Source organism: Pseudophryne corroboree, chromosome 1 (genome assembly GCF_028390025.1).
Source record: "Pseudophryne corroboree isolate aPseCor3 chromosome 1, aPseCor3.hap2, whole genome shotgun sequence".
Lineage (NCBI taxonomy): Eukaryota > Metazoa > Chordata > Amphibia > Anura > Myobatrachidae > Pseudophryne > Pseudophryne corroboree.
The window spans coordinates 273890712-274179069 of record NC_086444.1 but is presented as its reverse complement, the minus strand read 5'-3'; the positions used below and the strand labels follow the sequence as shown (position 1 = coordinate 274179069).

Sequence of the window (288358 nt, the reverse complement as noted above, 5' to 3'; positions counted from 1 at the left end):
AATAAACAGATTTTAAAACTTCTCTGTTGTACCTTGTATTGGGCTGGACGATAAGACGATAATGAGTGGCAAAGCCGTAACTAGACATTTGCCCTGTGCCAGAAAGAGAAGTGGTGCTCCCTCTCCCATATTTAGAATAGGGACAGTGCGCATGTAGCTTTATGGGGAAGGGCCATGGCCACTGAATAGTACCAATTCACATTACACCGCACAGTAGCGTCCGTTAGTCACGTTTCACCGCACAGTAGCATCCGTTAGTCATATTACGCCACACAGCAGCATCTGTTAGTCAGATTACACCGCACAGAAGCGTCCGTTAGTCAGATTACACCGCACAGTAGTGTCCATTAGTCACATTCAGGGGCGGATTGGGCTGCAAAACCAGCCCGGGAAATGTTCAGAAGCAGCCCTACTGGGGGTGGGGTTTGTTGAGGGGGTGGGATCTGATGATGGGTGGGGTCTGTGGAGGGGGTGGGGCATGCCTTCCTCGTAGAGCTTGATTTAATAAATATATAAAAAAATCTGCATTAAGAAACTCTCAGGAAATAAAGGTCTCATCTTTTTTTAAACAAAAAATCCAGACAAAAAACACTGTGTATGTGTTATAGTTTGTTGTTGGACAGAAACATTAAATACTAAGAGTCAGCACCACATTAAATCAATCTCACCCGGCTGCTGTGTCACACACCCCAAGCCCCCCTCGTCAGGGACTATACACTTACCCAGCGCCGCTGTCAGCCTGCACAGAAGCCACCTTGCTGACCGGGTGTCACGATCCGGGTATCTGGACGCCATTACTTACCCTTCAGATGCCTCCTAAGGCTGGCTCAGCGTTCCAGGACCGGATCCCGCTGTTCCTGAGTTTCCACATGCAGAATCTCAGAGTGGTGATTTCATCAGCCGCGGCCTCCGCTGTGCCCGCGTGGTTAAATGTGCGCTTGTCAGTCTGGCGTCTCCTGTCTCCTGTGGCCGGCGTCGCCATTACTGTTTCAATTCTCACATGGATTACAAACCAAACTTCCCTCCAAGTGTCTGCATGGGTGCAGCCATCTTGGATTTTGTCATCTGATTATTTCCACCAATCTGCTGTCTGTATTGTTGATTTGCATAATTGCCTAGCCAACCCCTTCCTTGCTGCAGGTATAAGTATGCTGTGCCTGAGCAAGGAAGGCGTCAGTGCTTTGGTTGTCTAACCTAGTTCCAGTTTGTCTCTCTCCTGTGGTTGTCTTCCAGGTTCCAGCTCCTGTCTCCAGACTTCTGCTATAGAGACCCGCACCAGCATTCCATCTGCGGTGTAGCCTGACTCTCCGATCCATTCTGGACTCACCTGTTTCCAGCTACAACAATCACCTGCTTCCAGCCCAGCTTCCAGCAGTGTACAGCTTCTCTTAAAGGGCCGGTGTCCTTTCTGCAGTTTACCACTCTCCACCGGTATTATTATTTCACCGCTCTCAAACTCCAAACTTCATTATTATTTCACCGCTCTCAAACAATCACCTGCTTCCAGCCCAGCTTCCAGCAGTGTATAGCTTCTCTTAAAGGGCCGGTGTCCTTTTCTGCAGTTTACCACTCTCCACCGGTATTATTATTTCACCGCTCTCAAACTCCAAACTTCATTATTATTTCATCGCTCTCAAGTTCGTTTATTATTTAACTGGTTCCAGCCAGTATCCACTCCGTACCAACAACAGTCTGTTCCAGCCAGTATCCACAGCAGCCGTTTTACCTTCAGCAGCCCAGCCTTTCCTGGAACATCAGCTGGTACGATCCTGGGTTCTCTCCATTGCTACAGTCAGGCCTGGTAAGGACTTTCCAACTAGAAGATTATAAGAACTGTCTCACACTACCAGTGCCTGTGGCCCTTGCCACCCTGTAGTACCCAGGAATTGTATTTATCCTCTGTTGACTTTTATGTTTCTTTTACTGCTGCTGTGTTACGGAGTTTGTCATAATAAACATCATTGACTTTTATCCTGGTTGTCGTGGTCACGCCTTCGGGCAGTTATTCTACATGTTACTTACATGTCTAGGGGTCTGATACAACCTCCCAGGTTCCGTTACATCTCAGCCCCTACAACTGAGGCTGCCTCCCGTCAGCTCAGGCCCTCAGTTGTGACAGTAAGCACTGACCTAATGAATCCAGCCGGAGACCAGGATCAAGCGGCCAGGCCGATGCAAGAACTGGCAGCCCGACTTGAACATCAGGAGGCTGCACAGGGCCACATCATCCGCTGTCTCCAGGATCTCTCTACACGGCTGGATGGGATTCAAACGACCCTCCGTGGACCTGGCACGTCCGGTGCGTCCACTACAGTAACACCAGCTGTAACCCCACCCACCTTACCCATTTCCAGTCCACATCTTCATCTTCCAACGCCAGCAAAATTTGATGGATCTCCAAGGTTCTGCAGGGGATTTCTCAATCAATGTGAAATCCACTTTGAGCTTCTACCTGGCAATTTCTTCAGTGACCGTACCAAAATTGCCTATATCATCTCCCTTCTCAGTGGCTCAGCCCTTGACTGGGCATCACCTTTATGGGAGAAGTCTGATCCCCTGCTATCCTCCTATACTGACTTTGTAGCTACATTCAGGCGCATCTTCGACGAGCCAGGCCGGATAACATCTGCTTCATCTGAGATTCTCCGTTTACGCCAGGGAACACGTACTGTGGGACAGTATCTTATACAGTTTAAAATCCTGGCATCCGAACTGGCATGGAACGACGAGGCCCTGTATGCTGCATTCTGGCATGGCTTATCAGAACGCATCAAGGATGAGTTAGCTACCAGAGACTTGCCCTCTAAGTTGGATGAGCTAATTTCTCTTTGCACGAAGGTTGATCTACGTTTCAGAGAGAGAGCAACCGAGCGAGGAAGATCATCTACTCTTAAATCTTCTGCTCCTCCTCCTCGTCAACCATCTCCATCCAAGGATGAGCCTATGTAAATTAGTCGTTCCCGTCTATCTCCCGCTGAGCGCCGAAGACGTCTCTCTGAGTCTCTCTGTCTCTACTGTGCAGCTCCGTCGCACACTATCAATGCCTGTCCCAAACGTCCGGGAAACTCCAGATCCTAGCTCGCCAAGGAGAGGGCCGGCTAGGAGTAATGATCTCCTCTCCATCTCCTCATGACTGTAACCTCCCAGTGTCGCTCCAAATTGCTCAACGTTACAGGAACGTCATTGCCCTCCTTGATTCCGGAGCAGCTGGGAATTTCATAACCGAAGCTTATGTTAAACGGTGGTCCCTACCCACCGAGAGACTGTCCTCGTCCATCTCTTTGACTGCCGTGGATGGCAGCAAGATTTTTGACGCAGTCATTTCCTTAAGGCCTCTTCCAGTTCGTCTGAGAGTGGGAGTTCTTCATTCTGAGTATATTTCTTTTTTAGTGATTCCAAGAGCCACACATCCAGTGGTTTTAGGCCTTCCATGGCTCCGTCTCCACAACCCATCAATTGACTGGACGACTACGCAAATACTGGCATGGGGTCCCTCCTGTGCTGAGACTTGTTTAGCCAAAGTTCTTCCTGTTTGTTCTTCCTTCCCCAGGTCATCTGATGTTCCGCCTCCTCCATATCAAGACTTCACGGACGTGTTCAGTAAAGCCTCTGCTGATATCCTTCCTCCTCATAGAGAATGGGACTGCCCAATCGACCTCATTCCAGGGAAGGTTCCACCGCGAGGCCGAACTTATCCGTTGTCTCTGCCTGAGACACACTCCATGGAAGAGTACATCAAAGAGAACCTGGCGAAGGGTTTCATCCGACCATCTTCTTCTCCAGCCGGCGCAGGCTTCTTCTTCGTTAAGAAGAAAGACGGTGGTCTGCGTCCGTGCATCGATTACAGAGGTCTGAACGACATTACCGTCAAGAACCGATACCCTTTACCCCTGATTACCGAGCTCTTTGATAGAGTTAGTGGTGCAACTATTTTCACAAAGCTGGACTTGAGGGGTGCCTACAATCTCATCCGAATCCGTGAGGGTGACGAGTGGAAGACCGCCTTTAACACCCGTGACGGACATTATGAGTACCTCGTCATGCCCTTCGGATTGAGCAACGCTCCAGCAGTCTTCCAGCACTTCGTGAATGAGATTTTCAGGGACATCTTGTACCGCCATGTCGTGGTTTATCTAGACGACATCCTCATCTTTGCTAATAATCTCGAAGATCATCGTTTCTGGGTAAAAGAGGTTCTTTCCCGTCTCCGTGTCAATCACCTCTATTGTAAATTGGAGAAGTGTGTGTTTGAAGTTAAAACCATTCCGTTTCTAGGTTACATTGTGTCCGGTTCCGGACTAGAGATGGATCCTGAGAAACTCCAAGCAATCCAGAATTGGCCTATACCCTTAAGCCTCAAAGGGGTCCAGAGGTTCTTAGGGTTCGCCAATTATTATAGAAAATTTATACGAGACTTTTCCACCATCGTGGCGCCTATCACTGCATTAACCAAGAAAGGTGCTAATCCGTCCAAGTGGTCCGAGGAAGCTACACAGGCCTTTCACCTTCTGAAGCAACGGTTCATCTCTGCACCAGTTCTGAAACAGCCCGACACCGACTCTCCTTTTATCTTAGAGGTAGATGCCTCCTCCGTTGGAGTAGGAGCGGTGTTATCCCAGAGGGCCAAAGATGGACATCTACATCCTTGCAGTTTCTTCTCCCGGAAGTTCTCCCCAGCTGAGCGCAACTATGCCATTGGCGATCAGGAGTTGCTAGCCATCAAGCTCGCTCTGGAGGAGTGGAGATACCTGTTGGAGGGAGCTTCCCACTCAATCACCATACTTACCGACCACAAAAATCTTTTATATCTCAAAGGCGCACAATGTCTGAATCCTCGTCAGGCCAGATGGGCACTTTTCTTCTCTAGGTTTGACTTTAAACTCCAGTTCTGTCCGGGTTCTCAGAATCGTAAGGCCGATGCCCTTTCCCGCTCATGGGAGCAAGAAAATGAGTCCGAGTCTGCAGACAAGCATCCTATTATTAATCCGTTGGCATTCTCCACGGTAGGGATGGACTCTACGCCTCCACCAGGGAAAAGTTTTGTTAAGCCAGTTCTAAGGAAGAAGCTCATGCATTGGGCCCATGCTTCCCGTTTTGCTGGACATACAGGCATTCAGAAAACCCTTGAATTTATTTCTAGGTCCTACTGGTGGCCAACTCTGAAGAAGGACGTTATGGAATTTATTGCCTCCTGCCCAAAGTGTGCCCAACACAAAGTCTCCCGCCTGTCGCCTGCGGGGCAACTGGTTCCATTATCTGTTCCCCGTCGACCTTGGACCCATTTGTCGATGGACTTTGTTTCCGATCTACCTATCTGCAACAAGTTTAATACCATCTGGGTGGTAGTTGACCGGTTCACCAAGATGGCACATTTCATCCCTCTCACCGGTCTTCCGTCAGCTTCCAAGTTGGCTCAAGTGTTTATACAAGAGATCTTCCGACTTCACGGTCTTCCTGTAGAGATCATCTCGGATCGTGGAGTACAATTTGTAGCCAAATTTTGGCGAAGTTTGTGTCAAGCCCTCCAAGTCAAGTTAAAGTTTTCCACGGCTTACCATCCTCAGACCAATGGTCAAACCGAGAGGGTGAATCAGGACTTGGAGGCCTTCCTCCGTATATATGTGTCTTCCTCTCAAGATGACTGGGTTCAACTCCTTCCTTGGGCCGAGTTCAGCCACAACAATCAATACCATTCCTCATCTTCTTCTACACCATTCTTCATTAATTACGGATTCCACCCTAAAGTCCCAGAATTCCAACCGCTTCCCGCAACTTCTGTTCCAGCAGTGGATGTCACCTTGCGTCAGTTTTCAAATAACTGGAGGAACGTCCGCGCAGCCCTGCTTAAAGCCTCATTCAGGTATAAGAAGTTTGCCGATAGGAAGCGTAGAGCGGTTCCTGCTCTCATGGTGGGTGATCGTGTGTGGCTGTCCATGAAGAATTTGAGGTTGAGAGTTCCCAGCATGAAATTTGCACCTCGCTACATCGGACCCTTCAAGATTGAACAAGTCATCAATCCTGTTGCCTACAGGTTACAGTTACCATCCTTCTTGAAAATACCCAGGACATTTCATGTTTCTTTGTTGAAACCGCTGATCCTGAATCGGTTTCATTCCGCACTTCCTCCAGCTCCCAAAGTTCAGACTCAACGGGGAGTCGAGTACGAGGTGGCCAAGATTTTGGACTCACGTTTCCGTTACGGTCAGTTACAATACCTCATTGACTGGAAGGGCTATGGTCCTGAAGAACGCTCTTGGACCAATGCCTCAGACGTCCATGCTCCTGCCTTGGTCCGAAATTTCCACGCAAAGTTTCCTTTAAAGCCTAAGAAGTGTCCTGGGGCCACTCCTAAAGGGGGGGGGGGTGCTGTCACGATCCGGGTATCTGGACGCCATTACTTACCCTTCAGATGCCTCCTAAGGCTGGCTCAGCGTTCCAGGACCGGATCCCGCTGTTCCTGAGTTTCCACATGCAGAATCTCAGAGTGGTGATTTCATCAGCCGCGGCCTCCGCTGTGCCCGCGTGGTTAAATGTGCGCTTGTCAGTCTGGCGTCTCCTGTCTCCTGTGGCCGGCGTCGCCATTACTGTTTCAATTCTCACATGGATTACAAACCAAACTTCCCTCCAAGTGTCTGCATGGGCGCAGCCATCTTGGATTTTGTCATCTGATTATTTCCACCAATCTGCTGTCTGTATTGTTGATTTGCATAATTGCCTAGCCAACCCCTTCCTTGCTGCAGGTATAAGTATGCTGTGCCTGAGCAAGGAAGGCGTCAGTGCTTTGGTTGTCTAACCTAGTTCCAGTTTGTCTCTCTCCTGTGGTTGTCTTCCAGGTTCCAGCTCCTGTCTCCAGACTTCTGCTATAGAGACCCGCACCAGCATTCCATCTGCGGTGTAGCCTGACTCTCCGATCCATTCTGGACTCACCTGTTTCCAGCTACAACAATCACCTGCTTCCAGCCCAGCTTCCAGCAGTGTACAGCTTCTCTTAAAGGGCCGGTGTCCTTTCTGCAGTTTACCACTCTCCACCGGTATTATTATTTCACCGCTCTCAAACTCCAAACTTCATTATTATTTCACCGCTCTCAAACAATCACCTGCTTCCAGCCCAGCTTCCAGCAGTGTATAGCTTCTCTTAAAGGGCCGGTGTCCTTTTCTGCAGTTTACCACTCTCCACCGGTATTATTATTTCACCGCTCTCAAACTCCAAACTTCATTATTATTTCATCGCTCTCAAGTTCGTTTATTATTTAACTGGTTCCAGCCAGTATCCACTCCGTACCAACAACAGTCTGTTCCAGCCAGTATCCACAGCAGCCGTTTTACCTTCAGCAGCCCAGCCTTTCCTGGAACATCAGCTGGTACGATCCTGGGTTCTCTCCATTGCTACAGTCAGGCCTGGTAAGGACTTTCCAACTAGAAGATTATAAGAACTGTCTCACACTACCAGTGCCTGTGGCCCTTGCCACCCTGTAGTACCCAGGAATTGTATTTATCCTCTGTTGACTTTTATGTTTCCTTTTACTGCTGCTGTGTTACGGAGTTTGTCATAATAAACATCATTGACTTTTATCCTGGTTGTCGTGGTCACGCCTTCGGGCAGTTATTCTACATGTTACTTACATGTCTAGGGGTCTGATACAACCTCCCAGGTTCCGTTACATCTCAGCCCCTACAACTGAGGCTGCCTCCCGTCAGCTCAGGCCCTCAGTTGTGACACCGGGCTCCTCACTCGATACCCGGCACTCAGCAGCATGCAGTGTGCGGGAGCTGAGGGAGGCGGAGCTGCGTCACTCTGGACTGCCGCTGGGTGCTTTGTCCACAGAGACAGCACATCACGGCAGGTCCGACTAGAGTGAGCCTCTGCGCATGCGCAAAAGCTCCACTAGCGGAAGCCGCTGCCGGGGTTGTCTGACTCTGCTTGTGCTGGGGGGGTAGAACAGCCGCTGACTGGAGCATGGGGGTCAGCCGACCAGGGACTGATCCGGCATCCCGGTGTCCCAATCCGCCCCTGGTCACATTACACCGCAATGTAGCTTCCGTTAGTCACATTACACTGCACAGTAGTGTCCGTAAGTCATATTACAGCACACAGTAGTGTCCGTTAGTCACATTAGAACCCCTTACACACATTATGCCACATAGTAGAGCCCCTTATACATATTGCTCCACAGTAGAGCCCCTACACATTATGCCAGGTAGGAGCCACTACACATTATGCCAGGTAGAGCCACTATTCCTCATTATAAGGATCATCATTATTCCTCTCCCTCCCAGGGACGGGCTGTGAGCTAAATTGGTTCAGGAGGCACTGGCTAGCACCAGAGCCAGATTTACACACGATATATGAGCCAAAGGGTGCATGTGGGCATTATACACGGGTGCAGCAGTATAAACTCCTGGAAATTTGGTGAGATTTGATCAGAGATGTGCGGAAACGATATGCCATAGACTTTTTACTCTTTGGCTATAAATGATTAGAATATTACAAAGAAGATATTTCAAACATATTCTTTGTATTTATCATATACTTTATACAGTCAAAACTCTGGCACAAACGTTAGTATTACTGGAAAGGCAAACGAAGGTCGCAACTGGGCCCGATGCGTGGTGAGCGTAGTGAGCCCACAAAGGAGACATGATGCGCTTGCCACCGGAATTACAGTGTCGGTATGCTGACCGCCGGGATCCTGACAGCCGGAATATCATACTGATCCCGTATTTTTATATAAGAGCACATGGGAAAGAATACATGCCTACTCTCCTGGAATGGCCGTGAAACTCCCAAACACCAGGTGGCTCTCCCGGCCATCCAGAATAGTGGGCAAGTCTCCTGGAGCTGGCTACACGAAGCTGCCAACTTACTGAACAAAAGTGGGCAGTCTGGGTGGCAGATGAAGCGATTCACGTTGTTATGAGCCACGGCTGTGTGGCCTCACCTGGCTGCTAATTGCATCTTGTCAGTTTGGAGTCATGCAACAGGGCAGCTGCATGACATAATTAATTAGGCCTCTCTGTTATATGCTGGCTGAGTGCAATTCACAGACGCTGGTGATATTTCTAGGTTTCCAGTCTTCCAGAGTGCTTGAGTTCTGAGCTTGTTCCTGCCAGTTCCTGAGCTCCTGTCTAGCAGTGTCTGTCTATCTGCTTCCTGTGTCGATTCCTGTGTCAGTCCCTGTGTCGATTCCTGTGTCTGAGCCCATGTCCTTCCGTGAAGCATTCCTGTCCAGAAGTCCTGTGGCTTTGCCTATGCCTGGTCGAGTTTCTGGCTTCTTGGTGTCCACCGGTCTGTCGTTTGGGATTCTGCCTGTCCTCCAGTTCTGAGAGTCTGTGTCGGCAGCATTGGGGGTTCCTGTCCGTTTGCCAGTATTTGTACCGGTTCCGTGAGTAGCGGCTTTGCCGCGTCCGTCGGCCTAGGCTGCTGTATTCCTTGGTTGTATCTGTCATTGGTGTTTTGCAGAGGGTTCTGCTTATGCTGTCACCGCCGGTACACAAAAGTATTGTGTCGGCGTGTGGTCAGCATTTCCTTTGTTGTTCTTTTCCTTTGGCGGCAAGCCGCACATACATTTAGTTTTAGGCTAGTTAGTAGCCCCTGGCTTTGGTAGTTTCAGTTAGAGGGCCCCTTGTTATTACCCTGTCTCAGTTCACGCTTTGTCTCTCTTTAAGACCTGAGGGGGCATCGGAGTTGGGCAGACCTAATCCGCCCTTCAAACGCGGCTGCCATGGGCCCAAGAAACCATAGTCCTGCAAGCGTGAATTGACAACACGGGTAAAACAACGGAGGTAGGGTGCCAGGGGCTATTCCCGTTCCATTTCTCCAAATCCAGTATTACGTCCTGGTGCTCTGGACTCACTTCATAACATCTCCCTTGTTCTGAGCACCAGGAACCTAACATTATCACCAGCCATACCACAAAAAAGAAATAAAACTTTTTCTTTTTTGGCCCAGTCCAGTGTCTAGTCTAGAATCCAGTCCGGTGTTTAGAATCCAGTCCTGTCTAGAATTCAGTGTGCAGAATCCAGTCCGGTGTTTAGAATCCAGTCCGGTGTTTAGAATCCAGTCCGGTATTAAATAAAAAAAATAAAAAAATCCAGTCTTGTTTTGTCTAGTTTAAAAATTCAGTCTTGCCTTGTCTAGTCTTGCCTTGTCTAGTCTTGCCTTGTCTTGTCTAGTTTTAAATCCTCCTATGTCTACTATGCAAGCCCTGCAGGCATCTCTCTCAGCCCTGAACTCTGCTTTCAGTGCTTTGAGACCTGAGCGACTAGAAGTTTTGCAGCAATCATTAAAGCAACTGCAAAACCTTCTGACTAAAATCTTGCTCATCTTGCCAGAAGTCGTTGAGAGTACATCTATCTCTAAAGAGACTCTTGTTCACAGTATGGTGACAAGAGAATCCTCTGGTTTAATTGAAGAGAAAAGGTTTAAAAGTTTTCTGCGGCCCAGGCTCTCAGAAGAGGAGCATCTGCGTCGCAGAAACTTAAACTTATGCCTATATTGTGGGGGTTTAGGCCACTATTTGCAGACCTGTGAGTTGCGCAAGCCAAAGTGTGGTGACAAGTCTTGCCCTCTGGCCAAGCTGAGTCAGGATACAAGACCTACTCCTGTCTCTACTGTGGCAGAGGTACTTGTCACACAACCCACACTAAAAAGCTCTCTGTCCTATAATTGGGGTCCTTGGGCAAGGGAGCCCCATTATAGATTCAGGAATCAAAAGAGAATGTTTCTCTCCTCTCTTGATTTTCCTGTTCAAGCAGAGTTGCACACCCCTGGAGTGGTGCCCGATACCCAGGGTCCTGGAGTGGTGCCCGATGCCCAGGGTCCTTGAGTGGTGCCCGATGCTCAGGATCTTGGAGCGGTACCCGAAGCCCAGAGTGCTGGAGCGGTACCCGATGCCCAGAGTGCTGGAGCGGTACCCGATGCCCAGAGTGCTGGAGCGGTACCCGATGCCCAGAGTGCTGGAGCGGTACCCGATGCCCAGAGTGCTGGAGCGGTACCTGATGCCCAGAGTGCTGGAGCGGTACCCGATGCCCAGAGTGCTGGAGCGGTACCCGATGCCCAGAGTGCTGGAGCGGTACCCGATGCCCAGAGTGCTGGAGCGGTACCCGATGCCCAGAGTGCTGGAGCGGTACCCGATGCCCAGAGCGCTGGAGCGGTACCCGATGCTCTAGCTTATAGAGGGACATCAAATATTATAGCTCAGGTTTCCATACCAGAAGGGGTCTCAGAAGCTGTTACCCCAGGTAGGGACTTGAAAAGCGCAACCCCAGAAAGGGTATCTAAAACCATATTTCTAGAAGGGAACTCGAGAAGCAAAACCCCAAAAGGGATCTTTGAAGTAATATCCCCAAGTGGGGTCTCGAGAGACGCAGCCTCAAAGAAGGGTCTAGAGGTCGCTTCCCCAGGAAAGAACTTAAGAGGCATAGCATTAGTGGAGGTTCTGAAGGTTATAGCTTCAGCAAAAGTCCCTGAAGTCATAGTCCCGGGAGGAGTTTTGATAATTATCGACTCAGAGAGGGAGGCCAATGGCTCAGTCCCAGTGAGGGAAGCCGATGGCTCGGTCCCAGTGAGGGAGGCCGATGGCTCGGTCCCAGTAAGGGAGGCCGACGGCCCGGTCCCAGTAAAAGAATCCGTGGTGCTGACCCCTGCGGGGTTCCCGAAGGCCACTGCCCCATCGGGGTTCCCGAAGGCCACTGCCCCAGCGGGGTTCCCGAAGGTCACTGCCCCGGGTGGGGTTCAGAAAGTCACTGCCCCGGGTGGGGTTCAGAAAGTCACTGCCCCAGGTGGGGTTCAGAAAGTCACTGCCCCGGGTGGGGTTCAGAAAGTCACTGCCCCAGAGGGGGTTCAGAAAGTCTCAGCCTCGAGTAAGGTCAATAGTGACCAGGTCCTAGCTAAGCACTCTAGTCAGTCAGATGGGAAGGAAGCAGATCCTGACTCTGTTGATATCTCAACATCTATAATCTTTGATGGGGACTTAGTCGAATTTCTGGCGCTTTACAAACACTATTACACCATTTTGTTGTCTAGACCATTTCTGGGCATCACTTCAGAGAACATTGTGCTCTATCTGATTTATTCCTTTAGAGGAAAGCCTTTTGAGTGGGCAACCAGTCTAATGAAAGCTGAAGATCCCATTCTTCAGGATCCCCCGGCATTCAGTGATGCAGTTATTAACAGATATGGTTCCAAAGAAATTGGTTCAGGTTCCTCTAGGTCACCCGTCTTATTTGCTGAGAGTCCACTGTATACTGTAAACTCGGCACAAAAATCTCAGCCCATTGCTTTGGCTACTGGATGTGCTTTTCTGTCTTCTCCCTACAGGAAATCTTCTAAAGTTTCGGTACCTAGGGGAATGGAACCAATCTATGGTCTGTTTTCAGATTCCGAAACTGATGATGTTTCTTATATGCCGGGGCACTCTGGTAGGAGACGGAAGAAGCATCTGATTGCTCGACCTTTATGTTTTGAAGAATTTTTTGAGCCAGAGATTTCTTCCTTTCCTGGTGTCGCCAAGCAAGCACAGGGTAAAAAGAAAAAGAAATATTGCTGACTCTTGCCTTGTGGTGTATAAAAAAAAAAAAAAAGTTTTTTTTTCCTTGTCTTGTGTCCAGTGGCCACCGTCAAGGGGAGGGCACTGTTACAAGCTGTTGTTACAGCTTGTTTCTGTTTTCTTGTCTGTTAGACCAGTGTGTCAGGTTTTTTTTTGTATCCCTTGTTTTGGATAGTCTGAATTTTGGGGTCCTTTGACCCCTCCTCAAGGGGGGGGGGTACTGTTATGAGCCACGGCTGTGGCTCATTCCTGTTTTGCATTTCGGTTAGGTATTTTATGTTATACTTCTGTTTATGTTCCCCGTGGGTGTCATGGGGTGCTTGGAGCTCTCCCTTAAGGAGAGGATACTGTTATGAACCACAGGTAGTGGTTCATTCCTATTTTATGTTTATAAGTTGTCTTGCAGGTCAGGATTTCCCGATGCTCTGTTTAAGAATACTCTTGTTTGCTGCCGGTGGTGAGTCTGTGTAATTGCAGCTTGTTCCCATGTGTTCAGCCTCACCTGGCTGCTAATTGCATCTTGTCAGTTTGGAGTCATGCAACAGGGCAGCTGCATGACATAATTAATTAGGCCTCTCTGTTATATGCTGGCTGAGTGCAATTCACAGACGCTGGTGATATTTCTAGGTTTCCAGTCTTCCAGAGTGCTTGAGTTCTGAGCTTGTTCCTGCCAGTTCCTGAGCTCCTGTCTAGCAGTGTCTGTCTAGCTGCTTCCTGTGTTGATTCCTGTGTCAGTCCCTGTGTCGATTCCTGTGTCTGAGCCCGTGTCCTGCCGTGAAGCATTCCTGTCCAGAAGTCCTGTGGCTTTGCCTATGCCTGGTCGAGTTTCTGGCTTCTTGGTGTCCACCGGTCTGTCGTTTGGGATTCTGCCTGTCCTCCAGTTCTGAGAGTCTGTGTCAGCAGCATTGGGGGTTCCTGTCCGTTTGCCAGTATTTGTACCGGTTCCGTGAGTAGCGGCTTTGCCGCGTCCGTCGGCCTAGGCCGCTGTATTCCTTGGTTGTATCTGTCATTGGTGTTTTGCAGAGGGTTCTGCTTATGCTGTCACCGCCGGTACACAAAAGTATTGTGTCGGCGTGTGGTCAGCATTTCCTTTGTTGTTCTTTTCCTTTGGCGGCAAGCCGCACATACATTTAGTTTTAGGCTAGTTAGTAGCCCCTGGCTTTGGTTGTTTCAGTTAGAGGGCCCCTTGTTATTACCCTGTCTCAGTTCACGCTTTGTCTCTCTTTAAGACCTGAGGGGGCATCGGAGTTGGGCAGACCTAATCCGCCCTTCAAACGCGGCTGCCATGGGCCCAAGAAACCATAGTCCTGCAAGCGTGAATTGACAACACGGGTAAAACAACGGAGGTAGGGTGCCAGGGGCTATTCCCGTTCCATTTCTCCAAATCCAGTATTACGTCCTGGTGCTCTGGACTCACTTCATAACATCTCCCTTGTTCTGAGCACCAGGAACCTAACACACGTTGACTTGTATTATCGTGGCTCCGCCCCTTGCTTCACTATGTTGTGGCACACACATACACACACTGAGCAGACCTGGCTGCACATTCCTGAAGGGACAATCCAATGATCTCAGTATTCATGCCTAAAGTGCCTCCAACTCTGCATCAGGCTCTGTATCCACTGATTCTATAGATAATAAATTACCTCTAATTAGAATAAATGGAACGAATCATGCTAAATATGTAATATAACTTGATATAAATAGTAAATATAGTATATTGTATTAGACAAGTATTCTAGTTTTATGCGCGCATTCCCAAAGCAAGAAAATGAAGCCAATGTATTAAGAGCTGGCCCTAACTAATATGATGCCCTAGGCAAGATTTTGGCTGGTGCCCATCTAGCACCGCCGCTAGTTCCGCCTATGACCCTGCACCCCTTTCCCAGCACCATCACCCTCACCCATAGCAGTCCTCATTTTTGTGTTCCTACCCCCTACAGTATATTTTAAATAGGAACAGTGCGCACATTCAGCGCACAGCCCAAAAAGTGGTGTGTCCTTGCTTGGAAGGGGCATGGCCACACAATAGTACCTCCAATTCAAATTACACCACACAGTAGTGTAACTTTATACACATTTTTGTCATGCGATAGTGTCCCAAATTCTCGTTACATCACACAATAGTACCACTTTACCTTATATACGTTACTCCTCACAGTAATTCCCCTTATTCACATTACATCACATTGAATTGCTCCTTAGTCACATTGCACCACACCATATTGCTCTTTATTCACATTAGGTCACACAGCAGTGCCTCTTCTATACATTACGCCACATAGTAGAGTACCTTATACACATAATGACACGCATTAGTAATGTACACATAATATATTTATACATTTATACACACAATACTACACAGTAATGCCCCTTACAGATATGACATACATTATTAATGTCCTTCTAGCATAATGCGCCTCACACATTATGCCAACCTTTATTAATGACCTTATAAACATAATGTCCCTTACACATATGCTGCACATTATTAATGCCCTTATACACATAATGACACACATAAGGGGCCTAATTCCCCTGTCCGTCTCCCTGTGCCCAGGGAGACGGACAGCAGCAAAATTGTTCTCTAATGAGCAAAACCATGTGTGGTGCAGGTGGGGTTTAATAGGATTTTAATACCTACCGGTAAATCCTTTTCTCTTAGTCCGTAGAGAATGCTGGGGACTCCGTAAGGACCATGGGGTATAGATGGGATCCGCAGGAGACATGGGCACACTATAAGACTTTGAATGGGTGTGAACTGGCTCCTCCCTCTATGCCCCTCCTCCAGACCTCAGTTAGAAAACTGTGCCCAGGGAGACGGACATTTCGAGGAAAGAATTTATTGTTTAACACGGTGAGTGTCATACCAGCTCACACCTTGAACATACCGCAGAACGTGGCATTCAATAGAACACCAGCCAAGGGCATGAAAAATTACACAGCCGCATGCTGAAAGAATATGTAACACAAACTGTGTGTCAATCCAACCAAATAAGAAGGCACCGCATGCCATGGCATGAACAACGTCAGCAACATCCTGACAGAAAAGAAACACCACAGGAGTGTAACCATAACCAATAACTGCAGACACAGTACGCACTGGGACGGGCGCCCAGCATCCTCTATGGACTAAGAGAAAAGGATTTACCGGTAGGTATTAAAATCCTATTTTCTCATACGTCCTAGAGGATGCTGGGGACTCCGTAAGGACCATGGGGTTTATACCAAAGCTCCAGATCGGGCGGGAGAGTGCGGACGACTCTGCAACACTGATTGAGCAAACATGAGGTCCCCATCAGCCAGGGTATTAAACTTGTAGAGCTTAGCAAAAGTGTTTGAACCCGACCAAATAGCCGCTCGGCAAAGTTGAACCACCGAGACTCCTCGGGCATCCGCCCAAGAAGAGCCCATCATTCTAGCAGAATGGGTCTCCACCGACTTTGGCAACGGCAATCCAGCCGTAGAACGAGCACGCCGAATCGTATCACAGATCCAGCGTTTTACAGACTGCATAGACGCAGGCGCCTCAATCATGTTGGGAGCATACCGGACAAACAGAACCTCTGTTTCCCCATTCTGAGCCAAATTGGCGATATAAATATTCAAAGCCCTGACTACATTGAGAACCTTTGAATCAGCTAATGTTTAAATAACCACAGGCATCAAAATATGCTGGTTTCTGCAAAAAGCAGAAGCCACCTTTTGGCAGATCTATTATCCGAGTTCTCAGTTCCGCTCAATCCACATGGAAGATCAAACAGGGGCTCTTGTGAGACAAAGCCGCTACTTCCGACACCCGCCATGACCACCCTCCAAGAGAGAAGAGAGAAATTTTAACACAACCGTTCAAAAGGTTCCAATCAATGTGAGACAAGAAAACGCAACACCACGTCAAGGTCCCACGGTGCCAACGGGGGCACAAATGGAGGTTGGATGTGCAGTACTCCTTTCACGAAAGTCTGAATTTCTGGAAAGGTGGCCAATTCTTTTTTTTTTTTTTTTTTAAGAAAATTTATAAGGCCAAAACTGCACTGAAATGAAGCCCAATTTTAGGCCTACATCCACACCTGCTTGCCCGTTACTTCTTTTCTAGCTTGAAGAAGTGTGGAAATGACTTCACTGGGAATATCCTTTCGGGTTAGGATATGGCGTTCAACCGCCACTCCGTCAAACGCAGCCACGGCAAGTCTTGATACACGCCCGGATCTTGGTGTAACAGTTCCTCACGTAGAGGAAGAGGCCCAGGATCTTCTATGAGTAAATCTTGAAGAACTGGATACCAAGCCCTCCTTGGCTAGACCGGAACAATGAGGATCGCCTGAACCTTTGTTCTTCTTACGTTTATCACCTTCAGAAGAGTGAAAGCGGAGGGGACACATAGACCGACTGAAAACACGCAAGGTGTCACGAGGGCGTCCACTGCTATAGCTTGAGTGTCCCTTGACCTAGAGGCGAGACGCCAACCTGTATAATTGAGGCACTCCTCAAAGACTTGTCACTTCTGTGAAAACTTCTCGATGACAACTGTATTTCTCCCGGATGGAGATCGCGTCTGCAGAGGAAATGTATTTCTCCGTCGTTTACATCCGGAACGAAGACTACTAATATAGCGTTTTACCAGTCTTTTCACCCAGCGGAAAACTTTTGCGGGTTCTGTCATTGCCGCTTTGCTCCTTATTCCGCCCTAGCGGCTTACTTATGCCACTGCTGTCAAGTCGTCCGACAGAATTAATACGGCAGATCACGAAGAATATGTTCGTTGAACATAGCTCTTAATTAAAGAAAGCTTAGTACAGACAAGCTTCCCAGCTGGCCCTTTTCCTCTGGAAATACTTCACTTGTGAGGACTGCTCCCCAGCCTCGGAGATCTGCATGCATGGACACCAGGATCTAATCCTGGATCCCGAACCTTCGTCCCTCTAGGAGGTGAGAACTGAACAGACACCACAGGAGCGATATCCTGGCCATTAGGATTATATTCCGGTGCATGTGCAGGTGAGACCCGGACCACATTTCCAACTGGTCCCGTGAAAACCACTCTGGCATTTGACCTGCTCACCGAAAAAGGCCTCTTAGGCCTCACCCATCCTCCTCATCAACGGAACATATTGATGGAATGTCACTGTAAACCTGATCCGACTCTGGATCCTCAGACCTCTTTTCACAGGAAAACACCGGACCTCAACCATTCAGTATCTACTCTGATACCCACCTCCGACATCTGCGTCGTTGGGAACAACAGCCTTCCCCTGTGTTGAAGACAGTCAGAGAGAAAAAACGATTTTCACCACTTGTTTCTGTACCTCGCCTTAAACAGGAGAGCGTCTCAATACAGAATAACAATGTCTCTTACTATTGAAAGAAAAACCTCATACTGCCATCCCTCCGGTGAAATGGCAAAGACAATCTTGGATATATCAACCCATGTAAGCTGAATGCGGAGAAAAAACGCATTTAAACCCTTTTCTACCCTTGCGTCCTGGAGCTCCATGGATTGAGAGATTCCATCCTGTAGTTCATCTTCGTAAGTAGAAATCTTAGTTTCTTTTTTTTCTTTTTTCTTTTTTTTTACAGGGACAGCAGGACAATGTCCTGAACCTGACGCAACTCTGGTATGGCGTTGCATACTACCTCCCCTTTCAGAGGGGAATTGGTAAGATCTATTTGAAAAATCAGTGAGGGGAATCATCTGTAAACTCCAGTATGTCCCCCTTTGGATTCTATTATTTTCTCACAGGTCCAAGTCCATTCCCGGACTGACTGAAGAGTATTAGACGAGTTCCCACCGGTGTGGGCTCCAGCCAGATAGACCCAGCGACATGCGGTGGATGTGGTAGAAACAGAAGACGACATCCGCATCTGCGAACCTAACAAGGCTGCAGAACTCTTACCTTTTCACCTTCCACTATCTGCACAGAAAGGGAAAAAAGAACTGTATCGAACCGATTAAAATGACTGCATCCCCCAAAAGAATGCGTCAACCGTTGTGAGGGAATCAAACTCACGATGGTAGACTTACCAGTGGTATCCGCCGAGAGTGACGTAACTGAGGTATCCCCAAACAGCGGTACACCGTCACAGGGAAAAACTCCAGTAACTCTCGGAGTCAGCCTCAGCATTCCCCCGGCCACACCTCCTGTAGTCGCGCGGCAGTCTGCCGCAATGTTATAGAGAAGAACCAACATAAGAAAACATCCCCTCTTTCTCTAGGGTAATTCTCTTTCTCTAGGGTAATTCTATCGGATGCCTTTCCGAAAACAAGCACTCCCTCATGCGCCTGTAATGCAAATAATATCAAAGCATATAAATAAAATATCACTTAGCTTCCTGTATACGATCCTTTGTGACAGGGCCCCGTGCCGACCAGGAGATGACTTTTCACAGTATTCTATCCGCGTCGGGAAAAGAATAAATACTCGGACTCCTTGTGAGGATCTGAGACCAACTCGTCACGGCCGACCTAGAGGTTTATCAACAGAGCGACCAGCACATGAGAAGGAATACTTTTACTTCAGCATTCGTTAGAAATCGTAATATTGTAATACACATATACACACATATCCTATATATATATATATATATATATATATATATATATCGCAAATAGACTCCGGCACTCCAGTCCTCCCCCTCAGGGTGTGCCTCGCTCCGGTGCCCTCCCCAGGGATCCTCTCCCTGACATGTACCAACAATCAAAATCAGAGGCGGCACTCGGAGTCTTAGAAAGCAGTGAAAAAACTGTATTAGTGAGGTCACTAATACAGTTTTTTCACTGCTTTCTAAGACTCTGAGTGCCGCCTCTGATTTTGATTGTTGGTATATATATATATATATATATATATATATAGAGAGAGAGAGATATCATACATATAAGCAGATTGTCCGGAACCGCCGGGTCCCTAGTGACATTAATGTATTCTGAATGTGTATGACCATGTACTGAATGCCCCAGTTGTGGACCTAACCAGGAAACCTTATGGTCGACAGAAAGCCTAGTATTCGTCGACAGCAGGGAGTAGTAACCAGGCAAAATAACATTCTTGCGACCCCGAGGGGTCCGCGGGAAGTATACATATATAATTTTAATATTACTCCCCCACAAATACTACCATGACTGTGCTCGAGCTACAGGCCCATGGAACCGTACCATACATATACATATAAATATATATACAGGTATAAGTTATTTACAGCATGATAATTTACATCCCGTAATAACAGTTGGTGCCGACAGGGTCACCCCCATACTACTGTGTCCCCCATAGAGTGTCCACTTTTGAAAAGCATACAGCTACCGACCTGCTGACACTGCATCTACTGAATCAAGTACCAACAGGGGTCGGCGATGCCGACAGAGAGATTCCCATAGCTGTTTACAACAGAGCACTCACACATGTCGACACATGTGCACTAAAAGCTATATCTGACAGGGAAACACAGACACATATGCACAACTCAATGACTACACGCCCAATATCTAAGATAGTGCTATATTTTATTCTATATTGCACTAAATCACTGTGCCCCCCTTAATTTACACTGCTAGTCTGTACACAGTGTTTTGGCGGGGACTGAGGAGAAAATGGCGCTGTATCCATGTTGTGAGGGCTAAGCCACGCCCCTTCTCGGCGCGCTTCAGCCCCGCTATAATTTTAGCGCTGTAATTATATATACATATATAAATATCACCAAATTGCTTGTGCCCCCCCCCCCCCCGTTTTGCTCCCCAATACTTAAGGAGAGTGGAGGTCCTGGCCAGCGTCTCTGCAGTGGCTGTGAAGAGAGAAAATGGCGCTGGTGGGCTGTGCGGCTAAGCCCCGCCCCTGTCCGGCGCGCTGTAGTCCCGCTTAAATGTGAAATTCTTTATACTGGCGGGGGTATCGTACACGGTGCCCGGGCACCGAATATGCCTCTTTTGCCAGTGTAATGATCCTCAGTAACCTGCTGCCCAAGGCGCTCCCCCCCAGCGCCCTGCACCCTTGGTGTGTGGGAGTATGGAGCTCAGCGCGACCGCTGTGCTGTACCTCCATTACTGAAGTCTTCTGCCGTCACTGAAGTCTTCTGTTCTTCTAATACTCACCCGGCTTCTTACTTCTGGCTTCTGTGAGGGGGGTGACGGCGCGGCTCCGGGAGCGAGCAGCTAGGCGCACCAAGTGATCGAACCCTCTGGAGCTAAAGGTGTCCAGTTTCCTAAGAAGCAGAGCCCTTAATTCAGAAGAAGTAGGTCTGACTTCTCTCCCCTCACTCCCACGAAGCAGGGAGCTTGTAGCCAGCAGGTCTCCCTGAAAATAAAAACCTAACATAAAGTCTTTCCAGAGAAACTCAGTAGAGCTCCCCTAGTGTGTGTCCAGTCACTCCTGGGCACAGAATCTAACTGAGGTCTGGAGGAGGGGCATAGAGGGAGGAGCCAGTTCACACCCATTCAAAGTCTTATAGTGTGCCCATGTCTCCTGCGGATCCCGTCTATACCCCATGGTCCTTACGGAGTCCCCAGCATCCTCTAGGACGTATGAGATATATAACATGTGCAGAGAGAGTTAGATTTGGGTGGGGTGTGTTCAAACTGAAATCTAAATTGCAGTGTAAAAATAAAGTAGCCAGTATTTACCCTGCTGAGAAACAATATAACCCACCCAAATCTCAATTTCTCTACACATGTTATATCTGCCTCCCCCCTGCAGTGCACATGGTTTTGCCCATTAGAGAACAATTTTGCTGCTGCGATCAGGTCTAAATTAGGCCCAATGTCCCTTTCACATACAGTATGCCCCACATTATTAATGTATTTATACACATTACACATAATGTCCCTTACACATATACCCGCACATTATTAATGCATTTATTAGAGATGAGCGGGTTCGGTTTCTCTGAATCCGAACCCGCCAGAACTTCATGTTTTTTTTCACGGGTCCGAGCGACTCGGATCTTCCCGCCTTGCTCGGTTAACCCGAGCGCGCCCGAACGTCATCATGACGCTGTCGGATTCTCGCGAGGCTCGGATTCTATCGCGAGACTCGGATTCTATATAAGGAGCCGCGCGTCGCCGCCATTTTCACACGTGCATTGAGATTGATAGGGAGAGGACGTGGCTGGCGTCCTCTCCATTTAGATTATAAGAGACTGAGAGAGATTTACTGGAGCTGACTAGGAGGAGTACTGTTACTGTAGAAGTGTAGAGACTGAGTGGAGAGAGTTTACTAGTGAGGACAGTGCAGTTTACTTTATAATCCGTTCTCTGCCTGAAAAAAGCGATACACAGCACACAGTGACTCAGTCACATACCATATCTGTGTGCACTGCTCAGGCTCAGGCCAGTGTGCTGCATCATCTATTATCTATATATAATATTATATATATCTGTCTGACTGCTCAGCTCACACAGCTTATAATTGTGGGGGAGACTGGGGAGCACTACTGCAGTGCCAGTTATAGGTTATAGCAGGAGCCAGGAGTACATAATATATTATATAGTGAGTGACCACCAGACACACAGTGCAGTTTATTTAATATATCCGTTCTCTGCCTGAAAAAAGCGATACACACAGTGACTCAGTCAGTCACATACCATATCTGTGTGCACTGCTCAGGCTCAGGCCAGTGTGCTGCATCATCTATATATATTATATATCTGTCTGACTGCTCAGCTCACACAGCTTATAATTGTGGGGGAGACTGGGGAGCACTACTGCAGTGCCAGTTATAGGTTATAGCAGGAGCCAGGAGTACATAATATTATATTAAAATTAAACAGTGCACACTTTTGCTGCAGGAGTGCCACTGCCAGTGTGACTAGTGACCAGTGACCTGACCACCAGTATATATAATATTAGTAGTATACTATCTCTTTATCAACCAGTCTATATTAGCAGCAGACACAGTACAGTGCGGTAGTTCACGGCTGTGGCTACCTCTGTGTCGGCACTCGGCAGCCCGTCCATAATTGTATATACCACCTAACCGTGGTTTTTTTTTCTTTCTTTATACATACATACTAGTTACGAGTATACTATCTCTTTATCAACCAGTCTATATTAGCAGCAGACACAGTACAGTGCGGTAGTTCACGGCTGTGGCTACCTCTGTGTCGGCACTCGGCAGCCCGTCCATAATTGTATATACCACCTAACCGTGGTTTTTTTTTCTTTCTTTATACATACATACTAGTTACGAGTATACTATCTCTTTATCAACCAGTCTATATATTAGCAGCAGACACAGTACAGTGCGGTAGTTCACGGCTGTGGCTACCTCTGTGTCGGCACTCGGCAGCCCGTCCATAATTGTATATACCACCTAACCGTGTTTTTTTTTTCTTTCTTTATACATACATACTAGTTACGAGTATACTATCTCTTTATCAACCAGTCTATATTAGCAGCAGACACAGTACAGTGCGGTAGTTCACGGCTGTGGCTACCTCTGTGTCGGCACTCGGCAGCCCGTCCATAATTGTATATACCACCTAACCGTGGTTTTTTTTTCTTTCTTTATACATACATACTAGTTACGAGTATACTATCTCTTTATCAACCAGTCTATATATTAGCAGCAGACACAGTACAGTGCGGTAGTTCACGGCTGTGGCTACCTCTGTGTCGGCACTCGGCAGCCCGTCCATAATTGTATATACCACCTAACCGTGGTTTTTTTTTCTTTCTTTATACATACATACTAGTTACGAGTATACTATCTCTTTATCAACCAGTCTATATTAGCAGCAGACACAGTACAGTGCAGTAGTTCACGGCTGTGGCTACCTCTGTGTCGGCACTCGGCAGCCCGTCCATAATTGTATATACCACCTAACCGTGGTTTTTTTTTTTTTCTTTATACATACATACTAGTTACGAGTATACTATCTCTTTATCAACCAGTCTATATATTAGCAGCAGACACAGTACAGTGCGGTAGTTCACGGCTGTGGCTACCTCTGTGTCGGCACTCGGCAGCCCGTCCATAATTGTATATACCACCTAACCGTGGTTTTTTTTTCTTTCTTTATACATACATACTAGTTACGAGTATACTATCTCTTTATCAACCAGTCTATATATTAGCAGCAGACACAGTACAGTGCGGTAGTTCACGGCTGTGGCTACCTCTGTGTCGGCACTCGGCAGCCCGTCCATAATTGTATATACCACCTAACCGTGGTTTTTTTTTCTTTCTTTATACATACATACTAGTTACGAGTATACTATCTCTTTATCAACCAGTCTATATATTAGCAGCAGACACAGTACAGTGCGGTAGTTCACGGCTGTGGCTACCTCTGTGTCGGCACTCGGCAGCCCGTCCATAATTGTATATACCACCTAACCGTGGTTTTTTTTTCTTTCTTTATACATACATACTAGTTACGAGTATACTATCTCTTTATCAACCAGTCTATATATTAGCAGCAGACACAGTACAGTGCGGTAGTTCACGGCTGTGGCTACCTCTGTGTCGGCACTCGGCAGCCCGTCCATAATTGTATACTAGTATCCAATCCATCCATCTCCATTGTTTACCTGAGGTGCCTTTTAGTTGTGCCTATTAAAATATGGAGAACAAAAATGTTGAGGTTCCAAAATTAGGGAAAGATCAAGATCCACTTCCACCTCGTGCTGAAGCTGCTGCCACTAGTCATGGCCGAGACGATGAAATGCCAGCAACGTCGTCTGCCAAGGCCGATGCCCAATGTCATAGTACAGAGCATGTCAAATCCAAAACACCAAATATCAGTAAAAAAAGGACTCCAAAACCTAAAATAAAATTGTCGGAGGAGAAGCGTAAACTTGCCAATATGCCATTTACCACACGGAGTGGCAAGGAACGGCTGAGGCCCTGGCCTATGTTCATGGCTAGTGGTTCAGCTTCACATGAGGATGGAAGCACTCAGCCTCTCGCTAGAAAAATGAAAAGACTCAAGCTGGCAAAAGCAGCACAGCAAAGAACTGTGCATTCTTCGAAATCCCAAATCCACAAGGAGAGTCCAATTGTGTCGGTTGCGATGCCTGACCTTCCCAACACTGGACGTGAAGAGCATGCGCCTTCCACCATTTGCACGCCCCCTGCAAGTGCTGGAAGGAGCACCCGCAGTCCAGTTCCTGATAGTCAGATTGAAGATGTCAGTGTTGAAGTACACCAGGATGAGGAGGATATGGGTGTTGCTGGCGCTGGGGAGGAAATTGACCAGGAGGATTCTGATGGTGAGGTGGTTTGTTTAAGTCAGGCACCGGGGGAGACACCTGTTGTCCGTGGGAGGAATATGGCCGTTGACATGCCAGGTGAAAATACCAAAAAAATCAGCTCTTCGGTGTGGAGGTATTTCACCAGAAATGCGGACAACAGGTGTCAAGCCGTGTGTTCCCTTTGTCAAGCTGTAATAAGTAGGGGTAAGGACGTTAACCACCTCGGAACATCCTCCCTTATACGTCACCTGCAGCGCATTCATAATAAGTCAGTGACAAGTTCAAAAACTTTGGGTGACAGCGGAAGCAGTCCACTGACCAGTAAATCCCTTCCTCTTGTAACCAAGCTCACGCAAACCACCCCACCAACTCCCTCAGTGTCAATTTCCTCCTTCCCCAGGAATGCCAATAGTCCTGCAGGCCATGTCACTGGCAATTCTGACGAGTCCTCTCCTGCCTGGGATTCCTCCGATGCATCCTTGCGTGTAACGCCTACTGCTGCTGGCGCTGCTGTTGTTGCCGCTGGGAGTCGATGGTCATCCCAGAGGGGAAGTCGTAAGCCCACTTGTACTACTTCCAGTAAGCAATTGACTGTTCAACAGTCCTTTGCGAGGAAGATGAAATATCACAGCAGTCATCCTACTGCAAAGCGGATAACTGAGTCCTTGACAACTATGTTGGTGTTAGACGTGCGTCCGGTATCCGCCGTTAGTTCACAGGGAACTAGACAATTTATTGAGGCAGTGTGCCCCCGTTACCAAATACCATCTAGGTTCCACTTCTCTAGGCAGGCGATACCGAGAATGTACACGGACGTCAGAAAAAGACTCACCAGTGTCCTAAAAAATGCAGTTGTACCCAATGTCCACTTAACCACGGACATGTGGACAAGTGGAGCAGGGCAGGGTCAGGACTATATGACTGTGACAGCCCACTGGGTAGATGTATGGACTCCCGCCGCAAGAACAGCAGCGGCGGCACCAGTAGCAGCATCTCGCAAACGCCAACTCTTTCCTAGGCAGGCTACGCTTTGTATCACCGCTTTCCAGAATACGCACACAGCTGAAAACCTCTTACGGCAACTGAGGAAGATCATCGCGGAATGGCTTACCCCAATTGGACTCTCCTGTGGATTTGTGGCATCGGACAACGCCAGCAATATTGTGTGTGCATTAAATATGGGCAAATTCCAGCACGTCCCATGTTTTGCACATACCTTGAATTTGGTGGTGCAGAATTTTTTAAAAAACGACAGGGGCGTGCAAGAGATGCTGTCGGTGGCCAGAAAAATTGCGGGACACTTTCGGCGTACAGGCACCACGTACAGAAGACTGGAGCACCACCAAAAACTACTGAACCTGCCCTGCCATCATCTGAAGCAAGAAGTGGTAACGAGGTGGAATTCAACCCTCTATATGCTTCAGAGGTTGGAGGAGCAGCAAAAGGCCATTCAAGCCTATACAATTGAGCACGATATAGGAGGTGGAATGCACCTGTCTCAAGTGCAGTGGAGAATGATTTCAACGTTGTGCAAGGTTCTGATGCCCTTTGAACTTGCCACACGTGAAGTCAGTTCAGACACTGCCAGCCTGAGTCAGGTCATTCCCCTCATCAGGCTTTTGCAGAAGAAGCTGGAGGCATTGAAGAAGGAGCTAAAAGGGAGCGATTCCGCTAGGCATGTGGGACTTGTGGATGCAGCCCTTAATTCGCTTAACAAGGATTCACGGGTGGTCAATCTGTTGAAATCAGAGCACTACATTTTGGCCACCGTGCTCGATCCTAGATTTAAAGCCTACCTTGGATCTCTCTTTCCGGCAGACACAGGTCTGCTGGGGTTGAAAGACCTGCTGGTGACAAAATTGTCAAGTCAAGCGGAACGCGACCTGTCAACATCTCCTCCTTCACATTCTCCCGCAACTGGGGGTGCGAGGAAAAGGCTCAGAATTCCGAGCCCACCCGCTGGCGGTGATGCAGGGCAGTCTGGAGCGACTGCTGATGCTGACATCTGGTCCGGACTGAAGGACCTGACAACGATTACGGACATGTCGTCTACTGTCACTGCATATGATTCTCTCAACATTGATAGAATGGTGGAGGATTATATGAGTGACCGCATCCAAGTAGGCACGTCACACAGTCCGTACTTATACTGGCAGGAAAAAGAGGCAATTTGGAGGCCCTTGCACAAACTGGCTTTATTCTACCTAAGTTGCCCTCCCACAAGTGTGTACTCCGAAAGAGTGTTTAGTGCCGCCGCTCACCTTGTCAGCAATCGGCGTACGAGGTTACATCCAGAAAATGTGGAGAAGATGATGTTCATTAAAATGAATTATAATCAATTCCTCCGCGGAGACATTGACCAGCAGCAATTGCCTCCACAAAGTACACAGGGAGCTGAGATGGTGGATTCCAGTGGGGACGAATTGATAATCTGTGAGGAGGGGGATGTACACGGTGATATATCGGAGGGTGAAGATGAGGTGGACATCTTGCCTCTGTAGAGCCAGTTTGTGCAAGGAGAGATTAATTGCTTCTTTTTTGGGGGGGGGTCCAAACCAACCCGTCATATCAGTCACAGTCGTGTGGCAGACCCTGTCACTGTAATGATGGGTTGGTTAAAGTGTGCATGTCCTGTTTTGTTTATACAACATAAGGGTGGGTGGGAGGGCCCAAGGACAATTCCATCTTGCACCTCTTTTTTCTTTTCTTTTTCTTTGCATCATGTGCTGATTGGGGAGGGTTTTTTGGAAGGGACATCCTGCGTGACACTGCAGTGCCACTCCTAGATGGGCCCGGTGTTTGTGTCGGCCACTAGGGTCGCTAATCTTACTCACACAGCTACCTCATTGCGCCTCTTTTTTTCTTTGCGTCATGTGCTGTTTGGGGAGGGTTTTTTGGAAGGGACATCCTGCGTGACACTGCAGTGCCACTCCTAGATGGGCCCGGTGTTTGTGTCGGCCACTAGGGTCGCTAATCTTACTCACACAGCTACCTCATTGCGCCTCTTTTTTTCTTTGCGTCATGTGCTGTTTGGGGAGGGTTTTTTGGAAGGGCCATCCTGCGTGACACTGCAGTGCCACTCCTAGATGGGCCCGGTGTTTGTGTCGGCCACTAGGGTCGCTAATCTTACTCACACAGCTACCTCATTGCGCCTCTTTTTTTCTTTGCGTCATGTGCTGTTTGGGGAGGGTTTTTTGGAAGGGACATCCTGCGTGACACTGCAGTGCCACTCCTAGATGGGCCCGGTGTTTGTGTCGGCCACTAGGGTCGCTTATCTTACTCACACAGCGACCTCGGTGCAAATTTTAGGACTAAAAATAATATTGTGAGGTGTGAGGTATTCAGAATAGACTGAAAATGAGTGTAAATTATGGTTTTTGAGGTTAATAATACTTTGGGATCAAAATGACCCCCAAATTCTATGATTTAAGCTGTTTTTTAGTGTTTTTTGAAAAAAACACCCGAATCCAAAACACACCCGAATCCGACAAAAAAAAATTCGGTGAGGTTTTGCCAAAACGCGTTCGAACCCAAAACACGGCCGCGGAACCGAACCCAAAACCAAAACACAAAACCCGAAAAATTTCAGGCGCTCATCTCTAGCATTTATACACATGACACACATAGTGCCCCTTATACATACGCCAATCACTACTGCACAACCAACCCTGCCGCATACAGTTGCTAACACTGTGACCTCTGCCTCAGCTTACATACACGTGTCCTCATACATCTTGCCTCAATACGTCATGCAGCAGGAGATGCCTGGCGTGACTCATCTGGCAGCTCTGCTAACGTCGGGTGCCTTTTCTTGATGAAAATGTGTCTTATTTGCATTACTATGTGGTTAGGATGCACAAGCAACTTCTGCTGATTAAAATGATATACGTGGCATGCTTTCCAGGAATACACTGTAACGTACTTTTTCATATACAGATACAGCCACAGTCACACACAGCGAGGGAGGGGTGAACAGCCCCGCACAGCCCACCCCAGCTCGGCCGAGTGGAAACTGTCCCGGGATCCCGCCGGGCGGAGGGAGAAACTGTCCCAGTTCCCTTGGAACACAGAGGAAAGGGGTTTTACTCCACCCTCTTCTTAGTTCAGAAGCTCAATGGGTCTCACCGACCTATCTTGAATCTCAAGTCTCTGAACAAATTTATCTGGGTGCCCAGGTTTCGTATGGAAACCCTTAGTTCCATAGTGCTAGCTTTGGAACCGGGGGATTTCATGGTATCACTGGATAGCCAGGATGCATAGCTTCATCCCATCAGCGGTCTCCCAGATTTGTTGAAACAGCATTACCAGTTTCAGACGCTGTCATTTGGCCTATCTACGGCTCCCCGGGTTTTTACCAAAATAATGGCTGTTATGGCAGCACAGCTCCATCGCCTGGGAATCAGAATTCTACCCACTCTGGACGATTTGCTTATCCTAGCACAATCCCCAGAGAGATCCTATGCAGTCATCTGCAGGTGACCATAACGTTTCTTCAGAACCATGGCTGGGTTATCAATCAGAAGAAGTCCTCCTTAATGCCTTCCCAACAGATGATGCATCTAGGAGCTCTGTTGGACTCACAGGTGCAAAGAATATTATTTCTACCACCAGAAAAGATATCAGCACCCCCTCAGAAAGCCTGTTGCCAATCAATGTACTAGAGCTTCGGGCAATTCTCAGAGTCCTCAAAGAGGCGAAGAATACTCTTCAGGGCAAACCGGTACAGGTTCAGTCCGACAATGCCACAGCAGTGGCCTACCTCAACCATCAGAAAGAAACCCGCAGTCATACGGCTATGCAGGAGGTAGCGCACATCTTAAAGTGGGCCGAGCGCCACCTCCCGGCAATTTCGGCAGTGTTCATCTTGGGAGTCCTAAATTGGGAGGAGGATTTTCTAAGCTGCCACAACGTATTTTCAGGACAGTGGGCTCTACACCCACAGATATTCCAACTACTAGTAGACAGATGGGGCCTTCCGAAGGTAGATCTCATGGCCTCCCGTCACAACAAAAAACTTCCTGTGTACGGTTCCTGCACAAGAGACCCCAAAGCAGCTTTTGTGGACGCCCTGTTCCCTCCAGTGGCTTTTCTACCAATAGTAATTTTCAAATTCAAACAGGAAGGGAGCACGAAAATATTAATAGCCCCAGCATAGCCCAGACATCACTGGTACACAGACCTTCACAGTCTTTCCATAGACGACTCTCTACCACTTCCTCTGTGGCTGGATCTGCGTCTCAGGGTCCTTGTCTACACCCAGACTTAGCTTGTCTGTCATTGATGGCATGGCTCTTGAGACATCCATCTTGAGAGCAAAGGGTTTCTCTTGCCAGGTAGGTCAAACCATGCTTAAAGCAAGAAAACCAGCTTCAGCACGGAATTACTACAGGGTGTGGCACACGTATTTTCAATGGTGCGCCTCTAGGGACTATGACCATCTCACTTTCAGGGTATCCAGAATCCTAGCTTTCCTTCAAGCAGGACTATATCTAGGACTAAGATTGTCTTCACTAAATGTACATGCATCAGTCTTCTCAATATGGTTCCAACGAAAGATTGCCATGCTTCCTAATGTTTGAACCTTTCTACAAGGTGTACTCAGAATACAACCTCTGTTTGTCCCTCCAGTAGCTCCATGGGATCTGTCCGTAGTATACCAGGCACTACAGGATTCCCTGTATGAGCCTCTGGACTCTGTAGATCTTAAATGGTTTACAGGTAAGACACTTTTTTTTCTGACTATTGCATCTGCCAGAAGGGTGTCTGATTTGGGGGTGCTTTTGTATAAATCCGTGTAAATAGCTCAAGATTGAGCTGTTCTCAGAACCAAACCAGTCTACCTCCCAAAGGTAGTTTAAACTTTTCATCTTAATGAGAAGATCGTAGTTCCAGCCTTCAGTTCTCCAGGTCTTTCCTCAGACGAAGCCTCTCTGCAGGGGCAGATTGGCCCACCAAGAAACCATGACGGATTCCATTGGGCTGGTCCCATATCCCCCCTCAGCCAGGCCGATTCACACTCGGGCTGGGCTGGCTCACACTGCTTCCAGTACTTGCGGTTCATTGGAACGCAATCCGGAAGTTAGACTAGAAAGGACTTCCGGGTGCCGCTAGCTGTGAAAAGTGGTGAAGCTTTTCTACCATCGGGGGACCTGGAGAAAGTTAACCAGCCCAGCAGCATCCTCTCCGTGGCCCCGGCCAAAGGTCTATTTCATGAGCCCGGCCTGGGAGCAGCAGCATAGTGATAGTCGAAGCCGGGTTTACTACACCCACCGCCACGCTAGCTCCCGCACTTTCACTGAACTGGCCAGAGCGGCGACTGACCACTGAAGGGGACCCGGCAGAGAGGTTATTTTTAATTACATTATTTGCATTATTATGTTGGTGTAAGGGTTAGGGCGTCCCCGGTCACAGTGTAGGTTTGGGGACTGCACAGGAGCACAACATATCTTTTTATCAAGATACCAGCTGATCAGGCTGCACTCACAGCCAGCCCTGGGACAATCTCTTAAGCAAAACCCTTCAGCCTTATAGCTGCCCAATGTCTGTCCCTGATGATGGGCCTTTTTATGTAATGTGGTGGCTACGTATGTAATGTGGTGGCTACGTATGTAATGCGGTGGCTATGTATGTAATGTGGTGCTATTTGTATAATGAGGTGCTATACGTGTAATGTGGTGCTATTTGTATAATGCGGTGCTATACGTGTAGTGCGGTGCTATACATGTAATGTGCTATTCGTGTTATGTGGTGCAATTCGCGTTATGAAGAGCGCGTGCGAATAGCGCAAGCGAGCGTAAAATTCTAGGCTGTTAGGATTGCATGGGCTTTACACAATGTTTAGGTTACTTAACAGTTAATAGGCTTGGGGGGTTGGTCTTAATTAGAATAGTGGGAGTGTAGGGAGGAGCTAGCAGACATTTTGTGTGAGATAGGATATGCTTTCTGCCTCTTTCTCTCAGGATTTTTCAGCAGAAGGACCTGTGCTCCTGTGAGTAGCTCTTTGATTAATGTTGTATCTCCAAAATCCTCTTTCTCCACTCTGCTTTATTCTTTCACTAATTCCTATCTATTCTATAGCCTCTTTATTCTCCCTTCTTTTTCTTATTCCCTCACTATCCCCTTTTTCATTCTTCTCCTAATGGCCGCTCGCCCACGCAGACGGGCGCACCCCCCTGCTCGCTACCTAGTCCCCGGGTCTGGTGCGGCTTCAGCGGTATCTTCCACGCTGGGCCACCGCCAGTCCCTCAGCCCTGCCCGGCTACCTGCTGCCGCGGGCGCACCCGCGGGTGCTTCCCCTGATGGTCTGGGGGCTACTTCCGCCGGAGGTCCCGCGACGCGCTCGCGTGGGCTCCGGCGGATCGCGGCTACACACGGCGCTTCTCCCGCCCCAGCCCCCTCAGCCGCGCAAGGCGCGCGGGACGTGCCGGTGGCGGGGGCGCGCGGGCGGACACAGGGGGACATTACCCCTGGGGGTGCTGCGGCAGCCTCCAGGCGCAGGGGCACACGCAGCACCACCCGGACACTGGCCACAGGTGCGGGGCAAGGCGGGTCCACTGGGGGGAATAATTTGTCAGCCTCCAGGGGCTCATCTCCCCCCAATACTGTTCAACCCATTCCTGCTGATAGACCCCTACGGTATCGCGTGGTGCATCCGGGGGCAGCGGCACGTGCGCTCTTCTCGCCACGCAGCCCCCGGGCACGGCGTGCCGAGAGGCGCGGTGCTGCTGTGCCCAGCCTGGGGGAGACCGCAGTGTTTTATGCTCGCCCTGCATTAGGTGCCCCCCGTCCGGTCGGCAGCCCCCTCGCGGTTGTTGGCCGGTCCTGGGCGGGCACTGGGCGCAGGACGAGACGCACAGCTTCAGGTACTGCGCATCCGGCTGGTGCTGCTGGGCCTTTGGCCGCCGGCGCACCTGCAACCAGCAGCGTGGTCCTCCCTATTGCTCCTGCGACAGTGGCCGCTCCTGCGGACGGGGACACGGCGGCTGTTTCTGCACTGCTGGTCTCGGTTATAGGAATTTTGACTCCCCTGTTGACGGCGCGGTCATCTTCAAGTGGCTCGGCGGGCCAGTTCGGTGCCTTGCGGTATGCACTCACCCCACTGGTCGCTCAGCTGACGTCGTTATGCGCCGCTCCCCCTTCTGCGGCAGGTCAGCAGCCGCTTGTTTCCACTGGGTCCGGTGCACAGGCGCCTGCACTTAACCACTTAAGTGCAGGCGCTCTTCGCTGGCACTTTCTGTTCCCTCTCCTGTTGCAGATCCGGTGGACATGCTGGAGAGTGATTCCAGCGACAGCGACCAGTCTTCTGCATCGGCTGCCACGAGACGGGCCTCCCAGGCATCCCCATCCGGTGAGACTAATGGTAATGGCGTTTTGGGTCAGCAGGGTGCCGGGGCCGAGACTGCCAAGGGCAAAGACCAGGCGATGGTTGTCAAGAGTAAACGCCATAGGCACGGGTGTTCCCACAAGCGCAGTAAGCGATCGCGCCACCGGAGGCATGGTAGCAGTAGCAGCAGTCCGGAAGAGGGCAGCCCCAGCGACGTCGTGCGTTGCCCATACACCAAGGTTATGCGGGGTCTCCGCCCACGGATACGGGATCGTATCAATAGCGGATCTTACGTGGATGTCTTCGCATTAACATCCAAGTCCCGCAAGGCTTTGGTGGCGGCCAAGAAAAAGAGTGGGATAGGTGAGGACGCATATAGGTCCTATGTTAACTGGCTCAAGGGGTTCTACACATTCGCAGCCTGTTACCTGGAGACTCGCCCGGAAGAGGCCATGAACATCGTGCACATGATTCATGCTCTATTCCTTTCTAACAGGCCTCTCGCCTGGCTTCGGTACGACACGGAGTTCAGGCGTAAACAGCACGGTCTCCATTTCCTGGCTTTCGGTGTCAAGGATGTGGAAGTATGGCTTGAGGTTACGGAGGGCTCCCTCGAGCTTCCGGAAGCCTCTACGGCCCAGCCCGTTAGCACGTCCGCTAGGGGCTCCTTTCGGGCCACCACGGGACGAGGGTCCAAAGGTCGTTGTTTTGCCTTTAACAACGGCAATTGCGGATCTGGGTCCAAATGTCGTTTCCGGCACAGCTGTCTGCGCTGCGGAGCTTCCCACCCGGCTAAGGAATGTCCCAAGCCTGCCGGTGCGGGTCCGGGTGGCAGATCCCCCGGCGTTACTACTGCTAAGTAAAGCCCCCTCCCCTGTCCGGCTGGACGCCATGCGCAAATGGCTTACTTGGTACCCACTTCGCCCTCAGGCCCAATTTTTGCTGGAAGGTTTTACCGAGGGATTTCGCCTTCCCATTAGCAACGAGGTCCCTTACTCAGCTCCTCGGAACTTGCGCTCGGCCAGAGAGCTTCCCCTCGTTCTGCAAGGTAAAGTGGCCAAGGAAGTGCAGCTGGGACGCATGGTCGGCCCCTTCGCTGCACCCCCTTTGCCAAATTTGGTTTTATCCCCAGTTGGAGTGGTCCCTAAGAAAACTCCTGGCAAATTTAGGCTAATCCAGCACCTGTCTTACCCTCATGGCGCGTCTGTTAATGATGCGATCCCCGAGGCGCTATCCTCGGTTACGTATCAATCGTTTGATGACACTTTGAAATTAGTCAGAGCGGCGGGCCCCCATGCGTTATTGGGTAAAGTTGATGTGGAATCTGCATTTCGTCTTTTGCCATTGCACCCTGATTTGTTTCGTTTCATGGGCTTTAGGCTGGACGACGGTTTTTACATCGACAAATGCCTGCCCATGGTTGCTCAGTCTCCTGTGCTTTTTTCGAGGCTTTTAGTTCATTTCTCCATTGGTGCGTTTGCGCTGGGACGGGGGAACCGGGAGTCGCACATTATCTGGACGATTTCCTGTGCATCGGGCCTTGCGGCTCGGACAGGTGTGCTCGGCTGCTCTTCTCCTTGAAAGCACTTTTTTCCGAGTTCGGGGTACCAATTGCTCCGGATAAATGTGAGGGTCCTTGCACCCGCCTCTCGTATCTAGGCATCGAACTGGATACTGAGGCGGGATGCTGCCGATTGCCCTTAGACAAAGTTGCCAAGTTGCGTGTGTGTATTGAGAGGGCATTGGCAGGTGGCAAGGTTACCTTGCGCCAGTGCCAATCCCTTCTCGGTCTTTTCAATTTTGCATGCAGGGTCATTCCCATGGGTAGAATCTTTTGTCGCAAATTGGAGCGGGCGACGGCTGGCGCTCGTTGGCCGCATCACTTCATTAGATTGTCATCCGAGATTTGCAGGGACCTGCGAGTTTGGGATGCCTTTCTGCATGAGTTTAATGGCGTGGCAATTTGGCTGTCTGAGGCGGTCCACAGCCCAGGTATCCAGTTGTTCACCGACGCGTCGGGTTCCTGGGGATACGGTGCGTACCTCGATGGTGCATGGTCCGCTGCCCCTTGGCCGGTCTCCTGGTTCCGGCAGGGCTTAACCCGCAACCTTTTGTTGCTGGAACTGTTTCCCATTGTCGTTGCATTGGAGCTGTGGGGGGAGCGGATCAAAGACCAGCACGTGGTCTTCTGGTGTGACAATCTGGGCGTGGTTCAGGCGATCAATGGGCAGCGATCTTCCTCGCTTCCAGTTCTTCGCTTGTTGGCCCGCCTGGTCTTGCTCTGTTTGCGTCTGAATGTTCACTTCGTTGCGCGGCACGTCCCAGGGGTTGACAACAGCATTGCCGATGCTCTCTCTAGACAACAGTGGGCTCGGTTTCGCGCGTTGGCCCCTGCTGCAGCGCTTACAGGTGACGTATGCCCTTCTCATTGCTGGCAGGTTATATGGCTGGGATAACTGCTTTGGCCAGCCAGTCGGTGGCTCCAGCCACGCTGGTGAAATATCGGGCGGCGTTCCATCGATGGGAGGCATTCATTGCGCACAGGCGAAACGAAGGTAAGCCTTCCTTTCGACTACTGTTGGCTTTTGTCTGGCATATGTATGAAGCTGGGAGGTCGCGCGCAGTTGTCAGCCAGATGCTGGCAGGTATCTCCTTTTTTTCTGCGCTTACAGGGTAGCCATGATTTCACTAAAAGCTTTTTGGTGAGACGCTGTTTGCAGGGCTGGGCTCGTGGCACTTCTGTGTCTGTGGACAACAGGCGTCCTATATCGGTTGCGCTGCTGGGTCGCCTGATGGAGGTCTTACCATCCGTTTGCGATTCTCAGTATGAGGTGTTGCTTATCCGGCTTGCCTTTGCTATGGCTTTTTACAGAGCCTTTCGGATCGGCGAGTTGGTGGCCCCCTCCAGGTCCGCGGCCCCTCCTTTGCTTGAGTCCCATGTGTTGCTGGCGGATGCGTTACTGTGCAAATTAAGCCGTTCTAAGGGTGTGTACACACGGTGAGATCCTTGCTATGTCCTATTTTACTTGCGATTTCCCTTGAACTCCCCAGAGGCCAGATAGGACAGATTTTGACTAACTTTTCTTGAGATCTGTACTATGTGTGCTTACGATTTTGGCTTATGTGAGATTTTGGCTTATGTGAGATGTCATTGACATGTGAGAAGAACTAGATAGTACACCGATCTAGCAAGGATTGACTTGCCTCCACAGTCTATCTTTTCTTGCGATGCCGACCTGGCGGGACCGCGCATCGGGATCGCAAGGTGACTTTCACCTTGCGATCTGCACTAACTTTTCTTACGATTTTGACTATATAGTCAAAATCTTAAGAAAAAATCTCACCGTGTGTACACACCCTAAGACTGATCAGTTGGGGTGTGGGCATTGGATTACCTTGCCTGCCTGCCCTAACACTAGCATCTGCCCTGTAACCTTGGCACGCGTGTATGGTGACTCCCGGGCACGTTGTGGCGGAGCGTGGCTTGTCCACCTCGATGGGTCACCTTTGACGTTGTACCAATTCCGGTGGGTATTTAAGCAATGCATCCTTGCGTTGGGATTGTCGCCATCACTGTATAGCACACATTCCTTTCGTATTGGTGCTGCGTCAACAGCCGCTTCATTGGGTTTTTCTGAGACTGAGATTAAAGCGCTTGGTCGATGGAAATCCAATGCCTACAAGTGCTATGTCAGGTGATTCCATTGTCCAGTTTACGGCAGGCCTTCTTCTGGTTTGCCTCAAATTTTTCTTGTTCTCCTTGGTTTCTTTTCAGTTCACTCGTGGGACGACGGGATGGCGTGCCGGCGGGTCGGTGTTGGGGTGCCCTCGCCAGCCGCTACATTTTTGGCGGGCTGTGGGAGTGCCTTGGCTCTGACTCGTTGACCCGTCTTTTCGTCTCTCCTCGACTGGACTCGACCTGTAGCCTTTTTTGGCCACTTGTCACCGTTTGTGCGGTGGGGGTCCCGTTGGATTTTGCCCTGCTTTTCTCCTGAGATCCCAGAGGGTGCTATTGGCCTGCGCCCTCTGCGGCAGGTTTTGCAGGTTTTCACTTCGGGACAGGTTGTTCCCCTCCCCTCCCCGCCCCTTACTCGTTTTTAGGATGCCCATTTCAGTAGACCTGATGGCGTCTCTTTTTTGTCTGATGAGGGCATTTGTTTAGGTTAGAAGGTAGTTTCTGAGTTCTTTATAGGTCAGTTTTAGTTAGTTCATTGTTAGTCAGGGTATGGTGGCGGCACCGGCTCCTTACAGGCCGGTGTGTGGCGGGAAAGAACGGCAGTTACAGTGGCTATTGCGCCGCTGTTTGTGGGTGCGCTCTTTGCCCAATACATCGTATACTCTGGCCCTCCTTACCGGGGGTCATTGGGGCTCTGCTGTCTGGCCGGCTCTATTATGGTGTATTGGGGAGAGAGTTGGAAACTCAGCACTTATTGGCGTAAGCCAATGCGATAAAGAAGTCATGTCGTGGACATGCGTAGCGGCAATAAGTCGTAATGTCACTGTTGGTCTGGCCGTTCTTTCTTATTGCCACCATACTTAGCTTAAATATATCATAATAAATAACAGTTGACCGATTTTAATGGCATTTCAGTGGTCTGTGTCGTTATTTCTCTGTGTCATTTATTTCTAGATAAGTTAAGTTAGTTCACAGTTATTTGTAAGGTTACTGTGTAATGATGTCATGCGGTCCGACATCAGATGATAGAAGGTTTATGAAGAGCGCGTGCGAATAGCGCAAGCGAGCGTAAAATTCTAGGCTGTTAGGATTGCATGGGCTTTACACAATGTTTAGGTTACTTAACAGTTAATAGGCTTGGGGGGTTGGTCTTAATTAGAATAGTGGGAGTGTAGGGAGGAGCTAGCAGACATTTTGTGTGAGACAGGATATGCTTTCTGCCTCTTTCTCTCAGGATTTTCCCACCCTCCCTCCCCGAGTCACGTTTTCCCCACCCGTTTTTCTTTTCTTTGCCGGTTGGGGTTTGTCAACCACTCTCTGTGGCGGGAAAGAACGGCAGTTACAGTGGCTATTGCGCCGCTGTTTGTGGGTGCACTCTTTGCCCAATACATCGTATACTCTGGCCCTCCTTACCGGGGGTCATTGGGGCTCGGCTGTCTGGCCGGCTCTATTATGGTGTATTGGGGAGAGAGTTGGAAACTCAGCACTTATTGGCGTAAGCCAATGAGATAAAGAAGTCATGTCGTGGACATGCGTAGCGGCAATAAGTCGTAATGTCACTGTTGGTCTGGCCGTTCTTTCTTATTGCCACCATACTTAGCTTAAATATATCATAATAAATAACGGTTGACCGATTTTAATGGCATTTCAGTGGTCTGTGTCGTTATTTCTCTGTGTCATTTATTTCTAGATAAGTTAAGTTAGTTCACAGTTATTTGTAAGGTTATTGTGTAATGATGTCATGCGGTCCGACATCAGATGATAGAAGGTTTATGTGGTGCTATTTGTGTAATGCGGTGCTATACGTGTAGTGCGGTGCTATACATGTAATGCAGTGCTATTTGTGTGATGTGGTGCTATTCGTGTAATGTGGTGCTACTCCTGTAATAATGTGGTGGCTATGTATGTAATGTGGTGGCTATGCATGTAATCAGGGGCGCATTGGCCACTGGGATAGATTTGGCTGAGCTGGTCCCCTGTGTCTGTGTTTCACTACATGTGTGTGCTCCCTTCCGGTACTGTGCTGTATATAGTGTGTGCTCCCTCCCTGTATTGTGCTGTATGTAGTGTGTGCTACCTTCCGGTACTGTGCTGTATATAGTGTGTGCTCCCTCCCTGTACTGTGCTGTATGTAGTGTGTGCTCCCTCCCTGTACTGTGCTGTATGTAGTGTGTGCTCCCTCCCTGTACTGTGCTGTATATAGTGTGTGCTCCCCCTCCCTATACTGTGCTGTATGTAGTGTGTGCTCCCTTCCGGTACTGTGCTGTATATAGTGTGTGCTCCCTCCCTGTACTGTGCTGTATGTAGTGTGTGCTCCCTCCCTGTACTGTGCTGTATGTAGTGTGTGCTCCCTCCCTGTACTGTGCTGCATGTAGTGTGTGCTCCCTCCCTGTACCGTGCTGTATGTAGTAGTGATGAGCGGGTTCGGTTTCCGAGAAATATTGTGGTGGCTATGTATGTAATGTGGTGGCTATGCATGTAATCAGGGGCGCATTGGCCACTGGGATAGATTTGGCTGAGCTGGTCCCCTGTGTCTGTGTTTCACTACATGTGTGTGCTCCCTTCCGGTACTGTGCTGTATATAGTGTGTGCTCCCTCCCTGTATTGTGCTGTATGTAGTGTGTGCTACCTTCCGGTACTGTGCTGTATATAGTGTGTGCTCCCTCCCTGTACTGTGCTGTATGTAGTGTGTGCTCCCTCCCTGTACTGTGCTGTATGTAGTGTGTGCTCCCTCCCTGTACTGTGCTGTATGTAGTGTGTGCTCCCCCTCCCTATACTGTGCTGTATGTAGTGTGTGCTCCCTCCCTGTACTGTGCTGTATGTAGTGTGTGCTCCCTCCCTGTACTGTGCTGTATGTAGTGTGTGCTCCCCTCCCTGTACTGTGCTGTATATAGTGTGTGCTTCCTCCCTGTACTGTGCTGTATGTAGTGTGTGCTCCCTCCCTGTACTGTGCTGTATGTAGTGTGTGCTCCCCCTCCCTATACTGTGCTGTATGTAGTGTGTGCTCCCTCCCTGTACTGTGCTGTATGTAGTGTGTGCTCCCTCCCTGTACTGTGCTGTATGTAGTGTGTGCTCCCTTCCGGTACTGTGCTGTATATAGTGTGTGCTCCCTCCCTGTACTGTGCTGTATGTAGTGTGTGCTCCCTCCCTGTACTGTGCTGTATGTAGTGTGTGCTCCCCCTCCCTATACTGTGCTGTATGTAGTGTGTGCTCCCTTCCGGTACTGTGCTGTATATAGTGTGTGCTCCTCCCTGTACTGTGCTGTATGTAGTGTGTGCTCCCTCCCTGTACTGTGCTGTATGTAGTGTGTGATCCCCCTCCCTGTATTGTGCTGTATGTAGTGTGTGCTCCCTCCCTGTACTGTGCTGTATATAGTGTGTGCTCCCTCCCTGTACTGTGCTGTATGTAGTGTGTGCTCCCTCCCTGTACTGTGCTGTATGTAGTGTGTGCTCCCTCCCTGTACTGTGCTGTATGTTGTGTGTGCTCCCTCCCTGTACCGTGCTGTATGTAGTAGTGATGAGCGGGTTCGGTTTCCGAGAAACCGAACCCCCCCGAACTTTACCCTTTTTACACGGGTCCGAGCCATACTCGGATTCTCCCGTATGGCTCGGTTAACCCGAGCGCGCCCGAACGTCATCATCCCGCTGTCGGATTCTCGCGAGATTCGGATTCTATATAAGCAGCCGCGCGTCGCCGCCATTTTCACTCGTGCATTGGAGATGATAGGGAGAGGACGTGGCTGGCGTCCTCTCCGTTTATTGTAGAAGACAGTTGATTCTTGTTTGTTTTTTATTGCTTAATTGTGGGGAGGATTGGGGAGCAGCTGTTAGGAGTACAGTGCAGAGTTTTGTTGATAAGTGACCACCAGTTTTTTTATCCGTTCTCTGCCTGAAAAAAACGCTCCATACCATATCTGTGCTCAGTGTGCTGCATGATATATCTGTGCTGAGTGCTCACACTGCTTAATTGTGGGGACTGGGGAGCAGCTATAGCAGGAGTACAGTGCAGAGTTTTGCTGACAGTGACCACCAGTATACGTTGTCTGCCTGAAAAACACTCCATATCTGTGCTCACAGTGTGCTGCTTTATTGTGGGGACTGGGGACCACCAGTATAATTAATATTATATAGGAGTAGTACAGTGCAGAGTGCACTGCTGTACCTACCTCTTTGTCGTCACTCGTCATCCATTAAGTATACTATCCATCTACATTGTATACCTGTGGTGCATTTTTTTAGACTAGTTTAGCAGTTTGCTGACAGTGTCCACCAGTATACTATATATAGCAGTACGGTAGGCCACTGCTGTACCTACCTCTGTGTCGTCACTCGTCATCCATTAAGTATACTATCCATCTACATTGTATACCTGTGGTGCATTTTTTTAGACTAGTTTAGCACTGCAGTTTGCTGACAGTGTCCACCAGTATACTATATATAGCAGTACGGTAGGCCACTGCTGTACCTACCTCTGTGTCGTCACTCGTCATCCATTAAGTATACTATCCATTTACATTGTATACCTGTGGTGCATTTTTTTAGACTAGTTTAGTAGTTTGCTGACAGTGTCCACCAGTATACTATATATAGCAGTACGGTAGGCCACTGCTGTACCTACCTCTGTGTCATCACTCGTCATCCATTAAGTATACTATCCATCTACATTGTATACCTGTGGTGCATTTTTTTAGCCTAGTTTAGCAGTTTGCTGACAGTGTCCACCAGTATACTATATATAGCAGTACGGTAGGCCACTGCTGTACCTACCTCTGTGTCGTCACTCGTCATCCATTAAGTATACTATCCATCTACATTGTATACCTGTGGTGCATTTTTTTAGACTAGTTTAGCAGTTTGCTGACAGTGTCCACCAGTATACTATATATAGCAGTACGGTAGGCCACTGCTGTACCTACCTCTGTGTCGTCACTCGTCATCCATTAAGTATACTATCCATCTACATTGTATACCTGTGGTGCATTTTTTTAGACTAGTTTAGCAGTTTGCTGACAGTGTCCACCAGTATACTATATATAGCAGTACGGTAGGCCACTGCTGTACCTACCTCTGTGTCGTCACTCGTCATCCATTATGTATACTATCCATCTACATTGTATACCTGTGGTGCATTTTAGTTGTGCGCAGTATATATAGTAGTAGGCCATTGCTATTGATACTGGCATATAATTCCACACATTAAAATATGGAGAACAAAAATGTGGAGGTTAAAAAAATAGGGAAAGATCAAGATTCACTTCCACCTCGTGCTGAAGCTGCTGCCACTAGTCATGGCCGAGACGATGAAATGCCATCAACGTCGTCTGCCAAGGTCGATGCCCAATGTCATAGTAGAGAGCATGTAAAATCCAAAACACAAAAGTTCAGTAAAATGACCCAAAAATCTAAATTAAAAGCGTCTGAGGAGAAGCGTAAACTTGCCAATATGCCATTTACGACACGGAGTGGCAAGGAACGGCTGAGGCCCTGGCCTATGTTCATGGCTAGTGGTTCAGCTTCAAATGAGGATGGAAGCACTCATCCTCTCGCTAGAAAAAAGAAAAGACTTAAGCTGGCAAAAGCACAGCAAAGAACTGTGCGTTCTTCGAAATCACAAATCCCCAAGGAGAGTCCAATTGTGTCGGTTGCGATGCCTGACCTTCCCAACACTGGACGGGAAGAGCTTGCGCCTTCCACCATTTGCACGCCCCCTGCAAGTGCTGGAAGGAGCACCCGCAGTCCAGTTCCTGATAGTCAAATTGAAGATGTCAGTGTTGAAGTACACCAGGATGAGGATATGGGTGTTGCTGGTGCTGGGGAGGAAATTGACAAGGAGGATTCTGATGGTGAGGTGGTTTGTTTAAGTCAGGCACCAGGGGAGACACCTGTTGTCCGTGGGAGGAATATGGCCATTGACATGCCTGGTCAAAATACAAAAAAAATCAGCTCTTCGGTGTGGAATTATTTCAACACAAATGCGGACAACAGGTGTCAAGCCGTGTGTTGCCTTTGTCAAGCTGTAATAAGTAGGGGTAAGGACGTTAACCACCTCGGAACATCCTCCCTTATACGTCACCTGCAGCGCATTCATCATAAGTCAGTGACAAGTTCAAAAACTTTGGGTGACAGCGGAAGCAGTCCACTGACCACTAAATCCCTTCCTCTTATAACCAAGTTCCTGCAAACCACACCACCAACTCCCTCAGTGTCAATTTCCTCCTTACCCAGGAAAGCCAATAGTCCTGCAGGCCATGTCACTGTCAAGTCTGACGAGTCCTCTCCTGCCTGGGATTCCTCCGATGCATCCTTGAGTGTAACGCCTACTGCTGCTGGTGCTGCTGTTGTTGCTGCTGGGAGTCGATCGTCATCCCAGAGGGGAAGTCGGAAGACCACTTGTACTACTTCCAGTAAGCAATTGACTGTCCAACAGTCCTTTGCGAGGAAGATGAAATATCACAGCAGTCATCCTGCTGCAAAGCGGATAACAGGCCTTGGCAGCCTGGGCGGTGAGAAACGTGGTTCCGGTATCCATCGTTAATTCAGAGCCAACTAGAGACTTGATTGAGGTACTGTGTCCCCGGTACCAAATACCATCTAGGTTCCATTTCTCTAGGCAGGTGATACCGAAAATGTACACAGACCTCAGAAAAAGACTCACCAGTGTCCTAAAAAATGCAGTTGTACCCAATGTCCACTTAACCACGGACATGTGGACAAGTGGAGCAGGGCAGACTCAGGACTATATGACTGTGACAGCCCACTGGGTAGATGTATTGCCTCCCGCAGCAAGAACAGCAGCGGCGGCACCAGTAGCAGCATCTCGCAAACGCCAACTCGTTCCTAGGCAGGCTACGCTTTGTATCACCGCTTTCCAGAATAGGCACACAGCTGAAAACCTCTTACGGCAACTGAGGAAGATCATCGCAGAATGGCTTACCCCAATTGGACTCTCCTGGGGATTTGTGACATCGGACAACGCCAGCAATATTGTGCGTGCATTACATCTGGGCAAATTCCATCACGTCCCATGTTTTGCACATACCTTGAATTTGGTGGTGCAGAATTATTTAAAAAACGACAGGGGCGTGCAAGAGATGCTGTCGGTGGCCCGAAGAATTGCGGCACACTTTCGGCATTCATGCACCGCGTACAGAAGACTGGAGCACCACCAAACATTCCTGAACCTGCCCTGCCATCATCTGAAGCAAGAGGTGGTAACGAGGTGGAATTCAACCCTCTATATGCTTCAGAGGATGGAGGAGCAGCAAAAGGCCATTCAAGCCTATACATCTGGCCACGATATAGGCAAAGGAGGTGGAATGCACCTGACTCAAGCGCAGTGGAGAATGATTTCAACGTTGTGCACGGTTCTGCAACCCTTTGAACTTGCCACACGTGAAGTCAGTTCAGACACTGCCAGCCTGAGTCAGGTCATTCCCCTCATCAGGCTTTTGCAGAAGAAGCTGGAGACATTGAAGGAGGAGCTAAAACAGAGCGATTCCGCTAGGCATGTGGGACTTGTGGATGGAGCCCTTAATTCGCTTAACCAGGATTCACGGGTGGTCAATCTGTTGAAATCAGAGCACTACATTTTGGCCACCGTGCTCGATCCTAAATTTAAAACCTACGTTGTATCTCTCTTTCCTGCAGACACAAGTCTGCAGAGGTTCAAAGACCTGCTGGTGAGAAAATTGTCAAGTCAAGCGGAACGTGACCTGTCACCATCTCCTCCTTCACATTCTCCCGCAACTGGGGGTGCGAGGAAAAGGCTAAGAATTCCGAGCCCACCCGCTGGCGGTGATGCAGGGCAGTCTGGAGCGAGTGCTGACATCTGGTCCGGACTGAAGGACCTGGCAACGATTACTGACATGTCGTCTACTGTCACTGCATATGATTCTCTCACCATTGAAAGAATGGTGGAGGATTATATGAGTGACCGCATCCAAGTAGGCATGTCAGACAGTCCTTACGCATACTGGCAGGAAAAAGAGGCAATTTGGAGGCCCTTGCAGAAACTGGCTTTATTCTACCTAAGTTGCCCTCCCTCCAGTGTGTACTCCGAAAGAGTGTTTAGTGCAGCCGCTCACCTTGTCAGCAATCGGCGTACGAGGTTACTTCCAGAAAATATGGAGAAGATGATGTTCATTAAAATGAATTATAATCAATTCCTCCGTGGAGACATTCACCAGCAGCAATTGCCTCCAGAAAGTACACAGGGACCTGAGATGGTGGATTCCAGTGGGGACGAATTAATATTCTGTGAGGAGGGGGATGTACACAGTGAAAGGGGCGAGGAATCGGAGGATGATGATGAGGTGGACATCTTGCCTCTGTAGAGCCAGTTTGTGCAAGGAGAGATTGATTGCTTCTTTTTTGGTGGGGGCCCAAACCAACCAGTCATTTCAGTCACAGTCGTGTGGCAGACCCTGTCACTGAAATGATGGGTTCGTTAAAGTGTGCATGTCCTGTTTATACAACATAAGGAGTGTTTTTTGGAAGGGCCATCCTGCCTGACACTGCAGTGCCACTCCTAGATGGGCCAGGTGTTTGTGTCGGCCACTTGGGTCGCTTAGCTTAGTCACACAGCTACCTCATTGCGCCTCTTTTTTTCTTTGCATCATGTGCTGTTTGGGGAGTATTTTTTTGAAGTGCCATCCTGTCTGACACTGTAGTGCCACTCCTAGAAGGGCCAGGTGTTTGTGTCGGCCACTTGTGTCGCTTAGCTTAGTCACACAGCGACCTTGGTGCGCCTCTTTTTTTCTTTGCATCATGTGCTGTTTGGGGACAATTTTTTTGAAGGGCCATCCTGCCTGACACTGCAGTGCCACTCCTAGAAGGGCCAGGTGTTTGTGTCGGCCACTTGGGTCGCTTAGCTTAGTCACACAGCTACCTCATTGCGCCTCTTTTTTTCTTTGTATCATGTGCTGTTTGGGGAGTATTTTTTTGAAGGGCCATCCTGTCTGACACTGCAGTGCCACTCCTAGATGGGCCAGGTGTTTGTGTCGGCCACTTGTGTTGCTTAGCTTAGTCACACAGCGACCTTGGTGCGCCTCTTTTTTTCTTTGCATCATGTGCTGTTTGGGGAGTATTTTTTTGAAGGGCCATCCTGTCTGACACTGCAGTGCCACTCCTAGATGGGCCAGGTGTTTGTGTCGGCCACTTGTGTCGCTTAGCTTAGCCATCCAGCGACCTCGGTGCAAATTTTAGGACTAAAAATAATATTGTGAGGTGTGAGGTGTTCAGAATAGACTGAAAATGAGTGGAAATTATGGTTATTGAGGTTAATAATACTATGGGATCAAAATGACCCCCACATTCTATGATTTAAGCTGTTGTTTAGGGTTTTTTGAAAAAAACACCCGAATCCAAAACACACCCGAATCCGACAAAAAAAAATTTCGGTGAGGTTTTGCCAAAACGCGTCCGAATCCAAAACACGGCTGCGGAACCGAACCCAAAACCAAAACACAAAACCCGAAAAAATAAGATTTTACTCACCGGTAAATCTATTTCTCGTAGTCCGTAGTGGATGCTGGGACTCCGTAAGGACCATGGGGGAATAGCGGCTCCGCAGGAGACTGGGCACAACTAAAGAAAGCTTTAGGACTACCTGGTGTGCACTGGCTCCTCCCACTATGACCCTCCTCCAGACCTCAGTTAGGATACTGTGCCCGGAAGAGCTGACACAATAAGGAAGGATTTTGAATCCCGGGTAAGACTCATACCAGCCACACCAATCACACCGTATAACTCGTGATACTATACCCAGTTAACAGTATGAAATATAACTGAGCCTCTCAACAGATGGCTCAACAATTACCCTTTAGTTAAACAATAACTATATACAAGTATTGCAGACAATCCGCACTTGGGATGGGCGCCCAGCATCCACTACGGACTACGAGAAATAGATTTACCGGTGAGTAAAATCTTATTTTCTCTGACGTCCTAAGTGGATGCTGGGACTCCGTAAGGACCATGGGGATTATACCAAAGCTCCCAAACGGGCGGGAGAGTGCGGATGACTCTGCAGCACCGAATGGGCAAACTCTAGGTCCTCCTCAGCCAGGGTGTCAAACTTGTAGAATTTAGCAAATGTGTTTGACCCCGACCAAGTAGCTGCTCGGCAAAGTTGTAGAGCCGAGACCCCTCGGGCAGCCGCCCAAGAAAAGCCCACCTTCCTCGTGGAATGGGCTTTCACTGATCTAGGATGCGGCAGTCCAGCCGCAGAATGTGCAAGCTGAATCGTACTACAGATCCAGCGAGCAATAGTCTGCTTTGAAGCAGGAGCACCCAGCTTGTTGGGTGCCTACAGGATAAATAGCGAGTCAGTTTTCCTGACACTAGCTGTCCTGGAAACATAAATTGTCAGGGCCCCGACTAAGTCCAACAACTTGGAATCCTCCAAGTCTTTAGTAGCCGCAGGCACTACATAGGTTGGTTCAAATGAAAAGCTGATACCACCGTAGGGAGAAACTGGGGACGAGTCCTCAATTCTGCCCTATAAGGACTTTTACATGACAAAGCCGCCAATTCTGACACATGCCTGGCCGAAGCCAAGGCCAACAGCATGACCACTTTCCACGTGAGATATTTCCAATCCACAGTTTTAAGTGGCTCAAACTAATGCGACTTTAGGAAATTCAACACCACGTTGAGATCCCAAGGTGCCACTGGAGGCACAAAAGGGGCCTGAATATGCAGCACTCCCTTAACAAATGTCTGAACTTCAGGCAGTGAAGCCAGTTCTTTCTGGAAGAAAATCGACAGAGCCGAAATCTGGATCTTAATGGAACCCAATTTTAGGGCCATAGTCACCCCTGACTGTAGGAAGTGCAGAAAACGGCCCAGCTGAAATTCCTCCGTTGGGGCCTTCCTGGCCTCACACCACGCAACATATTTTCACCATATGCGGTGATAATGGTTTGCGGTCACTTCTTTCCTAGCTTTAATCAGCGTAGGGATGACTTCCTCCGGAATGCCCTTTTCCTTCAGGATCCGGCGTTCAACCGCCATGCCGTCAAACGCAGCCGCGGTAAGACTTGGAACAGACAGGGCCCCTGCTGCAGCAGGTCCTGTCTGAGCGGCAGAGGCCATGGGTCCTCTGAGATCAGTTCTTGAAGTTCCGGGTACCAAGCTCTTCTTGGCCAATCCGGAACAATGAGTATAGTTCTTACTCCTCTTTTTCTTATTATCCTCAGTACCTTGGGTATGAGAGGAAGAGGAGGGAACACATAACCGACTGGTACACCCACGGTGTCACCAGAGCGTCCACAGCTATCGCCTGAGGGTCCCTTGACCTGGCACAATATCTTTTTAGCTTTTTGTTGAGGCGGGACGCCATCATGTCCACCTGTGGCCTTTCCCAATGGTGTACAATCATTTGGAAGACTTCTGGATGAAATCCCCACTCTCCCGGGTGGAAGTCGTGCCAGCTGAGTAAGTCTGCTTCCCAGTTGTCCACTCCGGAAATGAACACTGCTGACAGTGCTAACACATGATTTTCCGCCCATCGGAAAATCCTTGTGGCTTCTGCCATCGCCATCCTGCTTCTTGTGCCACCCTTTTGGTATACATGGGCGACCGCCGTGATGTTGTCTGACTGGATCAGCACCGGCTGGTGTTGAAGCAGGGGTCTAGCCTAACTTAGGGCATTGTAAATGGCCCTTAGTTCCAGAATATTTATGTGTAGGGAAGTCTCCTGACTCGACCATAGTCCTTGGAAGTTTCTTCCCTGTGTGACTGCCCCCCAGCCTCGAAGGCTGGCATCCGTGGTCACCAGGACCCAGTCCTGTATGCCGAATCTGCGGCCCTCTAGAAGATGAGCACTCTGCAGCCACCACAACAGCGACACCCTGGCCCTTGGAGTCAGGGTTATCAGCCGATGCATCTGAAGATGCGACCCGGACCACTTGTCCAACAGATCCCACTGGAAGATCCTTGCATGGAACCTGCCGAAAGGAATTTCTTCGTAAGAAGCTACCATCTTTCCCAGGACTCGCATGCATTGATGCACCGACACCTGTATTTGTTTTAGGAGGTCTCTGACTAGAGATGACAACTCCTTGGCCTTCTCCTCCGGGAGAAACACTTTTTTCCTGTTCTGTGTCCAGAACCATACCCAGGAACAGTAGACGCGTCGTAGGAACCAGCTGCGACTTTGGAATATTCAGAATCCAGCCGTGCTGTTGTAGCACTTCCCGAGATAGTGCTACTCCGACCAACAACTGCTCCCTGGACCTCGCCTTTATAAGGAGATCGTCCAAGTAGGGATAATTATAACTCCCTTTTTTTTATTTTTGAAGGAGTATCATCATTTCGGCCATTACCTTGGTAAATACCCTCGGTGCCGGGGACAGACCAACGGCAACGTCTGGAATTGGTAATGACAGTCCTGTACCACAATCCTGAGGTACTCCTGGTGAGGAGGGTAAATGGGGACATGCAGGTAAGCACCCTGGATGTCCAGTGATACCATGTAATCCCCTTCGTCCAGGCTTGCAATAACCGCCCTGAGCGATTCCATTTTGAACTTGAGCCTTCGTATATAAGTGTTCAAGGATTTCAATTTTAGAATGGGTCTCACCGAACCGTCTGGTTTCGGTATCACAAACATTGTGGAATAGTAACCCCGGCCTTGTTGAAGGAGGGGTACCTTGATTATCACCAGCTGGAAGTACAGCTTGTGAATTGCCGCCAGTACTACCTCCCCTTTCTCCGAGGGCAGCAGGCAAGGCTGATTTGAGGTAACGGCGAGGTGGAGTCGCCTCTAACTCCAGCTTGTATCCCTGTGACACTACTTGCAGAACCCAGGGATCCACCTGTGAGCGAACCCACTGGTCGCTGAAGTTCCCGAAACGCGCCCCCACCGCACCTGGCTCCACCCGTGGAGCCCCAGCGTCATGCGGTGGACTCAGAGGAAGCGGGGGAAGATTTTTGATCCTGGGAACTGGCTGTCTGGTGCAGCTTTTTTCCCTCTTCCCTTGACTCTGTGCAGAAAGGAAGCGCCTTTGACCCGCTTGCTTTTCTGAAGCCGAAAGGGCTGTACCTGATAATACAGTGCTTTCTTAGGCTGTGAGGAAACCTGAGGTAAAATGTTTACTTCCCAGCTGTTGCTGTGGATACGAGGTCCCAGAGACCATCCCCAACAATTCCTCACCCTTATAAGGCAGATGTGCCTTTTAAAGTCAGCATCACCTGTCCACTGCCGGGTCCCTAATACCCTCCTGGCAGAATGGACATTGCATTAATTCTGGATGCCAGCCGGCAATATCCCTCTGTGCATCCCTCATATATAAGACTACGTCTTTAATATGCTCTATGGTTAGCAAAATAGTATCCCTGTCCTGACAGGGTAACAGACCCCGCTGCAGCAGCACTATCCATGCTGAGGCAATTGCAGGTCTCAGTATAGTACCTGAGTGTGTATATACAGACTTCAGGATAGCCTCCTGTTTTTTATCAGCAGGCTCCTTCAAAGTGGCCGTATCCTAAGACGGCAGTGCCACCTTTTTTGACAAACGTGTGAGCGCCTTATCCACCCTAGGGGATATCTCCCAACGTGACCTATCCTCTGGCGGGAAAGGGTACACCATCAGTAACTTTTTAGAAATTACCAGTTTCTTATCGGGGGAACCCACGCCTCTTCACACACTTCATTCACTCATCTGATGGGGGAACAAAACACTGGCTGCTTTTTCTCCCCAAATATAAAACCCCTTTTTTGTGGTACTTGGGTTAATGTCAGAAATGTGTAAAACATTTTTCATTGCCGAGATCATGCAACGGATGTTCCTAGTGGATTGTGTATATGTCTCAACCTCGTCGACACAGGAGTCAGACTCCGTGTCGACATCTGTGTCTGCCATCTGAGGTAGCGGGCGTTTTTTGAGCCCCTGATGGCCTTTGAGACGCCTGGGCAGGCGCGGGCTGAGAAGCCGGCTGTCCCACAGCTGTTACGTCATCCAGCCTTTTATGTAAGGAGTTGACACTGTCGGTTAATACCTTCCACCTATCCATCCACTCTGGTGTCGGCCCCACAGGGGGCGACATCACATTTATCGGCATCTGCTCCGCCTTCCACGTAACCTTCCTCATCAAACATGTCGACACAGCCGTACCGACACACCGCACACACCCAGGGAATGCTCTGACTGAGGACAGGACCCCACAAAGTCCTTTGGGGAGACAGAGAGAGAGTATGCCAGCACACACCAAAGCGCTATATAATACAGGGATTCACACTTCCCACAGTGATTTTTCCCTTATAGCTGCTATAATACACAATTTTTCGCCTAAATTTAGTGCCCCCCCTCTCTTTTTAACCCTTTGAGCCTGAAAACTACAGGGGAGAGCCTGGGGAGCTGTCTTCCAGCTGCACTGTGAAGAGAAAATGGCGCCAGTGTGCTGAGGGAGATAGCCCCGCCCCTTTTTCGGCGGACTTTTCTCCCGCTTTTTTATGGATTCTGGCAGGGGTATTTATCACATATATAGCCTCTGGGACTATATATTGTGATTTTTTGCCAGCCAAGGTATGAATATTGCTGCTCAGGGCGCCCCCCCCCCCCCCCCCCAGCGCCCTGCACCCATCAGTGACCGGAGTGTGAGGTGTGCATGAGGAGCAATGGCGCACAGCTGCAGTGCTGTGCGCTACCTTGTTGAAGACCGAAGTCTTCTGCCGCCGATTTTCAGGACCATCTTCATGCTTCTGGCTCTGTAAGGGGGACGGCGGCGCGGCTCCGGGACCGAACGATCGAGGTCGGGTCCTGTGTTCGATCCCTCTGGAGCTAATGGTGTCCAGTAGCCTAAGAAGCCCAAACTAGCTCCAATCAGGTAGGTTCGCTTCTTCTCCCCTTAGTCCCTCGTAGCAGTGAGTCTGTTGCCAGCAGATCTCACTGAAAATAAAAAACCTAAAATATACTTTCTTTTCTAGGAGCTCAGGAGAGCCCCTAGTGTGCATCCAGCTCAGCCGGGCACAAGATTCTAACTGAGGTCTGGAGGAGGGTCATAGTGGGAGGAGCCAGTGCACACCAGGTAGTCCTAAAGCTTTCTTTAGTTGTGCCCAGTCTCCTGCGGAGTTGCTATTCCCCCATGGTCCTTACGGAGTCCCAGCATCCACTTAGGACGTCAGAGAAATTTCCGGTGCACATCACTAGTATGTAGTGTGTGCTACCTCCCTGTACTGTGCTGTATGTAGTGTGTGCTCCCTCCCTGTACTGTGCTGTATGTAGTGTGTGCTCCCTCCCTGTACTATGCTGTATGTAGTGTGTGCTCCCCCTCCCTGTACTGTGCTGTATGTAGTGTGTGCTCCCTTCCGGTACTGTGCTGTATATAGTGTGTGCTCCCTCCCTGTACTGTGCTGTATGTAGTGTGTGCTCTCTCCCTGTACTGTGCTGTATGTAGTGTGTGCTCCCTCCCTGTACCGTGCTGTATGTAGTGTGTGCTCCCTCCCTGTACCGTGCTGTATGTAGTGTGTGCTCCCTCCCTGTACTGTGCTGTATGTAGTGTGTGCTCCCTCCCTATACTGTGCTGTATGTAGTGTGTGCTCCCCCTCCCTGTACTGTGCTGTATGTAGTGTGTGCTCCCTACCTGTACTGTGCTGTATGTAGTGTGTGCTCCCTCCCTGTACTGTGATGTATGTAGTGTGTGCTCCCTCCCTGTACTGTGCTGTATGTAGTGTGTGCTCCTTCCCTGTACTGTGCTGTATGTAGTGTGTGCTCCCTCCCTGTACAGTACAGGCTGTACTGTGCTGTATGTAGTGTGTGCTCCCCCTCCCTGTACTGTGCTGTATGTAGTGTGTGCTCCCTTCCGGTACTGTGCTGTATATAGTGTGTGCTCCCTCCCTGTACTGTGCTGTATGTAGTGTGTGCGTGTGTGCTCCCCCTCCCTGTACTGTGCCATATGTAGTGTGTGCTCCCCCTCCCTGTACTGTGCTGTATGTAGTGTGTGCTCCCTACCTGTACTGTGCTGTATGTAGTGTGTGCTCCCTCCCTGTACTGTGCTGTATGTAGTGCGTGCTCCCTCCTTGTACTGTGCTGTATGTAGTGTGTGCTCCCCCTCCCTGTACTGTGCTGTATGTAGTGTGTGCTTCTCCTCCCTGTACTGTGCTGTATGTAGTGTGTGCTCCCTCCCTGTACTGTGCTGTATGTTGTGTGTGATCCCCCTCCCTGTACTGTGCCATATGTAGTGTGTGCTCCCCCTCCCTGTACTGTGCTGTATGTAGTGTGTGCTCCCTACCTGTACTGTGCTGTATGTAGTGTGTGCTCCCTCCCTGTACTGTGCTGTATGTAGTGCGTGCTCCCTCCTTGTACTGTGCTGTATATAGTGTGTGCTCCCTCCCTGTACTGTGCTGTATGTAGTGTGTGCTCCCCCTCCCTGTACTGTGCTGTATGTAGTGTGTGCTCCTCCTCCCTGTACTGTGCTGTATGTAGTGTGTGCTCCCTCCCTGTACTGTGCTGTATGTAGTGTGTGATCCCCCTCCCTGTATTGTGCTGTATGTAGTGTGTGCTCCCTCCCTGTACTGTGCTGTATGTAGTCTGTGCTCCCTCCCTGTCCTGTGCTGTCTGTAGTGTGTGCTCCCCCTCCCTGTACTGTGCTGTATGTAGTGTGTGCTCCCTCCCTGTACTGTGCTGTATGTAGTGTGTGCTCCCTCCCTGTACTGTGCTGTATGTAGTGTGTGCTCCCTCCCTGTACTGTGCTGTATGTAGTGTGTGCTCCCTCCCTGTACTGTGCTGTATGTAGTGTGTGCTCCCCCTCCTTGTACTTTATAACATAAGGTTAAAAAAAAAGGGGTTTGTAGAATGAAAAATCAATAAATTCAGAAGTAGATTAAAGGCATGACACCAGTGTCAGTAGACACTGAAATTGGGCATATCAGTCCTTGTATAGTCAGACGTACAGATGTACATCAGAGAAGGGCAATGTAGCAGCATACGCAGATCAGGCCCTAACCAATATGATGCCCTAGGCAAGATTTTGTCTCGTGCCCCCTAGCACCACCACTAGTTGCACCTCTGACCCTGCACCTCTTTCCCAGCACCATCACCACTCGCCCATAGCAGTCCTTATTTTGGTGTTTGTACCCCCTATATTTTATATAGGAACAGTTTGCACATTTGGCACTCAGCCCAAAAAGGGGTGTGTTTTTGCTGGCAAGGGACATGGCCACACAATAGTAACCCCAATTCCAATTACGCCACACAGTACTGCAACTTTATTTACATTTGATCATGCGATAGTGTCCATAATTCATATTACATCCCACAGTAGTATCACTTTACCTTATAAACGTTACTCCTCACAGTAGAGCCCCTTATTCACATTACATCACACTGAATTGCTCCTTATTCACATCACACCACACCCTATTGCTCTTTATTCACATTAGACGACACAGTAGTGCCCTTTCTAAACGCAATGCTACACAGTAGAGCACCTTATACACATAATGCCACAGAGTAATGCCCCTTACACATATGAGACACATTAATGTCCTTATAAACATAATGCGCATTACACATTATGACAACCTTTATTAATGCCCGTTTACACATAATGTCCCTTACACATATGCCGCACATAATGTCCCTTATACACATAATGACACACATAGTGCCCCCTACACATTTGCTGCACATTATTAATGCCCTTATACACATAATGACACACATAGTGCCCCTTACACATATGTTGCACATTATTAATGCATTTTTACATGTCACACATAATGCTCCTTACACATATTCCGAACACTACTGCACAACCTACCCATCCGCACACAGCACTCACACTGCCACTAACAATGTGACCTCGACCTCTGCTTGGATACAGATGTGTCCTCATAAATCTTGCCTCAGTGCTAACACCGAGCACCTTTTTTATGAAAATGCATAATATTTGCATTGCTATGTGGCTAGGATGTACAAGCAGCTTCTGCTGATTAAAATGATATGCAGCATGCCTATATTCTGTGTGAGACTGTGGCTGTATCTGCATATGAAATGCTACACACAGAATATAGGCATGCCGCATATCATTTTAATCAGCAGAAGCTGCTGATGCCACTAGGCATATCAAATGCCCTAGGCAATTGCCTAGTTTGCCTATGGCCGGCTCTGAGCATACGCATAAAGTCGCACGTAAACATTAACATAACGTAAAGCAAAGGAGGCCCCAACTGTGTCTATCTCAGAAACAGGACCTCTGAGGAGTGACCCCGCCCTTGTGACAGACTCCTCCCTCCTAACAGACTCCGCCCCCATTAGGACTGCTTCCATAAATTTCCTGGGCTGGTGTTCGATCCCAATCTACCCCTGCCTCTATTTATGTCGATTGAACAAGCATTATCAGAAAAACAGACTCCCTGTTTATCCTTTATGGATTCCACAAGAGGGGTTGGCCAGCTAACAAACAAGCCTTGGTATAGGACCGCCGCATCCTGGGAGCTCAAAGCTTTAACAATCTGGTGCCAGGGCCTACACCCCGATGTTCCCTGGGAATCCTATGAACCTCGAAGAAAAAGAGTTAACCAAGGTAAGTTTTACCATAACTCTTATTATTTGTAAACCAATGCATGCTCAGTTTGAGCTTCGGCAACATTTTTATTTTAGGATTAGGGAAGATACTACATGGACCTGAGAAACACTGACAACGTTTCTATATAAGCACTATTGCTTTTTTTATTATGTGTATTTGCAATTTTAAACATGTGTTAAAAACTGGTTTTACTACATTGCCCAGCAATTCTTCTCATGTGTATTTGTCTGCTCTGTCCAGGGGGGTCATTCCGAGTTGATTGCTCGCTAGCTACTTTTTGCAGCTCTGCGATCAGATAGTCGCCGCCTATAGGGGAGTGTATTTTCGCTTTGCAAGTGTGCGAACGCCTGTGCAGCCGAGCTCTGCAAAAACATTTTGTGCAGTTCCTGAGTAGGTCTGCACTTACTCAGCCCTTGCGATCACTTCATTTACAACAACCAATTCTGGGTGGTCCACAAGCGCTACTGATCCAGATAACACAAAGTTCTTAATAAGTTATTTCTAGATAATTCTCTTATCCTTAAGGGTGGAGACAACACAATTGATGTCCAGTTGGTGACAACCTTGTTATCGTTCGCACCTCTCTGAACTGACCTCCTCTTAGTGGGGGATATTCATCAAAAGGTTTCTTTTACACAACCCTCGGTACATCTGATCCTTAAGATCTCACTCTCCCTCAGAAAGGACGCTCACCTTACGTATGTGCCCTATGTGACTTGAAAGGTTTCTTTCCTTTACTTTGTTCTATTCTTCATATGACACCTTGCATACATACATTTGGAGCAGACCCTCTCCCATAAACACAACGCTCACCTTAAAATAAGGCCCTATATGCCTTGAAAGGTTTCTTTTCTCCGTGTGATTCCAAGATTCTCTTCAGGATAATTGATAATCCTCATACAATTGATGTGACGAATGCCCAAAGGTCATCAAAAAAAGGTATCAAACAATTTATTTCCAATGGAACATAAAACACATGCCATAAAAATCATAAAAATACATAAGTTAAAAGAATAGCCCTCATCACGGTGGCCAAGGGTTTAACCCACAATATATCCCTCGGAAACCGACAGGGAATAATATAGTTTCCCTACTTGGAGCAACGGATTACAAAAATGACTCCAAAAAAATCCTGGTTCCTTTTTCAGGGAAAAATGTGGAAAAACCTTACCACCTGGGGCTGAAAGAATAGTGCCTGGTAAGGTCTTCACTCCCACATGCAGTCAGAGACTCTCTCTAGGTGCTGCCTCACCATTCTCACCTGTGTGTTGTTAATCTGCATTCTGCACTGTGCTTTTGCATCCAGCACTTAAAATAACCAACTTGTGAATTACCATCTGTCTCCTGCTATAGCCTTGCTTGGCTTTGTGGACTTTGGCCCTCATTCCGAGTTGTTCGCTCGCTAGCTGCTTTTATCAGCCGTGCAAACGCTAAGCCGCCGCACTCTGGTAGTGTATCTTAGCTTAGCAGAAGTGCGAACGAAAGGATCGCAGAGCGGCTACTAAATAATTTTGTGCAGTTTCAGAGTAGCTCCAGACCTACTCCTAGCTTACAATCACTGCAGACTATTTAGTTCTTGTTTGACGTCACGAACACGCCCTGCGTTCGGCCAGCCATGCCTACGTTTCACCAGTCATGCCTGTGTTTTTATCTTGCACGCCTGCGTTTTTTCACTCACTCCCTGAAAACGGTCACTTGACATCCAGAAACACCCACTTCCTGTCAATCACCCTGCGGCCTGCAGTGCGACTGAAAAACGTCGCTAGACCTTGTGTGAAACTACATCGTTCGTTGTAAGAGTACGACGCGCATGCGCATTGCGCCGCATACGTATGCGCATAACTGCTGTTTTTTTGCCTGATCGCTGCGCTGCGAACGAAAGCAGCTAGCGATCAACTCGGAATGACCACCTTTGTGCATATCTATTGACTGTGTGGATATATTGCTGCCGGTTTACAGACCGATTATCGGAGTTACTTGTTGCCTGTAATTACTACCATCAGTTGCATTACTTACTATTGCATATTGAATCTGTCACAATCGGCTTCCAGGCCGACCATCGTTGTTTATTAAACCATACTGGTTTCCAGACCAGACCATTACCTGTGCCCGCAAAGCCGTTTGTTCCGGCCCACCCGCTTGTGTCAGTGAGACACGTCGCCGCTCAGTCCAGCGGCGGCGTGTCTCAGCTGTCAGGGCAGGGAGGAGAGCGCAGCTACTATGTCCGGTAGCAGGTAAGATCTCAAACCAGCCACCGGTTCGTGAGCCAATCAGAGCTCACAGACTGGCAGCCAATCAGGAGCCGCCGCTGCCAGTCCGTGAGCTCTGATTGGCTCACGAACCGGCAGCTGGTTTGAGGTCCTACACGCTGCCACCGCCGCCCGACATAGCCACGCTATCCTCCCTGTCCTGACCCCCTGACACCCGAGACATGCCGCCGGATGGAGCAGCAGCAGCTGTGAGCAGCACAGTGTGGGGGGAGGGGGGGCACTGTGGGGGCATTTGTGGATCTGGCACTGTGGTGGTATTTGTATACCTGGGACTGTGGGGGGCATTTGTATACTTGGCACTGTGGGGGCATTTGTATACCTGGCACTGTGGGGGCATTTGTATACCTGGCACTGTGGGGCATTTGTGGATTTGGCACTGTGGGGGGCATCTGTGGATTTGGCACTGTGGGGCCATTTGTATACCTGGCACTGTGGGGGCATTTGTGGATCTGGCACTGTGGGGGCATTTGTGGATCTGGCACTGTGGGGGCATTTGTATACCTGACACTGTGGGGGCATTTGTATACCTGGCACTGTGGGGGCATTTGTGTATCTGGCACTGTGGGGGCATTTGTGGATCTGGCACTGTGGGGGCATTTGTATACCTGGCACTGTGGGGGCAATTGTACATCTGGCACTGTGGGGGCATTTGCGGATCTGGCACTGTGGGGGCATTTGTGGATCTGGCACTGCACTATTGGGGGCATATGTGTATCACGTCCCATTTTAATTGGCCACACCCATTTTTGGCCACGCGCGCCTCCGGCGCGAGCACTCAGTACCTCTAAGGGGCAGACCTACTGGGGGCAGGGTAATTTTTAAGTTGATAATATTTGTATGGCCCCCGAAGGATTTTATAAATATCCAAAAGGCCCTTGGTAGAAAAAAGGTTCCCTACCCCTGCTGTACAGGCTCCAGCCATCCCGCTCTGTTACAACTTCTTCCTCAGTCAGCGTTCACTCCCACATGCAGTAAGAGACTCTGGGGGTCATTCCGAGTTGATCGCTAGCTAAAAATGTTCACAGCGCAACGCTGATGCAAAAAAATGGCACTTCTGCATATGCGTATGCGGCGCAGTGCGCACGCGCAACGTACTTTCACAACGGCCAATGTATTTTTACACAAGGTCTAGCGAAGCTTTTCCGTTGCACTGCTGTCCGCAGAGTGATTGACATGAAGTGGGCATTTCTGGGTGTCAACTGACAGTTTTCAGGGAGTGTTCGAAAAAACGCAGGTGTGCCCGGAAAAACGCAGGCGTGGCTGGGCGAACGCAGGGCGTGTTTGTGACGTCAAATCAGGAAATGAACAGTCTGAAGTGATCGCAAGCTGGGAGTAGGTCTGGAGCTACTCTGAAACTGCACAATTTTTTTTGTAGCCGCACTGCGATCCTTTCGTTCGCACTTCTGCAAAGCTAAAATACACTCCCAGATACACTCCCAGAGGGCGGCAGCTTAGCGTTTGCACGGCTGCTAAAAGCAGCTAGCGAGCGAACATCTCGGAATGACCCCCTCTCTCCAGGTGCTGCCTTACCATTCTCGCCTGTGTGTTGTTAATCTGCATTCTGCACTGTGCTTTTGCATCCAGCACTTAAAACAACCAACTTGGGAATTACCATCTGTCTCCTGCTAAAGCCTTGCTTGGCTTTGTGGACTTTGTGCATATCTATTGACTATGGCCCTCATTCCGAGTTGTTCGCTCGTTAGCTGCTTTTAGCAGCAGTGCAAACGCTAAGCCGCCGCCCTCTGGGAGTGTATCTTAGCTTAACAGAAGTGCGAACGAAAGGATCGCAGTTCTGCTACAAAAAAAGATTGTGGTTTCTGAGTAGCTCGAGACTTACTCTTACCTATCGATCACTTCAGACTGTTTCGTTCCTGGTTTGACGTCACAAACACGCCCTGCATTCGTCCAGCCACGCCTACTTTTCCCAGCCTGCGTTTTTACACACACTCCCCGAAAACGGTCAGTTACCACCCAGAAACACCCACTTCCTGTCAATCACTCTGCGGCCAGCAGTGCGACTGAAAAGCGTCGCTAGACCTTGTGTGAAACTACATCGGCTTTTGTGAAAGTACGACGCGCGTGCGCACTGTGCCCCATACGCATGCGCAGAAGTGCCGCTTTTTTACCTAATCGCTGCGACCGAAAGCAGCTAGCGAAAAACTCGGAATGAGGGCCAATGTGGATATATTGCTGACGGTTTCCAGACCGATTATCGAAGTTACTTGTTGCCTGTAATTACTTACTATTGCATATTGAATCTGTCACCATCAGCTTCCAGGCCGACCATCGTTTGTTTAACCATACTGGTTTCCAGACCAGCCTATTACCTGTGACTGTTTTCGATGTTCGCCATCAGCTTCCAGGCTGATCATCGCAGTTTGCTTATCACAGTGGTTTCCAGACCAGCTCATTACTCGTGATTGTTTTATATCTCTGCCGGTTTCCCTGCAAAGTACCATCTGTTTGCTCTAGTTGCCGTGTATACTTTTGTGTGCTAAATAAAACATCATTGCGCACATGCGCAGGAACTTACTCCAGCCTCCTTGTTTCCTCCACCGCACCACCACTGACCCACTAGTGCCCCCTGTGGGAACAGACACAGTTACAGACCTGACATAACCCTTCTTTTATTTCTTTCCTTAGCTCAGCAGTTACCAAACTTTTTTGAGTCACGGCACCCTAGAGTATCAGAATTTTTACCACGGCACCCCTAGGCTTAAAAGATTCCTATTGAAAAATTTGGAAAGAAATAATAAATTAAGTTCTTTGTGTTTATAGGTCATCCATAGGTTCGGTTGTGTGGTGAGGGACACGATTTGCTACTGTTTGTCCACTTATATAACATTGGCAGCCACCAGCACTGGTTTTGCCTATTATACTGACCATAAATAATTTGAATTGGTCCTGGACCACCAATCCAAGGCACCCCTGCAAGTGTCCGGAGGCACGCCAGGGAGCCACGGCACACAGTTTGGGAACCACTGCCTTAGCTGCTTCTTCCCAGGCTGCTAAATGGTGCCATCCAGAGACTAACGACAATGAGACTGGTAAGTACTAAGAAACATGTCCATAACCATAATGGGTGCCACTGCTATGGGGCTCAGAGGCGTAGAGGGCCTGGACCCAGGTTATAAAGCTGCATACCAATTTCCCAGATTGCCTGGTAAGCAATTAGGTCTGATCCAGTGCCCAGCCAGAATTGTGTGACATTACGTTTTTCTGTGAGAAGCGTGTGTAGTGGATGTTACATTGGTAAGGTGGTACTGTAATGTGGCATAGGGGGTAATTCTGATCGCAGCAGGAACTTTGTTAGCAGTTGGGCAAAACCATGTCACTGAGGGAGGCAGATATAACATGTGCAGAGAGAGTTAGATTTGGGTGGGTTATTTTGTTTCTGTGCAGGGTAAACACTGGCTGCTTTATTTTTACACTGCAATTTAGATTTCAGATTGAACTCACCCCACCCAAATCTATCTCTCTCTGATCAACTCAGAATTACCCCCATAATCCGATCTGCTCATTGTAATGTGCAGGAGAGTCTAATGTTACATAATAAGAACTGGGGCACTTTAATGTGGTACAATATGAAATTAACTAGGGCACTATTATGGGGGATCAAATTAAAGACTGCAGCAGAGAGGTGTCTCTGGAGACGCAAACTTTCCATCCAGAAATAACTTAGAAACCATGCTTGTAGTGTGGTTAAAACAGTAACTTAACGAAGCCACTACTAACCACCTGTGCGCAAGCATGACTATTTGCAAGACATGCGTTGTTAGGAGGGCAAATTACTATGGAGAGTGTAGTATAGTGTAATATTCACTTTTCAGGTCCTTTTTGTGTGGCTCCTCCAAAACCGGTGGCCATTCAGGAATTCACCAACCAGGGGAAAATAATTATTCGTCATGGAGTCAGATGAACGCCAGCAGGCCCTGACACAGCCCACACTCACACCTTAACCCTCCCAGTCTGTTGAAGAGATGACACAGTCCCTGTTAAGCTTTCGGGAAATCCAGGTGAACTTTATGACCACTCAGACTCAGCAGATGAATGCCATCAACGTTGGCTGCACAAATGAACAAACATCACCAGAGTGGCACAGGGCACAAGAACAAAAATAGCCCATAACTTTGGCATGCACCTCTTAGAGTAGCACAATGCGCGCACATGTGGTGGTGTGGCTAAAGGCCCATGTAGGGGAAGAGGTAGCACAGGCCCAAAGAAATAATTCTGTGTTTTTACCTATGTTTCAATTTACATATTTTTGTTAGATTTCTGTAGAATTTTCTGTGTTTAGTCAATTTTGAAAGCAAATATATATATATATTTTTTTTAATATTGAAGTTTTATTGAGTTTTCATATGAAATACAGTTACATGTAAATTGGTAAATAAAATCAAGAGGGGGGGGGAGAAAAACACATACACAACAGAACTAATAAAGACAAGGGGAGGGAAGGGTATGTATCAGGTAAATCGTAGTACAACAATGAAATCAGAACATTATAAAAGAGAGGAGGTCTACATCACTTAGCAAATCATGGTCCAGTATGGACCGGAGAGCGAAGCACAGAAAGATCTGGTAACGCAGTCGTGGCGCCAGATACACCCATTTGGCCCAATCTCTCCTTATATAGGAACCATTTAAACCATTTCTTCCCAATAGAGGTAGTCTCTGAAGAAGAGTAATCGCCCTCTGCTGTTTCAAAAACATAATGTTGATGGACCTTATGTTCTATCATCAATAAAGTAGGGACTGCCGCCGACTTCCATTTGGAGGCGATGGCGGCCTTAGAAGCTATAAGAATGTGGCCTAAAAGATATCTATCACTACTCGACATCTCACCATAGTAACAGTGAAAGAGTGCCAGAAGGGGGTCAGGTGTTAGGGCTACTCCCAATACGTGGGAAATGAAAAGGAATACCTCCCTCCAGAGCGATCTTATCGCCGGACATAGCCAAAAAATATGAAGGATATCTCCCACCATTCCACAATTCCTCCAGCAACTAGCGGAGACATCAGGCCAAATCTTGTGCAAACGTTCCGGTGTAAAATATACCCTGTGAACCAATTTATAGTACATCTCACAATGGTTTACACATTTTGATATTTTAAAGCAAGATTTAAAGACATCTTTCCAGATATCTTCGGTGAAGACGGCAGGGAGGTCTTTTTCCCATTTGGTCTGTGAGGGGAATACTCGCTGGCAGGACTCTGTCACTAGATGTTGGTACCATCTGGAGATGCCACCCCTATTACCGCTAGGCACTAGGAGAGACAACAGTAGTTTAGGGAGGCCTGTAAGGGGGGCTCGGTTGGGAGAGCAGCTCTGAAGCCAATGCCTCAGTTGCAAATATTTATAAAAGTCTTGTCTAGGTACCTGATATTGTTCCTGGAGTGAGGAAAAGGGGACTAAAACACCGTCCTGAAGAACATCCTTTAGGGTGTAGAGAACTATGTCCCGCCAATGATATAAGTGCAAATCTGGGATCAACAGGGCTATAGCGTGGAGAGACAACTGGGGGGCGGGCAGAGCGCCCGCAGGGAGAGATTTAAGTACTGTTTTCCATGCAGATAACGTAGCTTAGACCGCGGAATATACGGCAGCTCTAGGAGGGATTGAAATGGTAGGTAACCAGAACAAATCCGGCAATGTGAAGGGGGATATAGCATTCTGTTCTAAGGACACCCATGGTTTAGAAGTGTCCTGGGTGAACCAATCTTTGGCCTGGGCGAGTAAACATGCAGTATGATATCTCTCTAAATCTGGATATGCAACTCCCCCGGCACACTTTGGAGCAAGTAATGTGGATTTCGCTATTCTCAGCCTTGAGCGCCCCCATACATATTTGGTTAATAATCTGTTGAATTTATTACAAATATCTTTAGGGAAGGTCCTGGGGATGGTACGGAAAAGGTACATCAATTTTGGCAAAAGAACCATCTTCGCAGCTGCCACTCGTCCAACCCAGGAAACCTGCTGCATCATCCAATCTTTAATAAATAATTCAAATGCCCGAAAGAGTGGGTCGTAGTTACACCCCACTAAGTCCCGCCCCCTAGATATATGAACACCCAAATATTTAAGCGATCTGAGTTGCCACGCGTACTTGTAATCATTCTTTAGACGACTAAGAGCTGTATCCGAAATATTTAAAGGGGGGGCCTCAGTCTTAGTAGTGTTCAACCTGTAGTAAGAGACCGCTGCATAGGAGTCTAGGAGAGAGTCTAAATGTGGTAAAGACGATTCAGGCTCTCTAAGGCATACTAAAATATCGTCAGCAAAAAGACATATTTTATGGGGCATCCCTCCCACCACTGGACCAACAATTGAGTCAAGCATCCTAATCCGCTCCGCCAGAGGCTCAACAGCCAGAATAAAGATGAGGGGTGATAAAGGGCAGCCCTGACGAGTCCCTTTAGTAATATTGAATGTAGATGAATTACAACCATTGGTGAAAACTGAAGCCGAGGGTGAGGAATATAGAGCCAAAATGGAGTCAAGTATCCTGCCCGCAAATCCAAAACGGCCCAGTGTAACCCGCAAATAGTCCCAGTGGAGCCTATCGAATGCTTTTTCTGCATCCAGAGAATGGAGCAAGAGAGGGTCGCCCCGAGCCTGGCAGCATTCAATCAAATCAATAACCCTGCGTGTGTTATCTGACGCTTGCCGGCCCATGACAAAACCTACTTGGTCAGGGTTGATCAAGCTAGGCAAGAGGGGGGATAATCTATTTGCCACCATCTTAGCGAACAATTTAAGGTCATTGTTCAGCAATGCTATTGGGCGATAATTCGGGACCGCTGTAGGAGATTTGCCCGCCTTAGGGATGGTAACTATCCGGGCCTCTAACATCTCCTTCGGGAAACCTGTGGAGTCAGAGGCTTCATTGAAAACCGACATTAAAAGTGGGGTGAGGGTTGATTTAAATGATTTATAAAAGTTAGAAGGGTACCCATTTGGGCCGGGGGCCTTATTTATTGGACAGGAATCTATGGCTACCTCGACTTCTTCGAGTAGCCAGGGTGAGCTAAGGCGTTCACGAGTCTGAGAATCAATAGTGGGGAGCGACAGCCCATCCAAAAACCCAGCAATATCTGACAAAGAGGGCTGAGGAGTACTGGGTCATCTCTAAGGTTATATAGCTGCGAATAATATTCAGCAAACGCATTAGCTATCGCAACCGGATCGGTTACTTTAACTCCAGAAGATGTATGGATAGCATGTATTCGTTCCTTAGCTCTACGCCCCCTAAATTTACGCGCCAGCAAACGTCCCGCTCTGTTACCAAGCCTATAGTATTGTTGATTGAGCCGCTGCAAATTGCGGTGAACTTCAGTCAAGGCGAATTTATTCACCTTTTCACGGGCAGCAAGGAGTTGCTTAAAGAGGGATTTATTATCAGGGCTAGTTTTATGTGCAGATTCCAGTTGGGCAGCCTCTCTCTCGGCCGAGGCATATCTATTTCTATACTCACGTTTGAGTCTGGCCGCTATCTGGATTGCAGAGCCTCTAACCACGGGCTTCAAAGAACACCAATGGGTGAAAACGGATGTATCGTTGGGGCAGTTAGTAGCCAGGTATAAATCTAGTGATTGCTGAATAGCCTGGTGAGCCTCAGGGCGGGCAAGAAGAAACCGACCCAGCCTCCAGGGGCCATGAGGGACCACCCTCTTACTTATATCCCAAACTACAACAAGTGGCGAGTGATCTGACCAAGACATAGGCAATATATCCACTCTACTTATAGCCGCTAACGTCCACTTATCAGCTAATGCTAAATCTATTCTAGAGTATGAGCTATGCACGTGGGAATAGAAAGTGTAATCTCGCTCTGCAGGATGTCTAGCTCTCCACACATCATACAACGCATATTCAGCTAGCAATTGACCAAATTTGCCTGAGGGATCCTGGGTTGGACTGCTACGAAGGGTTCGGGTTGGGCGGGAGCGATCCATAATGGGATCCAGTACCATATTGAAGTCTCCAAGGATCAATAGGGCTCCCCTAGTATGCTCCTGGAGAACTCTACAAAAGGTTCTAAGAAATGAGATTTGTTTAGTATTGGGGGCGTAGCAAGAGACCAGAGTGGTCTCCACATTTTCTAGCTGACCCACTAAAATTAAATATCTCCCATCAGGGTCTTCATATTTAGAGGACAGAACGAACGGGCAGTGTTGTGCGATAAGAAGAGCCACGCCGGCTTTCTTGGTGGGTCCATTCGCAGTATAGCAAAGGGGGTAACGTGAGTTAGTGAAGAGGGGGGGATTTTGACTCTGAAAGTGGGTCTCCTGTACTGCCACCACATGTGCCTTAAGCTTATGAAAGTAATTCAAGGCTACTCTTCGCTTTTGGGGAGAGTTAAGCCCTTTAGCATTAATAGAGACTATATTAACCATATTCAGCTACAAGTAGAGCTGATGACTTCGCTAACCAATTTATACGCATAAACTAATATACCTGATAGGGTGGGGGGGGGGGGACATATCAGAGAACATGAGGGAAGACATAAAAAAAAAAATACAAACAAAACTAAATTGATCTCTCTTGAGATCACGACCAGTCGCCATAATGTGACGGCTGTGTAGGCTAAGGGGGGGGTTAGTGGCATAACTCCCACCCGCCACCATACTTTGATACTACCAACTAAAGAACACTAGAACATCCTGATAGTGTGAGTGTAAAGGAATGCACACGCGTACGTACATACATAACGGTAGGAACAGATAGGGCGGAACATATATGCTCCAACATGGGGACAGACCATAGAAATCAAACATTAGAATCAGTCCAGCAACTCTCACTTCATATTAAACTCTTAAACCATCCCAACAGACCACCTGAAAAGAGAACCGCTATGTCCGGGGAGGCGCCAGGCACGAAACCTGGGCAAATCGCCCACACTATTCAGCGCCTCCCCCGACACACCACGGCCCCCCAGACAGGGGCAAGGATAATACTGACATAGCCAACCACTATATCGGGAGAGTCACTGGAGTCATAACAGTAGAAACATAGTAGCTATGTAACCTGTCCGACCCAGAGCAGGCGTCCTCACTTCACTGAGGACCAGTCCTGCTGAAGTCGACGGGGGGAGGAGTCTGCAGTGGGATTCGCAATGTTCCATGATCTAAGCAATTTCGCTCCTTTATCTACGGAAGAAATAGAGACAGTGGAGCCATCTCGGGGAACCAGCAACTTGGTAGGGAAACCCCAACGATATGGGATATCAACCTTTCTGAGGGCCGCAGTGATCAGGTGAAATGACCGTCGTTTGTAGAGGGTGGCAGCAGACAAGTCACCGAAGAGTTGAAGTCCTTGAAGGGCTGAAGATGTGTCAGACGACGGTCTAGATGCTTTCAGTAAAGCCTCTTTAACGTGGAAGTAGTGCATTTTCATTAGGACATCTCTAGGGGCATCGTCTGGGGCCGCTCTGGCCTTCGGCAACCGGTGTATTCGATCAATAAGGAAGTCTGCAGATGGAGACTTAGGTAATAGAGCTTTAAATAGGGCCACGGCGTAATCGTGTAGACTGCTGTGTGACACTGATTCGGGGACTCCACGCAATTTAAGATTGCAAACGCGCGACCTGTCCTCCAGATCCGTGACTTTGTCCCGCAAAAGTTTCACCTCCGCCTCCAACGCATCATGAGAGTCCAGTAGGCCGTTATGGGACCCCACGACTTCCTCCATTTTAGTTTCTAAATGGTCAGTGCGGCCACCCAGGTCGTCTATAGATTGTTGGCATGCCATTAATGTGGTACGGAACTCAGCTGCCACCTCCTCCTTAAATCGAGACAGAAGTAGCTTCATAGTGCCCACAGTGAGGGCCTCTCCATCTCCTACCCTGTCCAGACTCGTAGCGGCTCCGGATGTGGAAAGGGGCACCTCCAATGGGGGAGGAGTCTGACGGACTGCTCCTTTTGTAGAGGTCCCGGCGACTTTAGAGCCAGACATTTTCGGAGACGACTTGAAAAATGAAAGCTGTTGTGCAGGCTTTGACGGTTTGTTGCGTCTAGTAGGCATATTAAGGCCCCGAGGAAGATAGCTCAGCGGTTTCAAACACAGAAGATGGAAAAATCTGAAGGCTCCACTGTCTCAGGGACTATCAAGACATCACGCAGATAATGGCAGGGGTAGGAGACACCTCTTGTATTACATTGGCATGAGCAGGGCTGACATGGCTATGAGGCTAGCCATCCTCTTTGCGCACAAAAGAAACACTGGGGAGAGCTCCGGCCCCCGCACCCCAAGCGCTCCAGGGAGACTCAGGTTAGGACAGCAGGTTATATAGGATCGGGGCCCTCCAAGGGCTATTATAACTTGAGGAGAAAGAAATCCCGGTATCTTCAGGTACAGGTATAGGGGTGCAGCCCATCCACAGGGGAGGTTTCCAGACAGAGGAGGAATGTGTCGATAGGGCCGGGGTCCAGGTCTACCGAATTAGCCCCCACGGCTGTGCAATTATGGGCTTCCACCCTCAACCCCCGTGTCTAACGCGGCTTGGCAGAAGGCCGCAGGAGGCTGTGCCAAGCTCTTTAGCTGCCCAGCGAGACACCCACAGCCGTGGGTGAACTCGCAGAGGGGCAGGGGTGTTATCGGTCTTCCAAGTGCCCGAGGGTGAGGGGGGAGGGGGGGGTCCTCGTCGCCTGCACGGGCAGCTCTCACCTCAGGGCGCAGGAACACGCTGGTAACGGGTCCCAGGTAAACAGGAGGGCACTTGCAGCAAGAGCTGTTGATCCTCCGGCTGGCAGGGGTGGGGGGCGCGGACGAGACAGCGGTCCGTCTGCCGCATCGCTAGACGGGCGCCCAGGAAGCACACAGGGGCAGGAGATGGTGTAGTCTTCTCGTGGGGGCCGGGGCCCACCCGGGGGCCGCCGGACGTCTCCTTCGTGCTGCCGCTAATTCACCCTACGTCCTCAGCTCCCAAGATGGCTGCCGCCCAGGCCCCGGAGCGCGCGGTCTGGCCACCCTCCGGTCCCGGAGTATCTCCGTCGAGCAGGAAGGAGCGCTGGGCAGGTTTTAATGATGTTCCAGCTGGGGCTGAGTCCCGGCGGGTACTGCAGATGTCTCGGGAGGGAAGTCCACACGGCCGGGGGTATGTACAGAAATTGAGGCCCCGGCTTCAGGGCAAGAAGTAGGCCGCAGTCTGCGGGAGCCAGAAAACCGGCTCCCCGACTCCGCAGCACCAACTCCCTGCTTGCACTACTGGGGTAGAACGGTGACCAGATCACCCAGGGCAAATAATAAACGTGCGGAGGTTATTTTAGTGCTATTAAACACCCAGATCCCTGGGATCTCATATGTGGTGCAGCTTGTTCAATCAGCCTCCAGACCACGCCCCCCCCCCCCCCCCCCCCAATATATATTTTTTTAAAGTTATATAGAGTTTTAATTAGTGGTAACGGCCTTCATGAGTTATATGTATATTTAGATGTGTTTAATTAGTGCTAATGGCCTTCTTTTGAGTTAATGTGATGTTTTACAGTAATGTTCCACATTGAACTCGCCAGTCTGAAGCAGAACTGTTTTTTTCCAATTTTTAATTTTTAATTATTTTTTTTTTTATAGTTTTGTGCGAGTTTGCATTGTGTGAGTTATATGTTGTTAATGGGAAAACATCTGGATGCGAGTTTGGGAATAGTGGAAATGCGAGTGATGTGAGTTTGCATGTTCTTGCAGCCTATTAGATGTGTTCTTAAATTCCCAATCCACCATATAGTCAGTCAGGTGGTAATTTTCTTTATATAGAAAATGAAAGATATTCCAGAAGTGTCACAATCTGTGTTCTTAAATTCCCAATCCACCGTATAGTCAGTCAGGTGGTGATTTTCTTTATCTCAATGGAAGAAAGAATAGATCATGGTGCAGATCAGATTTAAAGGGACAATACGTTTTAATAGACACAGGACACTCACAATTTACATAAAAAGAAAAGCATATAACCAATCAAATGGTATAGGTTGGAGTGTAGGCTTCTAACATCATCACATTACCCTCCCAGAATGGTATTGGGACACCACTGGCGGTTCCGGATAGCACACCAGTTTGGAGTAGGCTTTGAAGTCAGAAGTCAAACAACATCCACAGCAAACGGAAGACGCCACCAGCTTAACGCGTTTCGGACAATGCTTGTCCTTCCTCAGAAGCTTGGTGGCAAATGAACATTAACACACATATATATCCTAAGCATAATTGCATAATAAAGTCCATGTGTGTGGCGTTCTCCCGCCACACAACAACGCCGAACGGCCGCTCGCGGCCGGAAGTCACGTGACCGGAACCGGAAATGGTCATGCGTTCCAACATCTTTGCCGGAAGTTCGTCGTGCGTTCCATACTGTAATACGACGGCTTGAACGTAATGCCTTCCGCATTTAAGTTGAACAAGGATCCTCCTGATCCATAACGTCAAGTCCATGTCCATACAATAGTACATAGGAAAAAACACATAAAAAAGACATAAAAAAGACAATACATGTGAAATAATCTTCTCATCAGTAAGATAAAACTTAGTGAGATTACTTCATTAATTAAAAGGAGAGAGGAAAAAAAAGATATAATAAGAACATTATAAAATATAAGTAAAATACAATAAAAATACAATAAGACACAGCAGAGTAAAAATAGAAGGCTAGAGGAACCACTTTAGTTCAAAATCCCCATTCAGGCCTCCAGGGGAAAGAGTTTTTAAATGGAATATCCACTTCATCTCTGCTTTTGCTAAAATACTTTCAATATCTTTATTCCTCCATGAAGCGGAAATCCCTTGTATACCCCAGAACGCCTTAATGGCAGTGGGACTTGAATTGTGCATTTTTTTTAAAAATGTGCAGACACAGTATGACTTTCAAGACCCTTTTTAATATTATAAGAGTGCTCTGCCAATCTCACTTTTAAACTTCTAGTGGTTTTCCCTATGTACACCAAGCCGCATTTACACTCTAAACCATAAACAACGTTTTTTGTATTACAGGTCAAGAATTCTCTAATTGGATATGACTTATCCTTAACACAAAATTCTTTTATCTTGCTGGGTCCTTTCACTAATCTGCACATAGTGCACAATCCACACCTATGAAAACCAATTGTTCTCATACTGGTTCTTTTTACTTCATCAATAGAGCTTTTCACAAGTTTGTCTTTAAGAGATTGGGCACGTCTATATATAAAAACTGGGTTGGTTGGAAGTTTGGAGCCAAGAATTGGATCCTGCCTTAATATTTTCCAGTTTTTTCTAAATACTGCTTCGATCTCTTTATGTTGGGAATTGTACTTACTTATAAAGGACCAATTCAGTTTCTCATTATTCTTATTTTTTGTTTTTTTCTATTAAAAGACTATTTCTTTCTAGAGATGAGCGCCTGAAATTTTTCGGGTTTTGTGTTTTGGTTTTGGGTTCGGTTCCGCGGCCGTGTTTTGGGTTCGAACGCGTTTTGGCAAAACCTCACCGAATTTTTTTTGTCGGATTCGGGTGTGTTTTGGATTCGGGTGTTTTTTTCCAAAAACACTAAAAAACAGCTTAAATCATAGAATTTGGGGGTCATTTTGATCCCAAAGTATTATTAACCTCAAAAACCATAATTTACACTCATTTTCAGTCTATTCTGAATACCTCACACCTCACAATATTATTTTTAGTCCTAAAATTTGCACCGAGGTCGCTGTGTGAGTAAGATAAGCGACCCTAGTGGCCGACACAAACACCGGGCCCATCTAGGAGTGGCACTGCAGTGTCACGCAGGATGTCCCTTCCAAAAAACCCTCCCCAAACAGCACATGACGCAAAGAAAAAAAGAGGCGCAATGAGGTAGCTGTGTGAGTAAGATTAGCGACCCTAGTGGCCGACACAAACACCGGGCCCATCTAGGAGTGGCACTGCAGTGTCACGCAGGATGTCCCTTCCAAAAAACCTGAACCACTAGCCATGAACATAGGCCAGGGCCTCAGCCGTTCCTTGCCACTCCGTGTGGTAAATGGCATATTGGCAAGTTTACGCTTCTCCTCCGACAATTTTATTTTAGGTTTTGGAGTCCTTTTTTTTCTGATATTTGGTGTTTTGGATTTGACATGCTCTGTACTATGCCATTGGGCATCGGCCTTGGCAGACGACGTTGCTGGCATTTCATCGTCTCGGCCATGACTAGTGGCAGCAGCTTCAGCACGAGGTGGAAGTGGATCTTGATCTTTCCCTAATTTTGGAACCTCAACATTTTTGTTCTCCATATTTTAATAGGCACAACTAAAAGGCACCTCAGGTAAACAATGGAGATGGATGGATTGGATACTAGTATACAATTATGGACGGGCTGCCGAGTGCCGACACAGAGGTAGCCACAGCCGTGAACTACCGCACTGTACTGTGTCTGCTGCTAATATATAGACTGGTTGATAAAGAGATAGTATACTCGTAACTAGTATGTATGTATAAAGAAAGAAAAAAAAACCACGGTTAGGTGGTATATACAATTATGGACGGGCTGCCGAGTGCCGACACAGAGGTAGCCACAGCCGTGAACTACCGCACTGTACTGTGTCTGCTGCTAATATATAGACTGGTTGATAAAGAGATAGTATACTCGTAACTAGTATGTATGTATAAAGAAAGAAAAAAAAACCACGGTTAGGTGGTATATACAATTATGGACGGGCTGCCGAGTGCCGACACAGAGGTAGCCACAGCCGTGAACTACCGCACTGTACTGTGTCTGCTGCTAATATATAGACTGGTTGATAAAGAGATAGTATACTCGTAACTAGTATGTATGTATAAAGAAAGAAAAAAAAACCACGGTTAGGTGGTATATACAATTATGGACGGGCTGCCGAGTGCCGACACAGAGGTAGCCACAGCCGTGAACTACCGCACTGTACTGTGTCTGCTGCTAATATATAGACTGGTTGATAATGAGATAGTATACTCGTAACTAGTATGTATGTATAAAGAAAGAAAAAAAAACCACGGTTAGGTGGTATATACAATTATGGACGGGCTGCCGAGTGCCGACACAGAGGTAGCCACAGCCGTGAACTACCGCACTGTACTGTGTCTGCTGCTAATATATAGACTGGTTGATAAAGAGATAGTATACTCGTAACTAGTATGTATGTATAAAGAAAGAAAAAAAAACCACGGTTAGGTGGTATATACAATTATGGACGGGCTGCCGAGTGCCGACACAGAGGTAGCCACAGCCGTGAACTACCGCACTGTACTGTGTCTGCTGCTAATATATAGACTGGTTGATAAAGAGATAGTATACTCGTAACTAGTATGTATGTATAAAGAAAGAAAAAAAAACCACGGTTAGGTGGTATATACAATTATGGACGGGCTGCCGAGTGCCGACACAGAGGTAGCCACAGCCGTGAACTACCGCACTGTACTGTGTCTGCTGCTAATATATAGACTGGTTGATAAAGAGATAGTATACTCGTAACTAGTATGTATGTATAAAGAAAGAAAAAAAAACCACGGTTAGGTGGTATATACAATTATGGACGGGCTGCCGAGTGCCGACACAGAGGTAGCCACAGCCGTGAACTACCGCACTGTACTGTGTCTGCTGCTAATATATAGACTGGTTGATAAAGAGATAGTATACTCGTAACTAGTATGTATGTATAAAGAAAGAAAAAAAAACCACGGTTAGGTGGTATATACAATTATGGACGGGCTGCCGAGTGCCGACACAGAGGTAGCCACAGCCGTGAACTACCGCACTGTACTGTGTCTGCTGCTAATATAGACTGGTTGATAAAGAGATAGTATACTCGTAACTAGTATGTATGTATAAAGAATGAAAAAAAAACCACGGTTAGGTGGTATATACAATTATGGACGGGCTGCCGAGTGCCGACACAGAGGTAGCCACAGCCGTGAACTACCGCACTGTACTGTGTCTGCTGCTAATATAGACTGGTTGATAAAGAGATAGTATACTCGTAACTAGTATGTATGTATAAAGAAAGAAAAAAAAACCACGGTTAGGTGGTATATACAATTATGGACGGGCTGCCGAGTGCCGACACAGAGGTAGCCACAGCCGTGAACTACCGCACTGTACTGTGTCTGCTGCTAATATAGACTGGTTGATAAAGAGATAGTATACTACTAGTAATATTATATACTGGTGGTCAGGTCACTGGTCACTAGTCACACTGGCAGTGGCACTCCTGCAGCAAAAGTGTGCACTGTTTAATTTTAATATAATATTATGTACTCCTGGCTCCTGCTATAACCTATAACTGGCACTGCAGTAGTGCTCCCCAGTCTCCCCCACAATTATAAGCTGTGTGAGCTGAGCAGTCAGACAGATATATAATATATATAGATGATGCAGCACACTGGCCTGAGCCTGAGCAGTGCACACAGATATGGTATGTGACTGACTGAGTCACTGTGTGTATCGCTTTTTTCAGGCAGAGAACGGATATATTAAATAAACTGCACTGTGTGTCTGGTGGTCACTCACTATATAATATATTATGTACTCCTGGCTCCTGCTATAACCTATAACTGGCACTGCAGTAGTGCTCCCCAGTCTCCCCCACAATTATAAGCTGTGTGAGCTGAGCAGTCAGACAGATATATATAATATTATATATAGATAATAGATGATGCAGCACACTGGCCTGAGCCTGAGCAGTGCACACAGATATGGTATGTGACTGAGTCACTGTGTGCTGTGTATCGCTTTTTTCAGGCAGAGAACGGATTATAAATAAAAGTGGTGGTCACTGGTCACTATCAGCAAAACTCTGCACTGTACACTACTGAGTACTCCTAATGCTCCCCAAAATTAGTAAATCAAGTGTCTCTCTAATCTATTCTAATTCTAAACGGAGAGGACGCCAGCCACGTCCTCTCCCTATCAATCTCAATGCACGTGTGAAAATGGCGGCGACGCGCGGCTCCTTATATAGAATCCGAGTCTCGCGATAGAATCCGAGCCTCGCGAGAATCCGACAGCGTCATGATGACGTTCGGGCGCGCTCGGGTTAACCGAGCAAGGCGGGAAGATCCGAGTCGCTCGGACCCGTGAAAAAAAACATGAAGTTCTGGCGGGTTCGGATTCAGAGAAACCGAACCCGCTCATCTCTATTTCTTTCTACATTAAGAGCCTTTTCTTTGGCCCTTTCTATAAGTGCTTTCTCATAGCCCTTTTCTGAGAAACGTTTCCCCATTTCCTCCATTTGTTCCTCACAAACATTCCTGGTCAGTGGTGATGTATCTACCCTTTACACCATCATTGATACTGATCTGGGTATGAAAGCAGTTTCTTATTTTTTAGAAAAATCCGTTTTACCAAACACTGTGAAAGAATTTTTATTAAAGAGTATTAAATTTATTCTTACCAACAATTATTTTTATTACAACGGCACCTATTATATGCAATTGGTAGGCACCGCCATGGGCACCAGATTCGCACCCAGTTACGCCAGTATGTTTATGGCATATTGGGAGGACATCACGGTATGGCATGGCGACCAGCTGGGTGCGGGTCTGGTGTCATGGAAACGTTATATCGATGATTTATTGTTTATCTGGAAAGGTACCCAAGACGACTTGACTAAGTTCTGTGAAGCTCTGAATTCTAATGATTTCAATATATCCATTTCCTTTACGTGTAGTAAGGAAGAATGATCTTTTCTTGACTTATGGATATATGTGAAAGGTGGTAGTCTACAAACTAAGATATACAGAAAAACTACCGACTCCAATAGTTATATTGCTAAACAGAGTCTTCACCATAGGAACTGGCTAGATGATATACCCTATGGCCAGTTCCTAAGGGTAAGACGTAACTGCACTGAAGATAATGTTTGTGAGGAACAAATGGAGGAAATGGGGAAACGTTTCTCAGAAAAGGGCTATGAGAAAGCACTTATAGAAAGGGCCAAAGAAAAGGCTCTTAATGTAGAAAGAAATAGTCTTTTAATAGAAAAAACGAAAGATAAGAATAATGAGAAACTGAATTGGTCCTTTATAAGTAAGTACAATTCCCAACATAAAGAGATCGAAGCAGTATTTAGAAAAAACTGGAAAATATTAAGGCAGGATCCAATTCTTGGCTCCAAACTTCCAACCAACCCAGTTTTTATATATAGACGTGCCCCATCTCTTAAAGACAAACTTGTGAAAAGCTCTATTGATGAAGTAAAAAGAACCAGTATGAGAACAATTGGTTTTCATAGGTGTGGGTTGTGCACTATGTGCAGATTAGTGAAAGGACCCAGCAAGATAAAAGAATTTTGTGTTAAGGATAAGTCATATCCAATTAGAGAATTCTTGACCTGTAATACAAAAAACGTTGTTTATGGTTTAGAGTGTAAATGCGGCTTGGTGTACATAGGGAAAACCACTAGAAGTTTAAAAGTGAGATTGGCAGAGCACTCTTATAATATTAAAAAGGGTCTTGAAAGTCATACTGTGTCTGCACATTTTAAAAAAATGCACAATTCAAGTCCCACTGCCATTAAGGCGTTCTGGGGTATACAAGGGATTTCCGCTTCATGGAGGAATAAAGATATTGAAAGTATTTTAGCAAAAGCAGAGATGAAGTGGATTTTCCATTTAAAAACTTTTTCCCCTGGAGGCCTGAATGGGGATTTTGAACTAAAGTGGTTCCTCTAGCCTTCTATTTTTACTCTGCTGTGTCTTATTGTATTTTTATTGTATTTTACTTATATTTTATATTGTTCTTATTATATCTTTTTTTTCCTCTCTCTTTTTAATTAATGAAGTAATCTCACTAAGTTTTATCTTACTGATGAGAAGATTATTTCACATGTATTGTCTTTTTTATGTGTTTTTTCCTATGTACTATTGTATGGACATGGACTTGACGTTATGGATCAGGAGGATCCTTGTTCAACTTAAATGCGGAAGGCATTACGTTCAAGCCGTCGTATTACAGTATGGAATGCACAACGAACTTCCGGTAAAGATGTTGGAACACATGACCATTTCCGGTTCCGGTCACGTGACTTCCGTCCGCGAGCGGCCGTTCGGCGTTGTTGTGTGGCGGGAGAACGCCACACACATGGACTTTATTATGCAATTATGCTTAGGATATATATGTGTGTTAATGTTCATTTGCCACCAAGCTTCTGAGGAAGGACAAGCATTGTCCGAAACGCGTTAAGCTGGTGGCGTCTTCCGTTTGCTGTGGATGTTGTTTGACTTCTGACTTCAAAGCCTACTCCAAACTGGTGTGCTATCCGGAACCGCCAGTGGTGTCCCAATACCATTCTGGGAGGGTAACGTGATGATGTTAGAAGCCTACACTCCAACCTATACCATTTGATTGGTTATATGCTTTTCTTTTTATGTAAATTGTGAGTGTCCTGTGTCTATTAAAACGTATTGTCCCTTTAAATCTGATCTGCACCATGATCTATTCTTTCTTCCATTGAGATAAAGAAAATCACCACCTGACTGACTATACGGTGGATTGGGAATTTAAGAACACAGATTGTGACACTTCTGGAATATCTTTCATTTTCTATATAAAGAAAATTACCACCTGACTGACTATATGGTGGATTGGGAATTTAAGAACACAGATTGTGATACTTCTGGAACATCTTTCACTCTGAGGACATTTTCTATGTAGGTCCTTTGCGCCCACTTGTTAATCTTTATTTATTAATTTGCTTCTTTTGGAATTTTATGAGGATTCCTGTTTCAAGCAGGCTGCATTGGTTTAGGCAGCGCATTTGTTCAACACACCTGTTTTTAGTCTATTAGATGTGTGAGTTTGCAAAATGTGCAAGTTCAGCGGTAAACTTGCACCTTATTACACTCTGTCATATTATATATCCTTGCAGATGACTGTGTATTTAACCACTTGCCTAGCATGGTCGCATCAGATGTGACCACACCAGCAAGTGCTTTATCTGACCTGGTCGCACAGTCTGTGACCAGTCAGATAAACAGTGTTTACAGCAGCAGGGAAGATAAACTTCCCTCCGCTGCTGCTCTCAGAGGGATCGGAAGGTCCCTCTGCCTTCCCGCACCCTCCCAAAGTGTTTGCCATGCTGCTAATCATTGCTGATCGGTCAGCACGGCAGGACCCCCTACCCAGCGGCTGCAGACAATAGCAGCCGCTGGTGAAGTGTAACTTACCCCCCCAAGCTCTCCCTGTGTACCTGGCGGCTGTCCCCACTGTTAAAAGGAAAGTTGCGATGGTCGCAATGTTTCTGATGTTCCTGATGTTCTGATGATTGGGGGGAAAACACATTTTTTTAAAAGATGTAACAGAATTTTTTTTTTTTTTTTAACTAAACTCATCTTGGATAAGGTGATTCATGTTCTTCGCCTAATTCACTCATTTAAAAAAAAAGACTATTTCTGAGTGTTTTTTTGGGGGGAACAAAAATCATCAGTTAAGTGGTTAATTAACCTATTACACAGTCTGCCTTATTGACAAACCAGGGACTACGGAGAAGATTACCTTCTTGTTTTCCAAGAGAAAACAGCTTGTACGTGTAGAGCAGGGGTGGGGAACCTCCGGCCCGCGGGTCGTATAAGGCCCGCAAAGCCGTTTGTTCCGGCCCACCCGCTGCTGTATGCCAGCGAGACACGCGGGTCTCAGCTATCAGGGCAGGGAGGAGAGCGCAGCTATGTCCAGCGGCAGCGGCGGGTACGATCTCAAACCAGCCGCCGGTTCGTGAGCCAATCAAAGCTTGCGGACTGGCAGCCAATAAGGAGCCGCCGCTACTGGTTGGCTCATGAACCGGCGGCTGGTTTAAGGTCCTACACGCTGCCGCTCGACATAGCTGCGCTCTCCTCCCTGCCCTGACTCCTGACACATGCTGACGCCGGACAGAGCACTAAGGAGCAGTTGAGGCGCATGCTGCACTCTCCTCTCCTCCCCTCCCCTGACACACAGCAGCAGCAGCAGTGAGCAGGACAGTGGGGTGCGGAGGCATGTGTGGGGCATTTGTGTATCTGGCACTGTGGGGCATTTGTGCAGGGCCGTAACTAGGTGTGTGCTTAGTGTGCCTGGCACACAGCGCGCTTGCAGAGGGAGCGCATTTGTGCTGTGTGCTCCCGATTGGCTGCCCTAGCAGATGCAGAGCTGTTCGGCACTGCGGGAGTAACTGCTGCAGGCACCTGACTTCTGCCGCTGGTGCTGGGCAGCAGATCCTGACTCCAGTGCCGCCGCCTCCTCCTCCTCTCCCGGGACAGCTCCGCCTCCAGCCCAGGTGCCCCTGCATGCTATTCGGGTTTTTTTATTAAAGGGGCGTGGTCACGGAGGTCCGTGATTAGGCCATGCCCCCGACGTGTGTGTGTGTTCTGTGTGTCAGCTCCCTCACCTGCCAGCTGCCCAGTCACCTCCACAGTCAACGCCGAAGCAGCCTATCAAAGTTCCGTTCAGCCCCGGCCCTCTCCGAAAGTCTTCCCCAGCCCCTGATTATGGCAGAGGCTCCGCCCCCTGACCCGTTCGTGGCTCTGCCGCCCCCATACCACACGAAGCTCCGCCCCTAGTATCTGATGTGGCAATACCAGCACATAAGCCTCTTCATTACTGTGTGGTGTGTATTCTGGAGCAGTCGGCCAGCACATGATAAACAGGACAGTAGAACCATGAGGTAGGAAGCTCCAGTTATATAAATATATAAAGCAGGCTAGTGTGCAGGGGTCAGGAGGCACAACTTCACAATAAAAGGGGAAATAGGGAAACAGCATAAATATATATAATTGGGGGAGGTGGCGCCATCAATATGTAAGGGGGCATGTGGCATACAGTAAATTAATACAAGCACACTAAAATATATTAATTGAGATGATATAGAGGCATAAGTTACATTAATATATAAAGGGGTGCAGGTGGCAGAACAATATTATCTAAGGGGGGGGGGGGACTGGAGCAGTCTATGGGGATAACTGTATAGTCACATATTTTGTGTTTCTTTCATATGTTTTATGGTGATTTCCTTAAACCAGGCTGTTGTTGCTGTTGATTAATGTAGGATGTGCTTGGTATGAGATGTAGTTGATTTGCTAGCGGTCAGGATACCGACGCCAGAATACAGACCGCTGACAATGCCAACAGCCGGCATGCCAACTTACATGGACTATTCCCACTTGTGGGTGTCCACAACACCCATCGAGTGGGAATAGAAACTCCATTGTGCTTGCCCACCCCCTCTGGTATTCTGGCGATCGGGATCCCGGGGGTGGTATGTGTCTATTTATCTATTTTTAATGTGTAAAAGGTGTTGTCTGTCTGCTGTAATGTGTAAAAAGGGGGCGATGTCTGCCGTAATGTGTAAGAAGGGGACGCTGTATGCCGTAATGTGTAAGAAGGGGACGCTGTCTGCCGTAATGTGTAAGAAGGGGACGCTGTCTGCCGTAATGTGTAAGAAGGGGACGCTGTCTGCCGTAATGTGTAAGAAGGGGACGCTGTCTGCCGTAATGTGTAAGAAGGGGACGCTGTCTGCCTTAATGTGTAAGAAGGGGTCTCTGTCTGCCGTAATGTGTAAGATGGGGACGCTGTCTGCCGTAATGTGTAAGAAGGGGACGCTGTCTGCCATAATGTGTAAAAAGGGGATGCTGTCTTCCGTAATGTGTAAGAAGGGGACGCTGTCTGCCGTAATGTGTAAGAAGGGGACGCTGTCTGCCGTAATGTGTAAAAAGGGGACGCTGTCTGCCGTAATGTGTAAGAAGGGGACGCTGTCTGCCATAATGTGTAAGAAGGGGTCTCTGTCTGCCGTAATGTGTAAGATGGGGACGCTGTCTGCCATAATGTGTAAAAAGGTGAATCTGTCCGCCGTAATGTGTAAAAGGGTCTCTACCTGGTGTAGTGGCGCTACTGTGCGGCGTAATTTGAATAATGGAGACTACTGTGCACTGTAATATGAATTGGTATTATTTTGTGGCCACACCTCTTCCCCATGAAGCCACGCCCCTATGTTTTTGACGCGCGCCTACGGCGTGCACGTCCCCTATATTACATAATGGGGGGGGGGGCGCCGATGCCATTTCTTGCACACAGCGCTAAAATGTCTAGTTACGGCACTGCATTTGTGTATCTGGCACTGCACTATTGGGGGCATATGTGTATCACGTCCCATTTTAATTGGCTAGACCCAATTTTTGTTGCGCGCACCCAGTACCACTAAGGGGCATAACTACTGGGGGAATAACTACTAAGTTGATAATTTTTGTATAGTCCCAAAAGGATTCTATAAATATCCAAATGGCCCTTGGTAGAAAAAAGGTTCCCCACCCCTGGTGTAGAGGAACTAGGGTCAATTCAGACCTGATCGCAGCAGCAAACTTTTTCTCTAATGGGCAAAACCATGGGGGTTATTCAGACCTGTTCGCTCGCTAGGTTTTTTTTGCAGTCCTGCGTTTGCCTAGTCGCCGCCCATAGGGGAGTGTATTTTTGCTTTGCAAGTGTGCGAACGCATGTGTAGCAGAGCTGTACAAACAGATTTTGTGCAGTCTCTGAGTAGCCCAGGACTTATGGGCCCTACACACTAGCCGACTTCACTGCACGATATGAACGATCTCGTTCATTAATGAACGAGATAACGTTCATATTGTGCAGTGTGGAGTCACCAGCAATGAACGATGCGCGGCCCCGCGCTCGTTCATCGCTGGTGACATGTCGGCTGTGCATGCAGGCCAATATGGACGAGATCGTCCATATTTGCCTGCACGTCTATGGAGCCGTGTGATGGGGGGAGTGAAGAAACTTCACTCCCCCCGTCACTGCCCCCCCGCCGCCGGGACGCCCGTCGGCCGTATCGGCCGTCGGGCACCTCGGCGGCACATCGCCTAATGTGTAGGGCCCATTACTCAGCCACTGCGATCACTTCAGCCTGTCCGGGACCGGAATTGACGTCAGGAACCCTCCCTGCAAACACTTGGACACGCCTACATTTTTCCAAACACTCCCAGAAATCGGTCAGTTGACACCCACAAACGCCTTCTTCCTGTCAAACTCCTTGCTAATGCCCGTGCGAATGGATCCTTCACACAAACCAATCACTGAGCGGCGATCCGCTTTGTACCCGTGCGACGCACCTGCGCATTGCAGTGCATATGCATGCGCAGTTTAGATCTGATCGCCCGCTGTACGAAAACATAGCCTAGCGATCAGGTCTGAATTAGGCCCCATGTGCAGTGCAGGTGGGGCAGATATAACATGTGCAGAGAGAGATAGATTTGGGTGGGGAAACACAATAACCTGCCCCACCTGCAGTGCACATGGTTTTGCCCATTAGAGAAAGATTTGCTGCTGCAATCAGGTCTGAATTAGTCCCTATGTCATTCTCAACAAAAAAATAATGTCACAATTACTATTTTGAAGCATTAAATAAAGTAAACTTGATAAAAAAATACTGCAATCTAACTCAGTAAAGGGCCCTTCACATTTGTCGATCCGCCGCCGAGCTGCCCGACGGCGGATACGGCCGGCGGGCAACCCGGCGGCGGGGGGCAGTGACGGGGGGAGTGAAGTTTCTTCACTCCACCCGGCTCCATAGCAGTGCAGGCAAATATGTCCGCGCATCGTTCATCGCTGGTGCCTCCACACTCAAAGATATGAACGGTATCTCGTTCATTAATGAACGAGATCGTTCATACCTTTGAGTATTATCGCCCAGTGTGTAGGACCTATAAGGCTATTATCTGTAAGTTTATAACTCTGTAACTATACCAGACAATACCCATGACACTTTTGGACACCATCTGTCAACATAGTACTACGTATACAGATATATGATGTACGCTTAAGATAAATACTGGGGTCATTTTGACATAATACATCTGCAGGTGAGATAGACTGATAAATAGTTACCTATCAGGTGCACAGCTATAGGTGAGACTCCTAACCTGAGAGTGACACAAGGTTTATTACTCCAGAGATTTCTTCTCTTGGAAGTAGAGCTGGCTCACGCCATGGGATAGAGTAGGTGGGAGGGGGCAGAGTGTTTGACAATTCTTGCTGTGCTTGCATCCTGACTTACTTCATCAATACTGCATGCAGCTGTAGGGAGCTGGCTGTGTTATGTGCTGCAAATATAGGGCTAGCAGTTCTCTCTCTCTTCTCCAGCTATCCACCTCCAAAGATACTCTAAGTGGAATACAGTGCAGAGAATTTGCTGTCCAGTTAATGTCAGTTTTTGAAGGATTTGGAGGAGCCAGAAGAAGGTCTGTGTAACAACTGTGACATATCCTGTTTTATAAGGTAAGAGGCTTCTTTTATATCGTAATGACAGTTATCTTGCAAGTGGACAGTAAGAGGTGCATCAGAGGATCTGATTATTGGGCTGCAGCATACCTATTGCAATGCAGGCTTGGAGTTTGTCAGAATGCAGGTGCATACAACATTGCCTAATTAATGGTAGAACCATCTTCATATAGTATCTCATAGCTTCATATGTTGGATTGTATGTATAAACAATATGGAAAGCAGGACATGGCAGGATTCTTTTCTTTCTGAACAGGGAAACATCTTGTATAATTAGAGTGTAATTATTGTGCAGCCCAGAGTATCTGTCGGATGCTCTTAGCTACAGCAGAAGCTGCAATTGGTGCAGATCAAATGCCTGAGCACACTGGCCTGTTAATATCTGCACCAATAAACTTATTTACGGAGTTCTTTACATAGAAAACATACAGTGACCTGCTTACATTGTAAGGGGAGAACAGTAATGCTGATTTCACGTTTATGTATAACTAACTATAACACATTATTACATAACACGTCTTATAATACATAATATTGATGTACTGTAGGATATAGTGATTGATCTGAAAGTACAATATCGCCCTCAATATCGTCCTTTGAGTTATTATTGGAGCTTGTGTCAGAGTAAGTACTGCTGCTAGTGTCACAGACTTAGGGGTTATTCAGAGTTGTTAGCAAACAAAAAAAATAGCAATTGGGCAAAACAATGATGTACTGCAGGTGGGGTAGATGTAATGTGCAGAGAGAGTTAGATTTGGGTGGATTATTTTGTTTCTGTGCAGGGTAAATACTGGCTGCTTTATTTCTACACTGCAATTTAGATTTCAGTTTGAACACACCCCACCCAAATCTATCTCTCTCTGCACGTTACATCTACCCCAGCTTCAGTGCAACATGGTTTTGCCCAATTGCTATTTTTTTGGGTTTGCTAACAACTCTGAATAACCCCCTTAGTTTTTCTGCTTGTGCCACACGGTTAGTATTGCTGCTATTGCCACAGAGTTAATATTGCTGCTAGTGTCACAGAGTTAGCGCTGTTGCTGATGTCACAAAGTTAGCACTGTTGCTAGTGTCTCAGAATTACTATTGTTGCTGCTGTCACAGAGTTAGTATTGTAGCTGGCGCCACAGAGTTAGTATTGAAGCTGGTGCCACAGAGTTAGTATTGTAGCTGGCGCCACAGAGTTAGTATTGTAGCTGGCGCCACAGAGTTAGTATTGAAGCTGGTGCCACAGAGTTAGGATTGTAGCTGGTGCCACAGAGTTAGTATTGAAGCTGGTGCCACAGAGTTAGTATTGAAGCTGGTGCCACAGAGTTGGTATTGAAGCTGGTACCATAGAGTTAGTATTGGAGCTGGTGTCACCGAGTTAGCACTGTTGCTAGTGTCTCAGAATTACTACTGTTGCTAGTGTCACAGAGTTAGTATTGAAGCTGGTGTCACAGAGTTGGTATTGCTGCTAATGTTGCTTAGTTGTCACTCTGCCCATACAGCAATGAACATGTGAGCTATATATAGTATAACATATGCACAGTGAGATTCAGATGACTGTGTCATTTACGGTATACCTTTCAAAGGGAACACAACCCTTTTTAACCATATAACTTATAGTAACTTGAATTTAAATGTCATTTTGGCACATTTCTGCTGTGTTCTGATGGGATAATATAAATATATTTATCCTATCTTCTTGTGGGCTGAAGATGTGACATTAATCTGCATGAACCTCTTCAGCCCTCTCTATTCGCTGTTCTCTGCCGTAGAAGTATTTCTATTCATTTTACATTATCTAATGTGCACCAGCAATTGTGCGCTCCCACTTGTTGACATCGGGGTAATCACATCTGAAGTTGTGCATGTTAGATGGGCCAACCCCACTGACGACTGTGCGCTGCTGGATGTAGCCACTGGATGATATATCATTCTGTGTGTACGGGTGACTGATGTATTGTTACATCGGTCATCCCGTTGGCCACGATCCAAATCGTTCTATCACTTGCAGTCAAGGTGGTAATTGAGGACACTCCACTGATCCCAATAAGGCAGGCAGCATGCAACAAACACTGCTGCATCACAAATATCCCATGCCTCAAAGTACATGCTTCTCTGAGATCACTGGAATAAGTTCCACTAACTTCCAAAGCCATGTACACACTTCTCCTAGTGGCAAAATGTGGATGGCGGTCATTGGGTTGACATGAGTTAGGTCAACCACGTTTGGTCGACATGCATTAGATCGACATGATCACTAGGTCGACATGGTCATTGTGTCGACATGTACTAGGTCGACATGGAAAAATGCCGACATGAGTTTTTCACAATTTGTTTTCATTTTTTTGACCTTTTTCACACTTAATGATCCACATGGACTACAATTAGGAACAGTAACCTGTGCCGAGCACAGCGAGGCACCGTGCTCAAGCAAAGTTTACGGTGCACTAATTGGGGTTCCCGTCACTTTTAGAAGAAAACTACACCAAAAAAGTATCATGTCGACCTAAACCATGTCGACCAAACGTGGTGGACCCAATGTATGTAGACCTAACTCATGTCGACCTAATGAACCACACCCGCAAAATGTTTTAGTTATGCCAGTGGGCAATAGGGGTGTGGATCATTAGATCAACAGTGTCTAAGTCGACAATGTTTTGGTCGACCACTATAGGTCGACAGGGTTTCTAGGTTGACATGGTCTAGGTCGACAGGTCAAAAGGTCAACATGAGTTTTAAATGTTTTTTTGTGTGTCATTTTCTGCGTACAGTGACCGGGAAGCCCAATTATTGCACCGTGTCCCCTCGCATGGCTCACTTCGCTCGCCATGCTTCGGGCAAGGTGCCTCACTCCGCTACCGCTGCGCTCGGCACAGGTTACCGTTCCCAATCATAGTCCGTGTGGATCGTTAAATATGAAAAAGGAAAAAAAGAAAGAAAAAAAACGTGAAAAACTCATGTCGACCTTTTGACCTATCGACCTAGAACATGTCGACCAAGAAACCCTGTCGACCTTCAAACCCTGTCGACTTAGTGACTGTCGACCTATAATGGTCTACCTAAACATTGTCGACCTAGACACTGTCGATCTTCAGACTGGATCCCAGGCAATAGGCCTTGGTGCTACAGAATAGAGAATAATTGTAAATCATTTGTGAAGCATACAGTACACTGAAAGAAAAAGTGTGCAGATGCATATTACTAATTGGGAGTATTTACTGATAGGTTTTTCCCATTTGTTCAGGTTTTCTTCCATAGTCCTAAAGCATTTAACATTCTCCACTGGGTAATATTTGGGAGCTATAGACATAATGATGCAGAAAATAAGATTTTACTTACCGATAAATCTATTTCTCGGAGTCCGTAGTGGATGCTGGGGTTCCTGAAAGGACCATGGGGAATAGCGGCTCCGCAGGAGACAGGGCACAAAAAGTAAAGCTTTTCCAGATCAGGTGGTGTGCACTGGCTCCTCCCCCTATGACCCTCCTCCAGACTCCAGTTAGGTACTGTGCCCGGACGAGCGTACACAATAAGGGAGGATTTTGAATCCCGGGTAAGACTCATACCAGCCACACCAATCACACCGTACAACTTGTGATCTAAACCCAGTTAACAGTATGATAACAGCGGAGCCTCTGAAAGATGGCTTCCTTCAACAATAACCCGAATTAGTTAACAATAACTATGTACAATTATTGCAGATAATCCGCACTTGGGATGGGCGCCCAGCATCCACTACGGACTCCGAGAAATAGATTTATCGGTAAGTAAAATCTTATTTTCTCTATCGTCCTAGTGGATGCTGGGGTTCCTGAAAGGACCATGGGGATTATACCAAAGCTCCCAAACGGGCGGGAGAGTGCGGATGACTCTGCAGCACCAAATGAGAGAACTCCAGGTCCTCCTTAGCCAGAGTATCAAATTTGTAAAATTTTACAAACGTGTTCTCCCCTGACCACGTAGCTGCTCGGCAAAGTTGTAATGCCGAGACCCCTCGGGCAGCCGCCCAAGATGAGCCCACCTTCCTTGTGGAGTGGGCCTTTACAGATTTAGGCTGTGGCAGGCCTGCCACAGAATGTGCAAGTTGGATTGTGCTACAGATCCAACGAGCAATCGTCTGCTTAGACGCAGGAGCACCCATCTTGTTGGGTGCATACAATATAAACAACGAGTCAGATTTTCTGACTCCAGCTGTCCTTGCAATATATATTTTTAATGCTCTGACAACGTCCAGTAACTTGGAGTCCTCCAAGTCACTTGTAGCCGCAGGCACTACAATAGGCTGGTTCAGATGAAATGCTGACACCACCTTAGGGAGAAAATGCGGACGAGTCCGCAGTTCTGCCCTGTCCGAATGAAAAATCAGATATGGGCTTTTGTAAGATAAAGCTGCCAGTTCTGACACTCTCCTGGCCGAAGCCAGGGCTAGAAGCATGGTCACTTTCCATGTGAGATATTTCAAATCCACCTTCTTTAGTGGTTCAAACCAATGAGATTTTAGAAAGTCCAAAACCACATTGAGATCCCACGGTGCCACTGGAGGCACCACAGGAGGCTGTATATGTAGCACTCCCTTAACAAAGGTCTGGACTTCAGGGACTGAAGCCAATTCTTTTTGAAAGAAAATCGACAGGGCCGAAATTTGAACCTTAATAGATCCCAATTTGAGACCCATAGACAATCCTGATTGCAGGAAATGTAGGAATCGACCCAGTTGAAATTCCTCCGTCGGAGCACTCCGATCTTCGCACCACGCAACATATTTTCGCCAAATTCGGTGATAATGTTGCACGGTTACTTCCTTCCTTGCTTTAATCAAAGTAGGAATGACTTCTTCCGGCATGCCTTTTTCCTTTAGGATCCGGCGTTCAACCGCCATGCCGTCAAACGCAGCCGCGGTAAGTCTTGAAACAGACAGGGACCCTGCTGAAGCAAGTCCCTCCTTAGAGGTAGAGGCCACGGATCTTCCGTGATCATCTCTTGAAGTTCCGGGTACCAAGTCCTTCTTGGCCAATCCGGAACCACTAGTATCGTCCTTACGCCTCTTTGCCGTATAATTCTCAATACTTTTGGTATGAGAGGCAGAGGAGGAAACACATACACCGACTGGTACACCCAAGGCGTTACCAGCGCGTCCACAGCTATTGCCTGCGGATCTCTTGACCTGGCGCAATACCTGTCCAGTTTTTTGTTGAGGCGAGACGCCATCATGTCCACCATTGGTCTTTCCCAACGGGTTACCAGCAAGTGGAAGACTTCTGGATGAAGTCCCCACTCTCCCGGGTGAAGATCGTGTCTGCTGAGGAAGTCTGCTTCCCAGTTGTCCACTCCCGGGATGAACACTGCTGACAGTGCTATCACATGATTCTCTGCCCAGCGAAGAATCCTTGCAGCTTCTGCCATTGCACTCCTGCTTCTTGTGCCGCCCTGTCTGTTCACATGGGCGACTGCCGTGATGTTGTCCGACTGGATCAACACCGGTTTTCCCTGAAGCAGAGGTTCTGCCTGGCTTAGAGCATTGTATATTGCTCTTAGTTCCAGAATGTTTATGTGAAGAGACGTTTCCAGGCTCGTCCATACTCCCTGGAAGTTTCTTCCTTGTGTGACTGCTCCCCAGCCTCTCAGGCTGGCGTCCGTGGTCACTAGGATCCAATCCTGTATGCCGAATCTGCGGCCCTCCAATAGATGAGCACTCTGCAACCACCACAGAAGAGACACCCTTGTCCTTGGAGACAGGGTTATCCGCAGGTGCATCTGAAGATGCGACCCTGACCATTTGTCCAACAGATCCCTTTGGAAAATTCTTGCGTGGAATCTGCCCAATGGAATTGCTTCGTAAGAAGCCACCATTTTTCCCAGGACTCTTGTGCATTGATGTACAGACACCTTTCCTGGTTTTAGGAGGTTCCTGACAAGCTCGGATAACTCCTTGGCTTTTTCCTCCGGGAGAAAAACCTTTTTCTGAACCGTGTCCAGAATCATCCCTAGGAACAGCAGACGAGTTGTCGGCATTAACTGGGATTTTGGAATATTCAGAATCCACCCGTGCTGTTTTAGCACTTCTTGAGACAGTGCTAATCCCATCTCTAGCTGTTCTCTGGACCTTGCCCTTATTAGGAGATCGTCCAAGTATGGGATAATTAATATGCCTTTTCTTCGAAGAAGAATCATCATCTCGGCCATTACCTTTGTAAAGACCCGAGGTGCCGTGGACAATCCGAACGGCAGCTTTAGAATAGGTCTTACCGAGCCATCCGGCTTCGGTACCACAAAAAGAGTGGAATAATACCCCTTCCCTTGTTGTAGAAGAGGTACCTTGACTATCACCTGCTGAGAGTACAGCTTGTGAATTGCTTCCAAAACCGTCTCCCTTTCGGAGGGGGACGTTGGTAAAGCAGACTTCAGGAAACGGCGAGGTGGATCTGTCTCTAATTCCAACCTGTACCCCTGAGATATTATCTGCAGGATCCAGGGATCTACCTGCGAGTGAGCCCACTGCGCGCTGTAATTTTTGAGACGACCACCCACCGTCCCCGAGTCCGCTTGAGAAGCCCCAGCGTCATGCTGAGGCTTTTGTAGAAGCCGGGGAAGGCTTCTGTTCCTGGGAAGGAGCTGCCTGTTGCTGTCTCTTCCCTCGACCTCTGCCTCGTGGCAGATATGAATAGCCCTTTGCTCTCTTATTTTTAAAGGAACGAAAGGGCTGCGGTTGAAAAGTCGGTGCCTTTTTCTGTTGGGGAGTGACTTGAGGTAGAAAGGTGGATTTCCCGGCTGTAGCCGTGGCCACCAAATCTGATAGACCGACTCCAAATAACTCCTCCCCTTTATACGGCAAAACTTCCATATGTCGTTTTGAATCCGCATCGCCTGTCCACTGTCGCGTCCATAAAGCTCTTCTGGCCGAAATGGACATAGCACTTACCCGTGATGCCAGTGTGCAGATATCCCTCTGTGCATCACGCATATAAAGAAATGCATCCTTTATTTGTTCTAACGACAGTAAAATATTGTCCCTGTCCAGGGTATCAATATTTTCAATCAGGGACTCTGACCAAACTACCCCAGCACTGCACATCCAGGCAGTCGCTATAGCTGGTCGTAGTATAACACCTGCATGTGTGTATATACTTTTTTGGATATTTTCCATCCTCCTATCTGATGGATCTTTAAGTGCGGCCGTCTCAGGAGAGGGTAACGCCACTTGTTTAGATAAGCGTGTTAGCGCCTTGTCCACCCTAGGAGGTGTTTCCCAGCGCTCCCTAACCTCTGGCGGGAAAGGGTATAATGCCAATAATTTCTTTGAAATTATCAGCTTTTTATCAGGGGCAACCCACGCTTCATTACACACGTCATTTAATTCTTCTGATTCAGGAAAAACTATAGGTAGTTTTTTCACACCCCACATAATACCCTGTTTAGTGGTACCTGTAGTATCAGCTAAATGTAACGCCTCCTTCATTGCCAAAATCATATAACGTGTGGCCCTACTGGAAAATACGGTTGATTCGTCACCGTCACCACTGGAGTCAGTGCCTGTGTCTGGGTCTGTGTCGACCGACTGAGGCAAAGGGCGTTTCACAGCCCCTGACGGTGTTTGAGTCGCCTGGACAGGCACTAATTGATTGTCCGGCCGTCTCATGTCGTCAAACGACTGCTTTAGCGTGTTGACACTATCCCGTAGTTCCATAAATAAAGGCATCCATTCTGTTGTCGACTCCCTAGGGGGTGACATCCTCATATTTGGCAATTGCTCCGCCTCCACACCAATATCGTCCTCATACATGTCGACACACACGTACCGACACACAGCAGACACACAGGGAATGCTCCTAACGAAGACAGGACCCACTAGCCCTTTGGGGAGACAGAGGGAGAGTTTGCCAGCACACACCGAAAGCGCTATATATAACAGGGATAGCCTTATAATAAGTGCTCCCTTATAGCTGCTTTATATATATCAAAATATCGCCATAAATTTGCCCCCCCTCTCTGTTTTACCCTGTTTCTGTAGTGCAGTGCAGGGGAGAGACCTGGGAGCCGTCCTGACCAGCGGAGCTGTGAGAGGAAATGGCGCCGTGTGCTGAGGAGATAGGCCACGCCCCTTTTCCGGCGGGCTCGTCTCCCGCTATTTAGTGAATCCAGGCAGGGGTTAAATATCTCCATATAGCCTCTGGGGGCTATATGTGAGGTATTTTTAGCCTTTATATAGGTTACATTTGCCTCCCAGGGCGCCCCCCCCCCAGCGCCCTGCACCCTCAGTGACTGCGTGTGAAGTGTGCTGAGAGGAAAATGGCGCACAGCTGCAGTGCTGTGCGCTACCTTTAGAAGACTGCAGGAGTCTTCAGCCGCCGATTCTGGACCTCTTCTGACTTCAGCATCTGCAAGGGGGCCGGCGGCGCGGCTCCGGTGACCATCCAGGCTGTACCTGTGATCGTCCCTCTGGAGCTGATGTCCAGTAGCCAAGAAGCCAATCCATCCTGCACGCAGGTGAGTTCACTTCTTCTCCCCTCAGTCCCTCGTTGCAGTGATCCTGTTGCCAGCAGGACTCACTGTAAAATAAAAAACCTAAGCTAAACTTTTTCTAAGCAGCTCTTTAGGAGAGCCACCTAGATTGCACCCTTCTCGGCCGGGCACAAAAATCTAACTGGAGTCTGGAGGAGGGTCATAGGGGGAGGAGCCAGTGCACACCACCTGATCTGGAAAAGCTTTACTTTTTGTGCCCTGTCTCCTGCGGAGCCGCTATTCCCCATGGTCCTTTCAGGAACCCCAGCATCCACTAGGACGATAGAGAAAGAAATAATGTGAATAAACCACTGATATTTACTATGGTCTCCTCCTTATACAAGCAGATACATTTGCACTTCTTTATAATTATGGGTTTTTATTTTCCTGCAGTAGAATGTATATTGGTGTGCAGTAATTATTAAGATTAGTATACAGAAAGATGCATTCGCCTTTATGATCTGGATATATTTTATGTCATATCATCTACTTTATATAACCAACAGTATATACTATGGATTTTTAGAAATGATACGTGCGCTCAAGATTGTAGTACTCAATTGTGGTAGCTCTGTAAATGTAAAAGATTGATTTAGTATAACTACATACAGTGTCCTTGTACAGAAGTATTGTAGACAAATGTTGTATTCCTTCATCTATAAAGTGCTCCCTATTATTAAAGATAACAGTTAATTCTGACAGATTTATTGGTTTTAAAATAGAATGTTTCCGCTCACGAGCTCACCAAAATATATAACCATATAATAGAAGCACTGAACCTGCTTATAGCAGTTAAAATGTAAAATAGATATTTAAACCGTATTTTAACCGTAATGCCATTACTGAGGGGTTGGGGCTGGGAGACCAGCGCTGAGGATCCTGGCGGTCAGCATACCTACCCCGGAATCCCGTCAGCAGAATGCCGTCGGGGGAAGGGGCAAGTGCAATAAAGCCCCTTGTGCTTGCCGCGCAGCAGACTCTGTCGTGGACACCCGCGAGTGGGAATAGTCCCTGCGGGTCAGCATTCTGTCTGGCGGCATTTTGATTGCTTGGGATCCCGGCATCAGCATGGTGACCAACGGGATCCCGAGCGCCGGTCACATGACCGCATCCCTTACTGAGGTACTATACAGAGTTCCCAATCACTTAACACACCCAATGGAAATCTCTACATACCCACTATCCCTATTAGGTTTCCAGATACCATGCAGTTTTTGTAAAGCTTTAAACTACTGTACCGCCAAAAGTATTTAAATCCTCAATGCCAATCCTATATATCACTGCCAACTAGAACTGTCTTCATCACCTGAAGTTTAGAAATTCAGTACAAATAGTGATTTAGCTCTAGGATCAGCTATGAAGTAGAGGTGACAATAGTCACTTGTATACTATTATGCAGGGATGATTGGTTTTCTATGACAACCAGCTGAGAATACTAATAACTATTTTGTAGCTTATATTCTTTGTTTACGGTTCAAAATATGTTCCCATTTTGTTTTGTTTTTTGTTTTGTTTTTTTCTGGGAGACACACTACTGTCTTCCACTTGCCCTACTTTCCTATATAAGAATTTAGGATTGTAAAGCAGTAAATATCTTTAACAAAAACAATGGTATTTGGCACCTGCAGACAGATGAGTTTGCAGAAGTCAGTAAATTCTGTCAGATACGGTGTCATGTAAAATATGTACAACTCACTGTACCAAACAACTTGTTTTTTCTTCACTAGTATTTTTCCCTGCCACTGGAAAATCCTTATTTGTGTTCTATCCAGTCAAGCAAATGTAGCAGAAGTCATAATAAAATGTGGTCATGCTCTGCTGGTTTCAGTAACTACAGAATGGGGGTATAGTTCAAAACCATTAACCAAACACACACAAATATTGACTCTAAATCAGTCCAAATTACCATGTAACCAATACCCAGATCCTAGATCCTGATATAACATAAGTATTTGATCACCAAAGTAAATATTCCCTGATCCCCTCCATAAAATTGGCCAGGTGGACAGAGGTAGAACTTAAACTCAAGAATGACGCTTCTGTGTTCTCATATATGTTTGCAATATTGTATTAGTTCTTATATGTTTGCAATATTGTATTAGTTCTTGGGTAATAATTCTATTTCCTGTGTGCTATTTATTATATATGTCCACTAAACTTGAGTAATAGTGATTCATTTATTACAAAAGAAATAAACATTCTGTTACCTCATTTATGATTAAGGTAACATTATTGTTAAAATTTTTGCACATAATATCTGGATTTTATTGATTGTATCATTATTATTTCTATTTAGAGATGAGCGATTCAGTTTTATTAAAAACTAAACACACCCAATCCGAGTAAAACAGAGTCCTGGCTCGGATCACTTTGAGGGATCTTAGTGGACTGAGTCCCCAGTAGGGACTTCCCTTGAGTTCGGAACTCGGATTAAAAAGCCGTATGTACAGTAAGTCCCTTCCCCGTGTTTTCAGGTGCCATTTTACTCAGGAGAGTGTATGGTGAGGTGGGCAAAATTGACTGGAAATTAATGTTATTAATATTAATAATACTACAGGAAAAGAGACAGGTCCAAGTTACATGATTTTAGCTGGTTTTATTGATTTTTTTCAAAGAAACCCAGATCCAAATCCAACCCAAAAAATGTAAGGGTGGTTTTGCAAAACTAAAACACTAAGAGGATTTACAGTACAACCAAAACACGGAAGTCTGCACAATCTCTACTTTCATGGTCCTCTCAACAACATGTTTGTACTGATTTTCATGTCTGTTTGCATGTAACGTCTTCTGATAGCCCAATAATATGATGAGTGAACTAGTTGTCAACAAAACATTGTAAGATTCTTGGGAGAAATTTATGGGTAAAGTAGTTTTGCCTATGGCAGGCGGCGCATCCAATCAGATTCTTGCTGCCATTTTCTAAGTACTATAAATAATAAAATGAACCCATACAAGGCTTTCAAAAATAGAAAGAGATGACACAAAATTTAATAATTCACTGCCATTATTAATTATATTTTTATTAACGCGATTACATACCTGAAATAGAGGAAAGATCTATAGTATTTTAAAGTGAGAACTATTGAAATTTAATAAAATCAGTATGTAAATTAAACTAAGAATATTCTATTTCTCAAACGAATGAGCAGCAATAGTTACAATTTACTTGTCCCATTTCATTTCACTCAGTAATGGTCACTTACTAACCACTATATGTCCAAAACACACTCCATTTATATAGGCCAAAATTGGACCCTCGATTTTGCGATAACACATGGGATCAGGGATAAGTTCCCAGGCCAATATGGACAATCTTGTCCTTATTAGCATGCAGGGCTATGGGACTGGGTGACGGGGGGAGTGAAGAAACTTCACTCCCCCCGCCCCCCCCCCCCCCCCGTCACCCCCCACATCCGGATAATCCGTTGGGCACCTCGGCCAATGTGTAGGGCCCATACATCATGTGCGCTGTGATATAGTAAAATACAGATGAAGATATATCATTTTAATTCTGAAATCAAGATGTTATGACACTTTTTTTCTATCATGTCAGTGTGATACATGCTCCTGCATTGGTTATATGGAATACATACCTTTTACTGGCGGCCGGGATCCTGGCTTTCGGGATCCCGGCCACCAGTATGCGGGCAGCGGAGCGAGCGCTAGAAAGCCGCTTGTGGGGCTCTACGGGTGTCGTGGACACTCATAGAGGGAGAAAAGCCTGTGGCGCTGTGGACATCTGTATTTTCTTTGTCAATGGTAAAACATACATATGATTTAGTTAACATATTGATGTAAAAATAGTATATGATAATTCTAACAAACAATAAATCAATGTTTGCAAGATTAATGCTTAATGCAGTGGTTCTCAAACTGTGTGCCGTGGCACCCTGGGGTGCCTTGGGACGCTTGCAGGGGTGCCTTGGATTGGTGGTCCAGGACCAATTCAAATTATTTATGGTTAATGTAATAGGCAAAACCAGTGCTGGTGGCTGCCAATCCTAAAATATGGACTAACAGAAGCAAATCTTGTCCCTCACCACACAATTGAACCCAAGGATGACATATAAACACAATATACTGTACTTAATTTAATATTTCTTTCTACATTTCTCAATAAGAATCTCTAGGGCGCCGTCACTCAGACAAGTTTGGGAACCGCTGCCTTAATGTTTGAAACATAAAGCAATGCATGAGTCCATTCTAAAACTATAAATGTGAGCCACAATGAGAATCTATATGAACATGTGGACAGTCCTGGAGTAGCGAGCAGCTAAATATCTTCTCTGATTGGATATAGAACCAGTTGATTTTTAGGGGTGATATTTATTTAAAGATGTGTTCTGACAGCCGAAATGCAAATAGTACTCACCACGGCTATTCGGAGGCTCTGCAATATACAAATATATTTAAAGGGTCTTACATTGCATTTCTGAAATCTTTACAGAAGTAACTGTAAGATCACTCACAAAATCCAATAGACGTATTTCACAGTGACAGGAACAATGACCTGTCTAAATAATTTGTTGAGCAGGTTTTTCTTCCCTACTAACAAATTAACAACCTTCGCATTACAGTTTAGAGGAGGGGTGGGGAACCTTTGGACCTCCAGCAGTTGTGGAACTACACATACCAGCATGCCCTGCTACAGTTTTGCTATTTGGCCATGCTAAAATTGTTGCAGGGCATGCTGGGATATGTAGTTCAACAACAGCTGGAGGACCAAAGGTTCCCCACATCTGGTTTAGAGGACATATACCATTAATATAATGACCATCATGTTTTGAACAAATTATTAGTAGGAGTTTGTGTCAACCAGTTGAGCAACATTGTGGCTTTTGTAAAGGCGTACAGGATTTTGCTTCAGCTACAATATATTGCGGCATTCCCTGTGTGTGATGACCTATCATTCCATTTTGGCAGAAAAGGAACAGTATGTGCATATCTGACTTGTCAACCAGCTATGAGGATACAGAGAACAGCAGTGTGCCCAACAGTCATGTGTCGTGTGAGAGCATAGGCGCCGTTTCCGTGGGTGCCCCTGGGCCCGAGCACCCACGGACCGCGAGGAGCACCCATGGAACCAGCCGCTGCCCTAGAAGAGGTAGCCGCCACTGCCCCCGGCGGCTACCTCTTATATAAAAAAATCAACCAAAAATGGAAGCCGCCGAGGAGGAAACAGACGCTTGAGGTCACTTTTGACCTCTAGAGCCTGTCTCCTCGGCGGCGGGCATTTTAGAGGGTGTTTTTTTACACTGCTATGGTACAGAAGCGCTTCCGCGGCCCCCAGCGCGTCTCAATCTACTGCAGGGCTAGCAGTAACCACTGATGCCCGCACCCACCCTCCCTAACTTTACTGGGGCAGCGGCCAGGAGATACCTGGCAACACGCAGGAAACCCTTGGCAGCGCACAGGAGACCCCTAGCAATGCACATGAAACCCCTGGTAACGCACAGGAGACCCCTAGCAACGTGCATGAAACCCCTGACAATGCACAGGTGACCCCTAGCAACGCGCATGAAACCCCTGGCAATGCACAGGAGACCCCTAGTAATGTAAGTGGCATTATTGTGTGTGGGCATAAAATGGTGTCAGGGCCATAAATATGTGTATCATAATATGTAATTGGCGTTACAGTGTGTGGCATAATGCATAATGGGTGTTATGCTGTGTAGCATAACGTGTAATAGACATTATGGTGTGTGGCATAATGAGTAATAGACATTACAGTGTGTGGCATAATGCATAATGGGTGTTATGGTGTGTAGCATAACGTGTAATAGACATTATGGTGTGTGGCATAATGAGTAATAGACATTACAGTGTGTGGCACATTGCGTAATGGGCATTACGGTGTGTGGCATAAAGTGTAATAAGCATTACGGTGTGTGGCATATTGTGTAATAGGCATTACGGTGAGTGGCATATTGTGTAATGGGCATTACGGTGTGTGGCATAATGTGTAATGGGCATTACAGTGTGTTGCACAACGTGTAATGGGCATTATGGTGTGTTGCATAATGTGTAATGGGCATTAGTCACTGCCGCGGCCACCCGTTCATTCCCTCTGCCGCCTCCTGCTGAGCACCAACCAGCAAAAATATAAATCAGCACCTATACACACAATGCCAAGGCTTTACTTTTAATACTGTACCAACGAGGAAGTGACGTTTAAAACAACTGCTTTTACTAAGGAACCATGTAACCCTTGGCCACAGCTTGGCGCTACTACTGTATAACAATTTACTTTTCTAAATGCAAATTGACATAATACTATTTTATCAAGAAACTTTTATAAAACAATGGGCACCCATGAACATCCATCTGTATACCAATATAATTATATTTAAAAACATTTACCTTTTGTATGTTTTTTTTTTTTTTGTAATGTAAAATGGCATGTATTGAAGAGATTCCTTAATGTAAATTAAATTATAATTTTTAAATCATTAAATGCTAAATAAAACGTAATTTTACAGGTTTCAGTGTTGTTGGAAACTATTAGGACATCCTAGTTCAACTGTAGCAGTGATTAGAGAAATTGGGATAAAATCATATACACATTATTACTACATTGTAATAACAATACATGGGTGTTCTCAGACTGATTGCTGTGGCCCTGCTGCTACTGGGATTAGTGTTAGGAGTGAAAGGAGGAGGCTGTACGATGTGGGAAAAAACACCACTGGGCATAGTAACTAATTATCTGCTCCTAGCCCAGATATATATCATTTCTAATTGCTGCTATTTGCTGGGATACCGTCTGCAGTGTGTAAGAAGAGATGTGATTGCTAATGTATCACATACATCCCTTCTTCATCGGGACCACTCAACGTAACTGCACATGCGTGGATGGTCATTGCCAGAAAGGGATCCTACGCATCCCTCTTCAGGTAATGTATGCAATCTGTAGCCCAGACAAGGGCCGAGTGCCAAAATGCTTAACATTTGGAAGCCTGGTGAATTCCGCAATAAACGGAATAGAAATGGGGGCGGCATTTGCAAAAATGGGACACGGCATGTGATCTCTGTTATCTGCTGTGTTCCGTCCTATATTCATATTAATATAGTGATGTGCACCGGAAATTTTTCGGGTTTTGTGTTTTGGTTTTGGGTTCGGCTCCGCGGCCGTGTTTTGGGTTCGAACGCGTTTTGGCAAAACCTCACCGAAATTTTTTTGTCGAATTCGGGTGTGTTTTGGATTCGGGTGTTTTTTTCAAAAAACCCTAAAAAACAGCTTAAATCATAGAATTTGGGGGTCATTTTGATCCCATAGTATTATTAACCTCAATAACCATAATTTTCACTCATTTTCAGTCTATTCTGAACACCTCACACCTCACAATATTATTTTTAGTCCTAAAATTTGCACCGAGGTAGCTGTGTGACCAAGCTAAGCGACCCAAGTGGCCGACACAAACACCTGGCCCATCTAGGAGTGGCACTGCAGTGTCACGCAGGATGGCCCTTCAAAAAAACACTCCCCAAACAGCACATGACGCAAAGAAAAAAAGAGGCGCAATGAGGTAGCTGTGTGACTAAGATAAGCGACCCAAGTGGCCGACACAAACACCTGGCCCATCTAGGAGTGGCACTGCAGTGTCACGCAGAATGGCCCTTCAAAAAAATACTCCCCAAACAGCACATGACGCAAAGAAAAAAAGAGGCGCAATGAGGTAGCTGTGTGACTAAGATAAGCGACCCAAGTGGCCGACACAAACACCTGGCCCATCTAGGAGTGGCACTGCAGTGTCACGCAGGATGGCCCTTCAAAAAAATACTCCCCAAACAGCACATGACGCAAAGAAAAAAAGAAGCGCAATGAGGTAGCTGTGTGACTAAGATAAGCGACCCAAGTGGCCGACACAAACACCTGGCCCATCTAGGAGTGTCACTGCAGTGTCACGCAGGATGGCCCTTCAAAAAAATACTCCCCATACAGCACATGACGCAAAGAAAAAAGAGGCGCAATGAGGTAGCTGTGTGACTAAGATAAGCGACCCAAGTGGCCGACACAAACACCTGGCCCATCTAGGAGTGGCACTGCAGTGTCACGCAGGATGGCCCTTCAAAAAAATACTCCCCAAACAGCACATGACGCAAAGAAAAAAAGAGGCGCAAAGAGGTAGCTGTGACCCAAGTAAGATAAGCGACCCAAGTGGCCGACACAAACACCTGGCCCATCTAGGAGTGGCACTGCAGTGTCAGACAGGATGGCACTTGAAAAAAATACTCCCCAAACAGCACATGACGCAAAGAAAAAAAGAGGCGCAATGAGGTAGCTGTGTGACTAAGATAAGCGACCCAAGTGGCCGACACAAACACCTGGCCCATCTAGGAGTGGCACTGCAGTGTCACACAGGATGGCCCTTCAAAAAAATACTCCCCAAACAGCACATGACGCAAAGAAAAAAAGAGGCGCAATGAGGTAGCTGTGTGACTAAGATAAGCGACCCAAGTGGCCGACACAAACACCTGGCCCATCTAGGAGTGGCACTGCAGTGTCACGCAGGATGGCCCTTCAAAAAAATACTCCCCAAACAGCACATGACGCAAAGAAAAAAGAGGTGCAAGATGGAATTGTCCTTGGGCCCTCCCACCCACCCTTATGTTGTATAAACAGGACATGCACACTTTAACGAACCCATCATTTCAGCGACAGGGTCTGCCACATGACTGTGACTGAAATGACTGGTTGGTTTGGGCCCCCACCAAAAAAGAAGCAATCAATCTCTCCTTGCACAAACTGGCTCTACAGAAGCAAGATGTCCACCTCATCATCATCATCCGATTCATCACCCCTTTCACTGTGTACATCCCCCTCCTCACAGATTATTAATTCGTCCCCACTGGAATCCACCATCTCAGGTCCCCGTGTACTTTCTGGAGGCAATTGCTGCTGGTGAATGTCTCCACGGAGGAATTGATTATAATTAATTTTAATGAACATCATCTTCTCCACATTTTCTGGAAGTAACCTCGTACGCCGATTGCTGACAAGGTGAGCGGCAGCACTAAACACTCTTTCGGAGTACACACTGGAGGGGGGGCAACTTAGGTAGAATAAAGCCAGTTTGTGCAAGGGCCTCCAAATTGCCTCTTTTTCCTGCCAGTATACGTACGGACTGTCTGACGTGCCTACTTCGATGCGGTCACTCATATAATCCTCCACCATTCTTTCAATGGTGAGAGAATCATATGCAGTGACAGTAGACGACATGTCAGTAATCGTTGGCAGGTCCTTCAGTCCGGACCAGATGTCAGCACTCGCTCCAGACTGCCCTGCATCACCGCCAGCGAGTGGGCTCGGAATTCGTAGCCTTTTCCTCGAACCCCCAGTTGCGGGAGAATGTGAAGGAGGAGATGTTGACGGGTCACGTTCCGCTTGACTTGACAATTTTCTCACCAGCAGGTCTTTGAACCTCTGCAGACTTGTGTCTGCCGGAAAGAGAGATACAACGTAGGTTTTAAATCTAGGATCGAGCACGGTGGCCAAAATGTAGTGCTCTGATTTCAACAGATTGACCACCCGTGAATCCTGGTTAAGCGAATGAAGGGCTCCATCCACAAGTCCCACATGCCTAGCGGAATCGCTCTGTTTTAGCTTCTCCTTCAATGTCTCCAGCTTCTTCTGCAAAAGCCTGATGAGGGGAATGACCTGACTCAGGCTGGCAGTGTCTGAACTGACTTCACGTGTGGCAAGTTCAAAAGGTTGCAGAACCTTGCACAACGTTGAAATCATTCTCCACTGCGCTTGAGACAGGTGCATTCCACCTCCTTTGCCTATATCGTGGCCAGATGTATAGGCTTGAATGGGTTTTTGCTGCTCCTCCATCCTCTGAAGCATATAGAGGGTTGAATTCCACCTCGTTACCACCTCTTGCTTCAGATGATGGCAGGGCAGGTTCAGGTGTTTTTGGTGGTGCTCCAGTCTTCTGTACGCGGTGCCTGTACGCCGAAAGTGGCCCGCAATTCTTCTGGCCACCGACAGCATCTCTTGCACGCCCCTGTCGTTTTTTAAATAATTCTGCACCACCAAATTCAAGGTATGTGCAAAACATGGGACGTGCTGGAATTTGCCCAGATGTAATGCACGCACAATATTGCTGGCGTTGTCCGATGCCACAAATCCCCAGGAGAGTCCAATTGGGGTAAGCCATTCTGCGATGATCTTCCTCAGTTGCCGTAAGAGGTTTTCAGCTGTGTGCGTATTCTGGAAAGCGGTGATACAAAGCGTAGCCTGCCTTGGAACGAGTTGGCGTTTGCGAGATGCTGCTACTGGTGCCGCCGCTGCTGTTCTTGCAGCGGGAGGCAATACATCTACCCAGTGGGCTGTCACAGTCATGTTGTCCTGAGTCTGCCCTGCTCCACTTGTCCACATGTCCGTGGTTAAGTGGACATTGGGTACAACTGCATTTTTTAGGACACTGGTGACTCTTTTTCTGAGGTCTGTGTACATTTTCGGTATCGCCTGCCTAGAGAAATGGAACCTAGATGGTATTTGGTACCGGGGACACAGTACCTCAATCAAGTCTCTAGTTGGCTCTGAATTAACGATGGATACCGGAACCACGTTTCTCACTGCCCAGGCTGCCAAGGCCTCAGTTATCCGCTTTGCAGCAGGATGACTGCTGTGATATTTCATCTTCCTCGCAAAGGACTGTTGGACAGTCAATTGCTTACTGGAAGTAGTACAAGTGGTCTTCCGACTTCCCCTCTGGGATGACGATCGACTCCCAGCAGCAACAACAGCAGCGCCAGCAGCAGTAGGCGTTACACTCAAGGATGCATCGGAGGAATCCCAGGCAGGAGAGGACTCGTCAGACTTGCCAGTGACATGGCCTGCAGGACTATTGGCTTTCCTGGGTAAGGAGGAAATTGACACTGAGGGAGTTGGTGGTGTGGTTTGCAGGAGCTTGGTAACAAGAGGAAGGGATTTAGTGGTCAGTGGACTGCTTCCGCTGTCACCCAAAGTTTTTGAACTTGTCACTGACTTATGATGAATGCGCTGCAGGTGACGTATAAGGGAGGATGTTCCGAGGTGGTTAACGTCCTTACCCCTACTTATTACAGCTTGACAAAGGCAACACACGGCTTGACACCTGTTGTCCGCATTTCTATTGAAATAATTCCACACCGAAGAGCTGATTTTTTTTTTGTATTTTGACCAGGCATGTCAATGGCCATATTCGTCCCACGGACAACAGGTGTCTTCCCAGGTGCCTGACTTAAACAAACCACCTCACCATCAGAATCCTCCTTGTCAATTTCCTCCCCAGCGCCAGCAACACCCATATCCTCATCCTGGTGTACTTCAACAGTGACATCTTCAATTTGACTATCAGGAACTGGACTGCGGGTGCTACTTCCAGCACTTGCAGGGGGCGTGCAAATGGTGGAAGGTGCAAGCTCTTCCTGTCCAGTGTTGGGAAGGTCAGGCATCGCAACCGACACAATTGGACTCTCCTTGGGGATTTGTGATTTCGAAGAACGCACAGTTCTTTGCTGTGCTTTTGCCAGCTTAAGTCTTTTCTTTTTTCTAGCGAGAGGATGAGTGCTTCCATCCTCATGTGAAGCTGAACCACTAGCCATGAACATAGGCCAGGGCCTCAGCCGTTCCTTGCCACTCCGTGTCGTACATGGCATATTGGCAAGTTTACGCTTCTCCTCAGACGCTTTTAATTTTGATTTTTGGGTCATTTTTTTACTGATCTTTTGTGTTTTGGATTTTACATGCTCTGTACTATGACATTGGGCATCGGCCTTGGCAGACGACGTTGATGGCATTTCATCGTCTCGGCCATGACTAGTGGCAGCAGCTTCAGCACGAGGTGGAAGTGGATCTTGATCTTTCCCTATTTTTTTAACCTCCACATTTTTGTTCTCCATATTTTAATGCGCACAACTAAAAGGCACCACAGGTATACAATGTAGATGGATGGATAGTATACTTTATGTATGACGACGAGTGACTGAAGACACAGAGGTAGGTACAGCAGTGGCCTACCGTACTGCTATATACAGTATAATGGACCTGGTGGACACTGTCAGCAGACTGCCTTTATAGTATAAAGAAAAAAAGACACCACAGGTATACAATGTAGATGGATGGATAGTATACTTTATGTATGACGACGAGTGACTGAAGACACAGAGGTAGGTACAGCAGTGGCCTACCGTACTGCTATATACAGTATAATGGACCTGGTGGACACTGTCAGCAGACTGCGTTTATAGTATAAAGAAAAAAAGACACCACAGGTATACAATGTAGATGGATGGATAGTATACTTTATGTATGACGACGAGTGACTGAAGACACAGAGGTAGGTACAGCAGTGGCCTACCGTACTGCTATATACAGTATAATGGACCTGGTGGAAACTGTCAGCAGACTGCGTTTATAGTATAAAGAAAAAAAGACACCACAGGTATACAATGTAGATGGATGGATAGTATACTTTATGTATGATGACGAGTGACTGAAGACACAGAGGTAGGTACAGCAGTGGCCTACCGTACTGCTATATACATTATAATGGACCTGGTGGACACTGTCAGCAGACTGCGTTTATAGTATAAAGAAAAAAAGACACCACAGGTATACAATGTAGATGGATGGATAGTATACTTTATGTATGACGACGAGTGACTGAAGACACAGAGGTAGGTACAGCAGTGGCCTACCGTACTGCTATATACAGTATAATGGACCTGGTGGACACTGTCAGCAGACTGCGTTTATAGTATAAAGAAAAAAAGACACCACAGGTATACAATGTAGATGGATGGATAGTATACTTTATGTATGACGACGAGTGACTGAAGACACAGAGGTAGGTACAGCAGTGGCCTACCGTACTGCTATATACAGTATAATGGACCTGGTGGACACTGTCAGCAGACTGCGTTTATAGTATAAAGAAAAAAAGACACCACAGGTATACAATGTAGATGGATGGATAGTATACTTTATGTATGACGACGAGTGACTGAAGACACAGAGGTAGGTACAGCAGTGGCCTACCGTACTGCTATATACAGTATAATGGACCTGGTGGATACTGTCAGCAGACTGCGTTTATAGTATAAAGAAAAAAAGACACCACAGGTATACAATGTAGATGGATGGATAGTATACTTTATGTATGACGACGAGTGACTGAAGACACAGAGGTAGATACAGCAGTGGCCTACCGTACTGCTATATACAGTATAATGGACCTGGTGGACACTGTCAGCAGACTGCGTTTATAGTATAAAGAAAAAAAGACACCACAGGTATACAATGTAGATGGATGGATAGTATACTTTATGTATGACGACGAGTGACTGAAGACACAGAGGTAGGTACAGCAGTGGCCTACCGTACTGCTATATACAGTATAATGGACCTGGTGGACACTGTCAGTAGACTGCGTTTATAGTATAAAGAAAAAAAGACACCACAGGTATACAATGTAGATGGATGGATAGTATACTTTATGTATGACGACGAGTGACTGAAGACACAGAGGTAGGTACAGCAGTGGCCTACCGTACTGCTATATACAGTATAATGGACCTGGTGGACACTGTCAGCAGACTGCGTTTATAGTATAAAGAAAAAAAGACACCACAGGTACACAATGTAGATGGATGGATAGCATACTTTATGTATTACGACGAGTGACTGATGACACAGAGGTAGGTACAGCAGTGGCCTACCGTACTGCTATATACAGTATAATGGACCTGGTGGACACTGTCAGCAGACTGCGTTTATAGTATAAAGAAAAAAAGACACCACAGGTATACAATGTAGATGGATGGATAGTATACTTTATGTATGACGATGAGTGACTGAAGACACAGAGGTAGGTACAGCAGTGGCCTACCGTACTGCTATATACAGTATAATGGACCTGGTGGACACTGTCAGCAGACTGCGTTTATAGTATAAAGAAAAAAAGACACCACAGGTATACAATGTAGATGGATGGATAGTATACTTTATGTATGACGACGAGTGACTGAAGACACAGAGGTAGGTACAGCAGTGGCCTACCGTACTGCTATATACAGTATAATGGACCTGGTGGACACTGTCAGCAGACTGCGTTTATAGTATAAAGAAAAAAAGACACCACAGGTATACAATGTAGATGGATGGATAGTATACTTTATGTATGACGACGAGTGACTGAAGACACAGAGGTAGGTACAGCAGTGGCCTACCGTACTGCTATATACAGTATAATGGACCTGGTGGACACTGTCAGCAGACTGCGTTTATAGTATAAAGAAAAAAAGACACCACAGGTATACAATGTAGATGGATGGAAAGTATACTTTATGTATGACGACGAGTGACTGAAGACACAGAGGTAGGTACAGCAGTGGCCTACCGTACTGTTATATACAGTATAATGGACCTGGTGGACACTGTCAGCAGACTGCCTTTATAGTATAAAGAAAAAAAGACACCACAGGTATACAATGTAGATGGATGGATAGTATACTTTATGTATGACGACGAGTGACTGAAGACACAGAAGTAGGTACAGCAGTGGCCTACCGTACTGCTATATACAGTATAATGGACCTGGTGGACACTGTCAGCAGACTGCCTTTATAGTATAAAGAAAAAAAGACAACACAGGTATACAATGTAGATGGATTGATAGTATACTTTATGTATGACGAGTGACTGAAGACACAGAGGTAGGTACAGCAGTGGCCTACCGTACTGCTATATACAGTATAATGGACCTGGTGGACACTGTCAGCAGACTGCCTTTATAGTATAAAGAAAAAAAGACACCACAGGTATACAATGTAGATGGATGGATAGTATACTTTATGTATGACGACGAGTGACTGAAGACACAGAAGTAGGTACAGCAGTGGCCTACCATACTGCTATATACAGTATAATGGACCTGGTGGACACTGTCAGCAGACTGCCTTTATAGTATAAAGAAAAAAAGACACCACAGGTATACAATGTAGATGGATTGATAGTATACTTTATGTATGACGACGAGTGACTGAAGACACAGAGGTAGGTACACAAGTGGCCTACCGTACTGCTATATACAGTATAATGGACCTGGTGGACACTGTCAGCAGACTGCGTTTATAGTATAAAGAAAAAAAGACACCACAGGTATACAATGTAGATGGATGGATAGTATACTTTATGTATGACGACGAGTGACTGAAGACACAGAAGTAGGTACAGCAGTGGCCTACCGTACTGCTATATACAGTATAATGGACCTGGTGGACACTGTCAGCAGACTGCGTTTATAGTATAAAGAAAAAAAGACACCACAGGTATACAATGTAGATGGATGGATAGTATACTTTATGTATGACGACGAGTGACTGAAGACACAGAGGTAGGTACAGCAGTGGTCTACCGTACTGCTATATACAGTATAATGGACCTGGTGGACACTGTCAGCAGACTGTGTTTATAGTATAAAGAAAAAAAGACACCACAGGTATACAATGTAGATGGATGGATAGTATACTTTATGTATGACGACGAGTGACTGAAGACACAGAGGTAGGTACAGCAGTGGCCTACCGTACTGCTATATACAGTATAATGGACCTGGTGGACACTGTCAGCAGACTGCGTTTATAGTATAAAGAAAAAAAGATACCACAGGTATACAATGTAGATGGATGGATAGTATACTTTATGTATGACGACGAGTGACTGAAGACACAGAGGTAGGTACAGCAGTGGCCTACCGTACTGCTATATACAGTATAATGGACCTGGTGGACACTGTCAGCAGACTGCGTTTATAGTATAAAGAAAAAAAGACACCACAGGTATACCATGTAGATGGATGGATAGTATACTTTATGTATGACGACGAGTGACTGAAGACACAGAGGTAGGTACAGCAGTGGCCTACCGTACTGCTATATACAGTATAATGGACCTGGTGGACACTGTCAGCAGACTGCGTTTATAGTATAAAGAAAAAAAGACACCACAGGTATACAATGTAGATGGATGGATAGTATACTTTATGTATGACGACGAGTGACTGAAGACACAGAGGTAGGTACAGCAGTGGCCTACCATACTGCTATATACAGTATAATGGACCTGGTGGACACTGTCAGCAGACTGCGTTTATAGTATAAAGGAAAAAAAAACACCACAGGTATACAATGTAGATGGATGGATAGTATACTTTATGTATGACGACGAGTGACTGAAGACACAGAGGTAGGTACAGCAGTGGCCTACCGTACTGCTATATACAGTATAATGGACCTGGTGGACACTGTGTGCAGACTGCGTTTATACTTATAGTATAAAGAAAAAAAGACACCACAGGTATACAATGTAGATGGATGGATAGTATACTTTATGTATGACGACGAGTGACTGAAGACACAGAGGTAGGTACAGCAGTGGCCTACCGTACTGCTATATACAGTATAATGGACCTGGTGGACACTGTCAGCAGACTGCGTTTATAGTATAAAGAAAAAAAGACACCACAGGTATACAATGTAGATGGATGGATAGTATACTTTATGTATGACGACGAGTGACTGAAGACACAGAGGTAGGTACAGCAGTGGCCTACCGTACTGCTATATACAGTATAATGGACCTGGTGGACACTGTCTGCAGACTGCGTTTATAGTATAAAGAAAAAAAGACACCACAGGTATACAATGTAGATGGAAGGATAGTATACTTTATGTATGACGACGAGTGACTGAAGACACAGAGGTAGGTACAGCAGTGGCCTACCGTACTGCTATATACAGTATAATGGACCTGGTGGACACTGTCAGCAGACTGCGTTTATAGTATAAAGAAAAAAAGACACCACAGGTATACCATGTAGATGGATGGATAGTATACTTTATGTATGACGACGAGTGACTGAAGACACAGAGGTAGGTACAGCAGTGGCCTACCGTACTGCTATATACAGTATAATGGACCTGGTGGACACTGTCAGCAGACTGTGTTTATAGTATAAAGAAAAAAAGACACCACAGGTATACAATGTAGATGGATGGATAGTATACTTTATGTATAATGACGAGTGACTGAAGACACAGAGGTAGGTACAGCAGTGGCCTACCGTACTGCTATATACAGTATAATGGACCTGGTGGACACTGTCAGCAGACTGCGTTTATAGTATAAAGAAAAAAAGATACCACAGGTATAAAATGTAGATGGATGGATAGTATACTTTATGTATGACGACGAGTGACTGAAGACACAGAGGTAGGTACAGCAGTGGCCTACCGTACTGCTATATACAGTATAATGGACCTGGTGGACACTTTCAGCATACTGCGTTTATAGTATAAGAAAAAAAGACACCACAGGTATACAATGTAGATGGATGGATAGTATACTTTATGTATGACGACGAGTGACTGAAGACACAGAGGTAGGTACAGCAGTGGCCTACCGTACTGCTATATACAGTATAATGGACCTGGTGGACACTGTCAGCAGACTGCGTTTATAGTATAAAGAAAAAAAGACACCACAGGTATACAATGTAGATGGATGGATAGTATACTTTATGTATGACGACGAGTGACTGAAGACACAGAGGTAGGTACAGCAGTGGCCTACCATACTGCTATATACAGTATAATGGACCTGGTGGACACTGTCAGCAGACTGCGTTTATAGTATAAAGGAAAAAAAAACACCACAGGTATACAATGTAGATGGATGGATAGTATACTTTATGTATGACGACGAGTGACTGAAGACACAGAGGTAGGTACAGCAGTGGCCTACCGTACTGCTATATACAGTATAATGGACCTGGTGGACACTGTCAGCAGACTGCGTTTATACTTATAGTATAAAGAAAAAAAGACACCACAGGTATACAATGTAGATGGATGGATAGTATACTTTATGTATGACGACGAGTGACTGAAGACACAGAGGTAGGTACAGCAGTGGCCTACCGTACTGCTATATACAGTATAATGGACCTGGTGGACACTGTCAGCAGACTGCGTTTATAGTATAAAGAAAAAAAGACACCACAGGTATACAATGTAGATGGATGGATAGTATACTTTATGTATGACGACGAGTGACTGAAGACACAGAGGTAGGTACAGCAGTGGCCTACCGTACTGCTATATACAGTATAATGGACCTGGTGGACACTGTCAGCAGACTGCGTTTATAGTATAAAGAAAAAAAGACACCACAGGTATACAATGTAGATGGATGGATAGTATACTTTATGTATGACGACGAGTGACTGAAGACACAGAGGTAGGTACAGCAGTGGCCTACCGTACTGATATATACAGTATAATGGACCTGGTGGACACTGTCAGCAGACTGCGTTTATAGTATAAAGAAAAAAAGACACCACAGGTATACAATGTAGATGGATGGATAGTATACTTTATGTATGACGACGAATGACTGAAGACACAGAGGTAGGTACAGCAGTGGCCTACCGTACTGCTATATACAGTATAATGGACCTGGTGGACACTGTCAGCAGACTGCGTTTATAGTATAAAGAAAAAAAGACACCACAGGTATACAATGTAGATGGATGGATAGTATACTTTATGTATGACGACGAGTGACTGAAGACACAGAGGTAGGTACAGCAGTGGCCTACCGTACTGCTATATACAGTATAATGGACCTGGTGGACACTGTCAGCAGACTGCGTTTATAGTATAAAGAAAAAAAGACACCACAGGTATACAATGTAGATGGATGGATAGTATACTTTATGTATGACGACGAGTGACTGAAGACACAGAGGTAGGTACAGCAGTGGCCTACCGTACTGCTATATACAGTATAATGGACCTGGTGGACACTGTCAGCAGACTGCGTTTATAGTATAAAGAAAAAAAGACACCACAGGTATACAATGTAGATGGATGGAAAGTATACTTTATGTATGACGACGAGTGACTGAAGACACAGAGGTAGGTACAGCAGTGGCCTACCGTACTGCTATATACAGTATAATGGACCTGGTGGACACTGTCAGCAGACTGCGTTTATAGTATAAAGAAAAAAAGACACCACAGGTATACAATGTAGATGGATGGATAGTATACTTTATGTATGACGACGAGTGACTGAAGACACAGAGGTAGGTACAGCAGTGGCCTACCGTACTGCTATATACAGTATAATGGACTTGGTGGAAACTGTCAGCAGACTGCGTTTATAGTATAAAGAAAAAAAGACACCACAGGTATACAATGTAGATGGATGGATAGTATACTTTATGTATGACGACGAGTGACTGAAGACACAGAGGTAGGTACAGCAGTGGCCTACCGTACTGCTATATACAGTATAATGGACCTGGTGGACACTGTCAGCAGACTGCGTTTATAGTATAAAGAAAAAAAGACACCACAGGTATACAATGTAGATGGACGGATAGTATACTTTATGTATGACGACGAGTGACTGAAGACACAGAGGTAGGTACAGCAGTGGCCTACCGTACTGCTATATACAGTATAATGGACCTGGTGGACACTGTCTGCAGACTGCGTTTATAGTATAAAGAAAAAAAGACACCACAGGTATACAATGTAGATGGATGGATAGTATACTTTATGTATGACGACGAGTGACTGAAGACACAGAGGTAGGTACAGCAGTGGCCTACCGTACTGCTATATACAGTATAATGGACCTGGTGGACACTGTCAGCAGACTGCGTTTATAGTATAAAGAAAAAAAGACCCCACAGGTATACAATGTAGATGGATGGATAGTATACTTTATGTATGACGACGAGTGACTGAAGACACAGAGGTAGGTACAGCAGTGGCCTACCGTACTGCTATATACAGTATAATGGACCTGGTGGACACTGTCAGCAGACTGTGTTTATAGTATAAAGAAAAAAAGACCCCACAGGTATACAATGTAGATGGATGGATAGTATACTTTATGTATGATGACGAGTGACTGAAGACACAGAGGTAGGTACAGCAGTGGCCTACCGTACTGCTATATACAGTATAATGGACCTGGTGGACACTGTCAGCAGACTGCGTTTATAGTATAAAGAAAAAAAGACACCACAGGTATACAATGTAGATGGATGGATAGTATACTTTATGTATGACGACGAGTGACTGAAGACACAGAGGTAGGTACAGCAGTGGCCTACCGTACTGCTATATACAGTATAATGGACCTGGTGGACACTGTCAGCAGACTGCGTTTATACTTATAGTATAAAGAAAAAAAGACACCACAGGTATACAATGTAGATGGATGGATAGTATACTTTATGTATGACGACGAGTGACTGAAGACACAGAGGTAGGTACAGCAGTGGCCTACCATACTGCTATATACAGTATAATGGACCTGGTGGACACTGTCAGCAGACTGCGTTTATAGTATAAAGAAAAAAAGACACCACAGGTATACAATGTAGATGGATGGATAGTATACTTTATGTATGACGACGAGTGACTGAAGACACAGAGGTAGGTACAGCAGTGGCCTACCGTACTGCTATATACAGTATAATGGACCTGGTGGAAACTGTCAGCAGACTGCGTTTATAGTATAAAGAAAAAAAGACACCACAGGTATACAATGTAGATGGATGGATAGTATACTTTATGTATGACGACGAGTGACTGAAGACACAGAGGTAGGTACAGCAGTGGCCTACCGTACTGCTATATACAGTATAATGGACCTGGTGGACACTGTCAGCAGACTGCGTTTATAGTATAAAGAAAAAAAGACACCACAGGTATACAATGTAGATGGATGGATAGTATACTTTATGTATGACGACGAGTGACTGAAGACACAGAGGTAGGTACAGCAGTGGCCTACCGTACTGCTATATACAGTATAATGGACCTGGTGGACACTGTCTGCAGACTGCGTTTATAGTATAAAGAAAAAAAGACACCACAGGTATACAATGTAGATGGATGGATAGTATACTTTATGTATGACGACGAGTGACTGAAGACACAGAGGTAGGTACAGCAGTGGCCTACCGTACTGCTATATACAGTATAATGGACCTGGTGGACACTGTCAGCAGACTGCGTTTATAGTATAAAGAAAAAAAGACACCACAGGTATACAATGTAGATGGATGGATAGTATACTTTATGTATGACGACGAGTGACTGAAGACACAGAGGTAGGTACAGCAGTGGCCTACCGTACTGCTATATACAGTATAATGGACCTGGTGGACACTGTCAGCAGACTGTGTTTATAGTATAAAGAAAAAAAGACCCCACAGGTATACAATGTAGATGGATGGATAGTATACTTTATGTATGATGACGAGTGACTGAAGACACAGAGGTAGGTACAGCAGTGGCCTACCGTACTGCTATATACAGTATAATGGACCTGGTGGACACTGTCAGCAGACTGCGTTTATAGTATAAAGAAAAAAAGACACCACAGGTATACAATGTAGATGGATGGATAGTATACTTTATGTATGACGACGAGTGACTGAAGACACAGAGGTAGGTACAGCAGTGGCCTACCGTACTGCTATATACAGTATAATGGACCTGGTGGACACTGTCAGCAGACTGCGTTTATAGTATAAAGAAAAAAAGACACCACAGGTATACAATGTAGATGGATGGATAGTATACTTTATGTATGACGACGAGTGACTGAAGACACAGAGGTAGGTACAGCAGTGGCCTACCGTACTGCTATATACAGTATAATGAACCTGGTGGACACTGTCAGCAGACTGCGTTTATAGTATAAAGAAAAAAAGACACCACAGGTATACAATGTAGATGGATGGATAGTATACTTTATGTATGACGACGAGTGACTGAAGACACAGAGGTAGGTACAGCAGTGGCTTACCGTACTGCTATATACAGTATAATGCACCTGGTGGACACTGTCAGCAGACTGCGTTTATAGTATAAAGAAAAAAAGACACCACAGGTATACAATGTAGATGGATGGATAGTATACTTTATGTATGACGACGAGTGACTGAAGACACAGAGGTAGGTACAGCAGTGGCCTACCGTACTGCTATATACAGTATAATGGACCTGGTGGACACTGTCAGCAGACTGCGTTTATAGTATAAAGAAAAAAAGACACCACAGGTATACAATGTAGATGGATGGATAGTATACTTTATGTATGACGACGAGTGACTGAAGACACAGAGGTAGGTACAGCAGTGGCCTACCGTACTGCTATATACAGTATAATGGACCTGGTGGACACTGTCAGCAGACTGCGTTTATAGTATAAAGAAAAAAAGACACCACAGGTATACAATGTAGATGGATGGATAGTATACTTTATGTATGACGACGAGTGACTGAAGACACAGAGGTAGGTACAGCAGTGGCCTACCGTACTGCTATATACAGTATAATGGACCTGGTGGACACTGTCAGCAGACTGCGTTTATACTTATAGTATAAAGAAAAAAAGACACCACAGGAGTGTTTTTCAGGCAGACAAACGTATACTGGTGGTCACTGTCAGCAAAACTGTGCACTGTACTCCTGCTATAGCTGCTCCCCAGTCTTCCCCACAATTAAGCAGTGTGAGCACTCAGCACAGTCAGATATATCATGCAGCACACTGAGGCTGAGCACAGATATGGTATGGAGCGTTTTTTTCAGGCATAGAACGGATAAAAAAAAACTAGCAAAACTCTGCACTGTACTCCTCCTAACAGCTGCTCCCCAATCCTCCCCACAATAAGCTAAGCAGTAGCAATCAGATCAACTAACTATAACTATATAAACGGAGAGGACGCCAGCCACGTCCTCTCCATATCAATCTCAATGCACGTGTGAAAATGGCGGCGACGCGCGGCTGCTTATATAGAATCCGAATCTCGCGAGAATCCGACAGCGGGATGATGACGTTCGGGCGCGCTCGGGTTAGCCGAGCCATACGGGAGAATCCGAGTATGGCTCGGACCCGTGTAAAAAGGGTAAAGTTCGGGGGGGTTCGGTTTCTTGGAAACCGAACCCGCTCATCACTAATTAATATATGCGGGTATCCCTCATAAATGGGACTTTTGGGGGGGATATCTGCAAATATTAATTGATAGATAGGCCCCTAAGTGTTATCTTCAGCAAAACAGAGATCATTTGTACAGTATCTTACAGATTAAGAAGGGGTGGCTTTGGAACAAAGGGGGTAATTAAGAGTTGATCGCAGCAGCAAATTTGTTAGCAGTTGGGCAAAACCATGGGGGTCATTCCGAGTTGTTCGCTCGTTGTTGATTTTCGCAACGGAGCGATTAAGGCAAAAATGCGCATGCGCATGGTACGCAGTGCGCATGCGCTAAGTATTTTAGCACAAAACTTAGTAGATTTACTCACGTCCGAACGAAGAATTTTCATCGTTGAAGTGATCGGAGTGTGATTGACAGGAAGTGGGTGTTTCTGGGTGGAAACTGACCGTTTTCTGGGAGTGTGCGGAAAAACACAGGCGTGCCAGGATAAAACGCAGGAGTGTCTGGAGAAACGGGGGAGTGGCTGGCCGAACGCAGGGCGTGTGTGTGACGTAAAACCAGCAACGAAACGGGCTGAGCTGATCGCAGTGTAGGAGTAAGTCTCGAGCTACTCAGAAACTGCTAAGAATTTTCTATTCGCAATTCTGCTAATCTTTCATTCGCAATTCTGCTAAGCTAAGATACACTCCCAGAGGGCGGCAGCCTAGCGTGTGCAATGCTGCTAAAATCTGCTAGCGAGCGAACAACTCGGAATGACCCCCCATGTGCACTGCAGGGGGGCAGATATAACATGTGCAGAAAGAGTTAGGGCCCTCATTCCGAGTTGATCGGTCGCAAGGCGAATTTAGCAGAGTTACACACGCTAAGCCTACGCCTACTGGGAGTGTATCTTAGCTTCTTAAAATTGCGACCGATGTATTCGCAATATTGCAATTACAAACTACTTAGCAGTTTCAGAGTAGCTACAGACTTACTCTGCCTGTGCGATCAGTTCAGTGCTTGTCGTTCCTGGTTTGACGTCACAAACACACCCAGCGTTCGCCCAGCCACTCCTCCGTTTCTCCAGCCACTCCTGCGTTTTTTCCGGAAACGGTAGCGTTTTCAACCACACGCCCATAAAACGCCGTGTTTCCGCCCAGTAACACCCATTTCCTGTCAATCACATTACGATCGCCGGAGCAAAGAAAAAACCGTGAGTAAAAATACTATCTTCATTGTTAAATTACTTGGCGCAGTCGCAGTGCGAATATTGCGCATGCGTACTAAGCGGAATTTCACTGCGATGCGATGAAATATACCGAGCGAACGACTCGGAATGAGGGCCTAGATTTGGGTCGGTTGTGTTCAAACGGAAATCTAAATTGCAGTGTAAAAATAAAGCAGCCAGTATTTACCCTGCACAGAAACAATATAACCCACCCAAATCTAACTCTCTCTCCAAATTTTATATCTGCCACACCTGCAGTGCACATGATTTTGCCCAACTGCTAACAAATTTGCAGCTGCGATCAACTCTGAATGTGAAGCCTTGTTAGTTATGTGTACCATGCAGTATGTATATCACACAGTTGCAAACAATGGGGGTAATTCCAAGCTGATCGCAGCAGGAATTTTGTTAGCAATTGGGCAAAACCATGTGCACTGCGGGGGGGGGGGGGGGGGGGGGGGCAGATATAACATGTGCAGAGAGAGTTAGATTTGGGTGTGGTGTGTTCAATCTGCAATCTAATTTGCAGTGTAAAAATAAAGCAGCCAGTATTTACCCTACACAGAAATAAAATAACCCACCCAAATCTAACTCTCTCTCCAAATGTTATATCTGCCTCCCCTGCAGTTCACATGGTTTTGCCCAACTGCTAAAAAATTTCCTGCTGCGATCAACTTGGAATTACCCCCATTGGGTTGGAATTATCATTTAAAGCATGTCGTTGTCCAGCAGTGGCCCTACTTGTATGAGGGGCGGCTGCACTGACAAGATAGCATAGGTGTTAGATACTAGAGTTCTTTTTACAAAAAAACTTTTATCTTATCTTGTTCTTGATCACTTATTATATGACTTTATGACTATTACCAGATAACAGTATACAGTATAGTCAAGGTGTTAGGTTTGCGTTACAAATAGAAAAGACATACAAAATAGCCACATTCACATACCAGCGCAGAGGTGACCCTGGGGGTTAATACACTGCTATGAAGCATACAATACAGATAGATACCCTCTGGGAAGAAATGCAGTGGGGCGAGAAATACAGGTGCTTCACCTATTAATGGCTGAACTTTCTCCTTTCAGTTATGAACTCACTGATCACAGGTGCAATACTCAGTTGGGGAGAGTTATCAAATCTTGGAGAGAGATGAAGTGAAGAAGTTCTATCAGCTTCTGTCATTTTTGTAGCACAGCCTGTAGCATGGCAGTAGCTGATTAGTTGGTACTTTGGGCTGATTCAACACACCAAAAGTGAGCTGCTTTCAGTTCAAAATCGCCCAATGTGTATGGGCCTTTAGAAACATTCCTATCTGATCTGCCTAACCAAAGCTAAAACTGATCTAATGGACCCTACACACTTTGTGATCCGCTGCCGAGCTGCCCGGCGGCGGATACGGCTGACGGGCGACCCGGCGGCGGAGAGGCAGTGACGGGGGGAGTGAAGTTTCTTCACTCCCCCTGTCACCCGGCTCCATAGCAGTGCAGGCAAATATGGACGAGATCGTCCACATTGGCCTGCATCACAAGCGACGGGGCACCGGCGATGAACGAACGCGGGGCCGCACATCGTTCATCACTGGTGCCTCCACACTAAAAGATATGAACGGTATCTTGTTCATTAATGAACGAGATTATTCATCTCTTTCAGTATTATCGCCCAGTGTGTAGGGCCCATAAGACTTATCTTCTTGATGTCACAAACCAGGGACTGCCTTTTCTGATTCGGCGTATTCAGTTGGGTTGAGCTGCTCATGGCCTGTTACAGTCTTCCTGAATGTTTATTGTTCACATTCCACAGTGGCATGGACATGGCCAATATGTTTCAAGTCAGGTGAATGAACCTTCCCGTCAGATCCTGTTGCTGTGTTCTAATGATTCCTGTCTCCAATAGCAGTGAGAAATGTTCTGTATCTAAACCTGCACATGTCTGAACAACTCATTTCATAGTGTATGTATGTGCTCTCTGACCCCATACCTATGTCCCGTACCTATGTCACCTGATTGTATTCAGTGCTATGCTCTAGACTTTATTTCCACCTACAGCCACCACTGCTCCAGCCTGCTCAATACCACCTAGCAAAGTTACCTCATTAGGTGCTCGGCAACTGCTGTAATAGTCTCCAAGCAAATTTCTAGTTTGTCATCTCGCCTGCTCATTGCAGGTTCCCACAGGTTGCTCTCACTCTCTGCACTATCAATACTCAGCTTCTGCCTTAGCTCTCTGAAAGTGTTTATCGAACTTATCATCAGCTTCTGAGACGGACCCTATTCACCAGACCTCTGGTGGTACCACCAATGGTGGTGGTTCGTTCTCTTGGTACCACCAATTGATAGTTGAGGACTTTGCTGAGTTTCTGGTGGTTTAGCCAGCCTTGAGTGCTGTGGTGTGGGTTCTGGGTTGTGTTCCTATATTAGGGAACATATTTCAACTACCATGCCTGAGCTTCTGGGAAGTGTTTTTCTTATCAGATTCCAGTTTGGTTTTTGATTGCTGAGTCTCTTCTGGTTCAGTTTCTGGGGTTCAGGCCTGGAGTTGAGCTCCTTCATTGGTTTCCAGGGATTTGCTAGCGGACTTCAAGTACCTGGTACAACATCAGTTGTGGTCTAGAGTTGTCCCGACTTGTTGGTCCACTCTCATCTATGCGCAAAATTCCTATTCAGCATCCTAGGTTTCATTATTTATCATTAGCTTAAGGATCCTCCCTTGAATCAGAACCCCAACACTGTGACACCTGAGCTAAACTGCCTAACCAAAGCTAAACTAATCTAAACAAATGACAAAATCTAACTACAGTAGGTATGAGCGCTGCAGGTGCAAAGCATCCAAAGAGAATAACAAATAATAATCAAAACAGCAATGCTGACTAACAATTGCACAAATGCTGATTCACAGAATACTAATGCAATAGCAAAGTAACGTACAGTAATATCAACCAGGAATGAGAAAGGCAAACTAGGTAAGCTATACACACAGTCATCTAGGGAAACTCTGCACTGAGCAATATGTAGTACAAATCAGATAATAGAGAGGAGAAGGCAGGGCCGTAACTAGGCGTGCGTGGATGGTGATTCGTACACAGCACATTTGCACACCATCCGCATCCACCCCAATTGGCCACCGCCAGCTGCAATGCTGCCGGCTGTAACAGTAGCGTTGCGCCCGGCTCCTCTGCCGGACGCACAGCTGCTGCTGTACATTATATATGGCCGCGCTGCTCGGTCTCCCTGTGTTCTCTGTCCCGCTCCTCCCTGCTTGTGTAGCAGTGTCCCTGCACCAACCCGGGCCAGAGCCGCACCTCCTACCTGCAGGCAGCTGCGCAGAGGATACTGGGAGCCGGGCAGGGGATACTGGGAGCCTTGCAGGGGATGCCGGGAGCCGCTGGCATCATCACATAGGTAGAGAGTGTGTATGTTGTGTGTGTGTGTGTCCCATGTGCTCCACCCCTCTCACTCTCTGTCTCCTTCTCACTACTCTTTCTTTATCTCTCTACCCGCCACCTTTCTGTTTCTCTCCCTCCCAACCATATCTCTCCCTTCCCTCTATCTCCCACCCCCTCTCTTTCTTTCTCTCTCTCTCTCCCTCCCTCTCTTGTGACTCTACCTGCTGCAATGTATAAAAGGGAACTCTATCTGCGTACTGTGTAAAAGGGGATGCTACCTGCAATACTGTGTAAAAGGGGACTCTACCTGCCGTAATGTGTATAAGGGGAGTCTACATGGCGTAATGTAGATAAGGTGACTCTGCCTGCCATAATCTTTAAAAGGAGACTCTGCCTGCTGTAATGTGTAAAAGGGGACTCTGTATGCCGTACTGTGTAAAAGGGGACTCTGCATGCCGTACTGTGTAAAAGGGAGCTCTGCCTGTCGTAATGTGTAAAAAGGGCTTTGCCTGCCGTAATCTGTAAAAAGGAGCTCTGTCTTCCGTAATGTGTAAAAAGGAGCTCTGCCTGGCAAAAAGTGTAAAGGGGGACTCTGTCTGCCATAATATGTAAAAGTGGACTCTACCTGGCGTAATGTCCAAAAGGGGTTTCTGCCGGGCATAATGTGTGATAGGGGCTCTACCTGGCGCAGTGTGTGAAAGGGGCTCTACCTGGCATAATGTGTCAAAGGGGCTCTACCTGGGGTAATGTGTGTTAGTGGCGCTACAGTGTGGCATAATTTGAATAATGGAGACTACTGTGCAGCGTTATATGAATTGGTATTATGTTGTGGCCACGCCCCTTCCCCACAAAGCCAACATCCCTTTGCGCATGCCTACGGGGTGCACTGGCACTATTTTAAATATGTAGGGGGGGTGCCAATGCTGTTTCTTGCACACATCGCTAAAATGTCTACTTATGGTATTGGAATCTCTATACATGTCATGTTCGTGTTTGTCTGTGGATCCGGAGTCAGGTTATGGGCTGGATTTGGGGGTCTGTGTGAGACATAGGGAAACTGGCTGGTAATAGTGGTTACTAGCAGATTGTGTGCGCTGGGGACACAACCAAGAGTGAAAGTCTCTGGAATGCACTTGCATACCTCCCAGCTTTTTAGTTGATGTGGTCAGGACGGTCCCAAAAGAGAGGCATGACCTTGTGTGAAGGGGGCGTGGTCTCAAGACACTAACCCGTTGGATGGCATTTTGGGGGGTGCCCAGCACTCCCCGAGCAGCTGGTCAGCTCCCTGCTCACCTCTCAGCACTGAATAGATGCCATGCACATGCGCTCGCAATCTAGTCAGAGATCACTTGCTGCTTTGCAGAACAGAGCAGCGGGTGAGCATAGGATCCCCCAACTGCAACCCCCCCTCGCCCTCCCGCGGGAGGGACAGCGGATCAGTGTCCAAATAGCGGGACTGTCTTGCTGGATTCAGGACAGTTGGGAGGTATGCACTTGAAAGATGAAATTAAGATAATTTGATGTTACAAGCGAGAACTTGCAGTTAGCTGTAAACAGGCTGAAATCCAGATAGCACTCATAGGTCAGGAGCCTATGGTAGCTCTTGGATGTAGGAATGATGAAATGCTGTTATTAAAGCATGAACAGTGAACTGTAACCAGACTCAAACTGGAGAAACACTGTGGGCCGGTAACCAGAGTTTCTCTGTTGGCTCTTGACCAGATTAAGGGCCTAATTCAGACCTGATCGCATCAGCAAAATCTTTCTCTAATGGGCAAAACCATGTGCACTGCAGGGGGCGGATATAACATGTGCAGACAGAGCCGGCCCTAGCCAATATGATGCCCTAGGCAAGATTTTGCTGGTGCCCCCTAGCACAGGCGCAAGTTCCGCCTCTGACCCTGTACCCCTTTCCCAGCAGTATCACCCCTCACCCATAGCAGTCCTCATTTTGGTGCTCCTACCCCTTTTTTAAATAGGAACAGTGTGCACATTCGGTGCGCAGGCCAATAACGGGCCGTGTTCTTGCTGGGAAGGGGCATGGCCACACAATAATACCCCAGTTGAAATTACTCTACACAGTACTGCAACTTTATTCACATTATATCATGCAATAGTGTCTCTTATTCACGTTACATCACACAATAGTACCACGTTATTCCTCACAGTAGTGCCCCTTATTCACATTATACCACACCATATTCACATTATACCACACCATATTGCTCTTTATTCACATTAGACCACACATTAGTGCCCTTTCTATACGTTATGCCACAAAGTAGTACACCTTATACACATAATGCCGCACATTAGAAATGCATTTTGTATGCAGATAGAGCCGCAGTCACACACAGAATATAGGCATGCTGCATATCATTTTAATCAGCAGAAGCTGCTTGTGCCCCTGGGCATTTCAAATGCCCTAGGCATTTGCCTGGTTTGCCTATGGCTAGGGCCGGCTCTGTGTGCAGAGAGAGTTAGATTTGGGTGGGTTATATTGTTTCTGTGCAGGGTAAATACTGGCTGCTTTATTTTTACACTGCAATATAGATTTCAGTTTGAACACACCCCTCCCAAATCTAACTCTCTCCGCACATGTTAAATCTGCCCCACCAGCAGTGCATATGGTTTTGCCCATTAGAGAAAAATTCTGCTGCTGCGATCAGGACTGAATTAGGCCCTAGGAACGGGGATTGCACTGGATGGAGGGGGTCATTCAGATCTGATCGCTGCTGTGCGTTTTCGCACAGTGGGCAATCAGATCCTAACTGCGCATGCGTATGCACTGCAATGCGTAGGTGCGTTGAACAACAGCAACAGGCGTAGCCGGCCAGTGTCGTGATGGTGCGAAAAAGCCGATCGCACGGGTGTTCGCAAGGTGATTGACAGGAAGAGGCTGTTTGTGGGCGGCAGCTGACCGTATACAGGGAGTGTCCGGAAAAATGCAGACGGACTTAAGCGTTTTTAGTGAGGGTGTCTGACGTCAGCTCCGTCCCCGATCAGCAGGAATCAATCGCACTGGAAGAGTAAGTCCTGGGCTGCGCAGAGACTGCACAAACTGATTTTTAGCAGCTCTGCTACACATGCGAACGAACACTTGCCCGGCGAAAATACACTCCCCCTGTAGGCAGCGACTATCTGAACGCAGGACAGCTGAAAATGCAGCCCAGCGATCAGATCATCTGAATTACCCCCGGAGTCGGTAACAGGATCAGGCTGGAACATGGAAGACTGGACCAGACTGTAACCGGCTGGGCTATGTAACCGAGCGGAAGGTCTACACAGTGTCTGGAGTAGAGTGGAGTCCAATACAGCAGTCAGCTGGGAAACTAGACTGCTAGGATAACTCGCTTGTTGCTTGAAAAAAGGTAACAGGTCAGGAACACAGGGATAGCTAGGCTCAATAGGAACTGAACTATACACACTAATGGTAAGCTGTGCTATTGGATGTTGATACCTTGGTTGAAGCAGAGGTAATGTTACTGAATCTAAGCAGGCAATTCAGAGTTAACAGCACTGCAGTAGTTTCAGGATTCCTTGTAGCAGAGTAGATGGATGATTTGGCTTCCTCTTTGCAATGCTGGAATCCTGTAAACTAGTAACTTATGCCCCTTTATCTGCGGGTTTTTGCTATCAAAAACCATTGTCAGTGATAATTATCTGCTTTGCTTATTTAACATGCCCCCACAGCGCTGTTTTAAGTCAACATCATTTGTTTTTCTTTTCATTATAGAAATTACATGTCAAGTTTATTTAACAATGAGCGGTATTCCCCACTTACCGCTCGTTGTGCTAATCCAAGCTCGCCAGGTTTTGCTGTCTGTTAAATAGCGCTCACCAGTGCTGCAGTCCCTGAAGCAGCGGGAACAAGGTATTGGAGCTGGGAAAGAGAGAGGAAAAGGACACACACACACACACACACACACACACACACACACACACACACACACACACACACACACACACACACACACACCATACTTGCCTACCAGAAGCTGCGGGAGGCTCCCAATTTTTGGGGTAGTCCCCCGCAGCCCTGGAAGAGTAGGCGAGTCTCACGCATCCTGCCTGTTTCCCAGTAAAGTGGGTCAGATGGTCTAAAAATCACTGTCAATCACGGGACAGAGGTAAGGGGGGGGGGCTAAATGTCAGGAAATAGCCATTAAGCTCCACCCCTCATAATGGACCTACGAAACCTGGGTGTTTCCAAGTGTTGGGGATGAGGCCTAATAAGACAGTTTGGCCCTGCCCCCCCTGAAGTAATGCCCACTCTGACTATTGCTGTATTTGTGCCGGAAAGCCAGATGATGCATGCACTAGCCAGCGGCAGCTTCATTGCTTAATTCCTGTTAAATACCGTGGCAGGATGCAGTTGATATGCCTGCGGGCGGGATCCCGTTGGTCAGGATACTGATACTAGAATCCCAACCGCTGACAATGCCGCCAGCCGGAATGCCGGCTAACAGGGGCTATTCCCACACGTGCGTGTCCACAAAACCCATAGAGTGGGAATAGAACCTGTGACGAGCGAAGCAAACAACCGAGACCGCTGCATGGTGAGCGCAGCAAGCACACGGAGCCCATTGTTCTCACCCCCCGCCGGCATTCTGGCGGCCGTGATCCCAGAGTCAGTATGCTGACCTCTGGGATCCCGACGAGGGCATATCAGTTATTAATAACATTAATTAAAATATAAAAAAATGAACGTTGATAAATGGGCCTCTTACTCAGGAGGTTGTTGGACTCACTGCACAGTAGTTTAACTGCAGACGTGATACAGAAAGTGCATAGGCAGACAGGATACTATAATGTTCTGGAGTCTGGAATAGAAATGTCAATAATAACAGGAACCTGGATACTGAATACTGGATCATACTAGAGGCCTGAGTCAGAAATGCAAAAAAGCACACAACTTGGCAAAACCATGGTGGTCATTCCGAGTTGATCGCTAGCTGCATTTGTTTGCAGCGCAGCGATCAGGCTAAAAAACTGCAGTTCTGCACATGCGTATGCGGCGCAATGCACATGCACGACGTACGAGCACAACAAACGATGTCGTTTTACACAGGGTCTAACGTTGCATTTCATTCGCAATGCTTGCCGCAGAGTGACATGAAGTGGGAGTTTCTGGGTGTCAACTGACCGTTTTCAGGGAGTGTTCGGAAAAACGCAGGCGTGCCAGGAAAAACGCAGGCATGGCTGGGCGAACGCTGGGCGGGTTTGTGACGTAAAAACAGGAACTGAACAGTCTGAAGTGATCGCAAACGCTGAGTTGGTTTAGAGCTACTCAGAAACTGCACAAAAAAACTTTGTAGTCGCTCTGCGATACAAGCGATCGCACTTCTGCTAAGCTAAAATCCACTCCCAGTGGGAGGCGGCATAGCGTTTGCACGGCTGCTAAAAACTGCTAGCGAGCGATCAACTCGAAATGACCCCCCCATGTTGTTCTGCAGGTGGGGCAGATATATAACGTGTGCAGAAAGATTTAGATTTTGGTGGGTTATATTGTTTTTGTGCAGGGTAAAAACTGGCTACTTTTGCACATAATTAATTTCTTAACCTTGCTGACTAAATTTAAGACTGACTTTATAAAATGGTCATCATTGAGGCTGTTCTGGCTAGAGAGAATTGGTACAATAAAAAATTAATATACTGCCGAAAGTGTTGAACCTATTTCAGACTCTTGATATCTAAACCCTGAATCCTTTTTAAGGAATTGCAAGGGATAGTTGGCCAATTAGTCTGGGGGTAGTTAGAGGCTGAGACTTCGACAATTCACGCTAATTCACTTACAGGGAGGACTTCAACTTCCACTTTTATTAAGCTATGATCGCTTTGTACATTTCTCACGCATTGTTAAAATGTCTTGAATTTCAGTTCTCAAACAGTGGCGACTTATTAAAGGACAGTCTGTGGGGGCTCTGTCCTCTGCTCTACCGTTGTTGACTAAATCTTTAATACCCACACCCCACTCTTACCCCGACATAACTGTGCTGGAAACAAAATTAAACATTTTCATCTGTTTGCTACAGTGGCGTCCCCACTCATTCTGCTAGTGTCTAATCCTGAGCTTTGTCTAGTCTAGTCCAATGAGTCTTACAGCCTGGTTCCCTATTGGTGTGCCTGAACTCGGCCAACTGGTAGATGCAAGTGGTGTTAGAGCCTGTGTAGATCTTCAACACACTTCAGTCTTCCTCCTTACTCTCTGGATTTATCTCCAACTGAGACACTTTATTCTTAATCTTACATCGCTGCATCATAGCTCACCTCAGTGGCTACCTTCTCCTTTCAAATCTATGTGTTTGGCAACAGAACCTCCACCCCTTCCCTAAATATTTAATTCTGTAATTAGAGCCACTCTTAGAGGTATTATCAAACTCATTCCCCCGCATATACTTTGGCCTGGAACAGAGAGTTTAAAACACACCACTTTTTGAGGAAAAAATAGTCCCAGACTTTTCAAAACACACATGCCACTCTTCTTCTGTTCTTATACTGGAAACACAGTACAGATGCTGGCCGATTCCATGAAAATTAGTAAAAATGTCCAATGTGTGACAATGAAAAAATATATATTTGTACTTTTGTATCTTCTGTGTTTTCAACATAGGTTGACAAGTTTAATTATAGCTATTTCCCATGTTTTTATAAAAATAACACATGCTCTTAATTAGGAGTTGAGGGGAATTATCAAGTAGAAGTTTACGCTACAAAATGGTGGTGGACTTGGCTTGTCCCATACGTGACAACAATGTTAATGCTCTAGGCACTGAGACTCTGGTACAGTGTCCACCTTGAGCAGGTGTCCAGGAAAATGGCGCAGCGGCCATTTTTTAGAAGACCTGCACAAGCGCTGTAGACCCTGGCACTGTGCCAGAGTCTCTAGTCCTCAGAGCATTAACAGCGCTGCCAGCTACGGGAAAGGAGGGGGCCCACTCATGGAGACCATTGGACAGGACACCAGGAAGGTAAGTATAGAAGAAATGGGTTCAGTTTGTGCACCGCACACACTGCACCCATTATAGATACGCCAGTGGTCAGAAGTTAGCACTCCCCTCAACCCGAGTTCTTCAATCTTAGAGACGTACCTCTCTCACAGTACAAAAGTACCTGCTGCTGTACCTCATGAATGCTTCCATTGCTGTCATTGCTGGTGTATGGAGATCCCCCTACCTTCCTCTGTCTCTCAGTGGTTCTAGAGAATTCAGTATACTCCTGTAAGGGGCATGTTTGCAGTGAGAATGGAGAACCTTGCTGATAGAAGTCTGCTTTCATGTAGTCTGTCCAGTCTTAATGGAGGTCCAAATGGTTACTGGGAGAATAAGCAAGTTTCTGAGTAAAGTTCAAGCCCTTTGATATACAGCTGGAAGTATCTGAAGCTTAAGGAACACATGATGATGATGATGATGATGATGATGATAATAGTTATATAAAGCTATTCTCCCAAAAGGACTCAAAGTGTTTTACATTTGCATTTATAAAACACAAGATACAACGTAACAGAAAAGAGAGCTAAGCATTTGGGTTGTATGTGTTTTAGAAACTAAAGGGACAGTAACAAAATGCTTGAGTAAGCTGGACGTTCCCTCACCACTAGGGTGGCCAATCCCTGGATTTAGGCCAAAAACGTCCGGGATTGAATCCTGTTATTGGAAGCTCCTATCCCGATACCCAGGATTGAAAAAAATGGCTTGGGATTGGCTACCCACCACCAGGCCCTGTATTTGCTGTATTTGCACATGAGATTCCCTTTGTTACAAACCACAACTGGATATCATCACAGTGGGCACATCTCTCTTCTAGTGAATGTATTTCTGCTACAGGGATGTCTCATTGACTAGTACTAATACTTAATATGCCATGTGTTGTTGCAGGATTATGGTATTACCTGACCACTCTGGTTTATCAATGTATTATTTCAATATCTATCCAGATTATGCATAACAATTTCTACTGCTTTTCTTTTCTGTGTCAATTAGTTCCACAAGGGTGGTTCAATAAGTAAAGTAACAACAAGTCCTCTCTGGCCTGGTGGGAAATTACAATGAAACAGAGAACATTACACACACATACCCAGAGCCGGATTAAGGCTTTGGGGGGCCCGGTGCTTTTAAGGCAGGGGGGCCCCAAAGTTTTCCTCACAAACTAATCATACATACATAATTGAATCAGTAGTTCATCATGTCCCTGGGAATGAAGTGGGATATAGGTCAGACACCGGGAGAGAACAGTAGTATACGCACACTGGCGTTTCTATAATGAGAGCAGTGTGTGCAGTGCACACGGGCCCCTGAGTCCAGAGGGGGCCCCCACCGCACACGCTGCACCCATTTTCTGAATACTCACCCCTCCGGAGTCCCGCGGCGACGTCAACGGCGTTGTTAAAACTCCGTGAAAATGGCCCAGTGACCTTTTTTACGGAGTTCTGCGCATGCGCAGCAGAGAAATCTCAGGGAAAATGGCCACCGTGCCATTTTCCCGGAGATCTCCGCATGCGCAGAAGAGTCTGAGCGCTCTAGTGCTCAGACTCTCAGTGCTGCCGGCAGAGAGGAGGGGGCCCGAACAGAGGAGGCTGCACCCGGGCCTCCTCCTCTCTTAAAACGCCCCTGTATACGCACCTGGGTTACACCAGGAGAGTATGTGCCTGAGTTACACCGGGAGAGAGAAGTAGTATATGTGCCTGGGTTACACCAGGAGAGAACAGTAGTATATGCGCTCGGGTTACACCAGGAGAGAACAGTAGTATATGCGCCTGGGTGACACTAGGAAAGAACAGTAGTATATGTGCCTGGGTTACACCAGGAGAGAACAATAGTATATGTGCCTGGGTTACACCAGGAGAGAACAGTAGTATATGCGCCTGGGTTACACCAGGAGAGAACAGTAGTATATGCTCCTGGGTGACACTAGGAAAGAACAGTAGTATATGTGCCTGGGTTACACCAGGAGAGAACAATAGTATATGTGCCTGGGTTACACCAGGAGAGAACAATAGTATATGTGCCTGGGTTACACCAGGAGAGAACAGTAGTATATGCGCCTGGGTTACACCAGGAGAGAACAGTAGTATATGTGCCTGGGTTACACCAGGAGAGAACAGCAGTATGTGTGCCTGGGTTACACCAGGAAAGAACAGTAGTATATTACCCTGGGTTACACCAGGAGAGAACAGTAGTATATGCGAGAGACCAGTAGTATATGCGAGAGACCAGTAGTATATGCGCCCAGGTTACACCGGGAGAGAACAGTAGTATATGTGCCTGGGTACACTAGGAGAGAACAGTAGTATATGTGCCTGGGTTACACCAGGAGAGAACAGTAGTATATGCGACTGGGTCACACCAGGAGAGAACATTAGAGAGAATTAATCTAAAACCCTAAACCTGTTTTCTCTAACGTCCTAGTGGATGCTGGGGACTCCGTAAGGACCATGGGGAATAAACGGGCTCCGCAGGAGACAGGGCACTTTAAGAAAGAATTAGGAATACTGGTGTGCACTGGCTCCTCCCTCTATGTCCCTCCTCCAGACCTCAGTTTGAATCTGAACCCGGACGAGCTGGGTGCACCTTAGTGAGCTCTCCTGAGCTTGCTAAATAGAAAGTATTTTGTTAGGATTTTTTATTTTCAGAGAGATCTGCTGGCAACAGACTCTCTGCTACGTGGGACTGAGGGGAGAGAAGCAGCCCTACTAACTGCGGATAGGTCATGCTTCTTAGGCTACTGGACACCATTAGCTCCAGAGGGATCGAACACAGGAACGCACCCTTGGTCGTCCGATCCCGGAGCCGCGCCGCCGTCCCCCTCGCAGAGCCAGAAGCCAGAAGCCGGCTTGAGAAGCAAGAAGACGTCAAAAGCGGCGGCAGAAGACTCCAGTCTTCATATGAGGTAGCGCACAGCACTGCAGCTGTGCGCCATTGCTCCCACATTAAACCCACACACTCCGGTCACTGTAGGGTGCAGGGCGCAGGGGGGGGCGCCCTGGGCAGCAATCGAGAACCTCTTGGCAAAAAGCAGCATATATACAGTTGGGCACTGTATATATGCATGAGCCCCCGCCATTATTTGCACAAAATCGCGGGACAGAAGCCCGCCGCTGAGGGGGCGGGGCTTCTTCCTCAGCACTCACCAGCGCCATTTTCTCTCCACAGCTCTGCTGAGAGGAAGCTCCCCAGGCTCTCCCCTGCAGATTCACGGTAGAAAGAGGGTGAAAAGAGAGGGGGGGGGGGGGGGGCACATAAATTTAGCGCAAAATCAGTATATACAGCAGCTACTGGGTAAACACTAAGTTACTGTGTAATTCCTAGGTCATATAGCGCTGGGGTGTGTGCTGGCATACTCTCTCTCTGTCTCTCCAAAAGGCCTTGTGGGGGTTCTGTCCTCAAATAGAGCATCCCCTGTGTGTGTGGTGTGTCGGTACGCTTGTGTCGACATGTTTGACGAGGAAGGCTATGTGGAAGCAGAGCAGGTACAAATGAATGTGGGATCGCCGCCGACGGCGCCGACACCCGATTGGATGGATATGTGGAAGGTTTTAAATGATAATGTTACTTCCTTGCATAAAAGGTTGGATAAAGCTGAAGCCTTGGGACAGTCAGGGTCTCAACCCACGCCTGATCCTACAGCGCAGAGGCCGTCAGGGTCTCAGAAGCGCCCACTATCCCAAATTGTTGACACAGATATCGACACGGATTCTGACTCCAGTGTCGATGGCGATGATGCAAAGTTGCAGCCTAAAATGGCTAAAGCCATACGCTACATGATTATAGCAATGAAGGATGTATTGCACATCTCAGAGGAAAACCCAGTCCCTGACAAGAGGGTTTATATGTTTGGGGAAAAAAGGCATGAGGTGACCTTTCCCCCTTCACATAAGTTAAATGAGTTATGTGAAAAAGCTTGGGAATTTCCAGATAGAAAAATGCAGATTTCCAAACGGTTGCTTATGGCGTATCCTTTCCCGCCAGCGGACAGGTTACGCTGGGAATCCTCCCCTAGTGTAGACAAAGCTTTGACACGCTTATCTAAGAAGGTGGCCCTGCCGTCACAGGATACGGCCACCCTAAAAGATCCTGCGGATAGAAAGCAGGAAGGTATCCTGAAGTCCGTTTATACACATTCAGGTACCATACTAAGGCCGGCAATTGAGTCGGCCTGGATGTGTAGTGCTGTAGCAGCATGGACAGATACTTTATCTGAGGAACTTGATACCTTGGACAAGGATACTATATTACTGACCCTGGGGCATATAAAAGACGCTGTCCTATATATGAGAGATGCCCAGAGAGACATTAGCCTACTGGGCTCTAGATTAAATGCAATGGTGGTTTCTGCCAGAAGGGTCCTGTGGACTCGGCAATGGACAGGTGATGCCGACTCAAAAAGGCACATGGAGGTTTTACCTTATAAGGGTGAGGAATTGTTTGGGGACGGCCTCTCGGACCTAGTTTCCACAGCTACGGCTGGGAAGTCAAATTTTTTGCCATATATTCCCTCACAGCCTAAGAAAGCACCATATTACCAAATGCAGTCCTATCGTTCACAAAGAGGCAAGAAAGTCCGAGGTGCGTCCTTTCTTGCCAGAGGCAGGGGTAGAGGAAAGAAGTTGCACAATACAGCTAGTTCCCAGGAACAGAAGTCCTCCCCGGCTTCCACTAAATCCACCGCATGACGCTGGGGCTCCACAGGTGGAGCCAGGATCGGTGGGGGCGCGTCTCCGAAATTTCAGCCACGAGTGGGTTCGCTCACGGGTGGATCCCTGGGCTATACAGATTGTGTCTCAGGGATACAAGCTGGAATTCGAAGTGATGCCCCCGCACCGTTACCTCAAATCGGCCCTGCCAGCTTCCCCCATAGAGAGGGAAATAGTGTTAGCGGCAATTCACAAATTATATCTCCAGCAGGTGGTGGTAAGGGTTCCCCTCCTTCAACAGGGAAGGGGTTACTATTCCACAATGTTTGTGGTATCGAAACCGGACGGTTTGGTCAGACCCATATTGAATTTAAAATCCCTGAACATTTACCTGAAAAGGTTCAAGTTCAAGATGGAATCGCTCAGAGCGGTCATTGCAAGCCTGGAAGAGGGGGATTTTATGGTGTCTCTGGACATAAAGGATGCTTACCTGCATGTCTCCATTTATCCACCTCATCAGGAGTACCTCAGATTTGTGGTACAGGACTGTCATTACCAATTCCAGACGTTGCCGTTTGGTCTGTCCACGGCACCGAGAATATTTACCAAGGTAATGGCAGAAATGATGGTGCTTCTGCGAAAGCAAGGAGTCACAATTATCCCATACTTGGACGATCTCCTCATAAAGGCGAGGTCCAGAGAGCAGTTGCTGATCAGCGTAGCACACTCTCGGGAAGTGTTGCAACAGCACGGCTGGATTCTAAATATTCCAAAGTCGCAGCTGATTCCTACGACGCGTCTGCCCTTTCTGGGCATGATTCTGGACACAGATCAGAAGAAGGTTTTTCTCCCGGCGGAGAAGGCTCAGGAGCTCGTGACTCTGGTCAGAGACCTCTTAAAACCAAAACAGGTGTTGGTGCATCAATGCACGCGAGTCGTGGGAAAGATGGTGGCGTCATACGAAGCCATTCCCTTCGGCAGGTTCCATGCGAGGACCTTTCAGTGGGATCTGTTGGACAAGTGGTCCGGATCGCATCTTCAGATGCATCGGCTGATCACCCTATCCCCCAGGGCCAGGGTGTCTCTTCTGTGGTGGCTGCAGAGTGCTCACCTTCTCGAGGGTCGCAGGTTCGGCATTCAGGACTGGGTCCTGGTGACCACGGATGCAAGCCTCCGAGGGTGGGGGGCAGTCACACAGGGAAGAAATTTCCAGGGTCTGTGGTCAAGTCAGGAGACTTGTCTGCACATCAATATCCTGGAACTAAGGGCCATATACAACGCCCTAAGTCAAGCGGAGCCTCTGCTTCGCAACCAACCGGTGCTGATTCAGTCAGACAACATCACCGCAGTGGCTCATGTAAACCGCCAAGGCGGCACAAGGAGCAGGGTGGCGATGGCGGAAGCCACCAGAATTCTTCGCTGGGCGGAGAATCACGTAAAAGCACTGTCAGCAGTGTTCATTCCGGGAGTGGACAACTGGGAAGCAGACTTCCTCAGCAGGCACGACCTCCACCCGGGAGAGTGGGGACTTCATCAAGAAGTCTTCACACAGATTACAAGTCGTTGGGAACTGCTCAGGTGGACATGATGGCATCCTGCCTCAACAAAAAGCTACAAATGTATTGCGCCAGGTCAAGAGACCCTCAGGCGATAGCTGTGGACGCTCTAGTGACACCGTGGGTGTTCCAGTCGGTTTGTGTTTCCTCCTCTTCCTCTCATACCCAAGGTGCTGAGAATCGTAAGAAAAAGAGGAGTGAGAACAATACTCATTGTTTCGGATTGGCCAAGAAGAACTTGGTATCCGGAACTGCAAGAAATGCTCACAGAGGACCCATGGCCTCTGCCTCTCAGACAGGATCTGTTGCAACAGGGGCCCTGTCTGTTCCAAGACTTACCGCGGCTGCGTTTGACGGCATGGCGGTTGAACGCCGGATCCTAGCAGAAAAAGGTATTCCGGAGGAGGTTATTCCTACGCTAATAAAGGCTAGGAAGGACGTGACGGCTAAACATTATCACCGTATATGGCGAAAATATGTTGCTTGGTGTGAGGCCAGGAATGCCCCTACAGAGGAATTCCAGCTGGGCCGTTTCCTTCACTTCCTACAGTCGGGAGTGACTTTGGGCTTAAAATTGGGGTCCATTAAGGTCCAGATTTCAGCCCTATCCATTTTCTTTCAAGAGGAACTGGCTTCTCTTCCTGAAGTTCAGACGTTTGTAAAGGGAGTGCTGCATATTCAGCCCCCTTTTGTGCCACCAGTGGCACCTTGGGATCTTAACGTGGTGTTGAGTTTCCTAAAATCACACTGGTTTGAGCCACTTAGAACCGTGGCGTTAAAATATCTCCCGTGGAAGGTGGTCATGCTATTGGCCTTAGCTTCGGCTAGGCGTGTGTCAGAATTGGCGGCTTTGTCTTGTAAAAGCCCTTATCTGATTTTCCATATGGACAGGGCAGAATTACGGACTCGTCCGCAATTTCTGCCAAAAGTGGTGTCATCTTTTCATTTGAACCAACCTATTGTGGTGCCTGCGGCTACTCGTGACTTGGAGGATGCCAAGTTACTAGATGTAGTCAGGGCTTTGAAGGTTTATGTAGCCAGAACGGCTGGAGTCAGGAAAACTGAGTCGCTGTTTATCCTGTATGCATCCAACAAGCTGGGTGCTCCTGCTTCAAAGCAAACTATTGCTCGCTGGATCTGTAACACGATTCAGCAGGCTCATTCTGCGGCTGGATTGCCGCCTCCAAAATCAGTAAAAGCCCATTCCACAAGGAAGGTGGGCTCTTCTTGGGCGGCTGCCCGAGGGGTCTCGGCATTACAGCTTTGCCGAGCAGCTACTTGGTCGGGTTCAAACACTTTTGCAAAGTTCTACAAGTTTGATACCCTGGCCGAGGAGGACCTTGTGTTTGCTCATTCGGTGCTGCAGAGTCATCCGCACTCTCCCGCCCGTTTGGGAGCTTTGGTATAATCCCCATGGTCCTTACGGAGTCCCCAGCATCCACTAGGACGTTAGAGAAAATAAGATTTTACTTACCGGTAAATCTATTTCTCGTAGTCCGTAGTGGATGCTGGGCGCCCGTCCCAAGTGCGGACTTCTTCTGCAATACTTGTATATAGTTATTGCTTAAATAAGGGTTATGTTATGGTTGTATCAGGGTTATCTGATGCTCTGTTGTTGTTCATACTGTTAACTGGGTAAGTTATCACGAGTTATACGGTGTGATTGGTGTGGCTGGTATGAGTCTTACCCTGGATTCCAAAATCCTTTCCTTGTACTGTCAGCTCTTCCGGGCACAGTTTCCTTAACTGAGGTCTGGAGGAGGGACATAGAGGGAGGAGCCAGTGCACACCAGTATTCCTAATTCTTTCTTAAAGTGCCCTGTCTCCTGCGGAGCCCGTCTATTCCCCATGGTCCTTACGGAGTCCCCAGCATCCACTACGGACTACGAGAAATAGATTTACCGGTAAGTAAAATCTTATTATTACCGTATATACTCGAGTATAAGCCGACTTTTTCAGCACTTTTTTTTGTGCTGAAAAAGCCACCTCGGCTTATACTCGAGTCAGTGCAGGCAGAGGCAGAGCAGTGTGAAGGAGGGACATGGAGCGCACAGCGCGCGGCGCTCCTGTGTCCCTCCTGCATCTCCGGCGGCAGCAGCGGCGGTTCTATTACAGGAAATACCCGTTCGTGACCTCTGATCACGAACCGGCACTTCCTATAATAGACCCGCCGCGGCCGCCGAAGATGCAGGAGGGACACAGGAGAGCCGCGCACGCTGTGTGCTTCGTGTCCCTCCAGAAGACAGCGCGGGATCGACGGAGGGGTAAGTAACAGCACTGTGGGGCATACCTGGCACTTGGGGAGGGAACGTATCTGGCAGCACTGTGGGGGCATATCTGGCAGCACTGTGGGGGCATATCTGGCAGCACTGTGGGGGCATAACTGGCAGCACTGTGGGGGCATATCTGGCAGCACTGTGGGGGCATATCTGGCAGCACTGTGGGGGCATAACTGGCAGCACTGTGGGGGCATATCTGGCAGCACTGTGGGGGCATATCTGGCAGCACTGTGGGGGCATATCTGGCAGCACTGTGGGGGCATAACTGGCAGCACTGTGGGGGCATAACTGGCAGCACTGTGGGGGCATAACTGGCAGCACTGTGGGGGCATATCTGGCAGCACTGTGGGGGCATATCTGGCAGCACTGTGGGGGCATAACTGGCAGCACTGTGGGGGCATATCTGGCAGCACTGTGGGGGCATATCTGGCAGCACTGTGGGGGCATAACTGGCAGCACTGTGGGGGCATATCTGGCAGCACTGTGGGGGCATATCTGGCAGCACTGTGGGGGCATATCTGGCAGCACTGTGGGGGCATATCTGGCAGCACTGTGGGGGCATATCTGGCAGCACTGTGGGGGCATATCTGGCAGCACTGTGGGGGCATATCTGGCAGCACTGTGGGGGCATATCTGGCAGCACTGTGGGGGCATATCTGGCACTATGAGGGCATATCTGGCACTGAGGGCTGTGTACGGCTAGAGCTGCATTTCCCACCCTAGGCTTATACTCGAGTCAATAAGTTTTCCCAGGTTTTTGTGGTAGAATTAGGTGCCTCGGCTTATATTCGGGTCGACTTATACTCGAGTATATACGGTACATAATTTGCTACAGTATTCAGGGTAATATTAAGGGTCTGGTTATAGATTTGTGCCAGTCTAGTAAAAACAATTGCTACGCATTGCCTGTTATATATTGATAGCCCTTCATCAATATAAGCCATAAGTGAGTATGCGGTGTTGCAGTCAATCCATTAGAAAGAAGCTGTGACGATTTTAGTAGGTAACATCTACAGTACGGGAAATGGTTCTAAATTGCACACCCTCCAGTAATGAAAGGTGCTGAGAATAAAGTAGTATGCACAGACAAAGGGGGTGCAGATGCACTAAACGATCATTACAGTAAAATAAAATATGTCATCAGAGGTTGTTGGTAGATCGTTGGCCAATGATATCGGCCTGCTCACCAATCGTCCAGGTCACCTCTTGTCGAGCAGGTTCCTAACACTATGGGGCCAACATCCGGAACGCAGGGAACCCATAGTGTTAGGAACCTGCTCGACAAGAGGTGACCTGGATGATTGGCCAACGATATACCAACAACCTCTTATGACATATTTTATTATACTGTAATGATCGTTTAGTGCATCTGCACCCCCTTTGTCTGTGCAACATCTACAGTACTTCTACTTGTCTCTTTTATAGTACTTTTTTTAAGGCTCCATGTGTGCAGGCTAGAAAGTGGCTGCACTCAGATTACAGAATGGTAATCTGCACTCAGGTTACCTATGGAAATACTGTCATGTAGTAGAGATGCGCGACCTACCCTCCCGCGCAGCTCTGTGGTGCACACTGCCGAAACTCACCAGCTTCAGGGTATTCGTCCTTCAGTGTGACTGCCTCCTCTGGATCCTCTGCAGCGTCATAAGGTCATAGCGCACCCGGGCGCCGGCCGGAAAAAAGGGAAAATGCATGCAGCTTGACTGAGCTCCGCCCCCTTACTGAAGAGGGTGTGTCTATAAACCATCGGAGCCCTCCGGTGAATCCCCAGCAACTGTGCGGCCAGTTAATTACCCTGAGAGCCAGTGCAGGCTTTCAAATTTGGCGGTAGCTGGTAGCACAGCGGCAGTGCGGCGCTGTCAGTATGACGGCTGCTAGTGCCTACTGTTGCGGCGCTGCGGATTGGTGTTTATGATCCGTGCTGAGTGGCGGGGGCCCAATTAGATTAGAGGGGGCCCGGGGTACTTACCCCCTGTGACCCCCCTTAATCCGGCTCTGCACATACCTCCCATATCGGGACAGTCCCGTTTTCTTGGGACTGTCCTGCTGTCCCACCCATGGGCCACAGTGTCCCGCAGTGGGGGAGGGGGAGCAGCTGGAAGACTCGAATAGACACTGTGCGCATGTGTGCAGCGTCTATTCACAGGTGACAAGAGGGAGAGAGGGCATTCCAGCAGCCCAGAGAGCGCTGAGCATGCCCCCTCAGTGACGGTCAAAGGGGGAGTGACACGTGATAGCAGCTCTGCCATGAGGCCATGCCCCTTTCATTTAGGCCACGCCCCATTCTGCTGCGCACGCCGAGGTCCCTCTTTTCACTTTTAAAAAGTTGGGCGGTATGCACACGTGAGCGGTCTTGTTACCTTACTATTGAACCACCCTTGTACAACCATTAGACAACCACATTTTGCTTTCTATGTCTCGCATCTTGAATCCAGACAGAATTTCTGATTTATATTAGGATGACTTCATTACACCGCACCACGTTTTAACTGAGGAAATAGATATAGGATATTTTCATAGCTCCTGCATCTAAAAGCAAGCAACCATCAGTCAACGGGTCGCACATCGGTTGATAATTGACTTTTCTGAGTAACCCTTTGGTTGTTCAGCATGGCCGATGAAAGTAAGACGCTGGAGCCATTTGAACTGTATGCTGTGACATACCCTTGAATCGGTCGCTACGCCACCATTAACGCCGACAAACTCTCCTTGACTGTCAGTCAGTATGCGAACAAATCCGCACGGTGACCAGCGCTGCAAAACCACCATGGCACATGCGCAGTGCAACTTAATCAGGCCCTTTGTACAATGATCGCGATGCATATCTGAATTAAAAATGCCATGCTTACTCAAGCTGTAGCTCCTGACAGCCAATGGACAGGTGCAATAGAGGTCACAGCTGAACCGTTGAGAAGCACCCATTGGTACTCCAGTGTTGTAGGATATTAGAAACATTGGATATATTATGCTATTATATGTAGCTAGCCATACATGGCTGTGAGATTGGTAGTTTAGTAACGGCAGTAGGGTGTGGTAAGACTTGCTGAAATTCATCAGGTCAACAGTTATCAGGTAGACATAAGAATGTCGACAGGGTTGGACTGTCAACATGCAGCATGCTCAGCATGTCGATAGTAACAACATCGACATTCATCAGGTCTACCTGGATAATATGTCGACATGATGTACTGTTAACAAACCATCCCAGTTGGTCTATTGATCTCTTACCTTCTCATGGCGGCAGCAGTCACTCCAGTGTCTTCTTCCGGGTCCCGGTGGTCATGAGACGATCCATTCCAGTGTATGCATCAGAGGATCAGTGTTCTGATTAGTATTTCTCCTCCTAAGCCTAACCCTCCCTATAGTGCCAAACCCTAAACCCACCCGGCACATCCTAACCCTCCCGCGGTGCCTTACCCTTACCATTGGCATCCTGAAATTGTCAACATTTCAGATTTTGACATTGTGAACCTGTGGACAGTTTGGGGATGTCATCCTGATCCTGTCGATAATTTGAACCATGTCAACTTTCTTTTGACATTATGAACATCGACATGGTTACGGTCGACCATTCGACCGGATACCGTGCGGTATTACTACATGAATTCCCAGTAGGTCAACCCAATTTTTTTATCGCTCCACTGTGTCTGACATCTCCACTCTGTATGACCCATAATCAGACCTTAAGCAAATCAGTATGACTCTAAGAACACTGTATGTATCACTTAGAAATTCAGTATCTCAGTAACATTAAGCTGTAGTACCAAGTTATTATTAACAAAAATAGCAGGGTTTACTGTGACATAGGGAAAGATAGGAGGGTAGGAAAGAGTCCAGTGTGGTATGAAGCACAGTAATCTCATACCTTTTTTCTATGGTCTGTACCGATTTTTGACTCTCCATTTTTCCATTGAAAGTATAGGAAAAGGGATGTGACCACACCCCTTTACCCATGGCCACGCCCCCTTTCCTAATTTGTACCGATTTTTATGTGTAAAATGTTGGAGGGTATGTCACCTTCCAATCTAAAATTATATTTACAAGTGGGATTAACATCAGTGTTGAAAAGTGTCTAGATCCATAAATTTAGGCAAAGGATACGATAAATCAAGAAAATATTGGTAACAATCTTGTGCTGACAATGTGATCCATATACTGTACATATAATAATCGGCCTTGCTGGTCCATTCTTCCAAAGAAGGAGTGGAAGTTTTTTAGAATGGGTGGTTATCACTGATATGGCTGCATTCCCTAAATGTAATTGTAATAATGAGGATAATAATAATAATAATAATAATAATAATAAAAACCCCTCAAAATTCAGGATCCTTCGACTGCCCAGAATCTTTTCCGCTGAGTTAATTATGGTTTGACAGTAAACAGTTAACTTTGGACATGACCACCTTAGGGGAAATGTGTTCCCAAGGCCATCCTAAAAACCCATGTAACATTTTACAGAGCTGACTTTGCCAATGATACCATCTAGAAAAAAACCACTACAGAAACAATAGTGGTTTATTCACACTTGCATGCAAACCTGTTTTTGCTGATGGATCTTGCAATTTTTAGCACTGCGCTTCTCCATCACGAAGTATACGCAACTTTGAGCAACTACTGTATGTGCTGAGTGGGTGTAACTGAGAGGCAACTAAGAGCTTGCAGGTAGGTGATCCATTGGTGTGCTGTGGGAATGTGGACCATTTTGCGGGCTATTCAGAGGTGAGTATATGCAGAGATTCATCTGATATCACCAAGGATAGGAAGCATGCTGATAGTGATGATGTCAACTTTCAAAAGCTTATGGTGCGGTCAGATAGATGCGGCCACCTTGGATTTATATCTGTGAATGCAATGTAGCATAATTGCCTACTCTCCCGGAATGGCCAGGAGATCCCAAAAATCGGATGGCCCTGTCGACAACCTGGAAAAGTGGGCAAGTCTCCCGCATCTTACTTACCCCCGCAGCTGTCCGCACCTGTCCGCACTGAGAGGAACAGTGGAAAGGGGTGTTGACACGATTTGCGGTGAATTAAGTCATTATAGCTCCACCCCCTCTTGGCAATGCCGGTAATGCAGTTAGTGCGTACCCAGGGGCGGGGCCATGATGACGCGATCGCATCTCCACGCCTATGGACCGCCCTGTTTTGCAGAGCCCCGCCGACTGGTGATCTGACCTGGCTGCTTCAGCCAAAAAGTCAGCATGTGTGTAAAGCTGTTGTATCTGAGGCTGATTTGTGTGCAACTATGATCAGCCCCTATATGAGCAATTATGTAATATTTCAAAAAGGTTTGAAACACTGTTTGTTGCTAATCGCGCCCTCTAAATTCACTTCCCATATTGTAGTGAATCTAAGACAGTCTGGGAAAAGATTTTCCATTAGGAGTCTATATATATGGTTGAGATAATATGTTTTGGCTATGGCTCTGAAATGCATAAAGTTTCGAAAAAGCTTGTCTCCCTAAAGAAGGAGGAAGCTAAGCCCCCATGTGAAAGGACATTTATGATCTGAAAATACAGGTTATAGTCTAGTTGATAAACTGGCTGATTCTCGATTTACCTTTACTCTGGATACCTCTGTAAGGCCCAGGGCTCCACAATTCCAGGGGCCTTCGAGCAGGGGTGGGTGGTGGTCACCCAACCAGAGTGGCCAGGCAGCGTTCTCTACCTTAAATTATGCTAGAAAAACAATAATATATTTTCTCTATCGTCCTAGTGGATGCTGGGGTTCCTGAAAGGACCATGGGGAATAGCGGCTCCGCAGGAGACAGGGCACAAAAAGTAAAGCTTTTTCAGATCAGGTGGTGTGCACTGGCTCCTCCCCCTATGACCCTCCTCCAGACTCCAGTTAGATTTTTGTGCCCGGCCGAGAAGGGTGCAATTTAGGTGGCTCTCCTAAAGAGCTGCTTAGAAAAAGTTTAGCTAGGTTTTTTATTTTACAGTGATTCCTGCTGGCAACAGGATCACTGCAGCGAGGGACTGAGGGGAGAAGGAGTCAACTCACCTGCGTGCAGGATGGATTGGCTTCTTGGCTACTGGACATCAAGCTCCAGAGGGACGATCACAGGTACAGCCTGGATGGTCACCGGAGCCGCGCCGCCGGCCCCCTTGCAGATGCTGAAGTCAGAAGAGGTCCAGAATCGGCGGCTGAAGACTCCTGCAGTCTTCTAAAGGTAGCGCACAGCACTGCAGCTGTGCGCCATTTTCCTCTCAGCACACTTCACACGGCAGTCACTGAGGGTGCAGGGCGCTGGGAGGGGGGCGCCCTGGGAGGCAAATGAATACCTATAAAGGCTAAAAATACCTCACATATAGCCCCTAGAGGCTATATGGAGATATTTAACCCCTGCCTGATTTTTCTAAATAGCGGGAGACGAGCCCGCCAGAAAAGGGGCGGGGCCTATCTCCTCAGCACACGGCGCCATTTCCTCTCACAGCTCCGCTGGTCAGGACGGCTCCCAAGTCTCTCCCCTGCACTGCACTACAGAAACAGGGTAAAACAGAGAGGGGGGGGCAAATTTATGGCGATATTTTGATATAACAAAGCAGCTATAAGGGAGCACTTATTATAAGGCTATCCCTGATATATATATAGCGCTTTTGGTGTGTGCTGGCAAACTCTCCCTCTGTCTCCCCAAAGGGCTAGTGGGTCCTGTCTTCGTTAGGAGCATTCCCTGTGTGTCTCCTGTGTGTCGGTACGTGTGTGTCGACATGTATGAGGACGATATTGGTGTGGAGGCGGAGCAATTGCCAAATATGAGGATGTCACCCCCTAGGGAGTCGACACCAGAATGGATGCCTTTATTTATGGAACTACGGGATAGTGTCAACACGCTAAAGCAGTCGTTTGACGACATGAGGCGGCCGGACAATCAATTAGTGCCTGTCCAGGCGACTCAAACACCGTCAGGGGCTGTGAAACGCCCTTTGCCTCAGTCGGTCGACACAGACCCAGACGCAGGCACTGACTCCAGTGGTGACGGTGACGATTCAACCGTATTTTCCAGTAGGGCCACACGTTATATGATTTTGGCAATGAAGGAGGCGTTACATTTAGCTGATACTACAGGTACCACTAAACAGGGTATTATGTGGGGTATGAAAAAACTACCTATAGTTTTTCCTGAATCAGAAGAATTAAATGACGTGTGAAATGAAGCGTGGGTTGCCCCTGATAAAAAGCTGATAATTTCAAAGAAATTATTGGCATTATACCCTTTCCCGCCAGAGGTTAGGGAGCGCTGGGAAACACCTCCTAGGGTGGACAAGGCGCTAACACGCTTATCTAAACAAGTGGCGTTACCCTCTCCTGAGACGGCCGCACTTAAAGATCCATCAGATAGGAGGATGGAAAATATCCAAAAAAGTATATACACACATGCAGGTGTTATACTACGACCAGCTGTAGCGACTGCCTGGATGGGCAGTGCTGGGGTAGTTTGGTCAGAGTCCCTGATTGAAAATATTGATACCCTGGACAGGGACAATATTTTACTGTCGTTAGAACAAATAAAGGATGCATTTCTTTATATGCGTGATGCACAGAGGGATATCTGCACACTGGCATCACGGGTAAGTGCTATGTCCATTTCGGCCAGAAGAGCTTTATGGACGCGACAGTGGACAGGCGATGCGGATTCAAAACGGCATATGGAAGTTTTGCCGTATAAAGGGGAGGAGTTATTTGGAGTCGGTCTATCAGATTTGGTGGCCACGGCTACAGCCGGGAAATCCACCTTTCTACCTCAAGTCACTCCCCAACAGAAAAAGGCACCGACTTTTCAACCGCAGCCCTTTCGTTCCTTTAAAAATAAGAGAGCAAAGGGCTATTCATATCTGCCACGAGGCAGAGGTCGAGGGAAGAGACAGCAACACGCAGCTCCTTCCCAGGAACAGAAGCCCTCCCCGGCTTCTACAAAAGCCTCAGCATGACGCTGGGGCTTCTCAAGCGGACTCGGGGACGGTGGGCGGTCGTCTCAAAAATTACAGCGCGCAGTGGGCTCACTCGCAGGTAGATCCCTGGATCCTGCAGATAATATCTCAAGGGTACAGGTTGGAATTAGAGACAGATCCACCTCGCCGTTTCCTGAAGTCTGCTTTACCAACGTCCCCCTCCGAAAGGGAGACGGTTTTGGAAGCCATTCACAAGCTGTACTCTCAGCAGGTGATAGTCAAGGTACCTCTTCTACAACAAGGGAAGGGGTATTATTCCACTCTTTTTGTGGTACCGAAGCCGGATGGCTCGGTAAGGCCTATTCTAAATCTGAAGTCCTTGAACCTGTACATAAAGAAGTTCAAGTTCAAGATGGAGTCACTCAGAGCAGTGATAGCGAACCTGGAAGAGGGGGACTTTATGGTATCCTTGGACATCAAGGATGCGTATCTCCACGTTCCAATTTATCCCTCACACCAGGGGTACCTCAGGTTCGTTGTACAAAACTGTCACTATCAGTTTCAGACGCTGCCGTTCGGATTGTCCACGGCACCTCGGATCTTTACAAAGGTAATGGCCGAGATGATGATTCTTCTTCGAAGAAAAGGCATATTAATTATCCCATACTTGGACGATCTCCTAATAAGGGCGAGGTCCAGAGAACAGCTAGAGATGGGATTAGCACTGTCTCAAGAAGTGCTAAAACAGCACGGGTGGATTCTGAATATTCCAAAATCCCAGTTAATGCCGACAACTCGTCTGCTGTTCCTAGGGATGATTCTGGACACGGTTCAGAAAAAGGTTTTTCTCCCGGAGGAAAAAGCCAAGGAGTTATCCGACCTTGTCAGGAACCTCCTAAAACCAGGAAAGGTGTCTGTACATCAATGCACAAGAGTCCTGGGAAAAATGGTGGCTTCTTACGAAGCAATTCCATTCGGCAGATTCCACGCAAGAATTTTACAAAGGGATCTGTTGGACAAATGGTCAGGGTCGCATCTTCAGATGCACCTACGGATAACCCTGTCTCCAAGGACAAGGGTGTCTCTTCTGTGGTGGTTGCAGAGTCCTCATCTATTGGAGGGCCGCAGATTCGGCATACAGGATTGGATCCTGGTGACCACGGACGCCAGCCTGAGAGGCTGGGGAGCAGTCACACAAGGAAGAAACTTCCAGGGAGTATGGACGAGCCTGGAAACGTCTCTTCACATAAACATTCTGGAACTAAGAGCAATATACAATGCTCTAAGCCAGGCAGAACCTCTGCTTCAGGGAAAACCGGTGTTGATCCAGTCGGACAACATCACGGCAGTCGCCCATGTGAACAGACAGGGCGGCACAAGAAGCAGGAGTGCAATGGCAGAAGCTGCAAGGATTCTTCGCTGGGCAGAGAATCATGTGATAGCACTGTCAGCAGTGTTCATCCCGGGAGTGGACAACTGGGAAGCAGACTTCCTCAGCAGACACGATCTTCACCCGGGAGAGTGGGGACTTCATCCAGAAGTCTTCCACATGCTGGTAACCCGTTGGGAAAGACCAATGGTGGACATGATGGCGTCTCGCCTCAACAAAAAACTGGACAGGTATTGCGCCAGGTCAAGAGATCCGCAGGCAATAGCTGTGGACGCGCTGGTAACGCCTTGGGTGTACCAGTCGGTGTATGTGTTTCCTCCTCTGCCTCTCATACCAAAAGTATTGAGAATTATACGGCAAAGAGGCGTAAGAACGATACTAGTGGTTCCGGATTGGCCAAGAAGGACTTGGTACCCGGAACTTCAAGAGATGATCACGGAAGATCCGTGGCCTCTACCTCTAAGGAGGGACTTGCTTCAGCAGGGTCCCTGTCTGTTTCAAGACTTACCGCGGCTGCGTTTGACGGCATGGCGGTTGAACGCCGGATCCTAAAGGAAAAAGGCATGCCGGAAGAAGTCATTCCTACTTTGATTAAAGCAAGGAAGGAAGTAACCGTGCAACATTATCACCGAATTTGGCGAAAATATGTTGCGTGGTGCGAAGATCGGAGTGCTCCGACGGAGGAATTTCAACTGGGTCGATTCCTACATTTCCTGCAATCAGGATTGTCTATGGGTCTCAAATTGGGATCTATTAAGGTTCAAATTTCGGCCCTGTCGATTTTCTTTCAAAAAGAATTGGCTTCAGTCCCTGAAGTCCAGACCTTTGTTAAGGGAGTGCTGCATATACAGCCTCCTGTGGTGCCTCCAGTGGCACCGTGGGATCTCAATGTGGTTTTGGACTTTCTAAAATCTCATTGGTTTGAACCACTAAATAAGGTGGATTTGAAATGTCTCACTTGGAAAGTGACCATGCTTCTAGCCCTGGCTTCTGCCAGGAGAGTATCAGAATTGGCAGCTTTATCTTACAAAAGCCCATATCTGATTTTCCATTCGGACAGGGCAGAACTGCGGACTCGTCCGCATTTTCTCCCTAAGGTGGTGTCAGCATTTCATCTGAACCAGCCTATTGTAGTGCCTGCGGCTACAAGTGACTTGGAGGACTCCAAGTTACTGGACGTTGTCAGAGCATTAAAAATATATATTGCAAGGACAGCTGGAGTCAGAAAATCTGACTCGTTGTTTATATTGTATGCACCCAACAAGATGGGTGCTCCTGCGTCTAAGCAGACGATTGCTCGTTGGATCTGTAGCACAATCCAACTTGCACATTCTGTGGCAGGCCTGCCACAGCCTAAATCTGTAAAGGCCCACTCCACAAGGAAGGTGGGCTCATCTTGGGCGGCTGCCCGAGGGGTCTCGGCATTACAACTTTGCCGAGCAGCTACGTGGTCAGGGGAGAACACGTTTGTAAAATTTTACAAATTTGATACTCTGGCTAAGGAGGACCTGGAGTTCTCTCATTCGGTGCTGCAGAGTCATCCGCACTCTCCCGCCCGTTTGGGAGCTTTGGTATAATCCCCATGGTCCTTTCAGGAACCCCAGCATCCACTAGGACGATAGAGAAAATAAGATTTTACTTACCGATAAATCTATTTCTCGGAGTCCGTAGTGGATGCTGGGCGCCCATCCCAAGTGCGGATTATCTGCATAAATTGTACATAGTTATTGTTAACTAATTCGGGTTCTTGTTGAAGGAAGCCATCTTTCAGAGGCTCCGCTGTTATCATACTGTTACCTGGGTTTAGATCACAGGTTGTACGGTGTGATTGGTGTGGCTGGTATGAGTCTTACCCGGGATTCAAAATCCTCCCTTATTGTGTACGCTCGTCCGGGCACAGTACCTAACTGGAGTCTGGAGGAGGGTCATAGGGGGAGGAGCCAGTGCACACCACCTGATCTGAAAAAGCTTTACTTTTTGTGCCCTGTCTCCTGCGGAGCCGCTATTCCCCATGGTCCTTTCAGGAACCCCAGCATCCACTACGGACTCCGAGAAATAGATTTATCGGTAAGTAAAATCTTATTATCTTCTGAGAGCGCATAGATTATATAAATATTTTAATAAAGATTAAAACTTTACAATATAAAATATGCAAAACATATAAAATAATGACATACAGTATATCATATCACGCTAACAGTCACTGGTATAAGGAAACCTTTGTATATTCCAACAATGTGATTTTTCACCAGTGTACATGTAGCTCTAAAGGGGAGGTCGAGCATAAAGCATCTGGGGGAATAGTATATGTCCCACATCTGCAGATTAACTGTCATACTAATATATCTTGCACAAGCTTTTAAAGGATATAAATATCTCAGCTCCAGCGCTACATGTATACTGGCTAAAAATCACATTGTTGGAATATACAAAGTATTCCTTATACCAGTGACTATCAGTGTGATATGTCATTATTTTATGTTTTATATATTTTATATTGTAAAGTTTAAGGGGTATATTCAATTAGGGTCGGATCCATTCCGACATTTATTTGTCGGAATGGACCCGACAACCCCTATTCAATCTCATCTCAATTCGACTTTTTTAAGTCGAATTGAGATGAGGGACCCAGAGGAGGAGAGGGGGGGGGGGAGCCGCGGGGAGACCAGCGAGGACAGCCGCCGGCAGACGGAGATCAGCGCTACAGTAGCGCTGCAGGAGGATGTCACACAGCCGCCCGACCTCACGGCAGTGTCCACCCGGTTCCAGCAAGCGTGACCTCACTTGCTGGAGCCGGGTGGAAGCTGCCGTGTGCGGCGCGGCTGTGAGACATCCTGCTGCAGCGCTGTGCTGTAGCGCTGATCTCCCCTGTATGCCCTGCGGCTGTCCCCTGTCTCCCTGCGGCTCCCCCCCCATCCCCCCTCCTCCGGGGTCCCACATCTCAGTCCGACATTTTTTTTATGTCGGACTGAGATGATCCACGTGCTTTTCGACAAGTTGAATACCTTAACTTGTCGAAAATACTGAATAGGTTGGAACCCCTATTGACCTAAAAAAAAGTCGAAAACTGCTGTCTTTTCGACAGACAGCAGCTGTCGACGTCAATTGAATATACCCCTTGATCTTTATTAAAATATTTATATAAACTATGCACTCTCAGTAGACAATATGTTATTGTTGTTCTAGCATCATTTAGTGTTCTATTAATCCAGAGTTAATCTTGGGAGCAGCAGTATATGTAAATGTGATCAGCACATTCTTTTCCATTTTTTATTTATTTGTGTTAAATTCAGGTTATTGCGCCTGATACAGTATATATATTAGCATTCTCTACCTGCCTCCAGCCTGCTGTCAGACAGTGAATGGCTGTCAGCGTGCTGTTTTGTGGCTGGCTGGAGGTAGACGTTTCCTGCATGTATCTGTGAGATCGGTCACACCCGTGATGGTAACAGACCACAGTCGGTCTATGTAAGCCGAAGCTTACTGGCTACAGTATTAGTGCAGTTGGTTCCAATGACACAGACCCTGGGCCTGGCATGCCTACAAAATGGGGGCAACACTCCCCTGTTTTGAAGACCGGTGCCTGTTGCCATCCCATCTCTACCCCCAAATACCTGCAACTAAGGGAGTTTCCGAGCGATATCACAAGACCCATTCTGCACATGCGCAGACTACTAACCATCGGATTTGTACATAAACCATTGGGTTTGTGCACATACCCGAATAAGGCCCTAATTTAATTAAGAATAATCCTGGTGGTAAATATGGATTTTGTAATTACTGTGTAATAGAGGAGTGCATAACACCGAACCATCCCGATTTTTGAATGACATACTTGCTTTTTGGGAACTGTCCAGCCATCCCTCCCGTAGGGGAACAGTGTCCCATAGGAAAGGTTGGGAGGACACTGGCAGTCTTGCATCTACCACTCAGCAAAGTAACAGTGACTTGATGCCCTTGACATCCAAACAACAGCGAGGATGCTGGGGGCAGTCCAGCAGCTCCCCAGCATAAATAATGGGCAGAATGTGTGAGCATTCCCCCAGATGATGTATCAACGTACTTAGACTGGCTGTTGGAACTCATATGCCAAAATCTGCATCCAAAAATGCAGAGCCTGGTCTTGACACGCAACTCTTTTGTAGAACGGTCACTGTCATTGCCCACCAAATGTCGCAGCATGTCAGTCAAGCTGCTGCTAAGGGGGGAATGCAAACAATAACGCAGGACTTGTTCTGCACATGCGCAGAATAGCTCCTGCCCATGACCAGACCCACAAACTTCAATACTGTATATGTAAACCACGTACATCCCTGAATCAGGCTCAGAGTTAAAAAAAAATGTGTGCAGAAAGTGCTAATTTATATAAGGGGTGATTTAGACCTGATCGCTGGGCTGATAAATTTGTTGTCCTGCGTTCACATAGTCGCCGCCCAAGGGGAGTGTATATTCGCAGTGCAAGTGTGTGATCGCATGTGTACGCCGAGCTGCAAAAAATCCCTCAGCGGACAGCTGCAAATCCGTTCGCACCTCACTCACCATTGATCGATTTTTCCACTGTGTGCAGTCTGTGCGCACCCCAGGACTTACTCCTACAGAGCGATGAGAACAGGCTGATCGGGTTTGGAGCTGACGTCAGACACCCTCCCTGAAAATGCTTAGGAATGTCTGCGTTTTCCCTGACACTACCAGAAAATGGTCAGTTATCACCCACAAATGGCCTCTTCCTGTCAATCAGCATGTGAATGGCTGTACGACTGGAATTTTTGTACCAGCCTGTCGCTGTCCAGCGATGTCTGTTATTGTTTGCCAATGCGCGTGTGCATTGCTGTGCATATGCATGCACAGTCTATTGCTTATTGCCCGCTGTGCGAAAATGCACAGCAGCGATCAGGTCGGATTCACCCCCAAGGTTTGACTCTTGGAATGATGTATCAAAGTGTAAAATACAGTGAAGTCTACGAAAGCTGTCATTTTCAGAGGCTTACCACAATATATATGGATCACCATATGTATTAAAAGGTCCACAGCAGATATCAGAATCCTGTGTGGCTGCTATGTACCCAAATGTAACTGTCTGTGGCTTCTGTATGATGGGCAACACTGTCCAAAGATGGCATTGCCTTTACAGGTCTATGGGCTTTGTTTTGCAGCAAGTTCCTGCAGAAGGATCTGAAGGAAGAGCTGTCACAGCAGGTAAATATAGCTGCATAGCAATGTTCCAAAATGAAGATATGCATGCAGGATCGGGATGGATATGCTATTAAGGTATAAAGTGTGTCCCTCTCTTGTGTGATGAGCTCTGTTTGTGATGTTGTTGCTCATTGGGACCCACTACCAGCGTATACCAATTACTGTACTTTTTCATTACATTTTTGTGACTCAGAAATAGATGTTGACTAATTGACTTCTATGGACTTATGTAATAGGTGAGTAGAAACCAATTTGTCAACACTGTATAACTTCCTCTGTTACCGTACCAAACATGGGGGTCTATTTATGAAACAGTGAAAAGAGCAGAGAAACAAACCAGTGGAGAAGTTGCCCATGGGAACCAATCAGCATCTCCCTTACATTTTATAGAATGTACTTGATAAAGGCTTCCTTCATGATTTGTTGCTGGGGGCAACTTTTCTACTGGTCCTTTTCTCCACTCTTTTCACTGCTGTATGCATAGCCCTCATGGTCACATTCAGATTCAAGTCATGTAAGTTGTATAACAATTTCTTCACATTAAGGGGAAAGAAGAATTTTACTGCTATTAGTATTTAATTGTATTTTTTATTTCATGCCTGTTTCAGTGTGTCTGTTCTTTTCACTTTAGCTTACTGCTGTGCATATTGCCTACATTAATTCATTAGTCTATGGAAATGAGACATTTAGGTTACAAGCTCTGCATCTCTATTCACAATGACATTGATTGCCCTCAATAGAATTACTGGTTCTCAGTGAGGAGATTGTATAATTATAATGTGACCACAATTTATGAAATGACTCCATGGTGCAGTTATAAATACAGATATGTCCTCATACATCTAGCCTCAGTATGTACTCATACTTCTAGCCTGTCGCGAGCAGGCCCGGCGACAGGGGGGTCAAAGGGACACCCGTACAGGGCCCCGAGGCTCACGGGGGTCCCCAAGGACCAGGAGCACAAACAAAACGGGGCCACAGTGCCTAAAAATACTTCTTAAAGTGTGCCCTTAAACTAAGAATAAAACAATTAACAGGGTGCAGCATTCCTCAAACCCCCCTTCCCCCATCACTTGGTCCGGTCCTCACAGAAATGCAGTCATTATGCATAATGCTGCCTGTCCCTGCTGTCAGTCCACACAGGAGCGGTCCACAGCCCCACCGCTCCCTATAAATGTGACACCCTGGTTGTAAGTACCTGTATGTGTATATGGGGGAGTGCAGGTGGGGACAAGCATGGTGGAGGATACCGGGAAAGACAGAGACACCCCTGGAGCGGCAGCGAACACCGGATAGAGGTGAGCTAGAGTAATTCTCACTTCTGTTTTGTTGTATTCTTTCGCTGAGCACTCGGCTCTACATGTACTACCCCCTGTCTGCCTGCCCGGGGTGGGTTCACCCTGATGGGCTGCTGTCCCAAGTGTTACATAGTAACATAGTTAATGAGGTTGAAAAGGGGCAAAATGCCCATCGGGTTCAACCTGCGCTCCGTATCAAGCTGTGCACACTACAATGCACCATCTGAAGTAATGGTTTCGGACCAATTGACAATTGTATTTCGTATCAACCACTCCCAGTTACTTAATCTCAGTGTATTAAATGCTATAGCCTGGGATACTTTTATCAGCTAGAAAACTGTCCAAACCGTTTTTAAATGCATTTACAGAGTCCGCCATTACAGGTTGAGTATCCCATATCCAAATATTCCGAAATACGGAATATTCCGAAATACGAACTTTTTTGAGTGAGAGTGATATAGTGAAACCTTTGTTTACTGATGCCTCAATGTACACAAACTTTGTTAAATATACAAGGTTATTAATAATATTGTATTAAATGACCTTCAGGCAGTGTATATAAGGTGTATATGAAACATAAATAATTGTGTGAATGTAGACACACTTTGTTTAATGCACAAAGTTATAAAAAATATTGGCTAAATTCACCTTCAGGCTGTGTGTATAAGGTGTATATGTAACATAAATGCATTCTGTGCTTAGATTTAGGTCCCATCACCATGATATCTCATTATGGTATCTAATTATTCCAAAATACGAAAAAATCCGATATCCAAAATACCTCTGGTCCCAAGCATTTTGGATAAGGGATACTCAACCTGTATTACCTTCTCCGGCAGGGAGTTCCAAATCCTTTACAAATTTTAAGATATTAATAATGTCTCCTCTTAGACGCCTCTTTTCAAGGGAATACATATTTAACCTTCTAAGCCTTTCCTCATACTCCAGTGTTTCTAACCCTTTAATCAGTTTAGTAGCTCGCCTTTGAACTCATTCGAGCTCCCCGATATCTTTTTTATAATATGGTGCCCAAAACTGAACACAATATTCCAGGTGCGGTCGCACCAATGATTTGTACAGAGGCAGGATAACATCCTCGTCCCTTGTCTCAATACCCCGTTTTATGCAGGCAAAGACTTTACTTGCCTTCTTTGCTGCATTTTGACATTGTGTACTGTTATTAAACCTATTATCTACGAGCACCCCCAAATCTTTTTCCACTACTATTACCCCTATATTTTCCCCATTAAGTGTGTAGGATGCAAATTTATTTTTAACCCCAAAGTGCATAACTTAAAATTTTTCAATATTGAACCTCATTCCCCATTTAGACGCCCACGTATCAAGTTTAAGTAAGTCATTCTGTAGAGACTCCACAACTATTTCTGAATTAATTATCTTACACAGTTTAGTATCATCTGCAGAGATTGAAACTGTGCTTTCCAGGCCTATTCCTAGATCATTAATAAATATATTGAACAGTAGCGGGCCAGGGCCCTCATTCCGAGTTAATCGCTTGCTGACGTTTTTCGCAGTGTAGCGATCAGGTTACTACCGCGCATGCGTATGCACCACAATGCGCACGAGCGTCGTACGGGTACAAACAGCATCGTTGCTGTGCAATGCTTCTAGCGACTAATCCATTTGCACAAACGATTGCAAGGAGATTGACAGGAAGAAGGCGTTTATGAGTGTCAACTGACCATTTTCTAGGAGTGGTAGGGAAAACGCAGGCGTGTCCAGTCATTTGCAGGACGGGTGTCTGACGTCAATTCCGGGACAGGACAGACTGAAGTGATCGCAAGAGCTGAGTAAGTTCAGACTTACTCAGAAACGGCAAAAAACATTTTCGTCCCGCTCGACTGCACATGCGATCGCACACTTGCAAAGTGAAAATACACTCCCCCGTGGGCGGCGACTATCTGATCGTTGCTCTGCAAAAAATAGCTGGCAAGCGATCAACTCGGAATGAGGGCCCAAGTACGGACCATTGCGGTATTCCGCTGACTACTGGTGCCCAGCTGGAGAACATCCCATTGACCACTACTCGTTGTACCCTGTTATCCAGCCAATTACCTATCCATGTACAAATAGTATTTCCTAAGCCAAGTTCCCTTAATTTGATGATCAGTCTCCTGTGAGGCATTGTATCGAAGGCTTTTGTAAAATCTAAATAGACCACATCCACTGCTTTGCCATTGTCAAGATTATCGCTCACTTCCTCGTAGTAGCTAATTAAGTTAGTTTGACATGATCTGTCCCTCACAAACCCATGCTGACTTTTGCTAATAATATTAGTATTCCACAGATAATCCTCTATGCTAGCCCTCAAAATTCCTTCCAATATTTTACCCACTATAGAGGTTATACTAACTGGTCTATAGTTCCCAGGATGAGTTTTAGAACCCTTTTTAAATAATGGCACTACCTCAGCTATACACCAGTCCCTTGGTACCATACCTATTCTAATTGAACTATAGAAAATCAACTATAAGGGCCTTGCTAGTTGTGCCCTAAGTTCCATAATAAACCTCTGGTGAAAACCATCTGGGCCCGGAGATTTATTAATCTTTAAGTTGCTTAGTCTCTCCAGGACTAATTCCTCTCTTAAACAAGCATCTAGCCAACAATCATTACCTTCACTGTCATTATGCACTACTATTACCTTCTGATCCTCCCTGGTGAATACTGATGAAAAAAACTGTTCAGTATATCCGCTTTTATTTTGTCATTGTTTATCAAGGCTCCTAGTTCATCTTTTAAAGGGCCTATGTTCTCCTTTTTTAACCTTTTACTGTTTATGTATTTATAAAACTTTTTCGGATTAGCTTTACTCTCTATAGCAATTTGCTTTTCGTTTACAATTTTAGCTGCTCTTATTACTTTTTTGCATCTATTATTGCATTCCTTTGTCAAAGTCGAAAAATATTATGCTACACACTGCCATATATTCACCCCATGCGCTTGCCCGTTGCACGTGCACATTCTCTCCCGTGCGTGCGCATATTCGCAGTTGCGTAATGTAGTTTCTACGGCCGTGCGCATTAACGCGTGGTATGTGCATTTACGGTAGAGTTTGTGTGCGTCTAGCGGGCGACTCAAATGTTACATAGTAAATCTAAATAGTATGTTTTATAGGTAATGTTCCCCATAATAATAACTGTAAGTTTGTTTATTGTAACTGGTCGCTGGACAGAGGAATTCCTCTTTGCATGATACGAAGGGTCAGACAGGGTTTGAGCAGTTGTGTTTGGTACCTAACTAAAGAACATTTTATTAGAAACAATCCGGTGCTGGTTAGGTAGAGATTAATCGCTCCTGCGTATAGTTATGTCTATTAGTGGTTTCTGGACATTTACTATATTTGCGGTTCACTATCCATGCGGCGGGAATTCTGAGATTCCCTCCCACCTGAGCAGTTTGATATAGTCACAGCCCACCTGTTCAAACTAACCTATGACCTTTTGTTATGATGCGGGTAGACATTCCTGTGTCCAATGAACAATGAGATTATAGGTCCCTTTGTAGTGTACTGTACGCAGTGTATAAAAGAACAGCCAGCCTGGCCAGCTCAGTCTCTCACTCCACAAACGGTTTTCATCTTGACTAACTCGGAGCTGGTACCAGGACTGCGCAGCGAATCATTCCCCATTGTGTGTAAGTAATTCTCTGTAACCAACTTGTTCCCTGTTTGTATTTGCCATATTCTCTCTCTCTCTGTTATTGTATAGGATTAAGACGCTATTGTATATTTATGTGTAGTTATTCTGCTTAGATATTGATGTTAGCCTGTAGTGTATGAACTGTTAACTGTTTACCCTTTTTCACATAGCTAGATATTGTTAGTAAAGGTGTTGGAACCTTAGCAAGGTATTGTGTGTTTATTACATTACTGAGGGTATTCGGAGCGTCTCAATCGCTCAAGCAGCTTTTTGTATTAACAAGGTTAAGCAACGTTATATCGCTACGGTATTTCAGTAGTAAGATTTACAGTACAAATTCAATTGTGTTGCATACAAGGTTTACTGAGTGTCATCCCGTGAGCGTCTGCGCCGCTCGTGTTCCCCTCGTGGTCACGAGCGTATGCTACGCTGTTTGCGTAGCATTACGGTAGTCGGTCGCCTATAGCGTGCTCGACACCAAGCGTTAAGCTGTGAGCGAGCGTGCCGCATGTGCGTCTCGACCACGGCTAAGCGTCTGCTACACTAAGTGCGTACCCTTACGGTACCCCATACGCCAATTGCGTACTGAGTCTCTTACCCACATATAGTGAATGTTATAAGATAAATATTTAGCTTTATCACCTTGTAATACTGGAATAACTCCTTCCCTCCAAATGATTTAAATGCTTTTAAAGCACACCTCTTTTTAGCCATTTCTTTTTTGACCTCCTTATTAAGCCACATTGGTTTGTGTTTAGTACTCCTGCGTTTACTGCCTATGGGAATTAATTTGTGAATATTGCTAGCCAGCATCCCTTTTAAAGCATTCCACATTTCTGATGTGTCCTTACTATGAAACAAAATTTCCCGGTCAATATCGTTTAGTGCCTGTCTCAGCATATTGAAGAGTTAGCTTTTCTAAAGTTTAATGTTTTGGTTGATCCCTTGTAGCTATGTTTCTTGAATCTGATGTCGAATGTGATCACATAGTGATCACTGTTTCCCAAGGTCTCCCCAACTGTAATGTATGATATAATGTCCACATTATTGGTAATAACTAGGTCCAGAATATTATCTCTGGTTGGGTCCTCGACTAAGTGAGACAAGTATTGATCCTTTAATGTGTTTATAAACCTTCTGCTCCTAGCTTTTACACATGAATCATTACTCCAGTTAATATCAGGAAAATTGAAATCCCCTATCACTAGGATGTCCCCCATTCCCGCAGCTTTTTCAGTTAGCTGCAAGAGTTGTTCCTCCTCATGTATGCTAGTGTCACTCTGGGGATGGACGAGTCCTGCAACCCACTCTGTGCTGGAGTATGAGCTGTCCTGTGCTCAGAGTTACCAGCTAGTCTAGCCTTTTCTAATCCTATAATTGTAACGTACTGCTGTATAATATATACATGTACACTCATTTTATATATATATATATATATATATATATATATTTATATTTATCTCTCTATATATTTTTTTTAAAGTCACCCTCTGCTTTATCAGGGGGTGGGTCAAGGCGGGTGTCCCAGATACTTCTGTACCCGGGCCCCAAGATTTCTGTTGCCGGCCCTGGCCGTGAGTGAGCCACCAGGTCATAGAAACTATTTGCTGGCAGATAAAAACCACTTGGCCCCTCTAGTCTGTCCCTTTTTAAACCATATTGTTACCATAAACCCTATTTGTTCCTTAGTTCTTTGTAAGGATATCCATATGTCTATCCCATGCATGTTTAAATTGCTCTGCTGTCTTAGCATCTACCACCTCTGCTGGTAGGCTATTCTACTTGTCCACTAACCTTTCTGTGAAGTAATTTTTCCTCAAGTTTCCCCTGAACCTACATCCCTCCAGTCTCAGTGGGTGTCCTCGCGTTCTAGTACTTCTCTTCCTTTCAAAGAAACAACAAAACCAAAGTGTCTGGCGCTGATTAATATGTACTTAATCTCTTAAAAAAGAGAGAGGACAACCTATAATCGGCTGCCTTCCCAATGTGGACCTGGGGATCCACCCAACATGCAATATGCAACCAAGAAAAAATAGGTAAGGGCGCACAGATATATAGAAAAACCGACTGCTGTTTTGATACAAATTATAAATTTATTGCTAATTAGATATAAAATCTTAAAATACACACAATAAAACAAAATTGGTACATTTACCATAAGACCAACAAGTAATAAGTGTTAATCCCGCATGATGTTAAAGAATCCACACAGACTAATGATTAATTAGTAAATTACTCCTTCAAGAATTCACTTGACCACATGCACCTAATCTAAAAAGTGGTAATTCTCTTCCAACAGATAGAGCCAGATTCCATGCACATATGTATAGGATTGAAATGATTTTTAGTCCCAAGCGGAAACTGTTAGTTGTGCAGAGATTAGAGCATAAAGAGAGTTTAGTTGCATGCACCTATGTAATTGAAAAATAGCAGGATAGTTCTCCTTCAGCTAAATTAGTTTGATTTCATGCGCACATATAAACATTGGCTCAAACACCAGCTTAACACTGATTCAAGCTGGAATGATCACAGGATTTAGAGTATGCATACACCACTTAGAAAGGGTGTTACTGGTTATGAAGGTGTTTGGGATACTTCACCCATATGTGAGTCTCAGGAGCGCTCCTGTAGTACAGATACCCGTGTGTCCTCCTAGTAGTTCCTCCTGCCTGGTTCCCAATGACCGGGGTCCTGATGTCTGATGCAGGGGATGGAGGAGTTGTAGCTGTGTCCACGGGATCGTGTATAACCACGGCAGCTGTGGGATAGTGGAAACGCCAGTATGTGTCGCGTGCTGCGGCTTCCGGTTTCGGGCTTCCGGATTTGCGTTCCACTTGCGGTTCACTTGCAAATGAGTCACCTGACGCGTTTCTCCGCCCACAAAGATGGCGGTTTCATCAGAGGAATAATGTCTCCCTCCTGTACCTTGATAAAACCCTTGGTATATTTGAAAGTTTCTATCATGCCTCCCCTTTCCCTTCCCTGCTCCAAACTATACATGTTTTAGTCTGTCCAGGTAAGGTCCCATGGAACTCTGCTAGTGTCAGGTGTCTTTTTTTGCCAAAAATGCATCTTAGTTACAACACGATGCGACTAGGACACTCAGGGAGACTGCTGATTCATTTGATATGTGACGCTTGTATATTGTGTGTGAAAAGTGTGAAGAAGTGAGCCAGTGGAGAAGTTGCCCATGGCAACTAAGCAGCATTGAAGTAACATTTATAATTTGCATACTATACAATTGTATGGAGCAGCTGATTGGTTGCCATGGGCAACTTCTCCAGAGGCTCACTTCGCCACACTTTCCACTGCTTCATGAATAGACCCCTCTGTCTGTATACGGAGCAGAACATAACTTGTAATGGAAAAATTCTGCGGCTGATACATTGTCGCATTTCATATACAAATTCAGAGATTCAGTCACACACAGATATACAAGTGTTGCATATCAAATGTGTGTCCTATTAGCATTGTGGTGTGACTAAGATGCATTTTCGTCAAAAACTACACGTGATGCTAGCAGAGTCTCATGGATCTCATGCATCAAGTAGAGCTATTTGGTGTGATTGTGTATGTGGTATGAGGACTCATCTTTAGCAGTGACCGGGCCCCAAAGCAAATCATGTTTTCTATGGTCAGGTGCTGATAGACCAGGGACAAAGAGCATAGGCCCACTGAGCGGGTGCAAATTAGTGCTAATGCCAGAAATCGAACAGCTCCTAGCTGAACCTGAAGACCGAGAGACAATCTGAGGATGCTCATCAACCATTTTCGGTAGTTTATTCTAAACACAATCCGAATGAGCAGGGTGCATCCACTTCCAGATTTTAGCCTGCCAGCAGTGAAGTGCTGTCAGGGGAAGCAAGGGAGGCAGTTTAGTCTTCATTAGTGGTTTTAGATTTTGTTTTTTAGATTACACAGCAATGATGCTACTGCCCCAAAAATGTTTCCTGTGATGAACAGATTAATATGTTTCCTTTTAATGCAGTATACAGTCAGTGTTGGCATAAAAGTATTCACCCAGAGACTTGTTTATAACATCAAACTAGTCTAACTCTTTTCGTAAATGATTCAAAGAGGAATTGATTTACTGTATGTTCAAACAACAAGGAATCTGCAATTTACTGCATATTTATAATGGTCACTGGAGCCCATTGTACAAATTGCATAACTTAGGAAGTATAGTGTAACCTGATCCCAGAAGTAATAAAGACTATCTCCATTATAGAGCTTAGACTGGTGTTACTGGCCTTCAGCACTCAAGGAGTTTCTATATTTGCATGGAATTTTAATATACTGAAGTTCCTGTGCATACAGATGTATCCACGCTCATCTTTGTTCGATGCGTATGCATCTTTGTATAGCTGGAGCGACTAATGTGCCTGCGACTAGGATGCGCTCGTACGTACGCATTCACACGTTCATAGACATTGAACTGCAAAGAGTCACGGCCTGGGCTGAGACGCATCATGCCGACATCTGTACACTATACTGAGTTTTCAAAATATAGTAACATTTGGGGGTATATTTACTAAGCTCCCGATTTTGACCGAGATGGTGTTTTTTCTTCAAAGTGTCATCTCGGGAATTTACTAAACTCAAATTACGGCAGTGATGAGGGCATTCGTATTTTTATTACGGCTGTGTAGTAAAAGTATGAATGAATACACCATCGGTCAAACGCGGCTGATTAGATATAGAACTCGGTCATTTACTAAGCATTCGTATTTGTATTTTCTACCGTGAAAATGGTTTTGCGGTCGTAAAAAATTACTAATTGTACAAAAAGCCTAAAAAAAAGTAGACCTGCTTTTGAGAAGCGTGTTTACATGTGTTGTCAATTCTACATTACTCACACCTGACGTTTTTGGCCTTTAAAAGGGGCCCCAACACATTTCTCAACACTCTCAATCTGAAATGGCTGCTACTGTGTGTCGTACTGCTGTATTGTTTGCTGGCGGATACCTGACCCTGCTCCATGAGGCTACAATAAACCCAGGCCAGGAAAATCAACAGGGTCAGCAGGTTGTACATGTTCCGCGTAGGCTGGGCATGCCTTTATTTTTTAGTGGTAGTTTAAACGAAAACAAAATTGCTGATGACCATGTTATACAGATGCTCAGACTAAATGTTATAAATATTTTCACTCTGTATGATCTGGTCAAACTGACCCTAGACCCTGAGACGCTCTCCCCCTGTCTCAGGCCTGCACAAACTCCTTCCTGTGTTGCACTTTATGGCTACTGGCAGCTTCCAGCCTGTGACTGGCGATGTAATTAGTATCTCACAGGCCACCTTCTAGAAATATGTAATTCAGGTGAGTGAAAACATACATACACGCTACGTCTAAGTGTTGCTTCTGTAATGTAATTTAACACAGTTTTGACTTGCTTACAGGTCATGACACTCACCTTTAATTTTTGAAGGCCCACTCAGGTTTTGGATGTCTTGGCTGGCTACAAAGATGCCTCTCTCTGCTTCCCTACCCAGGAGTCGCAGTGGCCTGCAGTCAGGGTAGCTTTATGTGATCTTGCGGCCATGGCCAATGTGCTGGGTGTCATAGATTAGACATACGGTGAGCTGAGGACACCTAGGGGCAGGCAATATATTTATACCAATACTCATCTGGCCCTAGACACTAATGTGGTGCTTGTTTTTGTTGCTAATTAAGCAATACACATATTTTGTGTTAACAATTTATTTTTAAGAACACACCAATTTTGGCATAACAGAAAAAGGTAAAAAATAAATGGGCACCATATTCTGGCCAGTCATTATTATTATTATTTTTTTTGGGTGCTGGGTGCGGAGGATTGTGCTGGCTCGTGGGCGCGGCTTCGACTTGAGCGTCGAACTGGGGATTGAACTGGGGTGTGGCTTGGTGTTGTTGTCCCTGAGCTCGAGGTCACATGGTGTGAGGCCAACACACTTAGACTTTGGCTAAGAATGTTCAAACTTGCCGTGAGCTGCGTATTAGCGGCAGTGTTGTTTCCGATCATTCGAGACAGATTGTCATTGATCAATTGATTATGCTGGATCATCTGGATAAGTGTTTGTTGCTGCCGCTGCTGATCATCCAAGATGCGTTGTAAGTTTGCCTGCATTTGGGTGTTGTCTGCCCTCATCTGTTCCATAGAGTTTGCAATTCGGCCCACCTGCACTATGAGTCTGCCTGAGTTGCGACTCAGTCTTGGCAAATGATGGGGCAGACTTGACAGGTATTGGCTGTTGGTGGTGAGGCACGTGTAGTGTTGTGCCTGTTGTGAGGACCAACGGGACCAAAACTCTGGGCCCATTTGTGTTGGGCCTTGTGTTGTGCTCATTTGGGGGCTTTGGGATGTTTGTGGTGGTTGGGGTATGTCCTGAGGCATGTTTGGCTGTTTTGGATCGATGGGCTGCAGGTGGAGTGTGAAGGTCTCCTGGTCACGGTCCTGCTGGACATCCTCGGTCATGATGGCTGGGTCTGTATGGGGTTGAACACAGGCAATATTTAGTACATATGTCGCATTGGTCTTACGATAGTTTTACGTCAACATGCATTACTTCTTAATATTAATGTAATAGCTAAATAGATTGTGGACTAAACTTAACTATGTTGGTCACCTTTTATTTAAATGATGTGGCTTCAAACGTATACTACTCAGTTGTTTAAAGTTTGTGGAAATAGTAGGATTCAGAGTCATAATTACTGTTTAAACTCCATGAACTCTAACAAAATCAAAGTACTACATTTTCATTTGGATTATGAAGCTTCCTTTGGAACAACACACACAAATAAAAAAATGTGTGGAACAATACACTCATACATTGGTCAAGGCAGTCAGTGGTCTGGCCAAAACGTTAACTAATATAGTGGAATAAAATGTACACATTAACAATGTTAGTGAAATTTTTAAGGTGCCCTATGTTTTGAAGTGGTATTTTTGCCCATGTCAAACAATTGGTTTTGTTTTTTTGTTTAGGTTGCAAAAAAGCAATTGCGCAAATGTGTTGATATGGTCAACATCAAATTTGACAATTAACCTTCTAAAAATACGTTAACACCATCTGCTTGTAGTTGTTTATTATTGCAAGTATGAGTGGTCATTTTGTGTTTTGTTTTTACAGTACTAACAGTGGTGCAGATGTATAAACCTGGAGAAGGCATAAGGAAGTGAGAAACCAGTGATATGTGCAAGGTGCTAAAGGAACAAGGCAAACAGCTCCAATATGTACATTAACAGTTGTGTTTTTTTTTGTACTGCTGCCTTTATCATCTTGCACATAACAGTGTTTTTTCACTTCCTTATGCCTTCTCCAGGTTATTAAATCTACACCACTGTTTTTTAACTTATTTACACATAAATTTTAGGTTTACTCACCAGACAACTGTGGGGATTGTGGATCCTCACTTTGGGGGCTGGCCAAAAGAGCGAGTGGTGGCGCGGCAGACACTGCGGAGATGCGCCGTTGGGGTGGTGATGCTGGTGCTGGAGCCTCAACACGGGGCCTCTTGGGTGGCCTCGGAGCCACAGTAACCGAGCCCTGTGATGGGCGCCTTAGTGGAGGCGGATTAGACGAAGAACCTGTGTGATAAGATCTTCTTTATCATTTTGTGTTTCTATGTGTTTGCAGAATATGTGGTTACAGTTAAATCTTACCTGCATTCCCACCATCTGCAGCTCTAGGCAGTGTTGGATGTGGCCTGGCTGTGCTGCTTCTCTGGCGTACTGTAGAAAGATGAAGAATGTCAATATGAACATACTCTTTGGTTGTTATGTTTATGCCAAATACTTTTTGGGATGAAAACATATGTGGTACCTGCTGTGCCTTAAACTAAGCGATGCTTAGCTTTGAATGCATGACTACATTGGGTGTGTATACTTTAAATGCAAAACAAATTAACCATACAATACATACACAAAGGCAAATAATGCGCAAAATTATACTACTTAAAACAAATACGTCGTAGCTTTACACAGCCACAATATTGCATGCTCAGTTACCAATTTTAGACGCTAACAAGAATACAGTAGCCACAAATATCTGCACTAAAATGAAATCATCAAACCTACAAATGCATGCAAATACACATCATCAACACAAATGATAACCCAGAACACCACAAAATAAGCATACATCCATTGAAAATGAAATTATATGAAAACATATGCATAAAACACAGTCATCACACTTCATTAAAAAACACCGACTAACATTTACTTGGAAAAGCAGACACCAGAAAAAGGCCAACACAACCAGAAACATTGACAATACATAATGCCAAAAAAAACAGAATTATTTAAGAGTAAAGGTGCATACACACGGAGAGATTTTGACTATGAGAGATTTTGGCTAACTTTTCCCTTGAACTGGCAGTAGGAGATTTTGACTAAAGGTGCATACACACGGAGAGATTTTGGCTATGAGAGATTTTGACTAACTTTTCCCTAGAACTGGCAGTAGGAGATTTTGACTAACTTTACCAGAGATTTTGTCTAACTATGCAAGAGATTTTGGCTATGGGAGATTTTGACTATGGGAGATTTTGACTATCTCATTTAAATAAGGGGATGAGTGTCATATATAGGACGATTTTACAGGGTGGCTAGTATTTAAATAGCTGAAAGTTAAAAAAATTTTTTGCGTGGGGTCCCCCCTCCTATGTAAAACCAGCCTCGGGCTCTTTGAGCCAGTCCTGGTTGTTAAAATACAGAGGAAAAAATGAGTAGGGTTCCCCCATATTTAGACAACCAGCACCGGGCTCTGCGTCCGGTCCTGGTTTAAAAAATACGGGGGACAAAAGACATAGGGGTCCCCCGTATTTTCCAAACCAGCACCGGGCTCCACTAGCCAGGGAGATAATGCCACAGCCGGGGGACACTTTTATATTGGTCCCTGCGGCCGTGCCATTACCCCCCCAACTAGTCACCCCTGGCCGGGGTACACTGGAGGAGTGAGGACCCCTTAAATCAAGGAGTCCCCCCCCTCCAGCCACCCAAGGGCCAGGGGTGAAGCCCGAGGCTGTCCCCCCCATCCGTGGCCCGGTGGATGGGAGGCTGATAGCCTTTCAATAGTAATATTGTTCTTTACAGGAGGCCTACAGGTCCCAGCAAGCCTGCCCCAGCATGTTGGCATTTGGAGAACCACAAGTGCCAGCATGCCCGGACATAAAGGGCCCGCTGGCACCTGTAGTCCACCTGTAAAGAAAATATAAAAAAAAAACACAACACATTCTTTTAAAAATCCTTTATTAAACTGGGTCTTCACCTGGGGGCGGCGGCCTTTAAGCTCTTTTGCATGGCCGCCGCCTTCCCAGGGCTTCCGGCGTCTTCACCTGGGGGGGCGCCACCTCCCCAGGGCTTCTGGGGTCTTGCTCCGGCGTCTTCACCTGGTGGGCGGCGGCTGCTAAGCTCTTTTGCATAGCCGCCGCCCATCCAGGACTTCCACGACGTCTTCACCTGGGAGGCGGCGGCCTTTAAGCTCTTTTGCATGGCCGCCGCCTTCCCAGGACTTCCAGCATCTTCACCTGGTGGGCGGCGGCTGCTAAGCTCTTTTGCATAGCCGCCGCCCATCCAGGACTTCCACGGCGTCTTCAGGAGCTCTTCTCCGCTCCTCCTCCGCCGTCGGACTGACAGCCGCTGCCTCGCGCTAACTTATATAAGTCAGCGGGAGGGGGCGGGGCGATGACGCGGCGAGCCGTGATTGGCTCGCGGCGGCCATCTTGAATTTCAAAAATGACGCTGAGGCGCCATTTTTGAAACTGGTACCCTCCACTGCCAAACTCTGCAATAGAAAGGTAAATTTCCCCCGCCCGCACCGCTGCCGCAACCCGCCGCCGCCCGCACCGCCGCCGCCCACACCACCACCGCAACCCACCGCCGCCCACACCGCCGCCGCAACCCGCCGCCGCCCGCACCGCCGCCACAACCCGCCGCCGCCCGCACCACCGCCGCCTGCACATCGCTATCGCTGGGAAAAATCGCTGGCCTCTTAAAGTGTTAGCGATTTTGACTAACTTTTGCAGCGACATAGCCAAAATTGACTTGCCTGCACTGACTATTTTTCCCAGCGATAGCGACCTAGCGGGGACGCGCATCGCTATCGCTGGCTGTGTACACACGGAGCGATCTGCACTAACTTTCTGAGCGATTTTGACTATATAGTCAAAATCGCTCAGTTATATCGCTCCGTGTGTATGCACCTTTACTTTACCAGAGATTTTGTCTAACTATGCAAGAGATTTTGGCTATGGGAGATTTTGACTATCTCATTTAAATAAGGGGATGAGTGGGGGAGTGTCATATATAGGACGATTTTACAGGGTGGCTGGTATTTAAATAGCTAAAAGTTTAAAAAAAAATTGCGTAGGGTCCCCCCCTCCTATGTATAACCAGCCTCGGGCTCTTTGAGCCAGTCCTGGTTGTTAAAATACAGAGGAAAAAATGAGTAGGGTTCCCCCATATTTAGACAACCAGCACCGGGCTCTGCGTCCGGTCCTGGTGCAAAAAATACGGGGGACAAAAGACATAGGGGTCCCCCGTATTTTTAAAACCAGCACCGGGCTCCACTAGCCAGGGAGATAATGCCACAGCCGGGGGACACTTTTATATTGGTCCCTGCGGCCGTGCCATTACCCCCCCAACTAGTCACCCCTGGCCGGGGTACACTGGAGGAGTGAGGACCCCTTAAATCAAGGGGTCCCCCCCTCCAGCCACCCAAGGGCCAGGGGTGAAGCCCGAGGCTGTCCCCCCCATCCGTGGGCGGTGGATGGGAGGCCGATAGCCTTTCAAAATGACATAAAAAGAATATTGTCTTTTGCTGTGGAACTACAAGTCCCAGCAAGCCTCCCCCGCATGCTGGTACTTGGAGAACCACAACTACCAGCATGTGGGGAAATAACGGGCCCGCTGGTACCTGTAGTTTCACAACAAAAGAAATACCCAAATAAAAACACAACTCACACACCGTGAAAGTAAAACTTTATTTAAACACACTTACACACTCACACATACTTACCTACATCCCACGCCGCCAATCACGTCCCCTTGTCCAGTAGAATCCAATAAGGGTACCTGTAAATATAAAATAAAAAAATCCCCTTTTTACACATTACGGCAGACAGCGTACCCCATTTTACACATTATGGCAGACAGCGCACCCATTTTACACATTACAGCAGACAGCGCAGCCATTGTACACATTACGGCAGACAGCGTACCCCATTTTACACATTACGGCAGACAGCGCAGCCATTGTACACATTACGGCAGACAGCGTACCCCATTTTACACATTATGGCAGACAGCGCACCCATTTTACACATTACAGCAGACAGCGCACCGATTTTACACATTACGGCAAACAGCGCACCCATTTTACACATTACGGCAGACAGCGCACCGATTTTACACATTACGGCAGACAGCGCACCGATTTTACACATTACGGCAGACAGTGCACCGATTTTACACATTACGGCAAACAGCGCACCCATTTTACACATTACGGCAGACAGCGCACCGATTTTACACATTACGGCAGACAGTGCACCGATTTTACACATTACGGCAGACAGCGCACCGATTTTACACATTACGGCAGACAGCGCACCCATTGTACACATTACGACAGCCAGCACTTCATACCCAACCAATTCTCTCCCCCCCCCCCCCCCCCCCCCCCACACACACACACACACTTTAAACAACAGCTCTGCACATGCTGTCTAAAATATTCCCCCCACACGCAGCGGCTCCCAGCAGACGTGCCTGGCACCCCCTCACTGTGCAGCCACGGACCTGATACTAATGTGCGTTGCCCGCCCCGGCTACAGGGACGCACCTGGCGCCATCTCCCGCTGTGCAGCCATCTTTCCCCCACGGACCTGACACTACTGTGCGCCCCCTGCCCGGCTACAGGGATGCACCCGGGCCATCTTTCCCCCACAGACCTGACGCTAAAATGTGCGCTCCCGCCTGGCTACAGGGACCCCCCCCGGTGCTGACACTACAGAGCAGCATCTTCCCCCTCTCCCCACCTCCCGGACAGACTGGAGCCGTGTTCATACTTACGTATTTAGGAGTGTCTGGAGCTCCGGAACGCTGCTGTGCTGCTGGCTCTTCCCTCCTCTCCGCGCACTGTGACTGAGGTAACTAAATGGGCGGCGGGGAGTGGCTTTGCTTAATGAGATCGCTATCGCTGGGAAAAATCGCTTGTGCAGACAAAATATGAGCGATTTTAACTAACTTTTACAGCGACATAGTCTAAATTGACTTGCCTGCACTGTCTATTTCTCTGACGTCCTAGTGGATGCTGGGGACTCCGTCAGGACCATGGGGATTAGCGGCTCCGCAGGAGACAGGGCACAAAAATAAAGCTTTAGGATCAGGTGGTGTGCACTGGCTCCTCCCCCTATGACCCTCCTCCAAGCCTCAGTTAGGTTTTTGTGCCCGTCCGAGCAGGGTGCAATCTAGGTGGCTCTCCTAAAGAGCTGCTTAGAAAAAGTTTTTAGGTTTTTTATTTTCAGTGAGTCCTGCTGGCAACAGGCTCACTGCATCGAGGGACTTAGGGGAGAGAAGTGAACTCACCTGCGTGCAGGATGGATTGGCTTCTTAGGCTACTGGACACCATTAGCTCCAGAGGGAGTCGGAACACAGGTCTCACCCTGGGGTTCGTCCCGGAGCCGCGCCGCCGACCCCCCTTGCAGATGCCGAAGATGGAAGAGGTCCAGAAGCAGGCGGCAGAAGACTTTTCAGTCTTCCTGAGGTAGCGCACAGCACTGCAGCTGTGCGCCATTGTTGTCAGCACACTTCACACAGCGGTCACGGAGGGTGCAGGGCGCTGGGGGGGCGCCCTGGGCAGCAATGTATAATACCTTTTTATGGCTAAAAATACATCACATATAGCCCTTGAGGCTATATGGATGTATTTAACCCCTGCCAGATCTCACAAACTCCGGAGAAGAGCCCGCCGAAATAGGGGGCGGGGCTTATTCTCCTCAGCACACAGCGCCATTTTCCTGCTCAGCTCCGCTGTGAGGAAGGCTCCCAGGACTCTCCCCTGCACTGCACTACAGAAACAGGGTAAAACAGAGAGGGGGGGCACTTTTTTTGGCGATATTACTATATTTAAGCTGCTATAAGGATACAACACTTATATAGGGTTGTTCCCATATATATTATAGCGCTTGGGTGTGTGCTGGCAAACTCTCCCTCTGTCTCCCCAAAGGGCTAGTGGGGTCCTGTCTTCAATAGAGCATTCCCTGTGTGTCTGCTGTGTGTCGGTACGTGTGTGTCGACATGTATGAGGACGATGTTGGTGTGGAGGCAGAGCAATTGCCGGTAATGGTGATGTCACCCCCTAGGGAGTCGACACCGGAATGGATGGCTTTGTTTATGGAATTACGTGATAATGTCAGCACATTACAAAAATCAGTTGACGACATGAGACGGCCGTCAAACCAGTTGGTACCTGCCCAGGCGTCTCAGACACCGTCAGGGGCTGTAAAACGCCCTTTACCTCAGTCGGTCGATACAGACCCAGACACGGACACTGAATCTAGTGTCGACGGTGAAGAAACAAACGTATTTTCCAGTAGGGCCACACGTTATATGATCACGGCAATGAAGGAGGCTTTGCATATCTCTGATACTACAAGTACCACAAAAAGGGGTATTATGTGGGGGGTGAAAAAACTACCTGTAGTTTTTCCTGAATCAGAGGAATTGAATGATGTATGTGATGAAGCGTGGGTTAACCCAGATAGAAAAGGGCTAATTTCAAAAAAGTTATTGGCATTATACCCTTTCCCGCCAGAGGTTAGGGCGCGCTGGGAAACACCCCCTAAGGTGGATAAGGCGCTCACACGCTTATCAAAACAAGTGGCGTTACCGTCTCCTGATACGGCCGCCCTCAAGGATCCAGCTGATAGGAGGCTGGAAACTACCTTAAAAAGTATATACACACATACTGGTGTTATACTGCGACCAGCCATCGCCTCAGCCTGGATGTGCAGTGCTGGGGTGGTCTGGTCGGATTCCCTGACTGAAAATATTGATACCCTGGATAGGGACTTTAGAGCAATTAAAGGATGCTTTTCTTTATATGCGAGATGCTCAGAGGGATATTTGCACTCTGGCATCGAGAGTAAGTGCGATGTCCATATCTGCCAGAAGAAGTTTATGGACACGACAGTGGTCAGGTGATGCGGATTCCAAACGGCATATGGAAGTATTGCCGTATAAAGGGGAGGAATTATTTGGCGTCGGTCTATCGGATCTGGTGGCCACGGCAACGGCCGGGAAATCCACCTTTTTACCTCAGACCCCCTCCCAACAGAAAAAGACACCGTCTTTTCAGCCGCAGTCCTTTCGGTCCTATAAGAACAAGCGGGCAAAAGGACAGTCATATCTGCCCCGAGGCAGAGGAAAGGGTAAGAGAGGGCAGCAAGCAGCTCCTTCCCAGGAACAGAAGCCCTCCGCGGGTTCTGCAAAGCCCTCAGCATGACGCTGGGGCTTTACAAGCGGACTCGGGAACGGTGGGGGGTCGACTCAAGAATTTCAGCGCGCAGTGGGCTTGCTCACAGGTGGACCACTGGATCCTGCAGGTAGTATCTCAGGGTTACAGGTTGGAATTCGAGAAGTCTCCCCCTCGCCAGTTCCTAAAGTCTGCTTTGCCAACGTCTCCCTCAGACAGGGCGACGGTATTGGAAGCCATTCACAAGCTGTTTTCTCAGCAGGTGATAGTCAAGGTACCCCTCCTACAACAGGGAAAGGGGTATTACTCCACGCTATTTGTGGTACCGAAGCCGGACGGCTCGGTAAGACCTATTCTAAATCTGAAATCTTTGAACCTGTACATACAAAAATTCAAGTTCAAGATGGAATCACTCAGAGCAGAGATAGCGAATCTGGAAGAAGGGGACTTTATGGTGTCCCTGGACATAAAAGATGCTTACCTGCATGTCCCAATTTGCCCTTCACATCAAGGGTACCTCAGGTTCGTGGTGCAAAACTGTCATTATCAGTTTCAGACGCTGCCGTTTGGATTGTCCACGGCACCTCGGGTCTTTACAAAGGTAATGGCCGAAATGATGATTCTTCTGCGAAGAAGAGGCGTATTAATTATCCCTTACTTGGACGATCTCCTGATAAGGGCAAGGTCCAGAGAACAGCTGGAGGACGGAGTAGCACTAACCCAAGTAGTGCTGCAACAACACGGGTGGATTCTGAATTTTCCAAAATCTCAGTTGACCCCGACAACACGTCTGCTGTTCCTGGGAATGATTCTGGACACGGTTCAGAAAAAGGTGTTTCTTCCGGAGGAGAAAGCCAAGGAGTTATCCGAACTTGTCAGGAACCTCCTAAAACCAGGAAAAGTGTCTGTGCATCAATGCACAAGAGTCCTGGGAAAGATGGTGGCTTCTTACGAAGCAATCCCATTCGGCAGATTCCACGCACGAACTTTTCAGTGGGATCTGCTGGACAAATGGTCCGGATCGCATCTGCAGATGCATCAGCGGATAACCTTATCGCCACGGACAAGGGTGTCTCTTCTGTGGTGGTTGCAGAGTGCTCATCTGTTAGAAGGCCGCAGATTCGGCATACATGACTGGGTCCTGGTGACCACGGATGCCAGTCTGAGAGGCTGGGGAGCGGTCACACAGGGAAGAAACTTCCAGGGAGTATGGTCAAGCCTGGAGATGTCTCTTCACATAAATATACTGGAGCTAAGAGCGATTTACAATGCTCTAAGTCTGGCAAAACCCCTGCTTCAAGGTCAGCCGGTGTTGATCCAGTCGGACAACATCACGGCAGTCGCCCACGTAAACAGACAGGGCGGCACAAGAAGCAGGAGAGCAATGACAGAAGCTGCAAGGATTCTTCGCTGGGCGGAAGATCATGTGATAGCACTGTCAGCAGTGTTCATTCCGGGAGTGGACAACTGGGAAGCAGACTTCCTCAGCAGACACGATCTACACCCGGGAGAGTGGGGACTTCATCCAGAAGTCTTCCACATGATTGTGAACCGTTGGGAAAAAGCAAAGGTGGATATGATGGCGTCTCGCCTCAACAAAAAACTGGACAGGTATTGCGCCAGGTCAAGAGACCCTCAGGCAATAGCTGTGGACGCTCTGGTAACACCGTGGGTGTTCCAGTCAGTGTATGTGTTTCCTCCTCTGCCTCTCATACCCAAAGTACTGAGAATTATACGGCAAAGGGGAGTAAGAACGATACTCGTGGCTCCGGATTGGCCAAGAAGAACTTGGTACCCGGAACTTCAGGAGATGCTCACGGAAAATCCGTGGCCTCTACCTCTAAGGCGGGACCTGATTCAGCAGGGACCGTGTCTATTCCAAGACTTACCGCGGCCGCGTTTGACGGCGTGGCGGTTGAACGCCGAATTCTAAGGGAAAAAGGCATTCCGGAAGAGGTCATTCCTACACTGGTTAAAGCCAGGAAGGAGGTGACTGCACAACATTATCACCGCATTTGGAGAAAATATGTTGCGTGGTGTGAGGCCAGGAAGGTCCCCACGGAGGAATTTCAACTGGGTCGATTCCTGCATTTCCTACAAACAGGATTGTCTATGGGCCTCAAATTGGGGTCCATTAAGGTTCAAATTTCGGCCCTGTCGATTTTCTTCCAGAAAGAATTGGCTTCAGTTCCTGAAGTCCAGACTTTTGTTAAAGGAGTACTACATATACAGCCCCCGGTGGTGCCCCCTGTGGCTCCGTGGGACCTTAATGTAGTTTTGGATTTTCTCAAATCCCATTGGTTTGAGCCACTCAAATCGGTGGATTTGAAATATCTTACGTGGAAAGTAACCATGCTACTGGCCCTGGCTTCAGCCAGGAGAGTATCAGAATTGGCGGCTTTATCGTATAAAAGCCCATATCTGATTTTCCATTCGGACAGGGCAGAACTGCGGACGCGTCCTCATTTTCTGCCTAAGGTGGTGTCAGGGTTTCATCTGAACCAGCCTATTGTGGTGCCTGCGGCTACTAGCGATTTGGAGGATTCCAAGTTGCTGGACGTTGTCCGGGCATTGAGAATATATATTTCAAGGACGGCTGGAGTCAGAAAATCTGACTCGCTGTTTATACTATATGCACCCAACAAGCTGGGTGCTCCTGCTTCTAAGCAGACGATTGCTCGTTGGATTTGTAGCACAATTCAACTTGCACATTCTGTGGCAGGCCTGCCACAGCCTAAATCTGTCAAGGCCCATTCCACAAGGAAGGTGGGCTCATCCTGGGCGGCTGCCCGAGGGGTCTCGGCATTGCAACTCTGCCGAGCAGCTACGTGGTCGGGGGAGAACACGTTTGTAAAATTCTACAAATTTGATACCCTGGCTAAAGAGGACCTGGAGTTCTCTCATTCGGTGCTGCAGAGTCATCCGCACTCTCCCGCCCGTTTGGGAGCTTTGGTATAATCCCCATGGTCCTGACGGAGTCCCCAGCATCCACTAGGACGTCAGAGAAAATAAGATTTTACTTACCGATAAATCTATTTCTCGTAGTCCGTAGTGGATGCTGGGCGCCCATCCCAAGTGCGGATTGTCTGCAATACTTGTACATAGTTATTGTTACAAAAAAATCGGGTTGTTATTGTTGTGAGCCGTCTGTTCAGAGGTTCCTACGTTTGTCATACTGTTAACTGGGTTCAGATCACAAGTTGTACGGTGTGATTGGTGTGGCTGGTATGAGTCTTACCCGGGATTCAAAATCCTTCCTTATTGTGTACGCTCGTCCGGGCACAGTATCCTAACTGAGGCTTGGAGGAGGGTCATAGGGGGTGGAGCCAGTGCACACCACCTGATCCTAAAGCTTTATTTTTGTGCCCTGACTCCTGCGGAGCCGCTAATCCCCATGGTCCTGACGGAGTCCCCAGCATCCACTACGGACTACGAGAAATAGATTTATCGGTAAGTAAAATCTTATTTTTTCCCAGCGATAGCGACCTGGCGGGGACGCGCATCGCTATCGCTGCCTGTGTACACACGGAGCGATATGCACTTACTTTCTGAGCGATTTTGACTATATAGTCAAAATTGCTCAGTTATATCGCTCTGTGTGTATGCACCTTAACACTACATCAGCCCTGGCCAACCTGTGACTCTCCAGATGTAGTGAAACTACACATCCCAGCATGCCCGCCAACACATTTGGCATTCACTAAGTTCAAAACTGTGGCAAGGCATGATGGGACTTGTCGTTTTACAACAGCTGGAGAGCCACAGGTTGCCCAGGCCTGCACTACATCACCAACACATTAGAAGAAATAACCAAATAACAAACACAATTAGCGCAAATACATTTCACACAACTAAGGACAAAGCACAGATGTTTCAAATAATGCCAAAAAATGATAAAACTCACCATCCTGCCTTGGGCGATCCGAATCCCGGACATGAGTTGCACAAACCACTTCAGGCGGAATCAGCGTACGAACAGGCTCCTCCCAATCTCTATAAGACGCTCGGAAGGGGTGTCCACCCCCAGTTTGGCGGGCAGATTTTGCCTCCTTCGCCATCTTCGCCTTCACACGGCGCTTGATGTCGTAGAAGCGCTTACGACAGGTGTCCTCGGTCCGCCTCACCACACCCTTACTGTTCACAGCCGCAACAACCTTCCCCCACAGAACAGTCTTCCTGCGTGTCGACACCTTTGCTGCATCAGACCCAAACAACTGGCGATGATGCCTCATCAGCTCCCGCACCAGAGCCATATTTTCAGCGTAACTGAACTTAACATTGCGGCCCGTCTTTGTAGTGGTGCGTGGCTGCGGAGCCACAACACCATCACTATCACTATTAGTGGAAGCCGCTGCAGCAACCTCCCCCTCCTCCTCACTAACCTCCTCCCTCTCACTCACCTCCTCCACCTCACTAACCTCCTCCCTCTCACTCACCTCCTCCACCTCACTCACCTCCTCCACCACACTCACCACTGACTGGGACATAATCAGGACAAACAACAAATAACACTGAGAAAATAAAACAAATAACACACTCCTCCACTACCACTACACACCACACACACACACTCACTCACTCACAAACAATGACAATAGACGTAACAAAAAAAAAAGACAAAAAACTAGACAGACTTTTAAATAACTGTTAGGATCTCCTGCTCTGTGCTGCCACGTCGCCATGGTAACCGGGAGGCAAGTGTTAGCGAAGTAACCTGAGCGCAGCTGATACTCCGGTCCGGGTTTTTACTGTGTAGTGGTTACAGGCTCTGTGCACGGCAGGGAATCCGGCGCTGGTTTTGTGCTCACAGTCTGTGAGGTCTGAGTGGGGCGTGGACAGCACCTGCTATATAAACCATCCTCTCAGGCTAGGCAAATGCTGCTGAATCTTTGTTTGTTAGTCAGTTCCAGAGAGTTAGCTAGTACTGTGTGACTTTGTATTTACTTGTTGCTTACTGCGAATAGGCCTTGGGATTCGGTACTTCATTCTGCCAATCCGGACCTAGCAGTAAGACTGGAGTCAGTTGTTTGACCTGCTGGGGTTCTTTTGCTATTCTGTGAACCCAGCAGGTTTGTGGCTGTACTCTCAGACCTGCTTACTTAATCCTCCCTCACTGTGCAGGGCGTCCAGGTGTCAGTTTAGTGGCAGTAAGATGAACCTGTGCCCTGCAAGTGGGGGTTAGGATTGTGGATACTCTCCTTGTGTCTATATTTCTATCTCTGACCAAGGAGTTTATTCCCACACCCGTTGGTAACCCTTTGGGGTTTTTTCTGTTGCTCTTAGCAACATCATTTCAGGTGCTCCACATGTTAAATCACTACACATAGCTTCATTGTCCGCTCTATTCCATCTGAGCATTCCTGACACTAGGGAGACACCCAATTCCTGAGCCTTTGGGCTTCTCCGTTCACTTTGTGTTTATTAGTTATTCCATCACCTCCTGTGTATGTTATGTTATACTGTCTGTGAGTTCGTTTGCTTCGCTTCCCTCTCTGTTCATACACCGGTATACTCCTGTTAGCACTGGTGTGCGTAACAATAACTACACAACTAGTATGACAAGACTACTTACACACACAGTACAGAACTCAACAATCGCAAAACTCCGCCTCAAATCCTCCACAAACTCCACAAAACTCACCAACTCCTAACACACCTTCCTCTCTCCTCTCCACTAGCTAAACCCACGAGGTGCGGCCGGTTTGGGGCGTTTTTATAGTAATGTGCACAGACACTCCTCCATCACGAATCAAACCAATCACGGACGAGTGAAAAAAACGAAACTTAGGAAAAAAACGCGGCAGTGAACGGACAAACACTGCCGTAACCGAAATGTGACGCAGTCGTAACAAAAACCTCAGAACACGGCCGACAAACCTCTAAATCGGCCGCATTATACCTAACAAAAATACGAATGACATCGACATCGGACAACAGGGAAAAAAAAAATACGACAGCTTAGTAAATGAGGCGTAACAAATTCAAAAAGTTGCACAAATACACTTTCGATGTCATTCGTGATGATTCTCACTCCAAATCGGTACTAATACGAATCTAAGTAAATATACCCCTTGGTGTGGGCTGATGCCTTCAAGCATAACATCTATTGTTGCATTGACCTGTTTCTTTTTGTTAGCAGAGGGTTCAAGTTGGCCTAGGGACTGACATGCTTAAAAATAGATAAATACAAGTGTGAGATTTAAGTGTTTAAACTATGAGTAATAACCTAGAGGTCAAAATGGGTTGTTGTAGTATAGTGGGATTTAACAACTTTTTAGTGCTCTCTGCCCGACCTTTTGTGACCAGTGTTATATTTTACCTACAACTTTCTGCAACAAACTATTTTCATGTTATTAGTTGGTATGAAGAAAAAAATAATGATCAATTATTTTCTATATGTTTGGTATAGAGGTCACTAGAATGGTCTCTGCATTAAATAATAGTCACATGGAACTGTTGATTTTTGACATATATTTAATTGTCCATTGGAATCCTGGAAAAGTTGGTGTTTACCCAAGAATGAAGCAGACAGCGCTATACGGACAGATATCTTCTGAGAGGTTCAGCAGAGCAGACAATAAAGGTGCTTCACCTTTTAAGTGGTGAATTTCCTCTAGTCCTTTTTCTTCAAGTAAGTATTTCAGTAGAGTTGTAAGTGGCATATTTAACAGTTAATATTTGCTTTTTACCTCAGTTTAGCCCTAAAATGTTTTGAGGGAATGAGTGTGATGATTTGTACAGTATCTGGAACTGAAAGCCCAGGCTGGGCTCCACTGCCCATGTGCCTGCTGATTTACATTCCCAGATGTACCGAGCTATTACTAATTACTGAGTATAATATTATTATTTTATGTTATTATATGGGATACTGTAAACCACAATAGGAATGGCCTTCGTTGGGTTATCCTTGATCATATAAAACTAATTACATGGGATGGTTTCACTCCCCAATGGTCATCCCTGCTGTATGTATTACTGGGCTGTGGGCCAATGAACACCTGGGGGCAGAGCTTTGTGGGAGCATTGGGGGCAGAGTTAGGCTCCATTTCCTGGCACCATGTGGTAGAAAAAAAACAACATCAATGGTGGAGAATCATTGTTTTTTTAGCATTGATGGCAAAACCATCTTACATTGATTGTCAACCAGTAATGGCTTGTATCCATCTATGGTTTATGGCCATCCCTACACCACAGTGCATGATGTATTTTTAAAGTCTTCTAAAATTAACATATTAATATTTTTCTGTAGGAAAGTAGCACAGATTAAGCTCCTTGGTGCGTGTGCACTAGCACTACCGAGTCATGCACAGCACTGCTGGTAATAGGTATTGCGGGGACCACAGATCTTCGGATCAGCTCTCTCTGCACTTTTCAACTCTGGGACTGCTCTTGTCAATAAGGGCCTTATTTTATTTTTTGCCACCCTCACATTAAAAACAGTCAGTGCCAAGCTCAATTACCCTGAGTCTCAATGCTTTGTATTTCTAAAAGTTGGTGTTAGCCACACTAGGTTGACTAGTTCAAGGGCTGATTATAGAAACTACACAATTTAAAAAAAATTTAAATAAATAAAACCTTAAGTGCACTGGTAATGCTAATGATGTACCACTGTGGTTTTCATAGTTTTTAATTAAGGAAATGTTTGTTGTGGCCTTTAAAGTTTTATCACCAGTGAATGAAAATGTACCTCCCCAAAACTGTGCCACTGTGCTCTATGTAGCCATTTTTCCTGGGGTTATTTCATCCCTCCCACAGCCTTGACCGAAAACATATAGGGGAGGCTGTGCAAGCAGAAGAGCAATTGTAAGCCACTATCAGCAGATTACAGCTAGTGACTGGTTTTCCTGTTTACCCCCCCCCCCCCCCCCCCCGCCATCTTTATGCTACCATTTCAAAGTGACTACCAAGCTGAGTCCTCTGGGGGGGAGAGGGTGTTTTATAACAGAACCGACAGAGCCCAGGAAGATGCCTACATGGTGCAGCCAGTGGCGCAGAGAGGAGGGGGAAGGGGGTTTACTCTTTACCCAGGCCTGTTGAAGGGGCCCGGTGGGGCCCAGGTCCCACTGCCACTCACCTGCCCCTCGCCAGCAATGCAGAAAGCAGGACTTTGGACAGTGAGAGAGAGGAAACTGACCGCTGCAGCAGCTTTACTCCCCAGCAGAGCACACGGGGTCATTCGGGTGTTGTTGGATTTGCTATCACTAGCTTCCTTGGAAGCAGCAGTGATAGTCCTGTATGTAAATGCAGCAGGAGGTGTCTATTACATGCACATACCTCCCAACTTTGAAGTCCATTGGGTCCCCAAAAGGGGTGTGACCTTGGGTGGGAGGGGGCGTGGCCACTGTTGAGTGGGCATGGTCGTGCACCGAGTACCCATTTTCCGTCATTTTGGGGTCGTGACCTGCACTCCCCGAGCAGCTAGGCAGCCCCCTTCTCCCCTCCCAGCACTGAATAGATGTATCTTTTCAGAGGTCACTCGCTGCTTTGCAGAGCAGAGCAGCAGGTGATTAATGGCTCCCCCAACTGCCTACCATCCCGCGGGACACTGCTGCCCGCGGGTGGGACAGCGGGACAGTGTCCGAATAGTGGAACTTTCCCGCTGGAATCGGGACAGTTGGGAGGTATGCATGCAACGCGTCCTGCTGCACTAGTGATCCGAGCTGCATCCTAAGATGAAGCATCGGGCCAAAGCACCCACCATCGAGCAGCTTCCGGCAACCATGGTGCTGCGCAAGCTGCTTGTCGCATATGCCAGGAAATGTCTGTCCTGTGCATGCATAAAGTTCTGAAAATATGTACTTTGCGCCGATGGTCTCAGGTGCAGAAGCAGTCAGTCCTCTCTGCCATCATAATGTGCAGGTGGGGTGATTGCACCATCGCAACTGTGACTGGCGGCCGCACATATTTTCTAAGGAGCGGGGTATGTCCACATCTCCCTGCATTGGTCACAACCCTCTCATTACCGGGGCCCGGCAAAGCTGTCAGCACCCCTGGGTGCAGCCTCCAAGGTTCTTTATAGAGGGTGTAGCACTTAGTACAGTATATTACAATAGGTGGTAGTGTAGCTTTAAATGGAAAGTTTTTATCATCCAAGTTCATAGTAACTAAAATTCCAGTTCAGGTAAAAGTAATAGATCCTCTTGGAGTCTGGGTACAACAAAAGACAGGAAAATCTGCAGCTTAGACGAAATAACATTGTAGAACAAGCAGTGCCTTTATAAGTACTTGTATCTTTGTAAACTCACAAGAGGATTAGTATTGGAAATCTGGATACATAGAAATATGGTACTTTGCAGACAGGGTCACTTAGAAGAAATACAGAATTAAAGCTGGGATTATATTTTCACTGTTCCAAGCTTTCCGGCCTATGGCCAAGTATATTAATACACGGTACCTCTAGCTATAGTGAATGAACCCTTTGGGAGGTGATGTTTTAAATAGTTTAACAATGCATGTTGACTTCCCAGCTTCTTGCCATTGTATTAGGGGAGACAGATAATTTGCGTCTTTCCCCATCATTTCTAACATTCACATTTCCTTTATTTGTTAAGGTGGGTTATTCTGGCTTTTTGCTAGACAATACCATAGCGTCAGGAGCGTGTTCAGCATACTGAGATGTACTGTATTTAGGCAAAAGGCAGACAAGATCATTGTGGCAGACATACCTCATAGAGACCAGTGTCACCTCAGGGAAGATAAAGCATTGATAACGGACATAATTATAATAATGGTACTTATTATTTTTTGCCATTTTAATTTACTTAATGTGTCATGAAGAACAAGACAAAATATAATACTTTATGTAATACTGACACCTGATTCAATAAATTATTCAAAGCAAGACTTGTACTTATTAGGTGTTCTGCTATCTAATATCCCTACTATGACTACTTCCACGTCTATGATATTTTTAGTTACATTACATTCACATTATTTAGCATTAAGGTCACATTAACATGTTTCGGTTTATTTATGACAGGAAGAAAAACTCTCTCTGGCAAACACAGCTTTTCTCTGTCTATAAGAGGTGACGGCCTTGCTATCACAAAAGCTTGGGGAAACCTACAGTGTTTAATATGTACCATCACAATCCCCTTTTCTGTATAGCCATCTCAGGATGTTAAAGCCACAAATAATTACAGAACAGTGGCCCTCATTCTGAGTTGTTCGCTCGCTAGCTGCTTTTAGCAGCATTGCACACGCTAAGCCGCCGCCCTCTGGGAATGTATCTTAGCATAGCAAAATTGCGAACGAAAGATTAGCAGAATTGCGAATAGAAATTTCTTAGCAGTTTCTGAGTAGCTCGAGACTTACTCAGCCATTGCGATCAGTTCAGTCAGTTTCGTTCCTGGTTTGACGTCACAAACACACCCAGCGTTCGCCCAGACACTCCCCCGTTTCTTCAGACACTCCCGCGTATTTCCCAGAAACGCCAGCGTTTTTTCGCACACGCCCAGAAAACGGCAAGTTTCCGCCCAGAAACACCCACTTCCTGTCAATCACAGTACGATCACCAGAACGATGAAAAAACCTTGTTATGCCGTGAGTAAAATACCTAACTTTTGTGTAAAATAACTAAGCGCATGCGCTCTGCGAACCTTGCGCATGCGCAGTAAGCGACTAATCGCAATATAGCGAAAATCGGCAACGAGCGAATAACTCGGAATGACCCCCAATGTTTCATTTGTATGAAAGGATTTTGCTAATTTTGGAATTTTAATCAAATACTGCCCTTAACTCCCTGCTGACCATGGAAGAGACATTGGCCTCTATCATCTCTTTGAGGTCAGCATCCGCCCCTGGCCTGATGGCTATATTGGACATTACTGAAAGAGTTCAGTAGCATCCTCATTTCCCCGCCTTATTGCCTTGTGTATTGCCATCTGGGATGGTCCTACTTTTTGCTCAGCCACTTCTGCCACTACAATTACAGTTATCCATAAGGAGTGTAGCAGTTATAGACCTATCTTGTTACTTGGTGAGGACCTGAAATTATTTGGTAAGGTCTTAGCAACTTACTTCAACATCTGGTTGCCTCACCTTATCCACCCTGATCAGGTCCTGTTTGTCCTGGGCCATCAAGTTCTAGATAATACCAGATGAGTGATTGATTTGATTCACCATATCAACACTACTGCATGGCCTTTCATACTGAGAAGGAATTTATTTGAAATTACTAGTCCTTCATGTCCTTGGTTCATAAGTCCCTTGGTTTTAGTGATGAGTTCCTGACTAGTTTCTCTGCCCTCTATCGTGATCCCTCAGCATCCATGGTGCCCTGTCAGACCCTTTTACTATATGTAACGGTACCCGTCTGGGCTGCCCCCTCCCCGCTCTTTGCTCTTATCATGGAGCACCTTGTGCACGTCTGTGACGTCATCCAAGCATCTCTGGGATTATGTTTAACTCCTGTGACAATTAGATCACTGTCTACGCCAACAATGTTCTATTTTTCTAAGCCCCTGAAGTTCCAGCCCCATATACTCCATGAATGTCATCTCTATGGCTCCTTTTCCAACTAAAAAATAAAACCTTGACAAGACTGAGATCCTTAATTTCTTCCTTTCCTCTTCAACAAAGCACCTCATATCACTTCATTTTCTTTTTACCTGGCAGTTCTCTCATTTTAAGTATTTGGGTGTCACTACCACCAAAAATCTTTCCACTCTTTAGAGACTTTGCTTTTCCCTGCTTCTTTATATGGTTTAGGCCTCCTGGAGCAAGCTATTTATCTCCTGGATTGATCGTGTTACAACTGTACAAAATGATTGTGCTTCTCTGCTTTCTCTATTCATTAGAGAAAACTGTACTTATCATTATTCCCTCTCTTGCTTTCACCTCCCTGCAGATGTTGATTTCCTATTTTATACGGGCAGGCAGGAGACCAAGACAATGGGCCTCTGTTATTCAGCGCCACTCTACTGAGGATGGACTGGAAGTTCATAATTTCAAAAAATATTTTGATGCTGCTCAACTGGCATTCCCCTTCATAGTCATGTGTCTGGGTATACATTAAGTTGTCCTCTTCTCTCTGGCAATCTCTTCTATTCATTGGCTCCCACACTCTGATTGGCCATCTTCTGCTCATGCTTACCCAGTTATTAACCTTTCCCTGACATTGTGGCTTTGTTGTAATAAAACTTTCTCTATACTCCCTGCCCCCTCCCCTCTTATACCCCTTTGGCATAATATGGCATTCAATTCTTAACCTTTTCCCCCGGGATTGCCTCTGGTGTTTGCTATCTCACTGATATTACCCTTAGGGGGGTGTTTTCCATTTTTACCTCTGTCTGCAAGATTGTTATCCTTTGCCCTGCTCTTCTTTTCATCAGTTTCTTCATATTTAAGTATTTCTATCATTCCCATCCATCCCGGCTCTCCGGGAGGGCTCCTCTCTTTCTTTGAGTCCAGCTGCCACTCGAATTATAAGTCCAAAAGCCTTGTTTCCGTTCTGCATAACTCTATCCTTGTTGCAACTACCCTTTCCTCTCTATGCCTCAATGAGTAGCATCTGGGCGAGTATCTAGATGTTGAGGATTAGTCGGACATATGGGAGGTTATTCAGGTTTGTTAGCAAACCAAAAAAGCACACTAATGGGCAAACCATGCTGCACTGCAGGTAGGGCAGATGTAACATGTGCAAGAGAGAGTTAGATTTGGGTGGGTTATATTGTTTCTGTGCAGGGTAAATACTGGCTGCTTTAGTTTTACACTGCAATTTAGATTTCAGTTTGAACAGACTGCACCCAAATATAACTCTCTCTGCATATGTTAAATCTTCCCCACCTGCGGTGCGACATGAGTTTGTCCAGTTGCTTGCTTTTTTGATTTGCTAACAAACCTGAATAAGACCCAAGGTCCGGTGCTGGCATCAAGGAGACTGCTTATAAAAGATTATTTAGTTGGTATTTAGTGCCCACTCGATTGCATAACGTTTTTGTCTCTACCTCTCACATCTGTTGTCGGGTTTGATCGGACATAGGGTCCTTCTTCTACATTTGGTGTCCCTGTCCTGCATGGTTTCTGAGTGGAGGTTCACTTTCCTGACTTCCCTCCTGGGTTTCGCAGTCCTTTCCTCTTCAAACATTTTATTCTCCCACTACAGTTCCCTGATTTGTCCAAACACCAAAACAGCCTTGACAGGCATGTTCTTAGCAATGCCATCTGCATGGTAGCATCTCGGTGGAAGTCTAAACACTTGCCAACTATGTCAACCCTCCTCTAAAAGATTAGTTTGTTGAAGAAGGAGCGCGTGATCAGCATTCGAAGAGGCTCCTCAGGTTTGATCGTTAAAGTGTGGGTCCCTTGGTCCTCCTGCTCCCTCCCTTTAATGTGCATCTTCACCTTTAGGTCGTCCTTGCCCACGTTTGTCCCATTTCATCTATTTACTGTATACCACGGTTACTTCCACTGTTCCTCTTCTTCCCCTCTTTCTTATTACCTCTTTCTTTCTTTTTTCCATACCCCACATTGGAAAATAGTTTTCCGAGTTGCGATACTCTGAATTTGTTATGCTTCACTGCATTGCAGATTGTTGTTCTTTTATAACTACTTTATATACCGCCGAACCATGCGTGGGTAGCCGTGCTTGTTTTTTTTTTTCTATGTCTGTCTACTTGGTATCATAATAAATTTATCTAAAAAATATTTACATTATTTTTAATAGTTTTTTAAGACTTTTTTTCTATAACACTGTAGATGCGATCTGACAAACTGCCAGCCAGATAATAGATTTTCTGTGCTGCGATAAGCATCCATAGACTTTGTATTCACCACGTTGGAGAGACCTAGGGGGTTATTCAGGTTGATGCAACTGCAGTTGCCCTTTTGGCAGTACCACTTCACATGTGCAGGTCCTGTCCTGCGCGTGCATAGCCCGGCGCATTGGCTGCGAACGCCTCTGCCTGATTAACAGGCAAAGGCATTCGCGGGATGGCAGGGGGGCGGCGACAAACCATTGTGGTGGCAGCACAGGGAAAACGGGGGCGGGTTGGCGGCATATTCGAGGCTGTCACGCTGCCGGTCTGATTGAAAATATGGCGGTGGGTCGTCCACAGTTGCTGTGACTGCAATAAAATTGCGGTCACAGCCGCTGGGCGGCCTGGTCAGCATGCCGGGAGGCCTTGCCCTGTGATGGGCGGCCCCCAGCATGCAAAAAAAAGGATTGCATATTCTGCTTTTTACCAGAATCTGCAATCCAACCTGATTAACCCACTTAGTTTTAGATCGTGCAACAGTACTTTGTTTCTCAAAGCTGTTAAGGATGAGTTCTGCGATAAGATGGCTGTGATTAAATAGTTCTAATATTTTCCAGGACATACTGCTCCATTTATAGATATGCCAGACTTACGTGCTCAAATAACCTTTTCGTCAGGATCCTTATCTTATTAGTATATTGCTACTTGCTGTATTAGAGTGTGACCATGATGAATGGAACTTGTGTATGTGTACTTTTTTTTAAAAGTTTTAAAGTACATTGGTTTCAGGAATTAATATGCACAAATTTGCTGTAATAGAGGCAATAAAAAAATGATAATTATCGTTTCTAAAACCCAATAATTAATAACTGTGCCCCCAAGTCTCTGTAATTTTTTTTTTTTTCATTTAAAATTGTGGGGTGTGTTGTACCAACTAAAGGCAAATTGCAGCTGCTAAGAAGTCCCCCATGTAGATGAATATTTCTGTTAATTATGATCTTGAGAAAACTGCTCAGTATAAGCTCTGAACAATCTAATATCACAGTGTTTCTATATATATCCTCCATGACTTTGTTGTACTGTTGGAAAGATGCGTTGGTTGTATCTTCATCTATCTGTAACTTCAGCTAGTAATCAATGTGAAGTCCATGTGAATTACTTTATGCATTGTTCCAGCCATGAATATCTTGTAATCGAATTTAGCTGCGGTTAGTTTGACTTCTGTCTTAAATATGTCTCCTCTATTAGATAGATGATCTTATGAGCATACTATAGCTGATTTGGTGCATTTGTACCCTAAAGGAAACAAGGTGCATTTGTATGGCACATATTTGCCCTTGTTTTTGCTTTTAAAGATATAAGCCCTGTGCATTGGTCATCTACCACATAATATAACTCATGTGTCTTCTACAGGTTGTGATGAAACCTTGCAGCATCAACAGACGGACTCTTCCAACAATACAGAACTCCTTAGCATTATGTTCCAGGCTTTTATAGTATCCACTCCACTAAAGCATGGCTTAACAACATCTGACCCAGGATCTCTCTGTACGGGACCATTGTATGTTTGGTACATTTTCTTTTCTTGCATTTAATTCATCATGGGGCGATGCTTCTCCAAACCTAAACCAGGTGAGAACCCATTAGTGTTACTTTTTTCAACTCGCATGTCCAACTGCCATGCACAATGTTCCAAGACAGACGTTTAGACTCTGCGGGGCTACTGTTGGAAGGAATGTTAATTCTGCGCTCTTGCAGGGAGGATTAAAGAACGCTCTAGGTTACAATTAATCCAAGGAAAATGTTACTTGCTTTCTTTCATGTACAGAACATTCAGCTGGAATGAGCACAGAATGTTTACTATAATAAGCTTGGACTAATATAGTTTGTTCTCTGCATGTCTAGGCCACAATAATGATAGAAATTCCAAATCCTATCACTCTTGTAGCAGTGGGGAGTTGTTTGATAAGTACATCATTTTGGCAGTTGGTGCTTATAACAAAAAAACTATTATTTTTAATTGGAAAGGCGATTAATATAGTTTTATAACTTTTAAAGGACCTCTTAATAATAATGGGGCACATATTTTTACAACCTAGGCAATGACAATTCTAATTGCAGAAGGCTGAAGTTAGACTTTACTAACTAAAAATGCAGCAGAACCCAAACTATGTGGAAAATGCAGGTTTTAGGCATATTTCACTACTATGCTGCTGCCATAAGCAGTGGACACCACTGCATCTGCTCTATCGCCCGTTGGCGGAGTCACGGATGCAATAATATGCTAATGCTAGTTTCAGGATACACCATGTGCACTAGCATGCGCCGGAGAGTGCAAGCCCTGAGACGCCTATATTTGTGCTCCTATATGCAGTGGTTTTAGATAGTCACTTCAGGCCACCTCAGTTAGCATCCACCTCTGAGTCAGGCCCTGTATGGGTTTTTCCACAAAAATTAGTGCATACCTCCCAACTGTCCTGATTCCAGTGGGACAGTACCACTGTAGGACCCTGGGAGAGCCTTTCACTGTATAGATGCCGTGTGTGTGCACATGGCATCTCTGAATAGATGCCGTGAGCACGCACACGGCATCTATGCAGTATAGGGAGGTGAGTCAGGGGATGCCCAGCAGTTCGGGGACCGCTGGGCACGCTCCCAAAATGCCGGAGAATGAGTCTATGCCGCGAGGCCATGCCCACTCGGCATTGGTTCCGCCCTATCATCGGAGGACCATACCCCATCTGCGGGTTACGAAGCCTTTGGCGCGCAAGGGTCCCGATACACGGGACAGAAAAGTTGGGAGGTATGTGCAGGGCCAGATTAGGGGGCTGGTGGGGGCCCAGGGGCAATGAAGTTGTGGGAGCCGCACTTGTAAAAGTGATGGCAAACCCATGGCAATCAACCCCCCATGTACTGTTAATCATACACACACACACACACACACACACACACACGCACACACACACACACACACACACACACACACACACACACACACACACACACACACACAGCAGCACACCTGGCCGGCTCAGCGACTGTCTGTTTAATGAACAGTATGAGTGTCGTTCCTCTCATCAAAATGAAATAGTGACCAGTTTAGTGAGCACAAATCAACTTACACATTATTACACAAGTAACAAAGAAACAATCAAGAGTAATAACAGAATTTAAGTTATCAAACAACAGGGGTTGTTAATCTTCTTGTTTGTATTCAAGAAGACCTGTCATCTCTCTTATCAAATGCTCAGATCGGTCAGTATACACAGGCAGGCACCATACTGCAGGTCTTTAGGTCCTGGTAGTGGCTTAATTGCTTTTGTCCATATCTTGCATTACATACCATTGTCTGGGCATTGCTGCTGGATATTAACCCATATTGAATCACTGGATAGTACCAGTGCTTTTCACTTACATACGCCCAATAAGAACTAACATATACCCAAGACACAGATTGTCTTAAGATAGACCATCAGTTTCTAAAGCCCTTTGTCTAAAATTGACCATAATCCTTTGCTTACATTGATCAGTTTTTTGGAATGTGTTTCACTGTCTCCTGTTAGACACCATATATATGTAAGGTACTATGCCTTAAATGCTCACTAATGCCAGTGCCAGTATTGTAGGCCTCTCAGTTTATGTCTGATCAGACCCTAAAGGTTACGGCCATTCTCAGCATGAATACAATATCCTTGGGCCTCAATTGGGCACTACACAGGTATTACAACTTATATGCTATGTTGAAATGAAATCATTAACCCTGTGGTTACACATACAAATTTGCAGCTGCGAATGACCATAGTAAATCCATCCATGCCTTATTTAGTATCAATAACTTGTTTCAATCAACACTTCTATGTACTGAAAATCGATTTTCTGCAGCGGGGTACACTGGTATTCCACAGAGAATAACATCGGGGTGTAGAGTTGGACCTTGATCTGAGGCACCAACAGGCTAAAGCTTTGACTGTTCCCAGGATGCACTAGAGATGAGCGGGTTCGGTTTCTCTGAATCCGAACCCGCACGAACTTCATGTTTTTTTTCACGGGTCCGAGCGACTCGGATCTTCCCGCCTTGCTCGGTTAACCCGAGCGCGCCCGAACGTCATCATGACGCTGTCGTATTCTCGCGAGGCTCGGATTCTATCGCGAGACTCGGATTCTATATAAGGAGCCGCGCGTCGCCGCCATTTTCACACGTGCATTGAGATTGATAGGGAGAGGACGTGGCTGGCGTCCTCTCCATTTAGATTAGGAGAGAGAGAGATTGACCTGAGGCTGATACTGTAGAAGAGAGTGCAGAGTTTAGTGACTGACCACAGTGACCACCAGCAGTGCAGTTGTTTTATTTAATATATCCGTTCTCTGCCTGAAAAAAACGGTACACACAGTGACTCAGTCACATACCATATCTGTGTGCACTGCTCAGCCCAGTGTGCTGCATGCCTGCATCATCTATGTATATATTATATATCTGACTGTGCTCAGCTCACACAGCTTATAATTGTGGGGGAGACTGGGGAGCACTGCAGTGCCAGTTATAGGTTATAGCAGGAGCCAGGAGTACAAGACAGTCACATACCATATCTGTGTGCACTGCTCAGCCCAGTGTGCTGCATCATCTATGTATATATTATATATCTGACTGTGCTCAGCTCACACAGCTTATAATTGTGGGGGAGACTGGGGAGCACTGCAGTGCCAGTTATAGGTTATAGCAGGAGCCAGGAGTACATATATTATATTAAAATTAAACAGTGCACACTTTTGCTGCAGGAGTGCCACTGCCAGTGTGACTGACCAGTGACCTGACCACACTGACCACCAGTATAGTTAGTAGTATACTATATTGTGATTGCCTGAAAAAGTTAAACACTCGTCGTGTGACTTCACTTGTGTGGTGTTTTTTTTTTTATTCTATAAAAAACTCATTCTGCTGACAGACAGTGTCCAGCAGGTCCGTCATTATATAATATATATACCTGTCCGGCTGCAGTAGTGATATATATATATTTTTTATATCATTATTTATCATCCAGTCGCAGCAGACACAGTACGGTAGTTCACGGCTGTAGCTACCTCTGTGTCGGCACTCGGCAGTCCATCCATAATTGTATACCACCTACCCGTGGTTTTTTTTTCTTTCTTCTTTATACATACATACTACTACATCTCTTTATCAACCAGTCTATATTAGCAGCAGACACAGTACAGTACGGTAGTTCACGGCTGTGGCTACCTCTGTGTCGGCACTCGGCAGTCCGTCCATAATTGTATACCACCTAACCGTGGTTTTTTTTTCTTTCTTCTTTATACATACATACTACGACATCTCTTTATCAACCAGTCTATATTAGCAGCAGACACAGTACAGTACGGTAGTTCACGGCTGTGGCTACCTCTGTGTCGGCACTCGGCAGTCCGTCCATAATTGTATACCACCTAACCGTGGTTTTTTTTTCTTTCTTCTTCATACATACATACTACGACATCTCTTTATCAACCAGTCTATATTAGCAGCAGACACAGTACAGTACGGTAGTTCACGGCTGTGGCTACCTCTGTGTCGGCACTCGGCAGTCCGTCCATAATTGTATACCACCTAACCGTGGTTTTTTTTTCTTTCTTCTTTATACATACATACTACGACATCTCTTTATCAACCAGTCTATATTAGCAGCAGACACAGTACAGTACGGTAGTTCACGGCTGTGGCTACCTCTGTGTCGGCACTCGGCAGTCCGTCCATAATTGTATACCACCTAACCGTGTTTTTTTTTTCTTTCTTCTTCATACATACATACTACGACATCTCTTTATCAACCAGTCTATATTAGCAGCAGACACAGTACAGTACGGTAGTTCACGGCTGTGGCTACCTCTGTGTCGGCACTCGGCAGTCCGTCCATAATTGTATACCACCTACCCGTGGTTTTTTTTTCTTTCTTCTTTATACATACATACTACTACATCTCTTTATCAACCAGTCTATATTAGCAGCAGACACAGTACAGTACGGTAGTTCACGGCTGTGGCTACCTCTGTGTCGGCACTCGGCAGTCCGTCCATAATTGTATACCACCTACCCGTGGTTTTTTTTTCTTTCTTCTTCATACATACATACTACGACATCTCTTTATCAACCAGTCTATATTAGCAGCAGACACAGTACAGTACGGTAGTTCACGGCTGTGGCTACCTCTGTGTCGGCACTCGGCAGTCCGTCCATAATTGTATACCACCTAACCGTGGTTTTTTTTTCTTTCTTCTTCATACATACATACTATGACATCTCTTTATCAACCAGTCTATATTAGCAGCAGACACAGTACGGTAGTTCACGGCTGTAGCTACCTCTGTGTCGGCACTCGGCAGTCCGTCCATAATTGTATACTAGTATCCATCCATCTCCATTGTTTACCTGAGGTGCCTTTTAGTTGTGCCTATTAAAATATGGAGAACAAAAATGTTGAGGTTCCAAAATTAGGGAAAGATCAAGATCCACTTCCACCTCGTGCTGAAGCTGCTGCCACTAGTCATGGCCGAGACGATGAAATGCCAGCAACGTCGTCTGCCAAGGCCGATGCCCAATGTCATAGTACAGAGCATGTCAAATCCAAAACACCAAATACCAGTAAAAAAAGGACTCCAAAACCTAAAATAAAATTGTCGGAGGAGAAGCGTAAACTTGCCAATATGCCATTTACCACACGGAGTGGCAAGGAACGGCTGAGGCCCTGGCCTATGTTCATGGCTAGTGGTTCAGCTTCACATGAGGATGGAGGCACTCAGCCTCTCGCTAGAAAAATGAAAAGACTCAAGCTGGCAAAAGCAGTAGCACCGCAAAGAACTGTGCGTTCTTCGAAATCCCAAATCCACAAGGAGAGTCCAATTGTGTCGGTTGCGATGCCTGACCTTCCCAACACTGGACGTGAAGAGCATGCGCCTTCCACCATTTGCACGCCCCCTGCAAGTGCTGGAAGGAGCACCCGCAGTCCAGTTCCTGATAGTCAGATTGAAGATGTCAGTGTTGAAGTACACCAGGATGAGGAGGATATGGGTGTTGCTGGCGCTGGGGAGGAAATTGACCAGGAGGATTCTGATGGTGAGGTGGTTTGTTTAAGTCAGGCACCCGGGGAGACACCTGTTGTCCGTGGGAGGAATATGGCCGTTGACATGCCTGGTGAAAATACCAAAAAAATCAGCTCTTCGGTGTGGAACTATTTCAACAGAAATGCGGACAACAGGTGTCAAGCCGTGTGTTCCCTTTGTCAAGCTGTAATAAGTAGGGGTAAGGACGTTAACCACCTCGGAACATCCTCCCTTATACGTCACCTGCAGCGCATTCATAATAAGTTAGTGACAAGTTCAAAAACTTTGGGTGACAGCGGAAGCAGTCCACTGACCAGTAAATCCCTTCCTCTTGTAACCAAGCTCACGCAAACCACCCCACCAACTCCCTCAGTGTCAATTTCCTCCTTCCCCAGGAATGCCAATAGTCCTGCAGGCAATGTCACTGGCAATTCTGACGAGTCCTCTCCTGCCTGGGATTCCTCCGATGCATCCTTGCGTGTAACGCCTACTGCTGCTGGCGCTGCTGTTGTTTCTGCTGGGAGTCGATGGTCATCCCAGAGGGGAAGTCGTAAGCCCACTTGTACTACTTCCAGTAAGCAATTGACTGTTCAACAGTCCTTTGCGAGGAAGATGAAATATCACAGCAGTCATCCTGCTGCAAAGCGGATAACTGAGGCCTTGACAACTATGTTGGTGTTAGACGTGCGTCCGGTATCCGCCGTTAGTTCACAGGGAACTAGACAATTTATTGAGGCAGTGTGCCCCCGTTACCAAATACCATCTAGGTTCCACTTCTCTAGGCAGGCGATACCGAGAATGTACACGGACGTCAGAAAAAGACTCACCAGTGTCCTAAAAAATGCAGTTGTACCCAATGTCCACTTAACCACGGACATGTGGACAAGTGGAGCAGGGCAGGGTCAGGACTATATGACTGTGACAGCCCACTGGGTAGATGTATGGACTCCCGCCGCAAGAACAGCAGCGGCGGCACCAGTAGCAGCATCTCGCAAACGCCAACTCTTTCCTAGGCAGGCTACGCTTTGTATCACCGGTTTCCAGAATACGCACACAGCTGAAAACCTCTTACGGCAACTGAGGAAGATCATCGCGGAATGGCTTACCCCAATTGGACTCTCCTGTTGATTTGTGGCATCGGACAACGCCAGCAATATTGTGTGTGCATTAAATATGGGCAAATTCCAGCACGTCCCATGTTTTGCACATACCTTGAATTTGGTGGTGCAGAATTATTTAAAAAACGACAGGGGCGTGCAAGAGATGCTGTCGGTGGCCAGAAAAATTGCGGGACACTTTCGGCGTACAGGCACCACGTACAGAAGACTGGAGCACCACCAAAAACTACTGAACCTGCCCTGCCATCATCTGAAGCAAGAAGTGGTAACGAGGTGGAATTCAACCCTCTATATGCTTCAGAGGTTGGAGGAGCAGCAAAAGGCCATTCAAGCCTATACAATTGAGCACGATATAGGAGGAGGAATGCACCTGTCTCAAGCGCAGTGGAGAATGATTTCAACGTTGTGCAAGGTTCTGATGCCCATTGAACTTGCCACACGTGAAGTCAGTTCAGACACTGCCAGCCTGAGTCAGGTCATTCCCCTCATCAGGCTTTTGCAGAAGAAGCTGGAGACATTGAAGGAGGAGCTAACACGGAGCGATTCCGCTAGGCATGTGGGACTTGTGGATGGAGCCCTTAATTCGCTTAACAAGGATTCACGGGTGGTCAATCTGTTGAAATCAGAGCACTACATTTTGGCCACCGTGCTCGATCCTAGATTTAAAGCCTACCTTGGATCTCTCTTTCCGGCAGACACAAGTCTGCTGGGGTTGAAAGACCTGCTGGTGAGAAAATTGTCAAGTCAAGCGGAACGCGACCTGTCAACATCTCCTCCTTCACATTCTCCCGCAACTGGGGGTGCGAGGAAAAGGCTCAGAATTCCGAGCCCACCCGCTGGCGGTGATGCAGGGCAGTCTGGAGCGACTGCTGATGCTGACATCTGGTCCGGACTGAAGGACCTGACAACGATTACGGACATGTCGTCTACTGTCACTGCATATGATTCTCTCACCATTGAAAGAATGGTGGAGGATTATATGAGTGACCGCATCCAAGTAGGCACGTCACACAGTCCATACTTATACTGGCAGGAAAAAGAGGCAATTTGGAGGCCATTGCACAAACTGGCTTTATTCTGCCTAAGTTGCCCTCCCACAAGTGTGTACTCCGAAAGAGTGTTTAGTGCCGCCGCTCACCTTGTCAGCAATCGGCGTACGAGGTTACATCAAGAAAATGTGGAGAAGATGATGTTCATTAAAATGAATTATAATCAATTCCTCCGCGGAGACATTGACCAGCAGCAATTGCCTCCACAAAGTACACAGGGAGCTGAGATGGTGGATTCCAGTGGGGACGAATTGATAATCTGTGAGGAGGGGGATGTACACGGTGATATATCGGAGGGTGATGATGAGGTGGACATCTTGCCTCTGTAGAGCCAGTTTGTGCAAGGAGAGATTGATTGCTTCTTTTTTGGGGGGGGTCCAAACCAACCCGTCATATCAGTCACAGTCGTGTGGCAGACCCTGTCACTGAAATGATGGGTTGGTTAAAGTGTGCATGTCCTGTTTTGTTTATACAACATAAGGGTGGGTGGGAGGGCCCAAGGACAATTCCATCTTGCACCTCTTTTTTCTTTTATTTTTCTTTGCGTCATGTGCTGTTTGGGGAGGGTTTTTTGGAAGGGACATCCTGCGTGACACTGCAGTGCCACTCCTAAATGGGCCAGGTGTTTGTGTCGGCCACTAGGGTCGCTAATCTTACTCACACAGTCAGCTACCTCATTGCGCCTCTTTTTTTCTTTGCGTCATGTGCTGATTGGGGAGGGTTTTTTGGAAGGGACATCCTGCGTGACACTGCAGTGCCACTCCTAAATGGGCCCGGTGTTTGTGTCGGCCACTAGGGTCGCTAATCTTACTCACACAGTCAGCTACCTCATTGCGCCTCTTTTTTTCTTTGCGTCATGTGCTGATTGGGGAGGGTTTTTTGGAAGGGACATCCTGCGTGACACTGCAGTGCCACTCCTAAATGGGCCCGGTGTTTGTGTCGGCCACTAGGGTCGCTAATCTTACTCACACAGTCAGCTACCTCATTGCGCCTCTTTTTATCTTTGCGTCATGTGCTGATTGGGGAGGGTTTTTTGGAAGGGACATCCTGCGTGACACTGCAGTGCCACTCCTAAATGGGCCCGGTGTTTGTGTCGGCCACTAGGGTCGCTAATCTTACTCACACAGTCAGCTACCTCATTGCGCCTCTTTTTTTCTTTGCGTCATGTGCTGATTGGGGAGGGTTTTTTGGAAGGGACATCCTGCGTGACACTGCAGTGCCACTCCTAAATAGGCCCGGTGTTTGTGTCGGCCACTAGGGTCGCTAATCTTACTCACACAGTCAGCTACCTCATTGCGCCTCTTTTTTTCTTTGCGTCATGTGCTGATTGGGGAGGGTTTTTTGGAAGGGACATCCTGCGTGACACTGCAGTGCCACTCCTAAATGGGCCCGGTGTTTGTGTCGGCCACTAGGGTCGCTAATCTTACTCACACAGTCAGCTACCTCATTGCGCCTCTTTTTTTCTTTGCGTCATGTGCTGATTGGGGAGGGTTTTTTGGAAGGGACATCCTGCGTGACACTGCAGTGCCACTCCTAAATGGGCCCGGTGTTTGTGTCGGCCACTAGGGTCGCTAATCTTACTCACACAGTCAGCTACCTCATTGCGCCTCTTTTTTTCTTTGCGTCATGTGCTGATTGGGGAGGGTTTTTTGGAAGGGACATCCTGCGTGACACTGCAGTGCCACTCCTAAATGGGCCCGGTGTTTGTGTCGGCCACTAGGGTCGCTAATCTTACTCACACAGTCAGCTACCTCATTGCGCCTCTTTTTTTCTTTGCGTCATGTGCTGATTGGGGAGGGTTTTTTGGAAGGGACATCCTGCGTGACACTGCAGTGCCACTCCTAAATGGGCCCGGTGTTTGTGTCGGCCACTAGGGTCGCTAATCTTACTCACACAGTCAGCTACCTCATTGCGCCTCTTTTTTTCTTTGCGTCATGTGCTGATTGGGGAGGGTTTTTTGGAAGGGACATCCTGCGTGACACTGCAGTGCCACTCCTAAATGGGCCCGGTGTTTGTGTCGGCCACTAGGGTCGCTAATCTTACTCACACAGTCAGCTACCTCATTGCGCCTCTTTTTTTCTTTGCGTCATGTGCTGATTGGGGAGGGTTTTTTGGAAGGGACATCCTGCGTGACATTGCAGTGCCACTCCTAAATGGGCCCGGTGTTTGTGTCGGCCACTAGGGTCGCTTATCTTACTCACACAGTCAGCTACCTCATTGCGCCTCTTTTTTTCTTTGCGTCATGTGCTGATTGGGGAGGGTTTTTTGGAAGGGACATCCTGCGTGACACTGCAGTGCCACTCCTAGATGGGCCAGGTGTTTGTGTCGGCCACTAGTGTCGCTTAGCTTAGTCATCCAGCGACCTTGGTGCAAATTTTAGGACTAAAAATAATATTGTGAGGTGTGAGGTATTCAGAATAGACTGAAAATGAGTGGAAATTATGGTTTTTGAGGTTAATAATAATATGGGATCAAAATGACCCCCAAATTCTATGATTTAAGCTGTTTTTTAGTGTTTTTTTTAAAAAACACCCGAATCCAAAACACACCCGAATCCGACAAAAAAAATTCGGTGAGGTTTTGCCAAAACGCGGTCGAACCCAAAACACGGCCGCGGAACCGAACCCAAAACCAAAACACAAAACCCGAAAAATTTCAGGCGCTCATCTCTAGGATGCACTGCAACGCCTCCTCTATATCCCCGCCTCCAGGCACTGGAGCTCAGTTTGTAAGTTGGTGCCTGCAGTGCAGGCAGCTAACAGGGAGGGCTGCGCTAGGCAGCCCTGAAAAGATCTTTTCTAACACGAAAGAAGACTGTATACTCCCGCGCCCTGGTTGCCGGGAACTTACAGCGGAGGCCCTCCGGTCCCATCAGGCACACATACCGCCACTGCTGTCCTGTATCGCGTGGCCGCATGATAGAAGGTAAGAGGGACCCCCAGATGGGACCCGCTAAAATCGCGATCCGGTCGCGGTCTTCGGAGACGGACCCCGCCGCTGGCATGGACACTGTGGCCGTGCAGGGACCCCACTATATCCACCAGGGCAAGGAGCACAGGTTGGATTTACTAAAATCCGTTTAGTACAGGCTCCATAGTACCCGGTGGTGAAGTCCAGCAGAGAGGATAAAGCTCTGACCTGTAGCCCCTCCCCAGCCCCAGGCGTCATCTACAGCAGATGTTCTCGCCCTGGAGCTGCATCTCTCTCCCTCACTCCCTGTCAGCGTTTGGGCGCCATTACACAGAGCTGTGCTGATTCTGGGACTGCTGGGCACTGTCTCCTCTGTAAAGCCGCCTTCCTCATCAGCGCTGTGCATTTACAGGACACTTGAGTATTCTACATGTCGTTTAGACAGTGTTAGTTAAGAACAAGTGCATAACTATAGGGATATTTAGTACAAGTATCCTGTGATATACATCCAGTATTTACTGTGCATTGTTATATCTGTATACATACATAGCTTTACTTAGTATTGGTAGTCCAGTGCAGTTTTATTGTTGTTTGTAATAATTTCTGCATTGTATATGTGACTGTGTGTGCCAATAGCTGCTGTGTGGTTCCTATTCCGTGTATCTCACACATATTGCTATCCCTATATTGTGTACCCTGACGGGGCCTAAGTGCATCGGGGTCCTATATACACTGCTCAAAAAAATAAAGGGAACACTAAAATAACACATCCTAAATCTGAATGAATGAAATATTCTTATTAAATACTTTGTTCTTTACATAGTTGAATGTGTTGACAACAAAATCACACAAAAATTATCAATGGAAATCAAATGTATTAACCCATGGAGGTCTGGATTTGGAGTCACCCTCAAAATTAAAGTGGAAAAACACACTACAGGCTGATCCAACTTTGATGTAATGTCCTTAAAACAAGTCAAAATGAGGCTCAGTAGTGTGTGTGGCCTCCACGTGCCTGTATGACCTCCTTACAAAGCCTGGGCATGCTCCTGATGAGGTGGCGGATGGTCTCCTGAGGGATCTCCTCCCAGACCTGGACTAAAGCATCCGCCAACTCCTGGACAGTCTGTGGTGCAACGTGGCGTTGGTGGATGGAGCGAGACATGATGTCCCAGATGTGCTCAATTGGATTCAGGTCTGGGGAATTGGCGGGCCAGTCCATAGCATCAATGCCTTCGTCTTGCAGGAACTGCTGACACACTCCAGCCACATGAGGTCTAGCATTGTCTTGCATTAGGAGGAACCCAGGGCCAACCGCACCAGCATATGGTCTCACAAGGGGTCTGAGGATCTCTTCTCTGTACCTAATGGCAGTCAGGCTACCTCTGGCGAGCACATGGAGGGCTGTGCGGCCACCCAAAGAAATGCCACCCCACACCATTACTGACCCACTGCCAAACCGGTCATGCTGGAGGATGTTGCAGGCAGCAGAACATTCTCCTTGGCATCTCCAGGCTCTGTCACGTCTGTCACATGTGCTCAGTGAGAACCTGCTTTCATCTGTGAAGAGCACAGGGCGCCAGTGGCGAATTTGCCAATCTTGGTGTTCTCTGGCAAATGCCAAACATCCTGCACGGTGTTGGGCTGTAAGCACAACCCCCGCTTGTGGACGTCGGCCCCTCATACCACCCTCATGGAGTCTGTTTCTGATCGTTTGAGTAGATACATGCACATTTGTGGCTTGCTGGAGGTCATTTTGCAGGGCTCTGGCAGTGCTCCTCCTGTTCCTCCTTGCACAAAGGCGGAGGTAGCGGTCCTGCTGCTGGGTTGTTGCCCTCCTACGGCCCTCCTCCACGTCTCCTGATGTACTGGCCTGTCTCCTGGTAGCGCCTCCATGCTCTGGACACTACGCTGACAGACACAGCAAACCTTCTTGCCACATCTCGCATTGATGTGCCATCCTGGATGAGCTGCACTACCTGAGCCACTTGTGTGGGTTGTAGACTCCGTCTCATGCTACCACTAGAATGAAAGCACCGCCAGCTTTCAAAAGTGACCAAAACATCATCCGGAAAGCATAGGAGCTGAGAAGTGGTCTGTGGTCACCACCTGCAGAAAAACTCCTTTATTGGGGGTGTCTTGCTAATTGCCTATAATTCCCACCTGTTGTCTATTCCATTTGCACAACAGCATGTGAAATTGATTGTCAATCAGTGTTGCTTCCTAAGTGGACAGTTTGATTTCACAGAAGTGTGATTGACTTGGAGTTACATTGTGTTGTTTAAGTGTTCCCTTTATTTTTTTGAGCAGTGTATATATATATATATATATATATATATATATCGCACCCTTTTTATATTAACATTCTATTCATACCTTCATATATAGTTATCTTATATTTATATCCTTGCACTTCACCCACTATCATCACTGATTCACCTTCCACCCACTAGAGATCATTTATTAAGTTATTAGATATATGTGTTATTTTATGTATACTAATCCACTTTGCCAACAACTATTTAAATATACACTATCATAGTAAAAAGTTTTTATTATCCTTATCCGTTTATTATCATCTGTGTAATACTGAGTTTATGTTAAGCTCTAGCTAAAATGGCCGTGCGTTCCACGGCGAAACCACCAGCAAGTTATCACTGAACCAAGGTGTCGGAAGAAGGCTTTTGCGTTCCAGCCCGTCGGACTATAGCGGAAGCAACGTGCGTGTCACCGCCATTCACCCTAAACTGTCTCTACAACGGAAGTGACGCGATACACTGCGCGTCACCGCCGAACGATTCCTCACATTGTCCGGCGGTAGTGACGTCTGCTGCTCACGGGTCACATGTCCTATGTTCGACCTCCATGGCGCCGGGCGGAAGTGACGTCATGCGGTTCAATATGCGGTTCACGACCGCTCTTGAGCCGTTTTCACTACAGGAACCCTCATTTTTAAAAGTTTATGTGTGTTGACAATACATATCTGTGTCCTTATCTACCTACATTTATTCCAATGCAATTTATTAGAGTTATTTTATGTCAAACAATGTAATAGGAAATACTCTCCAGTATCCACAGGAAGTGATGTCTACTTCCTGGTAGACATGTGATTAATTGTCTACCCTATAAATATCCTGCTGTGCTCCCACTAAGTATCCCCTTGATGAAGTCCTATGCTACAGGATGAAACGCGTCGGGGCCGGGACTTACAACTCACCCTTGACTTCCTTGAATGGACAGATAAGCCATTTTAATCTATTTATTTTGTACGTATGCTACCTGCATTTGCTTCAGGACATTTGTTTACGTGTTAACAGGATTGGGCTGCTGCTCACCTTGTGATTCTAATTTGTGGACAGATAAGCTGTTTATTCATTTTTATCTTGTACGTGTGTTACCTACATTGGCTTCAGGATTTATTATATTAAAAATTATTGTTTATGTTTTACAATTGTGTCTAGCTCTTACATATTGAAACTGGAATTGCTCATCCAGTTCTTTTATTTATATTGGGACCAGCAAGGCCCCTAAAGTTTGGAGCATTGTATACCATCTAAACAGTACACACTATGGGGTATATTTACTAAGATCCCGATTTTGACCGAGATGCCGTTTTTTCTTCAAAGTGTCATCTCGGTAATTTACTAAACTCAAATCACGGCAGTGATGAGGCCATTCGTATTTTTTTGGAAGTCCAAGAAAAAAATTACGAATGAATACACCATCGGTCAAAACGCGGCTGTTTAAGTATGAATCTCGGTCATTTACTAAGAAGTGCAAAGCAAAAAAAAATCAAACACTGCCGTGAAAAATTACAACTCGTAAAAAAGTGCTAAAAAAACCCCAGACCTGCTTTTTTTTTACCGTGATTGGATAGGCATGCACGGATCCATGAGATCCGTGCATGTATATCAGTGGGAAGGGGTGGGAAAGTGGTTATTTTCCAAAAAAAAAATGCGTGGGGTCCCCCCTCCTAAGCATAACCAGCCTCGGGCTCTTTGAGCCGACCCTGGTTGCAGAAATATGGGGAAAAAAATGACAGGGGTTCCCCCATATTTAAGCAACCAGCATCGGGCTCTGCGCCTGGTCCTGGTTCCAAAAATACGGGGGACAAAAAGAGTAGGGGTCCCCCGTATTTTTAAAACCAGCACCGGGCTCCACTAGCTGGACAGATAATGCCACAGCCGGGGGTCACTTTTATATAGTGCCCTGCGGCCGTGGCATCAAAAATCCAACTAGTCACCCCTGGCCGGGGTACCCTGGGGGAGTGGGGACCCCTTCAATCAAGGGGTCCCCCCCCCAGCCACCCAAGGGCCAGGGGTGAAGCCCGAGGCTGTCCCCCCCCATCCAATTGGCTGCGGATGGGGGGCTGATAGCCTTTTGTGAAAATGAAAAGATATTGTTTTTAGTAGCAGTACTACAAGGCCCAGCAAGCCTCCCCCGCATGCTGGTACTTGGAGAACCACAAGTACCAGCATGCGGCGGAAAAACGGGCCCGCTGGTACCTGTAGTACTACTACTAAAAAAATACCCAAAAAAAGACAAGACACACACACCTTGAAAGTAAAGATTTATTACATACATCCACACAAACATACATACATACTTACCTTATGTTAACACGCAGGTCGGTCCTCTTGTCTAGTAGAATCCAAGGGGTACCTGTTGAATAAATTATACTCACCAGATCCAGGGTACCAGGCTCCTCGTAGAATCCATTTGTAATCCACGTACTTGATTAAAATAAAAAAACGGAGACCCGAGCCACGCACTGAAAGGGGACCCATGTTTGCACATGGGTCCCCTTTCCCCGAATGCCAGAAACCCGCTCTGACTTCTGTCTAAGTGGGTTTCTTCAGCCAATCAGGGAGCGCCACGTTGTGGCACCCTCCTGATCGGCTGTGTGCTCCTGTACTGACTGACAGGCAGCACACGGCAGTGTTACAATGTAGCGCCTATGCGCTCCATTGTAACCAATGGTGGGAACTTTCTGCCCTGCGGTTGACTGAAAGTGACCTCACCGCTGAGCAGAAAGTTCCCACCATTGGTTACAATGGAGCGCATAGGCGCTACATTGTAACACTGCCGTGTGCCGCCTGTCAGACAGTACAGGAGCACACAGCCGATCAGGAGGGTGCCACAACGTGGCGCTCCCTGATTGGCTGAAGAAACCCACTTAGACAGAAGTCAGAGTGGGTTTCTGGCAGTCGGGGGAAAGGGGACCCATGTGCAAACATGGGTCCCCTTTCAGTGCGTGGCTCGGCTCTCCGTTTTTTTATTTTAATCAAGTACGTGGATTACAAATGGATTCTACGAGGAGCCTGGGACCCTGGATCTGGTGAGTATAATTTATTCAACAGGTACCCCTTGGATTCTACTAGAGAAGAGGACCGACCTGCGTGGGGCCATAGGGAAGTATGTATGTATGTTTGTGTGGATGCATGTAATAAATCTTTACTTTCAAGGTGTGTGTGTCTTGTCTTTTTTTGGGTATTTTTTTAGTAGTAGTACTACAGGTACCAGCGGGCCAGTTTTTCCGCCGCATGCTGGTACTTGTGGTTCTCCAAGTACCAGCATGCGGGGGAGGCTTGCTGGGCCTTGTAGTACTGCTACTAAAAACAATATCTTTTCATTTTCACAAAAGGCTATCAGCCCCCCATCCGCAGCCAATTGGATGGGGGGGACAGCCTCGGGCTTCACCCCTGGCCCTTGGGTGGCTGGGGGGGGACCCCTTGATTGAAGGGGTCCCCACTCCCCCAGGGTACCCCGGCCAGGGGTGACTAGTTGGATTTTTGAAGCCACGGCCGCAGGGCACTATATAAAAGTGACCCCCGGCTGTGGCATTATCTGTCCAGCTAGTGGAGCCCGGTGCTGGTTTTAAAAATACGGGGGACCCCTACTCTTTTTGTCCCCCGTATTTTTGGAACCAGGACCAGGCGCAGAGCCCGATGCTGGTTGCTTAAATATGGGGGAACCCCTGTAATTTTTCCCCCCATATTTCTGCAACCAGGGTCGGCTCAAAGAGCCCGAGGCTGGTTATGCTTAGGAGGGGGGACCCCACGCATTTTTTTTCTCCGTTTTACAGTGTTTAAAACAAAAAAAAATGAACCCCAGCACGGATCACACAGATCCGGCCGAGATTCATTTTGAAAAAGTCGGCAGTGTTTTGCTAATCACTGCCGTAAAAAAGGTAAAAAAACCACGAATGACATCGACATCAGAACAAATGAAAATGCAGAATACGACAGCTTAGTAAATTAGTCGTAATAAATTCAAAAAGTTGCAATCTTACACTTTCGATGTTATTCGTGATTGAACTTTGACCTTTTTCCGAAAATTACGAATGTTAGTAAATTTACCCCTATGTTGGCTTTTATTTCTATTTTACATGTTTCAAAAGTGTCATCAGACTGAAGCAGTTTCTTAAGGAAGCTAAGTCGATCCTTTTTAAATTTACACTTTGCACTTTTTCACATGGTGAATTGATTTTACAACTTTTAAACACCATTAGGCGCTCTTCGGCACTTCATTTTCTATATATATATATAAGTGTTTCACAGGATATACTGTTTGGTATTTTTCTCTGTGTATTTCAGTCACCCTATACCACTTAAATCCTCTGTTTGTGATCTGCATTGCATTCACACTCCACAGCGGTTTTTTGTCAGGTACAGCGGTTTTTTGTCAGGTACTGTGTCTGGCTATATTGTACTGTTACGCCCTAAGGCTACATTCACACATAATGTCTGCATCACAGGGCGGGAGATCCGTGGCTGATCCTGCGTCATGCAGTGCTGACGCTGCGGATTTATCTGAGGAAAATATTCCAGCTGAGGGTGCAGGTAGTGGGGGTTCTGTACCCCTCGGTCAGCCTGCAGCACCGGTGGCACACCAAGACCCACCTTGGGCTGCTTTTTCTAATTTACTGACTACGCTAGTAACGAGACTTGCGCCCCCTCTGGGACCTCCTGTGCCTGTACAATCACATATTGTCCCTGTTGTAAATCCACCATGGGTGGATTCTTTGTCGACTCAGTAACAGCAGTTAAATCAGTCCTTGGTTAAACAAAAGCCTGACCCTTGCCCTACTAGGAGCAAAGGGTCATCTAAGCGGGCCATTTCTTCTTCACAATCCACGCATGTTTCGGATACTTCATCCGATGAAGATGCCGTATATACTGACCCATCAGACACTGATGCAGATGCTTCTGATGGGGAATCTACAACACAGGTGGATGTTCCTGACCTCTTGGAGGCTAACAAACTGATTCTTCAGATCGATGATGAAATTGAACTTCCAGATACGTCTAAAAAACCTGATAAGTTCAAACATCAGAAGGTTACTAAATTAGTTTTGCCACATTCTGATTATTTAGTTGACATACGTCAGGAATCCTTGGAGTCTCCAGGAAAGAAATTCTCTAAAAAGATGCTAGCTGCAGAGTTAAGTAAAAATTGGGAAACACAGCCACCGGTGGACTCACATGTGACACGTCTGGTGGTGTCTTCTACTCTGCCTGTCACTACTGTCACCTCTCTGACGGAACCGACGGATAAGCGCGTGGAGGGTTGCTTGAAGTCTATTTACACTCTTGCGGGTGCTTTGCATAGACCTACTATAGTGGCTTTTTGGGCTGCAAAAGCTATCGAAGCCTGGGTTCAAGAAGTTGAAGCGGAGCTACCTCCTATTTTTCTGATAATGCCAGACAGTGTCTTTCATATATTACCACAGACTCTCATTACATTCAAGAGGCGGCCTCTGATGCCAGTGTGCTGGTTGCGGTCCTGGTCTGTGGATCTGGACTCTAAAAAGACCTTGGAGGTGATCCCTTTTAAGGGAAACATCGTTTTTGGGGAAAATCTGAACAAGATTGTTGCTGACTTAGCGTCTGCTAAGACTGCATGTCTGCCGAGTACTAATGGTTCGGCTCCGAAGGCTAAAAGTACCACCTTTCGTTCCTTTCGACCTCCAAGTAAAGCAAAGGCGTACCCTAAACAGGCTCGCACTTCCAAAACCTCTAAGCCCAAACCTAAATGTTCTTGGGCTGTCCGTCAGCCTGCTTTCAAACCAGACAAGCCTGCTGCATGACGGGGTGGGGGCCTCCCCCTGGGGGACCCCAGGGTGGGAGGCCGACTTCTGCGGTTCACCCAGGTATGGTAACAGACCACTTCAGACGCCTGTAAGAGGGAAGTCGTCACTCACGGATACGCCATCTCTTTCAAGAAACGTCCCCCTCGCCAGTTTTGCTCGACAAACATCCCTTCAGATCCGTTGAAATTAAAAACTCTACAATTGGTGGTACAATCCCTCCTGGACACAGGAGTGATAGTGCCGATGCCTCTGGCTCAAAGAGGCAGGGGGTACTATTCAACGTTGTTCCTAGTTCCGAAACCGAATGGATCCTCAAGGCCCATTCTCAACCTCAAGTCTTTGAGCAAATTTGTGAAGATATCCAAATTCCGTATGGAAACTCTTCGCTCTATTGTTCTGGTCTTGGAGCCCAAGGACTATGTGGTATCCCTGGACATACAGGATGCTTACCTACATATACCTATTGCCATGTCGCATCAGCAATATCTGCGGTCTGCTGTTGGCAACCTACATGATCAATTCCAGGCCTTGCCTTTTGGACTGACCTCAGCTCCGCGAATCTTCACCAAGGTCATGGCGGCCCCTCTCCGCCATCAGGGTATCAGGATCCTGTCGTATCTGGACAACTTGTTGATCCTGGCGATCTCCCCAGAGGTTCTTCTCCGTCATCTGGAACTGACAGTCCAATTCCTGCAAGCCCACGGGTGGCTCATCAACTGGAAGAAATCCTTGCTGATTTCTGCTCAGAGCATGGTACACCTGGGGGCATTACTGGACACACACAGCCAACGTTTGTTCTTGTCTCCAGAGAAGGTCCTGAAACTTCAGGACAGGATACGATGCTTCCTTTCTCGCCCAAGAGTGTCGATACACTTGGCGATGCAAGTACTAGGCCTCATGGTGTCAGCTTTTGACATGGTAGAGTATGCTCAATTTCATTCTCACCCTCTGCAGCGGTTAATCCTTTCCAAGCGGGAAAGCCTGCCTCACCGGATCAGGTCTCATATGATTTCCTTGACTACGGAAGTTCGTCTGTCTCTGAGCTGGTGGCTCCAGGACCAACAATTGAGCAGGGGTCGTCCCTTCTGGATTTCCAACTGGGTCCTCCTAATGATGGATGCCAGTCTGCGGGGTTGGGGCGCGGTGTTGGAGCAACACTCTCTTCAGGGTCGGTGGACCAGGGAGGAATCTCTCCTTCCGATAAACATTCTGGAGTTGCGGGCAGTGTTCAATGCTCTGAAACTGGCCCTGCCTCTGGTACACAACAGGCTTGTTCAAGTACAGTAGGACAACGCCACCACGGTGGCGTACATAAATCAAGGCAGCACTCGAAACCGTATGGCAATGATGGAAGTGTCAAAGATTCTTCTATGGGCTGAACGCCATCTGCCAGCCATATCGGCAGTGTTCATTCCGGGGGTCCTCAACTGGGAAGCGGACTTCCTCAGTCATCAGGACGTACACGCCGGAGAGTGGAGCCTTCATCTGGAATTCTTTCAACTTCTAGTGGACAAGTTGGACCTACCAGATGTAGACCTGATGGTGTCTCGACACAATCATAAGGTTCCGGTCTTCGGAGCAAGGACAAAGGATCCTCAAGCAGCGTTCGTGGACGCCCTGGCTATTCCATGGAACTTTCGGCTGCCATACTTGTTCCCTCCGGTGTCACTCCTGCCTAGGGTAATAAGGAAGTTCAAGCAAGAAGGAGGATTACTACTTCTAATCGCTCCAGCGTTGCCCAGACGGCATTGGTTCTCAGACCTGCAGGGTCTCTCGATAGAGCGTTCTCTTCTACTTCCAGAACGCCCAGACCTCCTCATTCAGGGCCCTTGTGTCTACCAGGATCTGGCCCGACTGGCTTTGACGGCGTGGCTCTTGAAGCTTCAGTTCTGAGGGCCAAGGGATTTTCTGAGGCGGTCATTCAAACTATGTTGAAAGCCCATAAACTGGCTTCGACTCGGATTTATTATAGGGCCTGGAATTCTTACATCACCTGGTGTGCGGCTAAGAATTATGATGCGTACAAGTTCAGTACTGCCAAACTTTTGGATTTTCTGCAACAGGGCCTGGACTTAGGCCTTCGTCTGGCCTCCCTCAAGGTTCATATTTCAGCCTTGTCGGTATGGTTTCAGAGAAAAATTGCGACTCTGCCTGACGTTCATACTTTCACTCAGGGCATTTTACGGATTCAGCCTCCCTATGTCCCTCCTGTGGCTCCTTGGGATTTGTCAGTTTTGTCAGATGCCCTACAAGAGTCTCCGTTTGAACCTCTTGAGTCTGTGGACCTTAAATGGCTTACACTTAAGGTCTTATTTTTGCTGGCTATTGCCTCTGCTAGAAAGGTTTCAGACTTGGGTGCCTTATTCTGTTGGTCACCCTTTCTGATTTTTCACCGTAACTGTGCGGTTCTTAGAACTCGGCCTGGTTATCTGCCTAAGGTGGTGTCTTCTTTCCACCTTAACCAAAAGATTGTGGTTCCGGCCTTTATCTCTCTTGGTTTGTCCTCCAAAGAACGGTCTTTGGATGTGGTACGGGCTCTCTGAATATATGTAAAGAGAACCGCCTCTCTTAGGAGATCTGCTTCTCTTTTTGTATTTTTTGGTTTTCACAAACGTGGCTGGCCTGCGAATAAGCAGACCTTGGCCAGATGGATTAGAATGGTAATTACACAAGCTTATGTACAGGCTGGACTTCCAGCTCCAGCTACTATCAAGGCCCATTCTACTTGGTCTGTTGGACCTTCTTGGGCGGCCTGTCGTGGCGCGTCCCTAGAACAACTGTGCAAGGCGGCTATGCAGTCCTCAGTGAACACATTCATCGGGTTCTATGCCTTTGATACTTCCGCCTCCCAGGATGCTTTCTTTGGACGCTGGGTTCTTGTGCCCGCTACAGTGCGTCTCCTCCCATGAGGAGCTGCTTTAGGAAATCCCTGATGTTATTTCCTGTGGAATACCAGTGTATCCCGCTGCAGAAAAGGGGATTTATGGTAAGACTTACCTTTGTTAAATCTCTTTCTATGAGGTACACTGGATTCCACAGGGCGCCCACCCTGACGCACTTAGCTTCTTTGGGTTTGTATGGCATTAGCCGCTGGTACCTTCTCCTGTCATGAGAATGTGGTTGTATGTGGCTACTAACTACTGTCGTCTCTTTTACCTGCTACTGCATTGGACTGGTCAACAAAACTGAGCTCCAGTGCCTGGAGGCGGGGATATAGAGGAGGCGGTGCAGTGCATCTGGGAACAGTCAAAGCTTTAGGGTGTGTACACACGGTGAGATCCTTGCTATGCCCGATTTTCACTTGCGATTTCCCTTGAACTCCCTGGAGCCCAGATAGCACAGATTTTGACTAACTTTTCTTGAGATATGGACTATGTGTGCTTACGATTTTGGCTTATGTGGGATGTCATTGACATGTGAGATGAACTAGATAGTACACCGATCTAGCAAGGATTGACTTGTCTGCACAGTCTATCTTTTCTTGCGATACCGACCTGGCGGGGCCGCGCATCGGGATCGAATCGGGATCGCAAGGTGACTTCACCTTGCGATCTGCACTAACTTTTCTTGAGATTTTGACTATATAGTCAAAATCAAAAGAAAATATCTCACCGTGTGTACACACCCTTAGCCTGTTGGTGCCTCGGATTAAGATCCAACTCTACACCCTGATGTTATTCCCTGTGTAATCCAGTGTACCTCGCAGAAAGAGATTTAGCAATGGTAAGTCTTACCATAAATCTCCTTATCTACTTATGGTAGATGTTTACAAAATGTCACATGACTGGCAGATTAATGAAGTACACTTTATACAGAGGGGACCTCCGTTTGGAAAATGTGTGACGGACTAGCCCTCCCCCATTACAATGCAGCAAATTCTTCCATCATGCAATGAAAAATGTGTTAGTCTCACAGACATTCCAGGGCAGTATGGCTTCTATTTGACAACAAATTATCTAAAGCTGTTTATTAGTGAGCTGAATAATATACAATACATGGGAAAATTAGAATGTTTATAGTGACATACTTGTACTTCCCATAATGTCAGTTTACTGAATCGGTACAAGTTTATGTGACATTATGAGGCATGGTCTCAGTTCTGGGGGTGTCAAGCCCTACTGAAACATTTTTCAATACCCATCTCCTCCCCTGGAGACAGCTCTTCATTAATTCTGGCACCTTTTTGTACTTCCCAGCAGTCTTCGGGAGGTATGGCCTAAATATGTCCACCATATGTTCTTTGAAGCAGTATGTTGCCATATTAAAGCAGAGTTCTTACTCCAAAGGGTTTTTCCCCCCGGAGTTTAAAGAATCCAAATTCTTGTATGAGTTGGCAACGTTCTTATCCATCCACCATAGATACTTCCATAAGGATACATTCAATGGATTCCCAATCTCAAAAAAGAAAAAACAGTCTAGTGCAATATTGTCTGAACAGATGACAGAATTACTTTATTACATTAGACTCACAATAAAAACGTTAAAACAAGCATGTCACCACACAGTTTGTGGGTAGGGATCACAATGGCTCACTCTCCACGCTATTACCAGTCCCAAATTATATTGGGATAAGAGTCCGAAAGCCTGGGATTCTTTCACCTCCTCAGGTAAATCGTGGATCCAAATGGAGCTGTCCCTTCGATCTTTCTCACCAGCTTGAAGCTTTTCAGACACCAGGTCCTTCGTCATATGTTCAGACAATATTGCACTAGACTGTTTTTTCTTTTTTGAGATTGGGAATCCATTGAATTTATCCTTATGGAAGTATCTATGGTGTGTGGATAAGAACGTTTCCAACTCATACAAGAATTTGGATTCTTTAAACTCCGGGGAAAAAAACCCTTTGAGTAAGAACTTTTCCATTTATTATATGTGTGGTGTGCGCCATTGTGAGAAAAAAAATCTTTTTTGTGTTATATTATCTTGGTGGTTAATTTGTGAGGTGCTACTTGTTTTTCTCATAGGCTGCTATCCATTAGTTGCGCTTTTAAGATCAAATTTTTCTCTTTATATTAAAGCAGAGTGCTACTTTATCTAAAGAGGCACACAGTGACTGCCAACAAGGAGGCTTGCTTTGCAGAAAGGCACAGTGTTGATGGGTGGATTCTTCACAGCATTATCAGTATTTCATTGCAGTGGAGCATTTATAGTATGTAACAATGCTGTTTACTTTTGCAGTGGAAATAAAAGTTGAAGTTGTACTACCTGAAAAAGAAAGGGAAAAAGAAGAAATGTCTCCCAATGGGAAAGCCAGTCCTCTTGCGTATAAGACAAATGGAACAACTCGACACTATCACCATGAGGAAAGACCCATTGTTCTAAATCCATACACAAACCCCAAAGACGTGGTGGAAGCCTCTGTGTGCCATGTAAAGGATCTGGAAAATGGACAGTATGTATTAATCATATTATATATAACGTCTCTTACTTTATTGTAATACAGGTGTGTTTCCGCACTGAAGATAGTTAAAAAAAAAGAGTTCGCAATGAGTACTAAAACCAACTTCATATATTGTGAAAAAAGCTTCCTATATTGCTTTTTACAACTTGTTGGTGGTGCACCAAGGGTACAGTAGAACACTACTGGTTAGTCATATTAACAAACGGAAGAGAAGAACGACCGTTTTGTGGTGCACTCATTAAGAAGAAGAAATCTATGTGTGGTGTTATTAATGATTAAAACGTAACTTTTAATGAATTCTATATTAAAATAAATTTTTATCCCTCTTGTACATTGGGGGTCATTCTGAGTTGATCGCTCGCTAGCTGTTTTTGGCAGCTGTGCGAACGCATAGTTGCCGCCCACCGGGGAGTGTATATTTGCTGTGCAAGGATGCGATCGCTTTTGCAGCCGAAAGATGCAATCACAATTTGTGCAGTTTTTGAGTAGCGGAACTTACTCAGCCACTGCGATCACTTCTGCCTGTTCAGTCCCGGAATTGACGTCAGACACCCGCCCTGCAAACGCCTGGACATGCCTGCGGTCAGATGACACCCAGACACGCCTCCTTCCTGTCAATCTCCTTGCAAACTCCCGTACGAACGGATTCGTCGTAGAATCCATCGCTGGGCGCCGATCCACTTTGCACTCGTACAACGAGCCTGCGCATTACAGTGCATACGCACACGCAGTTCTGACCTGATCGATGTGCTGCAAAAATCCGCAGCATGCGATCAGGTCGGAATGACCCGCATTGTACATAAAATAATGTGCACTCTGGTCACTAGGTATACAAGATAGTCCAAATGAAAAAAAGGGATTTTATAATTGAAATTAGAATAATTTAGGGTAACACTGCCAAATATGCAGCAGGATAATGTCAATAATCCTAGTTAGGGATTTGACAATGGCGCCTTCTAGTGGATATTAAATAATGCACCCTGCAGATGCGAATAGTACTGAGAAATAATTTCTTGTTCGATCTACCTATGGTTCTCGTACATAGATAATCTGGTTGGAGAGTATGCCAGAGAAGACTGTTTCTTAGGTGTACAGTAGGAAATAAGAGCAAATATACGAATCTGCTGTCAACGTTAGATTGGATTGTATTTTCCCATAGAACCTACTACACCAAATACTCTCTGGGGGTCCCCCTCCAGGTACTGATCCGGCCCAACACTTTATCGCTTCCAAGATCGGATGAGATTGGGTACTTTAAGTGTGGTTTGGTAGTAAATTGAACTGCACCTTTACCGGAATCGTTGATGAGAGTTCATGAATATAGAAATTAAAGGTAAGTATTGGATAGAAAAATGGAAAAGGTGAAGTATAGTAGAAAGATGTATCTGCTGTTGGCGTTAGACCGTGAGAAACCTGTCAGTTGAAGAACTGCTACAGGGACTCACTGAATCGCCAATGAGAGACCTGAAAAGTGAAAAGTTTGGAAAAAATAGAATAATGCCATTCTGATCCACAGGAAATGATCTCTGCATCAACAAATAATATTTGCAATGCTGGATTCACATTGAAAATTTTCTCTCCTAAAAACCAGCTTGTGAGAGAAATACAGATAAAGTTGTATGTACACCATAAATAGCTGAATTAATATAATTAACTACTTCCAAATAGCAGGTGTTCTCTACCTGCTGTCAGGTTGTTGGATATTACCAATCAGATAGTAAATATACTGTATATGAGTAAAAAAGGGGGGGAAAAGAACCGCCCCGCTGTGCTGTGTACTTGTGAGCACACAGTGTCAATCAGAATCTCTTCTAAATTGCACAATTCAAAATAATAAAAAAAGAAAATATAAAGTAGAGTCACCTGGTATTGCTACTAATCATAGGTAAAAGGTACAACGGTAAACTGGTAATATTCCCTTCTTATCTGCTGGACAAAAGCTTGTGCACCGGGAACAAATAGTATGACCCATTTGTGAAATGACGGGAGGGTGAGTGTATTACATTACCGCTCCCGATGGAGGTGTTGTTGTACACAGCTGTGCGGTTATTTGCCCCCCCCTTTTTTTCTCATATATATTTATTATCTGATTGGTAATATCCAACAATCTGACAGCAGGTAGAGAACACCTGCTATTTGGAAGTAGTTAATTATATTAATTCAGCTATTTATGGTGTACATAAACTTTATCTATATTTCTCTCACAAGCTGGTTTTTAGGCAGAGAAAGTTTTCAATGTGAATCCAGCATTGCAAATATTATTTGTTGATGCAGAGATAATTTCCTTTGGATCAGAATAGCATTATTCTATTTTTTCCAAACTTTTCACTTTTCAGGTCTCTCATTGGCGATTCAGTGAGTCCCTGTAGCAGTTCTTCAACTGACAGGTTTCTCACGGTCTAACGCCAACAGCAGATACATCTTTCTACTATACTTCACCTTTTCCATTTTTCCATCCAATACTTATCTTTAATTTCTATATTCATGAACTCTCATCAACCATTCCGGTAGAGATGCGGTTCAATCTACTACCAAACCACACTTAAATTACTCAATCTCAACCGATCTTGGAAGCGATAAAGTGTTGGGCCGGATCAGTACCTGGAGGGGGACCCCCAGAGAATATTCGGTATAGTAGGTTCTATGGGAAAATATAATCCAGTCTAACGTTGACAGCAGATTCAAACATTTGCTCTTATTTCCTACTGTACACCTAAGAGACAGTCTTCTCTGGCATACTCTCAAACCAGATTATCTATATATGAGAACCATAGGTAGATCGAACAGGAAATTATTTCTCAGTACTGTTCGCATCTGCAGGGTGCATTATTTAATATCCAGTAGAGGGCGCCATTGTCAAATCCCTAACTTTAGGATTCGTAACAGTATCCTGCTGCATATGAGGCAATGTTTGTTGCCCTAAATTATTCTAATTTCGGTTATAAAATCCCTTTTTTTTCATTTGGACTACCTTGTATACTTAGTGACCAGAGTGCACATTATTTCATGTACAATGTACAAGAGGGATTACAAGTTATTTTAATACAGAATTAATTAAAAGTTACGTTTTAATCATTAATAACAACACAAATAGATTTCTTCTTCTTAATGAGTGCGCCACAAAAGGGTCTTTCTTCTCTTCCGTTTGTTAATATAACTTCTCTTACTTGTCTTGCTGAAAATTCCATAGCTGGTAGCACAATATGGCTGCCCAGTTGCTTTACAGTTAGTGCACCTTCACCAATTAGTGCCATCTCTCAAGTTAGTAATTTCCATATAATTACAAACACTATGATTAGTCTTTGTTTATTTTACTTAGTAGTAGCTGTATTATTATTATTATTATTATTATTATTATTTTAACTGTTGCTAAACTTGAATGAGTGGCTAACAGGTCTATTTATCAAATGGATAAAATACTTATCTCTGACAAAAAGCACCCGATAGGACCTCTTCCTATCTATTAAAGGGTAGACCCTCCCAGGCAAAATATTTGGCTTTTAGACAAGGGTCCGGCTGTGGAATTACTGCTGTTTTTTAACTGTTAACGCCATCTCAGGATGGCAATAATAGAAGAGATTCAATAAAAAAAAATATTTCTTTAAATAAACATATGGGGCATATTAAAAAGTTGATTTTTTTTGCTCTTTTTAAATATTTGTTTCTCTGCAATCTTTAATTTATTCTGTACATGCGTGAACCAGCAAGCTGGATCATGCATGGCCATTTTCCTGGGGACTGGCATAGTGAGTTGCTAAGTTAGCTCTTAGTGCTCCTGGACAGTATCACAAGATATATTATTGATAAATTGCAGTGATAGTTGACATTCAGCTTTATCTAAATATGTTAATAAATAGGCCTGTAAACCTCTACAAGTAATACTGAAGTTAAATATTAATGTGCAACCCTTTAGCATTGAAGCATTAAATGTACTTTATTATTTGCAAAGATAATTTTTGGTTTGCTAAGCTAATTATTTTGTTTATGTTTATCACTAGGATGCGGGAGGTTGACTTGGGATGTGGTAAAGCTTTGCTAATTAAGCAGAATGGAGAATACTATGCAATGGGACACAAATGCCCTCATTATGGGGCGCCACTAGTGAAAGGTTTGGATTTGAGTAATACTCTGTATTCTCAATGTCTCCACGTTTTTGTTGGTGGTACACATAGACTGCATATTCCTTAATACCCTCTTATCACCTTTTCTAATGCCGTTATGTCTATTCTGTGGCTCATCATACTATATTATACTATTGCTAACATTTTCATCTGAACTTTGTTTACCACTCGATTTGGAGAATGAATAAACAGTTGGCCAAGAAGCAGTTACCATTATCATTTCCTTTTACTGTTTCTTCTGTACATCAATTTGTCTACTGCTTATTATCTTTAGTTGTTAACCCTCTAAATCCCCCTTATTTCCCCCTCTATCAATTCTTATGTTTAGTGTCCTATTCCTGATCTTTATGGAAAATGACACTAGAACACATTCAGTCTTGCCATACAGTTGGAGCAAATTGAATATAAAGACTTGGCGTAACACACTTCATTGTAAATATAAAGAGCTGTGTCGTGTGATAAATTTACACTTACATCCATTTTAACAAAGAATAGTCCCAGTTGTAGCTTTTTAATTTCTATATACAGTGCAGGAGGCCATTTTCACTTGGAACGACTATGAATGTCAGTGGGGTCTAGTAAAGTCAGAGGCCAGGTTATTATGAATGATACATGACACTTCGAAGTAAGCATGGGTGCTTTATTATTTATGGAAATTGCCCCCATTTAGAAGATACATTATGAATTTATGAAGGTGTAATGTAAAATTGAGCAAACTAATGACATTGTGATGATTCAAGATATCACCTTTGTTACCTACAAGCCAAGTCCCTGGGAAGTCACTAGGGTTGTGAAATTTGCATCATAGGCTCTCCCAATGAACTAATAAGTATTGAATGCATCTTGTATGGGGTTAACGCAGTATTTCCTTCTAGAAGGAGGAGGGTGGGCAGTAGGTTTTCCATCCTTCACTTCTTTCATTTCCAATTATCACTCCTCTATATACAGTACTGTCCAGATACCTGTGACCTCCTCTAGATTGATGTCACTCATAGGATTATTTTGTTTGTCAACCAAACAGGGGTGCTATCTCGAGGTCGAGTGCGTTGCCCATGGCACGGGGCATGCTTTAATATTGCAACTGGTGATATAGAAGATTTTCCAGGGTTAGATGGTCTGCCAAAATTTCAGGTATATTTTGCACAATGTGTTTCATAAAACAAATAAAGAAAGGTTAGCTGGGATGTGCTCTGCTTTAGTGATAATAATTGTGTTGCTTTGTATTGGAATTAACATCTAAAAGTGGGTATCATGCTTACTTGCCAAACAGCTAGAATGGTATTCATATTATGGGCGGGATGTATTAACATACATTGCCGCCCCTCGCAGTGATGTTGATTGCATCTGTACTAACATATGCGATCAACATCGCAATGTGGTGATGGAGGCCCCCCGCGATACCTGTAAGGTGGTGTGGGGTCTCCATCACCTCCGTGGGCTCTCCATCTCCTCAACTGCCGGGAACAAGGCAGCAGGCTCCTTCCGGGACCAGGGCTGCCTGGAGGAAGGTATGCCGGGAAGGGGGAGGCGTCTGCGGTGGAGGCGGTGGGCCAACGATAAGAAGCCCATATGCTTCTATAGGGTATCGCCATCCAGAGATGGCGATACCCTGGGCGGCGAAAAACCGGCGGGTGTTTTACCGCATTTTTCCCTTAGTACATCCCGCCCTATGGGATGTATGAGAAATATAGACGCTATGAGGAAATTGGGGAATTACTCCCCCCCCCCCCCTCCAAATAGTAGTTAAAAACATCTTTTTTTGTTTAAAATTGTTCTCTGATCATATACTAATTATGTATCCTACTGCTCACCAATATAGTGGCATGACAGACATAAATTCTATTATTTGTGTTCAGTGGCTTAAATCAGGGCTCATGGCTATAGACATTACTCTTTAGTCAGGGGTCATTGTTTTAGTTGGGATGCCATGTGTCAGAGTGCCATTGATCTGTGGCTTTTTGAAGTGGCAGAAACAGCTTATTAGAATTGTCTATTATGTTTTTAATACCTAGTCAAGTGTGCAAATACTTTTTTACCTATGTTAAAGATACCAATGGTGGTTTATTAATGGACAGCAATTGCGCTTTGAATACAGAGGGCCAGATGTACTAAGCTTGAAAAGTGATAAATATCACTGTGATAAAGTACCAGCCAATCGGCTCCTAACTGTCATTTTTCAAACACAGCCTGGGACATGGCAGTTAGGAGCCGATTGGCTGGTACTTTATGACAGTGATATTTATCACTTTTCAGGCTTAGTACATCTCCCCCAGTAAGAGACAAACAGACAAACTCTACTAGCTCCCCACCCAATCTACGGTACGGATAGCATTCTTCAGTTTCAGTTCTATAAACTAGTCCAAGACAAAACCTGTTACACTGTATTGTCTCTGTTCATAAATAATAGCTTTTAGAAGCCCATCAAAAACAAGTTGGATCAATCAGGGTCATTTGTGAACTGCAAATAGTGTAGACCTGAAAAGCATATTTATGTGCTCAGGTACACCTGATTGTCTGCTTATGGCATTTTCAGATCTGCACCCACTTCCAAATCTTCAGAGCTGCCCTGCAAAGGCGCCCTTGCTGAAAATGTGCATAGTGGACAGAGGGGATATGTCACTGCAAAGTCTCACCTACTGACAGTGTAGAGCCACCCCCTTTTATTCCCTGTAACATTTCCATTGTTGCTGCTCTGTTTAGCTTCATATACTACAGTATATTTAGCTATCCGCCAAGTGCTGCAGATATCACTGAGAATAATAATAGCGTATTTACTCCCATATGCTGATATGTTAGTTTGTCAAGCGCCAGATTTACATCACACACCCAGATACACTTAGGGTTAGTACACACTATGCTATACGCTCCATGAGCAATATCGCATAGTATGTCCCCTCCCGGGCCGCCGACATAGTGCATACACACTGTGCAATATCACACAACGACGTCATGCTGCAGCCGGCCTGTATATTGTAAACAATATCGCTCAGGAGAGTAAAAATGGGTGATATATTGTTTACAGTACCACCTAGTGTGTATGCACCTATACACCCAATCAGATCATAAGCACAAGAAAAAATATTTTTCCACTTGTTTTGATAGCTATAAATACAGTCTTGGTTTTATTTACATTTAAAGAAAAAACATCTCTAGTAGAGCAGATAGAATATTCCTTCTCGCATATGAAATTAGCCAAAAACAAAAAACAATCATATAATATGTGTATGAGCACTGAAGAAGGCCCCTATCAGCATCAGCTGTGATTTTGCAATCAACCAATCAATCGGAAGAGGCTTTGCTACTGATGGCAATAGTTCTCATCATAGGCATCTATTTGCACCAGCTTTCAGGCTCCTGCAATTGGCTACAGAAAGGCAAATGTGTGATAGAACTCTCATTTCCTCTCCGTTCCACCTGTATAAGAGTAAGGAGGCACTAGCACCAAATATGGTAAGAATGTATATGTACACAGTACACCATTTTGTGAGCATGTGCAGTCTGAATTATTTTTTTTTTTTTCCCCATTAACAAAATGGCCCCATATCAACATGAGCTCTATGTGTTTTCTAATGATCTAACTTTCAGTAAGTAAAAAAATATTCCTATACTGTAGCACTTTCAGTTTAAGAGCAGACATCAGAGTGCAATAGAATGTACATTTTTAATTTGCATTCCTTGAAATGGGTATGGGTCGTTGGGTCGACTCAACTTAGGTCGATAGCCATTGGGTCAACCACGATAGGTCGACACGTTAGGTCGACAGGGTAACACGGTCGACATGGTCGTTAGGTCGACCTGTACTAGGTCGACAGGTGAAAAGGTCGACATGAGTTTTTGGATTTTTTTGGATGTCGTCTTCTTCGCTCGCCAGGTTACCGTTGCAATCGGAATCAACGTGGATCATCAAGTATGGAAAATCCCCCCCCCCCCCCCCAAAAAAAAAAAAAAAAATCATGTCGACCTTTAGACCTGTCGACCTAGTTACCCTGTCAACCTAATGCATGTTGACCTATCGTGGTCGCCCCAATGATTGTCGACCTAAGTTGGGTCAACCTAACAACCGTATCCCCTTGAAATCTTTATTAGTTTAGTGTCCCCCTGGTGAATATATATGCTTTTTCATACCAGGTTTTCAAATCTAATACAGCAAATGCAGCATACAGTACATTGTAATGTAAGTTGGGGGTTTTGATAACTAGCGATCATCAATCAGCATTTCTATCCTGAATTCATGTAAGCAAATCCTTAAGAAATGTTTAATCGTTTTTTTTATTTGTTATTTTTGTATATATATTGTTACAGGTTAAAATAGAGAAGGAAAGAGTATATATTCGTGCAAGTAAACAGGCAAGTAATCTCTTTTAGAATATTCATACAATTTGCAGTGTAACCTTAAACAATAATGAAAAAACTATGGTGTAGCTTGGCAACAGCCAGGAGGAGTGCATAATAGCATAGGGTGCTAGCATGATAGCATATAGCTGCTCTCCCCATCCATTCTGGGGCGCCGCTCACTGTCTTGCATGCCTATGTGACACACTGTCATACAGACATGCAGGATGAATGGTAATCTCTGTTGGCACTGTGGCAGCATATATGTGACATGATGACACCCATTAGTTGTTTGCCCAGGACACAGCAATGGTTTGGTATAGGTGTGGTTAGCATTGCTGCCTCACAGTAATGGAGACATGGGTTTGGTTCTGACCAGGAGACTATCAGGCATATTGTTGGCTAATTATTGTGCGGCGCAATCAAAGGCTATTCAGTTAGCCTTTTTCCTGCGCCTAAAATCGGGCATTACCACGCAGAAACTCAATGAGGAATAGTGCCCCTGCAATTAGCCATTAATTGAACCTGAAATTAAATATGCCTGTATCTGTGTGTCTGAGTGTGTATGTTCTCTCTGCAGTCATGTGGGTTTTCTCCTGGTACCCAGGTTTTCTCCCACACTTCAATAGTGGAGTGTTAATTTGCAGCTGACAAAATGGACCCTATTGTGTGTTCATTGGTGAGGATGTTACACTGTAAGCTCCAGTGGGGCAGAGACTGATGTGAATGATGAACAGGGCCGCAGGGAACTGTGTATGAGTGGCACTGTCACCCAGAGCACAGGGTCCTCGGGGTGACACCATCGCTGCCCCACATTACTCTCAGTGTGTCTGAAACTACACCCTGCAGCCAGTAGTGCAGCTTCAGTGCTGCTTGGAGTGTCCAAAGGATACTTCAGGTACACACCTTGCTGTGTGTAGAGCTGCCCAGAGCGTCTGGGCAGCTCTTCTCACTTCTCCTGCTGGCACAGGGTGTTGGTGAGCACTGCTGTAGTGGTGATGATAAACTATTCACTGTAGAGTGCCTCTTAACCTTCCCATTGTGCTTCTCAGCCTTCCCCTTGTGCCTCTCAACCTTCCCCTTGTGCCTCTCAGCCTTCCACTTGTGTCTCTTAGCCTTCTCCTTGTGTCTCTCAGCCTTCTCCTTGTGTCTCTCAGCCTTCTCCATGTGCCTCTAAGCCTTTCCCTTGTGTCTCATAGCTTTCCCCTTGTGCCTCTCAGCCTTCCCTATGTGCCTCTTAACCTTCCCCATGTGCCTCTCAACCTTCCCCTTGTGCCTCACAACCTTCCCCTTGTGCCACTCAACCTTCCCCTTGTGCCTCTCAGCCTTCCCCTTGTGTCTCTTAGCCTTCCCCTTGTGTCTCTTAGCCTTCTCCTTGTGCCTCTCAGCCTTCCCTTGTGCCTCTCAGCCTTCCCCTTGTGTCTCATAGCTTTCCCCTTGTGCCTCTCAGCCTTCCTAATGTACCTCTTAACCTTCCCTATGTGCCTCTCAACCTTCCCCTTGTGCCTCTCAGCCTTTCCCTTGTGTCTCATAGCCTTTCCCTTGTGTCTCATAGATTCCCCTTGTGCTTCTCAGCCTTCCCCATGTGCTTCTCAGCCTTCCCCATGTGCTTCTCAGCCTTCCCCATGTGCCTCTCAGCCTTTCCCTTGTGTCTCTCAGCCTTCCCCTTGTGTCTCTCAGCCTTCCCCAGCCCGTGTCTACCCAGCCAACATTTACCTCCTGCAGTATGCATTGCTGCTCTGTCTTCCCAGGAGACTCGGCTCCTCTGCTATTCATCAGACAAAACAGATTTTCTTATGCTGCCTACTGGTGGACGGGCTTCCTCTCTGATGCCCCCACTGGGCCCCTCCATTAGACCTGGGCCCAGGTAATTTGTATCACCCCTCTTTCGGCACCACTGCTAGCACAGACCTGTTTATGCTTTTATACCCATCTTCTGCTGCCAGGTAGTCATTCATTCTGCAGTATTGTCCCCTGTACTCAGCATATCGGTGTTAATGCTGAGGCAGGGGCACTTGTGCTTGCAGTCCCCAGTCATGTTACTGATTTGCTGTGAATTCATATGCTTAATTATCATAATTAGTACAGAAAGTGATTACCTACCCCCCCCCCCCCCCCCAATACGTATTTTTAACACCGTGTTTGCCATTATCGCATTCATTAATCTCACTGGAGTCTTCCCATTTCTGTGTCAGGAGTAAATCTGTATTCATGGTTTTTTTTTCTCTTTACAGGCTTTACAGTCACAAAGACGGACCAAAGTTATGGCGAAGTGTCTAACGCTCAGTAATTATAGTACAGCCATTACTAATATTCTCATAATTGGAGCAGGTAAAAGCTATCCAGTACAGAACATTACTTGTCAATAATAACACTAGATTACATGTTTTATAAATACTTACTTTATTTCAGGACCAGCTGGCTTAGTGTGTGCGGAAACATTAAGACAGGAGGGATTTTCAGACAGGATTGTAATGTGTACGTCTGAGAAGTATCTGCCGTATGATCGATCCAAATTAAGCAAAGTATGTATTTGCAGTTTAAGCATACTGTATTCCTACTGTGTATCCTGCAGGGTATTGTGAATTGATGTAATGTTTAAAAAGTTTTGGTTGACCATGTTAGTGGTGTGTCTTAAAGTAATGCAGAACTTCTTTGATTGATTTTAATTGCAGTCAATGGATTCTCAGGCAGAACAGATTTTGCTACGATCCAAGGAATTCTTCCATACATATGACATTGAGGTTCTGACTGAAACCCAGGTAAGACTTTTTGATTAGGTCAAATATTTTCCTATTCAGTAATAAAATTATCTAAAAATGATAAATGAATCTCTCTAAAGAAAACAACCCGACCAGTGTCTCTTTACATGTCTGTGTCTGCCTGCTCACTGGGAGAAGCACAATTTTTTTTTAATGAAAACGGGATGAGATATTTACCTCTTTCTAGAACAGCAGTTGTTATTATTATTATTATTATTATTATTATTATTATTATCCTTTATTTATATGGCACCACAAGGTTTTTGCAGCTCCTAACAAAGTACATAATTGAGCAAAACAAGAAAACAGTGGCTTACAGTACAAGACAATGCAAGACAAGTACTTGGTTTAAGGGGTGACACAGATGGGATGGACAGTGGTCATAGGGCAGTAGTTTAACATGAGAGATGGATGGAGCGCTGATAAAGAAGTGGGTATTGAGAGCCCGTTTGATGTTTTGTAGAGAGGTGGGGAATCTGATAGAGGGAATTCTAGAGGTAGGGTCCAGCACGTGCAAAGTTTTGGAGGTGGGAGTGGGAAGAAGTAATTAGTTGGCAGGAGTGGCGGCATTTATTTGTGGAGGAAGAGGGAGGGCAGGAGTGTGAAGAGAGGTAATAGGGTATATTCAATAAGAGTCGGGTCCATTCCGACATGCAGTTGTCGGAATGGACCCGACAACCCCTATTCAAAAGAGCGGCCAAATCCGACTGTCGGATTTGGCCGCTCCCGTGTCCTGCTGCTGCTGTCAGCAGCGTGGGGAGCTGTCAGCGGAGCCGGCCGCCTGGAGGAAGTGATGTCATCGGCGCCGGGCACCGGGAGCCGGCAGCAGGTGACGTCTGTGGCGCCGGGGGGAGGTCAGCAGCGGAGGAGACGGAGCGGACGGGAGAGGAGACGGGGGAGCAGCGGCTGCAGCAGCGAAGGCTCACGGCAGCGTCCACCCGGCTCCAGCAAGTGGGATGTCGCTTGCTGGAGCCGGGTGGCCGCTGCCGCTGGGTCCCTGCTCTCCCCGCTGCTCTCCTGCTCTCCTGCTCTCAATTAACTCATCACAATCCGACTTTTTTTAAAGACTTGTCGGAATAAATGGGGCTGTAATGAATAGGTCGGAACCCCTTCTGACCTAAAACTGTCGGAAACTGCCGTCTTTCCGTCAAGAGGGCAGCTTCCGACAGTTATTGAATATACCCCAATGTCAGGGATGTACTGTAAATGGGAGAGGATTGGGTGTGAGAAGCTTGATAAGGGTTCTGAAGGGGAGTCAATGTAGGGCTTGTAGGAGAGGGGAGACAGATGTAGTACGTTTGGAGAGGAAAATGAACCAGACCGCATCATTGAGAACAGAGTGGAGTGGAGAAAGCTGGGAGTCAAGGAGTCCATATAGGAGGAAGTTACAGTAGTCCAATCTGGAGATGATCAGTAAGGGTATGAGGGTCTTCGCAGCATCCAGGCTGAGAAAAGGTCTGATCTTTAAATATTTTTGAGATGGACACTTTAGTACCTGAGAGAGGTACTGAATGTGTGGTTTGAAGGAAAAGGAGCAGTCAAGGGCAACTCCAAGACAGTGCACTTGGGGGCTAGAGGAAATGGTTGTCCTCTCAATAGATAATGAAATTGTGGGAGGTGAGGATATACGGGAGAATGGGAAGATGATAAAGCGCTGGGACATCCAGGAAGAGATAGTAGGAGATACGATTGGGAAGAGAGGGGAGGAGGTCTGGAGAGGAAAGGTAGATCTGAGTATCATCAGCATAGAGATTATGGTGGAGGTAAAAAAAAGCTAATGAGATTGTGAGAGGGTGGCGGTGCGGTGTAGTGCCTGCTGCCGTGCAGGTCTAGATTCACCACTTACCAGGCGCCGCACTCTCTCACCTTCAGGTACCGGAACCTTCAATGGCCCTGGAAATCTTCAGTCGGACCCGGACACGATGACCTAGGAGGAAAGAGATTGCTGAGTGCCGTTCCTCCTAACTGTGGACCGAAACGCCCTCCGAAACAGGAAAAGGAGCTTTCGGGCTAGGTGAAGGTCATCCTGGGCACACGGCCTCAGAGCCCGAATTTCACCTATCGGTACTCTCGCACCAGGTGTAAATTCGACCTTGCACCGGCGTGCAAGTTTCACCGTTCGCCCTGAAGGAAGGGAGACAGATAGGGACAAACACACGCAAAAGGAACACACGGACAGATGTTACTCACCGTCACAAGTCTTGCACTCCGATCTTCTCCACTTACAGGTCCCTGTAAGGAGGTAAATAGAAAACAGCCGTGCAGGGCCAAGAACTATCCTAGTGTGCGTCCGCTACACTAGCTACATGAACAGAGCCCTCAAACTAGCTTGTGTGGGTGGTGCAACATAAACTATGCACAAACTTTAAAACAAACACTTTGCCCTGCACGGTAACAACATACATCACAATACACAGTGCAAGATTCAACGGTGCTGTTCCTTTAAATCCCTACCTGCCGCTGGGGGGGTGGGCGCCGTACAGCCTGCCCACCTCCTTAGCGGGCCTGCCTACTTATCCACCTCGGGGTGACCTGGACCTAGTGCCCAGTGCCACCTTTATTCACCTGGGGGGGGGGGGCACTCACTTACTGGGCCTAGCGCAACTAATTGCACACAGGCCGGAGGCCTGACATCACCCACGGGCCTAGCGCCCGCCTAACTTGTCGCCCCTTGGGTGACCTGGACCTAGTGCCCAGGGTCACCTTATATCCCTAGCGGCCGCCAAACTAAACTAGGGCCTAATGCCTTCTAATGCCCCACAGGCCTATTGCCTGTACTTGCCCACGGGCCTAATGCCCGCCTATCTTGCGCCACTGGCCGGGGGCCCGACTACATGTGGCCACGGGCCTAGTGCCCGATCACCCGGTGGTCTAGGGAGGACAGAAGGAGGGGGGGCACCTTAGAAGGGCCCACCTGCGGTAGAGAAGGCTGCAGTGGGGAACTGCATCGCTCTATTGCTTCCCACCACTGCAGCCTCCTCAGGCCTGGATGGGCTCTTCTGCCACTGGCCCGTCCTGGCCAGTGGCGCCGCCATCGCCTCTCTGTGTCCAGCCGCTGCTGGACATCATCTTCCCGGAGCCTGGTGTATTCTGGCCTCTTCCACGGCCTCAGGACCTCCCGACGCGACGTCCTCTTCTTCCTGGCGCCGCCCGGAACTTCACCGCTCTTCGGCGCGGCTTCTTCTAGCTTTGCCTCCCGCCCGGCATCTGACGTCACACGTCGGGGGCTGGGCCTATTACGCGGCGAGCGCCGATTGGCTCGCCGCGTGCTGATTGGCTCGTCGCACCCATCTCTGATTGGCCGGCGCCCCACGAGCCGCGATTGGCTCGCGGACGGTGCCGGATTTAAAATCCCGCTGCTGGCGCTTCCAATTGGCGGCCAAAACGGCGCCAAGTTTGAAGCGGCGCTGCGCTCCCCGTCGCTGCTGTAAGTCTGGTGTAGGGAAACAACCGATCCCTGCACCAGACACCCGCCGCTGTCTTTCTGATGTGCCCTGCGACACAGGGCACATCTCTACATTCCCCCCCTTTTTCCTTTGTAGTCCCTACAAAGGTCCTCACGAAGTCCATTATCCGCGGGTCAGGGAATTCCAAGGTCCTCCCGGCGAGGGTGCGTTCAAGGGCCCAACCCGGACAGACTGTGACCCCACATCCTTCCTCTGCTGGCTCCCTCTTCTTCGTACCTCCTGACCTCAATCAGGGGATCCTCTGGGTGAGTGGCATCTCTTTACGGTCACTCGACGTAGGCCACCAAGGGGAATCTTCTTCCACGGGGGCAACAGTCACCCATTCTTGGCCTCCCATATCATCTGGGGCATCGTCCCTGTCTTCAGGGTGTGGTACCCACCACCACCTAACAGTGGAATCCTCCGGGGCATCCGTTTCCTCCCGGGCAACAACCACCATCTGTCGCATTTCCTCGTGGGGCATCTCCAAAGGTCCCATGTCTTCCTCTGGAACGGGTCCTCCCACGGCATCACAATCCTCTCCCCGTACGTCCGTCCAACTCGGCACTTCCGGCAGGTATTCTTGCTCCAGGACAATCTCCTCCTCTTCACGGAAGGCAATCAACTGGGAGCATGACTCCACCTGATCCTGCCAGTCACACTCGTCGGCACTCTCGATGCCCGAGTCGTCCTCCATCTGTTCTTGGAGGGATTCGTCGGCGGACATCTCACAGTAGTCCGAGTCCTCCTCCACCGATACCTGGACTAGGGGATTATCTTCTTCCTCAGCGTACTTAGTCTCTTCCGCTGGCATCTCTAATTCCTCAGCGTACTTCTTCTCTTCCGCTGGCATCTCTACTTCCTCAGCGTACTTCTTCTCTTCCGCTGGCATCTTTACTTCCTCAGCGTACTTCTTTGCTTCCGCTGGCATCTCTTGGTACCCAGGACACACCTGTTCCACACGTCCTGGTCGTGGACAGTTCCAACGCGGGGAGATTCCGGATGTCCCCGTCACTGGGTCTTCACGCTTTTCCTCGCAGCGTGGTCTCTTCACCTCCCAGTCGTCCACCTCCGCCTTATACGGGAAAGGATCCTTCTTTACTGGGGTCGCTTTCTTGGGGCAGAGTAGGTCCACGGCATCTTCCCAGGGACACTCATTGGCTGAATGTCCTGGTCGCCGACACTTCCAACAAGGGAGGGTCACTGCCACCTTCTCCAAGATGGGTTCCTTGGCCACCTCCTTCACTGAGGGATCTTCACCCGTTGGTTTTCGGCTGAAATGGGCTACTGTGAACTAACTTCAAGCAGGCTCTTCTGCTCCATTTCTCTGGTTTCCTCCTCCCATCTCTGGGCATGACCATCCGCAATCATCCGGTCTTCATTCCACGGACAATCGGAAAGCTCATGTCCCTTAGCCTCGCAGAGCGCACACAAGGGCTCTGCAGACACCCGGTTCCAAAGTTGCTGACGAGACTCCGTCAGCTGCTTCACCGTGGCCTCGTAGTCTGTCTGTCTGTCTGTCTTGTCTTCAGTTCATGGACACTCTGGGAGCCGATGTCGGGGATCTCCACAGCTTTCACACCGGAAATCGACCTCGTCTTAGCTCCACTCTTCGTCCCAGGGACAACTGTTATGCTCATGCCTGTAGTTTCCGCAGAGCAAACACCAGGACTCTTTCTTCGCTTGGCCCTTCTGACGTCTTCGGTCCGCTTGCTGGACCACCTTCTTTGAGGATGTCTCTGGCCAAGTACACTTGTCGCCAAGTACACTGCGACACAGGGCACATCTCTACAAGATCACCGAAAGAGGGAGAATAGGAGAGGTCCAAGAACAGAAACTTGGGGATCACCTGCTGTTAGTTAAAGTGGGGGGAATTGGAGTCATAAGAGGAGGCCGAGTAGGATCAGTCAGAAAAGTAGGAGGACAGCCAGGAGAGAGCAGTATCACTTAGACCTACTGTAGTCAGTGAAAGATTTGCAGGAGGAGAGAGTGGTCCACAGTGTCAAAAGCAGCAGAAAGTAGTGCTTCTTGTATTTGGCAGCAAGGAGGTCATTGCTGACTTTAGTAAGGGCAGTTTCAGTGGAGTGGAGAATGGATAGAATCCAGACTGAAATGGGCAAGGCAGTTGTTTTTATTATGCTGAAGGAGTTTGGAGGCAAAATTGATTAGAGAGATGAGTCGTTAGTTGGAGAGTGTGTTAGGATCAAGTGTAGGTTAACCTAATATGAACATATACTGGTGTATTAATGTTATTGGTGCACCTATGACAAATACCAGTTTTCCCTATTCATTAAAATGGCCCTTAATGTAAGTTAAATTTCACTTGTACTTTAAACTTCTCTTAAATTCACATTGTACAACAATGATTTCAGGTTGTCAATGTGGATACAAAGAACAAGATGGTTCTTTTTAAGGACGGCTTTAGAATGGAATACAACAAGCTGCTCATCGCCACTGGTAGCACGTGAGTTGATTTACAGTATTCTAATATGTCTAAATAATGTTCTGAGCTATTGTATGTAGACTAATGAAATGATGCACCGTGTTTTTCCAACAGCTAGTCACCTAGTGAGTTATACCAATCTTAAATGACTCACACATGAGTGGTTTACATTTAACAAGTTACAGATGTGTCATCTTGCCTCAATATGCCACGTAGCAGGAGATGCCTGGCGTGAGTGAGCTGACAGGTCCCATGCAACTCCGTTAGTGTTGGGCGTCTTTTTTGTTTCGTTTGCACCGCTATGCGCAAAAGATGCACAAGCAGACTCTGCTGATTAAAATGATACGCAGTGTGCCTATACTGTGCAACCGCGACTGTATCTGCATACAAAATGCTACGTGCATACGAAATTATATGCTGATACAGCTGTAGTCGCACCCAGAATATAGGCATGCCGCATATCAATTTAATCAAAAGCTGCATGTGCGTCCTATTTGGATCGTTTTGAGAGTAAGACGCATTTTAATGGAAAAAGTCACACGAAAAGACGCCTGGCACTACCAAGCCAAGGCATGGCATGACTAGAAGGGCTATTGAATGTGCAGGGAGGCTAGATGTAAGTGGGCATATCTGTATTAATCAAAAACAATATTTGTTTAAAAAAATGTGCATATTGATTTCATATAATTTCTTATAACATAAATAAGGGGCTCTCAGACACCTGCACTGGACCTGTGCTGTAGAGACATTACAGGCAGTAACAAGTTGAATTCTCCACAGACCCAAAACGCTGACTTGTAAAGGAAAAGAACTGGATAATGTTTTCACATTAAGAACTCCTGAAGATGCCAACAGGGTAGTGAAACTGGCAAGCAGTAAGAACGCTGTCATTGTGGGGGCATCTTTCTTAGGTGAGTTTTCTCTCCCAGATCATTATCTCCTCCCATATGTTATCTTTGTTCTACTGACTGAATGCATATTTATGTAGCACTGGGTAAGAAATTCTTGGAGACTTCCAGAGAATAATATACTATTCAGGGAAGAAATACTTTGTTATACCTGTACATATATTGCACTATTTATTGCATTAGACCAGTGGTTCCCAAACACGGTCCTCAAGGCACCCCAACTGTGCAGGTTTTAGGGATATCACTGCTTGTGCACAGATGGCATAATCAAACTGCCTGAAGTACTAATTATGTCACCTGTGCCTAAGCATGGATATCCCTAAAACCTATACTGTTGGGGTGCCTTGAGGACCGCTTTGGGAACCACTGCATTTGACACAACAAGATGCAGCCTAACTTGCTGTGTTACAATAACATCATTTTCATACTTCGAGCTACGCAAGGTCATAGACATTTGCACCGACAGTACACATTATTAATTATTTTTTATTTATTAGCAATTTCTTAAATAGCGCAGCATCTACCGTTGCGCTTTATAATTAGAACAATAGTTATAGAACAAAACTGGGCAAAGACAGACATAGAGGTAGGAAGGCCCTGCTCTCAAGGTTACAATCTATAGGGAAATAGGCATTGATACACAAGTATAGATGCTACCTGTTGCATACTGGTTCGCCAGATTGCTAGGTTTTTAATGGGTTGTATGATTTGATCACCCAGCAATGTTGGAAGACAAAATATGTGAGGTTACGTGGACTGTACAGAGAGGATGTAATTGAATAGGGAAGTACTGAAGGTTATGTGGGTGGGTCTGGAATTTGGTAGGTTTGTCTGAAGAGGTGAATTTTCAGGGAACGTTTCAAGGTTTGGAGACTAGAGGAGAGTCTTATTGTGCGTGGGAGAGCATTCCACAGAGTGGGTGAAGCCTGGGTAAAGTCCTGTCATTTTGAGTGGGAACAGGTAATACATGTGGATGAGAGACGCAGATCTTGTGCAGAGCGGAGAGGTCTGGTAGGGAGATATTTTGAGATGAGTGAGGAGATGTATGATGGTGCAGTTTGGTTAATAGCCTTGTATGTAAGTAAAAGTATTTTACTTACATACATATATTTAACACGGTAGAATACCAGTAACCGATGGAGGGACTGACAGAGCGGATCAGCAGACGAAGAACGTCTAGCGAGGAAGATTAGCCTCGCAGCTGCATTTAAAATGGATTGTAGTGATGAGAGCCTATGTTTTGGAAGACCAGTAAGGAGACTATTAATTAATCAATGCCGGAGATGTTGAGTGCATGGATTAGAGTTTTTGCTGTATCTTGTGTAAGATAAGGGTGTATTTTGGATGTTTTTTGGGTGCATGTAACATGATTTAGAGACAGATTGAATGTGTGCAACAAAGGACAGTACAGAGTCAAGGTTGACACCTAGGCAGCGAGCTTGTGGGGTAGGGTGGATAGTCGCATTGTCAACAGTTATGGAGATATCAGGTTGGTAACTACTCTTGGCTGGTGGGAAAATAATGAATTCTGTTTTGGAAATGTTGAGTTTGAGGTGGCGAGATGCCATCCAAGATGAAATGGCAGACAGGCATTCAGTGACACGAGCCAATACAGATGGTGATACATCTGGGGAGGATAGGTAGATTTGAGTATCATCAGTGTGCAAATCATACTGAAATCCGAAAGAGCTGATAAGTTTACCAAGAGATGAGGTATGGATTGAGAACAGCAGAGGACCCAAGACTGAGCCCTGCGGTACTCCAACTCATAGAGGTAGAGAAGAAGAGGTAGAATCAGAGAAGTGAACACTGAAAGAGCGATTAGATAGGTAGGATGAGAACCAAGGAAGAGCTGTGTCCTGAAGACCTAGGGATTGTAGTGTTTGTATGAGAAGAGAGTGGTCAACAGTGTCAAAAGCATCAGAGAGATCTAGAAGAATAAGTAGTGTGTAATGGCCTTTTCGATCTAGCAGTGACTAGATCATTCACTACTTGGTCAGTGCTGTCTCTGTGGAGTATTGGGCACGAAGGCCTGACTGAAGTGGGTCCAATAAGTTGTGGGAGTTAAGAAAGTGTGTAAGGCGCGTGTAGGCAAGTCTCTCAAGTAGCTTGGAGGGACATGGTAGCTGAGAAATGGGACGGTAGTTAGAGAGTGTGTTTGGGTCAGAGTTGTGTTTTTTTAGAATGGGAGTAATCATTGCATGTTTAAACAGAGAAGGAAAAATACCAGTGGAGAGAGAGAGAGATTACAGATTTTAGTTAAGGTTGGGATAAGCACAGGAGACAAAGTTTTACTGACTTGTGAGGGTATAGGATCAAGAGGTGAGGTAGTGGAGTAGGAGGATGAAAAGAGTGTTGAGGAATCAGATCTCTCCCATCCGTTGGAAGATGATCAATGGGAGGAAATCAGATTGCGCATCGCTAAAGCTTCTATTAGTGTGGCACTTAGGGAAACATGTTATAAGGTCTATACCAGGTGGTATTTAGTTCCCTCCAGACTTCATTCCATTTACCCCACGACATCAAATCTTTGTTGGAGACTCTGTGGAGAGGAGGGCACCTTTTTTCATATATGGTGGACTTGCCCCTCTATACGCCCCTTTTGGAACATGGTTGGAGCACTTATTGCTCAAACCTGTGGACACAATCTGGTTCTTTCCCCTGAAACTGCTTTACTTCATGCCCCCATACCGTCACTTCCCAAAACCCAAGACAAGCTTACCATGCAACTCTGCATGGCGGCTAAATCTCTGATCGCTAAATGTTGGAAAGACCATAAACCACCCTCTAAGGCTTTACTGATGTCCAAGATTAACTATATAGCCAATATGGAATACATTACAAGCCTGAGGAATAACACTGTGGCCCAGTACCACAACATTTGGTCTCCTTGTTACCTCGCACGATCTTTATTGATGCCCGGACTCTGCTGATGCGGCTAATTCCTCTAACACTTTAGTTATCTCCCCCTCTGTTGTTAATACAGTGGACTGTTCCCAACCTCTTGCTTCCTTATATGTAAGCTTCTCAACGCTCCTCCTCTATTAATATATATTTTCTTGCCTCTTCTCTCCTTTCCTCTTCTTTCTCTATATTGCTTTAACTCTTCACGGGATTATACTCTGTATTGGTATAGTTTCTATACTATAACTGAAAAATAAAATGAGAATGGTCATGTACACGTATGGATATACACAGGGCGCATACTGCTGATACTTAATGGCCTATATTATCATAGAACTGTCTCTACTGTTCTGACTTGGTATGTAAACTTTTTGTATTCATGTTCAATATCCCTAACCTGTACAATTTTGTTACTGTTAATGTCCTGGTTACTGATCACTCTCAATAAAAATTCTAACTTTAAGAAAAGAGTGTTGATACTTCATCTTCACTTGTAGGCTCAAATAAAGAGAAAGTGTCAGAGGGTTCAGGTAGGGAGTTGAGCAGGTCACTGGCTGAGTTAGAGCATACCATTTCATCTCGGATTTTATCAATCTTATCCTTGAAGTAGGAAGCAAGTTCTCGTGCACTGATAGTAGCTAGTGGGGGAGGTGAGGGAGGGTAAAGAAGTGATTTAAATGTATTAAAAAGTCGCTTGGGGTTGGTGGCATGATAAGAGATGAGAGATTGAAAATATGTTTGTTTGGCAGTGTCCAGGGCCTGACGATAGGAGTGGTAGGTGGCCTTATATGTGAGAAAGTCACTTGGTTTCTGAGATTTACGCCACTGACATTCTACTTTACGTGACAGTTTTTGTAGGTGTCTTGTTGATTTAGAGTGCCATGGTTTGCATCTAAGCCTACGTGGAGTGTGATGGGTAGCTGGAGCCAGGGGCGGATTGGGAACAAAAAGTGGCCCTGGAAAAATTTGTACTAGTGGCCCCACATGGGCAGCACCAGAGATGTAAGGTCTAGCCATGGGCCATGGCAGCAGCACACTCCCCCCAAAACTTTCCAGATAGTGGGCATGTCCAGCATCAAGGGGGAAGTTAAAAAGAAATAAAATTAAATATTATGAGCACATTATATGATACACCTTCAGAATTTAGGAAACTATATCATTCTTTAGAAAGATAAATTTTCTTGCTTATTACACCAACCGCGTATCTCAATCACTATTCACTCAATCTTATATGTCAGCCAAGCAGGCAGAGCATACACTAGATCATCTGCAATCACAGGCTAAGTAGCAGTCATTTTCATATATGCAAATTATTTAGCATCTTATTCATTATGTCTATAAAAAGGACCACATGTCCTCAAACAAAACAGGCCCCACGGGTGCGTCGGCCCACCGGGGATCTTCCCTGTGAACCCTGTGGCCAATCCGCCTCTGGCTGGAGCCACTTCATCAAGGGCACTCTCTAGGGTCTGGTGCAGGTGGGATACAGCATTGTTAGGTGTGGTAAATGTAGAGATTGGTGAGAGGAGTTGTTGCAGAGAAGTGTAAAGTTGTTGAAAATGTATATTGTTAGTATTTCTGCGGGTTAGAGGGGGCTTGCTTGGTTTTAGTGTCGTAGAATTTAGAGTAATAGAAGAGATTGTGAAGGTGGTCAGGTTGTGATCAGAGAGAGGGAAAGGAGTGTTAATGAATTCAGAAACTGAGCAGAGCCTGGTGAACACAAGATCAAGGCAGTGGCCCTCCTGGTGAGTAGAGGAGTTGGACCATTGGGTGAGGCCAAGAGAGGAGGTTAGAGAGAGGAGTTTGGAGGCATGAACAGATTGTGGATTGTCAAGAGCTATACTGAAATTAGAGATGTGCGGCTGGCACTTTTCGTGTTTTGGTTTTGGTTCTAATTCCACATTCGTGTTTTGGTTTTGCCAAAACCACCCTTTCGTGTTTTGGTTTTGGATCTGGATGATTTAAAAAAAAAACCCATAAAAACAGCTAAAATCACAGAATTTTGGGGTAATTTTGCTCCTACGGTATTATTAACCTCAATAACATTCATTTCCACTCATTTCCAGTCTATTCTGAATACCTCACAATATTGTTTTTTTAGGCCAAAAGGTTGCACCGAGGTCACTGGATGACTAAGCTAAGCGACCCAAGTTGGCGGCACAAACACCTGGCCCATCTAGGAGTGGCTCTGCAGTGTCAGACAGGAGGGCAGATATAAAAAAAGGCCCCTAACAGCACATGATGCAAAGAAGAAAAAAAGGTGCACCGAGGTTGCTGTGTGCCTAAGCTAAGCTACACAACCACCTGGCCCATGTAGTAGTGTCACGCAGTGGCTGAATGTCAAGAGTGGGCCGCAATTGTTTGGTCCACTGACAGCATCTCCAGCATGCTCCAGTCACTTTAAAAAAAATCTGCAATTGGTGGACTTATACGGCAGTACCCCAGGACTAATACAGCAGTACCCCTGGACTCATGCGGCAGTGTCACACAGGATGGCACTTTTCAAAAACTAGGCCCCAAACAGCACCTCATGCAAAGATGTCGAAGAGGTGCAATGAGGTAGCTGTATGACTAAGCCAAGCGACACAAACAATTCCAACTGGAATTATACGTCCAAATCACTGGAATTAATTGGCAAGATCACTGTAATTAATGATTGTAAATCACTGATATTAATTGGCAAAATCACTGTAATTATACGTCCAAGTCACTGGAATTAAATGGCAAGATCACTATAATTAATAATTATAAATCACTGACATTAATTGGCAAAATCACTGTAATTATATGTCCAAATCACTGGAATTAAATGGCAAGATCACTGTAATTAATAATTATAAATCACAGACATTAATTGGCAAAATCACTGTAATTATACGTCCAAATCACTGGAATTAAATTGCAAAATCTCACTATCGCCTGCCTAGTGAAGTGGAATCTAGATGGGATTTGGTACCGGGGACACAATACCTCCATCAATTGTCTAAATCCCACTGCACGTCTAACACCAACATAAGTGTCAAGGCCATTGTCATGTGAAGCTGAACCACTAGTCATGAACATAGGTCAAGGCCTCAGCCGTTCCTTGCCACTCTGTGTCGTAAATGGCATATTAGCAAGTTTACGTTTCTCCTCAGACCATTTCAATTTCTTTTTTTGGGTCTTTTTACTGAACTTTGGCTTTTTGGATTTTACATGCCCTCTCCTATCACATTGGGCATCGGCCTTGGCAGACTAAGTTGATGGCATTTCATCGTCTATGTCATGGCTAGTGGCAGCAGCTTCAGCACTAGGAGGAAGTGGTTCTTGATCTTTCCCTATTTTATCCTCCAAATATTTGTTCTCCATTATTTTTTTGGGAGTTATATAAGACAATATGCGGCACAGGAATGACTGATGGCCAGGACACTACCACTGGTCTGATGCAGCACAACACAACAACACTGTAAGGGACTTGTGGTTGTTGTTGTTGTTATTATTATTATTATTATTATACGACAGCAGTGGACATATAGCAGCAGCGTATATCGTCACTGGAATGACTGATGAACAGGACACTGCCACTGGTCTGATGCAGCACAACACAACAACACTTTATACAGCTACACTGGATATATGGCAGCGGAGAACACCAACACTGTGACTGGCTGGACTGATGCAGCACAATACACTGACTACACTGGACTGGACAGCACAACACAGCACCACTTTATACAGCTACACTGGATATATGGCAGCAGAGAACACCAACACTGTGACTGGCTGGACTGATGCAGCACAATACACTGACTACACTGGACTGGACAGCACAACAAAGCACCACTTTATACAGCTACACTGGCAGGAGAGGACACCAACACTGTGACTGGCTGGACTGATGCAGGACAATACACTGACTACACTGGACTGGACTGAGCAGCACAACACAGCACAAGACTCACCACCTCACTTTCCCGCCCCCACACAGACACTGAACACCGATGACACGTCCTCTCAATACACTCTCCGAGACTGGAGTGAAAATGGGCGCGACGCGCGGCTCCTTATATGGATTCCAAATCCTGCGAGAATCCGACAGCGGGATGATGACGTTTTCAGGCGTTCGGGTTTCCGAGTCAGGCGGGAAAACCCGAGCCTGGCTCGGAACCGAACTCGGAAGGCAAAGTCCGGTAGGGTTCTGTTCTCTGAGAACCGAACCCGGTCATCTCTAATTGAAATCGCCCATAATGATGGTGGAAATGTCAGAGGATAAGAAGTGTGGGAGCCAACCCCAAGCGACTTTTTAATACATTTAAATCACTTCTTTACCCTCCCTTACCTCCCCCACTAGCTACTATCAGTGCACAAGAACTTGCTTCCTATTTCAAGGATAAGATTGATAAAATCTGAGATTAATTAAATAAAGATGTAACCAAAGATTGATTAAGACTCCATGGGGCCCTAGGCAACATACTTGTTTGGGCCCCTTTATGCAGGTGTGTCTATAATGGGTGCAAAGTGTGCAGTGAACACGGGCCCCTGGGTCCAGGGGCCCGTGTTCACTGCACACATTGCACCCATTATAGAAACGCCTATAATGGCGTCTGTAATGGATGCTTAATGGATGATCTGGCTATGTGTGTAATGGCCTCTTTCCTGGCTGTGTGATCTACCAGCCAATCTGTTACTAATAAACATACCAGTGGGCTTCTTATCTGTGTCACACCTATCAAACAGCTGTTCATGCTCAGAGATCTCTAAACTCTTGTTTGGCGATGACTATATTTTACTAATAGGGCATGTGATTTCAGTTTACCAGAACTCATCCATCATTTTTTATTTATCTCTTCGCATGAATCATTACACTATAGGCATGGAAGTAGCCGCCTACCTGTGTGAGAAAGCTCATTCCGTCTCTGTGGTAGAACTGGAGAACATTCCCTTTAAGAAATTTCTAGGAGAAAAGGTTGGACTAGCAATCATGAAGGTATTGACCATATGACATATTACAATAATTAACCATAAATATAGGTCCACACTTGAATAATGGTTTGCATGTTACAATAATGTAGGACCCGGGATACACATGTCCAACAAGGGGGTATCCAATCAGTTGTGATTTTATTTTTTAACGACAATTTTTTTCCCTTGTTTTCGGGCTATTCATTTATTAAATTTTTTGCCATCCAAAAATGTAATATTTTTGTGCGAAAACACATAGAATCTGCGAAAAGTTATGACCCTATGTGTTTTCAAAGCCGCTATCAGGGAAAAAATGGCGTATTATTGAGGATTTGTTTTCATCTGACTGAAGCAGGGGAAACAAAATCCCTGATCATTGCCAGCTTTGGTGCTAATTAGATACCCCTAGGAGGTAATTAGCTGTGGTAAATTATCGTGGCAAATTGGATACCGCCCAAAGTATAATTTGAAGTGGGATCTTCAGTATATTAAATAATAATGTATGTAAGGAAGGAAGGATATTAATGACATTTCATGTATACATTTCATGAGCAATTTTTGGCCCTTTGCATTGTGAGTACTGTATATAAGAATCAGTTTGTCACATTAACGATGTGCTTACAGATTGTACCACGGCTTTGGCCACTTTTCAGTAATCCTGTGTCAGCTTGCACTCTATGGGGGTAATTCCAAGTTGATCGCAGCAGGAAATTTTTTAGCAGTTGGGCAAAACCATGTGCACTGCAGGGGGGGCAGATATAACATGTGCAGAGAGAGTTAGATTTGGGTGTGGTGTGTTCAATCTGCAATCTAATTTGCAGTGTAAAAATAAAGCAGCCAGTATTTACCCTGCACAGAAATAAAATAACCCACCCAAATCTAACTCTTTCTGCACATGTTATATCTGCCTCCCCTGCAGTGCACATGGTTTTGCCCAACTGCTAAAAAATTTCCTGCTGTGATCAACTTGGAATTACCCCCTATGTTTCAAGCCAGCTGCTGTAAAGCAGTCCCTCTAGTCCTGTTCAGTAGAAGTTTTCATCTCTATTATATAGGACTAGTTGGTTAAGTTATTGTACAGCAGCTGCTACTTGTTTGTTAGCATCTGGGGAATTACTGGTGTCTTGATTCCTCCTTTCAAAAGTAAAAGTTATATGCTGCATTGGATCTTGAAGAAAGGCACAGCTACCTCTTGTGGTACAAATGTGGTGGTGCAGAAACAAACACCCAGTTCCAAGTCATCAGATCCTTATGTGCGCAGTGCACTTGTATAGTGATTTGTAGACTGTTATAAAAAGCGAAATATACTGTACACTGCAGGGATGTTATGCATAGAACTATGAGAACTATATATTGCACTTGCTACCGATCACAAATAACAAGAACATACCACAGCCATCTATTGAGTATTGAGTGAAACAATGTAACCGATAAATGTCGCTGTGTACAGTAAGAGCATATTTCTTTATTTCAGGTGTTTGAAAACAACAGGGTGAAGTTTTACATGCAAACAGAAGTTTCTGAACTACGGGAACAAGAAGGAAAGGTTATTAACAAACGAGGATCTTACACATATATGCCACTTTAATAAAACTCAATGAATAATATTTCCTTATTTATAAAACAATGTAAAATCAACATCAATGGACGATAGCCAGGGCTGTACCGAAGGTGATATGGCTTATGCCACAGGGTGCAAGGTCAAGGGTCAGTACAATTTCTGTCCCGGCACTCTCAGACACAACTGCAGCAAAAGACTCAAGGATGGCCACAACTGTGTACAATCAGGCCCTACGAGGGATGATCCCGCCCCCTCAACAGACCCCACCTCCTCATCAGACTGCATCCCCATTAGCGCTGCTTCCATAAATTTCCTGGGTTGGTTTTCCATCCCAATCCGCTCCTGACTGGCAGCGCCGTGTCCAGCTTGTGGTGGGATGTGTGGAGGGGCACTGGCTGCATAAAGAGGCACTGAGCACATCTAGATTTTGCCTATGCATTTATTATCAACATTACAGCATTAAAAGATAGCATACTAAGGGGTACATTTACTAAGCAGTGATAAGAGTGGAGAAGTGAGCCAGTGGAGAAGTTGCCCATGGCAACCAATCATCACTGAAGTAATATATATAATTTGCATACTATAAAATGATACAGAGCTGCTGATTGGTTGATGGGGAAATTTCTCCACTGGCTCACTTCTCAGTTCTTATCACTGCTTAGTAAATGTATCCCTAAATACAGTTAGCGATTTTATAAACACATACTGTGGGAAAGACGCAGCTTCTGAGCGTCAGAGAAGAGCCATGGATGAAGAGATGTCCCTGCTTTGGTCTGATTATTGGGTGTAGTGATGTCCCTGCTTATTGTGTGTAGTGATGTCCCTGCTTATTGTGTGTAGTGATGTCCCTGCTTATTGTGTGTAGTGATGTCCCCTGCTTATTCTGTGCAGTGATGTCCCTGCTTATTCTGTGCAGTGATGTCCCTGCTCATTGTGTGTAGTGCTGTCCCTGCTTATTGGGTGTAGTGATGTCCCCTGATTATTGTGTGTAGTGATGTCCCCTGCTTATTGTGTGTAGTGATGTCCCTGCTTATTGTGTGTAGTGATGTCCCTGCTTATTGGCTGTAGTGATGTCCCCTACTTATTGTGTGTAGTGATGTCCCCTGCTTATTGTGTGTAGTGATGTCGCCTGCTTATTGTGTGTAGTGATGTCCCTGCTTATTGTGTGTAGTGATGTCCCCTGCTTATTGTGTGTAGTGATGTCCCTGCTTATTGTGTGTAGTGATGTCCCCTACTTATTGTGTGTACTGATGTCCCTGCTTATTGTGTGTAGTGATGTTCCCTGCTTATTGTGTGTAGTGATGTCCCCTGCTTATTGGGTGTAGTGATGTCCCCTACTTATTGTGTGTAGTGATGTCCCTGCTTATTGTGTGTAGTGATGTCCCTGCTTATTCTGTGTAGTGATGTCCCTGCTTATTGTGTGTAGTGATGTTCCTGCTTATTCTGTGTAGTGATGTCCCTTCTTATTGTGTGTAGTGATGTCCCTGCTTATTGGCTGTAGTGATGTCCCCTACTTATTGTGTGTAGTGATGTCCCTGCTTATTGGGTGTAGTGATGTCCCTGCTTATTGGGTGTAGTGATGTCTCTGATTATTGTGTGTAGTGATGTCCCTGCTTATTGGGTGTAGTGATGGCCCCTGCTTATTGGGTATAGTGATGTCCCTGCTTATTGGGTGTAGTGATGTCCCTGCTTATTCTGTGCAGTGATGTCCCTGATCATTGTGTGTAGTGATGTCCCTGCTTATTGGGTGTAGTGATGTCCCCTGATTATTGTGTGTAGTGATGTCCCCTGCTTATTGTGTGTAGTGATGTCCCTGCTTATTGTGTGTAGTGATGTCCCTGCTTATTGGCTGTAGTGATGTCCCCTACTTATTGTGTGTAGTGATGTCCCCTGCTTATTGTGTGTAGTGATGCCCCCTCCTTATTGTGTGTAGTGATGTCCCTGCTTATTGTGTGTAGTTATATCCCCTACTTATTGTGTGTAGTGATGTCCCCTGTTTATTGTGTGTAGTGATGTCCCTGCTTATTCTGTGCAGTGATGTCCCTGCTCATTGTGTGTAGTGATGTCCCTGCTTATTGGGTGTAGTGATGTCCCTGCTTATTGTGTGTAGTGATGTCCCTGCTTATTGGGTGTAGTGATGTCCCCTGCTTATTGGCTGTAGTGATGTCCCCTACATATTGGGGGTCATTCCGAGTTGTTCGCTCGTTGCCGATTTTCGCAACGGAGCGATTAATGCAAAAATTATTGTGTGTAGTTATGTCCCCTGCTTATTGTGTGTAGTGATGTCCCCTGCTTATTGTGTGTAGTGATGTCCCTGCTTATTGTGTGTAGTGATGTCCCTGCTTATTGTGTGTAGTGATGTCCCTGCTTATTGGGTATAGTGATGTCCCTGCTTATTGTGTGTAGTGATGTCCCTGCTTATTGTATGTAGTGGTGTCCCCTGCTTATTGTGTTTAGTGATGTCCCTGCTTATTGTGTGTAGTGATGTCCCTGCTTATTGGGTATAGTGATGTCCCCTGTTTATTGTGTGTAGTGATGTCCCTGCTTATTGTGTGTAGTGATGTCGCCTGCTTATTGTGTGTAGTGATGTCCCTGCTTATTGTGTGTAGTGATGTCCCCTGCTTATTGTGTGTAGTGATGTCCCTGCTTATTGTGTGTAGTGATGTCCCCTGCTTATTGTGTGTAGTGATGTCCCCTGCTTATTGGGTGTAGTGATGTCCCCTACTTATTGTGTGTAGTGATGTCCCTGCTTATTGTGTGTAGTGATGTCCCTGCTTATTCTGTGTAGTGATGTCCCTGCTTATTGTGTGTAGTGATGTTCCTGCTTATTCTGTGTAGTGATGTCCCTTCTTATTGTGTGTAGTGATGTCCCTGCTTATTGGCTGTAGTGATGTCCCCTACTTATTGTGTGTAGTGATGTCCCTGCTTATTGGGTGTAGTGATGTCCCTGCTTATTGGGTGTAGTGATGTCTCTGATTATTGTGTGTAGTGATGTCCCTGCTTATTGGGTGTAGTGATGGCCCCTGCTTATTGGGTATAGTGATGTCCCTGCTTATTCTGTGCAGTGATGTCCCTGCTCATTGTGTGTAGTGATGTCCCTGCTTATTGGGTGTAGTGATGTCCCCTGATTATTGTGTGTAGTGATGTCCCCTGCTTATTGTGTGTAGTGATGTCCCTGCTTATTGTGTGTAGTGATGTCCCTGCTTATTGGCTGTAGTGATGTCCCCTACTTATTGAGTGTAGTGATGTCCCCTGCTTATTGTGTGTAGTGATGCCCCCTGCTTATTGTGTGTAGTGATGTTCCTGCTTATTGTGTGTAGTTATATCCCCTACTTATTGTGTGTAGTGATGTCCCCTGTTTATTGTGTGTAGTGATGTCCCTGCTTATTGGGTGTAGTGATGTCCCCTGCTTATTGGCTGTAGTGATGTCCCCTACATATTGGGGGTCATTCCGAGTTGTTCGCTCGTTGCCGATTTTCGCAACGGAGCGATTAAGGCAAAAATTATTGTGTGTAGTTATGTCCCCTGCTTATTGTGTGTAGTGATGTCCCCTGCTTATTGTGTGTAGTGATGTCCCCTGATTATTGTGTGTAGTGATGTCCCCTGCTTATTGTGTGTAGTGATGTCCCTGCTTATTGTGTGTAGTGATGTCCCTGCTTATTGGCTGTAGTAGTGATGTCCCCTACTTATTGTGTGTAGTGATGTCCCCTGCTTATTGTGTGTAGTGATGTCCCCTGATTATTGTGTGTAGTGATGTCCCCTGCTTATTGTGTGTAGTGATGTCCCTGCTTATTGTGTGTAGTGATGTCCCTGCTTATTGGGTGTAGTGATGTCCCCTGATTATTGTGTGTAGTGATGTCCCCTGCTTATTGTGTGTAGTGATGTCCCTGCTTATTGTGTGTAGTGATGTCCCTGCTTATTGGCTGTAGTAGTGATGTCCCCTACTTATTGTGTGTAGTGATGTCCCCTGCTTATTGTGTGTAGTGATGTCCCCTGCTTATTGTGTGTAGTGATGTCCCTGCTTATTGGCTGTAGTTATGTCCCCTACTTATTGTGTGTAGTGATGTCCCTGTTTATTGTGTGTAGTGATGTCCCTGCTTATTGTGTGTAGTGATGTCCCTGCTTATTGTGTGTGTAGTGATATCCCTGCTTATTGGGTATAGTGATGTCCCTGCTTATTGGGTGTAGTGATGTCCCTGCTTATTGTGTGTAGTGATGTCCCCTGCTTATTGTGTGTGTAGTGATGTCCCTTACTTATTGTGTATAGTGATGTCCCTACTTATTGTGTGTAGTGATGTCCCCTGCTTATTGTGTGTAGTGATTTCCCCTGCTTATTGTGTGTAGTGATGTCCCCTGCTTATTGGGTGTAGTGATGTCCCTGCTTATTGGGTGTAGTGATGTCCCTGCTTATTGGGTGTAGTGATGTCCCCTGCTTATTGGGTGTAGTGATGTCCCCTGCTTATTGTGTGTAGTGATTTCCCCTGCTTATTGTGTGTAGTGATGTCACCTGCTTATTGGGTGTAGTGATGTCCCCTGCTTATTGGGTGTAGTGATGTCCCCCAGGGCCAGATTAAGCCTTGGGGGTGCCCGGGGCACTTAAGAGAGGGGGTCTCTGGTAGAGCAGGGGTGTATATTAGATGTCATTGATAAGAAAGTGTTTCAACACAGGTGATTGCAATCATAATTTAAGAAAGAAGTCCAGGTAGAGAGCATTTTGTCCCTCTTGTAATGGGTCATGTCGGGATGTATGGCTTGTGTATATTAAATTTAAACCAATGGTGTACATTAGATTAGAACTAATAGTTAAATAATGCCTGGATACTGTTTATAGGTCCACCTAATTGAAAGACAACTTTTTATAAAATGTACTTGTAGTACAATGAAGGCAACATAAACAACCTTAAAATGCACATATAAATCTATAATTCTATCATTTATCTTGTCACATGCAAGAATAGCAGTATCCTCTGTGCTACTTGCACACTGGGACAGGACACAAGAGGACTCCGTGTGTGTGTGCCTCTCTGTCTAGACCAGGGGTGGGCAATTATTTCAGCTGGGGGGCCGCTTAACACTTCCAGTGAATAGTCAAGGGCCACACACAAAATATCTTGTAAATCGGGTCTGAACTGCGCATGCACCGCAATGTGTAGGTGCGCCGGTCCGCAGCGTCAGGCAGCGATGGGATGGTACGAACAAAGTGATCGCACGGGCGATCGCAAGGTGATTGAGAGGAAGAGGACGTTTGTGAGTGGCAATTGAGCGTTTTAGAGGAGTGTCCGGAAAAACGCAGGAGGGACCAGGCGTTTGGAGGGAGAGTTTCTGACGTCAGCACTCAGCTCTGGCCCCGATCATCGCACTAGAAGAGTAAGTCCTGGGCTGCGCAGAGACTGCACAAACTTCTGTTTGTGCAGCTCTCTGCAGATGCGATCTCACCCCTGCACAGCGATTTCCCCCTCCCCTGTAGGCAGCGACTACCTGATCGCAGCAGTGCAAATATCGCCTGCTAGCGATCAGGTCTGAATTAGGCCCATAGTTACGTATATAACTATAAAAACATAGTGTGGATATATATATATATATATATATATATATATAGATATAAAACTACACAAACATACACCACAATATACATTACATACATAGTTTTTTTACAGGCAAAATCCAAGATGGCTAAAAAAAACACAGTAATCCAGTAAGATTTTTTTTTTTTTTTTAAACAGTGCTGAAAACACCCCCCCCCCCCCCCTCCCCTCCCCGAGACCCATATAGCGGTCTCTACCCCCCTTCCCTGCTGGACCCATATAGCAGTCCCTACCCCTCTTCCCCCCCTCCCCTAAACCCATATAGCAGTCCCTACCCCTCTTCCCCCTCTCCCCTAAACCCATATAGCAGTCCCCCCCCTCCTAACCCCCCTTCCCTGAACCTATATAGCAGCTTTTAAAGTTAAGCACAGATCCATTTACCTTTTTCACAGTGGCAGATCCGCTGCCTGCTGCCAGATCCCCGCTGCCTGATGCCAGATCCCCGCTGCCTGCTGCCTGCTGCCCGCGGTGCCGCACAGAGTCGCTGCTGCTGCCCGCTCCTGCCGTGGCCCCGCCCCCCGTGCCGCCCAGCGCCTGACGTCACAGTGGGAATCCCGGTCAGCAGTGACGTGACCGGGATTTCCTCTGCGGTGCCGCGTCTGGGAGGTACGTAGCGCAATGACGAGCGGCTCAGCCAGTCGGGCCGCTTGTCATTGCACACTGTGTGGGACAGCGGGGCCAGGCAGGATCGGTTCGCGGGCCGCATCCGGCCCGCGGGCCGCTTGTTGCCCACCCCTAGTCTAGACCCTCAATAGATAGTTTACACAGGACCCAGACCCCCTGGCAGGGAGGAGGAGAAGCTGGGATCCCTGTGTCACTTACAGCTCTCTCCACCCTCTTATCTCTACTCTGGTCGTTATCTCATGAAACCTGATACTCCTGTGTCTCTGCCTGCACTGCATACTGTACTGCTCACATTCTGGCTGCCTGGTTCTGCTGTTGCATAAGAGGAAAAGCTAGTGATGTCAGTGTGCTCTGGCCGGGAGGCCCCCTGACAAAGGGGGGCCCGGGGTACAGTATGCCCTGCATCCCCCCTTTAATCTGGCTATGATGTCCCCTGCTTATTGGGTGTAGTGATGTCCCTGCTTATTGTGTGTAGTGATGTCCCTGCTCATTGTGTGTAGTGATGTCCCCTGCTTATTGTGTGTAGTGATGTCCCCTGCTTATTGGGTGTAGTGATGTCCCCTGCTTATTGGGTATAGTGATGTCCCTGCTTATTGTGTGTAGTGATGTCCCCTGCTCATTGTGTGTAGTGATGTCCCCTGCTTATTGTGTGTAGTGATGCCCCCTGCTTATTGTGTGTAGTGATGTCCCCTGCTTATTGTGTGTAGTGATGTCGCCTGCTTATTGGGTATAGTGATGTCCCTGCTTATTGTGTGTGTAGTGATGTCCCCTGCTCATTGTGTGTAGTGATGTCCCTGCTTATTGTGTGTAGTGATGTCCCCTGCTTATTGTGTGTAGTGATGTCCCCTGCTTATTGTGTGTAGTGATGTCCCTGCTTATTGTGTGTAGTGATGTCCCCTGATTATTGTGTGTAGTGATGTCCCCTGCTCATTGTGTGTAGTGATGTCCCTGCTTATTGTGTGTAGTGATGTCCCTGCTTATTGTGTGTAGTGATGTCCCTGCTTATTGTGTGTAGTGATGTCCCTGCTTATTGTGTGTAGTGATGTCCCTGCTTAATGGTGTGTAGTGATGTCCCCTACTTATTGTGTGTAGAGATGTCCCTGCTTATTGGGTATAGTGATGTCCCTGCTTATTGTGTGTGTAGTGATGTCCCCTGCTCATTGTGTGTAGTGATGTCCCTGCTTATTGTGTGTAGTGATGTCCCCTGCTTATTGTGTGTAGTGATGTCCCTGCTTATTGTGTGTAGTGATGTCCCTGCTTATTGTGTGTAGTGATGTCCCTGCTTAATGGTGTGTAGTGATGTCCCCTACTTATTGTGTGTAGAGATGTCCCTGCTTATTGGGTATAGTGATGTCCCTGCTTATTGTGTGTGTAGTGATGTCCCCTGCTCATTGTGTGTAGTGATGTCCCTGCTTATTGTGTGTAGTGATGTCCCCTGCTTATTGTGTGTAGTGATGTCCCCTGCTTATTGTGTGTAGTGATGTCCCTGCTTATTGGGTGTAGTGATGTCCCCTGCTTATTGTGTGTAGTGATGTCCCCTGCTTATTGTGTGTAGTGATGTCCCCTGCTTATTGTGTGTAGTGATGTCCCCTGCTTATTGGGTGTAGTGATGTCTCTGCTTATTGGGTGTAGTGATGTCCCTGCTTATTGTGTGTAGTGATGTCCCTGCTTATTGGGTGTAGTGATGTCCCCTACTTATTGTGTGTAGTGATGTCCCCTGCTTATTGTGTGTAGTGATGTCCCTGCTTATTGGGTGTAGTGATGTCCCTGCTTATTGTGTGTAGTGATGTCCCTGCTTATTGGGTGTAGTGATGTCCCCTGCTTATTGTGTGTAGTGATGTCCCTGCTTATTGGGTGTAGTGATGTCCCTGCTTATTGGGTGTAGTGATGGCCCTGCTTATTGGGTGTAGTGATGTCCCTGCTTATTGGGTGTAGTGATGTCCCTGCTTATTGTGTGTAGTGATGTCCCTGCTTATTGTGTGTAGTGATGTCCCCTGCTTATTGGGTGTAGTGATGTCCCTGCTTATTGGGTGTAGTGATGTCCCTGCTTATTGTGTGTAGTGATGTGCCTGCTTATTGTGTGTAGTGATGTCCCCTGCTTATTGGGTGTAGTGATGTCCCTGCTTATTGGGTGTAGTGATGTCCCTGCTTATTGTGTGTAGTGATGTGCCCTGCTTATTGGGTATAGGGATGTCCCCTGCAGTGTTTATTGGGTATAGTGTTGTCACAAAGTACATACATATTGTTATGTGAATCTCTTGAATTTTAATATAATGTTGCCTACTAATGGAAAGTCCCCCCAAGTGTGGACTCCATGGCACAACTTGCACATACTGTGTAGTGTGAGAAATAATCTCAGTGTTGCAGATTTGCCGCCATGTATTACCGTGATGCATTGTACTATATGTAAGGCTGTATCGTTACTCACTGAGAAAGTATTTGTGTTTCACTTCCATTAAACAGTGCTGAGTTCACTAATTGAATGTCTTGGTTTTCAGCTGAAAGAAGTGGTGCTGAAGAGTGGGAAAGTCCTCAGAGCGGATGTGTGTGTCATTGGAATAGGTAAGACTAATGCAGGAGAATAGCATTGCTCTGTAATGTGTCCAGTGCAGTCTGCACATACGCCAGTGCTGATGCATAATGCTGCAAGTAACAGCTTGGAACTGTACTAACCATCATCACTGTGTTGTGAGCAGGCAACTCGGAGACTTTATTTGGTATGTGGTAAAGATGAAATACATATAAAAAGATTGTGTCACTCACTACCAGTCAGACGATTTCTTTCATTATGCCAACTATATGTTGGTTTCTATTGCACACATTTCTCTAAATGTACCCGTTTCTTATTTATTTTCTTACATTTTCTAAACTTGGAGCAACTAGGGCATTGCACAATTATGGATAGATTTAGAGCTTGAGTTAGGTTTACAGTTAGGGTTTAGGATATTGTTATGTGAACTGGTAGGCATGGGGTAAGTTATGTTATGACTATGTAAGGGATAGGGCCAGATTATCTTGGTTATTAGAAGACGTTCTGTGTCATGCAATTGTTTCCTGGGGGACCATGAGATGGAGGCAGAAGCGTTTTCTCTAACGTCCTAGTGGATGCTGGGGTCCATTTAATACAGGGAGAGGGCGGGGAAAAGTTAAGAAACCTTCAGCAGCATCAGGACCTCAGGACCAGAAGTCAGCCATTGCTTCTGCAAAAACCACAGTATGACGCTGGGGCTCCCCTGCGGGAGTCCGCTCAGGTGGGTGCACGTCTGAAACTCTTCAGCCAGATCTGGATACAATCAGAGCTGGATCCCTGGATATTGCAAATAGTATCTCAAGATTACAAGTTGGAGTTTCAGGATCTCCCCCCATGCAAATTTTTCAAATCAGCCTTACCAGCTTCTGTACAAGACAGACAGAAAATAACGGAAGCAATACAAAAATTACGTCAGGACAAGGTAATCACCTTAGTCCCATTGCTACAACGGGGAAAGGGATTTTATTCAAGCCTGTTTGTAGTACCGAAGCCGGACGGCTCGGTCAGACCGATTTTAAACCTAAAATCATTGAATCTTTATCTAAAAAGATTCAAATTCAAGATGGAGTCTCTAAGAGCAGTGATCTCCAGTTTGGAGGAGAAGGAATTCATGGTGTCGGTGGACATTAAGGATGCTTATCTGCATGTTCCCATTTACCCTCCACATCAAGCATACCTGAGGTTTGCGTTTCAGGACTGTCACTATCAGTTCCAGACATTGCCATACGGGCTCTCCACAGCACCGAGAGTGTTCACCAAAGTGATGGCAGAGATGATGGTTCTCCTTCGCAAGAAAGGAGTCAACATAATTCCTTACCTGGACGATCTCCTAATAATAGCGAGATCCAGGTAAAAGTTAGTGCAGAACATTGCACTATCCCTGACAGTACTTCAGAAACATGGTTGGATCATAAACTTTCCAAAATCACAGTTGGAACCGATGATGAGATTGTCATCTCTGGGAATGATACTGGACACTGAGGTACAGAAAGTTTCTCTAACGTCCTAGTGGATGCTGGGAACTCCGTAAGGACCATGGGGAATAGCGGGCTCCGAAGGAGGCTGGGCACTCTAGAAAGATCTTAGACTACCTGGTGTGCACTGGCCCCTCCCACTATGACCCTCCTCCAAGCCTCAGTTAGATTTCGTGCCCGGCCGAGGTTGGATGCACACTAGGGGCTCTCCTGAGCTCTTAGAAAGTTATAGTCTTAGAATTTGTTCTTTTCAGTGAGACCTGCTGGCAACAGGCTCACTGCAGCGAGGGACTAAGGGGAGAAGAAGCGAACTCGCCTGCTTGCAGCCGGATTGGGCTTCTTAGGCTACTGGACACCATTAGCTCCAGAGGGATCGACCGCAGGCCCAGCCTTGATGTTCGGTCCCGGAGCCGCGCCGCCGTCCCCCTTACAGAGCCAGAAGCAAGAAGATGGTCCGGAAAATCGGCGGCATGAAGACTCAGTCTTCACCAAGGTAGCGCACAGCACTGCAGCTGTGCGCCATTGCTCCTCTCACACACTTCATACTCCGGTCACTGAGGGTGCAGGGCGCTGGGGGGGGGCGCCCTGAGGCAGCAATAAAAACACCTTGGCTGGCAAAAATACCTCAATATATAGCCCCAGGGGCTATATATGAGGTAAATACCCCTGCCAGAAGTCCATAAAAAACGGGAGAATAGGCCGCGAAAAAGGGGCGGAGCCTATCTCCTCAGCACACTGGCGCCATTTTCCCTCACAGCTCCGTTGGAGGGAAGCTCCCTGGCTCTCCCCTGCAGTCTACAAGGGTTAAAAAAAGAGAGAGGGGGCACTAAATTTAGGCGCAGTATACATTATATATATAGATATAAAGCTATAGGGGACATAACTCAGTTAGTCCCTGCAGTATATAGCGCTCTGGTGTGTGCTGGCATACTCTCACTCTGTCCCCCCAAAGGGCTTTTGTGGGTCCTGTCCTCGTTTAGAGCATTCCCTGTGTGTCTGCGGTGTGTCGGTACGGCTGTGTCGACATGTTGAATGAGGAGGCTTATATGGTGACGGAACAGAGGCCGATATATGTGATGTCGCCCCCTGTGGGGCCGACACCAGAGTGGATAGAGAGGTAAAAGGTATTAACCGACAGTGTCAACTCCTTACATAAAAGGGTGGATGACGTAACAGCTGTGGGACAGCCGGCTTCGCAGCCCGCGCCTGCCCAGGCGTCTCAAAGGCCATCAGGGGCTCAAAAACGCCCGCTCTCTCAGATGGCAGAAACAGATGTCGACACGGAGTCTGACTCCAGTGTCGACAAGGTGGAGACATATACACAATCCAATCCGTGACTTGATCCCGGCAATAAAAAATGTGTTATACATTTCTGACTTTAACCTCTATAAATGGGTTTTAGGTTTGGGGAGAAAAAAACAGGCAGTGTTTTGTTCCCCCATCAGATGAATAAATGAAGTGTGTGAAAAGCGTGGGTTCCCCCCGTTAAGAAACTGGTAATTTATAAAAAGTTACTGATGGCGTACCCTTTCCCGCCAGGAGGATAAGTTACGCTGGGAGATATCCCCTAGGGTGGATAAGGCGCTCACACGTTTAATAGGTACCTGTTGATAAAAAAAAAAAACAGGAGGCTATCCTGAAGTCTGTATTTACACACTCAGGTACTAGACTGAGACCTGCAGATAGTGCTGCTGCAGCGTGGTTGGTGACCCTGTCAAACAGGGATAATAGTTGGCAAACATAAAAACATATTAAAGACGTTGTCTTATATATGGGGGATGCACAGAGGGATATTTTGCCGGCTGGCATCCAAAATAAATGTAATGTCCATTCTGTCAGGAGGGTATTAGAGACCTGTCACTGGACAGGTGATGCTGACTTAAAAAGCGCATAGAGAGCCTTATAAGAGTGAGGAATTATTTGGGGATGGTCTCTGGGACCTCGTATCCACAGCAACTGCTGGGAAGAAATAATTTTACCTCAGGTTTCCTCACAGAAAAAGGTACAGTCCTTTCGGCTTCAGAAAAGCAAGCGGGTCAAATGGCGCTTCCTTTCTGTACAGAGACAAGGGTAGAGGGAAAAAGCTGCACCAGTCAGCCTGTTCCCAGAATCAAGATTCTTCCCCCGCCTCCTGTGAGTACACACCATGACGCGGGTGCTCCACAGGTGTAGCCAGGTACGGTGGGGGGCCGCCTCAAAAATTTCAGCAATTAGTGGGCTCGCTCACAGGTGGATCCCTGTTTCTTCCAAGTAGTATTTCAGGGGTACAAGCTGGAATTAGAGATGTCTCCCCCCAGCCGTTTCCTAAAATATGCCTTGCTGACAACTCCCTCAAGCAGGGAGGCTGTGCTAGAGGCAATTAATAAGCGGTATTCCCAGCAGGTAATACTCAAGGTGCCCCTACTTCAACAAGGACGGGGTTACTATTCCACACGGGTTGGGGTACCGAAACCGCATGGTTCGGTATGACCCATTTTATATTTAAAATCCTTGAACATAAAAAAATTCAAGTTCAAGATGGAATCGCTCAGGGCGGTTATTGCAAGCCTGGACGAGGGGGATTACATGGTATCCCGGGACATCAAGGATGCTTTCCTGCATGTCCCCATTTACCATCCTCGCCAGGAGTACCTCAGATTTGTGGTACAGGATTACCATTACCAAGTCCAGACACTGCCGTTTGGACTGTACATGGCACCGAGGGTGTTTTATCAAGGTAATGGCCGAAATGATGATACTCCTTCAAAAAAAAGGGAGTTGTAATTATCCCGTAATTGGACAATCTCGTTCTAAGGGCGAGGTCCAAGGAGCAGTTGGTAGTCGGGGTAGCACTATTTTGGAAAGTGCTACAACAGCATAGGTGGATTCTAAACAGTCCAAAGTCACAGCTGGTTCCTATGACACGTCTACTGTTCCTGGGGATGGTTCTGGACATAAACCAGAAATAGTGTTTCTCCCGGAGGAGAAAGCCAAGGAGTTGTCATCTCTAGTCAGAGACCTCCTGAAACCAAAATAGGTAGCGGTGCATCATTGCACGCGAGTCCTGGGAAAAATGGTAGCTTCTTACGAAGCAATCCCATTAGGCAGGTTCCATACAAGAACTTTTCAGAGGGACCTGTTGGACAAGTGGTCCGGATCGCATCTTCCGATGCATAGGCTGATAACCCTGTCTCCAAGGACCAGGGTATCTCTACTGTGGTGGCTGCAGAGTGCCCATCTTCAAGAGGGCCGCAGGTTCGGCATACAGGACTAGGTCCTAGTGACCATGGATTCCAGCCTTTGAGGCTGGGGGGCAGTCACATAGGGAAGAAACTTCCAGGGACTTTGGTCAAGTCAGGTTATTTCCCTACACATAAATATTCTGGATCTGAGGGCCATTTACAATGCCCTGAGGCCAGCAAGGCCTCTGCTTCAAAACCAGCCGGTACTGATCCAATCAGACAACATCACGGCAGTCGCCCATGTAATCAACAGGGCGGCACAAAAAGCAGGAGGGCGAGGGCAAAAGCCACAAGGATTCTCCGATAGGCGGAAAATCATGTGTTAGCACTGTCAGCAGTGTTCATTCCCGGAGTGGACAACTGGGAAGCAGATCTTCTCAACAGACACGACCTCCACCCGGGAGAATGGGGACTTCCTCCAGAAGTCTTCCAATAGGATTGTACACCATTGGGAAAGGCCACAGGTGGACATGATGGCGTCCCGCCTTAACAAAAAGCTATAAAAGATATTGCTCCAGGTCAAGGGACCCTCAGGCGATAGCTATGGACGCTCTGGTAACACCGTGGGTGTACCAGTCGGTTTAGGTGTTCTCCCCTCTGCCTCTCATACCAAAGGTACTGAGAATAATAAGAAGGCGAGGAGTAAGAACGATACTCGTGGATGGCCAAGAAGAGCTTGGTACCCAGAACTTCAAGAATTTATATCAGAGGACCCATGGCCTCTGCCACTCAGTCAGGACCTGCGGCAGCAGGGGCCCTGTCTGTTCCAAGACTTACCGCGGCTGCGTTTGACGGCATGGCGGTTGAACGCCGGATCCTGAAGGAAAAGGGTATTCCGGAGGAAGTAATTCCAACGCTTACTAAAGCCAGGAAAGAGGTTACAGCAACTCATTATCACCGCATATGGCGAAAATATGTTGCATGGTGTGAGGCCGAAAGGGCCCCAACAGAGGAATTTCAACTAGGTCGATTTCTGCATTTCCTGCAAGCAGGAGTGACTATGGGCCTTAAATTGGGTTCCATTAAGGTACAGATCTCGGCTCTGTCGATTTTCTTTCAAAAAAGAACTAGCTTCAGTACCTGAAGTTCAGACATTTATAAAAGGAGTGCTGCATAGTCAGCCCCCGTTTGTGCCTCCTGTGGCACCTTGGGATCTCAACGTGGTGTTGAGTTTTCTTAAAATCACTTTGGTTTGAACCACTAAAAACCGTGGATCTGAAATATCTCACATGGAAGGTGGTTATGTTATTGGCCTTGGCTTCTGCCAGGCGAGTATCAGAATTGGCGGCTTTGTCTTGTAAAAGCCCTTATTTGATTTTCCATATGGATAGGGCAGAATTGAGGACTCGTCCCCAGTTTCTCCCTAAGGTGGTGTCAGCGTTTCACCTGAACCAGCCTATTGTGGTGCCTGCGGCTACTAAGGATTTGGAGGACTCCAAGTTGCTAGACGTTGTCAGGGCCCTGAAAATATATGTTTCCAGGACGGCTGGAGTCAGAAAATCTGACTCGCTGTTTATCCTATATGCACCCAACAAGCTGGGTGCTCCTGCTTCTAAGCAGACTATTGCTCGTTGGATTTGTAGTACAATTCAGCTTGCACATACTGTGGCAGGCCTGCCACAGCCAAAATCTGTCAATGCCCATTCCACAAGGAAGGTGGGCTCATCTTGGGCGGCTGCCCGAGGGGTCTCGGCTTTACAACTTTGCCGAGCAGCTACTTGGTCAGGGGCAAACACGTTTGCAAAATTCTACAAATTTGATACCCTGGCTGAGGAGGACCTGGAGTTCTCTCATTCGGTGCTGCAGAGTCATCCGCACTCTCCCGCCCGTTTGGGAGCTTTGGTATAATCCCCATGGTCCTTACGGAGTTCCCAGCATCCACTAGGACGTTAGAGAAAATAAGAATTTACTCACCGGTAATTCTATTTCTCGTAGTCCGTAGTGGATGCTGGGCGCCCATCCCAAGTGCGGTTTATCTGCATTACTTGTACATAGTTATTGTTAACTAAATCGGGTTATTGTTGAGCCATCTGTTGAGAGGCTCTATTGTTTCATACTGTTAACTGTGTTTCATATCACGAGTTGTACGGTGTGATTGGTGTGGCTGGTATGAGTCTTACCCGGGATTCAAAATCCTTCCTTATTGTGTACGCTCGTCCGGGCACAGTACCTAACTGAGGCTTGGAGGAGGGTCATAGTGGGAGGGGCCAGTGCACACCAGGTAGTCTAAGATCTTTCTAGAGTGCCCAGCCTCCTTCGGAGCCCGCTATTCCCCATGGTCCTTACGGAGTTCCCAGCATCCACTACGGACTACGAGAAATAGAATTACCGGTGAGTAAATTCTTATTATTTCTACTGGTGGAAAAGGTTCTGGAAATCCAGACAATGGTCAAACAAAATTTGAAACCAGCACGTGTGTCGATTCATCAGTACATCCGCCTGCTGGGGAAGATGGTAGCGTCTTAAGAGGCTCTACAGTATGGCCGATTCCATGCGAGAGTGTTCCAGTGGGATCTACTGGACAAATGGTCCGGATCGTAATCTACACATGCACCAGAGAATAATCCTGTCGACGAAAGCCAGAATTTCGCTCCTGTGGTGGCTACACAGTTCTCACCTCCTAGAGGGATGCAGGTTCGGGATTCAAGCCTGGATCCTAGTGACCACGGATGCAAGTCTCCGAGGTTGGGGAGCAGTCATGCAAGGGGAAAGCTTCCAAGGAAGATGGTCAAGTCAAGAAACACTTCTTCACATAAACGAGTTGAGAGCCATTTACAATGGTCTTCTACAAGCGGCACATCTTCTTCAAGATCGTCCCATACAGATCCAGTCAGACAATGTAACAGCAGAGGCTTCCATAAACTGTCAGGGCGGAATGAAAAGCAGAGCGGCAATGTCAGAGGTAACAAGAATACTCCTCTGGGCAGAAAGACACGCACAAGCACTGTCAGCAATCTTCATTCCTGGAGTGGACAACTGGGAAGCGGACTTCCTCAGCAGACACGATCTCCACCCAGGAGAATGGGGCGTCCACCAAGAGGTCTTTGCGGAGGTAGCAGTGGATGCACTGGTAACCCAGTGGATGTTCCAGTCGGTGTATGTGTTCCCTCCACTTCCGCTAATACCAAAGATTCTCAAGATCATAAGAAGAACAAGGGTTCGGGTGATCCTCATGGCCCCAGACTGGCCAAGGAGGGCTTGGTATCCAGATCTTCAGGAGTTACTGATAGAATATCCTCGGCCTCTTCCTCTTCGCGAGGACCTGCTTCTGCAGGGGCCGTTTGTTTATCAAGACTTACCGCAGCTACGTTTGACAGCATGGCTGTTGAGCGCCAGAACCTAGCCCGAAAGGGCATTCCCAACAAGGTCATTCCCACACTTATTCAGGCCAGGAAAGGAGTAACGTCTAGACATTACCATCGTATTTGGAGAAAATATGTATCTTGGTGTGAATCCAGGAATTCTCCAACGGTGGAGTTTCAATTAGGACGTCTTCTCCTATTTCTACAGGCTGGTGTGGATGCAGGCTTAAGATTGAGGTCTATCAATGTCCAAATTTCGGCCTTGTCCATTTTCTTTCAGAAACAATTGGCTTCCCTTCCTGAAGTTCAGACGTTCCTGAAGGGGGTTCTGCACATCCAACCACCATTCGTGCCTCTTACGGCACCATGGGACCTTAATGTGGTGTTGCAGCCCCTTCAAACAGATTGGTTTGAGCCTCTGCAAGAGGTTGAGTTAAAGTTTCTCACTTAGAAAGTGGTCATGCTGTTGGCCTTGGCATCCGCGAGGCGGGTGTCTGAGTTGGGGCCTTTTCTCACAAAAGCCCCTATTTGATCTTTCATGAAGATAGGGCTGAACTGAGAACTCATTAGCACTTTCTTCCAAAGGTTGTGTCTTCATTTCATATTAACCAAACTATTGTGGTGCCAGTGGCTACTGACACCTCTGCTCCTTCAAAGTTCTTAGACGTGGTCAGAGCTTTGAAGATTTACGTTACAAGGACAGCTCATATTAGGAAAACAGAAGCATTGTTTATCCTGTATGATCCCAACAACATTGGGTGTCCTGCTTCTAAGCAGGCAATTGCACGATGGATCAGATTTACGAATCAGCATGCTTATTCCACGGCAGGATTGCCGGTACCGAATTCTGTTAAGGCCCACTCTACTAGGAAAGTGGGTTCTTCCTGGGCGGCTGCCCGGGGTGTCTCGGCTCTACAGCTTTGCCGAGCAGCTACTTGGTCAGGGGCAAACACGTTTGCTAAGTTCTACAAGTTTGACACCTTGGCCGCTGATGGCCTTAAATTCGGTCAATCAGTTCTGCAGGAACATCCGCACTCTCCCGTCCGTACTGGGAGCTTTGGTACATCCCCATGGTACCAAATGGACCCCATCATCCTCTACGGACTACGAGAAAAGGATTTACCGGTAGGTATATAAAATCCTATTTTAAGCCTCCCCTATCCAGGTTCTGAATGTCCTAGTGGCACATAGACATGCTGCGTTCATAGAGTACATCACTGCTATAGTGCCTGGAATTGGTATTTACACTGTCTGCCGTGTCCAAGCAAACAGAGAAAATGTGTGAAGAGAGTCTAGGGATAAAATAGATGATACTTGTGTGCCATTAACCTAATAGTGTGACTGGCTGTGTTATCTTGGTTGTCTGACCTCATGATCATGACAAAAACACACTCTTGATAATGATGAAGATCATTAACAAATATGTTTCCTTTAGTGTAGTGAGTTTGAAATTATTGTATTACAATCTTACAAGTTTACTGTTTAGGAAACATTTGTGTCGGGTGTCAGTGAACAGCAGATTCTCAATGCAATCTTATATTGTTTTGTTCTCATATAATCCATCTTTTAACTCTATCAGTATAGTGGCCACGTTAATCAATAGAACTGTGTAAGAGATTGATTTGCAGGACTGAGACACCATTGTCATTAATAAAGCTATGCCATTGCTTTTGATGAAAACTCAGTTAAATATCAGTGCATGACCAAGAATGCCTGCTGCACAGGCAGCTAATAACAGCAAAAATGATCTTATTTTAGGAGCAAGTCCTACTACTGGATTTCTAAGGCAGAGTGGTGTTACCATTGATTCCAAAGGATACATTCCCGTTAACAAGGTAACATAGATTTTCTTTTTGTAAGGCTTTCAAATGACAATTTGTTATGGGTTACCAAAGGTGTGTTTTAAAGTTTAAAATGTACATCCAAATTAGTTGTAACCATAGAAACAAACTGTTGAATACAATATTTGTTTCTAAATATACACATTTTGCTAATGCAGCTCACAACTCATCTACCACATGGTAGGGATGGTGATAGAATGATGCTTCTTTAGAACCGTTGATGGTATGTCCCGATGGTACTTGTACATTAAATACAATATTTCCTTTTCCCCAGATGATGCAGACAAACATTCCTGGTGTCTATGCTGCAGGGGATGTTGTCATTTTCCCACTAGCTTTTCGGAATAACAAAAAACTCAATATACCTCACTGGCAGATGGCACACATGCAAGGTAATAGTGTGATGGCACACATGCAAGGTAATAGTATGGTGGCACACATGGTGATGGTGGTATACATAGTGATGGCACACATGCAAGGTAATAGTGTGTTGGCACACATGCCAGGTAATAGTGTGTTGGTACACATAGTGATGTTACACATGCAAGGTAATAGTGTGTTGGCACACATAGTGATGGCACACATGCAAGGTAATAGTGTGTTGGTACACCTAGTGATGGCACACATGTAAGGTAGTAGTGTGTTGGCACACATTCAAGGTAATAGTGTGTTGGTACACATAGTGATGTTACACATGCAAGGTAATAGTGTGTTGGTACACATAGTGATGGTACACATGCAAGGTAATAGTGTGTTGGCACACATAGTGATGGTACACATGCAAGGTAATAGTGTGTTGGTACACATAGTGATGTTACACATGCAAGGTAATAGTGTGTTGGCACACATAGTGATGTTACACATGCAAGGTAATAGTGTATTGGTACACATAGTGATGGTACACATGCAAGGTAATAGTGTGTTGGTACACATAGTGATGTTACACATGCAAGGTAATAGTGTGTTGGCACACATAGTGATGTTACACATGCAAGGTAATAGTGTGTTGGTACACATAGTGATGGTACACATGCAAGGTAATAGTGTGTTGGCACACATAGAGATGGTACACATGCAAGGTAATAGTGTGTTGGTACACATAGTGATGTTACACATGCAAGGTAATATTGTGTTGGCACACATAGCGATGGCACACATGCAAGGTAATAGTGTGTTGGCACACATAGTGATGGTACACATGCAAGGTAATAGTGTGTTGGTACACATAGTGATGGTACACATGCAAGGTAATAGTGTGTTGGTACACCTAGTGATGGCACACATGCAAGGTAATAGTGTGTTGGTACACATAGTGATGGTACACATGCAAGGTAATAGTGTTTTGACACACTTAGTGATGGTACACAAGCAAGGTAATAGTGTGTTGGCTCACAGTGATGGTACACATGCAAGGTAATAGTGTGTTGATACACATAGTGATGGCACACATGCAAGGTAATAGTGTGATGGCACACATGCAAGGTAATAGTGTGTTTTGTGCAGAAATGACCTATTGAAATCCTGTAATTTACATGAATAAAACTGTGTAAAAAGAATTAAAAATTATACATCAAATAACCAAAGACCATATGGGATATGTGATAAATATTAAGGACTTTTATCCCAGTTCCATCATATGTTATGTTTTCTAGAAACATTCCATTACATAGGCAGCAAAGCAATGGATGCTAATCAACAGCGTTCAGCTTTAACACAGACACCCTCATGATTAGTTAAATGTTATAGTGCTGAATAAATAGATGGGTTGCAGAAGTGGGAGGATGGCTTTATATGGTGAGTGACTCATGGAATATCTAGGACTGGGGGATGAACTCTAAGGCCAGGCTGCCTGGTCTCAGCATGTTCTCTGAGGAATTAGCAGTGCAGGAAGTTGGGGTCTGAAAGTTTAATATAGTAATTTGGTCGACAGTAACATTATGAGAGTTAGGCTGTGGGACAGGGGGGCTGGGGTTCAGCACTAGGTGAACACTAGGGAGGGCTAAGGTTCAGCACTAGACAGACGTTAGGGTTAAGCTGTGGGACATGAATGCAAGGGTTCACACTAGGGGGAAGTTAGGGTTAGGCTGTATGACAGGAGGGCAAGGGTGCAGCCCTAGGAAGATGTTAGGGGGTAGGTTGTGGGACCAGAGGGCTAGGGTTCAGCACTAGGAAGATGTTAGGGTTAGGCTGTGGGACAGGATGGCTAGGGTTCAGCACTAGGGGGACTTTAGAGTTAGGCTGTGTGACAGGAGGGCTAGGGTTCAGCACTAGAGGGATGTTAGGGTTAGACAGTGGGGCGGGAGGGCTAGGGTTCAGCACTAGGAAGATGTTAGGGTTAGGTTGTGGGACAGGAGGGCTAGGGTTCAGCACTAGAGGGATGTTAGGGTTAGACAGTGGGGCGGGAGGGCTATGGTTCAACACTAGGAAGATGTTAGGGTTAGGCTGTGGGACAGGAGGGCTAGGGTTCAGCACTAGGGGGATGTTAGGGTTAGGCTGTATGACAGGAGGGCAAGGGTTCAGCACTAGGAAGATGTTAGGGGTAGGTTGTGGGACAGGAGGGCTAGGGTTCAGCACTAGAGGGATGCTAGGGTTAGACAGTGGGGCGGGAGGGCTAGGGTTCAACACTAGGAAGATGTTAGGGTTAGGCTGTGGGACAGGAGGGCTAGGGTTCAGCACTAGGGGGAATTTAGAGTTAGGCTGTGTAACAGGAGGGCTAGGGTTCAGCACTAGAGGGATGTTAGGGTTAGACAGTGGGGCAGGAGGGCTAGGGTTCAGCACCAGGAAGATGTTAGGGTTAGGCTGTGGGACAGGAGGGCTAGGGTTCAGCACTAGGGGGATGTTAGGGTTAGGCTGTATGACAGGAGGGTCAGGGTTCAGCACTAGGAAGATGTTAGGGGTAGGTTGTGGGACAGGAGGGCTAGGGTTCAGCACTAGGGGGACTTTAGAGTTAGGCTGTGTGACAGGAGGGCTAGGGTTCAGCACTAGAGGGATGTTAGGGTTAGACAGTGGGGCGGGAGGGCTAGGGTTCAGCACTAGGAAGATGTTAGGGTTAGGTTGTGGGACAGGAGGGCTAGGGTTCAGCACTACGGGGACTTTAGAGTTAGGCTGTAGGACAGGAGGGCTAGGGTTCAGCACTAGGGGGACGTTAATGTTAGGCTACATGGGTGGTGGGTTAGGGCTAGACACTAGGGGGAGGGCCCACCAGGGACGATATGTTGATATTCTAACATGTCAACATTTCATCAGTGTCTATATGATGCCTGTTGGCATGGCCAATGATGACAATATACCCTACCCCTAATTCTAACCCACCACTCCTGTAGCCTAACCTTGGCCCTCTCGTGGCCTAACCCTATACTTGGGCATCTATCTCAGTGCCGTAACAAGGCATTTTAGCGCTGTGTGCAAGAAACAGCGTTGGCGCCCCCCTCCCCTATGCAAGATAGGGGCAGTGCGCGCCGCAGTTGCGCGAAAAATATATATGGGCGTGGCTTCATGGGGTAGGGGCATGGCCACAAAATAATACCAATTCATACTACGGTGCACAGTAGTCTCCATTATTCAAATTACGCTGCACAGTAGCGCCACTACACCAGGTAGAGCCCCTTTTACACATTACGGCAGACAGTCCCCCTTTTTACACATTACGGCAGACAGCGTCCCCTTTTTACACATTACGGCAGACAGTGTCCCCCTTTTCATACATTACAGCAGACAGCGTCCCCTTTTTACACATTACGGCAGACAGCTTCCCCCATTTTACACATTACAGCAGACAGCATCCCCTTTTTACACATTACGCCAGACAGAGTCCGCTTATTACATATTACGGCAGACAGCGTCCCCTTTTTACACATTAAAAGCAGACAGCTTCCCCCTTTTCACACATTACGGCAGACAGCGTACCCCTTTTTACACATTTCGGCAGACAGCTTCCCCCTTTTACACATTATGGCAGAGAGCGTCCCCCTTTTTACACATTACGGCAGACAGCGTCCACCTTTTACACATTATGTCAGAGAGCGTCCCCCTTTTTACACATTACGGCAGACAGCATCCCCCTTTTTACACATTACGGCAGACAGCATCCCCTTATTACACATTACGGGAGATAGCGTCCCCTTTTCACACATTACGGTAGCCAGTCCTCCTTTTTATACATTGTGGCAGACAGGATAGAGAGAGAGAGAGAGAGAGAGACAGATAGATAGATACTTACCATCTCTCCCCGCTGGATGTCAGGCTCCTTGTGCTGGTAGATCCCGGGCAGCCGCAGGGGAGAAGGAGGACGAGGGAGGGGAACTGGAGCCACACTATGTAATTGGTGGAGGCGCCGCTGCAGCAGTCCCCTCTCCTTCCACATTGGCTGGCTGCCGCTGTGAATGTTGGGATGAGGGAAGCGCATCCCAGCATTCACAGCAGCTCTGGGCAGCCAATGTGGAAGGAGAGGGGACTGCTGCAGCGGTGCCTCTACCAATTACATAGCGCTGCACGGCTCCAGTCTCCCTCCCTCCTCCTCCTCCCCTGCCTCCGGCGCTGTTGCTCTCCTCCCCTGCCTCCGGCTTCAGCGCTGCGCACACAGCAGAGGCGGCTTGTAATGAGTCAGTTTGACTCATTACAAGCCACTGGCCGCTGCGCACCCAGGGCGACTGCGCTGTGTGCCAGGCACACCTGGCACACACGTAGTTACGGCGCTGATCTATCTGCATTGTGAGTGTCAGTTTCCAGTGTTGGGACACTGACTGTTTGGATCTTGACTACATCCCGTAGTGGTGTGCATTTCTCATTACATTCATGCTTCTTACTTCCTGTTCTCTTGGGATCTAGGCCGTATCGCAGCACTGAACATGCTGGCTCAAGGAACAGAAATAAATACGATTCCTTACCTGTGGACGGCAATGTTTGGGAAGAGCATACGCTATGCAGGTAAAAGTACAATTGTGTATGGTGATTATTTTCTAGATGTTTCTAGAAACTTCAAGCTGGGACTTTGTATCTCATATAACAACAGAAAGAGAGGTTAGCAGGGCAAAGGCTGGAAAAAGATGATAGTTTTTGGAAGAGTAGTAAAATCGTGACACGAGGAAGAAAAGTTATGAGTGATGGAAATATAATAAAAATGGCATCAAGAAAAAGGAATAAAACCCTGCAACCCTGAAATGGCGGCGATGCATCTGCATATGACAATGTTTGTTCCGATGGTGATTTGCCAAAATTTGGTCTGTGAAGTTAAGTTTTTAGTTAAATTTGCATATTGCAAAATCACTGCATTAGCGGAAAATAGTCCCCCAACAGGGTAAATTTCCCCCTTCATCCCTAATAATAATAATAATAATAATAAAATGAGGATACTTTGAGTAGTTAAACTACGGTAATATGAGCAAGTTGCTTTAACAAACTGGGTAAGCCAAGCAGCGAAGGTAAGTAGTGCTTAAACACAACTTTGTATCTTTGCAAGTTTATTGCTGCCAATGAGGTCAGAAAAGATTCCTATGTCAGGCAGAGCTAAATGGTATCTGGTAAATAAATATATGTTTTACTCGCCTGGTAAATTAATATATGTTTTATACTGTGTCTGACAATTGTTACAGAGCCTCCACGTGTGCACCTTGCAGCATAAGGCTTATACATGCATTTCTTTTCAAAATAATTGTTATAGATAACTGAAATACAGTATGTTCACAATGTATATTATAGACCTCCAAGCTCTAACTGCTTCTTCATTTTGCTGTTTCAGGCAATGGGGAAGGTTTTGATGATGTCATAATACAAGGGGATATTGAGGAATCAAAATTTGTGGCATTTTATACAAAGTAAGTCTTCATTATGTCATATGCCTCCCAGCCTTATTACCTGGCCTCTCTCCTCTTATTTGTGAAGCAGAAGTGTGGAGAAGTGAGCCAGTGGAGAAGTTGGCCATGGCAACCAATCAGCTGTAACGTATAATTTTATAGAATGCAGTTTGTAAATGTTACCTCAACACTGATTGGTTGCTATGGGAAACTTCTCCACTGGCTCACTTCTCCACTCTTTTCACTGCTTCTTGAATAGACCCCATTGTTTGATTAATCAGCGACAGCCCAAGGCTGCAGCAAGTAGCCAGGGACTGACTGACTGCCCTTAGTGTTAGTGCTATGATCCAAATGCTGGTGCCACAGAGCACCTCTGTGTTACAGTCATGTCACAGTGATTGCTTAGTTATGGGGTTTTGAAACACATTTTGCTGCCTTACCACATGTGACTGACAAGCAGACAAACGGTCATCCCAACCAAGTGGTGTCAGCCTTCCAACACTTGCCCTCCTCTCCCCATGAGAATATGTGCACACTGGTACACTACATTAAAATGGTGAAAAATATAAATGCAGCTTTGTCCCTAAACCCTGTAATGGTTTTAGATGGGGTACACACTTGACCAAAGGTCGCTTGGCCATGCAATCTGCCGACCAATGAAATGATTGGTAAGGATTATGCATAAATGATCTTGTGCATACACACTTGTCACTCGTCCTCCCAATATGTCTGGGCGTACACCCCTTCTGTATATGCCCGCCCACTTGCGTCGTCATATTCAATAGATATATTGTTCGTCAGCAGGTCGCCTGTACACACAGGCATGCTCTATCAGCATCAGACATGCTGCAGGGCTGGCCTGATATGTCTGTGAACGACGACGTTCAGTGGCTACATCCAGGATCATGCTGCCATTAAAGATATCCTCAGATCTGCCTGCACTGCAGAGCTAATATTTAGTCTCAATGAATAATATCAACATTTGGAATGGCAGGAATCTATATCTATTCTGCTATTTTACAATAGATCAATCAGTAAAGAAAAAGAAAAAAATAATAATATAAAATTCACTTTTGTATATGAAGTAGGTGTCAAAAAATGATTTCCTGTGAAATGGCATAGCCCATATATGACAAGTGGCCTGGCCCAGCCATGATATGGTTAAGATATAGGGGCTTATGTAATGCAGGCACAGACACAATTCCAACGAATTTGCCCAGATTTGAAAGCAATTACACTTGTTATTAAAGCAGCATTCATTTTAAAGGCAAAACTTTCCTGGTTTTGCATTTTAAATGAATGCCACTTTAAATTATGGGCAGATTTGCCGGAATCTGGCTCTCGTCTGCAATTTCCTCATTGTTGTAGATGCTTTTTGCTGAACATTATGCTTGTTGACTTTTGATTTTGGAGATCACTTGGCAGTCACAGGTATAAGGAACACTGAGGCAGATGTATTAACCTGTAGAAGGCATAAGGAAGTGATAAACCAGTGATTAATGCAAGGTGATAAACACACCAGCCAATCAGCTCCAATATGTAAATGAACAGTTAGGAGTTGATTGGCTGGTGTGTTTATCACCTTGCATTTATCACTGGTTTATCACTTCCTTATGTCTTCTCCAGGTTAATACATCTGCCCTAATGTAAGGGGTATAGTTACTAAAGCTTCTAAAATTGAAAAGTGGTGATGTTGCCCATAGCAACCAATCAGATTCTGTCTATCATTTTCTAGGATGTAACAGAGAAATGACAGACAGAATCTAATTGGTTGCTATGGGCAACATCACCACTTTTCATTTTTAGCAGCTTTAATAAATGTACTCCTAAGCATCCATTTATCTGCTGGACAAATGCTTACTATGAACAGGCGACAAGAATCTCTGGATACCCTGGATAAATAGACACTTTACAGAGTCAGTTGTATCTTACACACATTGGGGCAGATGTTTTAACCTGGAGAAGGCATAAGGAAGTGATAAACTGGTGATAAATGCACCAGCCAATCAGTTCCAATATGTAAATGAACAGTTATGAGCTGATTGGCTGGTGCGTTTATCACCTTGCATTTATCACTGGTTTATCACTTCCTTATGCCTTCTCCAGGTTAATACATCTGCCCCATTATCTTACCAATGATAAAACCAATATCTGCATAATAATGTCATCGGTGACACAGTCAAAAATGAAAGTTCATAAAATTACTAGTGATCTGACATTTCTTGTGCATAATTGATTAATACTTATATATAAAAAAAAGATTTTATTAATAAATACAATGAGCTTTGCCTCTGTCACAGGTTATTATCTAGAGCGTCAATATAGTTGTGTAAAGATGTGCGTTATTTTACTATTTAGGCGATCCAAAAGGAGGTTATATCCCAATAGTAAGATGACACCCTACGTAGAGCAATGGAGGTAATATTTAGGAGCACTAATTGAAGGCTCCAGGTTAAAGGTCACTTTCTCTGGTTCTTACAGACTGAACAATAGAGCTGACTTCCCTGTATATAATGATGGTGCCATTCAGCTACTAGTGCGCATTTCTACATCTTGTAGTGATGTTTTTACATCAATTTCTTTTTAGCATTATTTTCCTCTTTTTATAAACTGGATATTATAAAGTATTTTATTTTTCTGAATGATACACCCTACTGTAGGGATATTATCTGTAATCTTGCTTAGCAGTTCAAGATAACTCTACCTAACTTCTGGTGCCTTAGGGGTACATTTACTAAGCAGTGATAAGAGCAGAGAAGTGAGCCAGTGGAGAAGTTGCCCATGGCAACCAATCAGCACTGAAGTAACATCTATAATTTGCATACTATAAAATTATACTGTGCTGCTGATTGGTTGATGGGGAAACTTTTCCACTGGCTCACTTCTCCGCTCTTATCACTGCATAGTAAATGTACCCCTTAATCACATATATTGCCATGTGCTACCATTTCTACTGATGCAAAGAACATTTGGTGATGTAACAATACACATAAATATACAAAAAACAATATTATCTTTACAATTACCGTAATTACATAGTGGCTTTGCGTGCCTACAGTGCCTACTTAGGGCACATTGGGGGATATTTATTGAACAATTCTACTCTTACAATATATGGAAGCTGCTGTTTCAGCATGTTTAAGGTCAATATTAAGTATCTCTTAAATGAACCAATACAGAAAGGAGATGCCGGCGATAACGCCTGCATTTTGTCCAGCAGCCCCCACAGTACCCGTCCCCATTGGTTTCTATGGTGGTTGTTTTATTTCCATAGAATCTCTCCCCAGCACTCACACATGCATGGTCAGCAGACCGCGCACGTCCAGCTCCCAAAGGAGAAGCATTAGCAATCACTTCACTTCTAACACACCTGCAATAGGGCAGCCTTGCTGGAGATGGATCTTGGGATCCCTCTCTGATGGGCTGCAGGATTTCCCACAGTGCATTGCGACATGTTATGCATTGTGCATACACAGCTGGAAAGCCGCACATGCGCAGTTGCCACGATGAGGCCCGTAGGTAGCACTTAACTACTTCCAGATCACCAATATGGGCTCTTATTGGATTCTATGTCCTGGCAATTTTATTAATACATTTATGCACATAAAATATTCTTATTGCTGCAATATGTGGTGATATGGAATCTTAATATTCCGGGGCTTTCCGCAATTTATAATAAATGTCCCTCATTGTGTGAATTGTTTAGGCAACTGTTCTGCGGGATACGGTCATTAGGTTGACAACACTTACGTCGACAGTCATTAGGTCGACCACTAGTGGTCGACATGCATTAGGTTGACACGGTCACTAGGTCGACATGTACTAGTTCGACAGTTCAAATGGTTGACATGAGTTTTTCAAATTGTTTTCAATTTCTGAACTTTTTCATACTTTACGATCCACGTGTGCTACAATTGGGAATGGTAACCTGCACCGAGCGCAGTGAGGCACCTTGCCCGAAGCATGGCGAGCGAAGCAAGCCATGCGAGGGGACACGGTGCACTAATTGGGGTTCCGCATCACTTTACGAAGAAAACGACACCAAAATACGTTTCAAAAAACATGTCGACCTTTTGACATGTCAACCTAGTACATGTGGACATAATGACCATGTCAACCTAGTGATCCTGTCGACCTAATGCATGTCGACCAATAGTGGTCGACCTAATGACTGTCGACCTAAGTTGTGTCGACCCAACGACCCATACCCCTGTTCTGCAGACATGGTTTTATCATTAGGTATTAAAGACAAATACTTATAGCTCCTGCAGGATAAAGATAGCTAAGCGGAATCAGGCGGAATAGCTATGCCTTGCTATTCTGCTTACTTACAACTAAATAAGTACAGTTTGGTTCCATTAAATATTATATTCACTATCCTAAAGTACTGTAGGCTGTGTAACCGATGTATTAAATAAGAGGTACCATTGGCTACTGTATGTCCATATACACACAGGGCCATAGAGAGCTTTCCTATGCCTCAGTAATACAGGGGACGTGGCCTAATCGAGGAGGTGTAGCCACACACCCTTTTAGAGAGAACTTAAATAAATTGCTGTTTAAGCGCTGGTGGGCGAGGCCTGTCTGGTCAGGGGGATCACCCCTCAGCTAGAGTCAAATCCAGTGGGGATGCTTTCAGAATGATCACGCTCCCCCCTTGCAGACAACGGAGACAAGCTGCGCTCAGCAGCAGCAGCCTCCGTGGGCTCAACAGACTCACATTCAAGAAGCCCAGGTAACTAGTACCTGCCTCCCCCATCACTCTCCGCGCCACTGTATACACATCTACATCTGTAGAGTTTATTGATCTCTATGACATGATGTACTGACAGCTGGTGTAGCTGTATCTGCAGCTGACTGTATCTAGGTAAAACACTCCAGCTGTAATCTGTTGTGTACAAGGTCATAAAGGAAACTACTAAGAATAAACTAAACATTTTTATTTCCAGACATCAAGACTGCCTGTAAAAATGTGTACATAGGAAAGTATGTGTATTTCTTATTGGCACCATTTGTACTGTATCAGAATTAGCTGCCTTCTAGTTTCAGTGGCCGTCTAGATGCCAGCTACTTGCATGCAGAAATCATGCTCACACCCCACATATAGACATGGAATAATCCATCAGTGTTTCTCTACAGTTACTGCTGCTATAGGGACATGGCACAGTTCTTTAAAAGTTTTCATTTAGGTGGTAACTCTATTGTTCAGTCTTTCTGTAATAACTTTACCATTGGGATCTTCATTTCATACTGTGTGGTATTTCTTTTCCAATCTTCTGCCTTTACCCAGCTACCATCACAAATCGCACCTTCTTATGGACTTGACCCATGGTGTTGGTAAGAGAATGTTTCCATTCTGGAAAGCATTCCATCTCAGTCCTGCATGATACACATTTAATTATTGTATTTAATAGACTGTAATACAAACATGACTTACAGACACACCTGTTGGGGAGTGGGATGATCAGCACAACAACGTGTCCTGTCTCCTGTTTTGGGGCAGCTGGTAACAATGAGTTGTCTAAACTCGTCTGGTAAGTGGTGATTACTGGGGGAGTGCGCTCACCTCCTAGTGTTAGTAAGGAAATATGTGACAGATAAGCGTTGTGTATATCTATGCCTTTTATTGAGACACAGTGCTCAGGCATAAAGGGTAAAATGCATTCAAATAACAAAGAGGATAGGAAGGACAGTGAGACCGTTAAAAACAAGGATATATGAGCATTTGAGGAACATAAAAAGAAGATACAACAATCATAGCATATCAAAACACTACAAAGAGAGACATAACTCCGATCCCACAGGTCTATACTTTATAGCTATCGAAAAACCCATCAGAAACTGGAGAGGAGGTGACCATAGCATTACATTGTATAAACGAGAGATGAAATGGGTATTCACATTAAAAACAATGACACCCAGAGGTCTCAACATAGATTTCAACAACAGCATTTTGATAAAATAACACAATTAACAAACCTATAAGATCCATACGCAACAGTTTTCCCCATCATGTACTATACTCAGCAATATTAGATCTCAACCCAGTGAGAATCCGGTCATTTAATGTATGTATATGCATCATTTTGTACAGGTTATGATGTGCGCCATACCATATCACTGTTAGGGCAATTAGGATGTGGAATTCCCTGCCAGGGAAGGTGGTAATGGCGGACTCTGTAAATGGATTTTAAAAAGGAATGGATACATTTCTGAATGAAAATGATATCCAAGGTTATAATATTTAAAATATCAACATGATTAATCCAGGGGTTATATGAGTTATAGTAGTTACCCGCTGAATAATGGAATAATGTTTTATGACTAGTTATGTAGAATCATCACAACTTAATACAGGTTGAACACGATGGGCAATTTGCCTCTTTCCAACCTCAATTACTATGTTACTATGTTACTATATCGAGTAAAATGTTCAGCACACAGACCAACCTACAGTAATATGAAATTAATGAAAAAAACGAACAGTAATTTGACACTGTCAATCACTAATAAAGTCACACCCAATGACTTCTCATTGGCCAACATGACTGATATAAGCAGCCTAATTGGATCCACAATCATCCTTGAAAAAGGCTTACTGGCTGAAACGCGTTGGAGGAAGCACACACTTGGCACAAGCACGTTTACCATTACCCACTACCTGTGGAAGATCTACAGCTTTACCCCCATCAAGTTTCCTCGCCGGCTGGCGAGTTTGAGCGGTCGGGCCGCGCTGTTGAAGCCAACAGGAACCTGGAAGTCTTGTGAGACTTGTAAACTTGGAAGTCACGGCAGCACCCGGCGATCCCACAGGTCCCCACTCCGGGTGTACATTGCCATACACGCTGTGGAAGCAGGGATCCTGGACGGGACAGCAAGGAGACAGACTGTACAGAGGCACAGCAACAAAATTGATAACACCATTGGCTGGGACCTCGGAGTTAGACGGCAGTTCCGGGAACGGCACCATCGTACACCGGAGGGGTAGGTACTGGAGGGTCGGGACGCCGGCTCTCTAGAACAGAGACCTTTTCATCTACTGTATCACAGCACCATTGTGCAACAAAGGAACACACCACTTTTACTAGAAACAGCATTTGGAACCTTTTTGATCATGACTATTACGTACTAACTTTCAGCTACAAATTCCTACTATATTTCACAGTCTGTGTCATCAGCATCTGGACTTTGATCCTAATTGTGATCCATCACCTGTGTGCTAACAATCACCGTTATTGTATCATTTGTTATTTGAATGCATTATACCCTTTATGCCTGAGCACTGTGTCTCAATAAAAGGCATAGATATACACAACGCTTATCTGTCACATATTTCCTTACTAACACTAGGAGGTGAGCGCAGGTGTCACTCCCCCAGTAATAATTGCAGACACACCTACAGTACGTGTGTGTGTAAGTGTCCCACTAATACACACTTGCTGCATAACAAGAGTTCGGTAACTATTTCAGCTTTGAGCTTTAGCCGGCATATCTATTTTCAGCATTGTTCGCAATCTTATTTTGTCCAGCGTCCAAAAGCCACCAACCAGTGTTATGTTAATTAATCCTAATATTAACACAAATACTTGCATGTCCAATTAAAAATAAAATGACACGAATGGCAAACAATATAATAATAATTATTGTTTTCTTTATTTTTCACTGTTACTTTATGTTGAATTATGTCTTTGAATGTTTTAGGATGAATGATTATTTGTTGTTGCATATGTTATTTAGCTTGTCCTTACAGTAATATGTACCATGAAACTGACATTTTATAGTATTTGTATCTACCTGGAGGCTTTGACATGTTTACATAAAACCTACAACACCTGCTGTATGGAGAATGAGGGCTTATTGCGGCCTCAGGACCAGTTGCCGGCAGCATAGTGTTTTTGGGGTATCACAATCCCCCCCTAACATATGGGCATTGTGAAGAAGCATTAGATTTTACTATGAGATCTGCATGTAATGGTCACACAGTCATGGCTATAAATGATCCTACTTTATGGCTCCTAGCGAAGGTAACGGGAACATCATCATCCAATGGCAGATCAATCTGCTACATAGGGTGCACGGATGCACTGCACCTCACTTTCTGACCAAATAGTAACATACTGTAGAAGAGAAATTACTCTGTTCTGTTCAGTAGGGCCACATGTGAAACATTTGAAGGACACAGCTGTTCATTGGCCCACCTGTAACTCACCTGTGCTTAGGTCTCTGGCAACTCCAAATATTCACTGTTTGTATGTGATCAGGGGTGAAACAGCGCATTAATGGGCTATATTGCAAAATTTGGGTAGGGACCTCACAATGCTGCTAAAGACTCTTAGCACATCCACCTCACCAGAGTGCTCCCCCCCCCCTTTCCCTCCCTTCTAACCCCCCATACACACATTTTGCTCAAAGGAACAATTCATTAGGCTCTGCAATGAGCATAGGTTGGATCTGGGACAGGGAGTGCAGGGCGCATGTAATGGGGGATGACCTGGCATTGAAAAGCCACCCCTCAACTCCGTGCCTCTTAGTGGTTACATCCGCTGCATTAACAGTTATTCTGCCACATGTAATGAGCCTGGCAAGATCCCGGCCGTTGTGTTAAATCACTTCTGTACCTCTGAATGGCCTAAAATCAGGTCTAAGTGGTTATTCAATGAAAGCAACAATGTTTTATAAATTGTGTTACATTTGACATACCTTCAAGTTTTCTGATAATGAAATTATTTTAGATATTTGATGTTAGAATGCACATACTAAAGAAGCCAAAATGTGCTTGTTTCTATATATTGCAGGAATGATGAGGTCATTGCAGTAGCCAGTATGAACTATGACCCCATAGTATCCAAGGTGGCTGAAGTAATGGCATCTGGAAAACCTATACGCAAGCGGGATGTTGAGTAAGTTGTGTTCTAGAGCCTCGAAATAGGTTAATTAATGATTAATGTAAGTGCCTTACTTCTACTGACAACAACAGTCTGGACAATGTCACTAACTAAGGAAGACATAACAAAAGCACAATATAGTACATAAATGTTTTAGTGTAAGAGGCGTCCTTAGCCACACTGGAAGGATAGGCATGGCATGGCCTAACCTGTGGGGGAAGTCTTTTATCCCAGTCCTCCAGCCTAAGTGAAAGGTATTCATGGTCTACATAGGCAGAGGTGAGGACAATGAGAAAAGACACTACAGCTCACCCTTCAAATTGCAATCCCAGCATGAGAGGTCTCTTTGGGCTCCATCCTAGTATGTCAATGAGGGAAACTTCTTCCAACAAGATGTCCCACAGTGTTCCATTTGGCGCAGTCCAAAGGTACAACCCCCCAACCCCCCCTCCCAGTATTGAGTACGGGACCATCATTATTTGTTCAGCAAATGAATTCTGGAGCTGAAGATCTGTTGCGGCTATTTCATCTTTACCCAGTTGGTAAATTATGGTTACTCAGTCAGCAGCCATTTTATGCTAATTGATGATGAAAGTTATGCTTTGAGCCTAGTGTACACCAGGCCACAGTATGCCCAACCCCCCAACATGACCCCTTCCCACCAGGTACAAAATGCTCTGCTGCTGGTTCTCCCACTTTTTTATGATTGCAGTCACCTATATTAGACTAATTGATTAGAAGGACGTTTCAGTACAGATCACTGCAATCAGAAATTCTGTGAGAAGTCTAGGAGCTGAGCATTTTGTACATGATGAAGGTATGAACATTTGTGAGTCATATTCAATTAGCTGCAGGGCATACCAGCTATAGGGCCCGCAGCAATCTAATTTTAAGTCCATTTCTGCCCACGATAAGCCCACTTCTAATGTGCATTAACCCATACATTCATAGGGGGAGATTCAAATGTTTGAAAAGTTGGTTGGGTGTCTGTTTTTTCCTGTCTATTAGATAGGAAAAAACAGACTCCCAACTGACTTTTTAAACATTTGAATCTCCCCCGTAGAGTCAATTGTCCAGATCTATAGGTTAACACGCTCCTGGTGGACACTCCTAAGGACAAATCAGGACGGTGCAAACAGAAATCTTTGTTTAAGGGGAGCCTGCTGGCTTGCTGCGTGCTTCATTTGAATAGCTAAGGTCATTGCTACAAGCCCACGGCACACAGCTAATTCAATATGCTCCTTAATATGGAAAACAAGCAAATAAATACATATTTTTTATTTAATAGACCTCACCAAGTACCTCTCCTGATTTTAGCTTTTGCTGTATCATAAACCTATAGCAATAATAATAAGAATCGTATTGATTTGACATTTTCTATAGACATTTTCAAGTATCTAGTTATTCAAATTATAATTTTATTAAAGGGAAAATGCGCTGGTTTAGAAATATTGCTATTCGATAAATAAAGGATAAGGAGGTCTACAGAGAAATATTTGAGAACTAATAGGGCTGTCACTGAAGATCTATTTTGTGTGGAAGAAAATGAGGACTGTGTTGAGAGCTTCGGGACACTTGAGACACCGAATCCACCTTTTTGTCTAGTTTGCTCATGACAAAAACAGGTTTCTTCAGTTTGGTAGTGATGATTCTTTACTGTCTTCAGCAATGTCACCATGACTAAAAAAGTCAATGAAATAGAATGATTTGTGAAGACAAAGTACATTTTTATGAAAATTAAATGATTGAGTATTTTTATTGCCTTAATAAGTTGCTATGTCGCAGATATCCATGAAAAGGTTTTGCTTATGACTAAAATCTCTGCACATGCTACTGCATTATAAACAGGAGCGGCGTTATGAAAGAGACATTTATCTACTAAATACTATGAGGTCAGCTCAGTTAGGAGCAAGGTGGGTGAATTGGCAATGTAACAGCATGCATATGGCACCAATGGTAACGCCACCCACCCCCCTTGTGGCCTGATCTTGCCCTGCACTTGTATGTGGTGGCAAACAAAAATGTGCAAGTGTGGTACTGTAAGTGCGCTATATAGCCACACCTACTCCCGGCCGCGACTATGTCACGCCTAATTGAATTGCAGTCAGTTATTTTTGTGCAACAGGTTATGGAAATATATTAAAGACAATTTTGCTTTAGTTTTTATTTATAACATGTGACTGAAAGTTGTACCAAAGAAATAAGCAATGTAACATATAATAATTCTTCTTTTAATGCTGCAGTCCAATAAAGGATGTTTATTTGTCATGGCAAGTATGTTGATAGTGTGTTAGTGTTACGTGTGTCCTTTTCTTGTTTTGTACAAACAGTGTATTATTCTTTTTACTGACTGGGCTCATGTAATGTCCCTACTTACTGACATAAGACGACAAATGGTGATATAATGATGAATGAGGAACAAGTATAGAGGTTCCTAAAGCCTAGTTAACGCAAACCTCCTTCTCATATAGATTATCTCCTACGAACAAATTACGTCATTAACAGGCACCAATATTACCAATCGTAGATCTTTGGGTTCACTTTTAAATCCTGGTAGATTAAATAATCCGATTTTCCCAGTTTTATTGAAAGTATCCTAACTTGTAAAGTATTCAGGTCTCTGTTCTGAATATTTTATTTAGGAGACTTTCAGTTGGCCATAAAAAAAAGCCCTTGATAACATTAATAGCCAACTTCAATATTTCATTATGAAACAACATGATCATATTTATGATATACTGTATAATCACCTCCAGTTACTATACTGACCATTTTTAGAAAGGTAATGTAAAAATGAATAGAGAGTGATTTCTGTAAAAAAATATATAGTACAACAATTACTACATTTCCTGATCCACTTTCCTTCTAGAACTGGTGATATCTCCTGGCTAACAGGGAAAGGCTCTTAGTCACCTGAGATTGGCCGGGGTGGGATTGTATGAAGAGGACAATGCATGCGGAATGGTCAGACAACACTCTCAACTAAAGCTCTTGCTGATTTGTGCTGCTAATGAGAATACTGTTTGGCTTTTGCATCCTTATTGGTGAAATCCAAGCAATGAAATTCATGTAACACTAAAGTTAATAACATTCAATTCATCAGTCTCTGAAGGAGAATTATGCTGCAAATGTCATTTATCTTTATGTACCTGGAACTTGCCAGAATATTAAAATGTCACATAAGAAGAGGATGTCAATTAATTCTATAGTCTGTAATGAAGACTAGTCTTGGACTGATGCTTTTCTCACATTATGTATTTTTCCTCTCATTGACCAATCTCTTTACTTGAGGACAAATGGAACAGTTATACCCAGCGATATGTCTTTGCTGATACTTTTGTTATTCATTAAATGTCAAGTGTCAGACAATTAGTTTGAAAGCTCATTTTCATATCTAGCATCTATTCATTCCATACCTTTAGCAGTCTATTATTACTGTGAATTGCATGAGGTGCTGCTCCTTATCTAACTGCTATAATTCAGGTTAGTCATTCATGTCATTACTAAATAGTAATATTTTATTACATTGCTCTTCTGTTTCTATTGTTTTCTGTAGAGCCCTTTGGTTTCCTGCAGATGTCATAGTTGTGTTTTATGAAGTAATTTAATCTATGACTAAGCATGTGTGCTGCACAGTATTCAACGAGCATTAAGACGGACCAGAATGCAACTCGTAAAGAGGTTTTAAAAAGGGATCATTGATCCCTATGACAATCAAACTGCCATTCACAGTGCAGAATGCCGGATGACAGTTGTCATAATGAACTTTGATCCCTTTTAATGTGCCACCTTCTATGCCTTTAGCCCTTTTCAATGGAACAGAGGTCTTCTAGAGGGGCAATGCTAGCTGACCCCTTGGGTGCGTGTAGATGGCAGCATGAGAGAAAGAGCAGTGTAATGAACCAGTTACTACAGATGTGTCCTCATGTACTGTGGCTTCAGTCACACCAAACATCCCTTCTTGCGCTCCAGGTCTCCAGCAGCTCTGCCATGCTGTGCATCTTTCTCACTCAAAATGTGCAACTTTTTCGCACAAGTAAAACAGCTGTAAGCAACAAAACTACTTTGCCAGACGGCACTAATAAATACAATGTGCGACACTGGTACGGGCTGGGGCCGCGTTACCGGCAGCTGGGATCCCGGCAGTCAATATCCTGATGTCAGGATCCCGGCCGCAGAATGCCCGTGGGGGGCGGGGGGAGAGTTGTGAGTGGAACGACGCCCCTTGTGGGCTCGCTGCGCTCACTACGCTGCGGGGGTGTCATGGAATAGTCCCTTCTAGTCGACATGCCGACTGTCAGTCTTCTCTGTGGTCGGGATGCAGGGGAAGGTTGTGTGACCGTCGGTCTCCTGAAAGTGGGTCACATAACTACATCCCATTGGTACATCTGTGTGCAAATGAGTCTGCAGGCCTTATTCATGTTTGCATGCGCTTGCCTATGGAGCTACAGATTTTTAGGCTACAGAATTGGTAATCATCGCAAATGAAGATAGAAAAGAAGATAGACAGCCACCGGAGCCATAGCAGGCTCATTCACAACTGTGTTATATAAGTAGGTTATATGCAAGAATGAGGAACATTGACTGCACACAGACTGGCCACAGCAGTAGCGATTCAGGTACAGTGTTTTTGTACGTAAATTAACACATCTGATGGCAGATGCACATCCCAAAAACAGCTATGACACGCCTGCGTTTTTGCCACCACTCCCCATTAGCTCTCCCCAAACGGTGACTTCCTGTCAATCACTCGGCATTACAAATCTTAGTGCAACTGAGGCACATACTCAGTCTGCTAATAATCGCTCCATGAACCATTGTGTGAACATCGGCATTGCGTACAAACATGGATTAGGCCCTGAAATCTGTATAGGAATTGCTGCGAGGCAATGGCTGCAGCTTTTTCTCCTTTTGCCCTGAGGGTGCCCGACACCGGAGTGAAATGCGCATAGGTGGATAGTGTGTCACATCCTAGATGCAATATATACCCATATAATCCCAGCACTATTAATGGCTTACTAATTCTGCATGGGCGTGTGCCTCACCACGGTCTTTATCAAGACAGCGGTGGAGACAGCCTTGTGGGATCAGAGCGGTGTGCAGGAGGTCCGATCATAACGGTCCCGCACAGCGGGGACGCCCGCTGAACTAAGTGCACAAAACACACATTTAGATGCATGTTTTACCAGTAACAACATTTGTTTTAAATCAATATAAGGAACTATAAGCATTCTGGAGTATAGTGTCATCTACTGATGCGGAGTGTGGCAATCTATAATAAAGCCTGTACAGTATCAAAATCTAATGATTAGAATCATTCAATTAGGTCTGGAGTAATACTACCTGCAATAACAGGAACTTATATGTAATAATATCATTACTATCATTATATGGCTGCAGGAATTTAACGTGCAATATTATCATTACTTCATGTGGATTATAACAATATCAAAACAATAAAAACTACACGATCCGTGGCTGGTAACTATAATCACAAGTGTAACCATTAGAACCATTGTAGCTGAATATTGTATAGCTCCAGGGCAGGCTAATTATTAACATATATAAAAACACCACATGCATCAGGTGTTAGATGTATGAGCCACAATCCAGACAATTAAAGTGATCATTATGGATACAAAGTAAGAAGCATCATCCAGAACGTAACCATTTAGGGTTACATAATATTACAAACTAGACACTTATTCTCCTATTTGTGGGCTATATACTACAAATCCCAGTACATAACATCTTACTTATATTAATCCTTGTATGCAATTCACTGGTAACATACATATGGGAATTCTGAATATAGAAGGTCAAATAAGAGACGTGACACAGAGTATAATTTTAAATCTTTATTCACATTTCTATATATTTCATTACTTTTTTTCTAGTTTCGTTACTTCGCTCAATCAGCCTATTTTAGGCTAAGGACATAATAAATACAGAACACAATTGATAAGCCATACAGGCTTTGAACTGAGTATTTTTTTTTTATACCTGTTTTTAAAACAATAAAATGTATTTTAACAGTAATTAAATTTAAAGGGACGGAGTGCACCCATTTGAACCCAATTCTTTCTTCATTATCATATTCTGATAATTGGTGGGTTGCACTCAACACGGACAATTTGATAAAATATAGAGACATAATCGTCGCAATTACTGGGTCCAAAGTTCCCTAGAAAGAATTATCTATACCCTGGTGCAGAAACCCCCCCTTTTTTTCTTAGCTTTTTCTCCTGCCAAGTTCTGTTGTTCTTCATCTATGACTTTGTAGTACGTGTTTAAAACTAATTCCTGTCAGCCCAGCGTCTCTAGTATGCTGTCAGTGGTGTTTAGCTGCAAATTTTAAGAAAAATATAGTACACTACAGCTCTCAGAGCTGTTCAGTAGCACCGGGTGTCTCATGCTGTATGGTGTATCATACTTACCGACATCCTGGCTTTTCTCTCTGGGAGAGAGCAGCCAGGCTGGCTCAACAGGGGTGAGGTTATTACGCTTGAAGAGGCAGTGCAGAGTTGAAACAGGAGCGTGGTTATAGCGATCGCGCCGTTGTAGCCTCGCTCTGCAATGCTGATATTACCGGCATTATACTGCAGGGGGCGTGGCTATGATGATGCGAGAATCGCGTCATCACCTGCCCAGACTGCCCACTTTACTCACTAAGTGGGTGTCCGGGCAGGGGGGGGACCTTCAGAATTGGGAGACTTGCCTGTTCTCCTGGGGGGCCGGGAGGGTCACACGATTTTTTGGGAGCCTCCCGGCCAATCCTTGAGAGTAGGCAAGTATGTGGTGTATTGAGGCTAGGTGTGTGAGGACACATCATACAATGAGTGAAATGTTTCACATACTGTATATATTTCTATACATTCATATTATATTATAAACAAAGTAATAAAAGTCTATTATATTTTTTAAAAATCACAGAAAAAGTGCATTAACAGTATTTTCCTTTAATGCAAATATATCCTGTATATAGATCTCAGAAAATAATATAGTTGCAGAAAAAGTAAAGACAGCCAAAGCTTACATTATTTGTTTACATTATATAGATTGTACGTTATTATTCTGATTTTTAATGTAAATTGTCGGCAACATGTGGTAAATGTAATTAGGTTTGGCAGAGATGGGATTGTATTCATGTTAGCATATTGTGAAAGAGAATTGTTTTTTTTTTTTTACAGTGATTTTTGTACAGAGCTATTGACTATATTGTATGCAGTTTGTATGTCAGAGGACAGATCATTTCAGGCTGACTAGGAAACCAACCCGTGTCTGAGAAAGGAGTTTATAGTGGAGTCAGTTTAATATAACCAAGGTGCTATAGTTTATAAATGCTGCTTAGTCAAGTGGCTGCAATTCTTGTATCTAATGCAGATATCTAATTCATTTTAGATATATTGTCCTTAAATTTACTGTATGTTTTTATTATTTACACTTAAAAGCCAGTTATATATGTCCCTTTGCCTGCTGTAAATCCCCATGGAGAAAGAAGGCACACTCTGTATGGGATCGGTATGTGATACCGCTGGCCGGGATGCCGAATGTCACTATAACGACATCAGCATCCCGGGGGCTAGAATGCCGGCAGGGGCGAGCGCATCGAAGCCCTTTGCTGGTTCGGTGTCGAGCTTTGCCACAGGTTCTATTCTCCCTCTAAGTGTCATGGACACCCATAGACGGGGAATCACCTATATCACCAGTATTCCGGCGGCGGTATAGTACCCCATCAGGATACCTGTTGGTCAGTCAATGTTGATATCCATTTCCTGCTGTGCTGGTCTTTCCTCCTGGCCTTTCATTGGTCCTAGTGGAGCATACAAGGGGGTGGTATGCAGTACTGTGTATGTACTAAAAACACTATCCATTTACTGACTGGTACATATACAGCATCATATTCGTAAAATAAATTCCAGACAATGCCTTTAGTAGACTGGACTAGTTTGTAACAAGTCAAAAATGTCCCCAAATACTGTATATCACATAAGTGATTGCTAGTTTGTAACTACCGCTGCCTGAGTATGACTGTACCAGCATATGGAATGTATATTTGTATGTACTGTATATAAACTGGGAGAGTGTAGTTGATAGGTGGATGTTGTTAGTTAATGTTAGTTAAACTATAAGATTTGGAAGGGTGACCTACAAAACTTACTTTGGGATTGAAACTATTCCTCTCTATTTAAGAATCAATGAAGAGTGGATTAAAGTGTACTTACCGCTGTCACATTTGATTTCTCATGTATCTTGCTAAATAATGCAGTTATTTTATTAGGGAAAAAATTTCTGATTTATATTTTCAAAGTTTTTGGGAGACAGTAGCAGCATATTCTTTTTTTTATTCTCTTTTAGGTTGTTGCTATTACTTTATGATGGTTCTTTGGAATGAAATAAATGATGGAATACAATGTTTCAATTTTATTTTTTGAAATATAATAAAATACTGCATTTGCAAGCATCTGCCAATGTCTGTCTTTCCTTACATTATATGATTGTTATATGAATAGTTTAAGTGAATAGTTGAATAAAGGTTATATTATTTAACATACTGTGTTGTCATGAAACTGGCACCTCTAGTGACTTATTACCTGTCCTGTACTGACATGCAGAGCCATAACTAGACATTTTGGTGCCCTGTGCCAGAAGGAGAATTGGTGCCCCGCCCCATAACTAAAATAGGTACAGTGTGCGCCAAAGGTCACAAAAGAATACCAATTCATATTACGCCACTTATATACATTACTGCGGTATTGGGGGACATCCTAATGATTGGGGATTTTAATTATCCTGATATAAATTGGAGTAACGATTCATGTGTTAAAGCTAGGGGCAACAGGTTCTTAAATACGTTAAAGGATCACTACTTGTCTCAATTAGTTGAGAACCCAACTAGAGGTAAAACTACTCTGGATCTAATAATTACTAATAATGTGGAATTTATATCAAACACTAAAAAGTTGGGGAGACTTTGGGTAACAGTGATCACTATATGATCACATTCAACATCAGTTTCAAGAAACCTAGCTATAAGGGATCAACCAAAACATTTAACTTTAGAAAGGCAAACTTCAGTATGCTGAGATGTGCACTAAATGACATTGACTGGGAAGTTTTGTTTCATGGCAAGAACACTACAGAAATGTGGGATGCTTCAAAAGGGTTGCTAGATAGCAATATTCACAAATTCATTCCCATGGGCAGTAAAGTACCAAACTCAAACCGATGTGGCTTAATAAGAAGGTCAAGTAATAAATGGATAAAAAGAAGCATGCTTTCAAAGCATTTAAATCGAATGGAAAGGAGGAGTCATACCAGTACTACAAGGAATGCAATAAAAGATGCACAAAAGCAATAAGAGCAGCTAAAATTGAAAATGAAAAGCAAATCACTATAGAGAGTAAAACCAATCCTAAAAAGTTTTTTAAATACATAAACAGTAAAAAGTTAGAAAAGGAGAACGTAGGTCCAATAAAAGATGAATTTGGAGTATTGATAAATGATTAAATAAAAGCGGAAATACTGAACAAATTTTTTTCATCAGTGTTCACCAGAGAAGAACTGATGGTGGGAGTAGTGCATAACGATAGTGACAGCAATGATTCGTGGCTAGATACTTGTTTAAGTGAAGAAGTAGTCCGGGAGACACTAAGCAAAATTAAGATTAATAAATCACCTGGCCCAGATGGACTTCACCCGAGGGTTCTTATGGAGCTTAGGTCACAACTAGCAAGACCCTTATACTTGATTTTCAGTAGTTCAATAAGATCAGGCATGGTACCAAAGGATTGGCGTATAGCTGAGGTAGTGCCATTATTTAAAAAGGAATCTAAAAATCATCCGGGTAATTACATACCAGTTAGTTTGACATCTATAGTGGGGAAAATATTGGAAGGAATTTTAAGGGATAGCATACAGGAGTATCTGCAGACAACTAAGATTATTAGCAAGAACCAGCATGGGTTTGTGAGGGACAGATCATGTCAAACTAACTTAGTTAGCTTCTATGAGGAAGTGAGCGACAATCTTGACCAGGGAAAAGCAGTGGATGTGGTCTACTTAGATTTTGCAAAAGACTTCGATACAGTGCCTCACAGGAGACTGATCATCAAATTAAAGGAGCTTGGCCTAGGAAAAACTATTTGTACATGGATAAGTAACTGGCTGGATAACAGGGTACAGCGAGTAGTGGTCAATGGGATGTCCTCCAGCTGGGCACCAGTAGTCAGCGGAATACCACAAGATCCATACTCGGGCCATTACTGTTCAACATATTTATCAATGACCTAGAAATAGGCCTGGAAAGCACAGTGTCAATCTTTGCAGATTAAACTAAACTGTGTAGGGTAATTCATTCGGAAATCGATGTGGAGTCTCTACAGATTGACTTATCTAAACTTGAAATCTGGGCGCCTAAATGGAGAATGAGGTTCAATATAGAAAAATGCAAAGTTACGCATTTCGGGACTAAAAACAAATTTGCATCCTACATATTAAATGGGGAAAATCTAGGGGTAACAGTATTGGAAAAATATTTGGGGGTACTCATTGATAAAAGGCTTAATAACCGTATACAATATCAAAGTGCAGCAAGGAAGCAGGGCCGGTTCTTGCCCTTGCGGCGCCCCGGGCAAAAGTTAGGGGCGTGGCTTAATATGGGGGCGTGGTCAGTCACGCCCACCATTTGTAGCGCCGCTGAAAGGAAAAAAAAAAAAAAGTATACTTACTGTACCCCGCTCCTGTTTCCAGACCCTGCAGACCGGCGCCGCTCTTCTCCTCGGATCTATGGGAGAGACGTCAGTCATGACGTCTCTCCCATAGCACAGCATAAGCGCTAGAGGTCAATTATGACCCCTAGCGTCTATGCCACAATGCTGTGCGGTGCGCGATGACGTCATCGCGCACCGCACACCAAAGGTCCTCTCCATGAAGGGAAACTAGACGCTTAGCGTCTGATTCCCTTCAGAGCGGGGGAGGACCAGCGCCACGAAGGGAAACCAGACGCATAGTGTCTGGTTCCCTTCTCACAGCGGGAGGGGGGGCACAGTGGGGGGACACTGCTGGGGCGCACACTGACAGTGGAGGATCTTGCCATGGTGCGGCGCCCTCCGGATGGCGCCGGCGCCCTCCGGAAGGCGGCGCCCCGGGCAAAAGTCCTGCTTGCCCGTGGCAAGATCCGCCACTGCAAAGAAGGCAAGTAAGGTGCTAGCGTGCATAAAACGGGGAATTGAGACAAGGGATGAGAGTGTAATCCTGCCACTGTACAAATCATTGGTACGTCCGCACCTGGAATATTGTGTTCAATTTTGGGCACCACATTATAAAAAAGATATCTGTGAACTCGATAGGGTTCAAAGGCGTGCTACTAAATTGATTAAAGGGCTAGAGGGAATGGATTACGAGGAAAAGCTTACTAGGTTGACTATGTATACACTGGAAAAGAGGCGTCTAAGAGGAGACATTATTAATATCTTCAAATATGTAAAGGGACATTACAAACAGTTACCACAGGAATTGTTTATTAAAAGAACTCTGTATAGGACACAAGGGCACTTGCTGAGGCTAGAGGAGACAAAATTCCGTACGCAACGTAGGAAAGGGTTCTCCACTGTTAGGGCAATAAGGATTTGGAATTCCCTGCCAGAGAAGGTGGTAATAGCGGACTCTATAAATGCATTTAAAAATGGATTTGATACATTTCTGTCTGTAAAAGCTATCCAAGTTTATAGTATTTAAAATATTGACATTGATAATCTGTGAGGAACATGATTTATAGTTGTTAACTAGACATAAAACATTACTTCAGCAGGGACATTATAAGGAACTTAATACAGAATACAGGTTGAACCCGATGGGCATTTTGCCACATTAACTATGTTACTATGTTACTCCAGGCAGCTCCCTTTTGCACATTACACCAGCCAGAGCCCCCTTTTACACATTACTCCAGGCAGAGCCCCCCTTTACACATTACTCCACAATACTGTTACACAATACGGAAGGTGTTTGTGTGTGTGTGCCAGCCTCCTCACGCCAAACACTGCAGCTCTTCTGTGGACACAGAACGGGAAGCCAATAGGGGCAGAGCGTACCAAGGGATGGAAATTTGCAGCGCTGCCTACCTATGTGAGAAGTAGCCGGCACTGCAGCTACCTCAGGGCCGTTTCTAGACAATTTGGCTCCCAGTGCGAGATGTAAAAATGCGCCCCCCCCCCATTGCTATAAAAAAAATTGCGTCCCCCCCATATAGCTATAAAAATAAAAAGTATGCGCGCGCCGGAGGCGCGCGCGCTCCCGACAAGGCATGGCCTCATCTGATATCATCACGCCCACCACAGGGGGGAAAAAATAAAAAAAGTCCCCATTTTACACATTACAGCAGCCAAGTGTCCCCATTTTACACAGTGCGGCAGGCAGGTGTCCCCATTTTACAGAGCGCAGCAGGCAGATATCCCCATTTTACACAGTACGCAGGCAGGTATCCCCATTTTACACAGTGCGGCAGGCAGATATCCCCATTTTACACAGTACGCAGGCAGGTATCCCCATTTTACACAGCGCGGCAGGCAGGTATCCCCATTTTACACAGCACGGCAGGCAGGTATCCCCATTTTACAAAGTGTGGCAGGCAGGTATCCCCATTTTACACAGTGCGGAAGGCAGATATCCCCATTTTACACAGTGCGGCAGGCAGGTGTCCCCATTTTACACAGTGCGGCAGGCAGGTGTCCCCATTTTACACAGTGCGGCAGGCAGGTGTCCCCATTTTACACAGTGCGGCAGGCAGGTGTCCCCATTTTACACAGTGCGGCAGGCAGGCCCCCATTTTACACAGTGCGGCAGGCAGGTGTCCCCAATTTACACAGTGCAGCAGGCAGGTATCCCCAGTGCGGCAGGCAGGTATCCCCAGTGCGGCAGGCAGGTATCCCCAGTGCGGCAGGCAGGTATCCCCAGTGTGGCAGGCAGGTGTCAAGTGGTGGGGGGGAAGGGGGAGAGAGAGATATACTTACATGTTCCGCTCTTCGGATCCCGCCGCCGGACGTCCCTCGCGCCGGCCGCCGTCGCCTCCTTCCAGGCTTCTCTCCTCCCTCTCCCCGAGCGCTCCTGCTCGAGGGGGCGGAGTTTCGTGGAATGACGCGTTTGCGTCATGACGTCACGACGCAAACGCGTCATTTCGCGAAACTCCGCCCCCTCGAGCAGGAGCGCTCGGGGAGAGGGAGGAGAGGGGAAATAACACTTAAAGTGCCGCGGCGGGCGCCCCGTGCGGTTGCACGGCTCGCCCGCCGCTAGAAACGGCACTGAGCTGCTACCTAGTGGTGTTTGCAGAAAGGAGAACACTGCATTCAAGCATAAATACCATCTGTGAAACACGATGGCTGCATAAGGGGGTCATACCAGATACTGGAAGCAAAAGTTCACATAGTTTTGCCACTTACAGATATGTGATATTGGATCATTTTCCTCAATAAAAAAATTAGGAAGTCTAAATTTGTTTGCCTCATTTGTTGGATATGGTTTTCTTTTAGGACTTGTGTGAAAATATGAAGCAGTTGTAGTTCAAATTTTAGCAGAATTATACAAAAGTCTCTAGAGTTCACACACTTTCAAGCACTAATATATATATATATATATATATATATATACTGATGTACACATATTGGGGGTCATTCAGATGTGGATAGATTTGCTAGGTCAGTAGCAAAGTACAAATTTTTACCGATTTTCCAGTACTGTGCAAGACCCATTCTGTGCATGTGCGAATGGGTGCGGACACATAGCAGCATCAGCCTATCAGTGATTGACAGTCTAATGCCATTTTGGGGTGGGGTGGGGGGGGCGGCGATGGCCTCCTTTTCTCTAAACTGAGGCATGTCACCGCTGTTGCAGGGGAGGTGAAGAGGCCAGGATCTCTGTCGGGATGGGGGATTTCCAGGCCTCTAGGTTGCAGCTGTGGTGGCCGGCTTGTATGATCCCATGGGTCAGGCAGCCAGCTGATTCAAACAGTTCAGTTCAGCATGTTATTTTTGGGATATATCTCTGGATACAGTCCTGATGCCAGGTAAAGGTCAATGTAAAAGACTCTTTCTTGTTTTGGACCATATATTACAAATACCCATTTTTACCTATAATATGTGGTCCTGAGGAAAGTGCAATTAATGATGCCATAAGGGCTGATGTTACATTATGGTCTGAAGGCATGGAACTAGTTGCCTTGAGTGGTGCAGTTATCGGACAGATGACCAGATGTATACAGGTTATAAAATGCAGAGGGTTCCAGCCAGGCAATCCATGATATGTGAGTTGTTACTTCAACGTATGTTCATTTCTGTTATTCAATAAATGTAATGTAATCGTACTTCACTACCGTGCATCCCCATTTTTTTATATTATCATGCAGATACTGTTGTTACATTGAGGAATGGAGGGGTGCTGCGTGAAAGATGATTCTACTAACATGCATATAACTTTTCTATGCTAATATATAATATGGGGAACCCACACACACACACAATATGGGGAACCCACACACACACACACACACACACACACACATATTGTACGGTGTACAATTCTGGGCACCGTACTACAAAAAGGATATCCTGGAGCTTGAAAAGGTACAGAGGAGGGCGACCAAACTAATTAAGGGCATGGAGACGATGGAATACAAGGAAAGGCTTGAAAGACTAGGCATGTTTACATTGGAAAAGCGGAGACTAAGAGGGGATATGAACAACATCTACAAATATATAAGGGGACAATACACAGAGCTTGCGCGGGCCCTGTTTTTGGTTAGATCAACACAGAGGACTCGTGGACACTCGCTCAGGTTAGAGGAGAGGAGATTCCGCACAATACGGCGTAAAGGCTTTTTCACGGTAAGGACAGTACGTGTTTGGAATTCCCTGCCCGAGGGAGTTGTAATGGCGGAATCTGTCAACACCTTTAAGAATGGGTTAGATAAATTCCTAATGGATAAGGATATCCAGGGGTATGGTGCATAGTCATGCATTATAGTTACTATAAATAGGGATAAAATGCTACGGCTGACAGCAGCATCAGTCAGAAATTTTAGTCAAATCATCATGCATAGGAGACCACAAATAGGTTGAACTCGATGGACAATTGTCTTTTTTCAACCTCAGATACTATGTTACTATATATATATATATATATATATATATATATATACAAAATAGAGAATTCAGCACTCACCATAGCAAGCTCACTTGTCCTCACAACATCAATAAATAAATGATGGGGGTTTAGTTGGTGGATTGGCCAATGCACGGAAGCCTGCATACCGATTTTCAAGGTACCCCACCTTCATGCAGGTCCTACACTATCACAAAGCCTAAATAATTAAAACCTGGCAAAATGCGTCAAGTTATATCATCAGCTGTTGTCAATTGTGAACTTGTGAACCAACTCCTCATCACTCTTTGTGCTCAACAGGTATGATTCGTTGAACTACACATCCCAGCAAGTTGTACTGCATTTGCTGATTATGCCAAATGAATTTCATGTTTGAATAGTCTAGGTATGATTCGTTGAACTACACATCCCAGCAAGTTGTACTGCATTTGCTGATTATGCCAAATGAATTTCATGTTTGAATAGTCTAGGTATGATTCGTTGAACTACACATCCCAGCAAGTTGTACTGCATTTGCTGATTATGCCAAATGAATTTCATGTTTGAATAGTCTAGGTATGATTCGTTGAACTACACATCCCAGCAAGTTGTACTGCATTTGCTGATTATGCCAAATGAATTTCATGTTTGAATAGTCTAGGTATGATTCGTTGAACTACACATCCCAGCAAGTTGTACTGCATTTGCTGATTATGCCAAATGAATTTCATGTTTGAATAGTCTAGGTATGATTCGTTGAACTACACATCCCAGCAAGTTGTACTGCATTTGCTGATTATGCCAAATGAATTTCATGTTTGAATAGTCTAGGTATGATTCGTTGAACTACACATCCCAGCAAGTTGTACTGCATTTGCTGATTATGCCAAATGAATTTCATGTTTGAATAGTCTAGGTATGATTCGTTGAACTACACATCCCAGCAAGTTGTACTGCATTTGCTGATTATGCCAAATGAATTTCATGTTTGAATAGTCTAGGTATGATTCGTTGAACTACACATCCCAGCAAGTTGTACTGCATTTGCTGATTATGCCAAATGAATTTCATGTTTGAATAGTCTAGGTATGATTCGTTGAACTACACATCCCAGCAAGTTGTACTGCATTTGCTGATTATGCCAAATGAATTTCATGTTTGAATAGTCTAGGTATGATTCGTTGAACTACACATCCCAGCAAGTTGTACTGCATTTGCTGATTATGCCAAATGAATTTCATGTTTGAATAGTCTAGGTATGATTCGTTGAACTACACATCCCAGCAAGTTGTACTGCATTTGCTGATTATGCCAAATGAATTTCATGTTTGAATAGTCTAGGTATGATTCGTTGAACTACACATCCCAGCAAGTTGTACTGCATTTGCTGATTATGCCAAATGAATTTCATGTTTGAATAGTCTAGGTATATTGAATATGGGTTTTTTTGTTTTTTTTTCTTGTATGTTTTTCTCTTTGTAGAGATATAGTTGGCTGCCTTATTGGCATGTAATGTCTGTTTTTCTAAGCTAATTTATGGCCTTAGTTTAAAGGGGGATGGTCTTGGGTGGAGTTTGCAATCATTGCATTCACATGGATATTGTTCCTATTTGAAGTCTAGTATACGGCTGGATAGTCGTCGGCTGGTCGTGCTTCCATAGAAGTGCTGACATAAAAGTGTTATTATAAAAATAGCGTTATACCTGCGTTAAACCGAAGGAAAACCAGAAGGAAAACATCAACACACCAACACTACCACAAAAGGACTGCCTTAATGCTCAAAAGTATGTAATTCATCTTATGCATATCATCCGTTTTTACAAAACCGAGGAAAAGGCATCCCCAATCTGCTCACTACAGTTCTCTCTTATGCAAACTTATGTATGTTTCTTTATGTAATGATTTCTTGAAAATGTCATTGCATGTGTGGGGAAGTTGCTCAGTGAAACAGTTTAGTATTGCATACTAACTGGTGATTACCTCTTTTGAACATTAACCCATTGTGGTCAGGTGTACTATGTCTTTATATTTAGTAAGGTATAGTCGTGGTGTAAAGGACAGAGTATGATTACTGATTAGTAAAAGAAAACAAATACTGAGCAACATCCCCAAACAGGTAATTTCAACTTTAAACTTGTCATTCATTTTGTACGCTCTGGACATGGCTACTACTAACAAATGCACAGAAACATTTTTTAAAGCTATGTCTGCAAATGCTAGGAGCTTAGGAGACAAAATTCCAGAGCTAATTGCGATAATGACAAGGGATAACCTGGATTTTGTGGCTATTACAGAGTCTTGGTGCAATGAGAATCATGACTGGGACTTAACTATACCAGGATACAATTTATTTAGGAAAGATAGAATAGGAAGAATAGGAGGAGGGGTAGCAATGTATGTGAAAAAAAGCATAAATGCCACTTTAATACAAAATATTGAAGCCAAAACTGAGGCCCTTTGGGTCACCATAGAAACTGGGAAGAAGGACATTATTCGCATTGGGGTGATCTATAGACCACCAGGCCAGGGGCAGGATTTGGACAGGAACCTATTGTTGGACATCTCTAAAATGGCTTTTAAGGGAGAAGTCATAATCATGGGAGACTTTAATTTACCTGATGTAAATTGGGAGGGGTCTTTTGCAAGTTCAGCTACAAGTGGCAAATTTCTACATTCCTTACAGGGAGCATCTCTCAAGCAATTGGTGAGGGAGCCCACTCGCAAAGACTCAATATTAGATCTAATTCTTACAAATGGTGATAGAATATCTGATATATATGTGGGTGAGCACCTGGGATCCAGTGATCATCAAGCAGTATGGTTTAGTATAAAGACAGGATCCAACTCCTCTCACACAAAAACAAAGGTGTTGGATTTTAGAAATGCAGACTTTGCAAAAATGGGGAGATGTTTAAGTGATTCATTGGCAGACTGGAGGAACTTGGAAGGGGTGCAGGAGAGGTGGAAAAAAATTAAAAGTGCATTACTAAGTGTAACAGACCTTTGTATCAAAATGGTTAGGAAAAGCACCAGGAAAAGGAAGCCAGTGTGGTTCACAAAAGTAGTATCAACTAGTGTGAAAGCAAAAAAGATGGCTTTTAGGAAATACAAACAGACTCAAAATAATAACGACAAAGAGGAGTATCTGGACAGACGGAAGGATGCTAAGAAAGTGATCAGACGTGCAAAGGCAGAAGCTGAGGAGAAAATGGCCCAGTCAGTAGATAAAGGGGGCAAAACTTTTTTTAAGTATATAAGTGAAAGGAGAAAATCAAATGGAGGAATAATAAGACTTAAGACAGAGAGTGGGCATTTGGTGGAGGGAGACAAGGCAATAGCAGATCACCTAAATAATTATTTTTGCTCAGTATTTACTACAGAAGAAGGGATGGGGCCACAGTTAAATTGCAAGGACATTCATAAAAATAAGGTAGATGAAAATACATTTACAGAGGAGAAGGTCCTAACAGAACTTTCAAAACTAAAAGTGGATAAATCAATGGGACCAGATGGAATACACCCAAGGATACTCAAAGAGCTAAAAGATGTCCTGGTTACACCTTTAACAGAATTATTTAACCAGTCACTAAATACAGGTGATATTCCAGAGGACTGGAAAGGAGCAAATGTAGTTCCACTGCACAAAAGTGGAAGCAAGGAAGAAGCAAGTAACTACAGACCAGTAAGCCTTACATCAGTAGTAGGGAAAGTAATGGAAAAACTATTAAAAGAAAGAGTAGTGGAATATCTTAAATCGAACAACTTACAGGATCCAAAACAGCATGGATTTACTGGTGGGAGATCATGCCAAACAAATCTTATTGACTTTTTTGACTCTGTGATGAAAATAATAGATCAAGGGGGAGCTGTAGATGTAGCATATCTAGACTTTAGTAAGGCATTTGACACTGTCCCACATCACAGACTGCTAAATAAACTTGAAAGCCTGGGGGTGGATTATAAATTAGTGAAATGGATAAGAACCTGGTTGCAGGATAGGAAACAGACAGTTGTAGTTAATGGAGTGCAATCTATGGAGGGAAATGTTACCAGTGGAGTACCCCAGGGATCTGTACTAGGTCCAGTTCTCTTTAATATCTTTGTTGGTGACATTGCAGATGGTATTGAAGGGAAGATATGCCTTTTTGCAGATGATACAAAGATATGCAACAGGGTAGACACACCGGGAGGGGTCAAACAAATGATTGATGACCTAGGTAGGCTTGAGAAATGGTCAAGAACGTGGCAACTACAGTTTAATGCTAAAAAATGCAAAATCATGCACTTGGGTCTCAAAAACCCAAAGGCTAAGTATAGTATCAAGGGTACTATAATGGAAACTACTGAGGAGGAAAGAGATTTAGGAGTCACTATTTCAAGTGACTTGAAGGCAGGAAAGCAATGCAACAAAGCAATGAGAAAGGCAAGTCAGATGCTTGGTTGCATTGGGAGAGGAATCAGTAGCAGGAAAAAAGAAGTGATAATGCCACTGTATAGGTCATTGGTAAGGCCCCATCTGGAATACTGTGTCCAGTTCTGGAGACCCTATCTCCAGAAGGATATAAATACATTAGAGAGTGTACAAAGAAGGGCAACTAAAATGGTGCATGGCCTACATCACAAAACTTACCCGGAAAGGCTAAAAGATCTTAACATGTATAGTTTGGAGGAGAGAAGGGAAAGGGGAGACATGATAGAAACTTTCAAATATATAAAGGGTCTTAACAAAGTTCAGGAGGGAAACATTCTTCAAAGGAAAAGAAGTATTAGAACTCGAGGGCATACATTGAGACTGGAGGGGGGGAGGTTCAGGGGAAATTTAAGGAAAAATTACTTCACAGAAAGGGTAGTGGATAAGTGGAATAGCCTCCCATCAGAGGTGGTAGAGGCTAAGACTGTAGGGCAATTTAAACATGCTTGGGACAGGCATATGAATATCCTTACAAAGAATCAAGGTTAAAAAAGGGTTGAGATTGCCTAAAGGATAAAATAAAAAAGGGGCAG

At 45.9% G+C, this 288358-nt stretch overlaps 1 protein-coding gene and 1 pseudogene across 4 annotated transcripts; one reads left to right on the top strand and one right to left on the bottom strand.

Moving 5' to 3' along the window:
• The first annotated feature begins 82504 nt into the window (after positions 1–82504).
• AIFM3 (apoptosis inducing factor mitochondria associated 3) lies at positions 82505–276620 on the top strand. Of its 4 annotated transcripts, none has more exons than XM_063964266.1 (21): positions 82505–82740; positions 183298–183516; positions 207324–207537; positions 211545–211654; positions 212689–212798; positions 215970–216014; positions 218234–218330; positions 218412–218524; positions 218675–218761; positions 224580–224671; positions 225431–225561; positions 233313–233428; positions 234878–234949; positions 243672–243735; positions 253460–253536; positions 253817–253934; positions 258370–258468; positions 259280–259355; positions 261693–261752; positions 268130–268234; positions 275410–276620. In XM_063964266.1, the coding sequence occupies exons 2-21, from the start codon at positions 183486–183488 to the stop codon at positions 275483–275485; spliced, it is 1893 nt and encodes a 630-aa protein (XP_063820336.1). In that variant the 5' UTR covers positions 82505–82740; positions 183298–183485; the 3' UTR covers positions 275486–276620. The 4 variants fall into 4 exon arrangements, with proteins under 4 accessions (XP_063820336.1, XP_063820337.1, XP_063820338.1 ...); XM_063964267.1 differs by lacking the exon at positions 275410–276620 and adding an exon at positions 271089–271604; XM_063964268.1 differs by lacking the exon at positions 261693–261752 and having other exon boundaries at positions 82506–82740.
• Positions 208706–208823, bottom strand: LOC134944060 (5S ribosomal RNA; annotated as a pseudogene).
• Positions 276621–288358: the final 11738 nt, after the last annotated feature.

Excerpts from the sequence above, each read along its gene's own strand:
- AIFM3 (XM_063964266.1), top strand. The coding sequence starts at position 183,486 with ATGGGGCGATGCTTCTCCAAACCTAAACCAG. Across the intron at positions 183,517-207,323 it reads CTTCTCCAAACCTAAACCAG|TGGAAATAAAAGTTGAAGTT; the intron begins GTGAGAACCCAT and ends TTACTTTTGCAG. Across the intron at positions 243,736-253,459 it reads TGTGTGTGTCATTGGAATAG|GAGCAAGTCCTACTACTGGA; the intron begins GTAAGACTAATG and ends ATCTTATTTTAG.